Source organism: Eulemur rufifrons, chromosome 7 (genome assembly GCF_041146395.1).
Source record: "Eulemur rufifrons isolate Redbay chromosome 7, OSU_ERuf_1, whole genome shotgun sequence".
NCBI lineage: Eukaryota > Metazoa > Chordata > Mammalia > Primates > Lemuridae > Eulemur > Eulemur rufifrons.
The window spans coordinates 124433579-124655426 of record NC_090989.1 but is presented as its reverse complement, the minus strand read 5'-3'; the positions used below and the strand labels follow the sequence as shown (position 1 = coordinate 124655426).

Below are 221848 nucleotides of genomic sequence, written 5' to 3'. Positions count from 1 at the left end.
GAGCAAACTCATCATATAGCATTCTAGCACGTAATCGATATTATCTTTCTTCTTTCTTTGCCAATTCCATGTGAAAATAATTCTATAAATTTAATTTACATACTTTTGATTACTATAGATTGAACACTCTCATATATTCATTGACCATTTATACTACCTATTTTGTTAATTATCTATTCGTTATTTTTGTTTATCTTTTCTATTCAAAAAGCTATGAAATCAGAAAGCATAAAAGTTTATTATATTCAATTCCACAAAATTCAAGAAAATTTGTGTAGCGATTTTTAAAAAGTGGTAGACTGAGGAGACTATTTGAACAAATATGACAGATTTAATGTTGATATACTAAATATGTTAAAATTTCTACTGTCCTGCCAAATTTTGAGAGGTAGTGAGCTTCATTGCAAAGAAGGTATTCAAGCCAAGACTGGGTGACTAATGTCAGGGTTGTTCCAAATGAACGTCTAAATTAAGAAATGTCCTAAAATTTTTACACCAAAATGTGGGGCTACTTTTATGTTGCCTCTTCTTCCAACACTTTTTCCTGGGCAAAGATCCGTGTGTATAGCTGTGGTTATTTCCTGAAATATGCACTTAACATGATTTTGCATACCTCAAACTTCAAGGAATTTATTTAAGATACAGTTGAGTTTGGACCAGTTTCCAAGCAGAAACAACATTGAATTCCCTTTCCCCGCAAAATAGTACAGAAACTGAAGGAGGAAAGAGTGGAAAAAACAATCTCAGGGACAAAGATTCAAAGTGAGGGAGAGATGAAGCCTCCATGTGTGAGAACCCTCCCTTCTGTGGTCACAGATGGCAGATCTCGAAGGGAAAGTTTCCACGCCTCCCATTTGACTTTTGAATGGCTGCTCTGACTTCCCATGATGTGAGCATTGGGGGAATCATCCAATTCTGGACAATTAATAAATTTTAAAAGTTTCTAAAATTCAATAATAAAGCACCAATGGAAAAATAGATAAAATGCAATAGAAAATGCTTAATGCATTATGTTTAATGATAAAATGCTAGAATTAATTAATTCAACAAGTACTTGTTGAGTATCAACCATGTTCACCTTCTACTAAGTACCAGATATACCATTGTGAACAAAATCTGACAAGTTCTTAGATTTCATGAAGTTTACAGATGAAAGGGGAGGAGATTCATTCATCATATAACCATGCAAATAAGTCTGAAATTAGAACTGCAATGGGTGCAGTGAAGTAAAGGTACATGATACACTGAGAGAATGTAACAGGGAGACCTGGTGTAGCCCAGGCTATCAGGGTTGGTCATCCTGGAATAAGAGATGAACTGGGGTGTGAAGAATAAGTAGGAGCTAGCAGGGGAAGGTGAGGAGGCGAACTGGAGAAAAGAGGAATGTGTGAGAAGACAGGGAACAGGGCACATTCTCAGAAAGGGACCGTGATGCCTGTTAACAACACCACTGTTATTATTAAACTCCATGCAGGAAATACTAATAAATGTATTGAGACAATAAAACAAAATGGGAAAGCAAGAGGCGAAATTGTTATTTTCAGATGATATGATTATCTACTTGGAAAATCTGAGAGAAATGTAGTGAAATTCTAATTCTTTTTTTAAAAATTAATTTTTTAAAATTTCAGCATATTATGGGGGTACAAATGTTTAGGTTATGTATATTGCCCTTGCCCCACCTGAGTAAGAGCTTCAAGCGTGTCCATCCCCCAGATAGTGCACACTGCACCCATTAGGTGTGCATATACCCATCCCCTCCTTCCCCACCCATGTGAAATTCTAATTCTAATTGAAAAAACATTCAGTATAATGGTTGGCTATACAGATATACAAAAATCTATAACCTTTTATACAGCAATAGTGCAGGAACAGTATTTACAGTAACGATGACGATGTAAAATGTCTAGGCATAAACATAACAGGAAATGTAGAGAAACTATTAAAATAAAATCCCACTGAGCAATATGAAAAAAGTAGATATTCCATATTCTTAAAAGAATATGTAAAAATGTCATTCCTCCCCAAAATATTATATAATTTAACATGTTGGAGAAGGTGGGTGTAGAATTTGAGAAAATTATTATAAATTTCATCTGAAAGATCATATATTAAAACATACAACAAAACCATAATGTTTTTTAAATGGGTACAAAAAGACATAGGTAAATCAGTAGAGTGATACAAAGTTCCAGAAATGGACCCAAATAAATATAGAATTTTAATACACTTGTATTTTTAATTGCTTGACTGAATTCTGCTGTTTGGACATATCATGATGGTACTAACCCCTGATCATTGGTTATATATCAGGTGGCCATTATTATCCTGGTTTTCATGAAACAGATATGGCTTAGGCCTCTTGTCTTGGCATAATTATTAGCAGTACCTACTTTCACTCTCAAAAGTATCCCCCTTTGGATGGTAGATTAAATGGTCGCCCAAGTTTTACATATATACATATATATATGGTTTCTATTTTTTTCTTAACATAAATAGCACTTTAATAAGTATACTTGCAGCTTTACATAGGATTTTTATATGACTAGATCAAAGTATGTGTACATTTTAATTTTTTTATGTATATCACTTTGCCTTCCAGAAAGATTGTATCAATTTATACTCCCACGAGCAATGATGAGAAGAGTTATTTTTCTAAAACCTTAACAAACTGAGTAGTACCATTAGTTTTTAAGAGTCTTTGCCAGTTTAACAAGTGAAATTGTATCTTACTGCTTCCATAGTATTTGTTTCATTACTGCTGTGGAAAAACATTTGTGAGGATTAGTGTTCTTTCATTTCGAGCAACAGAAAACAATTCAGTGGATTAAATCAGGGGAACGCAGGGAAAGGCATCAGAGGCCCACAGAAATAACTGGAGGCGGGAGCACCAGGTGTTGGCATGAGCAGGACAGGCATTGCTGGAGGTGAGGAAGCAGGCTCCTCAGCACAGGATTCAGAATAGAAGAGCATTACTGGCCCAGGTCTGCTCAGGACACCAGCACAAGAACTGAAGGGAACCGCAACAGTTTTGGTCTCTTTATTCCTCTCCTAAGATTCACATTCCAATTGACTTAGCTTGGGCCACATGCCTGCCTTAGGCTACTAATGGCCAGTGCCCTGATTACAATCTCACTGAACCATAGCCAAAGAGAGTGATAATTTCCCAAGGGAAATCAGAGTGTTGTTAGGAAGAGGAAATGAATCTCGGGCAGCCAACCCAACACATGCCTATGACAGCTTTTTTCTATATTGGATATTCATTTCTCCTTCTGCAAATAATCTATTCATGTTTTTTGCACAGTTTTCTCCTGCAGTGTTCATCTTTATTTTGCTGACTTACAAGAGATTTGCAAGTACATTTCAAAGCTGGGCTCAGTAGGGCTTTGCAGAAGCCCCCTAAAGATCTCGTCATTTTTTTTTTAATTGGCAAAAGTTTACACCCTACCACCCCCTGCAGGTTTTGTTGTTGTCTATTGGTTGTTTGGTTGGTGACCTATAATTAAAATAAGTGAAGGCTGTTATGGAGTTGGCTCTTTTTCTTTTTTCTCATAGTCGTAGTTGTAACTATGATACTAGCTTTTATCATTTAAATCTCAAAATCATAATGGTTTAAATGATGATTCTATTTTTTTAATGTAAGAAAACATTTTATTTTATAACACAAATCATAAGTTTACAGCTTGATGAGTTTTCACAAATGTGTGCGTCAATATAACCAGGGCCCCAATAAACAAGGACCCCAGAAGCTGACCCCGCACCCCAGTGACTATCCCACCCACAGGTAACCACTGTCTAGATTTGGAATTTCATTTTATTTTATTTTTATTATTTTATTTCAGAATATTATGGAGGTACAAATATTTTGGTTACATATAATGCCTTTGCCTTGCCCAAGCCAGGGCTACAAACGTGCCCTTTCCCCATACAGGGTGCTCCACATCCATTAGTTGTGAGTTTACCCTCCCCCACCAACCCCGTCCCACCTGACCGGCACCAATGACTATTACTACCATGTGAGCACCTTAGTGTTGATCAGTTAGTGCCAATTTGATGGGGAGTACATGTGGTGCTTGTTTTTCCATTCTCTCGATACCTCACTTCGAAGGATGGGCTCAAGCTCCATCCAGGATAATGATGATTTTAAAACATGGCCCCCAAATTCTTTAACATTCTCCCCACAGAAAAGTGAAATCTATGTCTCGTCACCTTGGGTCTGGGCTCTATGACTCCTTGATCAATAAATTATAGCAAATTGAAATTGTATCAGCTTCTGGGCCCAAACTTCAAAAATTGTCGGCTTCTACTTTCTGTCTCTGGGGACGTTTGCTCTTGGAACTCAGTCGCTGAGCCACGAGGAAGGCAGGCAGCCTGCGAAGAGGCCAGAATGGAGAGGAGCCAGGGGCCTCAGCCCTCAGCCCCATTCGGCTGCCAGCTGACACGCAGCACTTCCTTGCCAGCCAGGTGAGAGGCCAGAAAGCCAGCCCTGGGGCCCACAGATCTGCCCCAGCTGATGCCATGCGGAGCAGAGGGCAAGCCTGCAGGGCTCCGCCCAGATGAAAGCTTTGTGAGTAAAATAAATGACTGTTGTTATTTCAAGCCTCTACCTTTTGGGGTGGTTTGTTGCACAGCAATAGATAGCAGATACAGAGTAACACATTAGAAGTTTATTTCTCATTCATAGTCCAGTCCTGACATTATGGTGAGCAAGCAAGCTTCACGGGGTGATTTAGAGGCTTCCAGCAGGCAGGTTTCTTTCATTCTCTGATGCTGCCTTTCCCTGAGGGATGTAGCTACTCTGTGGGGAAAGAGTAAGCAAAAAAGTAAGTGGGGAAGTAAAATTTGCATCTTAAGCTCTTGGATGAGGAAATAACTCATCCCCTTCACTTGCATTTCTATTGGCCCAAACTAGTCCTATGGCCACACGCAGACTCATAGGAGCCTGGGAATTGTGGTTCCTAGCTTCCCAGTGGAAACCTCACACTGTGGAAGGTGGAGCGCAAATCTTTGGTGGAACAGCCGGCTGTTGGACATACTCATTTATGAAAGAAATTGAATCTTATCTTCCTTGGACAGCAAAAAAATAAACTGAGAGAAGCAGTTGTTTCTGTTAGAGGAATCTCATTGTTCACCGTGTGGATTAGTCTCCTCCAGTAGCTTATTTCTCAACAAAATAGGTGAAAATATAAAAGCCCAGTTGTGACTCGTTGTTAAATATATAGTTAAATCTCTATCTTTCTGAGGCATGAATTTGCTTATGGAAAATTAAGTAGTTTCTCCAAAAGGAATCAATCATGGGTAACTGAGAGGGAGATTTCCCAGGAAAGAAAACTGGTTTGGGTTGTTTAGTTTTTTGTTGTTGTTTTTTTTGTTTGTTTGTTGTGGGTTTTTGTTTTTTTTTTTTGAGACAGAGTCTTGCTTTGTTGCCCGGGCTAGAGTGAGTGCCATGGCTTCAGCCTAGCTCACAGCAACCTCAAACTCCTGGGCTTAAGCGATCCTACTGCCTCAGCTTCCTGAGTAGCTGGGACTACAGGCATGTGCCACCATGCCCGGCTAATTTTTTCTATATGTATTTTAGTTGGCCAGATAATTTCTTTCTATTTTTAGTAGAGACAGGGTCTCGCTTTTGCTCAGGCTGGTCTCGAACTCCTGACCTCGAGCGATCCACCCGCCTCGGCCTCCCAGAGTGCTAGGATTACAGGCATGAGCCAACGCGCCTGGCCTGTTGTATTTTTTTGAGACAGAATCTCTCTCTGTTGCTCCAGCTAGAGTGCAGTGGTGTCATAGCTCACCGCAACCTCAAATTCTTGGTCTCAAGCAATCCTCCTGCCTCACTCCTGCCTCAGCCTCCTGGGTAGCTGGGACTACAGGCACACACCACCATGCCTGGCTAAATTTTTCTGTTTTAGTAGAGTTGCGGTCTTGCTCTTGCTCAGGCTGGTCTTGAACTCCTTACCTCAAACGATCCTCCCACCTCAGCTTCCCAGAGTGAGCGGCTGCTCCCAGCCTGGGTTGTTTATTTTGAAGCATGGCAGGTTACAAAGTAAGAAGCATAGAAGAGCAATCAGAACAACAGTAGTTTGGGCCTTGGCCCTGCCACTCACTGCTGGGTGACTTGGCCTGCTTTCCTTGTACCTTCATTACTTCAGAGGGAAAAAGAAGGCTTGGACTAGATAATCTTGAAGGATTTTTTTTTTTTTTTTTTAAAGTTCATCATCTATGACTCTGAGTACAAATAATATACAAAAAGCTCCCGTTCTGGGAAAATGGAGATGATGCCATGATACATACTTCTGTTTGCAAATTAATATTCTCCCATCTGAAATAATCCTCTCCTCAAAGAAGTTAGAGTGGGCACTGTTGATTTTTCCACCTTTACACAGTATTCCCTTAGCAACAATGGCAACAGAAACTGCCCTGAACCTTAGTAACAATAAAGGAGGAGACATGTCTCAGGATTCTTTCTTAGGAATAGATTATTATCCCCGGCTTAGAACTCATGTGAGTTCACAATTTCAACAGGAAAAATGAACCTGTATCATTTCTCCCCTATCTCCCAAATTTTAATTTGGAGTATCAGCTAAAATAGTGAGTAGAGCATAGTGTACATAAAGGAGGGAAGTTATGCAAGCAAATTCTGTTTCTGTTCTCAAAATTATAGTTAAAATTATAGTTAAAAAGAGACAGTACCGTGAGGCTCTGCTTTCAGCGAAGTGCTAACCAGTTAAATCGCAAGCTTAAGTCATAGGAAATAAAGTGCATTTATTAAGTGTCCCATTTCTTTAGAAAGATGTTGACTTCATACATGGCCGTAACTATTTTTTTCCATTACTCCTGGGGACTACTGCACAATGGACTTCTGGTTTTGGTCCCCAGAAATTGTAGTGTCAGCAAATTGGAAGAATGCAGATATAAATCTCTGCATGGAGTGTGTATGTGCATGTATGTGTACCTATATGCATTTAATTCTGTACCAGGGATCTCAGGGAGCAGGTGGTTAATCACAATAATTCTGAACTTCTTCAAAGTTTTTGGGGAAAAGAGTAGGGGAAAAATACAATATCTAATGTTTAATTAAATAGTCTAACACAAGAGACTTTAGGATGGAAATAATATCCAAGAAATGGTCAGTTTTATGAAGTTTTTGGGGAAAATTATTTCTTAAATGGGCTTTCCTGAAATAAATAAAAAACTGAAATGTATATGCATATTTATTCAATGATCTTTTTTACAGTAAAATGACCAGTGGAAGTAATGTCAATTGCTATTGCTCCTGTAATAAAGTTCATTGAAGTTTTTAATTGTCCTACTTATTCTTATTTCAGTCTATAATTAGAGTCTTAACAGCTGCTATAAACATGGAATTGCTATTTATATTTTACCCCAAAAGACTCAGAGTTTACACCAAAAGGCTCTAGTTAATTCTTTTTATGTGGATGAATCATACCCCTCTGAAAATCCTGACTTATTATTTGCTGCTTCTCCAGATGCCTAAAATGGGGTTTTAGTTCAGGCAGTTCAAATAATACTATCTCTTCTGGCTGAATACAAATTCAGAGTAGGGCTTTTACCTCCTTCATAAAAAACGTAAGATAAAATTTTAATAAAACTTGTCTGATTTCTTTTTACTTTGTGCCTACTACAACAAGTTTCCCTCCAAATTCAACATTCCTTCTTTCATTCTTCTTAAATAACTTCAAAGTTAGTATGAACAGAGAATGGGAGATACAGCTTTCCAATACAATCAGTGTGCTTCTGAAATATGTATTACAGCCGCTGTCCTGCTTCCTCACATAATACTTGAAAGACAGATAATATGCTCGCATATTGAAAGACTACACTTCCTAGTTATTCAACACTTACTCTGAAATATAAAATTTCATTTTTATTGACACATAATATGTTACATATTTATGGGATACATGTAAGTATTTGTTGCATGAATAGATCATATAATGATCAAGGCAGGGTATTTGGGGCACCCATGATCATGGTAAATGATCCTTAAGCATTTATAATTTTTGTGCATTAGAAACATTTCAAGTCTCTCTTCTAGCTATTTTGAAATATACGATGCATTGTTGCTAACTATAGTCATCCTACTCTACTATTAAACATTAGAACTTACATTGTCTATCTAACTGTGTGCTTGTGCCCATTAAACCACCTCTCTTCATTCCTCCTCCCACATACCCTTTCCAGCCCCTGGTATCTATAACATCATTCTATTCTCTACCTCCATTAGATCAACTTTTTTAGCTCCCAGATATGAGTGAGAACATGTGATATTTGTCTTTTTGTGCCTGGCTTATGAAATTTTATTATTATCAATGTGAAACTGTAGTCTTGGAAAATTTAATATTTGTGGTCACTGTATAGAAACACAATCTGCTTTAGTTTAAACTCATAAATAATTGGAAAGTGATAAGAAACCTCAAATGAAGTTTGCCTCCAAAAAGTATCATGCATCTTACCAGGGATTTCCTCACAAACTCTTGAGAACCTCAGAATCATGTTATAAAATACAAATGGAACAAAATTATGGATGCTTTGCACCATGCTAAGTGAAATGAGTGAGACAAATACTGTACAGTATCACTTATAGGTGGAATCTAAAAAAAAAAAAAAAAAGTTGAACTCATAGAAACAGAGTAGAATAGTGATTTCCAGGGACTGAGCCAGGTAGAGGAGTGGGGAGCTGTTGGTCAGGGGTACAAACTTTCAGTTATAAGATGAATAAGTTCTGAGGACCCAGTGTACAGAAGAAACCAGTCTGCCAGTACCTAGATCTTAGACCGTAAACCCCCACAATCGTGTGAGTCAATTCCTTATAAAACATTTCTGCTGTTTAAGCCACAGCCCAACCAGAAGGAAAACGTTGGAAAATGCACTATGATGTGATCAATCCAACTCTTTGTGAAAATAAAATATTTAATACATACAATTAAAACACTCAGACTATGAGTTTAAGCTTTTCTCATTGCTTTTATGTAATTTCCAATTTGGAGAGATTTGGTCATCGGGGTTGGGCACTCAGTCAACATACTGAATTATTTTAGATGTAGCCAAGAAAAACAATTTTTGTCAGATAAAGGAAAATCACATTCTAAACCAGCTTTTGATGTGTGCTTTTATAATAATTTTCAGTTAAACTCAGCAGTTAGAGTTAACAACCCCCAACAAGGTCCACGTTGCAGAAAGCACATGACATAGCCTGTTTGAACAAAGCAGAGATATTTCTTCCACGTTGATGTTCCTCAGATAGAACTGTAAATGTTTCTAAAGTAACATTCACGTGGGCAGACAGGCATTGGACCACCTCTGCTGTGAGCGCCAGAGGACCAGCAGGGGTAATAGGGACCCAGTGGAAGAACAACTGAGGCAGGCCAAGACTGGGTGAGGAAAGTGACAGAAGCCATTACGGGAGCTTGCCTGCACACAACCTCCAGAGGATTTTACATTCTGCTTGATTTGAGTAATGTGAGCCTCAATTGTGTCTTAATTTTCTCTACTGTTGCTGTTCTGCACTCCCGGGAGCTCACACACTGACCCAGGCACACAGACTCACAGACTGGAAAGCTCTCTGCAGCAGATGTCAGCGCCACCCTCCTCTCCTCCCCTCTTGGCACTGGATTCTACATGCTGAAGGCTGCTCTGCCTGCTCCCAGGACAAGCCAGATTGCCAGAGTTTATCCTTCTGAGAGCATCTCCCAGCCAGCAACAAACAGGGATTTGGTGGATAAATAACTGTTCCCAGTATTCCCCAGTGGGAGTGAGCTCTAGTTGTCCACGGTGGTAACTCTTCATTGCCACTTTCCCTCTCCTCTCTCATTGCCCCACTCCCCTTGCAGTGTTTTCTAGAATCACCTTCCACATAAACTACTTGCACATGAACCCTTGTCTCAGGGTCTGCTTTTGGGTGGGACTGGGGGACAAACTAGGACAGTCTCCATGACTAGCACAGAGAGGACAGTGAACTTGTTGAATTTAATTGCAGAGACAAAGACATGGGAAATATTGCTGCAACCATCTTTGGAAACACAACCTGCCACCCATCCCTTGTACGGGCAGATTGCTTGGTTATTTGTATATTACCCCCATATTCATTTCCTGGTTCATTATCTGAGTTTCAATCTTGGCTTCCGTAATTAGTAGCCGTACAACTAAGCAACTAAGTCAGACTCCTTGACCTTTTGTGCCTGTTTCCTCATCTGTAAAAAATACTTACTACATGGAGTTAATTGATTATTGTTTTCATTTCTCTGTAATTAACCTGAGTCTTTAGACAGTCCTGTGGAAATGGCTTGGCTTTTCTTGCTTGTGATACAGAAATCAAGGGAACACTTATGAAACTTCTCTTGGGACGAAGGGTTAAGGGAAGGTACCTGGGAGTAATGTCACAGACTGTGAGGGAAAGCTCCCATGTACAAAACAAATCCAGAGGGCAGCATCAGATTCACAAGGTCCAGCTGCCCCTCACTTGCCATCCTTGGAGGATTATTGCTTGGTTTGATTGTAGGAACTAGTGGGGTTTTACGGAAGGTGAGAGAAATTTTACTCTATCATGGGTTTTGTTTGTTTTCTGGTCTTTCAAACATGGAGTACTTAACATTCAGTCTTGAGAATCTAGAAAATTTCTGCTGAATCCTAATTCCACTCTAATGACCTATAAGAGTGAATTGTCCTCTTGTATAATTGTAGAAGAGGAACAAATCATGCAATAAGAGAATTTGGCTCAATGTCTCTAGCTTCTTAACATGTATTTGACTGAATGGGGGGGGGAATGTCTTCCTCTACTCTGACTTCACAGCTGATTCGAAAACCTCAGGGCTTGAGAAAGGATATCTCTCTCTCTGAATGATTCAACACATGTGCTAAGTAAGTAATTGCACCAATACACCTGACACAATATGGTAAGTGGAGTCTGAAAATCAGTTGCATAAAATTCAGAGTTGCATTATTGCAAGGTTAACAAAAACCAATATTTTTGAGTCTATATGGTCTCAGAGGGCCCAAAAGTAAAGGTAGTAAAATATATACTGTTCTCAACTGACTGACTGGGAGAGTGCCCAGTGATCAGTCATTTCCTAACCTCTCCCTCCTTCCTATCTTTTACAGGAACTTGAGCATGGTTTGCCTGAAAATGAAATTGGGTGGGGAACAGGAGCCAGTCACCAGTGGTGATAGGTTCAAATTCACCTACTTGAGGTTTTACTGCACTATGTTAGACTCCTTGAGGCACAGTGTGAGATTGTCCTAGAATTCTCCCCATTCTCTATTTGTTATAAGAGAGTTTAGTGTGTCCTTATTTGTTCATTTTATTTTGAAAGGTAGAAAAAGATGGCAAACCTCAAAAAGTGCAGACTCAGATGTGGACATCTTCTACATGTTCCTTTTCCCATGCCTGGTCTACTTTATGAGCATAAAAGTTTTCCTGCACTTGACTTGCACTTGAGAGAAAAGCTATGCTATCATCAAGAAGATGTAGATCACCTCAATAACATGCCTTAGTGAAGTTACAACCCTGATTCTTCTTCTTTTTTTGGCCAGAGAGTCCACTCTCTTTTCATCTCCCTTTCACTGTATGGTCCACTGAGCTCTGACTTCCACCCCATCCGTGGCTCTAGCAGCAGTCACAGGGCTCTCTGTATTGCCAAGTCCAAATCATGTTTTCCAAGCCTAACCTTCCTGACCTCTCTGTGGACTTTGGCACCATCCATGAGTCTCATCCTACAAAGCTATCCTCCTTAGGCTTCTGAGATAGGTCTTTTCCCTGGTCTCCTCCTGCCTTGCTGGCCATTCTTTCACAGCTAGTCACCATGTCCTGGAGAGTCTTAAGATCTTAGCATCCTTAATATCACCTGGATCTGACCCTCTGTCAACCTTCTCACTACCCTGAACACGCTTCTGTTCTGCTCATGCCTTAAATGTTAGCTATGTCCCAGGATGCTGCTAGCAATCCCTGTCCCGCTACTATTATCCCTTATAAACAGGAATCCCTTATAAACAGAAGTCATACCATGTCACTCTTCTGCTCCAAACCCTCCATTTTTCCCCACAGCCTGTGCCCTTTCCCATTACGTCTCTGACTTCATGTCCTCCTCCTCCTCCCTTCACTTACCCTATTTCAGCTTCATTGGCCTCTTCCCTTTGCTCACACACACAGCGAGGCTCCCACTGCCTGGAACACTCTTTCTTCAAATATTTATCAGGACTTCTCATCTCCAATCAAGACTTTGCCCAAAGACACCTTCCCACTGATTAAAATTATAACCTTCCCCTGCCATCTGATAAGGTGCTCCCAAATCCCCTTTCCCCAAGCACCATAAGAGCAAGACTCTTGTTTGCTATGTTCCCTGATGTATCCCCATGTTCTAAAACAGTGGTGCTAGATGCTCAGTGAATATTTTTTTCAATGAATGATGAATGAAAAAACTTTCCCTGTATCACATCATATACTTCTGTGGTTGTAACTACCCATTTTAGGATGAACTCAAATTCATGTCTCAAGTTCAGGCCTCACACTCAAACCACAGACCTATATGTATCCTCCTGGCCATTGAGAATCATGCCTGGACCTCTCAAACTCAAAATATCCAAATAGAATTATTTTCTTCCACCTCCCTTTATAAACCTCCTCCTCCTCCTGTGTTCACTATCCCAGTAAATGGTGTTGTCTCCACATAGTTGTGAGCCTGAAGCCTTATCTGTGAGTCAGGGGAGTTATCCTAGACTCCTCTCACTCACGCCATCCAACTCCTCACCCGCACCCCACCTACTTTTTCTAACCTCGTCTCCTACCGTGCGCCTCCACTGCCCTGCCCTTCAGCCACCGCCGACTTCCATGCTTCCACCCATGCTCCTCCTTCTCTTACTATCACCTTCCCCTCAACCTTTCTCACTCAACTCCAGGACCATTTATCCCATGCACTATCTTCTTTCCAGGGTTCCTCCCCCCGTGTCCAGTGCATACAGACCTTTATCACATTAATAATTAGCTCACTTGTCCATCACCAACACTAGGCTCTGAAGTCTTTAAGGGCAATCAGACGATGGTTGACTGCCTGCTGGTATCTAATACAGTGTTTACCACATAGTAGGTGTTTAATACATGTTTGATAACAAATGCATCCTAATAACCCACATAAGATGTCAATCTTAAGTATATGATTTTAATTTATGATGAAAATACAGATTATTATTATAAAGATGATTACACTCTGCACAGTGCCTGGCCTGTAAATATTTACTATATGAGGAGGTCTTCAAAAAGTTCATGGAAATGCATGTTATGAAAAACCTATGCATGGATTTCAAAATTTTTACATTAAAATAAACTCATACTAACTTGTTATAACATGTCTGAACAGGATGTAGTTTGAGCACAAAGAAGGATAAGTTGTCAGTTTGAAGAGAGTCCCTATTAGAGCAACATGAATTCTGCTAAAATTGAAGCAAGAGCAAACATCAAATTTCTGGTGATGCTTCAGTGGACGAATAGTGACATCATTGATGCTTTACAAAAAGTTTATGAGGACAATATCCCCACACCAAATTAGCAGCATACAAATGGATAACTTGTTTTAAGAAGGGATGAGACAATGTTGAAGATGAAGTTTGCAGCAAAAGACTATCCACATCAATTTTCAAGGGAAAAATTCATCTAGTTTGTGCCAATACCATAGACATCTCAATTGGTGCAGCTTACACAATTCTGACTGAAAAATTAAAGTTGAGCAAACTTTCCATTCACTGGGTGCCAAAACCATTGTGCCCAGATCAGCTGCAGATAAGAGCAGAACTTTCAGTGGAAATTTTAAAAGAATGAGATCAAGATCCTGAAGCATTTTTTCAAATAATTGAAACAGGAGATGAAACATGGCTTTACCAGTATGATCCTGAAGACAAGGCACATTAAAGCAATGGTTCCAAGGACATGGAAGAGGTCCAGTCAAAGCAAAAATGAACCAGTCAAGAGCAAAAGTCATGGCAATAGGTTTTTTGAGGGGATGCTCAAGGCATTTTGGCTTTCTGGAGGGCTAAAGAACAATAACATCTGCTTATTATGAGGATATTTTAAGAAAGTTAGACAAAGCTTTAACAGGAAAATGCCCAGAAAGTTTCACCAGAAAGTTCTTCTCCACCATGACAGTGCTCCTGCTTATCCCTCTCATCAAACATTAAGCATCCACCTTACAGTCTTGATTTGGCTTCTTATGACTTCTTTTTTTTTTAATTTTTTATGTATTTTTAGACAATGTCTCTCTTTGTCACCCAAGCTGGAGTGCAGTGGCCTTATAATAGCTCACTGCAACCTCAAACTCCTGGGCTCAAGTGATCCTCCTGCCTCCCAAGGAGCTGGGACTACAGATGCATGTTACGGAGCCCAGCTAACTTTTGTATTTTTTGTAGAGACAGGGTCTTGCTCTTGCTCAGGTTGGTCTCAAACTTCTAGCCTCAAGCAGTCCTCCCTCCTTGACCTCCCAAAGTGCTATGATTGCAAGTGTGAGCTGCAGTGCCAAGGCTCCTTATGAATTCTTCTTGTCTCCTAATCTTAAAAAATCTTTAAGGGGGACCACTTTATTTTTTAGTTAATAATGTAAAAAAGACTGAATTGTCCTGGTTAAATTCCCAGGACCCTCAGTTCTTTAGGGATGGACTAAATGGATGGTATCATGGCTCACAAAATTATCTTGAACTTGATGGAGGTTATGTTGAGAAATAATGTTTATATTTTTTATTTTTAATATTATACTTCCATTTTTACATGAACTTTTTGAAATCTCTTCATATATACTTTGCTGAATGAATAAATAAATAAATGTTGAGGAAACAGCCTTGATAATATTAAAACAGCATGAGATCAAGTAATGTGGGTCATTACTAGGGCACCGGAGCTCACCATTAGTAGTGAGAGTATGGCAGGATAGCATGAAATGAGGCAAGAAGGAAGAATGAGGAGGGAGAAAGGGGGCTTTGAGTTTGGGCTCTGCTCTCTAGGCAGTGGGGAGCCCTATAGCATTAAGTCAGAAGAGTGATTAATCAGATGTGTGATTTAGAAGGATCCCTCTGTAGAATAGTGAAGGATGAATTGACAGGAGTTAAGTGTGATGGGATGAGTGGAGGAGAAGATTTGACCTTGGAAAACCAAATAGAAGGCAACTTCAGTAGCTTGAGGGTCTATAGTGTGAAGGCCTAGATGTGTTGAGTTCTGGAGACATTTCAGAGGTCTACATGGATCTTCCCAAGTTAATGATAGCGGACTTTCACCGAAAGGCTTGAACTATGAATGGAACTATGAATGGACAGCCCCAGTGCTGTCATAGTAGACCAGCACATATGTGTGGTGTAGGTTAATGGTTGCCCTTACCTTCTGATATAATTAATGACTAGTTTGTGAGGTTGTCATGGCCTTCGAAAAATTCAACCAAACACATATGGCCCCCTACTTCCTCTTAAATTACAGATGTTCCTGAAAAAGCTCCAGAAATACAGCAAAGAGCACTGGCCATTTGCCCATCATTTCTCTGGTCCAGAAATCAAGGGTTGCACAATTCGAAAAACTGGGGTCACTTCAGGCAACCACCTGCATTTATAAAACCCTAGGACCTCTCTTCTTTCTCTGTCTTTTTGCTGTAGGCTGGCTGAAAGGAAGCTTAATTCTTTGGGTGCTGGTCCAAGTATGATCCAGTTGTGAAAACTAGTTTGGACATTGGAAGGTCCAGGGCATCAGGTAGAGTGTTTTGAGATGTCTCAAAACTATATGTGAAAGGGATTCAGCTTGTCGTTAAGGCAGTATTACCAAGCCTTCCCACTGGACCGATGTGATCGTGGTCCTGGCTGGGCCATGGGTTACAGGCTCATGGCTCCCAGAAGCCTTTCTATCAGACTGGATTTTCTATGTGGCTATCATAAATGAGCGCTGTTTGCACATGTGATACATTTTTAAAAATATTAATAGCTTTGGGTAGGCCAGCAAGTGGCTGGAAACCCTGCCACACAGGATTCACATCTGTCTCTTTCAATAATGACTTGGAATGAGGAAAGCATACTTGTGTTATAAGCTGTATTTTTAAAAATAAAAATACTATATGAGAATATGAAAACTTGAATTACTTAATTTTGATCATTTTAGGTAAAGTCAGTAATAATTTGAAATGTTCTCATGTTTGCTCTTTTGTTGTTGTTCCAATGTTCTCCCAACCTTCCTTGTGCAAAGCCAAGGAATCCATAGATGATTCACCATTTTGAAGCCCTGGTGCAACTGCACCAAGTCTATGAACCAAAACATGAAGCCTCGTGATCCAGGACCCTCGATGAGGGACGTTGGAAACCATCTTTCCCCTTTATGCTTCATTGAGAAAGAAACTGATGTTAAGGACCTGGCCAAAGTTGCGGTTGGTGGGTGGTTTAGCTGAGACTTGAGGTTATGCCCCAGTTTCCAGAGCAATCCCCATTCCTTGTTGAACAATCTGTTTTGAACTTGACATTTGCCAAGCTGACACTCCATGCTATAAACACAACAGTGGGTAAACATACACTCCAAAGTTCGACTGCCTGCATTCAGATCCCAGTTCTACCACTTACAAGTTTATCTCTCTTTAAAATTGTTTTTACTTAGGATGACAACAAATAGCAAATTTTTAAAATCAAACAAACTTTGGCTCCCCTGGAGAGAAGCAATGCTCCCTCAGTCTTCCCAGCTGCATTCCATTTGCCCAGGGGCCTTCTTTTCCCTGCTTCTATGCTTATCTTAATCTTCAGATTTCAGTTTGGACTGAATTTCCTGCGCCAAGTCTCTTTCGGCCTTCTAAGGTTGAGCTGGGATCCCCTCTTCTGTGTCCCCACCGCATCATTCACCCCATCCAGCAATTCCCACCCTGTTTTTTGTTTCCATGTCTGTCTCCCCAACCAGAGCTGTGACAGTGAGCTGAGACCCCAGCTTAGCTGGGTTTTTATTATGCACTAATAGTAGTGCATAGTAGGTGCTCAAATATTCGTGAAACTACAACACGGATAGATGAATGAATGGACAGATAGCGAGAAGAGAAAAAGGTCGGTAGACAAAGAATTGAGGATATTCTCCTACAGACTCCTGAATTCGGAGGAGGGGATAAAAGGGTGGAGTGGAATATAGTCTGTGGCACTTGACCTAAATCACTGGAGTCTCCATTCCCAGGCAAAAGGGAGAAGTTCTCACCAGTCAAAGACTCTCCTGTCCCCTTGCTAGACCCTGCCTTCTGCAAGAAGACCCCAGAACATAGGCAAAGCGGCCAAAGGACAGTAGTTTAAACAAGCGGAGCAGAGCTACTGCCTGCTGTCCGCCTGGATCCGCACTCCCTGCCTGTCTCCAGGGCGCAGGGAAGGCGCACACCATGAACGCCCCAATTTTCCCGCTTTCAGTTTCCTCCCCACGGTCGGGAGCTGAGGGTATGAGTTCCATGAGGGGAGAAACCGGTGGGGTAGTTACCGCCCTCAGAATCCCCCCGACTGCGGCTTCCTTCACCTCCCCAGGGCTGCGCCCCCGTCTCGAGGGACGTGCGCCGGGCCCGGGGCCGCCGGGGCGGGGAAGGGTCGGGCTCGGGGCGGGGAGAAGCGTTTATATATTGGCGAGGGGCGTGAGAGCTGCCTCCCGCTCACCCGCGGGACACCGGAGTCAAGAGGCTGCCCGCGCCGCCGACCGTCCCTTCCACGGTCTCCCGCCCCTGGCGGCACCGGCGCTGCGCCCCGGCGGTGCGCTCCGCCTGCGCTCTGCGCGCCCCGAGGAAACCGCCCAGGGCTTGGGAAGTGCAGGGCTGGGCCTGCGTGCGAGTTTCCCCAGGTAAGTTCAGGAGCTGAAGTCCGGTGGGACGGCACCAGCCAGAACTAGGTTTACAAGTGATCAGTAGTTGGATGGGAGGGACCGGCCAGAATAGAGGGGGCTGCGTCAGAAGGACGCGGTGGAAGGAAAGCCGTGAATTTCAGAAGTTCAGAATCGCCTCCTTTGGTTTTTCATCTCCTCCAGGCAGCTGCCCTCATGTCTTCTTTCAGTTTTCCGTATTTGACTGTTGGAGAACCTACAGCACACCCTGTTAACATTCTCTGCTCTGGGCTCTCTGTTCTCCACTGCAAACCTGGGCGCTTTGAAGGCTGCGAGGTGCCTCCCAGAACAATGCGTCCCCACGCCCAGCACAGGACCTGGCGCCTGGCGGGCACACAGGACCGCTCCGGGGATGAATGAACGAGGTTAAGCAGTGTGAGTCAGGAAAAGTCACTCTTGCCAAGCCTGGTGGTATATATTTAGCCTGTACTTTTGCTCCCACGCCTCGCACAAATTTATTAAAGACAGGTTTTTATTGCTGTCTGAGAAGAGGGAGGAAAGCAGAGAAAAGACACCCTTTTATCAATTCCCAGTAACATTCTGCTGTGAAGCGAACCCCAACACTCTGGCTCAGTATCACCTGTGCAAATAATTTTGATGAGGGGAAGAGGCAGTCTGGAAGAGGAAAAACATTGAAACTAGGAAATGATTTTCTTTTCTTCTGTGTCCTTTTGTGATAAAGATTTTCATTCCTCTTTTTAGAGGTGTACTCTAGGGAGATATTTAAAGAGAACTTTTGCCAGTAGAGGGGGCGTATTGATGAGGGAGAGGGATATCTGTGATGGTAAAACTCACAAGACTTGAGATAGGAAGGATATTAGGGATTTTTTAAGAATTTCTATAGTTACAGAATTCAGCAGTCATGTTGCTTTTCTTAAGAGAATCTATTTGATGAGTAATATTTTAATGTAAAATTTTCAAGTATGCCATGAAATGTTAAACTTATTCAGTGTTTCCATAAATGGGGTCACTTACATAAAAATCCTGAAACTTCTAAATAAAGTGTTTTAAAATACATGGCCTTAAAAGTTTTTATAAAGAAGTTGTCAATTCCCTCCCTCCTGCCTCATTTTATTTCAAAATATTAGAAGTGCACAGGAGAATCTGAAAAAATGACAACAAAATGTTATCTTTTACTCAAAAGTAGGTGTGTTTGGATGTTGTGCTATGTAAAATCAACTTTTATGGTGTTCATAAAAGATTTTGTTTTAAGCACTCATTGGAGAATTATCTTCAGCTTTTTTTAGTAACAAAATCTTTTTAATTTTGCTAAATCTTCTTGTGAAACAATTCTCCAAAAATACCATTGTAAAGTGTAAAATACTTGCAATTTCCAGTTTTTCTATTCTTTTCAGATAGTCTGAATTTCAGGAAGTTTGAATATTCGGAATATTAATGTTGAAAAGATTTATTTATTTGCATAGATAGTACTAAGAGAAGCAAATTAAGTCACTAAATGAAGGTCAGGTTACACGAATTGTGAATAGAAATTGGTGAATTATTTATTAATCTATATACACAGTATACTATATAGTCCCACTAATATAATGGTCTTGAAAATGACTGAAAAGAACTCTGTCAGTAAGTATTCCCTGCCCCCAGAATTTCTCAAAAATATGGTTTAATTACCCCCTGCAAATTTTATTTATTTATTTATTTATTAGTGGTCCAGACTAGTGAGTGTGCGTTTACAATCAAAGAATCCTCACTCCTACAGTCCTAAGAATAAGTACAAAGATTAGATTGTCTATGGTTCTACTTATCCTTCTACGAGAATCATGAATATGAGACTCTTCCAAGGTGATCAAATGTTGGCCAAAATATTTTTTCTCCGTTTTGTTTTGCTTATTATTTAAAGTAGGAAGCAGTTCAGCTTTGCTCTCAAACAGGTCTAGATTCAAGTTTCAGATGAGCTTGGACAATGCACTTAACCTCTGTGAGTCTTATTTTTCTCACCCGTTACATGGGGCAGTGATATCTACCTACCTTAGAGGGATGCATGTGAAAAAACAGGAAGATCTTTGTAAAATGCCAAGCACAAGTGCTCAATAAATGAAGACAATTGTGATGGAGTGATAATGATGGTAAAGCCTGAGGATGAGGCAAATAGAACTGTTCCCAATATTTCAGTTAACGTTGAGCCCAATTTTATTCAATATTCTGACCTCACTGAAATACCTTGTCTCCATGGAGTATAACACACGATTAACAGAAATGAATGATTTGCCAAACATTGTAGTCTCCCTTTTTCCCTGGACGTGTTCCAGTTTGTAGAGATCATTTCAGAAAAGACCTGTCACTCAGGCACGCTGCTGTTTTGGAAGAGATGTTTGGGGTTGTGGCTTTCTTAATATCTTAGACTTAACGGTCTGGGGCGACTTTTCCCAGAGAAGGCAAATTGTTCCTGCAGGTAGAAGGCTTTAAAAAATGCATTCAGTGTTTTAGTTTCTTTGGATAATGGTTTTGTGATCATAAAAATGTCTTTCTACTTGCAACAGAAGGGTATTATATTTACATTTTCAGAATTTTAAAACAAAGTCCCCCAAAGCAACCCTAAGTTGTTCAAAGGAGAGTTAAAAAGGCATAAAGGATCCTTTACAAAACAGTGGCTAATTAAAGGCCAAACTTTTTAAATGAAAAAATAATAGTCTTAGTCTCACTTCCTCTTCTGGTTCCTCATTCGTCTCCTCCCAAGACCTGGTCTGGTCTTGGGGTGACCCCAATGTTCTGGAACAGGAATTTGGAAGGGCTTACCACAAATAAAAGGAGATGCCATTAGCTACCATAAGTCATGTGCAGAAGAAAAGATCTCTTGTGTTTCGCGTATCTTTAATGATTCCCACAATACCTGGCACTTGGTAGGTACTCAATAAATATATGATAAATGAATAACTGTTAAAATTTCAAAAGTCTGGCTGAAGTGTGCTTCTTATGTAAAGCTGGAGCAGTTGCACTTAGAATATCCAATAACGTGCAAAATCTCAGAACACTTAGAAATTCCAGAACATGTAAAATCTCAGGGAAAATCCATAACTTGAAAAATCTCAGGGCAGTATCACCTTTGTTTGAGGCTCTGCTTCCATTGTTCAGTCTTGCTGAAACAAGAAACACTTGGTCTATTATTACTGACTCTAAGTCTTACCTTTGTGAATTATCTTGATTGACTAAGATAACCCTAAAAACTAATACTTTTTGCAGTTCCAAATAACAAGTCTAAGAAAATGTACTAATTTAATTTTAGCGTGATGACAACATTTTTCCCCAAATGCTCAAATGGAGAGGGAAGAAAAATAGAATATACAAACCACCTTAGTCTTGTGAATGTAAACCTCAACATTCTCCTTAAGTTCTCCTTAAATAAATATACATTTAACCATTCTTTAACCATTTACAGTTAAGGATTTGGGCATGATTTGATTCTAAAATGTTTTTGTAATGCTCTAAGTACTGTATCCTACACTTTAGAGGGGAAAGACTTTGCCAGAGTTAGTTGGCAAAGACATTTATGTTGGCTAGAAAAACCATAAGCTAATCACTTATTGAGTCTTTTAAAAACAACTTGATTAGCGTTTGGCAAGAAATTCTGACTGAAAGTCTCCATTATATGAATCCAAATATAATAGAACTTTGAAGATCATAGGCAAGTTATAGTCATATTTGGCCATTATTGTTTGGTGGGAAAAAATCCCATAGTGTGTCAGATAGTCCATGCACCATGCTCACCCCAAGCCAGCCTGTGTGGTTAACTTTATAATCTCATTTACTTCCACATTTTCTCTGGGACAGTTAGAACCTATAATATGACGAAGATGATGACACACATTGTAGCAGATTCCCTTGCTGGCCAGGCCTTTCCCTGTTGGCTAGCAGATGATGCCAGAGCCCTGCCCACATTCCCTCTGCATTGACTTTTTCCGTGCATGCTGAAGACTTCTTACTTCAAGCACATGACTCTGCCTGAGGGCTTTCTCTGGCCTTGGGAACATGCCTGACAGCATGGGGTAGGCCAGAAGGGCCTGGGCTTTAACACCGCTAGGAGCAACCCCTCACCCAATAACAGATGAAAGTTGCTAAGTAAATACCCAATTTTTTCACACCCTGGGGGAGGCAACTCTTGAGGTATGACCCATATGTTCCCACATAGGTGCCCAGTGGAACTGAGCACTAGCTGCCCATGGTGATAACCTACCTGCTTATTAACATCGGCTCCCTTCCCTTCCCTTCCCTTCCCTGTCCCACCCCCTGCTCCTCTACCAGAGTTTCCAGGAATCACCTCCCAAATGAACTAATTACATGAATTCTTGTCCAGCATCTTTTTTTGGGGAAACATACCCTACCATAAGTTTGTTAGCTATTTCAGTAAGCACAGTATAGGTTACCCTGCAGTAAAGTAAGTATAGCTTATATTTAGGTATAAGTAGGCTACAGATGCCATTCTAGCCACAAATTAAATCAGGAATGGAATTCTTGTTTTCCACAGTACAGAATAGGATTTTTTCTCTAGCCAAGGCTGTTTCACTTATGTCTGGGTCAGTTTCTTGATCATAACCTGATCTTAAATTCCCCCCAGCTCTTTGGAAACTGTGGCATGGACATGGAGGCAGATGTCAGTGAGGACTTGATGTGATTCCATAGCACAAAGAACATACTCTGCTGGTGATGGAAAGTGGTTCAGACATGCTCGGTGAAGATGGAGCTGGCCCCTCTTATTCCTGCTGGCTGTTCCTATCCCTTCCCCAGGTTTGGTCACCATTTACTTACTAATGACTTCCTAATCCACAATTCCAGACCAGACCTCTCCTGAGAGCTCCAGATCCAGCTCTCCTAACTGCCTCCAAGCACTTGAACATCTTGCACCACAACCACCAAGCCTTAAATGGTGCTCATTACCTTCCCCACAAGGCCGCCCCTCTTTCTGTGAAAGGCACAACCCAATGGCTCTGTCTGAAAGCTTTGAAGTAGCCTTGAAGGCCTGTCCTTCTCCCTATTCCTCCTTAACAATTGTATCTTATCAATCTCCAGTCCTAACAATTTAATTTCCTAATGATCTCTTCAAACTTCTGTCCCTTCTCCTTTCCATCACTGTTCCTAGTTCAGCAAACACCATCATCTCTTTCACGCAGGTACCACCTGCCTCTTCCTCCACCTCCCTGCCTCTAGTCTTGCTCCCCATCTAGCATTCTCCATGCTCATACTTTTCTCTGCTTAAAATGCTCTAATGATTTTGGATAAAATCCAAAATCCTTACCCTGGTTGAAAATCCTCCCACCATCCAATCTTTTTCTACCTCCCCTACCTCATGCCTTCCTATTTCTTCACCACCACTCCCAATGCTCCACTTCTTTGAGGAGACCTTGCTCTCTCCTATCCCTGCCATTTGCATTTTGAAATTTCTTCTATATAGAACTGTATTCTCTAGACTCTAAACCTGGCTAGCTGCTTCTCTCCCTTTAGGGCTTAGTGACTATGTCCATCCCTTGGGAAAGCATTGCTGGACCTCTCTACTAGGAAAGTAGGGCACTCACACTACCCTCGGCCTCCATACTCATATAGTTGTCTCACTAAACTGCAATTTCCTAGCCTTTTATGTTCGCCAGGCTATCTTCAGTGCCAGCCACTTAGTAAGTGCTTTGTAAATATCTTTTGTATGAATAAATGAGCTGAAATTAGGTTCTGTACTAGCTCATGACCATGAACAAGTCACATAACCTCCGTGAACTTTAGTTTTCTCATCTAAGTGGAAATAATATCCAAGCACAGGGTGATTGAGAAGATTTGATGAAATTATGGATTTGGGGTTCCTGACACATAGCTGGTGCTCTATAAATAATAGTTAGTTTGGATTCAGCAAGATAGGACTATGCTGGACTTGACCCTGTGATGCTTTGAGACAGTAAAGGCCACATTGCAGGAGGTATAAGATAAAGGGGCACTTTGATACAGTGGCTTTGGGTGGAACTCAGAGGAAGAAAGTGTCATTTAGCTGAAAGCTTCCTGCTTTTCTGATGCCCTTTTAAACCTTGCATGAGGTGTGTTTTTGGAAATGTAAGTGATATAACTGTTGATGGCATCTAATTCCCTCATGCAGTTTCTTCCAAGCAATCCTTCTCCTCAAGCTTCCACATCTGCATTCCTTGGATTAATACCATGAATCCAGTTTCTAAACTGAGATTTTCCAAGAGTTTTTTCTCAATAAATTGTTCCCCACTGCGATTCCTCCTTGTTTTTTTTTCTTTCTCCATAATTACTGTCATCAACCTGAAACAGCACCATTAAGCACCTAATTGTTGCACCTCCAGGGAACTGTCATCGCTGCTCACCAACCACGATGAACAATTATAGGCGATTTAGCAGGGTGGAGGTAAGCTCCAAACAAATTCATGGGCTTGAACTGCTAAATGATTAAGGCAGAGAACTTTTTAGATTTTAACATTGGGGAGTGAGTTAAGTACATAATTGAAGTGGCAATTGGGGGAATAGCACCTTGGAGAGCTGTCTACACATTTCTAGGACTTTTTGGTATTATTTGGTAAGTTACTGCTTTGGCGCACAAACAGTGCAAAACAGTTTTCAAGGGCCTTGGGTGCCCTGCTCCACCCCAGACACACAAAGTTTATAAATCCCCTTTGTTTCTCCGTGTCTCAACAATTTGGGTAGACATTAGCAGTCACTATACTCATAAAAATAGGTAAAATTATGGTTAATGATGTTGTCTCTGTTGGAATTCCACCTCATTTTCTTGGATAGACTTGACTAGATAAATCCATAAATATGTGCTCTTAGCTGCAAAATACTTTACATGCATGCCTTTTTACTCCCCAAAGCTTGAGGATTTTCATTTATCTGCATATTTATTCTATTTCTCGGTGATCCATCAGGTCTTTTGATTTCTTCATGGGGAAAGTGGCAATTGGGCATAGATGTTCGACTGTCATCTCAATCAGCAGCGGCATAAGTTACTGACTTGGGTGCATTGAGCACCAACTGCTTGATTCCATGCACTTTCCATCCATGCTAAACTCCCCACTGAGAAAGGAGATGTGTGCTGTGGATGCAGAGCTGTAGCCATGCCAGTAGCTTCAGCCAGTATGCAAGAGGTGGCTGGGCTCGAACCACCTGGGGGGAGGAGATGGTTGACTGGTTGACTCCAGGTCTTCACACAGTGGATCTTTGAATGCTCCAATCCAGGAAGTTTTCTATGTCACTTAGCACATGTTAAGCACATTATATACATTGTCACATTTAATACTCATGACAGCCCAGTGAGGAAAATACTATCATTATTCCCCTTCCACAAATGAGGGTTCAACATTTTAGCTGCATGAATTGCTCAAGATCACAGCTGGCCAGTGGGAGAGATTTGAATTCAGGATGCAGCAAAACCCAAGCCTTGACACTGCTACCTGTCTACTCTGCTGGGTAAGCTGGAAAATGTGTGCCTCAAAAGACTAGAAACCTTGGGCCGGGCATGGTGGCTCACGCCTGCAATCCTAACACTCTGGGAGGCCGAGGCAGGAGGATCGTTTGAGCTCAGGAGTTTGAGACCAGCCTGAGCAAGAGCAAGACCCCGTCTCTACTAAAAGTAGAATGAAATTATCTGGACAACTAAAAATATATATACATATATAGAAAAAATTAGCCGGGCATGGTGGCGCATGCCTGTAGTCCCAGCTACTTGGGAGGCTGAGGCAGAAGGATTGCTTAAGCCCAGGAGTTGGAGGTTGCTGTGAGCTAGGCTGATGCCACGGCACTCTAGCTCTGGCAACAGAGACTCTGTCTCAAAAAAAAAAAAAAAGACTAGAAACCTCTAATGCTGACCCTCAATTTAGATGCTTGCCTGGTTGGAATAATAGTTCAGAAGTCATATGTTTTATGGTAAGAATATTTTTTTAGAAGAGAGAAGAAAGGGAGACTGCTAAAATTAATGTGGAGGATAAAGTCCCAAAGTGGTGATGTTTGAGAAGCCATAAGAAACTCAGTAGTTTGAATCTCTGTCATTGATATTGACATTGGTTAATATTTGCAAAAGTCCATTCATTCTCATGTTGCTGTCTGAACTTTTATAGAATCCTAGAATTTCAGAGCAGAAATGGATCTTACAAATCATTTCAAGTATTTGTTTTATAAGCAAAAGTGATTTGTTCTTCCTCTACCCTTCCCTACAATTAAAATCTTTTTAATGATTTTGTGTTAATTGTGGAGAAAAGACAGAAATCATGAATAGGTCCTGCAAAGTCATGAATGGCCTGGACACTTCCTCTTTTCCAGCCTCAGTCAGTGCCACACTCGCCTTCACTCTCTGTGTTCTATTCATACTGGACTTCCTTTGCTTCCTTGACCACACCGTTCTTCTTCCTGCCACAGGACCTTTGCATGAACTATCTCTCCTCCTGAAAGACCACACTCCTCTTGGCCTCACCATTCCTGGTATTCTCACCAATCCTCCATCATTAGCTCAAACAGCATTTTCACAAGGAAGCCTGACCTTTATGAGTTAACCAATTCTCCTTATTATGTGGTGACTTATGTCATCACAGTATATGATAATTTAACAAATACTTATCAAGCACCTTTTTATGTACAAACCCTATTCTAGTGCTGGTAAACAGAGGAACAAAGTCCCACCTCCAGGTACAATACAAACACTACAGAAGTCACCAAATAATTTCCAGGTGGTATTAAGTGCTACCTTAATAAAGGGTTAATTAAAAGGTTACTTAACTATAAGGGGATGGGAGGCTATTTTGGATGGGGTGGTCAAGAAGGCCTCTCCGGGGAGGTGACATTTGTGCAGAGACCTGAGTGAATATAAGAGCATCTGTGGAGGCAGGACATTTCTGGGCAGGACCAACTTTGGCATGTTTGCAGAATAGCAAGGAGGCCTGAGTGGCTGGAGTGGAAGGAACAGGAGGGAGAGTAAGAAGATGAAATCAAAGATCATGTGGGCATCATCATGTAGAGCCTTATAGACCAGGCATAAGGAATTGGAATTCAGTCTAAGCCTGATGGAAAGTCACTGGAGATTTTGGACATGGGGGTATCAATCTAATTTATGGTCTTCAAAGATCATGCTGATTGCTGTGTGAAGAATACATGAAGAAGGACAAGAGTCAGGGAGATCTGTTCATGCAGTAAGTCAGTCAAGAAACAATGGTGGCAGGGGTGTGGTTGGCAGCTGGTGAGAAGGGGTGAAATTTGGAACATGTTTTGAAGGTGCTATTGACAAGGCTTGCAGATGGATTGGTTGTGGGGTTTCAGAGAAACCTCTTCCTGATATGTACCACAGTGGTACGTAAAGCTACAAAAGTAGCTTTACACTTACTGATGTAATTCTTTCATTGATATCTCATTCCCTCAAAGGACTACAAGCTCCATGAGGACAAAGTCCAAAGACCATGTCTAGCTTTACTTCTCATTGCATCCCTGCTGCCTAACACAGTGCCTACCGTATGATAGATGCTCCATAAATATTACTTGCATGAAGGCTTGACTGAATAAGTGAATTGATAAACACAGAAACTAAAACCACTTTATTTTACAGATGAGGAAAATTAGTGTCGGAGAATTTAAGTTAAGGGATTTAGAGGCCCTACTCTTTTCCTGGGGGGAGGGAAGGATTACCAAAATGTATTTCAAATACTCCTATGGAATAACTGGTCTGTGTAGCCAGGCACTCACTATGGCAGCCAGAGTTATTCCAATCACCTTTGGGGCTCTGTTGGGGCACCTTGAGTCTGTGACATTTTTTTCTATCCTTTGAGCTTGTTTTCTTCTCCAGTAAAGATCATTGATCTTATCTCAGTACTGGTGAGTGTTATGTCTAGGACCCAAAGGAGGTCAGCCTAAGCCATATGACTTGTGTCCTGTTTTGAAAAACACTACAGATGTTTAGACGAGGGCAGCTGGTGTGCTTAATCTTCATGTAAGAAGGTAAGCATTCAAAAGCACTCAGCCCCCCACAAGGGCATTTGGAAAAAAAAAATCAGTTGAGGCAAGCTGTGATTAAGAGAGAACAGAGAATAGAATGCAATTAAGAGTCTCCTCTGTTCCCTTGGATGAGAAAAGCTGCCTGAAATGTAACTTTCCCAAGCGATGATCACATTCTTGGCCCTCTGCCTTTCTAATTAAATTGCTGAGATACATATATATATATATATATATATGGATATTTCATTTAACGAACAGCTGGTAAACTTGGATCCTTGCTCTGCAGAGGTTTACCAATGTGTTTCAACATTTCTATGTGACTGACTACTAATATTTAGCCCTGGAATACAAAAAGAGGAAATTAAATCTAACCTAGATGCTCATCGTCTGGGACCATCTGCCCTGGTCTCAATAGTAATTTGTCTGTTGTTTCCCATCAAGTTACTTCCAATGTTACTTTTCCCTTTTTTGTTGTCGCCCTCTTGGAAGCAGCACCTGCTGCGCTTTGACACTTTTCAGAGCTGTTTCTCGTGCCCTGAGACGCAGCCTCCACTCTCATGAGGTTTCCAGTCCGGTGTCAGGGGGAGGACAGACACTGAAGAGATAAACACTCAGAGGAATGTTTAATCACAGATTTGAGATGTGTTATGAAAGATATTCAGGTGCTATGAGAGAAAAGTCACAGAGGGAACCTAATTTAATGAGGACAGGAGGAAAGGACTCCCTGAGGAAGTAGGATTGCAACGAAGACTTGGAGGATGAGGACTGAGCAGGAACAAGGGTAGAGGGGCAGAAGAGTGGGTGGGGAGGGTGGTGGCAGTCAGGTGGGCACAAGGAAGTCCTTCTCAAAGTTTGATGTGCATGCAAGTCTCCTGGGGATTTTGTTAACCTGCAGGTTCGGATTCAGTAGGGCTGGAGATTCCGCATTCCTGACAGGGTCCCAGTGATGCTGATGGTGATCTGAGGACCACGCTTGGAGTAACTATAGAAAGGGCAAAGGTTGGCAAAGTTTTTCTATAAAGGGCCAGATAATAAACCTTTCAGACTCTGCACATTGTACTGTTTCTGCTGTAACAACTCAACTGTACCATTGTGGAGTAAAAGCAGCCACAGACAGCACATAAATGAATGGATGTGGCTGTGTTCCAACACAACTTTATTTACCAAAATAGAGCATCAGATTTGCCTCACAGGCTTCAGTTTACTGACTCCTGGGGAAGGTGTTGGTTCTCAACCTCGGCTGCACATTTGAGTCACCTGGGTTTCAGAGAAATACCTACCACCTCCCTACTTCAGATCAGTAAAATCAGAACCTCGGGATGGGGCTGAGGCACTGGTAGAGTTAAAAAGCTCCCCAGGTGATGCTAAGGTGGAGCCCGGGCTGAAAACCATTGTGGGCCTTAATGGCATTCGCTAGCCCACGGTCTCTTAGCCCTAGGAGATGGGTAAAGCGAAACTGACTCCACCTGTCTTTAATTCTGAGCAATCATCAGTTGACCAATAGCTTTCAAGGAAGAGGGGGAAAAAAATCACAGCAGGAAATGTTTAAATCTATAGTAACACCCATCCTGATTTCATGAATATTAAAATGTCAGGGAGAGAGGAATATGCACTTTGAATCCAGGAAATATGATATTTTCATCCTTAAAATACAGTGAGGAAAACGGAGCACAGAAAAGGCATTGGACAGATTGTATGATGATATGCCAAGGAGATATAGGTGACATATTGTGACTTAGCTGAGCTGCTTTCAGCTCCTCAAATGGGCAAGCCCTCCCCGGCCCTCTGGGCCTCTGTAGGGACACGCCGATCTCCCTGCCTTGGACGAGCTTCCCCACCTCATTAGAATCACCTGCTTCATCCCTGCCTCTCCCTCAGGTCTCAGTTTAGCCATCCAGTCTTTCTGGCGCATCTTCCCCAACCCCCTCCCAGTGAAGGGACCCCAGCTGGGAACACCTCTAGCCCTTAGTGAGGTTCTCTATCGAGGCCAGATCTCTTTCTGTGGACACAAACTCAGCCTCCAGGCTCTGGAGAAGTTCATAAGGGTAGAGACCATGACTGCTTTTTTCATCATTTTATCTCCAACACCTGGTATACAGCCGGGGCTCAGTAAGTCTTTATGGATTGCATGCACTTTGGCTCTATCCTCCTGCTCGGCAGAGGGCAGCACAGTGGTTTAGAGGGTGATTCCCAAAGTGTGGTCTCAGACCTGCCACATTAGCATCACGTGACGCATTGCTAGAAATGCAAATCCCTGGGCGTATCCCAGACCCGCTGAGTCCATTTCTAGGGGTGTGGCTGAGCAATCTCTGCTCAGTCGGCCTTCCTGGGGAGTCTGAAGTTTGCTCCAGCATGAGGACCACAGGTTAGGGTATGGACCCTGGAGCCAGACTGCCTCGCTTCAAATCCTGGCTCTGTTGCATAAAAAATATTTGGTGCTAGGGAGTTTACACCACCTTTCTGTACCTTAGTGTTCTCATCTCTAAGATGGAGTTGATGAAAATAATAGTAGCTACCTCAATTGGATTAAAGGAGATAAACGTAGAGCTGTTAACACGGCACCTGCTCAAAGTGGTCAAAATAGGTTAACTGTGAGTAGTATTAGCTATGCAACTATGGGAAAATTCATTAACTTCTCTAAGTTGTATTTCCTTTGTCTTTAAAACAAGAATGAAAATTGCTTCACAGGGTTTTGAAAAGCAAATGCTTGTGATGGTTAGGTTAGGGTGCCTCCCCACTGCCTGGGTGATGGTGCCCAGGTACTTGGTCAAACACCAGTCTGTATGTTGCTGTGAAGGTATTTTTCAGATGTGAGTAACATTTAAGTCAGTATATTTTGAGTAGAGCAGATTAGCCTTCATAATGTGGGTGGGCTTTATCTAGTCAGTTGAAAGCCTTAAGGAAAAAGACCAAGGTCCCCTGAGGAAGAAGGAATTCTGCCTCCAAACTGCCTTCAGCCTCAAGATGGCAACATCAACTCCTGCTGGAATTCCCAACCTGCTGGCATGCCCCGCACGTGTGGGATTGCAGCCCCACAATCACGTGAGCCAATTCCTTAAAATCAATCTTTCTCCTTCTCTCCTTTCTACCCTCTCCTCTGTACGCACATACTCTCACTATAGCCTGTTGGTTCTGGTTCTCTGGGGAACCCTGACTGTGCTAAGTCAGTGTAGGTCAGGGTGTCTCAACCTATATAGTTTCTCGGCTTTTGACATTTTGGATGGATAATTCTTTGTTGTGGGACTGTCCTGTGCATTGTATGATGTTTACAGCATCCTCGGTTTCTACCCACTAGATGCCAGTGGCACCCCTCACTCCGCCAGTAAAAATCAAAAGTATCTCCACATATTGCCAAATGTCCCCTGGGGGTGGAAAATCACTTCTAGTTGAGAACCACAGGTATAAATAACCATGAATATGCTGAGGCCTTTGCCCTAGGTTGTTCCCACCGAGCCAGCTCTACATTGCTGCCCAAACAGCCCAGTGCTCGCCGTCAAAACACGTTGGTTACTTTCCACAAAGCCTAGCTCAAAACCACGGCCCTTCAGCTCCCACTATCACACCTGTCTTTTCACAGTGTGTTCCAGTGGGCTTTTTACAGTCTCGTGGGCCTGTGCTTTGTGTGTCCATCTCTGTTGAACCTCCTCAAAGGCAGGCGCAGCCCTGACAGAGGAGTAGATCATTTGATTTGGTCCAAATCCTGCTGTCTACCAGCCTGTGACTTTGGGAGAGTCACTCATTCTTCCTGAGTTTCAGTATTAATATCTGTAAAATGGAAATGGTTCTGTCTACTTCATAGAGTGGTTATAAAGTTAAGGCAATTTGTGAACTGTAAAAATACCGTATAGGCCTTTCCCTCAAAAAAGAAAAACCATGCTTTTTTCTTGAGGGGGGGATTTAGAGAATAGCCAGTATGGGGGAAGAGGTTTTGGGGGAAGGTGCTTAGGATGAAATATGATCTTTGAAAAATGCCAAACGAAAAAATGAATGTGTAAATTTGCATATCATATTTGATTTATAATGTTCTGATACCTTTTGAAGTAATGTAGGCAGGGTCTTTTCTGTGCTTTCTGAGATTAATATTTAAATTGCCTAATGGGGCAGTTGCCAAGGCAATGCAATTTGCCTAGTTATTGACTTCAGGTTCCTGGAAATGATGGCACTCGTCAACACTTCTCTCTGCCCCCATTGTCTGGTGTTTTTTCCCTCAGAGAGCACCTGTGCTTGACACTGGGTATTTTTCCTTCAGAAATTATTAAAGCAGCCACTCTACAAAAAAATGATTTCTATGCTCCCCCCACCTCGCCTGCCAAGGCACTGAGATGCCTCTTTTCTTATCTTCTATCCCCCTTGGGCCTGCCCTCGCCTCCCCTCGCAGACTGTGAGTTAATGAGGTCCAGAGCTGTGTTTGCTGGATTTTGTGTTCCCAGGGGTTAGGTGACTGCACTCATGAGTAGGGTGACAACTCACGAGGGTTCCAATACTACATGTCTGGCTGTGGGATGTGTCCACTTCCATGACACATGGATACCTCAAACTCAGCATTTCAAGGAACTAAACCTGAATCTAAACCAGTTGTGTAATATTGCAAAATAAACCATTCCAAAAAAAAAAAAGGAGCCTAAAAACAACAATTTATAATCTCATGATTCTGTGGGCTAAATGGATTGCTGGGCAGTTCTTGCTTAGGGTCTCGGTTAGATGGTGGCTGAGGCTGGAGTCATCAATAGGTTTTTCAGTTACATGTCTGGCACCTGGGTTGGGATGGCTGGATCATCTGGGAGCTGGTCAGGCATCTCTCCATGGCGCTAGCTTGGGTTTCTTCACAGCACGGTGGACTCAGAACAGTGGAACTCCTTACATGGTGGCTGACTTGGCCCAGAGCAAGCACTCCAAGAGCCCAAGTGGCGGCTGCAAGTCTTTTTATGACCTAGCATTGCAAGTCTCAACACTTCACTTCTGCCAGGTTCTAGTGATCAAGTAAGTCATTAAAGCTAAGCCAGATTCAAGGGAATGCCAATCTCAACAGGAGCAGTAGCAAACCATTATTTCTAACATGTGCCTCATAAACTTGTTGTCTCTGTCAATAATTTTTTCATAAACCTACATTTCAGGAATTTTGTCTTAAAACAACTTAGTGTCAAACACAGATGCTCCATCTAGTTTAATGGCAATGGATTCCATCATTTCCACCTGCTGCTTTCTCGTTTACCCTACAACCCCTGCCAGATTGGTTTTCATAAGACATGAACACTCCTTCTTTTCAAGAAACTTTGGTTCCTTCCTACTTCCTGCATTGTCATTCAGCATTCCTTTTTCCTTCCTTATTGATTTCTTTCAAATATACAGAAAAGCACAGTTAATAATATTCCTTACCCAGATTTAATGCTAACATTGCAATGTTTGTTCAGACTTTTTTAAAGAAATAAAATATTACAGATAGGGTCGAAGTCCCCTTTGTTCCCTCTCCTTGGTCCCGTTTTCCACTTTGCCTTCCCAGAGGGGACCACTGTTCTTAAGTTGATTTGTGTTGTTCCAAGTTTTTATTTAATGTACATCTGCATAAACATAGTATTTTGTTGTATTTTAATACTTTTACATGGATAATATTACACTTCTAAGATGTCTTCCCTGAGCCTCTCATCCAGGGATGGGAGCTCTGCTATGGGCAGGTCATATCAACTATAAATAGTTTTCTCACTATGTTTTGAGATTTACTCCTATTGAAGCATGGAGATCTAAATTATTCATTTGATGTTTGAATAATATTCTCATATATATATATGTGTGTGTGTGTGTGTGTGTGTGCCCATTTAATTACTCCTTTTACCTCTGCAGGAACATTTAGTTGGTCTGCAGTTTTTAGAAACATGCTTATGTCATCTTGTGCACATGTACCAGAGTTTCTTTAGAATATCTGCTTTAAGTGAAATTGCTGAGTCATCTTTAATTTTACTATATATTGCCAAATTGCTCTCCAAAGTGAGTATATCAAACTATATTCCCACCAGCCATGTACGTGAGCTCTAATTTCCTTACATCCTCATCAAGTTTTGATATTGCCAAACTCCTTAGTTTTTGCCAGTCTGAAAGGAGGGAAATGATACCTTACTGTTTTAGTATGCATTTCCCTGTTACTGATGAGGTTAAGGATCTTTTCATGTGTCTATTGACCATTCAGATTACCTCTGCTGTGAATTGTATGTTCATATCCATTGCCCATTTTCCTGTTGGGTTCAGTGGTTTCTTCTTGATTTTTGGATATACTTCCTAAATATTCTGGATATTAATCTTTTGTTGGTTAAATATGTTGTTCCTCTAGACTGGAAGCTTGTTTCTTATTTATGATGTCTTTGTCAGCATAACATTTTAATGTACTTACATTCACCAATATTCTTCTTTAGGTCTGTACTTTATCTTCCTTAAGAATTTTTTCCAAAATCATACTAGTTTTGATTTGTATTTTGTTATAGTGCCTTTAAAGAGTCTTTTGTTTGATTTATCAACAATTTAGTTTATCTAAAAGTTTATCTAAAGATTAAGAGTTTAATCTTAATATATAGCTGTACTTTTCTTGAATAATACAAGGACCTAAGAATGTTTTTCTTGACTTTTTCCCCTCCCATCATATACATTATTATTGTTGGATATTTTAGTTATGCTTTATTTTAAAACACCCCAAGTTATTTATAAGTTTTTCCACAGTCAATACTTATATAGATTTATCTACATGCATTTAAATTCTTTTCATTGCTTCCTGCATTTCATTTTTTATTTCTGGGTTTAATTTTCTTTTTACTAAAATAAATCCTTTAGTAGTGTTTTAGGTGAAAATCTGGAAGCGATTTTTGTCTGTAAATGTCTTATTTCATTCACATTTTTGAATTATAAGCTGAATGTTGGATTTTTCCTACTATTTTAAAGACATATTCTCTGACATCTGTTGATGTGAATAGGAAGTCTGCTCATTAAATCTCTCTCCTTTGTTGATTTATTTTATATCTTCAAGTCAAGTCTTCATCTTCTTCAACCAAGAATACTCATAGCATTTTCCTGCAATTCTGGAAAATTCTCATCCATGACCTTGCCTCTCATTCTCTACTCCCCCTCGCCCCAGAATTTCTATTAGATCTGTGCCAGTTCTCTCTCCATGCTCTTAACATCTCTGTCATGTATTTTATCTCTTTATTTTTCTTTGCTCCACTCTGAATAACTCAATTTTGTTTTAAAATTTTCTGAATAAAACACAATGTTTATGCAATCCATTTTAGTTCCAGTGAACATATTTTCCAGTGGTAGATATTTTGTTGGTGGTTTTTCAAATCCACTTTTTGCTTTATCTTCTTTGTTCTCCAGCTGTTTTATGCTTCCGCTATTCACTATGGCGTCTGTGCTTTCTGTCGCCTTCATGAGCACCTTTGGCATATTTGTTTCACAATCTCTTTCAAATTATTTTATCACTTCGCATTCTTGGATGCCACATCTCCCCTTCGTAGAACCTTCCACCTCCCTTTCAGAGTGATTCATTTGCTTTCATAGTTGTAATTTTTTGCTATGATCTCATCCTCAGCAGCAGCTATTTTTATGTGTGTAAGAGATTCCTGTGTACCTAAAGTTGTGAAAATGTCCCTAATGAATAGTTTCGCCTCCGCAGCAGCCTTGGTGTTACAGGGTTGAAACAAGTTTCTGCACTAATTCCTCAGTTTGGGGTTCCTGTACCATGGGGGTTTTGTGTGTTGAAGCTCTGCCTGTTTTTCACCAGACTTGAGTTTCTTTTCTCACCTGTAGCTCCTTTTAAATATAGAGTTGCAGTGCAACACATGAGAAACTCTTGAGATTGATGGGAAAATGTGTGGGTTCAAATCCCCTTTGAACTACTTCCTCTGTGGGGCCTTGGAAAAGTTATCTAGCTTCTCTGAGCTTCAATTCCTCATCTGTAAAATGGGGATAATATTATAACAGAATTTACTTATAGAATTGCTGTGAGTATTAAATGGTAGCTGGCACATGGGAAGAGGCTGATATCCTTATTCTGGCCATTTCTCCAGGATGGTGTGCCAAGTGTTTCCATTTTTTATTTTAGAGAAGGAGATGGTCTTTGGCAAACTCTAATAAAAGAAAAATTCTCCACTAGTTGAGTCTGACATGATTTCTGCTCATGCATCTTCATGAAACTCAAATTATTTCTTGCTTTCTTCTGCATGTAATCAAATTCTGTTTGTCCTTCAAAGTCAAACTCAAGGCTCATCATCTTCACAAATCCATCTGTCCCTACACCACAGTCAGCCCTTATCTTTTTGTTATTCATTCATCCATAATCCATCCATTCATTGCCTTGTTCATTCACACAAGTGGGTCACAGCGGGTACAGAGCAGCAGCATGTAAAAAGACAAGTCTCTGACTTCCTGATATTCACAATTTTATGAGAAAATGGGCCATAAACAAGGAAAAAACATTACCACAATAGATTTTCAAATGAAGACAAGTTCTCTGAAGAGAATAGCAACAACTGAGGGCAGGGAGATATGGAAAGGGAAATGAGTTTCAATGGGGTGCTAGACCAAGGTCCCTTTAAGGAGGACATAATATTTAAAGGGGTGATTGGAAGGAGATGAGGTCAGAGGATTAATAGGGCCCACACCAAGGAAGGCTTTGATGAACATGGTAGGGAGTTTTGAGTATGTGTGTAAGATGATCTCATTTTTTAAAGCTTAAAATGAAGCACTCCAGAATAATCTATAACTGGTAAGAGTAGAAATATGGACTCCAATTAGAAGGCTTTTGCTAAAATCCAGGTGAGATGATGGTGGCTCAGATTAGGGTGGAAGTAAAAAAGATGTTGAAAAATGGCTGGATCTGAGATCTAATTTTTTTTTTTTTTTTTTTTAAGTAAAACCAACAGTATTTGCCCAGGGATATGAAAGAAAGATGAATCAACTCTTACTCCTATGTTTCCATCCCAGGAAACTTGAGTAGTGGTATCATTTACTGAGATGGCCGTTATATTCAATTATTCTTTATATTCTTTAATTATTTTCTGTATTTGTTACAGCTCAGCAATTAGATTCTAGGTCTCCTATTTCCCTTAAAATAAACACAGTTGGGGACACTATATTCACATTTGATTGATTAGTTGATCCCACCTCTATCAATTAATAGCTCTGTGACTTTTGGCAAGCTACTTAACCCTCTAACTCAATCTCATTTGTAAAATGGATCTAGTAATTATTAACACTCATTGGTTGTTGAAAGAATTACATGTGGCCCCTAGAACAATGTGTGGCATATAGTAAGTGCTCATCTGCAGTTCCCGACCCCTGGGACACTCACCAGTACCAGTTTGTGGCCTGTTGGGAACCAGGCTGCACAGCAGGAGGTGAGCGTTGGGCAAACAAGCAAAGCTTCCTCTGTGTTTACAGCTGCTCCCCATCACTGGCATCACCGCATAAGCTCCACCTCCTGTCAGAACAGCGGTGGAGCATGAACCCTACTGTAAACTGCATGTGAGGGATCTAGTTTGTGCACTCCTTGTGAGAGTCTAATGCCTGATGATCTGAGGTGGGGCTGAGGCAGTGATGCTAGCACTGGGGAGCGGCTACAAATACAGATTATCATTAGCAGAGAGGTTTGACTGCACAATAAATGTAATATGCTTGAATCATCCTGAAACTATCTCCCCCACCCCATCCATGGAAAAATTGTCTTCCATGAAACCAGTCCTTGGTGCCAAAAAGATTGTGTATTAGCTCTTATTATCCATTTCAGAAACATATCTGCACCTCAACCACTATAGTCAGTCAAACTGGAGATATTATGAGTTACTCTCTACTTAGTTTGCTTAATGCAAGGTCAGAATGTTTTTCTAAGGTACCAAATACTTGAGCTGATGGAGAAAAATCCATGCCAGCATCAAAATGCTACTCTATGTTAAATCTCTTTACTTACCCTTTGCTTTTCCAAGCCTAAAACTTAGGAGGTCAACAATTAGATATTTGTTGAATGTCTACTTTGGGCTTAACTGCTGGGATATTAAAAAGGACCAGTTAGACCTAATTCTCACTTCCTGCCATACTAAGCCATGCATGCTTTTGATTTAGCTGCAATGAATAAATATTTTATCTGTGACCAAATGTATTTTATTACCTCTCTGGTCCTCCTGAGTGTTGCTGGACAGATTTTGAATTAGTTGATGTCATTGTTGGCTTTTGTGAATTGTGTCAGTATAGCTGCCTCTTGTATCTTTGGCCAAATTCAGAAAAACAGCAACTTGGAGATATAGAGCCTCTATTCAGACTTAATGGGATCAGCTCTCAACAGCAGAAATTCACAGCTGTTAGTACCCATTCATTGAGAAAGACAATTTAAATAATTTCCAGTAAAAAGTAATTACAAACATAGATTATCTGGTACATTCTAACACATTAGATAAAATTCCTTCATCTGCAGAGAACTGGATATCATGCAAAGCACTGCCTCAAGAAAAGCAACGTGATATAGTGGGAAAAGCGCTGGACTCGGATCACCAGGCTGGCTGTGACCTGAGGAAATGCTCAAACTTGGCAAGCGTCAGATGTTTCCTTCATAAAGAGGGAATGCTAATTCCTATCCCCTTTACAGGGGTGCTCTCAGGATTCAGGGAGAGAATGGCTATGAAAGGAATTGGAAAGGTGCAAAAGGTTTTACCTAAGCACATGTTATACAAGCCTATACATATGTTAAGGTTTGAAAATGTGTTCAGGAAAGATTTTAGGAGAGGGAGCAAATAAAGTTCCTTTCCAGGGTATTCTTTAGTGCCTTTCCTAGATTACTCACAAACTATGTCATCATAAAGGTAGCAATAACCAGAATAAAACTAATAATAGCTAACATTTATTTAATACTTACTGTAAAGCAGATGCTGATGCCAACTCTTTTACACACATCAGTTCATTTAACACCCACAAAAATTTCTCAAAGCAGGCGTGGTTACTAACACCATTTTATAGATGAGAAACAGTCTCAAAGTGATTAAATTACTTGCCGAGCTCTTCAGTTTGTGGTCTCCAGAACCAGAATTTTAATCCAGCAGTTTGATGCCAGAACCTGTGAGTTTAATTACTAGGCTACATAGCTTTACAGGTAGATCCTAGTGTAATTGGGGTGTGACCTCAGTATTGGGGGTTGCCAAGTCATTTTCAGTGGAGTGATTCCCCTCGTGCCTCAGGAGTTTGTTTCATGCCTCCTATGCCCTGCTCGCAATTTCTCTCCTGTCCCTGCTGTTACAAGCTATCCTACAATCACAGGTATTAGAGGCTACATTAGTTTGGGTAACACTAGCTGCTGTAGCTAATAAACCTAAAAATGTATACTTATATCAATGTGTACACACTATTAAATTATTACTGGTTTAACAAAAGTGGGTAGATAAACACATTCACAGGACTGCCCCTGTCCACACCGTCATTCAGGTCCCCGAGCTTGAGAGTAGCCTGCCATCTTCAACATTTGGCACCTGATTGTCTCCATTCCAGCCAATCAGAAGGGAAAGAGAGAGAGAGGCGTGCCCTGTAGGAGACTGTCTGCTGAATTTACCTGGCTAGCACTCCTCCTGTCATTTCCTCTGGTGTGTTTGTGGGGTAGAGGGGATGATGTGGTCCCCAGCTGGCAGCCATGGCTCAGTGACAACTTTGCAATGTAGAAGGGGCTTTTTCTTGTCTTCAGCTTAAAATAATCCTTATGCCAAAGTGGCATTTTGGGGTGGCATGTTCTGATCCCCTCCATATATATAGCTGTGGTTCATTAGTTTTCTCTTTAGTATAGTAGTTGAATCTAGAGATCAACAAAGAGAATGGACATCATAACAATATTTAGGTCTTAAAAAAAATCTCTGTCAAGTATTTTGCAATTTTTAGTATACAAATGCTTCAAAGTTTTGTCATATTTACCATAAATACTTTGTTTGATGCTATATTAAATGGTAATGTCTTCATTTCAATAATTCACAGATTTTCAGTCAAGAGCTGAATGTGTCCACCACAGGGATCATGATTACTGCAGGGCGGTTTTTTCATTGTTGAAACTTTATTCCTTTGAGTTTCTTTAATTGGGTCCTGCAGGATGCCATAGGAGTTATGGACTTGGGGGAAGTTTTTTTGGTCAAAACATACTCCTTACTTCCTTGTTTCCTGTCTCAGTAGTACACAATTTATAGATAACCGTTTCAGAGGGACAAATTCTCCCTGTGACTGTTCTAAGCCTGCTCTTAACTTTTCAGTGTGCTCTTGGCTTAATTGTCTCATCTTTTTCTTTCTTCCAATAGTATTGGTTTAAAAATTTTTGGTTACTTTTATATACATTTATTGGATTTCAGGCACACAGAATTGGGTTAATCCTAACTCTCAATTCATTACATACTCTCATCCATGGGCCCTGGCAAGAAGTTCTATTTATTTGCTTATTTGCTAACAGTAAAATAAACCATGAACATCTACTGATATGAAAACTGTATGACAATGAAAATAACATATCTACAATGAGTTCCCTCTCAATACCATCCCCCTGCCTCCCACATCCTATGTAACCACTATCCTGGACCTTATGTTTATTTTCTGTTTGCTTTTTTTTTTTCTTTAATATACCTTCTTTTTTAGAGCAGTTTTAGTATCACAGCAAAATTGAGCTGGTGGAGGTACAGAGACTTCCCTTATACTCCCCAACCCACACATACATAGCCTCCCTCTTTATCAATACCCTCTATCAGAGTGGAATATTTTTACAACTGGTATGCCATTATCACCCCAAATCCATGGTTTACATAAGGATTCTCTCTTAGTGTTGTATATTCTATGGGTTTAGGTAAATTTATAATGGCATGTATCCACCATTTCAGTATCAGTGTGGTTTCATTGCCCTAAAGATCCTTTATGCTCTTTTCCCCTTTCCTCCCCTTAACCTCTGGCAACCACTGATCTTTTTACTTTCTTCATAATTTCACCTTTTCCAGAGTGTGATATAGTTATAATCATATAGTATATAGCCTTTTCGGGTTGACTTTTTCACTTAGTAATAAACACTTAAGTTTCCTCCATATATTTTCATAGCTTCAAAGCTCATTTCTTTTTAGTGATGGATAATATTCCACTGTCTGCACGTACCATTGTTTCTTTATTCATTTACCTGCTGGACATCTTGAATGCGTCCAAATTTTGGCAATTATTAATAAAGCTGTTAGAAACATCAATGAGCAGGTTTTCATCTGGACATAAGTTTTCACCTCATTTGGGTGAATGTCAAGGAGCATGATTGCTAGATCTTATGGTAAGAATATATTTAGTTTTTAAGAAACATCCAACCTTTCTTCCAACATAGCTATGCCATTTTGCATTCCCACTAGCGATGAATGAGAATTCCTGTTGCTCAGCATCCTTGCCAGTACTTGCTATTGTCAGATTTTGGCCACCCTAAGAGGTGTATAGTGGTATCCTGTTTTAATTTGCATTTCCCTAATGACATATGATGTAGAACATCTTTTCATATGCTTATTGCCATATGTATAGCATATTTGATGGGTGTCAAGGTCTGGCTTATTTTTCAGTTGGGCATTTGTTTTCTTAAGTTTTAAAAATTCTTTGTATATTTTGGGAAACAGTCCTTTATCAGATATGTCTTGCAAATATTTTCTTTCAGTCTTTGGCTTCCCTTTTGATTTTCTCGACTGTTTTTCACGGAGCAGAGTATTTTAATTTTAATGAAGTCAAGCTTATCAATTCTTTCTTTCATGGATTGTGTCTTTGATGTTAGATCAAAAAAGTCATTGCTAAACCCAAGGTCATCTAAATTTTCTATGTTATCTTCTAGGAGTTTTATAATTTTGCATTTTACATTTAGGTCCGTGATCCATTTTGAGTTAATTTTTGTGAAGGTTGTAAGATATGTGTCTCCATTCATTTTTTTTGCACATGAATGTCCCATTGTTCCAGCAACATTTTTTAAAAAGACAATATTTGCTCCATCATATTGCCTTTGCTCCTTTGTCCAATCAGTGGACTCTTATTTGTGTGGGTCTATTTCTGGGCTCACTGTTCTGTTTCACTGATTTATTTGTCTATTCTCGCGCCAATACCATATGTCTTATTACTGTAGCTTTATAGAAAGTCTTGGCATTAGGTAGCGTCAGTCTTCTAACTTTGTTCTTCCTCTTCAATATTGCATTGGCTATTCTGGGTCTTTTGCCACTCCATATTAACTTTAGAATCCATTTGCCAATATCAAGAAAATAACTTGCTTATATTTTAATTTGTATTGCATTGAATCTATAGATCAAGTTGGGAAGAACTGACATCTTGACAATATTGAGTCTTTCCATGAACATAAAATATCTCTCCATTTATTTAGTCCTTCTTTGATTTTTTCATCAGATTTTATAGTTTTTCTCATGTAAATCTTGTACATATTTTATTATACTTCATTGGTGAGAAAACCAATATTAAGGTTAAGTATTTCATTTTTGTGGGTGCTAATGTAAATGTTATAGTGTTTTTAATGTCAAATTCCAATTGTTTATTGCTGGTATATAGGAAAGTGCTTTACTTATCCATATTAACCCTGTATCCTGCAACCTTATGATAATCATTTATTCCAGATTTTTTGTTGATTCTTTCAGATTTTCTACATAGACAATCATTGTCATCTGTGAACAAAGACAGTTTTATTTCTTCTTTCCCAATTGGTATACCTTTTATTTCCTCTTCTTCTTCTATTTCACTAGCTACAACTTCCAATATTAATATTATGTTGAAGAAAAGTGTTAAGAGAAGACTTTCCTTCTTCCTAATCTTACTGAGAAAGTTTCTAGTTTCTTACCATTAAAGTATGACTTTTTGTAGATATTCTTTACCAAATTGAGGAAAATTCCTAGTTTATTGAGAGTTTTTATCATAAATGGGTGTTGGATTTTGTCAAATGCTTTTTCTGCCTCTACTGCTATGGTCATGCGACTTTCCTGTTTTTAGCCTGTTGATTTGATGAATTAAATTACTTGATTTTAAATATTAAACTAGCCTTACGTATGTAAGGCTATGTACAAAAAATCCCACTTGGTTGTGGTGGATAATTCTTTTTATACAATGTTAGATTTGATTTGCTAATATTTTTATGTTGAGGATTTTCACATCCGTGTTCATGAGATATTGGTCTATAATTTTCTTGATATGTTTTTGTTGGATTTTGGTATTAGGTTAATGCTGGTCGCATAGTTAGGAAGTATTAACTCTGCTACTATCTTCTGAAAGAGACTGTAGTGAATTGATATAATTTCTTTCTCAAATGTTTGGTAGGACCCACCAGTGAACACATCAGGGTCTGGTGCTTTCTTTTTTCTATTTTTTTTTTGAAGGTTATCAATTATTGATTTAATTTTTTTAATAGATATAGGCTTAGTCAGATTATCTAGTTCTTCCTTGTGTGAGTTTTGGCATATTATGTCTTTCAAGGAATTTGCCCATTTTGTCTAGGTTGTCAAATCTGTGGGCATAGAGTTGTTGATAATACTCCTTGTTAACCCTTTAATATCATGGGATCTGTAGTGATCCCTTTCATTTCTTTTTTTTTTAATATTTCAAAATATTATGGGGGTACAAATGTTTTTGGTTACATATATTGATTTTGTTATGTTTGAGTCAGTGTTCTAAGTGTGGCCATCACCCAAATAGTGTTCATTGTACCTGTTAGGTAGGTTTTTGCCCCCCCCCACCCCCCGCTGCTTGATTTCCACTTAGTTTTACATATGCATATGTGTACCTATCAGTTAGTTCCAATTTAATAACAAGTACTTGTGGTGTTTTCCCATTCTTGATACTTCACTTAGGATAATGGCCTCTAGTTCCACCCAAATTGTTACAAAAGGTCTTAATTCATCTTTCTTCATGGCTGCATAGTATTCTGTAGTATACCTGTACCAGATTTTGTTAATCCACCCATGAATTGATGGGCACTTGGGTTGATTCCACATGTTTGCAATTGTGAATTGTGTGGCAATAAATATTCACAAGTGGGTGTCTTTTTGATAAAATGACTTCTTTTCCTTTGGGTAAATACCCAGTAGGGGGATTGCTGGATCAAATGGTAGGTCTACTTTTAGTTCTTCGAGGAATCTCCATACTGTTTTCCATAGAGGTTGTACTAATTTGCAGTCCTGCCAACAGTGTACAAGTGTTCCTTTTTCTCTGCACCTATGCCAGCATCTAATGTTTTTGTACTTTTTAATAAAAGCTATTCTAACTGGGGAAAGGTGATATCTCATTGTGGTTTTAATTTGCATTTCCCTGATCATTAATGATGTTGAGCATTTTTTCATATGTTTATTGGACATTTGTCTATCTTCTTTTGAAAAGCTTCTGTTTGTGTCTTTTGCCCAATTTTTAATGGAGTTTTGTTGTTGTTGTTGTTGTTGTTGTTGCTGATTTGCCTGGGTTCTTTGTAGATTCTAGTTATTAGCCTTTTATCGGATGTACAGCTTGCGAATATTTTCTCCCATTCTGTAGGTCTTCTATTTGCTCTGTTAATTATTTCCTCAGCTGTGCTGATGCTTTTTAATTTAATAAAGTTCCATTAATTTTTGTTGCTGTGATTGCCATTGGGGTCATCTTCATAAATTCTTTGCCTAGGCCAATATCTAGAAGAGTTTTTCCAACATTTTCTTCTAGAGTTTCATGCCTTACATTTAAGTCTTTTATCCATCTTGAATTAATTTTTGTGAGTGGTATATGGATCTGGTTTCATTCTCCTGCATGTGGCTATCCAATTTTCCCAGCACCATTTATTGAACAGGGCTTCTTTTCCCCAGTGTATGTTGCTGTCTGCTTTGTCAAAGATCGGTTGGCCATATGTGGATGGTTTTATGTCTGGGCTTTCTGTTCTATTCCATTGGTCTAGGTCTCTGTTTTTGTGCCAATACCATGCTATTTTGGTTACTATAGCCTTGTAGTATAGTTTGAAGTCTGCTAATGTGATGTCTCCAGATTTGTGACGTTATTAATTTGTGTCCTCTTTTTTCTTAGTATAATTATCCTGGCTAAAGGCTTATCAATTTGATCTTTTCAATTAAAAAAAACTTTTGGTTTTATTGATTTTTTTTTTCTATTAGTTTCTTTGTTTTCTCCTCTAATATTATTTCTTTACTTTGGATTTAATTTCTTTTTTTTTTTCTTGTTTCTGAGGTGGAAGCTTAATGATTTTAGATCTTTCTTCCTTTCTGGTATACTAATTCAATGTTAATTTCCCTCTCAGCAGTGCTTTTACTGAATCCTACAAATTTTGATAAGTGCATCTTTGTTTTTATGTAGTTCAAAATATCTTTTAATTTCTCTTAATATTTCTTTTTTAAATCATGTGTTATTTAGAAGTACATTGTTTAATCTCCATGTATTTGGGGATTTTCCCAGCTATTTTTTTGTTGTTGATTTCAGTTTAATTCCATCGTTACCCAAGAGCAGGTATTATATGATTTCTGTTCTTTTAAATTTGTTAGTTGTATTTTATGCCCCAGTATGGGGTCTATCTTGGTGAATGTTCCATGTGAGCTTGAGAAGAATGTGTATTCTGCTGTTGTTGGATAAAATAGTCTAAAGGTGTCCATTACATATAGTTAATTGATGGTGTTGAGTTCAACTATGTCCTTACTGATTTTCTGACTGCTAGATCTGTCCATTTCTAATAGAGGAATATTCAAGTCTCCAACTATATTAATGGATTCATCTATTTATTACTCCTGAGGAGAAGTTGAATGTAATTCTTATCTTTGCTCCTCCATAGTTCTATCAGTTTTTGTATCATGTATTTTGACACTCTGATTTTAGGCACATACGTATTAAGGATTATTATGTCTTCTGAAAGAAGTGACACCTTTTTCATTACATAATGCCATTCTTTATCCCTGATAATTTTCCTTGAAGTTTGCTCTACCTGAAATTAACATAGCTACTTAAGCTTGCTTTTGATGAATATTAGCATAGTACATCTTTCTCCATTTACTAGTAATCTATATGTGTCTTCATATTTATAGTCAGTTTCTTGTAGAGAACATATAGTTAGGTCTTGTTTTTTTGATCCACTCTGATAATCTGTCTTTTAATTGGTGTATTTAGACCAGTGACATTCAAAGTGATTATTGATATAATTGCACTAATATCTATCATATTTGTTACTTGTTTCTATTTGATGCCCTTGTTTTTTGTTCCTATTTTATCTTCTATTGATTTTCTGCTTTCTCTGATTTTAATTGTCATTTTATAATTACATATTCTCTCCCTTCTTAGCATAACTGTTATACTTTTTTTTTTTACTATTTTTAATAAAAATAGTAAATTGCCCTAGAGTTTACAATATGTTTACAACTAATCCAAGTCTACTTTCAAATAAAACTATACCACTTCATGGATAGTATAAGTACTTTATAATAACAAAATAATCCTAATTCCTCCCTCTCATGTGTTGTAACATTGTTGTCATTCATTTTACACATAGGTAGGCATATATGTATACACACATACACAGCATACATAATTAAATACATTGTTGCTATTATTTTGAACAAACTGTCAGCTGTTAGATAAATTTAAGAATAAGAAAAATAAAAGGTTTTATTGTACTTTCACTTATTCTTTCTCTGATGCTCTTTCTTTATGCAGATTTGAGTTTCCGACATTATCATGTTCCTTCTAAGGAACTTCTTTTAATATTTCTTACAAGGTAGGTCTACTAACAAAAATTCCCTTAATTTTTGTTTGAAAAAGGCTTTATTTCTCCTTCATTGTTTATTATACATATTTAAGGGGTACAATATGATGTTTTGATTTACATAGTGAAATGGTTATTATAGTCAAGCAAATTAATATATTCCTCATCTTACAAAGTTACCCCTTTTTGTGGCAAGAGCACCTAAAATTGACTCTTAGCAAAAATCCTGAATATAGTATATTATTATCAACTGTAATCCTCATGTACATTAAATCTCTGGATTTATTCAACCTACATATTTGTAACTTTGTATCCTTCAACCTACATGTCCCTATTTCCATTTCCTTCCCCTTCCCCTTAGTAATCACCATTTTATTCTCTATTTCTATGTATTCAACTTTCTTTTTTAGATTCCACATATCAATAAAATGATGAAATATTTTTGTTTCTGCCTCATTTCACTTAGTGCAAAGTCCTCTATGTTCATCCGTCTTGTGGCAAATGGCAGGATCTCCTTTTTTAAGGCCAGTAATATTCCATTTACATATATATATATATATATATATGCGTGTGTATCTCTCTCTCTCTCTCACACACACACACATGCACGCACACACACACACACACACACACACACAATTTCTTTAGCCATTCATCCATTGATAGATACTTCAGTTGTTTCCATATCTTGGATATTGTGAATAAAGCAGCAATGAACATGGATGTGCAGATACCCTTATCCTTATGAAGTGTTGATTTCGTTGCATTTGGGTATATACCTAGAAGAGGGATTGCTGGGTCATATAATATTTTTAATTTCTTTAGGAACCTCGATGCTGTTTTCCATAGTGGCTGCACAAATTTACATTCCCACCAGCAGTGTACAAGTGTTCCCTTTTGCCCTCACCCTTACCAACACTTGTTATATCTTTTTGGTAATAGCCATCCTAACAGGTACGAGTGGTATCTCATTGTGGTTTTGATTTGCATTTCCCTGGTGATGAATGATGATGAGCATCTTTTCATATACCTGTTGGCCATTTTTATATTTTTATATTGTCTTTGAAGAAATTTCTATTTAGGTTCCTTGACCATTTTTAATCAGGTTATTTGTTTGTCTGCTATTGAGGTATATAATTTCTTTATTTTTTGATATTAACTCCTTATTGGATATATGGTTTGCAAATGTTCGCTCTGAATCTGTAAGCTGCCTTTTCATTTTGTTGATTGTTTCCTTTTTTGTGAGAAGCTTTTTATAATATGTATATATTTTTTCCTGAAGCCTAGTTCTGAGTGAACATAGGCCTTTTAGTTTGATGTAGTCACATTTATTTTATTTTTCTGCTTTTGTGGCCTGAGCTTTTAGTATGATATCCAAAAATCAGTGTTCAAGTCCAATGTCAAGGAGTTTTTTCCTGCTTTCTTCCAGGAGTTTTATGGTTTCAGAGCTTACATTTAGATCTTGTATCCATTTAGAATTAATTTCTGTGTATGATATAAGTATCCAATTTCAATCTTTTGCATTTGGATATCCCATTTCCCCAACACCATTTATCGAAGGACTATTCTTTCCCTATTGTGTCTTCTGGGTTCCATCTTTTTCACTTTTAAAGGATAATTTCCCCAGATACAGAATTCTCTGAACACTAAATACTTCACTTCAGCTTTCATGAGTTCTGAGGAGAAGATGAATGTAATTCTTACCTTTGCTCATGTTGAGGGTTTTCTTTTCCCCCCTGGCTTCTTTCAGGATTTATCCTTTATCTTTGATTTTCTATGGTTTGAAAATATTATGTATAAGTGTGATTTTTTTGGCATTTATCCTGCTTGGTGTTCTCTGAGCTTTCTGTGTGTTTGATTTGGTGTCTGACATTAATATGGGGAAATTCTCAGTCAATATTGTTTCAAATACTTCTTTTGTTCCTTCCTCTTTCTTCTCCTGCTATTCTGTTATGCACATGTTATACCTTTTGCAGTTGATCCACAGTTCTAGGATATCTTGGATAGTCTGTTCTTTTTTTTTTTTCTTTTTACTTTTTAGAGGTTTCTATTGATATCCTCAGGCTCAGACATTCTTTCCTCAGCCATGTGTCCAGTCTGCTTATAAGCCCATCAAAGACATTATTTCTGTTACAGTGTTTTGAATCTCTGGCATTTTTAGGGGGGAGGTTCTCTCTTAGAATTTCCATTTCTCTTATATAGGCCATCTGCTATTGCATGCTATCTATTTTATCCATTAGAGCCCTTAGCATATTAATCATGGTTGTTTTAAATTCCTGGTATGACAATTCCAACATCGCTGCCACGTCTCTTCAAACCGTGTTTTTTTTTCCCCTTTTAGTATGTCTCATAATTTTTTCTTGATAGCTATATTTTATGTACTGGGTAAAAAGAACTACTGTAAATAGGCCTTCAGTAATGTGGTAATAGTATGTGGAGGGAGGGGAAGTGTTCTATAGTCCTATAAGTAGGTCTCAGTCTTTTAGAGAGCCTCCGCCTCTGGACCATGAACTTCACACACACTTCTTAGTCCTTCACTCCCCTTTGGAGGGGACAGGATGGCCAGAGTGGGCTGAAGTGTTGGGTATTTCCCTTCTCCTACGTAGAAGGCTAAAGCGGGCTGGAGTTAGGTGTTTCTCTTCCCCCAGATCAGTTAGGCTCTGATAAAACCCCAGCTGGTTAGGCTCTAGTTAACTAGTTTCCCCTGAAGGCAATCCTTGTTAAGAAGAGCAAAATGTTTCTGGCATATTTCACAGTGGTTCCTTTTTCCCTTCCCATACGAGAAGCATGAGGGTATTTTCCTTCAATATTCACCATGAGGACCTGGTAGAGCTTCAGGAGGTAAAACTCACAAAAGTAACGGGTCCTCTATGATTGGGTCCCCTGGAGTTTTTGTCTCTCCGACATATATACTCTGGGCCTCCAGCAATTTATCAATTACAGTTCGTTTTCCTATCCCAGCACAGGTCTACATAGGGACTTTAGCTCATGGATTTCTGTTTTGGTAAGTTTTGATTCTCTGTATTTGCCTGCCAATCTCTCCAATTTGAGGAACAATGGTTTGCTCTGTGGCCTCACTTCTCTAATAGACCTAAGAAGAATGGTTGATTTTTCAGTTTGTTCAGCTTCTTTCTTGTTAGGATGGAATGATAACTTCCAAGCTTCTTACATGCTGGGCTGAAAACCATCTCTTTGAAAATATAGTTTATCACATTTATATTCCTTTAAAATTATGTAATTTAGTTGTTTTTAATGCTATAAAAAGGATATTATACTGTATGTAGTTTTCTGGGACTTTTTTTTTTCACACTCTGTGTTGCTAAGATTCATTCACATTTTTGTACCTAGCTGTAGTGTTAACTTGATTTATGTATAAGATTTCTTTGTGAAATTCTACATTGAATTATTCATTTTTCCTATTGATAACTTCTTGGGTTGTTTCCAGGTTTGTACCATTACAATCAGTTCTTTTTTTTTTTTTTAATTTTTTTTTTTTTTTTTTTTTTTTTGAGACAGAGTCTCGCTCTGTTGCCTGGGCTAGAGTGAGTGCCATGGCATCAGCCTCACTCATAGCAACCTCAAACTCCTGGGCTTAAGTGATCCTTCTGCCTCAGCCTCTCAAGTAGCTGGGACTACAGGCATGCGCCACCATGCATGGCTAATTTTTTCTATATATATTTTTAGTTGGCCAGATAATTTGTTTCTATTTTTTAGTAGAGACAGGGTCTCACTCTTGCTCAGGCTGGTCTCGAACTTCTGACCTCGAGCGATCCTCCCACCTCGGCCTCCCAGAGTGCTAGGATTACAGGCGTGAGCCACCACGCCTGGCCTACAATCAGTTCTGCTCTGAAAATTTTTAAACACATTCTCCTGGCATATTTGTGCAAGAGATTCCTAGGAGTAGAATCACGGGGTCATGAGAATGTTCAATTTTATAAGATAGTGCCAAACTGTTTTCCAGAGTGATGGTACCATTTTATACTCCCACTAACAATGCCTTTATAATCCTATTTATTTTCATCCTCTAAATACTTGATTTTGTCATATTTTTAAATTTTTGCCAGTTGAATGGATGTATAACAATATCTCAGCATAATCTTGATTTGTATTTCCCTCATCACAAATGAGTTTGAGTATTTCTTCATATGTTTAGTGCCCATAGATGTTTTAGGTTCTATAAAATACCTGTTCTTGGTTTTTTGTCAATTTTCTTTTGAGTTCTAGAAATTCTATAAACAGTTATATATTTTTTATGCCAATCCTTTGTCAGTATTGTGACTCTTTTTCCAACATGTAACCTGACTTTCTACTTTCTTTAAGGAAATTTGGATACAAATTTCTAATTTTAATATAGTAAAATTTAAACTTTTTAGCACTTCTATATATAAAACTCTTCCCTGCCCCCACCCAAGATCAGAAACATATCCATCTATGTTTTTTCCCCAATATTTTAAAGTTTTGCTTTGAATATTTAATATTTATCCATCTGTAATTGACTTGTCTGTGTGTACATAAATCGTAGAGATCCAGTTTCACCTGTTTACACGTGAATAACCATTTTCCTCCCACTGATCTACCATGACACCTATGCATGAGTATCTCTGGACTCTCTGTTCCCATTCCTTTGGCCACATTTTAAAGTTCACTTTTTGGTATTTGATATGTGGACATAATTTTAACTTGATTCTTCTAAAAGACTTGCATTTTCTGGTTGTATATTGAGGCTATATGGGAATGTAATTGACTTGTATCTTGATGTTACATGAGGACACCTTGAATACTCTCCCTATTATTTAATGATTTGTCTATAGATGTAAGCAATCATGTCACTTGCAATCAATGGCAATTTTATTCTTGTTCTTTTTTTTTAATCTTTGTGGCTTTAATTTTATTAGAAACTAGGAGTTTCTCACTTTAAAGAGCATACTTTTAATATTTCCCCATTAGGATGATATATACTGTAGATTTTTAAAGTATATCATTTGTTAGATTAAGTATGTTTCCTTCTACTCCTAGTTTGCTAAGCTTTAAGCTCAATGTTCAAATGTGCTCTTAGCTTAATAGTTCATATTTTTTTTCTTTTAGTTGTATTTGTCAGATCAAAGAACTGTTAGAGTGTGGAGTTGCTTGGCCTTAGATTGTAACCTGTTGTGCTTCAGATTAGGAACCTAGGAAAGTGAGGAGGTAGGTATCAGCTAAGATCACACAGCAGTTTAGAAATAGAGTGGAACCCAAGTCATGAGACTTTATTGCCTGTGCTCTTTCTACTCAGCCAAGTGCCGCCTCAACACAGAAGTGTGTTCATTTTGCAAAGTGGCAAGGTCATCTGCATGACCTTGTTCAAATACGATCAACATATAAAGCTGCTTTTTGTGATTCCAGAAAATGCAACTGGGGGAAAGTGAAAACCATGCAATTTGTTTACACCACAAGTGCTTGTGTATTTTGTTTTCCATACCATCACTGATCATTGTTTTTTGTGCCTATTTTGTGTCCGGGGTTTCTACTACAGCATTTTAATATGACCTTAAGTCTCAGTTTGAATATTTTTCTTTCTGCCTTTTGACATCTGAATAAAATGGCTGGAGGAAGGGAAATAACAAAGACATCAGGGGTTAAATAAGCAAACAACCATTTATCTTTACTACTGTGGCAAAGACCCAGTGCTGTTTCCTACAGTGAAGCAGCTGATAATATTCTTGTTTCTGAAGAAAAATAAAATCAGTACGTAGAAATAATGTATCCTGCATGTTTCATTTTTAAAGGAAAGAAATGACATTTATCTTAATTTTACTGAAGTTTCTTTTGTGTTCCTTCTGGGCTACTAACTTTTTTTCAAAGACATGACCTGGATTGTGAATGGGGCAGAAGTCTTTCTGAAACTCTTGGTTCTTAGTAGCCTCAAGAGAGGTATTGTACAAGCTCTAAACATTCTGGGTTTGAAGCCAAGGCTTGGGTGGCTGTGTTTCTTTTGCAGCTGTAGTTTAAATTAGAAACATTCTAGTTTACAGAGATCCAGATTTTTAAAAAGGCGTTTATAGCATATAACTTCCAAAAGAGATGTATTGGCCTTAGCTTTTTTGATTCAGAATGAATGGAATGCAACAAAATTCAGATTATAGGGACGTGTATTTTTAAGAGTGTTTCCGTAATGAGAGGCAATCAATCTCACTGTTGTTATGTTAAGATGGAGCTTACTGTGAATTTTAATTTTATGTTGATTACTTTAAACTTCTCCTCCATTCTCCCCTCACATGTCTTCAGGTGATCAAATATTTGTATGAAAATCCTGGTCATATTTGGTAATAGAACAGCATGCAGATTATAGGCTCTTCATCCATGTTTTGATGTGGCACAAAGGAGCCCATTCTTCCTGCCTCCCAGGCATGAACTTACCACACCCCCTACACACACACAAAGTAGGGCACGCAAGCACCTCAAGAGAATTTTCACTGGGCTTCAACATTGTAGCCTTACAGCATGCCAGACTTTGAATTCACTGAAAGACTGCAAGAAAATTGTTCTGCAAGATACTAACCCAGAGAAATTAACTTCTAAAGTACCAGTGGTATTGACCATCTGTGTGGGGAAATTTTCCGATGCCATGTGCTACTTTGGGACTGTTGTGGCCTTAACTAATCCTTTCTTCCCTATCTAGGTATTTGACCTTCATTCAGTACTGTATTCTTCCCATTTTGACTGTGAAACCTCTGACATTGATCCTATGGACTCTTCTCAAAGTGTTTTTTTCTTTTTTCTTTTATCTCTCATAACTCCTAAGGACTGTCCTAATTTATAAAGCTCATAATGTAAACAGAAAAGAAAAGAATAGCATAAAGCCCTGGTTTTGAAAAGCAAAAATAAAAAGGTATGAAAACAAGTACCCATAGTCCTTCATACTTAAGAAGACACAGAATGAAGAGACTAGGAGACACTGTGCTCATAACATTGAGTTTGAGATGCAGGGTGACTGAGTTTTAAATGACAGGTTTGGAGTGAGACGGACATGGGTTCTGGTCTCAACTGTGGCCCGTTTTACCAGCGTGACCTTCCCCTTTATGAATCTGTTTCCTTATCTACAAAATAAGAACAGTAATAGTAGCTGCTACTAGGGTCATTATCAATATCAAACAAGAGAACAAATGTAAAGCTGTTAGCACAGGAGACAGCACATAGCAAAGGCTTATTGAATGGTAGAATTTATTATTTATTATACACATTAATGAAAAATTTGTACAGATGCTATGACTTGGTTTTCACTTTGGGGCTTAGTTACTCTAAATGGAAGGATTGCTCTAGAAATAATCTCTTAGGAGCCCCTTCCAGCTCACTGATTATTGATTTCAGTAGGACTGATAAATTGACTTACAGCCTGAAAAGTTTATATCATCTAGACTTGTGAAGGACTAGAACAGAGTTCCAAGTCACAAAACTTCAGGATGACAATGAAAGAAATAGGGATGGACTTTCTCTTGACAAATGTTCCCTTTTCTGAAGAGGTTAAATACTGAGCACTCGGAGCCTACCTGGTGTAGAGTGGGATAGTCATATACAGTGTTGCAGATACATGTCTGCGTAGCAGTCGAGCAGGAGACAGAGACACTAGTTTATTAATGGATTGGAAAATGAATCAATTCATTTTTTTCAATGGATAAATGAGTGAATGAATGAGCCCAACCTGCTTCATTAAAATATTTATTCTCAATATCTTTAATATCCTGCGTCATCCCATGAAATGAACATTTCAAGGTGGCTAAGAATGCTTTAGGCCAAACCAAAGTTGGAAAACCCTTGCCTCATAGAGTTCTAGGTTGTTGGAAATAAGATGGCATAAATTGAGCTGCTCATTCTGAGGAACAAGACATCATATGGGACATGGGGAGTCACTGCTAGTGTTTTTATATCTTCTCTCAAGTTTAAGGATAAAAGAAAATAGTTACCTTCCTAGTTAGGAAGGAAGAGGAAAAAACATGAAACATTGGCCACATCTAAAAAACTGTATTTTTTTTTTTTTTTTTTTTTTAGAGACAGGGTAGTGCTCTGTCACCCAGGCCAGAGTGCAGTGGCATCATCACAGCTCACTGCAACCTCAAACTCCTGGGCTCAAGGGATCCTCCTGCCTCAGTCTCCCAAGTAGGTGGGACCACAGGCATGTGCCACTACACCCAGATAATTTTTTAAATTATTTTTTTGTAGAAACAGAGTCTCACCATGTTGCTCAGGCTGGTCTTGACTTCCTGGCCTCAAGTGATCCTCCCACCTTGGCCTCCCAAACACCTGGTATTACAGGCATGAGTTTACCATGCCTGGCCTAGAAATAATTATTATTCAAAGATGAAACACAGCTACGTGTTCATGATGGAGAGATTACAATACAGATCTTAGCCTGTGTCCCAACTGTAAACTCTGAATTGTCTAGGCAATGAGTAGACCGAGGATGGCATTAGGGTACGGGGAAATGATTCATTGGAACATATATTGTTAGAACTAAAATGCATCTGGCTACCTCTATTGACTGTCCAAAATTTCATGTTTCTACAGGGTCTGGGCAACAGAAAAACTCTCATGACTCTGTAAATGTTGATGGTTCATTTTTTCTCCAAGGCACTTCACAGATTAGAAGGTCAGTGAACCTCAAAAATTCCTTGTCCCCTGTTGCTCCCAATTTATTATATAATTTTATGTGCTCTTATTTGTGTGATATTAGATGTTTATATTTTTATATTTTATATTCCTATTTTTGCCTTCCAGATTTCAAGTTGGAGATTTTTCAGGTCATAATATGAAAATGCTACTGATTTTTTTCCTTATAATAATTTGTTCCCGTGTTTCTGTGAATAAAGATCCTGGTAAGAAAAAAAAATGGAAAGAATATTTTTCCTTAATTTTCGTCATAGAAAATAGATAATATATAAGCTTGATCTACTTAAATGTTTAGAGTTTCATTTCACTTTGTTTTGATTTTGATAGTAATGAGGGTGGCGGTAGTAGTTCAATTTCTTTTTGTGGTTGTCCTGTGCTGCTTTGAACATCATTTGTTTCTGGACTTTATTCCTTGTTAATGATAGAAAGATATGAGAGCTGCCATTTTAACCTTAATTTCAATGTGTTTTAGGTCTTCTAGGAGTTTGCATTAAAATTCTGTTAATACTAGGTTTGGGCCTGGAAAATTTGGAATGTCTCTTCCTAATTCATTTGTGCCAAAAGATTGTCTTTATTAAATGTCCAGATTTTGTTACAATTTAACTGTCTGCTTATTGTAAAGAAAGTGTTTTCACCGTGAGGAGAAAGCTCTGTATCATGGTTTACTGTCTGCCAGAAATCTATGTCCAATGGACTTAAAGTCCACATACTGGGCCACCCTTCACCACCTCTACCACCTCTTAAATAACTGGTTCTTGTGCCAGTCAGTTCATATCCAGGGCCACTTGCATTGGCTTTTATAGCTTCCTCAAGGACTCTGACCTTGGAAGCAAGTTTTGTGAAGAGATAAGCTAGACTGTGCCCTGCAAACATCTTCCTTTGATGTCTCACTGGGCCTTAACCTTTTTAAGGAGAGGCAGTGGTTTTTTCCCCAGTCATTTCATGGTTGAGACATAGTGATGGACCTCATCAGAACCCAGCTCCACCTCCTGTGCCAGTCATCTATATTTCCTTTCCCCACACAAGATATGGGACTTTGTTTGTAAATAGAGAGAGGTCACTGTTGGTCACAAGTCAAGCAGTCCTGGGCAGGGCTCACCTGACAGCCCTCATTGGGGTCCCAGCCTTGGAGGAAGGTATTGATTCACCCTCATTTATTTCTTCCCCTGAGATGCTGCTGGCTGTGTGATCATGAAAGGAATCTCAGATTGGTTGGAATTAAGTTATTTAAAGGATAAGAAAAAATTATTTTATCTACTTTGCCTTGATCAGACTGGTGTAAAAAGAATGAAATAGCACACGGAGTGCCAAAGCTGGCTTCCTAGCAATGGCAAAAAGGAAAAGATTGACATTATTTTCAATCTTATTAGAATGTATCTAGTAACCATTTCAGATAACAAGAATCTCAAAGTTGAGGAGGTATCTTACATATTTTCTAGTTGAATCTCCTAATTTTATAGCAGAGGGAACTAAGGCCAAAGTATATTAAATGGCTTGACAGAGCTCACAGAATTAGCTGATGGCAAAGTCCAGGTTTTTATTACTTGTTCAATTGCACTGTATTTTACACTGTATTTTCTTAAACATGTACCACACATACTTCCTTCCCTTCCCTAGAAATGGGTTTTGTGCTAAGACAGTGAGAGCTCTGAATCCAAGCCACCAGACCACTAGTAATCAACATTTAATATTTGAATCCAGGGAGTCTCTGTCATGTAAAAATAAAATTCCAGATACCTAGTGTTGAATGTAGCATTGAATGAAACTTTAAAAGTTTAGTAAAATATCATAGTCCTATATAAAACTTATATTTTTAATAGAAACTAAAACTGTAATTCCTTTTCTAGTCCAAGATATATTGGTGCCATCACATTTTGCATATGTGAGAATAAATTCACCAATTATAATGTTACTCATGATTTATCAAAAAATATTACAAATAATTTTAAAGCAATTCTCTATTTTTATGACTTATAGGTATTTTTTAAACTTCATCAGTTTGACAAATTGGAATATAAAACTAATATGCCCATAAGGTAATCAGATCACCTGTTGCAATCCTCAAATGAGAATGAAAGGCTGTCTTTCAGATTTCATCATTCAAACCAATTTGAAGGAGTTTGGTTCTTGATTAAAATTTTTGTCCTGTTGATATAAATTGAGGACAAATTCTGAGAGCAAAACAGTGTAAGGGGAAATTATCCACAAAAGGTACAAAAACCTATGGTTTCTTCTTCTAATTAACTAATTCCTTGAAAAAGTGATGCTTAATTTTGGGATCTTCAAACAAGAGGTTACATAAGAGACTTATCCCAAGAAACAAATATTACTTTTTCTTGAGAGAATGTGCAGTTTCAGATTATTACTTTCAGTTCATTGGAAAGGTATTAAAAAAATAAAGAGGAAAGTACTTCCCTCCCCCTTATATTTGGCATTAAATATGGCAGTAAATTTTTAATTTGCTTTGTTTATCTGTATGTTTGTGGCTCTGTAGGCCCTGAGTATGCAGATGTGGTGTTTCTGGTGGACAGCTCTGATCACCTGGGAATTAAGGCCTTCCCGTTTGTGAAAGTGTTCATCACCAAAATGATCAGCAGTCTCCCCATAGAGGCCGACAAATACCGAGTGGCCCTGGCCCAGTACAGCGACAAGCTCCACAGCGAATTCCAGCTGAGCACCTTCCGGAACAGGAACCCCATGTTGAACCACCTCAAGAAGAACTTTGGGTTCATCGGCGGGTCCTTGAGGATAGGACACGCTCTCCAGGAGGCTCACAGGACTTACTTCTCTGCACCCACAAACGGGAGAGACAAGAAGCAGTTTCCCCCTATTTTGGTGGTTCTGGCTTCGGCCGAGTCTGAGGATGACGTGGAAGAGGCTTCGGAGGCCCTGCGGAAAGATGGGGTGAAAATCATCTCTGTGGGGATGCAGAAAGCATCTGAGGAAAACCTGAAGTCTATGGCCACGTCCCAGTTTCATTTCAACCTTCGGACAGTCAGAGACCTCAGCATGTTTTCCCAAAACATGACGCAGATCATCAAGGATGTAACAAAGTACAAGGAAGCAGCAGTCGATGATATCATTGTAGAAGGTAGGCTTAGAATGCACGTATAAGAATGGTGATCAAATGCTTTTGAAAAATCAACATGGGGATTGAAACTCTATGAACATCCCTGTCCCCCCAAATAGGCTGTATTTTCAGATGTTCTATGTATGTATGTTCAAGAGGGTCCAGTGATTATGGCCATTTGAAAAATCCAGTGAACACCAGAAGCCTTGGTTTTCCACATTTCACTTATCCATGTTGCATGTTATTCACAGACTTCTTAAAACTCGGGGGGACGCCTTCTTGCTGGGCTTTAGTTGATATGTAGTTTTATTACCTGTTCCTTTAAAAGGTAAGTTTGCTTCTAAAGAAATCCTTGACTGTTGAAGCCACATAACATAATCATAGCATGTTAGAGCTAGAAACAACTGTCAATAATCCAAACCCCCTTTTCTGCAGAGAAGATCTTGCAGGTATCCTTGTGTGTGACATGCCTGGCCCAGGGTCCAGGCTGCTGATTCCCCAGCCATGTAGTTTCAGCCCTGCACGGCCTCTCTCCCTGCTGCTCTGTCCTGAATTAGCTTCCCTATGTTCTGCTTCACGGCCAACCTGCTGTCCTGTTCCGTCCTCTTGTAATACTCTAGTAACAGGAATGGCCAAGAGTTTATGAACATCATTCAAGTGAGGGGCAGGGGATATCTAGTAAAAAAACAGTTTTTTGGAAGTATACATGTCCAGATAAGTAATGTAGGAAACTCATGTTATTCCTGGTTAAATCAGTTTGAATGAGATGATGTATATAATGGTAATAGAGAATGCTTTTCTTGTGGTATTAAATAATTTATGAAAATATGGATCCTTACTACTAGCATCTTTTCCCAGTAGAATAATTGAAAGTGCAATTGCTATTTTATCACCATTCCTTAGGAATGTTTGGACTATAGCTACTGATTATAACATGATGATTAAATGATTTTAATATATAGCAGTAGCTCTTGTTCATTGAGTGAATCTTATGTACCAGGCCCCATGCTAAATGTATTACGTAATTTAATCCCCATACCAGCTCTATGAAAGAAATATTATTATCTCCATTTTATAGATGAGGATATTGAAGCTGGGAGTTTAGCTAAGATCTAGTATTTGAACCTAGATCCCACTGATCTCAGGTTCATAATTATTTTATGTATCTCCTTTCTTTCTTTCGGTGCATAACTGAGCTCCAGTGTATGTTCTTCATGCCTTCTAGTGCTGAGCAGAGATGCTAAATCTCCAACTAAAATTGTTCATTCTTTGCCCACAGTTTGCCAAGGCCCTTCTGTGGCCGATGTTGTGTTCCTGTTCGATGTGTCTATCAATGGAAGCCAGGAGAACTTTGACTACCTTAAAGAATTCCTAGAAGAAACTGTATCTGCCCTTGACATAAAGGAAAATTGCATGAGGGTTGGCCTTGTGGCCTACAGCAATGAGACGAAGGTGATAAATTCACTGAGCATGGGCATAAACAAATCGGAGCTTATCCAGAATATACAGAACCTCTCTCCCCAGGCTGGGGAGGCCTACACTGGAGCTGCCATCAGAAAGATCAAGAAGGAAGTCTTCAGAGCACAGAATGGCAGTCGGAAGAATCAGGGGGTGCCTCAGATTGCAGTGCTGGTGACCCACAGAGCTTCGGAAGACAATGTGACTAAGGCAGCCCTTAACCTCCGGCGCGAGGGCGTGACCATCTTCACCTTGGGCATAGAGGGGGCTAGTGACACCCAGTTGGAAAAGATGGCATCTCACCCGCCTGAGCAATATGTCTCCAAACTGAAGACCTTCTCTGACCTGGCAGCCCACAACCAGACCTTTCTGAAGAAGCTGCGGAACCAAATAACACACATGGTCTCTGTCCTTTCAGAACGGACTGAAACACTCAAATCTGGTAAAGTCTTTTACTGAGAAAAGGATTATTAATATTCTTTTTTCCTTGTCTTTTTTTTGTCTTTTGAACATTATATATGCAAAAGAGATTGGTGGGGTAGGATATGGGTGGGAAGAATAAGTTTCTAATTTTTTACTTTAGCTTGATAATATGAAGTCCGATTTGGGGGGATAAAAAGCTATTGAGGTGTTGGCATGGGGAAAGGGATTTCCCTTTGACTTCCTTTGTGCAGCTCCAATGGGCTTCGTTACCCATGCAGGCCCCAGGATACCTTCCTTTGCTATTTTTCTCCCTTATCTTTTTCATTCGCTCCTTTGCCACCCACATTCCTGATATTTCCTTTCTTTTTTTTTTTTAATTCTCTTTTTAACTTTTCCTTCTCCTCTTCCCTCATCCTCAAATTCCAATTTAGAGAATAAAAACAGGAAATATGATTTGGATGGAGGACAAGGTAATTACGTAACTTGTTGCAAAGTACCATTCTAACATCTGCGAGTTTAAAGAGAGAGAGAGAGAGGCCATGTATTTTATACATCTCGTATATGCACATGTGTGCTATGTAAATATTTTTATGTAGAGCCATACATATATATGTATACATTCTTCAACAAATATTTATAGCATATTTACTATAAAAGTGTCATTGTATTACATACATAAGCTCACCAGTATCTCTAGTTTACTTAATTGATGAGGAGTAGTAAGTGAGGGGTAAATAATTTGTTCAGGATTTCAAGAAAGAGAATTCATATGTCTGCCATGTCCAATCAAATGCCTTCTCCATTTCCCAACACACCACCTATTTACTAAGCAATTATTTACTGATGGGAAAAGTGACTTGTAAAAAGCAGCTTCAAGATTTGCTGATCTTTTACTATATCCAGATTTACCCTGTTTCATGGCAGAGAATTAGGGTGATAATCTTAAACTGTCAGAAACAATTCATTTGGCCCAACTGATGCTAAGATTTGCCCATTTTAAGCTAGTAAATAATGTCTTTTAAGCCCAGAAGCTGTTTTCCATTTTTCTGTCTGAAGAGGTTCATATTTGTTGTTCTTCCATCTGCTGCCATTTCTTCTTCACAGTTGCCCCAAATGCCACATTCAACTTTTTGGTTCCATTATAGGTTGTGTGGACACTGAGGAAGCTGACATCTATCTGCTCATTGATGGCTCAGGGAGCACCCAGCCCACAGATTTCCAGGAAATGAAGACCTTCCTGTCAGAAGTGGTAGGCATGTTCAACATCGGTCCCCACAAGGTGAGGGTCGGGGCCGTTCAGTATGCCGACAGCTGGGACTTGGAATTTGAGATCAATAAATACTCAAACAAGCATGATTTGGGAAGGGCCATTGAGAACATCAGGCAGATGGGGGGAAATACAAACACAGGCGCAGCCCTGAATTTCACACTGAGTCTGTTACGAAAAGCAAAGAAGCAGCGAGGAAACAAAGTGCCGTGTCATCTTGTTGTCCTGACAAACGGCATGTCTGAGGATAGCGTCTTGGAGCCTGCAGACAGACTGAGAGAAGAGCACATCCGTGTCTATGCCATCGGAGTCAAGGAGGCTAACCAAACACAGCTGAGAGAAATTGCAGGAGAGGAAAAAAGAGTGTACTATGTGCATGACTTCGATGCTTTGAAAGACATAAGAAACCAAGTTGTTCAAGAAATCTGTGCTGAAGAAGGTGAGACAAGTGGTGGTTTTGTCTTTTGACTTCAGCTCATAGATTGCTTTCCTGGCAATATTTGATATTTCTGGTTTAGAAAAACAACATAAATTTCTAAGTTGAGGTTTGTTGACTTGTATAACTATGTTTGTTCTCCAGAACAAAGCTAAGAGCCCATTATGGTGTTGTTCTAATTAACATCTGAAGTGTAAGAAAGATATTTGGAGGAATTCTACCTAAGAAATATTAATTAGCTTCCTCCCAGAAATCCCTACTAGGATAGATATATTATTAGATACCAAGTGTATAATATGATCAAATGGTTTGCTTTTAGGAGTATCTCAGGTTTATTTAAATTTCTTTTTTATAAAACTTTTATGAAATCTTTTAGAGCTATGTCACTAGTTTCAACCAGAGGTGATTTTGACCCTTCAGGGGATATTTGGCAATGTCTGGAGACATTTTTGGTTGTCATAACTGGGAAGAGCTCCTGGCATCTAACAGGTGGAGGTCAGGGAAACTGCTAAACATCCTCCAGTATCCACAATGCACAGACTGCCCACCTCAATAAAAATGATTTGGCCCAAAATGTCAGTAGTGCTGAGATTGAGAAACCTTGAGGTATATTAATGTATTTTAGCAAATTACTAAATAACAGAATACTCTCACTTTTATTGCCTTCAATGCATTATTTGCCTACTAACAATCCTTATCAAGCACACACTTAACTTCAGTATAAAATTATTTGTGTTTTGGATTTTTCTGTTCATTCAATTTTTTACATCTAGCTGACTTGAATAAACATCCTAATTTCTCCCATGCAGCCTGCAAAGAGATGAAAGCTGACATCATGTTTCTGGTGGACAGTTCTGGCAGTATAGGACTTGAAAACTTCAGCAAAATGAAAACATTTATGAAAAACCTGGTGAGCAAATCTCAGATTGGGGCAGATCGGGTGCAAATTGGTGTAGTCCAATTCAGCGACATCAATAAGGAGGAGTTTCAGCTCAACAAATTCACATCCCAAAGTGACATTTCAAATGCGATAGACCAAATGGCTCACATTGGAGAAACCACCTTGACTGGGAGTGCCCTGACCTTTGTGTCTCAGTACTTCAGCCCCAGCAAGGGGGCCCGGCCCAATGTCAGGAAGTTTCTCATCCTCATCACGGATGGCGAAGCTCAGGACATAGTAAAGGACCCAGCAGTAGCTCTTCGGCAAGAAGGCATAATTATCTACTCTGTGGGAGTGTTTAGATCCAATGTCACTCAGCTCGAGGAGATCAGCGGGAGGCCTGAGATGGTTTTTTATGTTGAGAATTTTGACATTCTGCAGCACATTGAAGATGATCTTGTTTTTGGAATATGCAGTCCCCGTGAAGGTAAGCATGGGCATATTCACTAGCAGGACTATCCAAATACCAGATGTCTTTGTTAATCATTATTTCTTGAATTAAGTACAGTTCTATTCAAACATTGTAAACTTTTTGTTTTAAGTAAAATGTTTATCTTAGTGGTTTTGGCCTGTTGAATTAGACAGCAAGGAAGGATTCTGTTCACCTAGACTCATTCCCATTTGTAGGCAAATAGCACTAGGGTGATGGATCTTCCATTTAAGAAAAGTAGTGTCATACCAGGTCTTAGATCAGATCCCTAGAAGCAGGTCAGTGGTTCTTGTGGGAAGTGGTTTATAGAGGAGCTGTTGTCAGAAGGGAGTAGGAAAAGCAGGCCAGGGCATGGGTAGGAACTGAGCGAGGAGGTCATCCTGGCTGGAGTCTCATTTCAGCCTGCTCCCATGGGGAGCTCTAGAGCGTGAATCACACCACTGAGTTGGTCCTACACTGACGCAAGGGGCCCAGCCTGTGTGTCCTGCCTCACTGGGCTGTGTGAGGGCTGCTGAGGCAGGCCCAGGGGCATAGCCTGGGACAGGTGGCTCCCCTTTGGCCTAGCCCTCTGCTATATATGGGGTTTATTTTTGCAATTTCTGAAGACCAATACTTGTATCAAATGAGATAACATCTGTAAAAACATTTTGATATTTATTAAATTTTATAAAGGAAAGGAGGAATGTAATAGGGACCTTGAGCAAGGGATTCTTCAAAGGAAGCAAAGGGCATAGTCCCCACCCTCTTCCCATGAAACTGCAGAGTAATGGAAGTGATCAAACAAAAGCTTAGCAGATATAAGGGGCCGATTTATGCTGTGACCCATGGGGCTGAATGAAGAGGCATTCCGAAAAGGCTCTGTGAAGGAGAGGGATCTTAAAGGAGTTTTAAAGGAGAAGAGGACCATTGTTTTCTTATTCGAGTAACAGTTCTGTTACAATTCCACTGGAAGGTTTGGTGATCATGGTCTGTGTTTTGTAGAAAAAGGAGCACACCTGGTCCATATTGCCTGGGAATTCCACCCAGACCAAATATGAACTCTTTGAAGGATTCTAACACTGAGCAATCTCTCCCCAGTCCCTGGAGTAATCCAAGCAGGCTTTGCAGGCAGCTGAAGGCCAGAGGGACATGGCTCCTTCTTTAGTGGAGCCAGCTCTTCTTGGGAATTTGGTTTATGGCCCTTACACATGGCCTCCTGTGGGGTAAGCGCATTGGCGCTGGGGATTTCAACAACCCTCACATAGCCAGCAACTGGCTGGCTAAAGAAGGAAATTCTGTGAGCCTCTGAGGAGGGGGGTACTTTCTCACAATTCCATTTCTCAAGAATGGATGAGTTAACGTTTGGATCGTACCATCCTAAGGCCTGTAGAGAGAATGTGCTACATATGGACTAAATAACGAGCCGTCTTCCAATTCCACTTCTCCAGAATAGATGAGTTGGAGTTTGGAACACTGCGCCGTTACAGGGAACATGCTGCACGTGGATTAAATATTAATTGGGTTTTGCCATGGTGTGTTGACCTCACGTTTAAAAAGTTAATAGGAACGTCAAGCCAAGAGCAGTTTAGTTGGGCCAAGTGAGAAATGGGCTTATTTCTATGATGAGGCCTAGTAACGAAAATAGATAATGTTTCAGAAAAGCCAAAAAGGGAGAAAATGTAACCTTGAAAAGTCGGCCATCATAAAACCATGAAAAAAATATACAGTGTTGCCAAATTCATTTGCATTTGGTTATTTCCCCAAGGTTTATTTTCAGAATAAAATCTCAAGATCCCTGTGGCTTAAAAAAAGGACAAATTTTAAATTTGTATAAATGAAAGCACATGTTGAAGGAACCATTTTAATGGGGAAATTTATACAGAATTGTGTGACTTTTTTTTTTTTTTTGGTCTAAAGGTTTTTGAAATTTTATTTCTGATGATGTTGCGATTGTCACTCTGCCCCCTCTCACTCCCTGCAGTAGATTTCACTTCACATATGCCTTGTCCTGAAAGCTCACCTGAGTATAACTATGTACTGGTGGCACAAATGTACGTGTGTTGTCTTTGTTATCCAGGGACTTGACATTCTAATATACAGCCTGAGCCCATGGAGAGAAAACACCAGCAATTAAAAAAAACTAAAAGGTTGGGAGATCTCCCATGCTGTCCAAAGCTAATCTCATATGGTTTTCCTTTCTCTTCCTCTTTCAGAATGCAAGCGGATTGAAGTTTTGGATGTCGTGTTTGTAATCGATAGTTCTGGCAGCATTGACTTTGATGAGTATAATATCATGAAGGAGTTTATGACTGGCTTAGTGAAAAAAGCCGATGTTGGCAAGAATCAGGTCCGGTTTGGGGCCCTGAAGTACGCTGATGACCCAGAGGTGCTGTTCTATCTGGATGACCTTGGCACAAAATTGGAGGTGATTTCAGTGCTCCAGAACGACCAGCCCATGGGGGGCAACACTTACACTGCTGAGGCACTAGGCTTCTCAGACCACATGTTCACCGAAGCCCGGGGCAGCCGCCTGCACAAGGGGGTCCCCCAAGTCCTCATCGTGATCACCGATGGGGAATCTCACGATGCGGATAAACTCAATGCCACAGCGAAGGCCTTGCGGGACAAAGGCATTCTCGTCCTGGCCGTGGGGATTGCTGGCGCCAATCCCGTGGAGCTGTTGGCCATGGCAGGATCAAGTGACAAGTACTTCTTCGTGGAGACTTTTGGAGGCCTGAAGGGGATATTTTCAGATGTGTCAGCCAGTGTCTGTAACTCTTCAAAAGTAGGTAAGGCTTGTCAATTAAGTTTTCCCTAGTTATTAACAGAGGGACAAATGAGGGAGAAACCAAAGCAACAGCCCTCGGGAGCAAGTTTTCCAGAGAGGAGAGAAGCAGTCTTTATTGTTTCATAGGACTTCCCACATTATAGAATCTCGGGGTTGGAAAGACCTCAAGGACATTTCATCCAGCCTTCTCTCCAAAGAAAAATACCTTCTATAACATTCCTACTCCACGTCCTCCTAACCTCGTCTAATGATGAGGAGTGGAGTTCAGCATTTTTGAACAGGCTTTATTTATTAGAACACAAATTTGCTTACATGTTTTTCCACCCACTAGTTTTTTTTCCTGATCTTTACACAAGAAACAAAAGTCTCCTCCTAAGAACCAGCTGTAATTGCCTGGAGTTTTCTTTCCTTCAGGCTAGAAGTCCCCAGTTTCTTTAACTATTTCTATCCTGCCACAAGCTCATTTAAAACGTGGAGCCCAGTATCAAACACTCTGGTTCCAGCCTCAGACATCTCTAGGACAGAGTACAGTGGACTTCCTTTGTCTGTATGCCCTGCTTCTATTCCGACAGATGGAGACTGCATTGCTGCATTTACATATTTATGTATGTATACCTGTATGTATTCCTTAGCATTCAATCATTCAGCTGCCAATTTACACTTTTGGTTTGGAGGGAGATTGTGCTCTATTAAAATTCCTAAGTGTTTTTCCCAAGATGATTTTCCTGAAAATACAAAGTATTTTTACTAGATGAATTGCTATTAATCCATGGTTCCAACATCTGGATGCAGTTCTTTGTAAAAATCATTTAACTTTTCTGGTTTTCATATGCTTTGTCTCCAGAATGCAGCCACTATCTTTTTTTTTTTTTTTTCCCTGCTACTACCTTTTTCTTTCACAAAACTAACAAAATCTTTCTGAGTCTTACTGAAAACGGGGACAAGTCTCTTCTCTCCTCTAGCCAATGCCTAAAATTTGATCTGTTCTTCTCAAGTTCACTGTGGAAGTTGACATTGCATTTTCATATTGAAAGTTCTCCTTTGGGCAGAAAAACAGTACTGGATTTCCTTTATTGGAATCTGAAACAAAGGAATATAATGAGTAAACCAATTCCTAAAGGATCTATTTACCATATTTCTTTTTATCTCTTCCTTGTCTGGACTTCAGGAATCTCAGATACCTTTAATCTTTTCTGAGGCTATCATGAGAATTAATTAAGTCAGGACAGTGGTGGAAGCACTGGGGAATTCATGGAAATGATAATGCTTACCAGAAAGCTGAGGAACACACACGAGTATGTGCCAAGAGTAACTCATCTGTTGGCAGTAGCCTCTCATATTCTTTTTGGTTTTTGTTTGCTGTGTTTTTTTTTGTTTTTTTTTTTTTTTTTTTTTTTTGAGACAGAGTCTCACTCTGTTGCCCAGGCTAGAGTGAGTGCCGTGGCATCAGCCTAGCTCACAGCAACCTCAAACTCCTGAGCTCAAGCGATCCTCCTGTCTCAGCCTCCCGAGTAGCTGGGACTACAGGCATGCACCACCATGCCCGGCTAATTTTTTCTATATATATTTTTAGCTGTCCATATAATTTCTTTCTATTTTTAGTAGAGATGGGGTCTCGCTCTTGCTCAGGCTGGTCTCGAACTCCTGAGCTCAAACGATCCGCCCACCTTGGCCTCCCAGAGTGCTAGGATTACAGGCGTGAGCCACCGCGCCCGGCCTGTTTGCTGTGTTAATACAAGCAAAGCATCTCTATATGGCATTGTTTGTTCAAAAATATTTTTCTCAAGTATGTATTTTTGCCTATATACACCAGAAAAGGGAGCTGATAAAAAGGAAAACCAAATAGATACAGACCAGAAGGCACACTTTTAAAACCTCTCCTTAATTTGCTCTAATAAACCAGAAAAATATTTATTGACTCAAATGCCCAGAGAGGCCGAGTCAATAATACAAACCATCTGTTTCTTTGTTTGAAACTCTTAAGTAGGTACGTGTTTTGTTTTCTCTTGCGGTGCTACTACTATTACTGGGCTTTCTGGAAGGGTGAAGGCTAGATTGCAGGGGAGAACAAGTTTTCTGCAGCACCCTCCTTTCTGATATTTTAGCATATCAGAAAATAAAATGGCACAGGGCCAAATGGACAAGCCAAGAGAAGCATACAAGGATGTATGAGTGGTTTTGCCTAGTGCCTACTTTATGAACTTATTGTGTGTTTTTATTTCCTCTCTGATTAATGTGACCACAGGGTAGCACAATAAACCACTTCTAGAAACATTAATATCATTTTCGTATAGCTACAAACACTTAATTTACTCTTGGTGGATTAAAGGAAGAATAACAATCTGTGGGCGGGGGGGTTGTTCTCTTTCTTCTTCCTGTAGATTGTGAAATTGATAAAGTGGATCTTGTTTTCCTCATGGATGGTTCAAATAGCATTCATCCAAGTGACTTCAAGAAGATGAAGGCGTTTTTAGCATCTGTCGTTCAAGACTTTGATGTCAGCCTCAACAGAGTGCGTATAGGAGCAGCCCAGTTCAGCCATACCTATCAGCCGGAGTTTCCACTGGGCACTTTCACAGGCGAAAAGGAGATATCATTTCAGATTGAAAACATCCAGCAGATCTTTGGATACACACACATCGGCGCTGCACTCCAGCAGGTGGGGCATTACTTCCAGCCAGACATGGGCAGCAGGATAAACACAGGTACCCCACAGGTGTTGCTGGTCCTTACAGATGGCCAGTCCCAAGACGAGGTGGCACAGGCTGCCGAAGCCCTGAGGCACAAAGGCATTGACATCTACTCTGTGGGCATCGGGGATGTGGACGACCAGCAGCTCATTCAGATCACGGGGACTGCAGACAAAAAACTGACAGTTGATAACTTTGATGAACTGAAAAAGATCAAAAAAAGGATCGTTCGCCACATCTGTACCTCGGGGGGTGAGAGCAGTAAGTATTTAATGAGTTTTTCATATTTATTCCCTCCCTGACATTTTCCTCAAGCTCCATTTACACCCCCTGGGGCTGGTGGGAGAATTTAGATTTGTGCCCCTGGATTTCAAATTGAACTTTTCACAGTTATCAAGTGTTTTTTGTGACCTGTGGATGGAGAAACAGGGTGTTTGAGATCCTGTGCCTTTTTTTCCTCCCTGTCTCCTGGGGGAACGTGCCCCCTTTGTGAATGGGAATGCCTCGACTTCAGAAGGTGGGAGAAAAAGGCCACTGTTTATAGTCTGGCTGGTTTAGAGGTTGAAGAACGCGTCTCAGAGAAAAAAACTACTTGCTGGATTTTGGTTGCCTGGCAGTAGGGCCTGCAGGGCTGCCAAGTGCGGTGGTACAGGCAGGCAGGGAGCATCCCCAGAGGTTTGTATCCTTATTGTGAAAACTTATCACAGAGGTTAGTAAATATCTTCTTTACAATTAGCACATTTTACTTCTGTCTGTTGGAAAAAATGTCAAAGTGTCTTAAAGAAGGGGAACATTTTTCTATTACGAAGGTACCTTATGGGTTGTATGATTCTGTGTAACTACCCATGGTAAACATTAACCCCAGGTTTCCACCGAAAGAAAGGAAAGCTACAAGGTCATTAAAAGGCAGCTCTGGAGGCAGATGACCTGACCACACATCCCTTCTCTGTGACCATTTTTTCTTGGACAAGTTACTTAACTTCTCTAAGTTAATTTTCTCACCTACAAAATGTGAAAAAATAGCAGCACCTAGTGCAAAAGATCATTTTGAGGATCAAATGAGCAATGCATGTTTAAACTTTACTTTGAATAAGCATGGCACCTGGGGTATAATTGTAAAGTCAATTCAATTTTGTCTGTACCACACACCCTTTACATTTATTATGGGGGCTAGCTCTTTCCTGGCCCCTAGTTACTTTCAGGAAATAAATGAACCTCCTCTTGGTGATTAGTATGTTCATCCCAGTGTAACCGTGAAAACTGCAAACCTCATTCGAGGCTATGCCGCTTTTCCAGCCTGCTGCAGGCTGCTCACCTGCCATGAGAGAAGAGACCACACATAGTTAGTGTTTTACCTGTTGCCTCCTCCCTTCTACTTCTACCCCTCTTCCCATCCCTGCCCCCCTCTTGCTAACCATGCTTTCTGGCCTCTTCAGAATTGACTTTGAAAGGGAGAAGAGCTAAAGGGGTACAGGAAAGTTTTTATTTGATGGTCCTTGTCAGGAACTGGTTTTCTCTGATGATAGCATGTGTCTACAGCTGGGTCCATTCATGGGTCCTTGAAAGATTTTCCCTTCTGCTCTCCATCATCTCTGCCCCCTACCAAAGCACATTCATCAGGCGAGCTCCCAACCATGGTTCTTTTGAGGCGGGTAGGTATGTCTCAATTCTGGATGGTCCATTCTACCTTCCTCAGCCTCTGAGCATCTGTTGATACCTCCAGCTTTGTTCAGCTGAAGTCTCTCTGCCCGCTCCAGGTAGGCTTCTTGGATAGGAGATCAGAGAAGCCCACAACAGCTCTTTCTTACATTTGGCCACATCAGCTCCGTGAGAAACAATAACCTATCAATGCCCTCCAATGTGGACATCTCTCCTTTGCAGGGAGAGCAACATGCTATCCTGTGTATCATTCTTTAGATTAGATTCCAGGATTAAGTTAGCTCTTAAAGCTCCTCTCTTGACTTCAAGAGGAAATTACTGTGTGTGCGTGCGTGCCTGTGTGTGCGTGTGTGTGCATGCGCACGTGTGCAGTGGGAGAACTCATAGCACATCAGCAGCTCTCGCCAAACATGCTCTTCCAAACTCTAATCTCGAACCTTTTATAAGACTTAATGTGTAGGTTAAAGGTTAAGATTTAAGGAGGACAGTTGGCTGTATAAATCCTGCTTCATGGTTTCCCCATACTTTGGAATGTGTCTGATTACCTCAGCCAGACCTTCCACATTAGTTTCCTATTTCACATGAAATACCCATTTCCAATTATTAGACAGAAGATTTTCTTGGAACTGTCTAGTTTCTATTTGGGTGCATAAAAGAAAACAATGTGGAAAGTCAAAAACAGGAGTATGAACTCCAAGTAGTCAGTGAGTTATCTTTAAAGGAAACAGTCATGAATGCAAAAAAATAAAATAAATACTCTTTATTAAAGTAAACTTGAGGCTATTACCCCAGCAAGCAAGAATGTGAGGCCTTTGTAGCCAGGCTGTGAGCTGAGGACTGAAGGGGCTGGAATGAGCCCTGATAAAGCTTCAAAGGCATGTGCAAATGTATTAGGGCATGCCAGTTCTTCTCAAACTATAAATCCCCAAATCAAGGAAATCAGACAGTAGCTGGGTGTGGCTCAAAACAAGTTGGACGTAGAGCCTGAGCATTTGCTCTGCTTCTTACTAAAATATCCACAACTTCAGAGAAGTCGCTACCCTTTCTGAGTGTTACTTAGTTTTCTTGTTCATAGAGCTCAGTCCTCTCTAAGAGCTCCTCTAATTGTACACTATGATTTGATACATGTGAAAGGAAGGTCAGCTGCATGGAGACGAGAAGGAGGTGACCAAGAATCATTGTGTTTGAGCATCTACAAAGGGTCAAGCCTGGTGCTCTATGCACGTTAAATGCATTATCTCATTTAATTCTCCCAATATGCTATGTGGTTTATATTTTTCATTTTGATATGTGGAAACTGGTGCTCAATGGCACATTGGTGGAGTGGTCTAGTTCATACAGGAAGTAACAGACTAAGCACATTTTGAGACCTAGGTTTGTTTGACTCTAACCCCCCCCATCACCACCATTTGTTTTGGTTAAATTGTTTTCTTGATATAGTTGTTTCTCTAGGTTATCTGATGTTGACATGAACTAGTGTCTAAGTGTTGGCCGTCACCAGTTAATACGTGGAGCTTATTAAGAGTTCATGGGTTTATCTCTTGGAAATTGTTTTCTCAAGCTGCTGCTCCCTAAAGAAACCACTTGCTGCTAAGCTGTCATTTCCAATGACACAAGCTAGTAGCAGAGCTAGGAACCCGCATGACCTGTCATCACTGACTACCCAGGAAGTGGTAAAATAAGGTGGCTCAGCAAATGGATTGCAGAGAAACCTGGATCGAATGCCAAGTGTGAGATCCATAGTAGCAGCTGTGAGACCTTTGGCAAACTTCTCTAAGTCACAGCTTCCTCATCTGCAAAATGATATTATAAGAGTTTCTACTTATCCTATGTTTCATAAGGACAAGCGAGATAATGGGAAATGCATGGTAAATGTTGAGTATTAATTAGTATCACAGCATGTTACTAAGGGTACCTTGAAGTGCTCTTATAAATGAAAATTCATGGAGTGATGGGGTTAGTGCACAGAAGAACAGTTTACCAAGAGTTCCTTGGTTTAGAGTTTTAACTATTTCAGTAGTATTTTAGAGCTATATTCAAATGTACTGTCTCAACATATACCAAATTTTCTTAAGTAACTGAACTCCAGGAAAGTCTATTTTCTTAGCATTATCCATGCTTATTTTCTGATTTTTCTTTGAGCCTGGCTACTCTGTCCACCTAGAGGAGACTTTGGGCAATTTTCAGGATGTGAAAGTCCTGCCATGGAGCCATGATTAGGTAGCAAAAGAATAAGTACCTCTGGTCTTTTGCATCACTCATCATGGGTAGATGAACCAAAAGTGAGATTAAGTGAAAGGCTGGTCTGATTAGGATGAGATAAGAGACAACCTCAGGGTTTGATTTAAGAAATGGGCAAACTATAAGGAAAAAAATAGATGGGCATTTCCAACTTTTCTTGATAAGGAGCTGTTTATGTTCCTGACTTGACTGGGTTCTCCAAAAAGACAGAGCTTGAAGCAAAGTTTATGTGCTTACCTTATTGGGAGTGCAATCCCTGAGAAGCAAGAGTAAGCGCCAAAGGAGTGATACAGGAAAGGAGGGGAAGCAAATATCAGGTGGGATGTCACCAAGCTGGCCACAGCTGCTTAACAAAGCATAATGGGTATGCTGTTCATGCAGAATGTCACCAAAGAGGCCCTGGAGAACCACGGCATGGACCAGTCCAGCAGAGGGAATGGGAAGAGGCTTTATCTGCCTATTGCTTCCCCTCTACTGCCTATCATTAGTGAGAGCTTATCCCATGGAGAGTTAACTTTCCCATACTACCGGGTTGTATTATCCAGCCCCTTTGAAAAACTGTTGGGGAAACCAGAAATGGGACCCACAGTGTGCTGCGTCTGGTGCTGGAAGTGGTGAAGGAGCCAGTGCCTTCATGAGTTCACGTGGGTTGCACATGGCACCAGAGCCACCGTGTCCCTTCTGCAGTGAGCACGATGGAGGCTGCATCAAAGCCTAGCCATCACCTCCACAGTGTTAGGAGACCAAATGATGGCGGCAGCTGGGGTTCTCCAGGGGACAAGTGTCTGAGTCTTAGGCAGGGGGAGGAAGCAAATCTGAGTAACACATAAACTGGGTCTCTTACAGACCCTACTGTATTTTCTAGATCATGTTTTTTCTTTTTTCATCTAAAATACCCATTCTTTTCAAAGTCCCCAAGCAAATTTCTCTCCTATTCCAGCTAATAACTACCAATAACATCATTTTCCCTTTAAAGGATTTTCTCAAGAATCTGTCTTACTTTATGATATGCCCCAACCTCTTAACAGCAATACTAAGAATCTGCCATCATCATAGATTCCAATTGTTTTACAAATCAGATAATTAGAATCAGCTTTGGGGCCTGGCAGGGAACCCTGAGACTGCAACTGTCTAGTCAATTCACTCTCTTCTGTTCTTTCGTATTTTTATTTTGAAATATATAATCCCTTAGTTTTATAGACAAGAAAATTAATGCCCAGAGAGGTTAAAGATTTGCCAAAAGTTGTTTAGCAGTGACAGAGTGGTGACCAGCACATGACTAACACTAAACTTCTTGTCTTCCCACCCAAAGGCCTGCCCCTAAGGCTTCCGCATTGCTGTTTGGGACCAGTCAAGGGCTCAGGCTGCTACTTTTACTGCTTTTATTGCCCTCTGTGGCCAGCCCTGTGGTTACCTTCTTCATTCTCCTTGTTTTTATTGCCCCTTTCCTACTCTCACTTATGTCATCATAGTGTCTTTGCTATTTCTTTGCAAGTTCAATGTTAGCCTTCTCCCTAGCTCACTTATAGAACTCTCCCGGCCCCAGTTAATTCAAATCACCAATGGCAGATTCACTTTAAAGTGCAGCCTCTGTCATGGAACACTGCACTTCCAGAACTTTGAAGGGCCACTGACTTAAGGGAAATTGTCTCAGTAGAGTTCTTAAGGCCATTACCTGGCCTTCTAATTGTACTCAAACATACAGTTGCTAACGCTGAACTCCACCAAATTCAATTGCTTTGATCACATTGTTATGGAATCCTTTGTCAATTTGAATTAAACACAAGGAACTTGTTTACCTGAGTAAGTGTGTACTTTCAGCAATCTGGACAAAAAAGTTATGATACTCCATACTCGGTATCTGTAGAAAACTGTTCCCAGGGTCACTTGAGATCATTTTGGCATTTCTGCTAGTTTGTTTTCTCACATGAGCCTGTTTTCCTTCAAGGCAGTAACATATCTTGGTTGCTAACTGGTTCTGTCTTCAGAGGTTAAAACTATGTTCCTCTAAGAGTGAAACTTTCAGTCTCAAGACAGATATGAGAACATTAAGATTTGAGAGGAATTTTGCAAAGGACATCTTCTGATGCTTCCTCTAAGTTTCTCTTCATCTCAGTTTCTGAATATCTAAGAGGAGATTTTCCACTAAAGTAAAATACAGTAATATAAGAAAACCAACCTTTTAGATTTTTTGGTGGCACACTGATTTACCTTGAATCTCATGGGGAAAATTGATTATCAAATAAGGCTTTTATTTTCCTTCATCCAACTCTTCAAGCCTCATCTAGCCCTTGTTTTAAGAATTGGAATTGACATTTTGGTTTCAAAGACTTACAGATATACAACTAACCAGTGTGTCTGGGTAGTGGTTAGGCAGGTATTTGTCCATACAACAAATATCTTAAAAATCTGCTGATCTAAACAGCAAATTTAAAAAAAACACTCCTTCTTTTATCAAGCAAGCTGTATGTATTGAGTTTGCTGAAAAAGATTGAAGTTTTTAGCCAAGTTAAAAGTTCTTGAAAGAAGAGTGTATATGTCATATAACTTTATCCTTCTCTGACTATTTGCCTGTAGGAAGCTCAGCTTAAAATATTAAGCCTCCTCTAGTTTCTGCAATGCTTACGTTTCCCTGGAGTTAATAAGGACAACAGCAAAACACTTTAAATACAATACCTCTTTAGGTGTTTCTAGAACCCCAAATGGCAGTGTCCTTGGCTTCCTGAATGGCTGAGCTCCTGAAGACAGCACTGTCTTTGACATGGTTGAATATGAATAATTTGGTTCCTAGTTTCTTCATTTGCAGGACTTAAATCAAGCAAGAGCTCAAAGGATCTCTTGGGTTTTTAAGTTTTGTTTTTACTTTTCCTTTTCTGAGTGGATGTTAGAAGACAAAAAGAGGAATCAAAGGCTCTATTTGGAAAGACAAATCATCAAAAGCATTCCTTAGACAAGTCCTTTGTGATTTTTTTTTTCTAAATGACTTTCTCTATTCAAATGTTCTTACATTTCCCTTATAATTATTATAATTTAATATGTGTTGAGTGACCTCAATTGATAAGTAGCATGATATGAATTTCTTATTTTAGACTATTAACATTTCCACAATGTACTTTAGAGATATTTAAATGCCTGTGCATGGCTTTTTCAATGGCAACAATAAAATCTTTCAGAGCTTTAATTGTTATAGAATCATTCAGATTTTATACCAGCTGGAAAAAAATGTACATTTACACTTTTACAGATTATAAAAGAGTGATTCTGAGCCTCTTCCATTACTCATGCCCTTCCTTGTTTTCCAACTTTATAAGTGAAATAGAAATAAGAATTCCAAGTCCCTTGATTCACACATGACATCCAAGTCAAATAAAGGCGTTGATTTAATAAGACATGCTTTTCCCTTGAATCCTAGATTGCTTTGTGGATGTTGTGGTGGGATTTGATGTCTCAACTCAGAAAAAAGGGCAGACTTTGCTGGAAGGCCAGTCTTGGATGGAAACCTACCTTCAAGAAATCTTACGTGCCATCAGCTCCCTCAACGGGGTGAGCTGTGAGGTGGGCACAGAGACTCAGGTCAGTGTGGCTTTTCAAGTGACAAATGCCATGGAAAAGTATTCTCCCAAGTTTGAGATCTACAGTGAAAACATACTGAACAGCTTGAAAGGTGTAACAGTTAAAGGACCATCTCTTCTCAATGCAAACCTCTTGAGTTCTCTATGGGATACATTCCAGAATAAATCAGCTACCCGAGGAAAGGTAATGTGATATTTTATTTGTTGGTCTATGGTTCCAATGAACTCCTCTTACTCATTTTTCTTTTTTGAATACTTTCTTAGGTGGTCCTTTTATTTTCAGATGGATTGGATGATGACATTGAAAAACTTGAACAAAAATCTGATGAACTTAGAAAGAAAGGTAGTTACTGAGCATGGGGGAGGAGTGGGAAGGGAATACTTATTAATTTTATGATCTCAGAACTCAATTCTGGCTCTTAAATTTCCAGGCACTCAAATAACCCTGAAGTTTCTTTCTCTCTACTCTGCTCTCAGCAAAGCAAATGAGCTCAGAACATTTTGGCATCTTCTTTTTCCCTCATTCTCTGTGTGTATGAAACAGTGCTGAATACAAAGTCCTATCTTTTGTCTTATGTTACTATATTTCTTCCTCCTAACCTTTCCTGGAGAATGTTCCTTTCTCCCTTGCCCCACATTGTATAATATTGCTACTTCTTTAGTGTCAGCAGAACAGTATATTTCTTCTTGACCAAGGAATGGAAGAATTTTAACATGTTCTTTTAACACTCTTAAAGTTTTAGAAGTTGCAAGCATTGTTGGACAAGCTACTCATGTTTGGGGCTTTTTTTTTTTTTTTTTTTTTTTTTTTTTTTTGTTTTGGTTTGTTTTTTGTTTTGAGGCTTTCTAATCAGTTCCTTCCTTCAGACCACAGATGGACCAACCATAGTGTTTTTGAATTTTTAACGCTCTGGCACCAGGCTTTTGGAACCAAAGGCCAATCTGATTTATTGTCAGTTCTTATTAAAATATGGATCAGTGAAAGCAAAAATATACACATGTGTTCTGGCTTGCCTAAGAATAGAAATCCTCTCCTGTAAGTGGGTGCTATTGCTGCCCCACCCAGATCCCCTCTGCTGGCAGGCTCGCCCATCCCTCCAGCTGCTGTGTTGGCTACTTAACAACTCACAGCTTACTCCTTCTCTGAAGGGTTGCCCTTGGCCAGTGGGAGCCCCCTCACCTGGAAGGTCACTCCCTACCCCAGTGCTGTGGTGCAGTTTATGCTCCAGAACTTCGTGGGATCACGCTAAGGCTAGGCTCCAGCTGAAACACTGTCTTTCTCAGCAGTTTCCCCTGCCCTGTCCTGTTTCCCTCGCCCCTTTTCTTCTGAGCATGCTTCCTCAGCAGTTTGCATGTCTCCAAATCCCTATCTCAGGCTCTGTTTCTAGGGAGCCTGACCCAAGACATCTACCTCTCAGGTTAGCTAAGGGAGGCTGACTGGACACTGTCTTTTCTGTTTGGTTCTCTCTCCTTAAACAAATTGCAAAGTTCTCTGAATTTATAGCAGGAAAGTAAGGGTTTTTATTTTATCGTCTATTTACTAAAGCTGCCTTGTTTTTATTCTATCGAGTTTTGGCCTTTGTTCATGAACTGTAATAGAGGTTTTAATCAGGACTGAGAACACTACCGTAGAGTGCTTAGTTTGGGTGGGTGGATTTTTGTTTGTTTGTTTATTTCAGCTTTTCTTTTGTGAGGAAAAGATGTATCTCTTGCAGACAACATTACAGTTTCTTCCAGGAAGTGCTTTGGAATACCCAGAAGTCTAAGACCAACCCTCTTTCTTCCAACTCCCACTGAAAAACTAATAAATGAGTTTGAACTTCAGAAGCTAGATTTTTTAATAACATCCTCAGAAATTTAGAATCTTTGAATGGAAGAGATAAAGAAATCATGTCCATAATGTTCTTTGAACTGTCAAATGGCTCTCATTATGGACATGAAGTACCTCTGGCCTCGGCTTCCCGTAATTAAATATACGTGATTTCAGTTGATGCTGGGCCCTATGATCTATTGTTCATATTGGCCTGGAAGAGCCTCCTTAATTTGAGGCCTATGTAGATACCACGCAGAATCTCTGGCCCTATCCCACACCTACCTCTATACTTGTAAACTGTGATATCATCACTGAACAAGAGGAGACAAGGAGAAAAGAATCCTCGATGGTGGCTTTATAACTTGTCCATGTGGATTGGAGTTTGAATTAGTTTATTAATTTTGTATAGTAGAATATAATACCCTAGAATCTACTCAGTGATTCTTTATTCCCCTAATTTCTAAAATCTTTTCTTTCTTAATTCATTTTTAGAAATTGCATACATTTTATTTAAGACCATATGACTCATTTATTGGCTGAGTCTAAAAGGTAGAGTACTTTGGAGTACCCCGATCCTGAGAAAAGCAATAATACGTAATAGCTATATGCATATTTCCTGCAAGTCAACAATCTCATGATTCTCATGACGCTTAAATTTTTGTATGTCCTGGAACTTATTTAAAAAATCAGATGTGAGATTTTTTTCCCTTATAAATAGACCCATTGGCTTGCCTTCACCTGATGACTAAATTCCAATTGATGTATAGAACATTGCCTGTCCCAGTTCACCCTACAACCTCTTCCCCCCCACCCTCCTCATTTCCATTCTAGAAAAATGACCAACTGTACTGGTTTGCTTGGGACAAGACAGGGACTTTCAGCCCTAGAACTAGGAAAGTCCTAGGCAAACCAGGACGAATAGGTCACCCTATTCTTTGGTGGTTCTTTCTTTATTCCACTGCAGCCAACAATTCTGTTTGCCTCTCCTAAAACTTAAGCCTCTCCAATATGTCATTGAAAGTTTATTCCTTTTCTTCTTCTCTCATCTGTACCTCACTTCATTCAAAAATCACGTCATATAAACTTATTTGAGAAGGTGTTCTTGATACTTAGCCAATCTTTGAACTTTTCTTTACTCTGGCCCATTGGCATCCAAATAGCATCCAAAGAATTCTTTACCCATCCTTAATAAAATAAAAAAACTTAGGCCAATGGAGTCAGATTTGCATCAAGCTAAATTTGTTCAATTTTAGGACTGCTCGTTATTCCCTGGTTATATCCTTAATACATTTTTGTTGTTAAACTATCTTTTGTAGGCTTCAGAATTGAGCTGTCTATATGAAAACCTAAAAATACTGCTTGAGCCAGTCATTTAACCTCTCCAAGCCTCAATTTGCTTGTCTGTAAAATAGAGCTATAATCATATGTACCTATACTGTTGTAATTGTATCTTACGAATAAGGTAATGCACGTAAAGCACCTAACCAGCTTCCAGGCATGCAGTTAGTTACCTGTTAGCAAACGCTAGCACTATTGCTGCTGCGGTTACTTCCTCCACCACGATGATTGCCAGGTTTATTGCCATGGTCATTTAGTGTTTTTACTTAGCAAAATAAGTCATTGGCAACCCTGTGTTAGTCCGTAATAGTATTTTTTGAAATAATATTATCCATGTAATCCCAACGTCTAAGAGCCATAACTCTGGATGATTGTGTGTCATTTGTTCCTAATTACCTGACAATAGGGCTATCACTGTCTTTTATTATTTATAGTTCTAACTGGATTATCGATTTCTTATCAGGTCATTTAGAGCTGTGCTCGTCAAATTTTAATGTGCGTATAAACCAGTTGGGGATTGTGTTAAAATGCAGATTCTGATTCAGTAAGTATGGGAGGGGCCTGAGATTCTGCCTTTCTCATAAGCCCCCAGGTGAGGCCAATGCTGCTGCTCCAAGGATCCCCCACTGAGTGGCAAAAATGTAGAATATTTACTTGATACGTGAATGCCTCTGTATTTTAGTGTGCTCTTAGCTAACTTTTAACTCACTATCTCACTTCAAATCATCAGAGAACTAGAGGTCTTGTTACAATTTCCCCTGTTCCCAATTTAATTAGTTTTGAAAAATATAATTCCTTTCATGTTCATATTATAGTTTCATCACTTGTCAGATTTGCATCACATAGTTGGGGAAAGTAGACAATAAAATGAGCGTTTTTCTTGCAACTGAGAATGACAATTTAAGTATATTTGCAAAAAGATTAACTAAATCCACCTCATCTGGAGACTTGTGCACTGTGTTGACCAGGCCTGAATGCCCTCATAACTGTTGCTCTGGACGGACCTGTCGATTCCAGTGACGCGGGTGATCTTCTCTACATTGAATTTGGGAAAGGATTTGAGTACAGGACACAGCTCACTATTGGCATGAGGGATCTTGGGAGCCGGCTCTCAAAGCAGCTGGTAAGTTATTCGGAAAAGGCTGGTGAGCTTAAATTTTCAATTACTTTGTACGGAGGCTTAATATTTATACTTATGAATTTGAACTGATGATGTTTATTTGGGAGAGAAGAAAGGCTTTTCTGAATTAGTGAATGGCCTGAATAAGAGGGTGTTTGGAGGCAATGTGGTATGTCAAAGCATGTTTAACTTATATGTTTGTCAAAAAAGAAAAGGAAGAGGAAGGAAGAAGGGAAAAAGAAGAAAAAATATTTAAATAGCACCTACAATTCTGCCCAAATTATAGTCAATGAACATAAGTGCCAAAGAGAATCTGAGATGTGAGCATGAATCGGCTGTTCCTCAGCCAGCCAGTTTACACATCCCTTGCGGATCCTGAGCATAACAGCTTACCCCACTGAGTATAATTCTAGTGTTTAAGACATGTTTTCCCTGCAACATGGCCTATAAATGAGAGCAAATTACATTTGGAGTTCAACTAGAAAGAACAATCTGCTCTAATGCTGGAGGAAAAACTAGTGACAATAACCCTCATATGTTGTACTTTATCAGCAGTTGAAAGATTTTTAAGGGTTGTTATGATTCCGGGATTTTCACCTTATGTTCTATGTTTGGAACCTAATGCTTATAGAAGATGTATCTCCATCATGTTTATTTCAGAAACATACAAGAATTCAAACTTGAGTGGCAAAGTGTTACCAAGCTACTTTAACGAATGGCTAATGATTTATAATTTGCTCATAATTCGTAAAATCTTTAATCACCATATGAGAACACTTTCCAGGAAAGGGCTAGTTCCTGCTATTTTTCCACCTGGCAAATTTATATGTAAATATTTAAAGAGTTTTCTTCAGTGTAGTCATCATGTAAAAATAATTAGTTAATATAAAATTTTTTCGGAATTCCGTCTTACATAGGAAGATAGTGTTTATTTTACAAAATGTATTTTTTCTGCCTACTACTGTTTGAAATCAGTATTGGTAATTCATAGAGGGAGAAAGTTATTCTTCAGAACAAACCTGTCAGTTTTTAGATAACACATAAATGGAACTCTATATAAGAAACATAATTAAGTTGACAAATAGATCAATTTTAATGTCAACAGTAATAGATTTGGTGCTGTAGGATTTTGGTGATCCTAAGAAAATTGATATTATCTCATATGAAATAATAGAATCATTTTGTTATTGTTTGGTTTCACATGTCTCCAGTGTTATTATTTTCTCAAAAATTTTCAGGAAAAGAGAGAGTATTTTATAATGTCAAAAGAATATTATAATAGGAAATAATCAAAGGGAGAAAATCGCTAAATTTTCTTACAACCAAATGTTGTGAAATTTTTCATTTTTTGTTGCACTAGAAAATTAATGGGAAATTTCACAATACAAAGATTGATTCTACCCCACTAAAGTGAAACATAACATTTACTGCAAATAGAAGTTTTCTAAAAATAACTCTGGTGGGTTAATTGGAAAAATGTAATGCAATATGTCAGCTATTCAGGGGATGACTAAGTCAGTCCAGGTTGAAATTCACTCACATTTTGAAAAATATAATATGGGGTTTTTTGGCCAGAGTATAAAGTGGAATATTCTCCCCATGCCCCCATCCTCTACAGCAAGTGCTTCCAAAATGTGTAACATGTAATTGGTGTCTTTGAAATCTTATCAAAAGTGTTCTGGAAGAGTTTAACATTGGACTCAGTCCCAAGCAGTGTTACACTGGGCACTGTCTAAATCCTCTAGCATACCAAGATTTCACAAAATGGGGAAAGGAGAAAACAGCACATGTTCATTTTATTTGAACAAAGCTTTTGGGGTAGAGCTGTAGAGGGTAATCAACAATACCATGGTCGATGTCAGGGTGGGGTGGGACAGAAACAGGCAACCACACTAATAAATTAGTATGTAGTGAGTTGGCCATGGCTACACTGATACCATTTTGAGAACACAAAACATTTTTGAGTTGAGTTGGAATTTCTCAAATGGTGGAGAATGCAGATCACAGAAGGAAAGATGAGAAGCAAAAGAATATTTCATGCATTCCCTCTAGAGCATTTATTTTAATGGTGATCAGGCTTCCGAGACTGTGGTGTAAGAGTCTGGATCACACGGTTGAGCTTGTACACATGATTTGGGAAGCAATGCCGCCAAATGTAATGTATTTCCCACCCTCTCCCAAGGTCAATATTGCTGAAAGGACATGCTGCTGTTTGTTCTGCAAGTGCATTGGAGGAGATGGCTCAATGGGAGATTCTGGACCACCAGGGAAAAAGGTGATTTTAGTTCAGGTTTATGGTTCACTTTACTTGAATTGTAGTATGTCTTTCAGACATGGGTTTAGGTAGAGATAGGGGTGATTTTAACTTCCAGATAGAGTCACTAAGGTAAACGGTTTATTACACTCCTTTTTTTATATGTTAAAGTAGATAGTCATGGATTTTCCTTGGTATTTTAAATTGGAGGGTTTTTTAAAAAGTTTTAATAGAAGTGTCAGGAACAATCATTGTCAAGATCATTGATTATCCATTGTTCTGGCAGTGATGACAATGATACAGAAAAATCAGCTGTGATGGCTCATGTTGAATAATGAGAACCTCCTTAATACCAATAGCCCATCTTGGCATTCATTTTTAATGATAGCGGTCATTAAAATCAAGTAGAAGGTATTTTGTGTAGTCTTCTGAAAATCACACTAGATCAGATCAATCTCCCATAACAAAAGACGTTAAGATGTTTCATTTAGCTTTAGCCAGGTCAAATGTTATCACAGATATATGCCCCAAAACAGGCCAGTTATTAAAAAATATTAATAGTAACCAACAACATTGATCTATATATTTCTTAACCAAGAATAGTTTATGTACCCTTATGTAAAAATATTGTTTTGAACTTTAAGAAATATTCAAATATGTATAAGCACACTATGGATATGTTAAATAATGATTTCACTATTCTTGTTTACATATGTGTTGACTTTTGATTAATTTATAGATAGCACTATAATACCCAAATCACCAGAACTGTGTCTCTGAATAAATTTTTGGACCAATTATTTCCTGAATGCTTCAACTTCATGTTAAGAGATGGGTAGATTTTTTTTTTTTTTTAAACAGGCCTCAGAAAGAATGGAAAGAAATGTATGTGGTCTCTTTCTACGTGTGGCATAAATCCTAAAAAAAGATTTTTTAATGAAAAAAGAATAATTCTAGTCTGTCAGGGGCAACTACAGCAGTGTTTGCTTGAATGTTTGTCTCAGAAAAAAACTCCAGTACTATATATAAACCCAGAGAGAGTTACAGACAATATTATTGTTGCACGCACACCCTTGAGTTATCTGGAGACTTGTCACAAAATTCCATTTCTTTTTATGTATATAAAGGCAACCTAGGTTGGGGAGGAAGGACTATTTTTTTCAAGCTCTCACTTATTGCACATGAAGTAAAACTGTAAAGCTGAAGAATTTTGCTTCGTTACCTTTGGGTTTTGGTCTGTGGTTGCTAATGTTTTCTCCCCTGTTTTATTTCCAGGGATCCCCGGGTTTTAAAGGCAGTGAAGGTTACCTGGGAGAGGAGGGCATTGCTGTAAGTCAAGGCTTTGTTCACCTCCATTTATCTCTAAGAACACATCTACAATATGGAATATCTTGAGTCAATTCAGAGGCAAGGAAGGTCGAGTTCTAAAGATTCATCTGCAACACCTAATGCCTTTTTTATCCTCATTGTGCTTTGCTTCTGGTGGTCAGTAGGGGTTTATTAACCAACTGCCTCCTCTTTGACTCTCCACCAATGTTGCACAATGAATTCAATGCAAGAGTTATCTTCTTCACTAGGTGAGTTGAATCACTGCTATTTCCCCTGTCCTGGAGCATTTTGCAAAGGTAAACCCACTTGCCACATTGTTTATCAAGGACCTTACTCTTTCTTGCATTCATCCATCCATCCTTCCGTCCTTCCTTCCATCAGTCCTTCCATCCAAACTTTTCCTTAACAATTAGGTATTAAACATCTTACCATTTACCACATTATTTGTCAAAGACCTTAATGCACTCATTAATTTATTCATGTAACAAATATATATCAAATATCTTATGTCCCAGGCATGGTGCTAGGCCCCAGAAATAAGAAAAATAAATAAAAGGAAAAATATGGTTTCTACCTCAGGAAACTTCTAGACTAGTGGAAGGCAATGAGACAAGTGTGGTTCCAGTTGTTATACACAAGGACTATGCCAGAAGTACACAGGGGTACAGAGGAGTGTGGCAGAACAAAATACTTAACAGCCTTAGGTAATAGCCTTGGCTGAAGTTGGGGCTTGAGAGGGGAAGGCTGTAAACAAGGGGTGATGCTTGGGCAGACACTTGAAGGACAGTAGGAATTTCTTCAGGCAAAGTTTGTGGGAAGGAACATTCTAGTACAGAGGAAACAGTGTATTCAAGGGCATTTAACTGAGTCAGAGAATTGCATGTTTGCAAACTAGCACGTGGTCAACATGGCAGGAACCCAGGACACTGTAGGAGGAGGTTATGTATGGGAATAAGACCTAGGCTCTTGGTAGTCTTGAATACTCAGCAGAATATTTGGATTGTGTCTTCTAGCTGATGGGAAGTCACTGAATGGTGTTGAGGACAGCAGTAAAAATGATGGGGGTGTTTAGAGAGCATGCTAAGGCTACATTTTGGATTATGATAAAACAGGGTTATAGGTAAAATCTTGCAGTCATAGGTGCAAGACAAAGAGGTCTTAGTTTGGGCTTGGGATAGCCTGACTAGATTGAAAAGACATATTACTAACTTGGTGACTACTTGGGGAAAGAGAAGCCCCACCCGGGCAATATGCAAGTGGGAGCCAAAGCAAAAGGTTATCATCAGGGTAGCTCTGATTTATTTCCACTCTTAGTTTTTATAAGTATGAATTCTGGATTGTAAACCATGAGCAGTCACGCATTTTTCCCAACAAAAAACTTGTCAAGTTTCCAAGACAGATCCCAAATTACAATAGAAAAAGCTCACCTGGATATGTGCTCTTTCTCAGGGAGAAAGAGGAGCCCCTGGACCCGTGGGAGAGCAAGGTACTAAGGGATGCCATGGCGCCAAAGGTCCTAAGGTAAGAGTTGCATAAGACATGGCAAAGTCTTCCCAGCGTTCATTCTGTTGTCCTGTGCTAACTGCTACTGTCCTTTCTATTTTCAGGGAAGCAGGGGACTAAGTGGACAGGAGGTATAGTACCAGGCCACATTCATTTATCTGCCTATCTGTCATCTAGAAATATTTTTTGAGATTATTGAACCATAAATTATCCAACTGAAGTTTATATTGACCTTCCTTTTTTATTACCAACCATTTCATTTTGTTTTTTCCCATTCTTTATTGCGGGTGATGTATATTATTTGTTATAGTTTCTATCACTGAGTAATCTTTGATGTTACCCAGGTCCAGCCTAACAAAGAGGCTATACGTGCAACACAAAATTAGACTGTTTTTGTTTTGTACCTGACTTCATTCCCCATGCATGGGATGCACTCTATTCTAATCACAGCTATCTTTTTCAGGGAGAAGTTGGGGAAATTGGAATTGATGGATTAAATGGAGAACAGGTATCTTGTACCAGAGTGACCCTTTTAAGCTATTTCCCACTACAAAAATGGGACTTTGAGGGTTTTTTCTCTGTTTTTTTTAGGGTGAAAATGGTCTTCCTGGAAGAAAAGGAGAAAAGGGTGATGAGGGATCCCAGGTAGGGATTCAATAAAAGAACAACATAAAAACTGTATTGGGAATTAAAGTGTATTAATGGAGTGGAACACCTACCCTAGGTGTATCCGTCTGCTATTGCCACAGAATTGTTTTGTGACAAACACTCACAAAACCTCCATCACATAGAACAAATACAACAACGCACATTTATTTCTTATGTGTCTGAGGGGTTCAGCTGATCGAGGCTGGGCGTGGCTACCTTGGTTCATGTGTCTGTAGGTTGGCCAAGGACTTTGCTCCATGTGTCTCTTATCCTCCTGTGACCGGGAGCTGACCCAGCCATGTTGGCCATGACCTTTGCATGGCCTTGGCAGAAGCATAAGGGAGCAATTGGAAACATACGAGGCCTCATTTGGGAACTTTCACAGCAACACTTTCATCTCTTTCTCTTGGCCAAATCAAGTCATGTGGCCAAATAGGGGAAGGGAATCTCGCCCACCACGGTTGGAAGTCACCGCAGTTACCTGGCAAGGGACACAGAAACGGGGAGGAGTGAAGGACTGTGGCCATTAATGACAGGCAGCTACCACATGAAGAACAGAAGTAGGGTATAGACAAGGAAGTGTGGTGCAAGGCAGCACCTTGAGGGGTGCATGCCACTCATTCCCATCCAGAACAGCTACCGACAGCAGCCATGCTTCCTTCGTCCGCTTTGCCTTTAGAGAGTGAGCAGTTTAGAGAGTGAGTCAGAAACCCACTTTCTAACTGATGCAAATTACATAATCTTTCTGACTCTCTCCTGCCTTGTACAGAAAAGGTAATAAGCCATCTCTGCTTCACAGAATCGCTGTAAAAAGCGAACAAGACAACAGATGTATCTAGAACACAGAGTTTGCCACTGTGGCGAATAATTGAGTACATGATTACATTATTTATATGATGCTTGAAACTGATTTTTTTTTATTGTTCCTCTTTCCAGTTTACAAGTAACCTTAGTAGAAAAATATTCACAGCAGGGAGGAGATAATTCCTGTGCTTTTATTAATTTTATTTAAAAGTCTTGCCTTTGATGACTGAAACAAAAGTAAATAAATAAAAGTCTTTCCTTGTTCTTATTCTGATTTGTATCAATTTAAGGGAAGCCCAGGAAAGAGAGGGACTTCTGGTGACCGTGGAGCAAAGGGCCTGCGAGGAGATCCTGTAAGTGCCTGGGCTGCGTGGGCTGTGTGAACGGGAGTCAGGCCTCGGTTCCCATCCGCACTGCTGGTAGGGAGAGGTGTTTCCGTTATAAGGTACTACAATAGCAGTCCTGAGTTTGAAACACCACTTAAGTCTCCAAAACCTTAATGAATTAAGACTGAGATTTGTTTTTAAGTGTTTATTGAACTCTAACATACATCAGAAAAGTGCACAAATTATGGATGCTCAGCTTGATGACTGTGAATACACCTGTGTAGTCACCAAGGTAAAGAAATAGAACATTATCAGCATCTCAGAAGCCCCCCTCATGCCTGCACCAGTCACAACCCACCCTCCCCAAGGTAATCACTGTCCTAGCACCATAAATCAGTTTTACCTGTTCTTGAACTTTATCTAAATGGAATCATACAGTATCTAGTCTTCTCTTTCTGGGTGCTTTTGCTCAGCTTTATGCTTGTGAGATTCATGCATGTTATTGATTCAATCTCATGGCTGTATAGTATTTAATTGTTTGAATATACTATGATTTATTTATCCATTCTACTATTGATAGATACTCAGAGTGTTCCCAGTTTTTGTTGTTATAAATAGTGCTGCTGTGAATATTCTTGTACATATCTTTTGGTGCACTTTTGTATACATTTCTCTTGGGTCTAAACTTTAGAAGTAGAATTTCTAGATCATAACTTATATGGCCATACTCAGCTTAAGTCTTTATAACCAGTTTTTTGAAAAACGTTTATAACCAATTTACACTCTCATCAGCAATGTACCAGTGCAGTATACTATACACCCACTGGAATGGCTAAAATTTATAAAAACTAACAATACCAAATACTCATGAGAATGTGGGGCAATTGATTGAGGATCTCATGGGACTTTTTAACATATCCTCCCTGAGGATACGATGGGTTGATCCACAAAAGAATTTGGTGCAATATATATTGACAAATGCAAATGTTAGATATGCATTGACGATAACTTTATTTAAAAAGCTGAGGAATTTGCACTTGAAGACAGCATTGTTTACTAAGTGACATCTTCTGGTAATAATCTGGTGACCTGAGAGTTAAGTATCTAATTTAGAACCAGAAAACTATCCACATATAAGGATAATTAAGAAATACCATAATACTTTAAATACAAAGACATTTCAGTCATCTATGTATGATCAAAAATTTATTTGGGGTATTGCTATACAATTTCCATTGACTTTCCTTAGAATTTCTCCTAAATTGTCTGCTACAGATCATGTGATTATATAACATATTTAAAAGAATCCAAATAATGTAAAAGGATTTTTATTTTAAAATAAATGTTCTATGACTTCAATATGGCTGAAAATCCAGCCCACTAGAGCTTCTCTGTAAAGTGCTGTTTGTCACTATACTGACTTTAGATGGTTTTTTAATATATAACAATTCTTCCCACCATTTGGAAACATACATCTCAACTCTTAGACACCACTTTGTGCTTTATTACATGTGGTTTTTGTGGGTTACTATTTCAAGAAAAATTCAGGAGAACAAGATCAATAGAATAAATAGATCACACACATGATCAGATTCATCAGACTCAGGAATGCATGCAAATGGCACAAATATCTGAAATTCTAGCTTATTCAGATAGACTTTCTGATCACATGAAAGCTCATTTGTCTATGTGGAATTTTCCATCTTGACTGGGAGTTTTTTTTTTTTTTTAATTTCATGTAATGTTGAAGGGAAATTGAATTAAATTATTATCTGATCTATAGAGGCTAGAAAGGTTTATCATTGACAACATATTATTGGGAAGCCATTTCTTATCATAAATGTGTTTGATGATCCTTTTGTCCAATTGTGTGGATAGAAAAAGACTAAATCAGTTCATATTCACATTGAACAAACAACTTATCAACATAAAATTTGGGTTTTGTTCTGTAAAATATTCCTAGTGTATGACTCTTTTTATGTTATCTCTTCAATCAAATAGTTTAGAATTGAACTACAATAAGCGGCTTATACGAGCAGTAGAATAAAATTCTGGACTTTATGCAAACTTCCTTTTCCTTATTCACCTTTTTCACCAAAATACAATCTTGTAATATTATAATTTAGGTCTACGCCACTTGGAGAATTGAAGAGACAAATATTTAAACTTAAGGGGGAAAAAAATGTATAAAATAATATTTGGCTTTGGCAGGTGGAGGAAAGAAGTAATTTTTTACATACGTTTTAGTAATATCAGTTATATAAAATAAATTCCAAGCCCATCTTTCTCACCCCATTAGCTTATAAGATCTGTAAGTGCAAAAACTATTTGTTTTAAAAGCTTAGTACGTATCTGGAACAAAGCTATGTCTCTGTTGGTGATCGCAAATTAGTTATTGATTGATGAAGGTAATCTGGGCTGCTATCAGCCCAGCGGCCCCACAGCTGGTACTCAGCAGGACTGGATAATTGTTTTCCCCTCTCAATTTATTGGAGCATTGACTGTATTGACTGGCTCAATTGATTATCTCAGTATCATGGAGACACAGCTCTGTTTGTGGTCCTTACTACCAAAGTTAGAAAGCTTTCGGTTTGACCTGCCCCAACATAATATCCCGCAATCTGTGCCTGTTTTTGATGAGTTCTGCTGGAACATTTGCATTAATATTGGGAAAAACTCAAGATTCAAGGATTTCCTGAAAACCAGAAAAGTAGAGGTGAGCATATAGAGTTAGTGTATTGGAGCATCCATGTGTCCAGGAGGAGAAAGAGGGACTGGATGGCAGATATAGTCTTCAGCCTTGTTTAGTGTGCTCACATTATTGAGGTAGAACCCATTACGAACACTTGCCTTCTCCCAAGGATAGGGGAAAGTAAAATTTACCAATTCTCAAGCATAAATTTGCCCATGTTCCAAGAAACAAGAAAGAAAGTTAAGAGAAGGAGTGGCAGTAACAAGAGGGGAGAACCTCTTGTTGACTTGAAAATTACGACATCTATAAATTTGGAAAGGAGAACTTCATTTCTTAATAAGAGTTGCAACCTGCAGGCTGGGAACAGAGCCTCTGGCTGAGATCAAAAGCAGGCACCTCAGAGAAGGAAGGATGGAACAGGAATTTATGCTGGATGGGTTGGGTAAACATACGTGTATAACAGGTTACAGGAGGGGCTATGAATATTTGAGGGAGGGTCACATGCATGTGTGGTAAGCAAACATACATCTTACATACATGCCATGTTCACTTTGGAGTAGAAACTTAAACACTAAAATGCAGTAAAATCAGGCTCTATTTGTCAAAAGGTGAAACTCAGGACACAAAGACACGTTGTACTCAGCCTCTGTAAACTGATCAGAACCAGTCTGTGGTCAGTGGTAATTTTTGGGGAAGGAATGTGTTGTGAACCTGGTCAGCTGGTATGTTGAAACTACAAAAGGGAGCGGGGGTTTGTCTGTGGCATCAGGTGATTGGTTGAAGTCAACAAGACGGTTAAATCTAACCAACCCGTTGTCCTGTCATGGCCAGTTTTTAAAGTTTTCTAGGGTCTCCTTGGCCAAGAGGGGTCTGGTCAGTGTGTTGGGGTCTTAGGATTTTATTCTTACTCCACACTTCAAACCCAGGATAAGAGGAGTTGTGCACACACGTCACATCCCCCTTGCTTCCCTTGGCCGTGCCATCTGTCGTGAGCTCCTTGCTTTCTCCCCACACACTCCCTTTAGCTCTCAGTTCTCTCTCTCATAACCTCAAACACAGGAGGAAAAGAAAACACTTATAAGCCATTCGTAATTTTAACCTATTTCTGCTTTCAGCTGGGTTGGACTTCTCTTGTCAACTTTTTGAGAGATAGCTAAATGACTCATACATAAGTTATATTTTTAAGGAGAAATATTCAAATCTATTAATTTTTCTCTTTATTTTCTATTTTTTAGGGAGTTCCTGGATTTGATAATAACATAGAAGGACCCAAGGGCTTGAAGGGAGACCGTGGAAGACAAGTAATTATGTGGGCATTTGAGAGTCAGCTTGTAAAATGACAGTGCTACAGCAGTGAGGCTGAAGTTCTTAGTGATAGAATATGAAATGCCTCATAGAAAAGTTTGGAATCAGAGTGGATATACTTGGTACAGGGAAACTATTGTTAGGAGCAAAAAGATCTTTACTGCTACTTATCTGCTACTCTGGGATTTGAGAAACATTCTCTAAATTTGGAGTGACTTGCTTCACCAAGCCATACCCTTGATGTCTTCATTCATGAATACAAGCATCAGAACTCTAACTTAAAATGTAGGGCTAGGTGATAGAAAGAATTGTGCTAGCAAAAGAGTTGCTGGCCTTTCTGGTATCTTGGAGACACATAACCTGAAAAGACATTATTAATAGCACACGATAAAAAGAATAACATATAGTAGATCTATATGGCTCATACCATCAAGATAAGTCTCTTGAGATTAATCTCATGAAATCTCACAAGTCACTATTTGGTCATCTTAACTTATTTTTCAGGATTTTAAGAAAATATTAATAGTTATCTGGAAAATGTGTGTCTCTTGATCTTGTTGATGAGAAAATTCCCTTGGTGACTCTATCTAAGGAAGACGTATGATCTGGTAAAAAGGACTTTGCTTTGGAGACAGGCCTAGGTCCTGGCTCATGCTCTGTCCCTTGCCAGCTCTGAGGCTTTGAGTCACTTTCTATAAACCTCGATTTTCTCATCTGCAAACTAGGGTGAATGGCTACTTTAGAAGGCTATGGTGGGAATTTAATGACTGTCCCTGCCGCATCATAACCTAGTCCATACTTCTGTATCTTGGGAAGACTTGTGAGTATTGTGAGATTTTATTTATGATATGGTGTTAATCTAGACAGGTTAGTCAAACAGAACAAGATATCCAAAGGTAGAAACCCAAACCAGTAGCACCATACCTAACACAATACGCTTCAGCTATCCATGCTGTGGTGACACAGTAGGGACAGTTTGATTTGTGTTCTCTGAGACATGTTCCCCAAACACAAGTTAGTGTGGTGAACAGATGAAGGAACCCACGTAATAGCATTTAGTCCTGCTGTCCCTCATTACCCACACAGAGATGTGATTTGCCGTCAGAGGAAGTCAGTGCCACATGCCACAGGGCTCACTGGTATGAGGCCGTCTATCCTCCCCGGGGTACAAGCTGAGGTTAAAGGGGAAGTTTGTCCACACAGTGTAATTACCATCACGCATCTGTCTGTTCCTTTGACAGGGTAGAAGAGGCTGGCCAGGCCCTCCCGGAACACCAGGCTCCAGAAGAAAGACAGTAAGAGCCCTTCTAGACAAGGAGACCCACTGCTCTGGTAGCTTCTATCGTGATGAAAATGGCTGATTGTGGGGAGTGGGTGGAATGGTTCTGTGGGGGCTCACTCTCTTGGGGAAACGGAGGACCAGTTTCCAACTCTCAGACTAGGGCTGGCAGAGGACTTGGGAAATAACAAAACAACAAAATTTCTGTTTGCTTGGAAAAGCAAAGAGATTATAAAAGACAATCTTTATCCAATAAGAGATAACTTTAATGAAATACACTTAAATGCCTGCATTAGGGTCTAAATTCAGCCTGTCTTGTCTCATTTACAAGGTTTTTCTTTCCATTCTTTATTTAGTTATCCAGCTTTCTCTAACTTTTTCCACTCCTCAACCCAAATAGAAAATACTTTAAAATTAAGCACAAATAAAAACTAGCTTAGTATATTGCACTAATTACTCATTGTATTTTCTGAGCAGAAGTTCCTAGAAACAGCTATTATACTCCATGAAGAAAATGTTTTTGTATCTTGGAGCATACCCATGTTCTTTGCAAGACAGAGAAAATGGAAATAAGAGCAGTGATTAAGTTTAAAATGTGCAGAACTTGATTGCTGGGAAAGTGTTTTAATAATGCTGTTTTAATGCATATAAAGATAAAGAAATACATTTGCTATTCGTTTTACTTTCTAAAAGGGTGTAGCCAGCTTACATACGCCTGGAAAATATTTTCAACTTAAAGAATATCATCCAGGAAATCCTGGCATATGAGGATGTACTTTTACTGTTTTATGGCCTCTAGAGGCTAACACAGTATCACTATGTATTATTTAAACCGCTCCACTCCTCAGAAATATGGCCCCCATCTTGGGTCGTAGATTCAGCTGTGTCATTCAGAAGGAAAAGTAGAACGTTTAAAGATGACAGAATAAAGGTGTTTTTCACTCTATCCCTTTTTTGTGCAACTCATCAAAAACAACAAAAGAAATTAAAAATAGAGAAAGAATAAGCACAGCTTTAAGCCGCAAATGATGACAAATACTGTCCAAACATTTCTACATCTGACCCATAATGAGTAAGGACTTAGAGAACTGACACAAATCCACTCAGACGCAAGCAGGGATCAGATTTCCCTAAAAGTAACTGCCATAGTCCTGAAAGAGTTGGTGAACAAAACCCAGGGGCACTGTAAATTTTGAGAAGAGCAGGGAATATGCCTATTGAAACACAGTTCAACAGAAGAGGCAGAATGAATGAAAAACCAAAAAATATTCCATTTTTATTATCTACAACTAGTGACCAAGGCCACAGAGGCTGCAAACAATGAGAGAAGCAACAGTGACTATCACAACACAGAGAAATTATGACTTAAGGAAGTTTGTGTGAGTTCCACGAATCTCTTAAATGTCAAAAGTAGGAGGAAGTATATCCCTAAGGTAAAAATAATAATTCATTTGTTTGAGAAAATGTGTCTATGTCAAAACTACCAGCCCAGCTCCAGCTATACCTCTCCATTAGTTCTTCAATAAATAGGTGATCCTATTCAAAGATGGTTAATGATCAGAATTTTTAATCTTTATTATTAATTAGATGATTAATCAGGACCTATGTATAGAAGCTACAAGAGAGAGAAGAAAAACCATGAGCAAAGGGCAGATGAGCCCTCACTAGAAGAGGAATTATTTAAGGAAAAATTTGAATTCTGGCAAATAATTCTTCAAAGTCTCAAAGAAACAAAGACAACATTATCGTTCTTTTAAAAAGCTCAAAGAATTGACGAGACAATAGAAAGTAAAGCAAGCTAGTAGTGCTTGAGGAGCAATGCAAGGAAAAAATATAGAGATGTAAGATACGTTACCATGTGACATTACTAATTCTGTTTTATTTTTATTCTCCTATTCAAATAAAATTAAATGTATTATTTTAATTTTAAAATAGCTTGAACAGTATGATCCCTTTTTAATCAAAACTACCACTATTTAGAATTCTATCTGTAAGAATGCATAAAAAGGTGTCAGGAATCACGATTACCAAATGCTAATGATAGTTATTTCTAGATAGAAGATTTGGAGTGATTTTTAAATTTTTATTCTGTATGTTTTCTGCATTCAAATATTTAAATATCAGCATATATCATTCTTACAATAAAGTCATTCTTAGAGAAAGAAGAAAAATCTACAGTGTTCACTGAAAACCTCTAAAATGCAGGTAGATGAGCATGGAAGTGCACTTAGGTTCTGCCCAGTGGGTAAGTGGCTGGAGGACAGCCAGTGATAGGATGCCGCTTGAAGGAAGGGGAACCGCGGGTGACCAAATCTGACCTTCCTGCGTTCCACAGACATTTATTCAACATCTACAATGTACCAGATACTCTACTAACTACGAGAGCTATAATACAGACTCAAATAAGACAATCTTTTCTCTCAAGGAACTTAGAATCGTGTTGTAGAGCATGATGTCTCAACCGCAGCACCATTGGCATTTGGGTTAAATCACTCTTTGTTGTGGGGGGCTGTCTTGTGCATTGTAGGATGTTAACATCATCCCTGGCTTCTACCCACTAGGTGCCCCCCCCAACTTGTGACAATGGAAAATGTCTCCAGACATTGCTAAATGTTCCCTAGGGAAGGAGGGTGCTGAATCCCCCTCTCCTGTTGAAAGCCCCTGTTGTAGAGGGAGACAGACCTGCAGGGTTAGTAAGCTGTTGTTAAGTGCTGTGTCAGGAGACTAAGATGGGTCTGGGAAGAGGGAAGCAAGGAGGAAGGATCAGGGCCGGAAAGCAGCAGTGCTGGGGGGAGATGGGGGAGATTGGGGTAGGTTGGGTCTTTCTGAGCCAAACTTGGCTGAGAATTAAAACAGATTCTTGTGCCAGGGTTAATGAGAGGCAACTGTAGCCTCAAACCAAAGCATAGCCTCCATTCCTATTCAGTCCAGAGGGCTGTTAGTTATGCTGTGCCCTTTTCCTCCCTCTTGGCACTACTTGAGAGGTATCCTGAAGTGTTCTAGGATAATCATGCATCGTTGTGATTGTTTGCCATTAAGACTCAGTGTTAATGTGATGATTTATAATCAAGAATGCCCTGCTTTTTTACCGGTGATTCTGTCCCCAGTCAATCTGCACCTATCCAGGCAATTCGGTGCCCTGGTAAACAACCAGAAAGCCAGGCTATGGCGGACCAAGGGACTGAGTACCCTGTTGTGGGTTATCATCCTCTCTTGTCCTTTTGGGGAGATTTTCTTTCTTGATGTCCCTGTTCACATTCTCTTTAAAGATAAGTCAGATCATCTAGATGTGTTATCAGACGTCTGCAAGTCCTTGGGCAAGCCAGTAATACATTTTGGGATTTCATCTTTTCCATATGAAACATTTCAAAATTTTAGGCAAAACTGCAAAATCATCTCCCCTGTTTCCTTTTTTCTTTCTGTCTTTCACACCTACCCAAGGTGTCTCTCCTATGACTTTCATCTGGAGCTTAAATGCCAAGTAGCCATTAACAAAGGTGCTAGGTGATTACTTCTGAAGATGTTTCCATTATTTGTGTGAATGGTGGATTAAAGTCTGTCTCATCCATTAGGTTCATAAACTCCTGACAAGGGACAGGAGTTGGGTTTTGCTCATCACCACTCAACCCAGCTCCTCAAAATAAACACAATAAATGTGTGTTGCAATAATTCATTTTTATCAAGCCCTTTCACAATCAAATCTAAGGACTTAGAGGAACAAATGTTTATTGGTGATATTTCAAACATTGTGACAGTAAACCAGAGAAAGGCTTTTTGAATGGGGAGGTCTGTTCCACATCCCTTAAATCCTATCACACTGGAAGCTCTTTGTTTTGCCTGAATATAAAGTTCCATTCAGTTCTTCCTACTACAACCAGATTTATCCATCTAAAGCCAGGGCCTGACCATGCACATTTCCTTCTCCAGGAACCCCAGTGGCTTCTGCTAAATGTCGTAGGAACCCTTCAGCCTAGTGTTGTCAGCCTAGAAACCCTGCTACTTCCCTCTCATCTCACATTTTTGGCACCGATGGCCTTATTGCTACTACCAAATATACTTTCTGTTTTCCTGCCTCTACTTCATTACTTAGGCTGTACTCTCTGCTGGAAAGACTTTGTATATCCTCTGTCTGTAAGACTCCTTACCCATTCTTTGAAACCCATCTCAAAAACCTCTTCCTCCAGGAAGATTTTCCTGATTTGACCAACTGGATATGATCGCTTTCTTTAAAGCTAGTATCTCTATCTTTCCCTTTCTTATGGCGTTTGCCATACTCTGCCTTGTAAATATTTGTAATATTTATTTCTTCCTCCCAAACCAAAGAATGGGGGTCCCCTGAGGCAAAAGACTGTGCATTTGTGTGTCTCATCTTTATGCTGCCACGGTTCCCGTTCAGTATGCTTTGTGGGCATATGCATATTTTTGGTAGATATTTTTCTGAATAAAACCGAACTAAATTGAATCAGAACAGACAAACCCTTGTGCTACAGGAGTGGAAACAACTTCTTTTCCTCCCTCTGATAGAGGATTAAGACTTTCATCTCAAGATGACTGGACTCATCAGTGTTTTAAAGAACCAGGCCTCAAACCATTCCCCCAAATATACAGTCTGTTTCCTACATAACAATAGATTTTGATTGAAATATAGTTAGCAGAATTTAAAGTTTGCAATACTGGCCTCTCAGAACATCTAAAGTAAATTTTCATCAAGACAATGTCTTATTTTTCGGCCGGGCGCGGTGGCTCACGCCTGTAATCCTAGCACTCTGGGAGGCCGAGGCGGGTGGATCGCTCGAGGTCAGGAGTTCGAGACCAGCCTGAGCAAGAGCGAGACCCCGTCTCTACTAAAAATAGAAAGAAATTATATGGACAACTAAAAATCTATATAGAAAAAATTAGCCGGGCATGGTGGCGCATGCCTGTAGTCCCAGCTACTCAGGAGGCTGAGGCAGTAGGATCGCTTAAGCCGAGGAGTCTGAGGTTGCTGTGAGCTAAGCTGACGCCACAGCACTCACTCTAGCCTGGGCAACAAAGTGAGACTCTGTCTCAACAAAAAAAAAAAAAAAAAAAAAAAAAAAAAAAAAAAAGACAATGTCTTATTTTATTGAATTTTGCAAATCCTGGGTTTTGATCTTGCTGTCATCTTACAGAGTGATCCTAAAAGAGACAACAAAATGTCATTGTCTTTTGGTTCCCAGATCTATGAAATATTGATCTGGAATATACCCAGACCCTACACTAACATATGAAAGTAGCAGACAAATCCACTTGATTGTGTAGCACCATTATTTTGATTGGATGGTTTATTAATATACTGAACTGAGTAACTTTTGAATGCTTGAGATAATTCTTTTATTTCTGATAAATATGCATATTTGGCTTTTTAAAAATAAAATTAGTTCGGCTATCTTTAATTTCTGAACTTAGTCTACAATGAAGTTCATGGAGTCAGTTGTTCTAGTTTTTCCTCTGGCCTCCTGCCTTTTGGCTAATCCACTTCTGATTTCTGGCTTTTGTGGTAGTTCTTTGGGGAAAATTGAAAGAAATAAAATTCAAATCAGTCAATTTTGCAGCTTGTGAACAGCTCTAGTAAAAGTTTAGTGAAGAATGAATTATTGACCACAATCTACTCTCATAATTTTCTGTAGATTTCAATTGTCTATTATTTCACTTGTCAATTATTTCAAGGAGATAAATATTCAATTGCCCTGGATTAGAAATTTAGAATTGGCAACATTTTGCTTTCATGGTACAATGAATAGTTAAATGTTTTGAGCTCTATATGGGAACTTTTATTTATGTCAGTGCCCTAAGGGGTCCATTACTAATTTAAATCAAATATAAAAAGCATTTCTGAATTAATGATCTCTACCTTTTCCTTCTATTTTAGGCTGCTCATGGCCGAAGGGGACATACAGGTCCACAGGTACAGTGATTTTTTTCCTAAACTCCAAATGATAAATATTCCATATTCAATCAAGGAGCTGGAATAAAGGTGCTGTAAAGTCTCTTCCAAGCTCAAACTTATTTTGCTTTTTGATGACATTGATTATGGAATAAAATGTTGAAAAAAATTTAGGCTACAATTTCAAGAATTCAGATCAGAAAAGAAAATGAAAATTTGCCGACTTATGAAAAGCAATAAAAATTAATGAGCAGAGACAATACTTACCCCAATTATTGTTAAATTTAACTTTGTTTAGATTTCAAGTACAAACTCCAATAACTTTAGAGTTTGTAACCTTTCTTTAGTGAGTAACCTTTTTTTAGATTTTTGTTCAATTAACTTATGATTGCATAAATTTCATATAAACCAAGAGAATACAATACAATTCTAATACAAATTGGATATTCTGAATATTTTGTTCAAAAAGTTGGTTAAACCAAAAACCATGTTCTATCTGCTTTGCACATGTTCGTGATACATTATACATGCTTCATGAACTTACAATATTTATGAAAGAGGAGTTGTGACTTAAAATTTCATAAAGCACACATCCTCAGATTAAAAATACAATGCAGATAAATAATGGATCCATTCTCAATGACAACATGATGAAAAAGAATGTTAAAGGTAAAAATCATCTTAAATGTGACCAAAGAGAAAAGACAGTTTTACTCATGAAAAGAATGACAAATTAGGTTTCAGCAGACTTCTGTTCAATAGCAATACATACCAGAAAACAGAGTAATGTCTTGAAAGAACAGAGGAAAACTAACTGTTAACTTAGAATTTTATACCTAGCTAAACTTATGAGTGAATGTAAAATAAACACTTTTAGACAAAGAGTTTATCATCCACAGACATCACCCCCACATACATATACATTCTTTGTCTTGTTCCAGTCCTGCTGATATAACAAAATACTTTAAACTGGTTAACTTATAAACAACAGAATTTTATATCTTCGTTTTAGAGGTTGGGAAGTCCAAGAGCAAGACACCACAGATTCAGTGTCTGGTGAAAGTTTGCTCTCTGCTCCAGAAATGGTGCCACCTTGCTGCATCTGCACATGGTGAAAGGGGCTAAATTCTTCCTTGAGCATCTCTGTAAAGGCACTAATCCCATTCAAGAGGGCAGAGCCCTCGTGACCTACTCACCTCCCAAAGGCCCCACCTCTTAATACTATTGCATGGGGGATTACATTTCAACATTAATTTTGAAGGAACACACACATTCAGCCTATTGAACAATTCAAAGTTATACTTCAACAAAAAGGAGAACAAACTCAGAAAAATGGCATGATATAAATGAAATGAGATTGGAGACAGCGGTATTAAGAAATTTCTTCTTTCTGAGTTCTAGGAAAAATTATTAATAAGGGACATTTAATCACATCTAACTATATAACAACTGAGATATAAACTTAGGCTATTTTAATAGTTGCCTAAATTAAACCTTCTTATTTCTTTCTAATTGTTTCTGGAATTCTTACTGTGACAGAATCCAAGAACAATGTGAAGAGAATGCTCAACTTTTGATCCCTAGATATTTAACTTATTTTAATATAAATACAATGTTAGAAGATGCCTGGAGATGTTTGAAGAAAATGTGAAGTATATTATTAGCTTTCAGGCCGTATATCCAAGTTAGAGATAATACAAATTTTGTAGAGGCTGGGCCTGGTGGCTAAAGCCTGTAATCCCAGCACTTTGGGAATCTACGGCAGGAGATTGCTTGAGTACAGGAGTTTAAGACCAGCCTGGACAGCATAGCAAAACTCCATCTGTCCAAAAAAATAAAAAAACAGGTGGGCGTTGTGGTGCACACCTATAGTCCCAGCTACTCAGGAGGCTGAGGCAGAAGGATCACTTGAGCCCAGGATTTTGAGTTTACAGTGAGCTGTGATGGCACCACTGTACTATAGCTGGGGAGACAGAGTGAGACCCTGTTTCAAAAAAATAAAATCCACAAAGTAACAAATTTTGGAAAAAAAAAACAAAACAGGGGTATGTATGCGCCTGTGCATACATGCATATATAAAATGACTAGAAGGAAATAGACGAACATACCAACTGTGGTTCTCTGCTTGATGAGATTATAGATTTTGTATTTGCCTTCATTTTTCACATTTTTTGCAAAAATTCTCCATTGCCATTGTGACTCGAAAAATATAGCCTTGCACATAAAGGATTCAAAATTATTAAAAATCAGTGTTAACAGGTTGATTCTTTCTCACCACAGGGAAAAACAGGCATTCCAGGCCCAGATGGACTCGAAGGCTCACTGGGACTTAAGGGCCCTCAGGTACATATCAAGACCAATGAGGGTGTGAGAACATATAGAAGAATCTGGAAGTGTAAGAATCTGAAGCCTTGATAGAAACCCTCAATCCCCCCTTACAGAATGTCTGATGTTTAAAGTTTTCAGGGTAGTAAAGTAAGGCAGCAACACAGTATTATGCAGCCCTTGGTCTCCTTTGTCTAAGTTTTGTCCTAGTCAAGAATTGAAGTGAGAACGAGTGTGCTGGGAAGTGGGCCCTATGTGTTGGGTTCAGGGTAGGTAAGATACTCTAGGGAGAGCTTGAGCCAGGGAAAATGTTGAACCTCAAATCTGGGAACTGTGGTCAATTTAGCACAGTAATAGCTCAGTGTTACAAATCTGCATGCCCATGATGTAGAAAACTTGGCTCTACTCTTAGGAAAGAATTGCTCGAAAGACAGCTGGAGTCTTCAGCAGGATGATGCACAGTGTGACACTCAGCCTGTCCTTTCCAGCTCTCTTCTCCAGGGAGCTGCCTCCAGCACATTTTCCTCTGCAAAGAACAAGCCATAATTGGCTCTTTGCACTGATCACATGAGGGGAAAGAGGAAGCATGTGCCAGAGAGGGCAAAATATGTAGCCTAAAATAATACAATAGGGGAAAGGAAGTCTGACCACAAAAAAGTTTGAAATTTTTTTTTCTCCCCAAACTTAGTTTTGAAAGCTTGAGAAATAAGTGTACTATTTTGCATACATAAGACAATTGATGGTTCTGCTATTGTTCAAAGTTTTAATCTACATAGTTAAAAAAAAATAGAAGTATTATATGTTGGCAGCTTGGTGCATGGGAGTTGGGCAAAATATCCTTAAACATCAAAAGAGAAATTTTGTCCACATTTTCCCAGGAGTTCAGAGCAGTAAACAGCTTTCCCCTTGGACCTTTATCTCTTTCTAGATTGATTGCTTTTCTTTGTCATTACTTGCCAGCTGAGGAATGCTCACTTTTCTTACCTGCAAGTGAGAGATAGTTGGCACTGGGGCTATGGGTAAGCATTTCAGTAGATTGACTGGCTTTACTTCACGCTGAGCCAGTAATACTATAGCATTCCTTCTTCTATTTCATAGACCCTTACCTTTTTGGCCACATAATTTAAAAGGAGAAGCAAAAACCAACCACAGCATGAAGGTTTCTCAGAATAGCATATGGAAGCCCCAGCTAATAGACAATGTAATATTCTAGAAGTAGAAATATCCAAATTTCCTCCTACCACATGCCATATCTTGTTTATGACCAGCCTTTAGTGTGGTTATCAAATAGAAAATTCATTTAAATATTCTGGTTTCAGATTTACATAATTAAGGATTATTTTTTTCTTTTAAACATAGGAAATGTAGGGATTTGGAGTATGAAAATGCTTCGGACAATTAGAAAGCAATATTGAAAGACTCAAATGCTCAGTATTATTTCTAAGCCCCAGTTATGTTGGCTGCAAATGCCCAAACACCTAAATTTCAGACTGGCCTTCATATTCCCGCATGAGTGAGGGAGACCTCAACAGACCAGGACAGAGACAAAGGCGTGATTGGAGCTCTCTCTCCAGTATCTGTCCATCTTACTCAATTAGCATTGCCACCTTTAATATTCAAGTTAATATTCAAGTGTTCGCTTTCAAGGTGAAAATAACCCTTTAATTCTATGTACTTAGGGCCCAAGAGGAGAGGCTGGTGTGAAAGGAGAAAAAGGAGCCCTGGGAAGTAAAGGGCCCCAGGTATGTAATGAGAGTAACTGCATCTGACTTCGATCTTAGGTCTAATATGGATGTCTTTGTGGTTTCTTCTCAGCAGATGGCATTACTTACTGCCTAGGAATGAGGAAAGCATATTAGGTCCAATTCTGTGCCCTGATGTGGTAGCCACATCACATCCTGGCCCCCATCTTGCAGAACCGACTGTCATTCTGTCAGACGCAGAGGTGGAAGATCTAGCCTTCTTTGCTCAGCTAAGGTTAAGAATTTCTCCTCTATATAAGTCAGTCACATCACTCCTCTGATCTCGATCCTCTTGGGGTCTCCCATCACCCCCAGAATACAGCTTACTTTGGTGGTCCTCAACCTTGCATATGAGAATCTCCTGGGGAGACTAAAACATCCAACCCTCCCCAGAATACTTAAATCAGAATCTCTGGAAGTGGGGCCAGGATATCAGTCATACCCTGGTGATTCTTCCCACGTGATTCTAATACATATCTAGGGTTGAGAATGACTTCCCAACATTAGAGCTGCTCCAACTTCACAATGTGTAAGAATCCCCTAGAGAACTTGTTAAGGTGCAGACACTGATGCAGTAGATCTGGACGGCGCCTGAGATTCTGCACTTCTAATAAGCTTCTAGGTGATGCTGATGCTGCTGGTCCCCAGACCACGCTTTGAGTAGCAAGGCCCTGCATGATCTGGCCCTTGCCTACCTGCTAGTATAGTATATATTTATTCACTTGGCTGTGTATCTCCTCTTCTAGATTATAAGCTCCATGAGGGCCAGGACTTTGTCTTGTTTACACTGTATCCCCTGAGCTCCAAACAGCAGTACCTGACACATAATAGAGCTCAACACATATTAGTATAGTGAATCAGACAGTAAATGAATGAATGAAACATTTTGGGGAGTTGTGCTGTTCCACTAACACTAGGATAAGGGGTATCCATTACTTCGTGTTGATTAAACTGGGCAGTGGCTCAACGCTTAAGTGGTTGTGCTCATCATCAGAAAATATAAGACTATTTATATAAACTTGTGTTTCATGACACTATTATAAAGCATCTTAACTACTTCTCATGAAGATATTTGTTCCCAATTCTAATGAAGGTGCTCTTTCAAAAACCATGAAAACTTTAAAATTTCATGGTAGAACTAAATTGATGAAAATAACTATTTTACATTTATATCCTTGAACCACTAAAGTGCTTGCTGGCACCACAAATTGAGACTTTTAAAAAAAACAGTGACTACCAAGAAACACACATATTGGGTGATTATCTCATCTGTTTATATAAAATATTGCCATGTAGATGGTTGCAATCTAAAGGTCTTGGTGTTTCCCTTGCTCTAGAATCCAAAATTGTATCCAAGTGGCTATTATTCAAATAAGTTATTCTATTTGCTCTGTAGGGCACCTCTGAGATTGAGTCCCCTTTAATCTTGCTTTGGCAAGATGGGTAGTAGTCATAAATCATTCAGCCTCTTGGCATTGCCAGAGTTAGCCAAAAGGCACCACTTCACTTGTCTAGCTCTTCCATTTTCTGGCTGGAAAACATGGTTTTCTTTGCCTGCTTGTCTTGAAATACTCCTGTCAACACAGTGAAAATGCTGTTTCAAAAATGTGTGAAATTTTTTATGTTCAGGACATGATGAATGAGGTCTCAGAATTGTTTCCAAAGGAAAGCCAGAGAGACAAACATAATCAGATATACAAGAGAGTGTTATTCTTTACTGGCTCTATAAATCCACTGCCAAAGTATTCATATTGTTTTACAGCATATAAGGACCAGCCACTGGAGTGGAATAACAGGAGTGTTTTCTAAATGTGGACTTTAAAGTTTTTCTTAGAATATACATTTTGAAAAAGAGATGTGATTTCTGTTGACAGTGTTCTGAAGGCTTATTAACTTACGCAGTGTTAGGGCATTCTGAGTAAGCCAAATATGCGTTAATCCAGCCGAGTATGTGGCTATGATATAAAAGAATACACACTGTATGGGGGAGGGACACACTTGTGGCCCTGGCGTGGGCGAGGCAAACACATTTCATGTAACCCAAATGTTTGTACCCCCATAGTATCTTGAATTAAAAAAACAAAAGAATACAGTCCTTGGTACAATGAAAGGAAGAAAGGGCTTTGAAAGGAACGGTGTATTCTTTTGTACCTTCCTACATTCCCTCTGTTTGACTTGCCCTAAGGTCCTACCCTAATTTGATCAATGCCTGGAAAAAGATTGGAAGATCAGATACAAAAATACTAATTCCAATTGAAGCTGTAGTTATTCTTTAAATACTTATGCTTTCTTAGTGAAATAATAACTAGTAGCATGTGTCATATCAAGAAATATTGGGATAGTTCAATGCAAATTTGGAATACAAAGTAGAATTTCTGTTGTTGTCTTTACAAAGCAGAGCAAAGTGGTAAAGGGCATAGACTCTGGAGCCAGACTGCCTAGGTTTGGTTCCGACCTTTGATTCCTAACTTTGTATATTAGAGAACTGTCGACATGAGTTTGAGGAGCCATAAATGGCTTGATATGTTTGGAGCATGGGATGCATGCAGAAGTGTTAAAAGTTAGGGCTAAGGACTAGTATTGTCAAAATTGACATCTCAGATGTTTTGGGGTTTGTTCTTGCATTAGCCCACCACTTGATGGCCTCTTACTTTTTATTTTCTTAGACTTAGTGCATATCTAATTCTTACAGAAGCTGAGCATTTAATCTTCTTGTTTCTTCTGAGTTTGATATTTGTTGGTTGTGAGTTTTTGCAAGATTTTCTCCCATGCAAATAAAAAATAGGAAGTGACAAGGATTCCTTTTAAGTGTGAAAAGAACCTGCACCTCCTGTACCTTCCCTGCCTTATCCCATCCGAAGTCAAGATATCCTTGGCAATGCCCCACCACTAATCCTAAACTCCTAGTGCAATCCCTTCTGATAAGATGCTAAGGACAATTTTTTTTAAATGTTAACCTCTAAACACCTTTTCTAGTGTCACTTAACACTAAAGCAGTTGTGATTGCCAAGAGCTCTGTTGTAGACTCTCAACATGAGCAAGCCCCCCCCACCCCCACCCCCACAAGTCCCCATGTTGGACGTTGGATTTGGCCCTATCTTTCTGCAACAAGTTTGGAGATTCATGTTTTTAAAACTCCAATCTGGGCTGGTGTGTGGATGGCGAGAGTTTAGGAATCCTGTTTTAGGCAAGTGCCTCAGAATAGCATATAGAAAAAAATCAAATAGAATTGGGTTTATTTCCAATGTCATCTTCTTATTGACTGAGTGATTTTAGGGTAAATGCCTTGAGAATCTGTTTTTGATTGGTAAATGTGGTTAATAGGTATCTCACTGTATTGTGAGGATGGAGGACTATATCTATTTACCAGTTAGCACAATACCTTGCACAGAATAGATGCTCAATAAAAGGCAGCCATTACAACAAAGCCAATGCAGATTTGACCTCTAGCTAATGCCCTTCCCCTTTAAATGTCCTAAGCTTCTCTTTACATTTCATAGCTATTCTTGAACTCAAGTCAAGGAAACTGTTTGACTCTTTGATATCTTGGAAATGACAGGAAATTTTTTATCTTTCCTTTATAAACCACCATCTTGATCCCTTATCCAACTAGCAGTATTAGAGTAGGTAATTTATCTGGGAACAATCACTGCAGCTTGATCCCCACTCAACCAGTTACAAACCTCAGTTTGGTACTTTGTGGGATCCTGTGTAGGAAGCAGCAGTGGGTTTTCTGATGACGAGGCCCTATATATATTCATCCATCCATTCATCCCCAATATCTTTTATTTTGGAGGTTCTTAAAACAGGTTAATCTCTCATTGGACTTGTGTGTGCTTGGGGTAACTACATATGAAACAATCTCCCAGAAATCTCCATCTCAAAGAGTTCATTATGTCTGAAAGAAGCATGGAAAGTAGGCTCCTAAGCAAAACTTCCAATTTGTAACTTGTTGTCAAGGACAATTAGAATCTCTCTACTTCCCTTCTCTGTGAAGTATGTGAAAATTTCATATGGAAAACCAACAAAATAAACACACTGTTTCATCCCTCTTGGAAATCAGTCATGGATAGGTATCTGGATAGGTAGATAAATAGGTGGGTGGATTGACAGGTTCTAGGTACTGTATGATGTTCCAGAGATATGAAGTTAATAGGATATGCCCCTTCCTTCAAGAAGGATGAAGGCTAGTCTCTAGTGAACAAGAGAGAGAAATAAATTAACAATTATTTACAGAGTAGAGGAATCTGGCACTAACGTGAGACCCAACGTCGGCAAGGGCTTTAGAAATTCTTCCTGAAACAGTGATGCTAAATGTAAGGTTTTCGGAAGAGCCTCTGTACTCTGTACCTCTCCCTAAAGGGAGAAATGGACGAGCTAAGGGTAAAACTTACATAAGTGTGAAGACATAAGACAAACATTTGGTGACTCAGATGGTTTGATGTGCATGAACACAGAGTGATTGACGTAGTCACAGAAGATGAGGCAACAGAGGCAGGCAATATCAAAATTGAGAGATTTTGCATATTAAGCAGGCCTTAAACTTTATTCTGAAAGCTACTCAGAATTGAGAGTTTCAGATAAAGTGCCAGCATCAGCCTAACATTTTAATTCACTCTGACAAAAGGATAGAAAATGGGTTATACAAAGGCCAGGTTGCAGTCAGGAAAGCCAGAAATTTAGGGAGGATTCAGGTGGGTCTGAAGGCAAGTGAGGGCAATGGGCATGGCAGGGGGATGGACGCAGAAAGTGGACAGATTCTGCGGGCCTGGCAGCTGAGTGCTTTTCACAGGTGAGCTAGAAGGAGGGTCTAGGATGATTCTTAGCTTCTGGCTTGGGTTTCAGGGGGAATAAAGGGTGACATTTTTTGATCAAAAAAATATGAGACTAGGAGCATGATTTAAGGTAGATATTATTTTTGATAATTCCTATGGGATATCCAATAGGTATTTTAATATGTGGGCCTAATGTTCAGTTGAGTAGTTGGGACTAGAGATGCACATATTTAGGAGTCATTATGTGGAAGTGGTATGTGAGTCTGGGGGAGCTACTTGGGAAGAGGGGACAAAGGGAGAAAAACAAGGTCAGAGGACAGAGCCTTAGGACAATGGAGGTTTAAGAGGCAAACAGAAGAAAGGGAATCGTTGAAGGTTAATGAAAGGAGACTGGAGAGGGATCAAGACCACTGGTGTTACAGAAGCTAAGGGAGAAGCGTCAAAGAACACGTGATCACACACAAGGTAAGGACAGAAAAACATCAACTGGGTTAAACACAAAGGTCATGGCAGTTAGCGCCATGCAGTGGTGGAAGTGAAAGATGGGAATGGGTTGGGAGCTATTTATGGAGGGTGAAGAAATTGAGACTTTTCTTTTAAGATGAAGAAGGGAGGGGGAAAGATGGGAGGTTCTGGAAAGATTGTCTTCCTTAGCAACCAATTCATTGTTCAACAATCCTATTAGGAAATTTTTCATGTTCAATTTATTACATTTTTAATTTTTGAAAGATGAACATTTGTTTTTGTTCTGAACAAAATAAACTTGCTAAGTGTCATGCTTATTATGCAGATTGGTTTATTTATTTTTGAATTACAACAGCCGTGACCAAAAAAAAATGTGAAAATGATTTCAATTCACTGGAATTAGGATTACTTACAAATACCTGTAAACAGTTTTACCAAAAGAGATTTCTCTTGCCATATGTTTGGATATCCCAAGGGAAAAATCTGATCCCCAGTGTTAATAACAGAGAAAGGCAGTTGTGTAGTGTCTGAATTGAGATTTTAAAATGTTCAGTCTAAAGCTGTTCCAATAAAAAATGCTTTCTAGAATGTTGGAAGCATTTCTGTTATATCTAATAGATTTTTTCATATAGATGTGTGTTATGTTTATCCATCTGCTCAAGTTTTATAATTAAGATCTTAAAGCTTTCTTTATATGGGTCTTATATCTTTCTTGTTAAATTCATTCTAAGCATTTTCAATTTTTTTTCTTTTGGAAAATGGGAATTTCTTTACACTTACTTTTCTAGCTTATCACTAGGAAAGAGGAAACTAGAATATTTCCCTTTGCTATTAATATCTAAATATATTTTGTTATTAATGCTAATTGTTTTTAGTAAAGTTTCTTGAGCTTTCTAATGTACGATTTATATTATTTGCAAATAAAGACCAATTTACCTTAAAAAAAATGCTTTCTACCAAAACAAGGGACCAGTAAGAATATAGTTTAAGGCAAATGTCATTTGAAATGCCTTCTTTAAATGTTAGACATTTTAGCAACATCTGCTCCAAGAGCAAAACAGTGAGAACCTGAAATCTCTTTGGGAGACTCACAAGGAAGTACAATCCTTAAGGCAACATCTGGCATGAATTACTTTATTAATTTTCTTTTATTTACTAGGCTTTATTTGACAGCTGCAATACTTTTTTCCAGAGCAAGAATCAATACAGCCATAACTCTTCTCCCATCTGTGGTTCATTTTCCTCTTCGGAGAGACACAAAGGGTTTGAAGGAAAGTTGCTTTATGTTTTGCTATATTTGCAATCCTTATTTTGTTTCAGGGGCCTCCAGGACCCGGAGGAGAAGCAGGGAATCAAGGCCATTTGGGAAGCCAAGGAAATAAAGTAGGTCACATTCTTTATATCCACCAAAGTGGAGGCTTTCTGCTCAAGAGAACTGTGTCTGTTTGTATTAATATTAGCCAGGGCCCTTTCAACACAAGGGAGAATATATCTCATTGCTCCTAAACCCTGGCTTGATTCTTAGAGAGCCAGTAACCTCTAAGGACATGGGTGTGGACCTTGATGAGGTCAGGGATTCCAGCTCAGCATAATTTCATGAAGGGCTACACCCAATTAAAGCTTGAGGGATCTCAGGGAAAGAGGGCTATTCTGGAGCAGGCCTTCCTTTCTCTCTTCCAACCTCTCTGCATCCCTCCCTTCATTTCCTCCCTTGCTTTTTCTTTTTCTTCCTTCCTTCCTTTCTCCCATTCATACAAACGCTTGCTGAGCACCTTTTGAGACCAAGGCACTGTACTGAGCATTTGGCCAGGCCGAAATGCCTGCTCAAGGAGAGCAGATATCTTTGTTTTATTTGGTAATGCATCCCTAGTGCTTAGAGCAGTTCCTGGCAAATAATGCATGCTTAGTAAACGTTTGTTGAAGGAGTGAATTTCTGGGTTGCCTAACGATAACCTCAACACGAAATGAATGCGGTAGAATTTAGAATATTCTCAAGGCTATAATCTATCACATAAAGTAGACAAGGATGAGGGGCTCAAATGGAGGTTTAAACCTAGCATTAAAAGACATATTAAAAGACTGTTTGTATTAATATTAGCCATTATCCATTCATCATCTACATTGTCTACTTTTTCTTACATCTTCAGCCTCCTCCAGTGTGAAGTGTAAAGCACAGGGTTGGAAAATCCTGGGAGAAGACAGGGTGAACATTTGAGCAAAATTTTTCATTTGAGCATGAAAAATGATCCTGCCTGGCAGGAAAGAACAAGAAAGTCTGTGGTGACTGACTTTATTCAGTAGCCAGTATGTTTGTATCTAAAATTTCTGAATGGAGTAGATGAACACAGCCAGACTTTTGGAGAATATTAAACAGGCAACCCAGTGTAGAAATATGATGAAGCTCGAGAGATTGGAAGCCAGGAGACCAGTTGGGACACCATGATAGTCTCCAAGACAAACAGCGATTGGGTGACTTAACAGGGTGAGGACTTTTGATGATTCCAGAGGACTCTTCCTATAAGAAACTGAGGGAGAGAAGTGGGCTAGATGACTTGGGGCTTCCAGCATGAGTGATAATGTCACCACAGACATAGGAAAGTCACGAGGAAGAGTGCATTGAAAAGAGAAGAAAATCACTTGATTTGGGTGGTAGAGGGAAGTGTTTAGGTCTGCCTGGAGATGTAGGTTTCAGAGTATTGAAGTTTTAATAAAACTCTTGGTGATGCCTATTTGTAAAAAGTGTAAGAGGAAACAGAAGACAATAAATTATTAGGAAAGAAGGAAAATAAACAGAAAAGCATGCTGGATTCTGAGAAGAACTGTTCAAGAAGGGGAAGAGGAGTATCAACTGGCACAGAAAAGTTAAGGAGGGGAGGAGTGGAGACGCCATCATTTTGGTGGCTAAGACACTCCATAAAAGAGTTTCAAAAGTGTAGTGATTCAGAGGAGAGAAATAAAGGGGCACAGGCTACAAAGGACTGTGTTGGCAAGAAAGAAATGGATACAGGGCTACAAACTACTCTTTGGAAAAACGAGGTCTTTAAGAAGAAGAGGAGGAGGGAAGACATTACTCATACTGGTGAGGTGTCTAGGAAAGGTTGGAGTTGGGTATTTCTTTTCAGTGATAGGAGAGACCGTAGCATGTTTATGATCAGAGAAGAGAAAACCAGGAAGAAAGCAGGAGGCTGAAGATGTAAGAAAAAGACAATGTAGATGACGAATGGAGAAATTTCTTGACAAAGAAGATGAGATTTAGAGCATAAGAAAAGGGGTTAGCTTTGTAATGAAGAGCTGCTAACAAGGGCTGCTGTGATGAAGTTGAGCAGTTGAGTGTTGCAAAGATGATTAATTGGAGGATGTAATAAGATATGCGGATGGCAAGAACAGCCAACTTCAAAAGGAAGAGATTTTCTAGGGCATATGGTATAGCAATAATAGTCAGGAAATGAAAGTTTGGAATAGAGACAATGCTGCCGCCTTGCCCTGGAGAAGGCTGTAGGGGATGTGGTGTCACTGGTGAGAATCAAGTTTTTCTGATGAGTAAGGATGTGTGTATGTTGCATGTATATGAAGGCTTTCCACTGGGTGTGATAGAAGGCACCCAGCGGGGGAGGCAGAGACGGCGGAACCCTAGAGCTGGACAGAGGTGAGTGTGGAAGGAGATAGACACAAGCAGGGCAGTTGTGCCTAAGAAGATCATTATTAATAAAAGGAACATGGGGAGTGAGAATTTGGGAGGTAAGTGCCTCAAAGAAAACCCGAACTCTCTGGGCAACCCAGGATAGGCTGAGCCCTCTAGACTTACAGTCCCCAACCCCTGGGCTGCAGACTGGTACCAGTCTGTGTCCTGCTAGGGACAAGGCTGCAGAGCTCCACTGGGCCCACCCCCATCCCCTGGTCCGTGGAAGAATTGTCTTCCGTGAAACTTAGGAATGGGGGAGGGGCACAACAGGAGGTGAGTGGCAGGGGAGCTGCTCCCGTCACTCACATCATGGCCTGAGCTCTGCCCCTGCCCCCAACCTTGGAAAATTTGTCTTCCATGAAACCGGTACCTGGTGACAGACAGTTAGGGACTGCTGCTCTAGACTCGTTATTAACTGAGATAAACCTCAAACATGTACCCCTGCCTTTCTCCAATAAGTTCAAGTTCCCAGGGAACCAAGCAACCCAGCAATTAATCCTGGGTTCAATGCCTGGCTCCACCAATTGACCAAGTATATGGCCCTGGACAGGCCATGTGGCTTTTTCCTTGTTTCCCTACCTTAAAGCAGATGTTCTCAAATTTTAGTGTGTATGCGAATCAGCGGAGAAGCTTATTTAAAAGTGCATATTTCTGGGCTCCGCTCCCAGAGACTAATCCAGTGGGGTCCAAGAATTTTCTTTTATGCATGAACCCTGGATGACTGTGGGATGGGTGGCTCCTAGAGCACACTTTGACTACTACTGCCCTGAAAGAAAGTCATCCGGACAGATAATCTGCTTCCCTTCCATAGAACCCTCTTCTGTTTCACTCCCAGAGTTCAGTGCTGGTGGCCATTTATCCATTTGCACTTCTCACACTTACTGTTCCCTTTCTATCCCTAAAAATGACTTAACCTCTCCCCACCACTTAAGTGTAGGCTGCACACACTTCCACACTCTTTCCACAAAAGTATAGTGTGGAAAGGGGAGAAGGGGTATTGACAGTAACAGGACAGTGATAAGTCATGTTGTTGGTACATACCCCTAATGTGATGTGATGAGAATGTACTTTATCACTGTGGTCTTCCTCTCCCAGGCCCACAGACACAGTCTAATCATCAGGAAAACACTAGGCAAACCCCAGTTGGGGGACATTCTACAAAATGCCTGACACATACTCCTCAAAGCTGTCAAGGTTATCTGAAACAAAGTCTGATAAACTATCCTGGTCTAGAGAAGCCTTAGGAGATTTGACACGTGGTATCCTGGATGGGATCCTGGAACAGAAAAAGAATATTAGGTAAAAACTAAGGAAATCTGAATAAAGTATAGGCTTTTGTTAATAATAAGTTAATATTGATTCAGTTGTGACAAATGTACTCTACAAAATGACATTAGTTAATGTAATGTTAACAACAGGGGCAAGTTAATACGGGATGCATGGGAACTTTCTGTACTATGTCCATAATACTTCTGTCAATCTAAAACTACTCCCAAATTACAATTTTTTATTTTTTAGAAAGAGTTAACCTTCCTTTGTAAACTTGTGTTCATTTTTCCCGTGTAGCTGAACTTTCCTCAACATAATCCTGAGGTTGATTTATAACCCACAGTAGATGTTCTTTTAGTCAGAAACTATTGCCAGGGATGTCGTGAACCCTTGACTATCTTGATTCACAGTCAAAACCTTAAAATTAGATTAATTAATCTGCCATTTTTGCAGCAGCTGGATGATTTATGTGAATCATCATGGAAAATAACTTTGTTAATTTTTTTAAAACAGTACAGAGCTTCCTCCTGGACTCATGGTAAGACATTTTCATGGCACTGAGCTGCTAAGATGGCAGCTTGCACTAAACAATAAGTCAGACGTGCTGAGACTTCAGTTATCAGTGGAGGACTCCTCACTGGCCAGCAATAGCTGTTCCTGTTGTTACTTGCGCAACACACACTCCTGGGCACAAACCAATTGTGTGTAATCCACATGAATGCAGTTGAATCCATGCCATCATTCCTAATTTCCATTGCAAAAACAACCTAACAAGGGGATATTTTATTGTTCTGTTTAACAGGGAGAACCCGGAGATCTGGGAGAAAAAGGAGCTATTGGCTTTCCTGGTCCTCGAGGCTTGCCGGTTTGCATTTTATCACTACCTTTAATCTGGCCCTTGGAATCTTTTAGTGCAATAGACACCTAGTGTGGTTCTCTAAAGAGAGTTTTAAGGATACCATCCCAGTCCAGCTTTATAGTTTTCTAGACATTGAGAGAGATATTATCCTCATCTTGGATTAGTTCCTTGGCCAGCTTTCCCGAGGTGGCAATTCCTGGGTACAAAACATCATGGCTGGGATGCTCTTAAAGTCAAAGTGTCTTTGGCATCCCCATAATCCCCATCAGAGACTCTTCATCAGAAACTGATCCTGTCCTTTCTCCAGTGCTCAGGGCTTCTACAAGGGTCAGACAGTAGTAGCCAATGCCCAGGCATTTAGGTGTTCTTCTTTTTGCCTAGCAAACTGAAAATGGTATTAAAATACAAATGTTATCTGGAAGAGGTAATCCTACTGTCTCTTCTTTCTGAAAAATTATTATATGCCTGATATTTTCTCATGTAATCCTTATAACACTATGAGTAGGGTATAATTATCATTCTCATTTTACAGATGAGAGGACTAAGGGACAGTGCATCTCAGTGTCTGTTACTGACAGTTGCCGTTAGTAACTACCATCACAAAATATCAGTGGCCTGTCCCAGACAGAGAATCCTGCTTCCCAGTTTCCCTTAAGCAAACCAAAAAGCTGATCTCTTGTGAATAAGCCTGCCTTTATCTGTAGTCTGGAACGTTTGTAATTAATCGCTTTGTTTACAGGGTAATGATGGCAGTCCAGGTTATGGTACTGTTGGAAGTAAGGGAGCAAAAGTAAGTCACATCTCCTGGAAGCTAGACATTTTCCATTTACTTTTTGTTGCTTGTTTTGTTTGCCACATTTAAGAGGAAAAAAAGCAGTAAATAAGGCAGTCTTGGACAGTTAGAAATATATTTGGATAATTTATTTACTGAAATCCTGTGGGGAATGTGGTAGAAAAGAAAACAATGTGATGGTTTAGGGTGCAGGAAACAATTGTAACTTGAAAATGAATTTTCTGTTTTTTGCAGTGATATGTGGCTAGGGTCTGACTTGCTGAAAATTACATCTAATCTTAGCAGCCCTGCACTCAAATTTACTCAGGGAGGCATTCCAAAATTTGTTGTACTCTTATCTTGTTTGCTTTAACCATTAGTGAGGGGTTTTACAGAGTTTTTTCCAAATGCATTGAGGCCAAGCAATAACTTAAAAATAAAACTATACATCAGAATGATAATTTTATATTGTCACTGAATATTTAAGTGGCTAGAGCTAAGATAGATAAGTTTACCAAAACCACTGATTTCTATATACCAACAATAACCAATAAGAAGGCATAATGAAAAAGACCCAATCATAATTACAAAATCCACAAAAACATAATATAGTTAAACATAGCCTTTCGGCAAAATGTTTGAGACCTATGACAAAGAATTACTGAGATGGAAAACTTCAGTACCTGAGAGGCATACCAAGATGGAAAGTCTTAAATATGATAAAAGATCAATATAATTTCAAGTCAAATCTCAATGGGAATGATGCAAGAAGCTGTTTGAAAGAATAAAGAACCAAAAGAAGCTAAAACTTTTTTTACTTTATTTCAGTTTTTCAACATGGTTTGAGTATATGAAGTTTGTAATTATGTAAAGAAATTTTTATGTGACAATTTCAAGTAAAAATTCAGAATGTACTCAGAAAAACATTTATGCCAATTGTGCTAAAATTCATTTTTGAAAAGTTGAAATATGACAGTATGTATAATATTTCTGGGTGGTAAGATTTGGATGACTTTTTTCTACACTTTTGATTTCATATATGTTTCAGCATTTATTACTTTTAATAATCAGAAAATTTAATTTTAGGCTGGGCACGGTGGCTCACGCCTGTAATCCTAGCACTCTGGGAGGCTAAGGCAGGAAGATTCCTTGAGCTCAGGAGTTCAAGACCAGCCTGAGCCAAGAGCGAGACCCCATCTCTACTAAAAATAGAAAGAAATTAGCCAAACAAATAAAAATAGAAAAAATTAGCCGGGCATGGTGGCGCATGCCTGTAGTCCCAGCTACTCAGGAGGCTGAGGCAGGAGGATCACTTGAGCTCAGGAGTTTGAGGTTGCAGTGAGCTATGATGATGCCACTGCACTCTAGCCCAGGCAAGAGAGTGACACTGTATCTCAAAAAAAAATTAAAAAATTAAAAAAAGAATATTTAATTTTAAATAAAATATGTATTTTTTTCATCAAATAGGAATTAATATATCTCTTCAACTATGGTCTTTGGCCAAAGTAAGGTAAACAAAGGACCTGAAAATTATCAAGTTTAGACTCTCTATAGGCTTCCCAAATTTCTCCATTAAAATCCATTCTAAGACGATTTCAGAGACACACAGCCAAATGACCACCTATTCTGTTATATGTATGCAGAAGAAAGACAGCTGATTCATAATTCCTCAGATGTGTACTTTTAACCACTTATCTTGGGTTTGTCATGATATTTGGATGAAACCAGTAAATAGTTTAATTTAGAAATTGGAATTAATTTCTCAAATGCTGAGATACAGTTTCCAATTGTTCAGCTCTTCCTTGATACCGAGGTACTAAAACTAAATGAGGCAGCAGGTAAAATTAATGTCAACATAAACCTAATTGGGTGAAGCATGTATGTATTAATCTTTCCTGTTGTCAATTATAGGGGCAAGAAGGATTCCCTGGAGAAAGTGGCCCTAAGGTATTGTGTACTTCACAGTAACTGGAGATCAGTCGGAAATACCCCTGGGCTTATGAAATGTATCCTAGGCCAACAGGAGAATAGTGAATGATATATAAATGTTCTACCTTTGTGGGGAAAAGGAGAGAAGAAGCAGGCAATTTTTTTTTTTCAGTTTTTAAGATTATACATTTGTTTAAAAGTATAAGACTTAAACATATTTCTTTTCTAATTTTTTAGCTCATAGGTACAGAAAGAAAGATAATCCTTTTAAATTTTTTCTTCTCCAATGGACTCCTTCTCCTCTGTCATATATATTTTCTTCTTTGCTCAAAGAAAAGTAAAATGTAAACAAAACCAAAATTGTCTGATTTCACCTGGTTCAATTTTCCCAATATGTTTATAAATTATCTTCAGATAAGTTAGCAATGACATCATTTACCTATGGCTTTTACTTTTTCTAGAAACTCTTACTGAACTCAGTAAATATCAGGTCCTGTGGTAGAATCAGAGGACAAAATAAATGGCATAGTTCATGTCTCCAAGGAGCCCTTGTTTTGGCTGGGAGACAGAAAAGTAAAACAATGACAATGCAATGTGCTATGTAGAGAGCCTTGTAAACAAAAAGGAAAAAGAACTTTAAAGAAGACTGTTAAAAATATATAAATGAAAAATGTGTTCATGTTAGAATCACTTTAAAAACTCAAATATATCTCTGTGAAATATATGCATATTTTAATAACCATTTTATTTTAATGTACTTATTTAGGGTGAGATTGGGGACCCTGGTGACCCAGGAGAGACTGGACCCAAGGGAGCTAGAGGCAAAATGGTAAGCTTCTTAGATGTCAGTTGCTGACAGCCTCCATTACTTTGGGAAGTCCTTCATGCATTTATAATCATTTGAGTTGTCATTTGTTCCAGAAGACTTACAAAATGTGTGTATTTTTTGGTAAGACAAACTTAGAGAAGGGAAATGGATATATTAGACATCCTTCAGTGCTAGCCAGAAGGCAATGAACTATTTGCTTTTAGTGAAAAAGTTCACCTGTTCTGGCTGCCAAGGTACTACTCTTAACACTGGAATTAAGATTGTTTTAAGGAATCCTTGTGATCCAAAACAGGTTTTGCACTGCCAAAATATGGTCAGTTTAATCCTGTCTCCCTGGCAGGTTTGGTGCAACCGAATGCCCACTGGCATCTTGTCTTCAGTGTTAAGGTTCTGTTAAACTACTTTTAATGAAATATACATGGAAAGATCCCCTCCTCATTTGGCTCAAGAGAGAACATTTCTATTTACTATGTAACTGAATATGTCTTTATAATCCTCTGGAGAGGCTTAGATATTGCCTTATGTTTTAGATCACTCTGAATACACACAAGTCTCCAGTACATTTCATCTCATGGGCTAGTCTTGGGTTTCAGTGGGTTGAGAATGGATTTCTTGCATTTGCAGAGTCTTTACATATCTTAGACTGTGTATAAATGAGATGGCTGTTTTATATTTAAAAAAAAACTTAAGATAATTGTCTCTCAATACAGCCTTCATCTTTTTTCCTCAGAACAGCACTGATCAGCCAAACTGGCCTTAATTTGTCATGGCAATTAGCAAGGATTAAAAAAATCTGATTAAAAATTTATACTTGAGGTGGTTTCCAGTTTTGCCTTCATGGTTAATTTTACTCCAATCTAGTTTTCTTTTTACAAGCTATAACAAGAACTTTGTATAGAGATTATTTATGTAAGTTTTACAGGTATAAAATGAGGAAACCTCTCTTTTTCCTCATCTCCTTCTCCCAAGAGGACTGCTTCCCAGCTATAATTCTTTTCCTCAGACATGTTTTTTGGATGGCTATTCTTTAACATTGTGCTCTCAAAAAAAATGAAAAAGACTGATATAATTAGAAAAATAATTAGAAAAGACTTTCAAATTAATACAGATATCATCTACATTGTAGTATTCCTGGACCATTTCCCTTGGCTTGTTAATGAAGTTTAACCTTAAACATCGGAAGCATGCTACTAGTTCAACTGTTTGTTGGGTCCCTCCTCCCAATGGCACATTAATAATTTCTTTTAAAAACCAATAAACTAATGGGAAACAAACTTTCTTTCTTGATCTTTGGAAATACTCCAATTTCTTTTTTGTTCTCCATGTTGGACAATTTATTGCTGTTTGTAACTTGCTTATTCCACCCACCCAGCCGCTTTTTCCACCTTTACATGTGCATTTTTGGAATTAAAGTTTAGACTTTGAAAAATTCCAGGTTTTCTCTTGAAAGAGCTGAAGTTTTTATTAAAAGATTTTGATAAACTTTGCCTTAAATTCTGAGTTCCTCCTCAGTTCTCTTGGAATAGTTATATTCCTAGTTAAAGTTCTATACATCTTCACTTTGATTTTTTTTCCTCAAAATTTTTTTTTAGGCTGGGCTCAGTGGCTCATGCCTATAATCCTAGCACTTTGGGAGGCAGAGGCAGGAGGATTGCTTGAGGTCAGGAGTTCGAGACCAGCCTGAGCAAGAGCAAGACTCTATCTCTACCCCAAAAATAGAAAAATTAGCCAGGCATGGTGGGTGTGCACCTGTAGTCCCAGCTACTTCAGAGGCTGAGGCAGGAGGATTGCTTGAGCCCAGGAGTGTGAGGTTGCTATGAGCTATGATGATACCACTGCACTCTATCCTGGGCAACAGAGCAAGACCCTGTCTCAAAAAAAAAAAAAAAAAAAATTAAATGTTGCCGTGATTTTTAACGTATTTTATTTTGTGTATACGTGTGTTTTGTATGCAGTTTTTTAGTTTTCTTTTTACTAACTTTACACATGTACACAATTTAAAGCAGGGTTTCTCAACGTTAGCACTATTGACAATTTTGGCTGGATAATTCTTGTTGTGAGGGGCTGTCCTTGCATCGTAGGATGTTTAGCCCCATCCTTAGCATCTACCCGCTAGATTCCAGCATCAACCACCCTCCCCACCCCCCCAGCTATGACAACTTAAAATGTCTTCAGACATTGCCATATGTCCCGGGGCGGGGGGCTTGGGAGAAGAGTAGGAAAAATTCTCCCCAGTTCAGAAACTCTCTTAAACCACTGGTTTAAAGAGTCAAAAACTTCACAAGGTTTCTTATTGAGAAAAAAAAAAAAATGACAGTCTCTCCACCCCCTCACCGCCTTCCATTTCCTTCTTCCTAGAAACAACAACTTTCATTTCTGAACTGATTGATTTGGAATTGACAATATGCCTCTAAATATCATGCTTGTATTCTTTCTTAATTTTTTAAGTTTTAGGCATTATAAACTGACTTGCTACTGTAACAGTTGCTGATTTACCTTTCTTAATTTGCCATTTGTCTGAATCTTATCTGAAGACTTTTAGATGCAGCAAATATTCTATCGAATTTAATCCTGACCCAAAGCTTCTGACCTGACCAACACGCTGCGGTTTCCCTCTGTGCTGGTGCCCAGCTGCCACACTGCAGCCCCTCACGTCCACCCTGGGGAGACCCTTTGCCTCTCTTCTGTGTTGGATCTCGGCTTCTTGTTCCCCTTCCCGCACTCCTGTTGGGGTTCCCCCTTGTTTCATGAAAAACTCATCTAGTAGCCTGCTAAGAGATGAATTAGAGGTCAATGTTTTTTTTTACACAGCCAGCATCTGAAAATGGCTTTATTCTACCTTCAGATGTGATTGATATTTTGGCCTGTATACAATTCTAGGTTGGAATTAAATCCTCAGAATTTTGAAGGCAGTCATTTCTCTACTATTTCTAGCTGCTTTTGTTGCTTTGGGGAAGGACAAAGCCATTCTGATTCCTGATCTTTTGAATGTCACCAGTTTTCTCTCTCTGGAACCTTATTGTATTATCCTTCTGTCTCTGGTGTTTTGATACTTCATGGTTTTTATGAGCTGGTGTATGGTCGATTTTTATCCATTTTCCTAGGCATTCGTTAGGCCCCTTGAGCCTAGAAATATGTGTCCTTCAGTTCAAAGAAGTGTTCATTAATTATTTTTATAATTTCTTGCCCTCTGTTTCTCTAGCCCCTGTTTTTAAAATACCTACTTGGTATATTAACATATTCCTTCAATTTTCTTTTCTCTCCTATTTTCTAGCTCTTTGTCTTTTTGCTCTATTTTCTGGGAGAGTTCCTTGAATTTATCTTATAACATTTCTCTCATACTTTAATTTTCAAGAGCTTATTTTTGTTCTGAGAATGTTCCTTTCTTGTGGTAAACCGTTCTTGTTTCATGGTTGAAACATCTCTGTAATAAAAGAAACTAAAATGTTAACAAAGATTATTTCGGGAAGAAAGAATTGCTGGGGACTTTTTTCCTTTCTTTGTGTTTTTTAGAAATCTCCCAGTTTTCTAAAATGAAAGTGAAATTTTCACTTCTGAATTTTCACCTTTGAAATTTAAATTTTTTAATTTGAATTTAATTTTTAATTTGAATGTTAATTATACATATGTGTATAAATGTAACTTTTAAATAAACAAATTCTGCTTTGAGGTATCTGCTGGGCTTCCAGGAGAGCAAGGATCCCCTGGGGAGCCAGGACCTCCTGGACGCAAGGTAAGTAGAAAAGCTATAAGTCACACCAGGTCCTTTCCACTTTAGAAAAATTCAGTGCACGGAATCTTCATTGTCCAAATGTGTGTGCCTTCTGTCTCTGCTGCTTGACCACTGTCTTCTATATTCTTCTACCTTATGGGCTCAGAGGAGAAAAAATGCTGATTAAATATCCCTTGAAAAGTGGGGGAAATTGAGGAAGGAAATGAAAAGTATTAGACTAAATGGTATTTCTCAATTCTCAATGAATTTTATCTGTCCAATCATTGCCCTCTTTCTACATTTAATAAGTGATCATTGAATGAATGGAAGTGGAAGGAAATTAATAAATAATGAATATGATCAAAGTTGCATTCACATGAAACTTATTTGCTTCAGGGGTTTGGGTGGGGCTCCATGGCATTTTTTCTTGGGTGTCTTTTTCTGAGAAAAGCCAGACTCTTCCTGTTCCAAAGGTGGAATTGAACACATGAAATTAAAACCAATTCCACTTTGTTCTTTCCCCAACCCAGACAAATATGTGTATATATATTTTTTTTCATTCATTTTTTGGAAGGTAGTTGGGATACCCTTTCCAGATGTTCAGTTTGAATCTCAGCTTTTTGTCATCCAGCCAGTGAAGGGAACAGATGAATGCTCGGTTCTGGCTGCTGTTCAGTGGCCAGGGCAGAACCCTGGCCCATGGGGGTTGAAGAACTCTAAACCTCTGCTGTAGGGGAGAGGCAGCCACACACGTAAGGTTCAGCCTTAGCTAGTCCTGAGTCATAGGCCTGCCCCAAAGCTCTGCAGCCAGTGTCAAGTTGTCGACTTCGTTCCTGGAGTCTGGACAACCTTCATCATCTGGGGATAGAGCTGGAGGAAAGTAGCCTTTGGAGGCCTGGGTGCGTCAAGCTTGATGCTTGTAGTTTGTTCCCCTCAAAATATTGCTTGTAATTAGGTGATGCGTATCTACCTGTATTCTTTTTTTCCCCCTCTTATTTTTCTAACTTAATAAGAGTTAGCCTTTAAAAGTTATCATTTTCTTAGGCTCATGTTAGTGCATGTTCTGGCTACTGATGTGTGTGTCTAGAGCCATTAAAATTTTTTGTCTGTTTGTTTCTCTAGGGTGTGAAAGGTGCCAAAGGATTGGCTTCGTTTTCAGTATGTATCTCCTGACTACAACAGAGTGCTCTGAGCACTCCATTAATTTATTTATTTTTAAACTTCAGGGTCAAACAGTCTGTGTTGTGTAATTCTTTCTTTTTTATTTTTGAACTGCAGACGTGTGAGCTTATTCAGTATGTGCGAGACCACAGTCGTAAGTACCCTGCTTAAAATGAGTGCCCAAGTTATCAGCATTCATAGAAGGAAAACAGGAGCTCTGAACTCAGAAGTGAGACAATTTACCAGCCAACTTCTTAAAATTAGAGATGTCACTGCATATATTTTGAATCAGCATAGACTGGTGACTATTAACTCCCTCTCTGGCTGCCAGCATCTCTATTAGAGCCTATTCCAAGCACTAAGCAATAATATATCTAGTGCTTTTAATCTGGAGAAAATTGAGGTTTAAGGTCAGCATTCTCTTAATGGTGAAATTAATCAGTGAAGAGTCACAAGGAACTTTTTAAAAATGATTATTAACACCTGCCAGTAACTCATGGGATTAAATTCACCTGGTATGCAAGAAGCAGCTGTGATAACAGGGTGGACACCTGGTGGGTGGCAGCCCTGACTTTGATTACTTTGGTTTACTGTTTGTTATTCCTTTCCTTAAAAGGTATGTTTGATTGCTTTTAGTTGAGCTGATTTGCTTATAAAATTCATAATTTCATTCTGCCAATGTTTTTTCTCTCTCTCAAAATTTTTAAAAAAATATATTTTGATTTCACAAATGTTCATTTGAATTTGTTTTAAGACCCTTGTATTAAATAATAGCCTCTTCTATCAAAATATCTTGGTGCCATCAAAAAATTTCACGTACAAGATTAGGAGAGAGTTGACTATTTAATGTTCACCTACAAGTGCATAATAACTTCTCAAATAAGTAATATGACTGAAAGGAGGAGTCAAAAGTTCCCTTAAAGCACTTTGGGGGAGAAAAATAGACAAATTAAGAGCCCATTTCTGTAGAGAGCATTGGTCTCCATGACACAGACTTTTAAAAGCTCAGAATGCAGTGTTCATCAGAACTCTGTTTTTCCATATCAGAATGGAACCACAATGGGAAGCAAAATACATACATATGTTGGGGCATGAAAGTTGGTTGTTTTTGGGTGAATTAGCAGAGTAGGTTTTCTGACATAGGAGCCATGTGAATTGTAATGGCTCAAGGGCAGATCCAAGTGTGACGGGACTTGATCTTTAAAAATTTGAGGTGCTCAATACAAAAATCACAAATCCAAAAGTAGATACAAAGTTACTTCAAAAGTAAGTGTTACTTAGAACAAAAAAGGAAATAACGAGTAACTTCTGTATATTTTATAAGAGCATGTGGTCATATGAACATGACTAGGGCCCTGCCCAGGAAAGACTTTGCAAGGGGACCCTGTAAGTGAGAGGTCTCAACTAGCGCTGTCCAACAGAAGTTTCTGCAATGATGGAAGTGTTCACTGTGCTGTCCGATACAGTAGCCACAAGTCACATGTGGCTTTGAGCACTTGAAATATGGACAGTGTAACTGAGAAGTTGAATTTTTAATTTCATTTAATTTTAATTAAAGTTTTAGGAGGCTGTGAATGCCATGTTGGACAATGCAGGTCTAAAGCAAATATTCATTTGCTTCAGAGTAAATCTATCTTTGACATTTATATAACATATAAATATGCACATATACAAACATATAGACATACTGTGTGTGTATGTGTATATATAATTGACAGCTTATGGGTACCTAAGTAGGAAAAATTTGGAGTAAAGAGAAGTTAGGACCTTTTAACTTTCCAAATTCAGTGCACCGCCCTGCAACATCATATTCCCTCCCAGGCAAAGATTCTTTGCCTCTGACAGCTGGCTGCAGGCTGCTGATTGATGGCTGTAAATTGTCCCACTTCTTCTCCCGTCCCCTTCCCTACGTTGGGCTTTGTCTACATTTTCTCCAAACCCTATCTGTTACCTTGATTTTTGAGTCATCTACAAAAAGCAGACAGAGCAGAACATCACTGTCCTGATTTTCCTACACAGCACAGAACTCTATTCTCCTACCAAATAATAACTGATGTCCTCTGTTCTTCTTTCCCAGCTGGTGGACACGGTGAGTAATCTTTATTTACAGCATGTCTTAATCAAGCTCCAAAATGTCATACATCTGGAAAGATGAATTAGAGCCATGCATTGGCTGCCAACTGATATAAATTTTATCCGGGCTTTCTTTGGTGCTTCATACTGGTAGCAGAGTCCTGCCTCCAATAAATCACTCAAGTTTTAGCTGAGCTTCACAGCTATTTCTCAACCAAGTATTTTTTTATTTTTATTAATGTCTTAATGAGTAACATCACCATTCAAGTTACTTCTAGATTTTTTTGATACTATTTCTCACCCCTTCATTTTCTTTCTCTGTCATATTGTCTCTGTAGTCCAGTGGTTAGGGATTAAGATGCAGAGGGGGCAAAATAAAAGTAGGGAAGATCAGATGGCAGGTAAGCCGAATGCACAGCTCAGATAATGCTAAATCCATGGAGCTCGTGCCTGGTGTTAATTACCAAGTTGGCTTAATATTTTTCAGTGCCGGTTTTCAAGTATGTTACAAATGCTTCCTGACATGTTTTGGTATAAACCCCTCATCACTCTCTTATATATTTATATTCTTACACCTTCTGGATAAACCCGCCAACCCATGCCCTCTGATTGCTTGTTTGTGCATTTAATAAATATTTACTGAAAGCCTACTTTGTGCCAGTATCTGTCCTAGGCACTGGTGACACAGAGTTGAATAATGGACATGCTTCCTGTCCTCAGAAACTCCCATTCTCGTGGAGGATCCAGATAATAAATAAACAAATATGGGTGAATTAAGAACCTTATAGTTGCTGTGAATGAGATTAAGCATAGGATGCCCTGTCACAGGATAGTGGGAGGGGAGAGATGTTTTGGATGGAGGGCTTTTCTTGTAGGCAGTGACATTGAAGTTTGGAGTGAAGAATAAAAAGGAGCCAGCTTCAATAGCTAGGGAGAGAGAACTGCAAGTGCAGAGGCCGTGAAACAGAACAGACCTGGGTGTCTCCTAGGAACCGACGGAGCCCAGTATGACTTAGATACATTTAGGGAAAAGGAAAGTGTCCCGTGAGAAAATGGGGAAATAGGCAGGGCCCGGAGCAAGCTGAGCTTTGCAGTTATAATAAGGAGGCTGGATTTTATTTGAATTGTGATGGGAGGGTATTAAAGAGTTTGTTGAAAGTATTGAGGGGGAGGAGCATGATCTGATGGACAATTTTTTATTTCTTTAAATTTCAGAATATGGGGGTATAAACATTTTGGTTACATAAATTGCTTTTGTACCGTTGAGTCAAAGTGTGCTGATAGACAAGTTTTTAAAGCTTACTTGAGCTGCTGTGGGAAGAGTGGATTGCAGGGGGCATAATTATTCAAGATTTAAATATTTGATATTTTACATGTTTGTTTTAATGCTTACGGTATTATTTATAAATATTTGAAAAGTTAACATTTAAAATTACTTTGCCTTCTATGTATCCTTTTAAGTAAGGTTGCTCTGTGATAAGGAACGTGTTCTCGTCTTCAGGAAAACCCGAATGCCCTGTGCATCCGACCGAGTTGGTGTTTGCGCTAGACCAGTCCCGGGACGTCACGGAGGAGGAATTTGAGCGGATGAAGGGGCTGATGGCTTCCCTGGTGAGAGACGTCAAGGTCCGGGAGAACAGCTGCCCCGTGGGAGCGCGCATTGCCATCCTCTCCTACAGCTCCCACGCCAGGCACCTCGTCCGCTTCTCAGACGCCTACGAGAAGAACCGACTGCTCAGGGAAATTGAAGCAATTCCTTTCGAGAGATCTGCAGCCAGCCGGGAGATTGGCAAAGCAATGAGGTTCATTTCCAGGAACGTCTTCAAGCGGACGCTCCCGGGGCCGCACACGAGAAGAATCGCCACGTTTTTCAGCAGCGGCCAGTCCTCCGACGCCCAGGCCATCGCCACGGCCGCCATGGAATTCAGCGCGCTGGACATCGTTCCCGTGGTGGTGGCCTTCGGCAACGTGCCCTCGGTCCGGCGCGCCTTCGCGGTATGCGGGGCGCCCTTCACAGAGCAGTTCTAATGGCTTTGCCTGTATTCAGAGCCCCTGTAAGAAAGTATAGGACTACACTTCCATGCCTTCAAAATCAAGGTCATTTGTTTGGAAGTTTTGTAGAATTCTGGATTGGCAGAGTAGAATCATAAGTATTCGTTACTGTGTGCCGGCAACATGCTATGCCCTTTATGTGCATTATCTGTTTAATTCTCACAAGTAGCGGGTGTAAGATAGATACAGCTGTTATTCCCATTTTGTAGGTGAGAAAACTGATCCTGGAGAAGTTAAGCTACTTGTCCAGGTTCACACAGCTCTAAGAAGTGGCAGTATCAGGACTCGACTCGAGGTTTGCTATTCTAGTGCTTCCGCACTCTACTCTCTGAGTTGCCTCTGTATGCAAACATACTGAATCAGGCGGCCAATAAACATATTTGTCACTTAGATAGCCAGGGTAGTAGTCATTGCTGTGTGATGAAAACCAATTGGCTGGTTTTATAACTTCACCACTTATGTAAAGATCCAAATCTTAAACCATTCCAGTTATAGTTTCTTGGATTGAGGATTAAAATCTTCATGTGTAGCATTCCTAAATACATCACCTGGGATTAAGATGGCCATGGATAACTTTAAAACACCCTGTCAGTAGTGGCTTAGTGGCAGGGCTCCATTGCAGAGGACCTGCTGGGGCCAGCAAAGCATCCTTCCCGTCAGCCGTATTGGCCCAGTGTGGTGCTCTCTTCTCCATTCATGTGGAGACAGACTGTGAGGAAGGGCTCCAGGGAGCAGCAAAAACGTATCGGAAAATGCAACCTAAATAAAAAGACCAGCCATTTGAAAATTACTTCATTTAAAGAAAGGAAGGCAAAAAGCCACTAAATCATTGGCTTCAGATGTGTGAAAAATCATTACTGGAGAAAATTAGCCAGCTGAATTCCAACTTTACAAAATCTCATCTTAGAGGACCTAGGAGTAATGGCAATAGGAAACTTCTAGTTAGGCTTAAATAAGAACTTTCTGAAGGCAATTTTGATTTATTGTTGGCACGGATTGAATGGTCTAATACAGGTGGTCAACACCTTTTTCTGAAGGCTTTTTACAGGGCAGTCACTCACCTGTTGAGGGTGACGTCTGTCTTTCCTGGAGACTGAAGCCTAGCATTAAGTGGCCTTTTGAGGCCCTTTCCAGCTCTATAATTTTCTATGAAAGTGTTGAAATAAGCAGAACAGCACTGAAATGTATTTCTCATCTGTATATGGAAAACAGTACTTTTTTTCCTAGAGTTGGTATGAAGATTAAATGATGCAACACTGTATTAGTGTCTAGTACATAGTAGGCACTCAAGAATGATATCTTTTGCTTTAATTATCATCCAGTTGCTTGATGCTAAGCTAACATATGTTTAATAATAATGAAATCTAGGTTGTAAAGCAGCCAAAATGCTATTAGTATCATTGAAGTATGCAAAAGAAAAGGCTGACGCATCAGGCCCAGGAAGATGCACATGAATTAGAAAAGATTGGGCCCAGGCTATGCAAATGTAGCTGCCATGAGAAGTAGCAGCTCAAAAATTCTCTAAGTGATTTTGGTTACACAGAGTCCTCATAATTCCCCCATCCCTTGGCTTTATTTAGTCACAAAATAAGAGTCAGCTTTACATCCTGATGCAAATAATCGATGGCACTTGTGATATAAACTTAAACTGACACATTTCCACCCACCCACCAACTCAAAGGTATGTGCACAGCATATAATTCATGAAAAAGTATTTTGTTATTAAACGTTTGAGTGTTCACAATCTCACTTAGAGATTGATTGATCTGATTTCTCAATTCTACCCAACCCACCTAAAGACTCTTTACTCCTTTTTTGAAGGAGTTCATCTCAAAAGAGCACCAAGGAAGATTTAAATTCTTGATAATGACCTTCATAAATCTAAGCAGCATTGGCCCCCAACACCCCTTAGGAAGAAGAAAGTTAGAGATGAAGTCAGAATTGGTGCCAAGGTTTATTCATTCAACAAATGTTTAGTAAGCACCTCATACACACCGGTTGCTGTCCTAGGCTGTGAGGATACACGAGTAAACTAGAAAACCAAAAGGCTTACATGGACGTTAGAGGACGAAACTAAACAGAATTGTCTGGAAAAGCTCAAAAACAGAGGCATATATACAAGTTGGTTAGAACCCAGTGCCTGATGTTATAGAAGAGAAATTACATTACTATTATACTTCTTTTTGCCTTCTTTTTCTTTCTTCTATCCATTTCTTCCATCGTGCTTTACCTATGATTAAATTATTGTTTGCTACTATTTTTTAAAAACGGAACTCAAAAACTTAATGACAGTGTATTTTTATTTGGGGGCCATATTTTATGACTGTAGTTTGTTTCATACCCATATCATGGCTTCTCTAAATCCTGATTCATCTGAGAGTTCTGTAGTCCAGCCTGAAATTGATACCTGTGCAGATGTGTAGTGAGACTCAGAAGCAGCTGCTTGGACAGCGTGGGCTGATTTCCCTATGTTTCTTAGCAAATGGACTGTGATCACGCGCTATCTTGGAAGTTTTCTATGATGGTATGAAGTTGAGTGATGAGCTATGCGTCCCTTCTGAAATAGAAGACCATTTTGGACTGGAAAAACTTCAGTCTCAACTTTGTTTTGTCACTAGGATTATTCCTTTCAATTTGGTAATTGCCTCTTCCGGTGAAATTTTACTTGCTGTATATTAAGACTTCTAATCTAGGGTGGGTCTCCCTTACCAATATTCTTATAAGAAATATGTCTCCTTTTTAGCTAGCCTATCTTTTTTTCCTTTTATTCTGCTGTTCGGCAGAATACAATAAGTGTAGTATTTGGCATTATATCAATAGATAATTCTTGTGATTGAAGACAGAGTTGAAATGGGATGGGGGTCTTTAATGGAAAACTTCAGCATTTTAAGCACCCAACTTTTTATTCTGAAAAGGATTTTCCTTTGTTAATATAAATTGTCTGTAGAAAGATTATTAATAATTATATTTTTTTTCTTGAGTGCATCAATTTATAGAGCCCCATGATGTTTAGAGAAGAAAGAACAGTGTATCATCCGGAAGCACTTGCCGAATGCCCCAAATCACCCATCTGTGCAGGTTACAGTTGTACACTCTTCCAAGCTGCTGCTGCTTTGAATCCACAGGAAAATGAGCAGTAAGAAGTGTGAACAATAGGACCCTTTTATTTTAAATCCCCAGCTCACATTCAGTTTAAGGAATTTTTCTGTCATATGCTAACTATAGCTCTTCCAATGATATGTGGTAGGATGATCTCTAAAACCACGTCTTCCAAACTTTATTAAGAGGTTATGTATCCAGAGGGTAGGGAGTGCGGGGGTGTCAGAGGAGAGCACCGGCCCTCTGTGGACTCGCCCTGGTAAAGCAACTCACTAGAATCAATGACAGAAATGATGTTGCTTCAAGTTGGCGCCAATATGTTTATGTAATTAAATGTGAGTATAAATTTAACAACTAGGGCTACTCCCCAGAAATACAGAAGTTGTTGCATTGTAGATATACAGACTGCAAAATTAGTTAGCAAATGGCAGCAATCTCTCGGCAACATCTTGAGAAATACTGCTCTGAATTAAATTAGGACCCACTGATACAAAGCTACAATCATGAATGTAGCTCATACAGAAAATAAAAGGTAGGTCTTGTTTGGGGAGAGCAAAATTTAAACTGAAGCCTCCCATATTCCAGCCACCTCTGAGGCTCACTTTCCTCATCTGTGAAATGGTGGAGTTGGATTGCATGGTTCCTAAGATTTCTTCTACCTGAAATATCCTGTGCTTTTTTTCCTCTGGATCCTGATAGTTGTCAGTGAGAAAGCTCTTGGCCCCTCCCAACTGGTCTGACCAGTGCTCTCTGAACTGACACTGGGTTTGATTTCCAGTTAATGATCACAGTCCAGATGGAGTGAAGGTGTGATTCCCTTGAAATTGTGCACACACAATTCAGCATTTTTCCTAAGCATCCATTTGCACAAAGAATCAGCAGGCAGTGCGGATTTTACTGAGATAGTGAGTCACAGGGAGGGCATTGCCATCACGTAGAGCACTGCATTCGACCACAGAACGTAGCATGTGTTACCACCACTCTGTCCTTTCTCCACTGCTCTACCATCACGTGGTTTCCGTGGTGGTGGTGGTGGTGGGGATGTCCCCTCATAACACATAATGCTTATTTTCACTACTTTTTGTTTCTTCCCTCTCAGGCTTTCCCTGGCACTGTTTGTTTCTTTTTCTATGTATCTGTGTCTAGAAACTTAGCTGAAAGCTTCAGTTATCACGTATCCCCTCAGAGCCTTCCCCTCCAACCCAGACAGCTTATGAAGGCAAACACAGTGGTCTTGCAGAGAGGACTTCTAGCGAGCACAGATTTCTCTCTCTCTTACGCACAAAAGAATAAAAATGGGCAGAAGCAAAGATCCACCTGAGGCAAAGTCATTCTCTCCTCCCAATTTCCCCTGCTCCTGAGTCCACAAGACAGGATATGGCCAGCCTACAGCCTACGGCTCCATTAGCTTTTACCACTGAAAACAGACTCACTGCCCTGAGGACCCCAGTGCCAGATTTCTGAGAGAATGGGCCTGAGTGGCTCAGATGGCCATGGTTTTTAATAACCATCTAAACATTTTCTACCCTAAATTTGCATTTCCACAGGGATGGCTCTTAGGTAAAACAAGGTAGAAAATTTGCACCTCAAAGGTACAGAACTGGATTTCAAGCCAAATACCATTATTTACGGAGCCAAAGAAAGGCCTAAATAGGAAGCCCAGTTAAGACACAATTGTCAAAGGTGGGGCTTGTTATACAGATTTAAGTCTTTGCCTTCTCCACTGCAGAAGTTCCTAGTGATTTAGGTGCAGAGAGGGAGATGCTCTTACAAATGAAGCTTCCGTTTATAGATGTAAATTTCTTTTACAAAAAAGAATCTCAACTAAAAATAGACAGTTTCTGAACTCACGTTGTATTTTTTTTAACTAGATTACAGTCAGCTCTCTGTATCCATGGGTTCTATTATACATCTATGGATTCAAGTGAGGATGGAAGATAATCAAAAATAATAAATGATAACAATACAACTATAAAAAAGAATGAAGTATAACAACTATTTATATAGCATTTACATGGTATTAGGTATCGTACATGATCTAGAGATGATTTAAAGTATATAGGAGGGTGTGCATAGATTATATGCATATACTATGCTGTTTTATATAAGGGACTTGGGCATCCATGCATTTTGGTATCCATGGGGAGGTGCCGGAACCCATCCTTCAAGAATACTGAGGGATGACTCTGAGTTCAGAGTGGAACCCATTAACTGGTAGGACAGACAAAGCATCTTCTATGCAGGACTGAGATAACTTTCACTATTGTTCTGATCTTAAGATTTTGATCAAAACACAAAGGTAGTTAAAGAAGCAGACCCTGGCTGGGAGTAGTGGCTCCTACCTATAATCCTAGCATTTTGGGAGGCCAAGGCAGGAGGATCACTTGAGGCTAGGAGTTCAGGATCAGGCTGGGCATTATAGTGAGACCCCTGTCTCTACCAAAAAAAAAAAAAAAAAAATGCCGACATGGTAGCATGTGCATAGGCCCAGCTATTCAGGAGGATGAGGCAGGAGGTTTGCTTGAGCCCAAGAATTTGAGGTTATAGTGAGTTATGATCGTGCCACTGCACCTCAGCCTGAGACACAGTGAGACCCTGTCTCTAAAAAATAATAATAAAAAGCAGGCCCTGTTGGTCAGAGGGCCCAACTTCTATAAACAACTGTTTGGGGTTTTTATATGTCTTTGTGGCAGAAAAGTAACTAATCGAATAGGTTACTAAATTTAGAGTAGGCAGAGGAGGATAAAGAGAAAGAAGGAGCAGTCAGAGTTTGTCAGTGTTTTTCTCCTCGTCAATTAGTTGCTTAAGCTTTTCATTTAGTCTTTTGGAAGCCTTTGCATGCCAATCAAAAATACATCCCATTGTTTCAGAGGTGTTCAGGATCTGCCCCTTTTTTTTTCTCTGAAGTGCCCTGTAGATGAGCAATTTTGTTTAGGTTAAATCTTCCCCACAGTAGCCACCCATTTCTCTAGAAAAGCACAAGTTTCTGAAATGGGAGATTCCTTGGATTCAGATGAACCCACTTTTCTATCTTCTGTAACCTTACCTATCTACTGAACCCAGTCTAGCTTCTGCCTGACCCAGCCAGACAACTGAGGACTCTAACAGGATCCAGTCTGATCCAGGACCCAGCCCACTCTAAACATTGCTCAAATAAACTCACGGAGCTCAAATACAAGTTCATGGGGCTTGAATCCAGGAGAGAACTTGCCCACAACCCAGCAGCTGTGAGAGATCAGTGGACACAGTGGGCCCAGCGGGTACTTCTGCTCGATCTGTGCGCCTGAGGGTCATTGGAGGTCTACTTCAGATCCCGCTTCTGATGCCGGACTATTAAAAGCTTTAGGCAAATTGAATTTTGCAGGGTTTAATTGAGCAAAGAATGATTTGCACATCAGGCAGCCCTCACAACCAGAAGTTCAGAGAGCTGTGCTTCACTACGTGAACAGACAGCATGCATGGATGGAAAATGGAAGTGAGCTACACAAACAGCTTGGTTACAGCTAGACTTCTGCCTTATTTGAACATGGTCTGATCAGTTGGCTGCCTGTGATCGACTGAAGCTTGGCTGCTGCGATTGGCTGAAACTCAGCTATTTGTTACAAAAGTTTACTCCTCAGTTAGATTTTCTGTTAGTTTATGTACTAAGTTAGGTTGCAGTTCATTACGTGACTCAAAGTATGGAGGCATCCTCAGGCCAAATTTAATTTAACACCATCCCTGGTCCAATCAGCTCTAAAAGAGAGACCCCATATGAAAACAACCTCCAAAGTTCTACATCTATAGATTGAGTATAGGAAGGAAACTTCCCAGAGAAAGAGGGAAGTTGTTAGCTTAAGACAGTAGGATCACAGGAGAAAACTAAAATGTCATCTGATCTAATGCCCTGAGGCATTAGATAGGGTCATACCTACAATTTTTATTCAACTATCAATTATCTCCGAGTCAATTAGCCAAGTTCATTATGCTTGATTATTTGGAACTTTCTCATTTTCTCCCTGTTGTCCACCCTCGAGCTCTCCAGGTGGGTTACTAACAGTGGGGCCAAGCTGGAAAAGGTTGAGGAGTTGTTTAGAAAGGAGAGCTGCCAGGATGTGGGTCTGAGTGCATTTCAAAGCCAGCTTGGATGGCAAGTTCATAGTGGAAACCTAAAGATAGCTATAAAGAGCATCCTGTGATTTTACAAGGTTTTCTGGACTCAGGGGGAAGGGAGGTCTCTGATCCTCTTCCTTAAATGCCTTCGGTGTCCAGTGTCTTTTGATTAGTCCTTTTGCCTTTCATTGAGCTTTCAGTTTCATCATCTATAAAATGGGCATGATGAGCATAAAAACTAACTCACTGAGTTGTTGGAATAATGGATATAAAAGCGCTTTGTGGTCTTTAGTGACCCACATGGCACCCACTCTGTGCCAGTAAGTGCTTTACAGTTATGAACTCATTTGATGCTGACAGTAGTCCTGTCAGGTAGTAGTAACGTTCTCATTTCACAGATGATGAAACAGGCAAAGTAACTTGTCATACAGCTAGAGAGTGGAGAGTAAAGCCCAGGCAGAGCTCTGAGCCACGCTGGCGTGCTGTGCCTCCCCAGGACTTTCTGAGAAGGAGCACTGTTGCCCTCTCCAGATCTCTGAACAGTCCTAGGAGGTTCTTGAAGCCCTACCCACTAAGCTGTTCTTTCTCTTCCACTTCTGCAGATTGATGACACTGGCACATTTCAAGTAATAGTGGTTCCCTCTGGGGCGGAGGCCGACTACACACCAACGTTAGAGAGACTCCAGCGGTGCACTTTCTGCTACGGTAAGACCCACAGAAGATGACCTGGTCCAGCCTGTTATGCCCATTGAGTCACCACTAGCAGGAGCAGCTGGAACTTGGCAGCAAGGATATGTGTGGCCTTGGGAGGACTTCTCTGGGGCTCGGGGTGCAACCTGTCACACTGTGTCTTCCACAGATGGAACCTCTCAGCTCAGCAAGCAGGGTCTCCTCCTATATCTCCCAGCAGGAGAGCTGCATTCCAGGCTTCTCCACTTATTGCAGCTTCCAGGAAACAGTAATGATTTTTAGAAAAACTCAGCTTATCTCATTGCCAAGTTTTTCATGCTATAAACTATATTTATGTGTTTTCTAAACCTCAAATGTTCATAGCCCGAAAGAAATACTTTAAAGCAATTCAGCACCCTCCTACCTCCTTGGGGATATTTTTTAGTATAGAAGTGGAAAATTGCAAGAATTCATGCATTTCTCATTGAAAAGAGGCTTCATGGACTCCTAAATTTTTGTTTTGTTGAGACAGGGTCTCTCTCTGTTGTTCAGGCTAGGATGCAGTGGTGGGATCACAGCTTACTGCAACCTCAAACTCCTGGGGTCAAGAGATCCTCCCACCTCAGCCTCTTGAGTAGCTAGGACTGCAGGTGCATGCCACCACGCCTGGCTAATTTTTAAAATTTTCTGTAGAGACAGAGTCTCTCTCATTGTGTTGCCTAGGCTGGTCTCTAATGTCTGGGCTCAAGCAATCCTCTACCTCGGCCTCCTAAAGTGCTGGGATTTTAGGCGTGAGCCACCATGCCTGGATGGACTCCCAAATATTAAACATCAGAAAGACTTGCAGTGTTGATTTGTTTATAGTGTTTTATACAGGATCTATAGGTCTAACTAGAAAACTGGACTCTAATCTTCCATTTGAGTGTTCTAATAATTATGAAGATAGTGGAAGCCACTGAGATTATTGGTGTCTACAATAGCTAAGGGATATCAAGCATTTACTTACAGGCCGTGCACTGTTCTAATTGCTTATATCAATGATAGTGATGATGACAGTTAATACTTAAGCTATTGTGCCTGTTATAATCCAAGCACTGTTCTAATCCCTTTAAATGAATTATGTCATTCAATCTTTATAATCACCCTAAAACATTGGAACTATTATTAGCTCCATTTTACAAACGGGGAAAATGAAACTTAGCAAGATGTATTATAATAATTTGCTCAGGGCTTCACAGGCAAACCAAACCCAAGAAGACTGTTGGCTCTAAACTGCCCAAAGTTTATGTGAAGCAGAGGTCTCACTCTTCTGTTTCCTGAAACTCTGCATTTGAGCCTGAAAAAAATGGTTGATTCCTCTCCTCCATGTGTGTCAGTGAGAAGCTAATGCTTGCCATCTAAATGACCTCACAGGGAGGTGGTAATTCTGAGGGAGAAGTAGAATTTCTGGTCTAATAACCCCTCTTCTTTCTGTCTTCGCCTCTGCTTCCCTCTCCCCATCTCTTTCTCGCTCTCAGGCTCTCTCGCTGTCTGGGCTGCACAGGGTTGGTTTAGGCGCTGGCAATCTTAAGTAGTTAAAGCAATAACCATTCTATGGGGAGCTACATCCCACCCTATATATTCTCAGTTGCTCTTTCAAACATGTCAGTTATGACAGTGTGTGCTGGTATGTTGCATAGTCAGAAGTTGCACATGTGTGACTGGGGATAGATTTTGGCTCCATTTCTTGGCTTAAACTCTTGTTTCATCTCTTAGGCATATAATGGAAGATATTTTGGCTGTCATTTCCTGCAATTAAAAAACCCACAAAACTGAGCAAATGGGCAGCCTGCTGTCCCTGATTTTGGAAAGTGCCTTGCCCACAGGTGACTGTTCTGTCATCTGATCATTACACAGGGTCATAAAATTTTACTAAATTTCAATAAGGGTACCATAACTTGTCTGGAGTCCCATCTTTATTGAGTCCATGAGCAAGACTGAAGTTAGGAGTTTGCTATGTTCCCGAGGATCAGCATTCTGGTCATTAATCTTTCATCTAATAGCTTTTATTTGTGGCTCATTCCTATATCTAAGTACCAGCTGTCCATACACATGTTATTCCATTTCTCTTCCTTCTCTTTGGTTTTTGAAGAGGCCATTCTCATCCTCAACCATCAACTATTATTAGAAACCTAGGGTTGTAGAATGTCAGCCCTGGAAGGGATCTCCAGGTGAATCTAGTCCTATGATCTAATTGTGCAGAACTGTGCAGAATTGAGGCCCAGTGGTGCCTTGGCCAGGGGCACACAGCATGTTTGTTACTGAGACCAGACCAGAACCCAGGTATCCCAGCTTTCAGGCCGAGGAGCCTCCCTACTGCTACACTACATGTCCTCATCTCTAACAATAGAACACAGACTTCATATATATAAACTTCTAGACATACTACTATGTCCTTTGGCAAAACAATCTTACTCTCCTGGCCTCAGTTCTTCTGTAAAATTAGAGGATTAGGTGACCTCTAAGATCCTTCCATTTCCAATTATGTTTTAAAATTTCTCTGAATATTCACTGTGGTCAGATTTAATAAAATCTCCTCTCTGTTTTTATTACTATACATTCTTAAATGAGATATGAATATTTATAAAAATGACCTCATATTTTATGAAAGTCTATTAGTATCCAGTATTCATTCAACAAACACATATTGAGCTTTCAACTAATAAGCTCTATGGAGATACAAGGATGGGCATAGCTTTGTCTTTAGAGAGCACACATAGACCTTGAGTTATAAACTATTATTTAAATTGAAATAAAAAATACATTGCTTTTTTTTTCACTTTTACTTTGTAAGCAGATTACTTTTTCATAGAACAATATGAGCATAGTGATAAGGGCCATTTGTTTAACCTGTATTTTGTCAGTCTAGAGGGATCAGTAGCTATTATGTTGTGATATAGTGTGTTCATGCAATGCATGAGATATATTGTCTATTTCAAACATCATAAACTTAGGAGACAGCCAAGATTAAATTTTTGTTGCAAGCAGCTTAATTTTTAAAATTCTGATAGCATTAGTAAATGGAGTCCAAGAGACAGGCTCAGTACAAAATCTGTACTTTTTGGAAGTAGATGCAAACCATGTACTAGGAAATTGTCCTGTTGTTGATATTAAAGTCATTTAGTAACTATTTTAACATCAAAGACTATATAGTTTCCAAACATCAAAATACTTGAAATGCTGTCTTTCCTTTTCTGTTCATTCCTGCCTAATAATGCTAAGTGACTTTTGGTTCGCAGACATATGCAAGCCAGATGCTTCTTGTGACCAAGCCAGGCCACCCCCTGTGCAGTCTTACATGGATGCTGCTTTCCTTCTGGATGGCTCCCGGAATGTGGGAAGTGCTGAATTTGAAGACATAAGAAGCTTCCTGGGAGCACTGTTAGATCACTTTGAAATCACCGCAGAGCCTGAAACCTCTGTCACTGGAGACCGGCTGGCCCTATTGAGCCATGCTCCCCCCAACTTCCTACCTAACACTCGGAAGAGTCCTGTTAGAACAGAGTTCAACCTTACTACCTACCGCAGTAAGCGCCTCATGAAGAGGCACATAGAACAATCAGTCCAACAACTAAATGGAGATGCTTTTATTGGTCATGCCTTACAGTGGACTCTGGACAATATCTTTTTCAGTGCACCCAATCTGAGAAGAAACAAAGTCATATTTGTGATATCTGCTGGGGAAACCAGTCACTTGGATGAAGAAACTTTAAAGAAAGAATCTTTGAGAGCTAAATGTCAGGGGTATGCCCTATTTGTGTTTTCCCTTGGCCCTACTTGGAATGATAAGGAACTGGAAGATCTAGCCAGCCACCCCTTGGATCACCACTTGGTCCAGCTTGGCCGAATTCATAAACCTGACCACAGATACGGTGTGAAGTTTATGAAGTCTTTTATAAACTCAATCAGGCGTAAGTCAGAAAATCTGTTCTTTTCTGTGTACTAAGATATACTTGGTATTGCCCCCTGAAAAAGGTTGATAAGCTGACGTGGATTCTTGGAAACCTATTGTCTGTCTTCAAGGGCACTGCAGGGTCAGAAAGGAAAATATGTAATGATGGATGGTGGAAGGGAGGAAACCTCTGATTCCCAAGCATTTAATTTTCTGGCTCCTTTTTTTAAATGCCTCTGGTTCCTATGGAGAAGCAATCATAACAAGCTGCTGTTCACACATCTGTACTCATGCAGCAATGTAGTCTGGGGATGTGAATTCACAGCCTGGACTTTAGCTACAAAGTAGAGATGCTTGCCATGTAACATTAGCACATTGCCCTTTGATGGAAAGTTTCATCGGTTAACAGCACACCAAAAGAGAGAGCCAAAGAAAAATTAAACAGTTCTTGGCTTTGCTTTTGTAAGTTCCTAAAGCAGAGTTTGAAGTGTTAGGAGATACCATTTTACCTGTCAGAATGAAAGATACAGCCTTGCAAAATTTTCTTAGCCTCATTAGTGACTCTTTATAATGCCAGTAACTAATGTAACTGATGCTCATAAAAGAGAAACATGGGCTCTATTTCTTGGACTGAGCTTACTTTGAAAACATGCAATCCATTTTGAATGCAACAGGATGGATAAAAAGAAGCCATGTCTTGATATGACTCTGAAGGTTAAAGGGTGTTCGATAGCATTTGCAAACGTTTTCATGGTGAATGATCCCTCGGATCCAGATGCAGAAAAATGAACACACAGGCCAAAGAGTACCCCGTGCAGCTCAAGTGAGATCTCGATTGTGTTTCCAACTTGTCATTGATGTTACGTGGTGAGATCAGTTAAGGCTGTGAAGACACTGACTAATCAGTGCAGGGTGAGGTCTGAGGAGCCTTGGAGATTGTTGGTGGGGCCAGTGTTATATCCTTTGGTCCTCTGCTAGTCTAACTGACTCTAGGACCAGCAGTACCAGCATCACCTGAGAGCTTACTAGAAATGCAGAATCTCGGGCTCCACCCCAGACATTCTAAACCAGAATCTGCATTTTATCAAGATCCCCAGGTGATTCACATGCACAGTATCGTCTCAGAAGCACCAGTATGGGAGCAATAAGCTCCCAGAATGAAATTTATGTGGATGTGTTCTGGAATAGGAACCAGAAAGAAGAGCTAGCAGAAAAGGTAAAAAAGAAGGGTCAGGAGTCATTTTGAGGGAAGTGATCACAAGGCATTTGTGAAGGTAGAACAAAACACCTTAAAAGACTGATAATCTTGTAAAGAAACACTCCCTGGGAGGCAAGAAGTTGGAAGGAAATCTTAGGATGGAATTTCCTTCTTCAGTCCCCCAAAATTCTTGGTGGTGTTCCATAGTAATTAGTCAAATTGTATGATTAGATAAATGGCACCACCACCCCTCCCCAACCAAGGAAAGGGAAAGAGATGTTTTAAGAAAAAGGTGCTCAGAGTTACATGAGAGATATAAGCTGCTTTTGAAAAACTATAGCCATGACACAGTTACATATTAGTTTTTTAGAACTTAGATATCTAGAAGTTGTCAATCTTTAAAATATAGCTATCAAAGTACAAGTCAAAAAAAAACTTTGCATAATCATATTCAACTACATGCTTAATTCTATAGCAGGCCCACAGACTCACATTCATTCAACATTAACGTATATTTATTAGGCTTCTACTCTGAGCCACTCACTGTTTAGGTGCTGGGTATTGAGGAGTGACCAGAATCAACACATTTTCTAAGAGAAGCAAAACTACTGAAAATCTGATACTTAGATTAAAAATAAAAAGCCGAGGTATACAATAAGGATAGCATCAGTCTTAGTCCACTCGGGCTAGAGCACACAGTCCTAGCTAGGACAGCAGCTCTGGAGCCAGTGCTGTGTCACAGTCCAAGACAAACCTACTTACGATGACCCCAGGTCACCAGGAAGACATTTAATTGTGTTCAACAAATCTGTTCAGTTTAATGTTTCAAATATATAGTACCTTTTTTTTAATTCAGGATATTATGGGGCCACAAACATAATACCTTTTTAAAGATTCCCATCAAAAAATGGCTTTTAAGTTTTTAAATGTTATAAAGAGGCATGCTTTATTGTTATGAAAAATTAGTACAATTCCAAATGAAATAAGCCACTAATGACTTAAACTCAAGATGGCACTGATGTTACTGCTGTAGTTAGTGATTCACAGGCCATAAAGGGAATGTCCTTTTCCCTTTATATTTTGATGTTGCAAAGGAGCAAACAAAAAATAACTATTCTGATTAGTTAATATTAGTTAAAGTCCAGACCATTAGGACTGGCTCATGATAGCTCCTCTAATGGTTGATCAACGTTAGCATTTAAGGGCATCTTATTAAAAAGTTAGGTGGGCTTGGGAACAGGGGCTCATGCCTGTAATCCCAGCACTTTGGGAGTCTGAGGCAGGAGGATCATTTGAGGTCAGGAGTTTGAGACCAGCCTGAGCCACCATAGTGAGACCTCATCTATACAAAAAAAAAAAAAAAATTAGAAATTAGCCAGGCATGGTGGCCTACAACTAAAGATCCAGCTACTCAGGAGGCTGAGGCAAGGAGGATCACTTGAGCCCAGGAGTTTGAGGTTATAGTGAGCTATTAATATAATGATGTCACTGCACTATAGCCTAGGCAACAGAGCTAGACCCTATCTCAAAAATTAAAAAAACAAAAATAAAAGTTAGTTGAATTCACCTGTAAATTCAGAAGCAATGTATTTTCTAAATTCATTTTTAGAGATTCCCTTGAGAAATCTGCTTTCATTTTTATCTGACCAATTTAGTTCGCATCTTTCTTTGATAAATATTTCTTTGTGTACAGAGAAGATTATAGTAATGTTAACAGCCATGAATAAGAGACTCATCATAGACTTCTCTTCCTAGGTGCAATCAACAAATACCCACCACTACACTTCAAAACAAAGTGCAACAGACTCAGCTCTACAGATCCAAAACAGCCTCCACGGCAGTCTCGAAGGTATCGTAATATCTGCTTGGTATTAATTGATAAATGAATATCCTCCCTCCTTTGTTCTCTCTCTCTTCCTCTTTTGTTTCCTCCTCCATCAAAAATATATTGCTATGTGATATTAAAATATAATTCAAAGGAACAAGATATAATTTTCAAAACAACCAGGTTGATCTGAAAAATTATCAACTATTTTTTTAACGGAAGATCTAACTGTTGAAATAAAACACCCAAATGGGATGCACCCCAGTGGCAATGAACATACCTAATGACCAGATCTTGGTTTCTAAATACCATTAAAAGGAACCAGGATTTCCTGGAGAAAGTCCCAATTCTAGGCTGCAGCCGGGAAGGTACAATGTTAGCCTGGAGCAAGTTGTTGTGCCAGAAGGTAAGAAGATATTTAAAAACTAACAATGACATTTGACAAGGACAAAGTAGTTGTCTTGAAAGGATTCCTACTGGTCTAATTTTGGATAATTTGATCATCAGAAAGGATAGGGATGGTAACAAAATTATAATACATTGCATTTTTAAAATCTGTAAGTCTATGTAGATATGTAAAAAAACAGCGAAAGGGAGGAAAAGCTCTTTATATTAGAAGGCTAGCTAGTATAAATGTAGAGGAGATGGCAGAATTAGAAAATCACCAATTTGTAATTTATAATGTAATAACAATGTTAACAACAAATGTAACAACTGATCATTAAGGGATGCTAAAACCATTGTGTGACAGGTTGTTGAGGAACAGGCTGTTTAAAGAGTCTCAAAGAACCAATCCCGTGTTATTAATTACGAAAAGGAAAATGTGCTTTTACACAGTGAGAACTGGCAGTGCCCACTTAAACCAAGTTCTGCTTCTTGCAAGCACCTCATATAGGATATTTGAGACCCAAGTCTAATAATGAGGAAACCCTTGGACAATTCCAGATTCTAGAATGTTCTTCAGAACACTTCACCTATACTCTTCATAGGTTTCATGTCATGAAGAATAGAGGGACACGGGGTACTGTTCTAGAATGGGAGAGACTAAAGAGTCCAAACAGCCAAATGTAATTGTATGAGCTTTAATTAGATCCTAGATCAGAAAAAAAAGCTGATATAAATGACATTTGGGAAACAGTTGGGGAAATTTGGGTATCAACAGTATGTTAGATGATATTGAATCCATGTGGATATTCTTGTTTGTGGTAATAGTATCATGTTTGTATAAGAGAATGTCTTTGTCCTTGAGACAGATATGCTAAAGTATTCAAGATTAACATGCATGATGGCTGTGACCTACTTTCAGATGGTTTTCCTAAAGGGAAGTAAGATGGTGTCTGTGTGTGTATACAGGCATATATAGATATACATATACACACACAGAGTAGCAAGATGGTAACATAGTCTAGGTGAAAGGTATACAGGTGTTTATGGTTCTGTTCTTTTTCTAATTTTCTATGAATTTTACAATTTTCAAAATAAAAAATAACTTGTAAAACTCAATGAAGGATTAAACAGGGTAATAGATACAACCGAAGAGAAACATAATGAACTAGAAAACAACTGATGAAATTATTGAGTATGCAGAAATGATAAATATAAGAGGTTCACAGATAGAACTGAAAGGGAAGATCTAAACTATATTGGACTGGAATTCTAGAAAGATAACGTAGAAATAATAAATGAGAGAAAGTATTCAAAGACAAAAAGCGTTGATCATTTTCCAGACCTTATGAAAGACACAAATTCACAGATGAAGAATAGACAAAATATAACAGGCAGGATAAGTAAAAAGAAAGCAACAGTTAGCTGTGGTTTAGGGAAATGCAGAACACCGAGACAGAGAAAACCTAAAAGCGAACCAAAAAAACCAGATTATCTACAAAGAAATTATAATTAGGCTAGTAGCTGAATTATCAATTGCAACAGTGGAAGCCACAAAACTATTGAGTATCTTTAAACTAGTGAGAGAAAATTTTTGTCAACTTCTATCTTTCAAAACTAATGGTAAAAAAAAAAAATGATGATTGAGATAAAAATACAATAGTTTACAACAAAACAGTCTTTACTAAAGAAACTTCAAGGAAAATAAAAATGACCACAGAAGGAAGGAATGAGATACAAGAAGTAAAAGTGAATGATAAAATTTGGTAATGTTTAGGTAAATCTAAACAAATATATTTTTAAGTAGCAGTAATATCTAACTTGTGGGGTTACAAAAAAGCTATACTTGATAATAAAGCTATAAAAATAAAACATTTGTCACCTGGTAGTTTTAACAGAAGAAAACAGTTGTACTAATATTATAAATATTAATAAGTATTTCTGATTTATTTAAATATAAGAAAAGACATTAAACAATAAATAACCTTTGGTTATTAAAAAACCTTGAACTTTAAGGAAATAAAGATGGTACTAAAAAAAGGGACAATAATAATATAAGTCACAGGAAGGTAAATGGAGTTAAAGAGTTCTAGAAACATGCATTATTTGGGCTGGGTCTTAGGCTATTGAAAACTTTAGATTCTTAGAAATGCACTGAAAAATTTGCGGGCACACATGGAAAAGAAAAATAGTAGCTAACTACCAAAATTATATATATATATATATATTTTTTTTTTTTTAAATAAAAAGCCAAGAAAAAAAATATGTTTTTTAAAAAAGGCAAGAAAGGAAAAGTAGAAGGCACAAAGTAAGGCTGCAGAACAAGTCTATTTAAATACATCAGTAATCACAATAAAAATACATGGACTAAACATGCCAGTTACAATCAGAGACTGATGGATTTGATTTAAAAAATAAAGGAAAACGAATATATAAAGAATAGAACTTAATATTTTATTGATAATTTGCCTTAATAAAGGCAAAAGTTAGTTCCTTTAAAACTTAGTAATATGCATATATAATATATTTTGCATGTATGAATATTACATTTTTACAAATTAGGAATAAATGAAATCAAGTAGTTAGGTGTGTTTCTTTGTTTCTGTGGTAAATCATTCTATATTAACATACACATACATAATCCTAGCACTCTGGGAGGCCGAGGCGGGTGGATCGCTCGAGGTCAGGAGTTCAAGACCAGCCTGAACAAGAGTGAGACCCCGTCTCTACTAAAAATAGAAAGAAATTATATGGACAACTAAAATATATATATACAAAAAATTAGCCGGGCATGGTGGCGCATGCCTGTAGTCCTAGCTACTCGGGAGGCTGAGGCAGTAGGATCGCTTAAGCTCAGGAGTTTGAGGTTGCTGTGAGCTAGGCTGACGCCACGGCACTCACTCTAGCCCGGGCAACAGAGTGAGACTCTGTCTCAAAAAAAAAAAACAAAAAAAAAACATACACATACAGACCGAGACACTGATCATAATCAAGTGTGCAAAGAACAGAGTCATAGACCAATGGAACAGAACTGAGAACCCAGATATAAACCCATCCTCATATTGCCATCTGATCTTTGACAAAGCAGACAAAAACATACACTGGGGAAAAGAATCCCTATTCAATAAATAGTGCTGGGAAAATTGGATAGCCCCATGAAGAAAACTGAAACAGCGTCTGCACCTCTCACCTCTCACAAAAATCAACTCACAGTGGCTAACAGACTTAAACCTAAGGCATGAAACTATAAGCATTCTAGAAGAAAATGTTGGAAAAACACTTATAGACATCAACCTAGGTAAAGAATTTGTGAAGAAGACCCCAAAGGCAATCACAGCAATAAAAATAATTAAATGGGACCTGATCAAATTAAAAAGCTTCTGCACAGCCAAGGAAACTATCACGAGAGCAAACAGACAACCTACAGAATGGGAGAAAATATTCACATGCTACACATCCAATAAAGGGTGATAACTAGAATCTATATACAACTCAGGAAAATCAACAAGCAAAAATCAAACCCACCCATTAAAAAGTGGGCAAAGGACATGAACAGAAACTTTTCAAAAGAAGACAGACTAATGTCCAACAAACATATGAAAAAATGTTCAACATCTCAATCATCAGAGAAATGCAAATCAAAACCACAATGAGATATCACTTAACTCCAGTGAGAATGGCTTTTATCAAAAAGTCCCTAAACAACAAATGTTGGCATGGATGTGGAGAGATGGGAATGTTCTTATACTGCTGCTGGGACTGCAAACTAGTACAACCTCTATGGAAAGTAATTTGGAGGTACCTCAAAGAACTAAAAGTAAAACTACCATTTGATCCAGCAATCCCACTACTGGATATTTACCCAAAGGAAAAAAAGACATCTGCACTTGAATGCTTACAGCAACACAATTCACAATTGCAGAGATGTGGAAACAACCCAAGTGCCCATCAATACATGAGTGGATTAATAAAATGTGGTATATGTATACCATGGAGTACTACTCAGCCATAAAACAATGGTGATATAGCACCTCTTACATTATCCTGGATGGAGCTGGAGCTCATTCTTCCAAGTAAAGTATCACAAGAATAGAAAAACAAGCACCACATGCACTCACCATCAAATTGGTACTAACTGATCAACACTTATGTGCACATATGGAAGTAACCCTCATTGGGTGCCAGGCAGGTGGGAGGAGGGGGGAGGTGGGGATGGGGAAATTCACGCCTAATGGCTGCAGTGCGTATTGTCTGGGGGACAGGCCCGCTTGTAGCTCTGACTCGGACGGGGCAAAGGTAATATGTGTAACCAAAGCGTTTGTATCCCCATAATATTCTGAAATTTAAAAAAAAAAAAGTTATAGGGAAAAAAAGAATAAAAACATTTCTATTACAACTTAAAAAAAAAAAAAAATCAAGTGTGCACCCTCACCTGGGGCTTACACAGGCAAATAACTTTCACACCGTGCCTACAATTATTGTGTAGTGTGTGCATGTCTGTGTAGTGATCAGGGCCAGCGAAGCACTCCCAGTCCAGAAACCCCAGATGTGGTACCTCTAAGAAACCTCTGCCTGGAATCTCTTGCTCACCTTGTGGGGAAAGGTGGGAATGAACTGTCCAGGGGAACTGTCCAGCAGCAAACTCTTCCTGAAGTCAAGCTTAAAACAGGCCTGTGGAGTCAGTCCAAGAAGAGCAGGGCTCCCCCTGCTGCATGTATCTGGCAACTTGAAAGAGGGAAATAGACCAGAAGCCTTGAATGTGACTCTTGCTGAGGTTGGCATATTCAGCGTGGAGGGTGCATTAAAGCTGGCGTTAAATGGTGTTCTTGCTGAATCAGGTGTGCTAGGTGCTGCAAGATGGCCAGCTTGCACAGGGTCCGGCACTTGGGGTTTAAGTACTCTTTACTCAATATTATTTTTGAGTTTATGTTTTTAAAGTCAAGTCCAATGGGATAATAAAGCATGCCTTTGGGAGTGGGGGCTTAGAACCTTGGTTTACTTTCCATCCCACCTTCCACCATATCCCCAGGACTCGTTCTTGTAGACCACTTGTGCACCTCCGGGCTTCCCCTTCCCCACACCCACCCTGCCTTGGCAAGGGCTTGGGCACAAACAAGGAGAGCCTTGGGATCTGGCACAATCCCAGAGTCTTGGGACAGGGAGGGGAGCAGCCAACTGCCCCAGGGTGGTGGCACCATGGTGCATTTGCCTTTTGCCTGTCTCCATCTGGGCATCCAGAGTGTCCCAGCAAAGATGTTGCAATAGTCTTGGGGGTTCACCCCTCTGCTGGAATGACCAGCCAAGGGAAGGGGGTGATGCCTGCCTTGACTTCTGGAGCATCTGTCCAGAGCTGGTGGGAGGAGGAATTCAACAGCTGGCCACACACCAAATTAAGGGAGCAGAGGTATACAATATGGCAAATAAAATCCTCCATGGCAGATGGAGACAGAGACTGCAAAAGAAAGAGAAATTTTTTTCCTGTTTTTTGACCTAGGAGGGGCTCAAATTTACATTTTGCATTTGGCTTCACATATTTTATGGCCAGCCATGACTGCATGGGCAGATGCAGAAGCCAATCTACCCAGTTAAAAGGCATTTTTAAAAACCCCTCCCACCATGCTTTCTGTTAGAAGAGCTATGTGAATAGGAAGAGGGGATCACAGTGCTCTTGGACAAGAAGTTTCTTCCTCCTTCTCCACGTTGCCCCAGATACACTGGAGGCTCAGCTGCTTCTGTGCATCTGAAATGGTGAAAAGTCAGGACACAGCTGGAGCATCAAGGAATTGAGACATGAAATCCATACCACTGTCTGTGAACTCGCTGGCGATATGATAGACTGGGACTCTCCAGGCCTTCTCTAAGTGACCAAAGGCTGTAATAAAAGGTAACAAGCCACACAGGCACTTCTGAAATTCCCTGCCTGAGCCATTCAAGAAAAATGAGGCAGAATTGAACACACAGGATTGAGGGAGATGAGAACGCCTGCTAGGCAAGAGGTCTGGCCGTAAAGATGACTTGTCCAGTCCTCAGAATGACTTGCATAGGAATTAGATCATTCTGCTGTGAGATTTTGAGAAATACATGTAGAAGCTGATTCTTATTAGATGAAAAAAGAAGGAACTGAAACAAACCGCAAGCTACCAAGGAGACAGATGGTCAGTGAGGGTGAGATTGCAGGGCAGCCTCTTTGTGTAAGCACTCGGATCCGCTCAGAGACAATAAAAGACAGAAAGCCACCTGTTTATTGCCTCATCCAGCCAGGGAAGAACTTGTGCCAGACTTTAAAGCAGTGACAGGCCAGAGCCAGAACAATTGAATTGTAAAATGGACACAATGACCAATGCCATATGAATAATACATCTGTTGTTATTCTGCTTTCCAAAATGTGTTTTCTGGACATACAAAATGTATATTAAGGTAAAAAGAATTCTGGAAATAGAAGCAATCTTGTCTGCATTTTCTACTCCAAAGCATCCAGTCAGCTAGGAAAAGTAGCATGACTGACTTCTGATTATCTGCATAGAAGGAGGGATCTGTGATCACAGAGAACTGAAATCTATAATTAGTCCCACCTACCCCATTTTATCTAGAATTTGCTACATCTCTTTTTTCACAAGCTTATTGGAGCTAAGCATGAGTTGCAAAATAAATTGACTATTTCATTCTTATTTCTTTGTCTTGATTACCTATTGTTGGAGTTACCAATCAGCTAAGAATTATCTCAATAATAGAGAGTAGGAGAACGAGAAACAAGGTCCTATATGATTCCAGAACTGGGTAATCAAATGATTCTTATCAAATGTTTATCAAACACACACTCTACTGTATAGCAGTGAAAAAACAGAAATTCAAAGATATGGTTCAACCCTTTTGAGAATAAAAATATTTGAAAGGGAAAAAAAGACAGCAATGTCAAGCCATAGAAGCACTTACCAATTTAACAATTTTTTCTTAAAGAGGGAGGATGATAACAAAGATAACTGAGCTTGCCATAAAAGAAAAAAAAGGATCCAATGGAAAAAGGGGTGTTGAGGAGGATCGGGAAGAGAGAGGTATAGATAATGTAAACACTCAAGCCATGAAAACTGTGTGCTTCAGGCTCAAAAGAATGTCCTCTCCATGATCAGTGAAGCCATGTTCTATGCAAACAGTTACCACTTTGGAGAATCTGAGTTCATAATATTCAGGATCTGAAAATTAATAAGAAAATACAGTGTTGAGCGAACATGAATGAGGAAATTCATTTGTACTGAAATTTAGCCATGGCTGGTGTTCTTGGTAACTGGAAGTTTGTCTGTTAGCTCAGTACATCCCTGATAGCACTGATGGAAGTACACTGAGATGCACTTTGGGATCTGAGTTGCAGAAGCGCACACAGGTAGCATAGAATGCATGAATGCCACGATTCTCTGTGTTGTTTTGATGTTTCCTTCACCCTAACTCTCTTCATAGATGAATGAAAAAGCATATGTGTGTATGGGGGCAGTACATGCATGTATATGAGAGGGAAGTGAAATTAATTTTAGTTTAAATTCATTCTATGTCTTTCATTGTACTTATTTTCTAAACATTGATGGTTTTGTAAGAAGTCAGATTTTCCAGCTGGAGAAAGCAGAAAAACGTAAAGGTGGATTGCAGTGGATATTGCACTGTTCTTCTGGTCTCAACAGAAGCCTCCCTTGACCATAATTCAGCTAATTGCTGCAATTTTTCAGTATTGATAAACCTCTCTCTCTCCACGCCATCAGGGTCTCACACATTCATTCTACAGACATTTATGAAGAGCCTGCTATAGTGCCAGGTTCTTCATACCTTATCTGTCCAAGCTGCCCAAGCCATCTGCCTTCCTGTGGTTCTGCACCCATATCCAGGTGCCTCTGATAACATGACATTTATTATCATTTCACTTTCTTAGTCCAGATACCTTGATATTCCTTGTCCTGAATAAAAACCCAATTCAATAGAAATAACACTGAACTCTTAGAAAGTTGAGTGATATTCCCAGCTCTGCCATTGACCTTCACCTCTATGCACCTCAGTGTCCTCATAAGTAACCAATACAACACCATGGTACCTATTGCTTTCAGCAAGATGGGTGATTTTTATCCCCATTTTACAACTGAAGAAACAAGGATCACCCTAGTGAAGTGATTTGCCCAGAGCTGCTCAACTAGTAAGTAAAGGGGCTGGAATAAGAATATCTTCGGACTCATAGCTCTTTCCACCATATCCCTGTAAAATAAGGCTGTCTAAAATGGCTCCCTTATTCGACTGACCAATAGAGTAGCCACTGGCTTTATGTAGTGTTTCAAATTTAAATCAGTTAAAATTAAATTAAAAATTTAGTTCCTCAGGCACATTAACTACATTTCAAGTACTCGATAGCCACATGTGGCTCGTGGCTGCCATAATGGCCAGTGCAAATTATAGGACGTTTCCATCAGCACAGGCTAGTTTCTGGTTAGCGCTTCTATGATTCCCTGATTTCTCAACATGGCATTCAAGGCCTTCCAACATCTGACTCCAGCTCTCCTTTACTGTTGGGTTACTCATGACTCCCAGTCAGGCTCTTTTGTGCCTGCCAGACTTCGCTCTGTGTCGCCCACTGTACCTAACACAGTGCCTTCCACAGAGCAGGTAGTAAACATTTGGATGAATGGATAGATGGACAGGTGGAAGAAAGTGAGGGAAGGGATGAAAGAAGGGAGTGTGGCATATATTCAAGCTTTCATTGGGCAAATACTGAGTGTCTGCTGTGTGCTGAGCACTCTTCTAGGTTCCTGGGATTACTATGGTGAACAGACAAGGTCTCATGGACTTTCTGTCTGAGTGGGTGGAAGAGTGGAGAACAGATCTTAAAAAAGTTTACAAGTTAAATAAAAGTTCAGATAGTGCTAAGTGTTATAAAGAAAATAAAAGCATACCGTGCTGGGTGACTGAGAGTAGAGCTAGGATAACTATAGATATGGTTGTCTCTGATGAGGCGCCATTTGAACCCATATTTGATTCAGAATAATCTGAATCAGATGAAGATTTCAGTGGAACATGTTCCATGAAGAAGAAACTTTGCTACTGAAATTATACTTTTGTGTACTTTGTCAAGATGTCTGATTTGTCAGTTTCTGATATTTGGGCCAGTTTAAAAGCCCAGTTTGATCATCTTAATAAAACTACCTTGGAGGAAGGCTGCAACAAGGAAATGGGTGAAATAATTTAGAAAGACAGATTAATATGGAATCTATTAAAGTTGAAATGACATTTATCTTCTATGATTTCTTCTTTTGTTATATAGCTTTGTTCCTGGATCACAAAAAGTTGCCCTCAAAGAAGATGCATTACAGGAGGCAAAATTCTTTCAAGATAAAAAATATCTTTCAAGAGTAGGCAGAAGTGGCAGAGCTGCTATTCAAAATTTTACCAGAAGCACATCCCATACCTTTAAAAATGGAAAAAAAGGTAATAAAAACTCCCAAACAACATGGTAAAGGAAGTACTTGAACAATTTAGCCTTAGGAAGTATGGTAAGACTCTGGACTTAAGTAAATCCTCCACCAGAACTCAAGCCACAGGTTGTAGATTATCAGGTGACTTGATCCCCTGCACTTATTGATACTAAGATATATCTTGTCCATTTATTTGACCATTCCTGACAATTACAGCAGTCTGAGAATGATATGCCCAAGAACTGTTATCATTAGAAGATGGAAGAATGAAAGAAATGTTTTGAAAAGTCTAATGGAGATATAATTTGAAGGTAAATTTTATATAGTATATGCATGTGTGTGTACATGGGCCAATGCTAATTCTTTTGATTGTCAAGTTCATTTTGTGTAAACCAAGCCTTCTTTCTTAATTTAGAACTGTTTAATGATCATCCATTGAACCAAAGGTATTTGTAAGTGTTTGGGGCTTCCAAAATTTACCCTAGAAATTGATTCTGTATGTCGTATTTTTTAAAATTTGACCTTCCATGACTAGTCCACATAAACACATCACTGTTTCTACATGGACTGACTAGTTCTCAGATGGGCTTGTGCTAGGTTTCTTCCACCTTCTACAGTTGTTTGGTAGGACTGGTGAGAAGCAGAGGGTAATTTTCTCCAGCTCCAAATCCTCCTAAACTCACTGAGAAACTCATTAACTCCCCCAGAACATAAATTATTGCTTTTGAGCCTGAAGTGCTCTTTTCATTATGAAGCTTCCTGCCTGGCCATTTTGATGGTCTTCTAGTCTGTCTTTCCTGTTGTGGTCATTTATTAACTTTCACTAATCTATATATTCTTTAGACAAGGAGAAAGACACAACTTGTCATGGTGAAGTTCTGAGTTACTTTTACCCATCAGGTAGCTATTTAGTCAATAATGAACAGCACCACAACAGGACTGGCAGAGCTCTAAAAAGGGCCTTAAATGCACACTGAGTTTGGAACCAGTAAGAAAATCCATGTGGGGCTGCAGAGATGCAAAAGAGATCAGAGTAAGTTAAAGTAGGAAAAGTTTTTGAAGTGCCTAGCTCTGGCAGCATTTCTGTGATGGCTCTGTTTCCTCATCCAGTTCTTTCTTTTATGATGGGATTGGTATTTTCAACAACTAAACATCCAAAGTAGCATTCTTTAACTAAAACACCATGTTCAGACCTTACCTCAGTCTAAGGCTGGCTCCAGAGCAGAATTGGTAGCAGTGGCCCCACTACACGTAATATCCCTCTCTTCAGGAAGGGAAGGAAGCCCTGCTTGGATGTGTGGGGCAGATGGTTACTGACACCAAAGACAGGAGGGTATGTTCAGATTTTTTCTATACCTCTTTTCATAAAACCTGGAAAGAGCCATCTGCAGTATTTTTTAAAACCACTTCTGCCATCCTTACTCAGGCAACTCCATAGAAATAGCTCCTAATGTCTCCAAAGGAGCAAGCAGTCCAAGGAGTTAAATTTCATATTCATACTCAGGTAATAGAGAAGAATAAAACACATCAGGTTTCTTCATCTATCCTAAGTGGTGCTTTAGGGGTTCAGGAAAAAATACGTTTTAAGTACAAGAAATTGATAAGCAATATTAATAGCATTTTAATAAAAGGGATTTTTCTAGTTAATTCTGAATTAAGCATAAACTCCTTTCTTCTGTTAATTGTTGGAAAAACTTTTAAGATGTGTTTGTTTTTTTCAGCGTTGGTAAGTAAAGTATACCAAACAAGTATTTCTTTAGTGATTGAGATTATTTTAGTATTTTGGGTTATCTTTTTAATCATTAATAGGTGGGAGCTTTGAAATATGCTACAAATATAAGTTTCTTTTTAAAAATAAATCCCTAATATTAGCATCTTCCATGTTTTGCCTCTTTCTCCTAAAAGTGAAAAGCAGTAAAAATTAAGTTGAATGTAAATTTAATAAAGCCTGATTTAAACCAAGAATCACACAAATAGTGATGCTTCTTGGTTTAAAAATGTAAATTAACTGACTGTAAATGACCTGCCTCCCATTATCTCTATACTGAGCTATGAGTTGAACTTGGGCGGGGGTTGGGTCAAGTAGAGGTCAAAATGAGATATAATTTAACATGGTACCATATTGTAACACTCAGTAATAATTCAACCAAATAACATTTTTTAAAAGGTGGGGATTTTGAGGGGAGGAAGGGAAGAGACGAATAGGAAGGAAGATAAGGGGAGAAAAGGGTCATATTTCTGTCAGCCCACTCCATTTTTTCCTCAGCATTTTCCACATTTATCAGTCTTATGGCTTATCTAATGGCTCCAGGCCTGAAGCCCAATCTCAGCATAACAGTTTGTTTCAAAAAAATTTGCCCAACCCCTGCAGACTCTAAATGTGACTCCTTTACTACAAACCCTGTAAATATGGTTTTAACAGACTTCAAGGGAAACAGAGGCAATATAACATGACAATGCTAAATTTACAAATTCTAATCCACTAAGCTGTCAGGCCTAGAGTCTATCACTCCTAACTTTGACCTTTCTGAATGACTAGCATGTTCATGAATGACAGTTTTGTTGTTTATCTTTCTAAAAACTATAGTCATCTTCCACATCTGTGGGTTCTGTACCATGAATTCAAATGATCCAAAGGTGGATCAGAAATATTCAGGGGGAAAAAAAGGATGGTTGCATCTGTACTAAACATGTACAGACTTTTTTTCCTTGTCATTATTCCCCAAGCAATATTGTGTAACTATTTACATAGCATTTACATTGTGTTAAGTATTACCCATGATCTCATGATTTAAAGTATGTGGGAGGAAGTGTACAGGTATATAAGTTATATGCAAATATGCCACTTTATATAAGGGATTCAAACATCCATGGCTTTTGGTATCCTCGAGGAGTCCTGGAACCAGTCCCCCCAGAGATACCAAGCAATGACTGTTTGAATCATGAAGCTAGATGTATGCGTTGCAAACTGTTATATAACTGAGTTATATAATTAAATATAGAAAATTTATTTTTTAGAGTATTTCTGAACAAGTATTTTCCCTAGACTCAGATTATCTATTCACCTTTTTGGTTTTATAGACTCATATAACTAATTTCCAACTATTTTGAACACCATAAACCCTTCTGCAAATGGATGAGAATTAAATGTAGAGAGAGAATTACGTCTGTAGATAAATGGTAATCTATAACTTTGAAGAGTTTTATCTTAGTGGGAAAGGTCAATTTGGGCCTTTTAAAAATATAAATTTTTGGCATGTTTTTAACAACTTTATTTTTCTTTCTTTTCATGCATTTAATAAATACACTGGATAAAAGCAAACTGTTGGGCCAAGTGTCAGAATTTATGCTAGAGCCTATAATAAACGATGATGGCCAAGAAGACACACATTTCTCTAAAGCTTGATACACAGGAAATCAATTCTATAGCATTAATGACTAAGGCAGACTATAAAACATACAGGAAGAAAGACAAAACAATACTTAGTGTCACAAGGAATCAGTGACAGAACTAGGCCTTAGGCCCAAATCTCTGCATTTTTTTGCCTCAGAACAAATGCTGCTGGAGAGTTTACTCCTCTGTTTAAGTTTACTGCTTAAATACACCACCCAGAACAAAAAAAAAAAAAAAACAACCTCTTAGGGTGCATGAATATAGTTTACTGGCAGGTTTGAATAGCATTTTTAATAGCAAAAATGTGTTTACATTATAATAGCTTACAACCATCTTTTCAACCTTTTTTCAATACAAAATAAACTGACATCATTATTAATCTTCGTATTTTACATTCTCACCTCTATGACATATACAATAAAAAGTCCCTGATACTGTTGTCTTGCTGATTCTTGCAGTAAGATGCACAAGTAAACTAGCTAAGTACAACTTCCTTAACCCTCTTGGGTGTAGTTTGTTTAGTCATGAAACAGTAACATAGAGATCTGATTTTGAAAATTACACAAATGAATCTGTTCTTCTGTTCTCTAGAAATGCCTTTTCTCTTGAGTTACAATATATTTATAACTTTATTACAATTTATACAAATCAGTAGGCTTTTATTTCCACACCTTCACAATCCCATCTCTAGAAGCAGTTACAATGAAGCCCTGTGTTGTCTGGAATGTGGCAATATCCGTGATGATGTCATGATGTCCCACAGGCAGAGACTCTGGGCCCCTTCGCGGGGTGTCATCACTCGGCCCCACCTTCTGCTTATTCTGAATTTCCTGTTTGAGGGTTAGAAGTCAAGGAGAAAGCCTAAGTTTTAAAAGTTCGTATCACATTCTACCTCTTGTCAGTATTCTTGTTTCTGGGATTTGTTGTTAATATCTCTTGTCAAGTGGTTGTGCTTTCAAAAATACAATGAGCAAAAGAATTAGAGGGTCCAAAATGACATTCTAGGCTTCTTCCTTAAATCCCATGAGCAGCCACTTATAAATATGGAAACTTATAATTAGTCCAGTATTCTGTGCATATTCTTTTGTCAATATCAAAACAAAAAAGGACAAGAATATAATTGAAAGAGGTATAAATGACACTTATCAGAGTTCTAGCACTTGTAAAGCTCTTTAACATTTGTCAGGAAGAAAGCACACTTTCATTCATGGAGCACCTAGTCTGGCTCAGGTATTTTCAGGATTTTTATCGCGTTTGAAATTTGTGCCTGAGTCAAGAACACAAGGTTTAGAGTCCCAGTTTCTGTTCACTAGCTGTGTGATCGTGGACAAGTTACTTAACTTCACTGTGTCTTTTTCATTTGTAGTACTTCCTTAAATGACTTTAAAGACTGAGAAACATATAAAGTGCCTATTGTTCATTTGAACTGAGTATGTATTTCTTAACTTCAAAGAAATATTGCTATTCTTGGCCAAAGCCACTTCTTTTAATCAATTCTATGTCTATGAAAGCCATTTTGTACTTACAAAAGTTAAAAGAAATAAAAATAAAGACTGGTGTACCTGGACAACTTCAGTGCCTTCAATTATTTTCTTGTAATAGGAGACAGATGGGGAACTAGTACTTCCTGCAACAACATAGGACCTTTCTGGGTAAGCCAAATCCCAAAACCTAGGAAGAAAAAAATAAATGGTGATAATCTCTATAGGATAATGGGAGGAACTAATAATCAATGCATTGTTTATCTTCTTTTGTATTTGGAAAAGGGATTTTTCTAGAACTAATAGCATAACATTAGTTACAAATAAAATATTAACAGCTATCCTTGTAAGATGATTTTAAACATTACGGTGCTACCAATATCTATAACACCTTGAACAAACCAAAATATCCATCTATATTATCCTTCTAAGTATTACATATTAAGTATTCTTTATTAGATACTATACCTTATTTTCATGTCTGATCCAGCTGTTAACAGGATAGGATTTCCATCTGCAGGACTGCAGTAGATACCATGGACACTGTGAGGAGAAGGCTTAAAGAAATAGTCAAATAAAAGACATCAGTATATTCCACAAATGATGGTACCATTTCTAGAGGCAAGTTAACAGTAGCTTTATAAGCACCTGTTTACCTGAAGAAATGAGAGACCAGTTACATATGCCCTGTCTACTTCCTTCTTTGGGACTATAAAATACATTTGCTTTGTATCATTCTGAACAGAGGTACAGCCTGTTCAGCTTCCTGAAATTTCCTATTCAGGATCACCTTGACCGTGACCCAACTAAAGGAGAAAATATCTTTCCTATCCTTTGCCCCAGTGAAGGGGGGACATGACTATTAAAAATAAAAGTAGATGTAAGAGGGTTATATTCCATTTTGTAATGCCCTAAACTCCAATCTGTGTTTTTCTTAATTAACCCAGATCTTACTGGGGTTCCAAAGAAACGTACAAGCCTTACGGAGTTAGCAACTAAAGCAGTCAATGATGCAGAACACTAGCAAGTTTAAGGAACTGAAAAACACCCATGCAGCCATGGACACATGACACTTGATATTATTAAGAACACAAATTTAAACATAACCCAAAAGCCCAAACATTTTATGTGTTTGATGAAAGGTCTGAAAATTCTTAGAATGTAGGAAATAACACTGTCCTTTACGGTAAAAACTGGAGCCAAACCTGTAACTCAGAAAGCGGTGGAGCGCTGCTGGCCCAGAGAGTAAATCTTCTGTCACCAGTCTCCATGTCCCACATGGACACTTCATTGTTGCCCTGAACAGCTAAGGGATAAAGGCAAAAACCATGACTCAGACAAGGAGGAATCAGCTCTCAGAGCTTTCACATCTTGGTAGATAGTACCAATCAGCCTGTATCCATTTCCAATTCTCCCCAGCCTGCAAGAAATGCTGACTAGTACTTCTAAATATCAGTGTTACCCTGTCACTAGATGGAATGAGTTAAAGAAGTTTTCAATAACTTAACAGTAAATATAGGCCGGGCGCGGTGGCTCACGCCTGTAATCCTAGCACTCTGGGAGGCCGAGGTGGGCGGATCGTTTGAGCTCAGGAGTTCGAGACCAGCCTGAGCAAGAGCGAGACCCCATCTCTACTAAAAATAGAAAGAAATTATATAGACAGCTAAATATATATAGAAAAAATTAGCCGGGCATGGTGGCACATGCCTGTAGTCCCAGCTACTCGGGAGGCTGAGGCAGTAGGATCGCTTGAGCCCAGGAGTTTGAGGTTGCTGTGAGCTAGGCTAACGCCACAGCACTCACTCTAGCCTGGGCAACAGAGTGAGACTCTGTCTCAAAAAAAAAAAAAAAAAAAAAACAGTAAATATTTACTGGTCTCCAACCAAGTGGAAAGAATTGCAGCATAGAGAAAGACGAATCAAATATAGACCCTGCCTTCAAGAAACCTGTACTTTAGAAGTGGAGGTAAAAAGGAATATGTAAAGTACAAGACAATGACAGCAAAACAAGAGAGAAATGTGAAGTTCCACCAGAACTCAAGGAAAGAAAAGATCACAGTGGGTGATCTTTTGAATAGATTCTCACCAGTGGGAGACAGTCAAGGTCACTTTGTGGAGAAGATGCTTTAGCTGGGACTGAAAAAGCAGGTAAAGCTGGACAGATACAGGTGGCAGGTAGACCATTTCAGGCAGAAAGAATGGAATAAATGAGCAAAAAACACAAAAGCAAAAATCTCTGGGTGCTCTGAGGAAACATGAGGAATTGGTCAGGCTGAAGCATACTGGTGACTCAGAAATTAGGGTAGAGGGGAAAGAAGGATGGAAGCAGATTACAACAGAAACGGCAGGCCTGAGGGAAAGACACTACCCCTTAGGTACTTTTAGCAGGAGGACCCTGACTGTATATACCAGGCTCCATTCACCTATTGATATTTACTAAGCCAGTAATATTTACTACAGGCTAGCCACTGTGCTAGACACTGAGGAAAAGATGGCAAACAAAGCAGAAATATTCCCTGTTTCATGGAATTTCCATTCTAGTGGAAATGACAACAACAACAAAAAAATGCAATGGCCCTGAAACAGGAATATGCTTAGTTCAAGGGGCAAGTTACTGTGGCAGGAGCAGACTGAGGACTGGAGATGAGCAGGAGAAAGGACAGTCGTGCTAGTCACTTTCCATTTGCTGCTGTAAGGCTGACCTGAATGAACCACACCAACAAGCTTCTGTACCCTCTGGCTTTTTGAAAGATGGGTTCAGCCTGTGGTAGGCTAATGACCCCCCCCCCACACCGAGATATCCAGGTCCTATTCCCTGAAACCTGTGAATGTTACTTTATATGGCAAAGTGACTTTGCAGGTGTAATTAAGTTAAGGACCTTGAGATGGAGGGATTATTCTGGATTATGCAGGGGGGCCTTAAATACAATCACAAGTCTCCTTGTAAGAGGCAGGCAGATCTGACAGGAATAGCAGAAGGCAACATAACAATGAAACAAGATGCTACGCCACTGGCTCTGAAGATGGAAGGGGCCATGAGCCAAGGAATGCAGCTACAGAAGCAGGGAAAGACAAGGGCACAGATTCTCCCCTGGAGCCTCCAGAGGGAGTATACCGTACTGTTGCCACCTTGAGTTTTGTCCACAAAACCCATTTCAGACTTCTGGCTTTCAGAATTGTTAGAGGGTAACTTTGTGTTGTTTCAGCCACCGTGTCTGTGGTAATCTGTTACAGTGGCTATAGGAAACTGTAATAGTACAGGTCTATGTGGAGCTCCAATAGGAAATCAAAGGAAGGGAAGAAAGCCATGTCAGTCACCTCAGGCTGGCTGCATCCCTCACCTCAGAATCACTGCTGCTCTCAAGGCAGCCTTCTCTATTCAACTTCTTTCCAAATTCAGTAATCAGACACTCCCCTCATGCCTTCTATGCTACTCTGCTGCTACCAGTCCTATATTACTGTGCTATCTTTTGTGATACCCCTAGACCCATATCTTTGTAAATGGTTCCTTTAAATTATCCTACCTTGGGTGTGCTACTGTTTCCTGTTAGAATCCTGACTGATAAGGAAGGCAGAAGGCAAGAAGGCAGATCCCGTAAAGCCCTTTGGACCATTGTAAGGCGTTTGGCTGTTACTTGGAATTAGAAGCCAGTGGAAGGTATTGAGCATAAGAATAAACAGTCTCAAGAGATACAGACAGAAGTGGGGACATTGCATTAATGGGGGCAAGAGGTTACAGTGGTCTGGATCAGGGAGGCAGTGATGGAAGCAGTAAAGAGTGATCAAATTCCAGATATATTTTAAAACAGAATTTGCGAGACCCCGTCTCTACTAAAAATAGAAAGAAATTATATGGACAGCTAAAAATATATATAGAAAAAATTAGCCGGACATTGTGGCGCATGCCTGTAGTCCCAGCTACTCGGGAGGCTGAGGCAGGAGGATCGCTTGAGCCCAGGAGTTTGAGGTTGCCGTGAGCTAGGCTGACGCCATGGCACTCACTCTAGCCTCGGCAACAGAGTGAGACTCTGTCTCAAAAAAAATAAATAAATAAAAATAAACTAGAATTTATAGGATTAGCTAATAGACTGGAAGTAGAATGAGAAAAAGAAGAGTCAAGGTCAACACCATGCTTCTGCCTGAGCACCTGGCAAAAAAGAGCTGCCATTTACTAATAGAATACCATAGGGAGAGCAGGTTTGTCTCAACGTAGGAGGCGGTGGTGGAGGTACTCAGCAGAGACAAAATCAAGTGTTCAGTTTGGACATACAGAATTTAAAATGGCTACTAGAGATCTTTGGGGATATTTTAAGAAGACAGATATAAAAATATGAATAAATCTGGTGGTTAAAGCATGGGACTGCATGAATCACACAGGGAGCCAGTGTAGGAGAAGAGGTTAAGATTGAAGACTGAGCCCTGAGGCATGCCACAATTTGTAAGTCGAGAAAATGAGAAGGAACTAGCAGACCAAGAAGTAGGAGAACCAAGAGAAATGTCCTTGAAACCAGGTAAGTATTTGGAAAAGATGGAAATGATCAACTGACCAAATGATAAGTCAAATAACAAGAGGGCTCAATAATGGCCGTGGAACTTGGCAACATGGTGAGTCTGACAGCAGCAGTGTATAAGATGGGCTGCATGTATGACAAGGGACCACAAAGAGTTTAGAGGCAAGAGGACTAAGGAATAAACATAAGAATAATAAGAGCTGGGGGTGGGGGAGGGGATGGGAGTATGCCTACACAATGAGTGCATTGCGCACCGTTTGGGGAATGGTAACACTTGAAGGTGCTGACTCGGGAAGGGGGAGGTGGGGAAGGGAGGGATATATACCTACATGATGGGTGCAACACGCACTACCTGGGGAACAGACATGCCTGGAGCTCTGACTTGGGGGGAAAGGCAGTACATGGGCAACGTATATAACCTGCAATTCTGTATCCCCCATAACAATAAGATGAAATAAAAAAAAAAAAGAATAATAAGAGCTATTATCTGTCAATCATTAATTGTGTGCCAGGTTATGTACTTTACATACTTTATCTCAAATCTTTACAACTCTACAAGGTAAGTATTTTTAACCATACTTTACAGATAAGGAAAATCGATTTCAAAGACCTGTCCAAGTGTCTCACCCAAGAATCCATACGAGAAAGTGTGAGTGCCCATGAGGGTAGGGACAAGAAGCTTGTGAAAAACACAACAGAAACAGATCAACAAGAAATGGCAACTAAGAAGGATGAGTCAAGGTTTCTAACTCATATTTCTAGGAAGATGGTGGCAGCTTTAACAAAAATAAAGAACACAGGAAAAAGAAAAGAAATAGAATAAGAGATAGCGGTGGACAATTAAAAATGGAGGATGGTGGTGGTGACTGATGAGATCATTTCTGAATATAATAAATATGAAACGACAGTGAGATACTAGTGGTGGGAAATTCCATAATCAGAACAGAATCAAGCATTTGGTTCCTATGTAAAATTAAAACTCAAAACATTGAGTTTTGGCAGCAGGATAATATATACTTTCCAAGAAAATTCCCCAACACATGAAAACCAGCCCTCCATTTTACCTGCAATTACCCAGGACTGATATAGAGGGTGCATTGAGAGGCGCCTGATTCGAGCCCTGGAAGGATGACAGTGACTTGAAATTGGCAACTGGAACCTCATGTCCCAACAAGCCATGGTACCACTGCTTGTACCTTAAAGAAAAAAGCACAGAAAGATTATTATCTAATGATCAACACACAGTAGGCTGCATTTATACAAATGGTAAATAGCATTAGCTTTGTATGAATTTAGTTTAAAACTGCCTGAGTCACACATAGAAAAAGGCTTTGTTCTCATGAAGCTGTCTCCCTAGTTTCAAACAGCACCTTTAGTTGTTAAATAACAGAGATATAAAGTGCTTATCAAAATGCTACCCTAACTAGTATAAACTGAAAATGAATAATTCATTAATTACTGATACTGCTATTAATTGCCGAAGGCACTCCCCAAAACAGAAGCTTTTGAGAAGATATAAACTGAACTTGGTAAGTCAAAATGTTCAGACTGCTTTAAATAACCAGAGATGTTTTACTGGCATTCAATGATCACTTTACCAATCCCAGTGTAGCAGGAGCTTTGTAACTATTATCAGATGTCAATCATTTCCATGGGCCTTTTCTCCAAAACATTCTGGAGACAGGAATGGCTGTCCAATCACAACAGAAACTGGTGTGTGTGCTTGTACATCTGCCCATGAACTTAAACCTGAGAGAGAGAGAACACCCTCCTCTTCCCAAAAGAATAATGCCTATTCTAACACTGAGCAGCTGGTCATGACAAATAGAGCACCTTCTTGGACTGGTTTCCAATCCCAGTGAAGGAGGAGTTAAAAGGGGATAAAAGGGACAGTTGGATCCCTCTGCTTGTCATCCTGCTCCACTCCAGGAAAATGACTCAAATAGCCACAGGCAGCATTGGCTGCCCTGCTCAAAGCTGATCAGGGTATCTGAGAGGCATGTTGTCATTTTCTAATTTGTTAGGTGTGTAATATCTACTCTTCTAAGCCTGGTATTGTATCTTCCTGTACCGGTACAGTTTATTCACAAAAAAAAGGCAAAAATATGCATTCCATATAAACTATATAAAAAATAGCAAAGGAAAAGGCATATACTTAATGATGTAACAAATATTAAGTTAGAGAATCTAGGAAACCTAAATTCAAGCACAGAAGATTATAATTCCTTTACATAAAAGTGTCAACTGGCAAAGAATAAGATGTGGTAGTTTCTCAAGGGTCAGGTTCAAAGCACTATGAGGGAAAGAGGCAAAACTTAAAGGAGAGGGGAAAGAAGCAGATGGGAAAGGGGAGATGTTGATCAAAGCATGCAAAGTTTCAATTAGGAGGAATAAGCTTTAGTGACCTATTACACAGAATGGTGACTATAATACATTGTATATCACAAAATTGCTAAAAAAAAAAAAAGATTTTAAATGTTTTTACTACAAATAAGTATGTGAGGTGATGAACCTGTTAATTAGCTTAATTAAATCATTCCACAATTAAAACATATCAAAACATCACATTGTATCACATAAATATATACTATTATTATTTGTCAATTAAAAATATAATTTAAAAAAAATCAGCAATCCCATTCTTGGATGAATATATACTTGAAGTAAGTGGAAATACATGTCCTTCCAAAGACTATCTGCAAATGTTTACAGTAGGTTTATGCAGAAAAGCCAAAAACTAGAAATAAACCAACTATCCATCACCTGGAGGACAGATGCACAAATTGTTATCTATCCATTTAATGGAGCATTACTCAACAATAAATAGAAACTCCTTATACATGCAACCACATGGAAATCACAAAACCACATACTATACAATTCCATTTATATGACATTCTGGAAAACGCAAAACTATAGGAACAGAAATCACATGAGTGGCTTATTAGGGACTGTGACGAGGGCACCAAATGCAATAGGGCATGAGAAAATTTTTGGAGGTGAAGAAAATGTTCTTATTCTAATTGTGGTGAAGGTCACACTATTGTATTAAATATATATTTTTCAGAACTCATCAAATTAAACACTTTAAAAAATCAATTAAAAAAAACCAGCAAAGAAGCAAGCAAGATCACTTGGTACAACTTCCGTCTCTGAGGAAAAGGGGGTTAAGAGATAATAAAGTAGAAAACAGTTGTTTAGGTCTTCTCCCAATACCAGGCACTGTGACAGATGCTTTTACCTCATTAAATCTTCAAAGCAGCCCTTGAAGATGAGGACACTGAAACTCAGAGGAGTTAAGTAACTTGCCTGAAGTTACTGTATGTAAAAAACTGTGTCTGCCCAAACACAAATGGTGTTTGCCTTGAATCAAACCTGCTGCTTCCCTGGCAGAATAAGAGAATGCCAGCAAATCTGATCACTATAATAATTATAAAATGAAGAGGCTAATTTTAGAACAAGGACAAAGAGGAAAATGTTTTATGCACCTTGGGATACTGATTTCACCCTTTCAAGTGATTTCACCCTAAATTTCAAGTGATCATAACATAATATTTTTAAAAATGGGAAAAAATTACCAACGAAGAAAAAGGAGAAAACAGCTTTCACAACATGGCAACTGCAGACATTAGTGGCACTCAAAACCCATACAACGACTTGAAAGTCAGCTTACCAATGCAGAGCCAGCACTGATGGATGTCCACAGCAAAGGAAGTGATGAGACCCGACTTTAAGTCATGCTTTAAAGTCCACGCATTGCTTGAAGACCTGAGGTCCCAGCCAACTAGAGAGCCATTCACAGTGGCATAGGCAAGAACAGACTGTGCCCCAGAGTTGAAGTGATGCATGTCTACGACACAGCCGTCCTCCTTCTGATCTAGAATTCTAGAGAAATACACAAAGCAAAAGGCAAAGACACTTCCAGTCACTGTAAAACATAGCACTAGTCTTCACTTAAGATGAATTTATATCCTATCCATGGTCAAGAAATAAAAACTATGGGACTCCATCAAGACAATGATAGCCGCGACTTTTTTAAAAAATAATTCTAGATTTACAGAAGAATTGCAAAAAATAGTACACAGTTCCCTATATACACTTCACTCAGCTTCCCCTCATGTTAACATCTTCTATAATCATAGAACATTTATCAAAACTAACAAATTAACCTTGATATAACACTAGTAATTACAATAAAGAACATATTCTGATTTTAACAGTTTTCCCACTAGCAAGCTTTTACTGTTCCAGGATCCAATCCAGGACACCACATGGCATTAAGTTGTCATGTCTCCTTAAGTTTCTTACAATCTGTCACAGTTCCTCAGTCTCTCATTGTCTTTCATGACCTTGATATTTTCGAAGATTATTGGTTAGTTATTTTGGAGAATGTCCCTCAATTTCAGTTTGTCTGATGTTTTCTCATTATTACACTGAGGCTATGCCTTATTGAGAAGGATACCGTGGAAGAGATATGCCGTTCTCACTGTATCATTTGAGGGAGAACCTGATATTGGTATGTACAGGTTGAGGATCCCTTATCTGAAATGCTGGGAACCAGAAGTGTTTCAAATTTTGGATTTTTTTCAGATTATGGAATATTTGCACATACATAATGAGATACCTGGGGAGTAGGACCCAAGTCTAAACATGAAATTCATTTATGTTTCATATACACCTTATACACATAGCCTGAAGGTAATTTTGTCCAATATTTTTAATACTGTGCATGAAACAAATTTTTTCCTGTGTTTTGGTTACAACCCAATGCATAAGGTCAGGTGTGTTATATTCCACTTGTGGCGTCATGTCAGCACTCAAAAGGTTTCAGATTTTGGATTTTCAGATTAGAAATGCTGAACTTGTATTACTGGTGGTATTAACCTCAATCATTTGAGTAAGGTGGTGTCTGTTATGATTCTCCACTTATTTTTCTTCCCTTAATAATTACTCAATATTTGGTGGAATACTTTGAAACGATGCAAAAATCCTGTTCTGCTTTAATTTTTGCTAATTTTAGCATCTGTTTGATGAAGCACACCTGGAGTGATGTAATGGTGACTTTGTTTCCCTCATTCCTTCTACATTGACTGATTAGAATTCTTCTGTAAGTTGTCACTTATTCCCCATTAATTTACTAATTTATATTAGTATGGACTCTACAGATATTTACTCTGAGTTACAATCAAATACTGTCATTATTTATTTTGTTGCTCAAGTTGTTCCAACTTTGATCACTAGAAGCTCTTTCAAGTTGGCTCCTGTGCCCTTTCAATGGATTTATTTTTTAATATTTTCTAATTTTTGGCACCACAAGATGCCCCAGGCAAATGTTTTGTTTTCCCTGCCCCACCCCTGGAATCAACCAGTTCTCCTAAGAGTACTAGTTCCTTTTACTGGAGAATGGTATTTAGAAACAAAGATCTAGGCACGAAGTACTCATTACTATGGCAGTGTCCCAGATTCCAGTTCCTCTCAGTGGCCAGAGCTAAGATATATATTATGTATACAACTACTACTTCATGCATGCAGATGTATCTATATTTCTGTATCAATTTATTTGTAGGTGTGTGTATATATGTATGCTTATACATATGCATATACATATGCATATACATATATGAGTCCATACTGATAATCTCTAACTCCTATCCAGCACCAGAGTTCATTCTAGCCTTTTCCCCTTTCTTATTTATAACTTTTCTCCAACAGTGAGAAACCTGGCTCTATCTATCATGTATTTACTTATTTGTTCAACCCTAGTATACAAATAGTTTCAAAATTGTTCAACTGCCTGCAATTGTTAAACTGTAATTGTTTAATCCCTAAGAAAAACAACCAACAAGAATATAGTACTTGAATTCAGCTCCTTTTGTCATTAGCCTTGCAGTATCCAATTAAAACACTGTTTTCCAAAGTTGCTTAGGTTGGCTCCTTTATTCTCCATGCCCTTCAATATGATTATGCAATTCACGTGTAAAACAGATTCATTTTGTCACAGATTGCATTCCAACTTTCCCCTATATCCTGGCTGATTTTTTTCTTAATTTACCTATGGTAAAATTCACAGCTGTGGTATACAGTTAAATGGGCTATGACAAAACCGATGTATCTTCTACTACAGAATCACACAAAACCATTCCATACACCAAAAATTATCTTGTGCAGCCTGTTTGCATTCAACCTTTACCCATACCCTCAGCCTGTGGTAACCACTGATCTGTTTTTCTCCCTATAACTTTATGTTTTCCAGAATGTCATATAATTGGAAACACGTAATATATATCCTTTTGGGTCTAACATCTTTCATTAGCAAAATGCATTTATGATTCATCAATGTTGTTGCATGACTTCATTTCTTTACATTGGAGAGTACTAGTCCACTGTATAAGTGTAGTTTTTGTTCAAGCTGAGACATTTTTAAAACTAAAAAGAAAATCATAAAACACACTGACCAGCCTCCTTGATTAGGACATATGCTTTCACATAGACTGTCTTAGTTTTATCTCCTAGATCAGAGGTCAGCAAACACTTTCTATATAGAATCAGATAATAAATATTTTAGGCTTTATGAGTCAAGTATGTCTTTGCTACATATTCTTCATTTTTTTACAACCCTTTAAAAATGCAAATATCATTCTTATTTTATGGATCATACTGCAGGCTGTAGTTTGCTGACTCCTTAGATAAATAATCATTTTTACAAACATTCTAATTCTGACTGTATTTCCCCATAGAGGGATGATGAAAAATCTAAGTGCCAAATAAAATGTGAAATAACCCCTTCCACAAATTCCAATTATTAAGAGCCATGACAACAGTTGATATGACTGAATCAAACATACAAAAAACTTATGGCAAGGTTTCTTTGGAGCACACAACTGTCAGGCAGAGTGAAATCTAAACATCCTGGCACATTTCTCCCAATTTAGGTAGTTAACATTTGCTTAAAGACAATAACATTCACAGTGAAAAGTGCTATTGGCTGAGAGATAACCATCCACTGAATGTGCATGTCTGTCTGTGTGGCCTGTAGGCTCGCTCAGTCATCACACAGTACACTGTCCCAATAGTTAATTTAATGAAACTCAATAGATATATAACTATATAGTCTTCCTCTGCTGAAACAGATTTTAGCAGGTATTCATTGTTAGTTGAAGGTCATATATAGTATGCCCTGGACAAAAAGCTGCTCAAATCTGTTTAGTGAATGTGTTGAAAATAACACATATTTTTAAATACAAAACAACAAAAACAAAAAATCCTAGGTAACCCAACAAACATCCATTTCTGCCTTACACTACCCAGTGGCCATGACTTACCCACTAAACTAAAAGTCTCCTCATTCTGCCTTCTTTGGGGTCCACCTCTGCCGGCATGCTGTTCTCAACCGCCCTGCTTCAGCTGCTAACTCACGTCTGGTCTCACATGCTGTCTTCCTTCTCCCTTTCAAGAAGGCTTTTGCTATTCATTTAACAACTGGCATGTTACCACACTGTATTGAAATTGTTCACTTGTCTATTTCTCCACTAGACTGTGGATTCTTAGCATAATATATCTTCTTTGTCTTTAAGATACTAGGTATGTAACACATTCTGGTCAAAAACTATTTCACTTTTTAAATATCTTACTTTGTATGTGGTTTAACCTATAAGCAACCACAATGTATAAAAAGTGAAAAAAACTCTTAAATAAAACCATTCACTATTATTTTAAAATGATAAGCAAATCATCTGCCTAAAAGCTCTTCTCTCTCTGTTCCCATCAACTTCAGAGATTTTAATGCTAAGCGACAGAATGTTAATAATGTTTGAGTTTTATTTAATGAAGAACACTTCACATTCTCAAAGTCAGCAGCCAGACAGAGTTGTGCTTTTAGCAGCTGAAACAGAAGATGTAACTGATAATTAGGTTATTCAGATAAATTCCAGACTAGGAAGAGCTACAAGTTCAAAGTTGCCCTCCTGACCTTTTGACTAGCTGGCAGAAAATAAGATACATAGACATCATTTTCTGAGACTAACCACATGTAAGCTTTAAATTGGAAGCAGTTTTATTTATTTCATGGGCTTAAAAAAGAAGTACAATGTAAGAGGCCCTCAGTTGATCCAAACTACATTGCAGGGTGGGAGCAACAGTTAAGTTACCATAGTACACTAAACTAAATGCAAAGTTTTAAAAAGGACAAAAGAAAGATACCTGCTTTGTAGAGGATGGATTTTAGGAGACTTGGGCAGCTTAGAAGCCTCAATTCCAAGAAGCTGGACAGCACCATTATCAGACGCTATGGCTAAATAGTGGGAGCCTTGGCAGAATGTGAGCGTCTTGACTCGTCCTCCAATTCGGCTATATGTAAGAATCGATCTGAACAAAAGGAAATATAAGACTTTATTTCTGAAATAATCTTGTTGCTAATATTCAATATCCACATGACTATGAGCAAACAAAATTACTACTCTGAGGTCCATTTTATCTCCCTGATCTCATAACAAAATTAAGAATCCCCCTTCAAAAACACTAGTACAAAATCACCTTTTCTTCTGATATTTTCAAATGGCCATCTTCACACACGTCTCTCTCTCACTGTAGAAAGACTGTTCCTCCTCTTTTCTAATCAGAAATGCCATACTTGTAGTCCTGATCCAATTCTCTTTGAACTCTTGGAAGACCTTAAACCCTTACTCTTACATGCTTCGGTTATTCTATAATTCATTACACACAGCCTGGCAGAGCAGGAAAAGCACAAAGAGTTTGGAATCAAAGAGTTCTACAACCAACTACCTGTATGGTCTTGTCAAGCTATTAACCTGCTCTACGCCTCAGTTTACTCATCTACAAAACAAGGATTGTCCTACTTACCTAACTATGCCACAGTAAAGATCAAATAATATATAAATCACAAATTAACATTCACAAATGCAAAATTTTATAATAGTCTCTCCCACACACATGCTGACCTCTCGAGCTGTCTTTTCTATCCTCCTCTAAATTTACTGCCAAACTTCTTGAGTATATAATCTACACAGGGGTCTCCCAACTCCCTCCATCACTACCCTCCACATAGGTAGCATCTCTACCCTTCTAAGAAGCCACAACTTTAAAAGGTCAAAAGCCCCTAATCACCAAATTTATCAACGTATCTTTTGTAATTTATTTCATTATAAAAGTTAATACATATTAATGTACAAAAATTATTAAAATACAGAAAACATAGAATAGTAAAACATTTATAATACCACCCAGAAACACTATTAACATTTTGTTATATGTCTTTCTATATATAACATATTCATATTTGTTTTTAATAAATATGGAATCTTTTATATATTTTTTACCAATCACCTCTCTTAGTTCACTTTTTCTTAATAACAGCTTAACTGAGACAATTATCATATACCTTTCATATAAATCAGTGATTTTTAGTATATCAACAGAATTCTGTATAGATTGCTGCCATCTAATTCCAGATCATTTTCATCATTCTTAAGAAACCCAAAAATAAACTGTCCTCATAACCATTAGCTTTCATTCCCCTCTTTCCCTCTCCTAGCCCCTGGCAACATCTAATTGACTTTGTTTTCTATGAATTTCCCTATTCTGGACATTTCATATAAACGCAGTCATACATTATGTGGCCTTTTGTACTTGGCTTCCTTCACATAGAACACTGTTGCCAAGGTTTATCCACATTGTAGCATGCAATACTTCATTTCTTTTTATAGCTGAATATTATTCCATTGTACGGATTATACCACATTTTGCTTATCCACTCATCAGTTGATAAACATTTGGGTTATTTCCACTTTTTGGCTATTATGAATAAGGCTGCTATAAACATTTGTGCATAAGTCTTTGTGTGGACATATGTCTCAAATGCAATGCCTACAGGGGCCTAGTCAGTATTGCAGATGAGTGGTGAGAGTCAGGGAAAAGGCAAGGGCAGAGATGAGAATGCCAGCATGCTTTGCCTCTCACATACACTTGTGTTCTCTCACACCCTCTCTTTTAACATTGAGATAAAATTCAAATACCACAGAATTCACCTTTCTAAAGGGATTTATAATTTAGTTACCAAATTTTGTAACCATCATCATTATTTAATTCCAGAAAATTTTCATCATACCAAAAAGAAGCCGTGTACCCATTAGCTGTCACTCCCCAGTGCTTCTTCCCCCAGCTCCTGGCAACTACTAATCTACTTTTTGTCTCTCTGGATTTGCCTTTTCTGAACATTTAATATAAATGGAATCATACCATACATATGATTGGTATGATTTGACTCTGTCTTCTTTCACTTAGCATAATGCTTTCAAGGTTTATCCATGTTGTAGAATGTAGCAGTACTTCATTCCTTTTTATGGCTAAATAATTTTCCATGGTATGGATTCACCACATTTTGTTTATTATCTGTTTATCAAGTGATGGACACTGTGGTTTCCACTTCTTGGCTATTACAAATAATGCTGCTATGAACATTTGTGTACAGATTTTTCCGTGAACATGTTTTCAGTTGTTTTGGGTGTATACTTATGAGAATTATGGGGTCATATGGTAACTCTTTACCATTTTGAAAAACTGCCAAACTGTTCTTTAAAGTTGCTACATTATTTTACATTCCCACCAGCAATGTATAAAGCTTCTAATTTCTATGTAGATGAGATTCAATTTTGATTTCTAGTAGGCTTCTCTTCAGACCAAACTAGGCAAAGAACAAATAAGAATATGATAGAATGGGGCGGGGGTATGTGTATGTGTGTATAGAGAGAGAGAAAAGGGCGTGGCAGACCGACTGAAAATTAAGTAGGTATATAACTATAAATCTAGAATACTTATAATAATATTTATCAAAATCACACCATGTATATTTAAAGTTTTAGGGATTTCAAGTCATAAATTATCTCTTTCTTGTCTAAAGCAATGGGGCAATGGTACAGTATTTGTTTTCCTTACATAGCTAGTCATTCCATCATTGACTTTTCTCTTGCTCGTAGTCCATCTAATCCATTCAACAAGTCTGGCTCTGCCACCAAAACATCCAGAATCTAATCATTTCCCACTACCTCCCTGCTACAACCCTGGCCCAAGCCACCATCTCTTACCTGAATTACAGTACTAGTCTCCTAACTGCTTCTGCTCTGCTCCTCTTCAGTCTGTTTTCAATACAATAGCCAGAGTAATTCTGTTTTCATCTAATTCAGATCATGTCTCTCCTCTGCTTAACTCTCCAAAGGCTCCCCATCTCACTCACAAAGTCCTTTACAATAGCCTATAAAAGGCCCAATCCAATCTGATCCCTTACCCTTCCCTCTTGCTCACACTGCTCCAGCCACACAGACCTTTCTGCTGTTCCTCAAACATGCCAAACATGTTTCTTCCTCAGGGCCTTTGAAATTCCTGTTTTCTCTGCCTGGAAATGCTCCTCCACAAAACAACCACATGGCTCTTTCCCTCACTTTTTTCAATTCTTTCCTCAACTGTCATTTGCTCTGTGAGGCATTCTGTGGACAGTTCATTAATATTTAAAATTCTACTCTACCCTTACTGTATTCCCTGCTCCTCTTTCCTGCTGTATTTTTCTCCATAATGTTTTTTTTCCATCTAACACAATGTTTCACTTATTTGTACTTTTATCATCTCTCACTTTCCATGAGAAGGTAGGCTCCACAGAAGAGGGATTTTTGTCCAATTATCATTGCTATATCCCTGCCACCCAAAACAAGTGCCTGTTACAGAGTAAGAACTCAATAGTAAGTATTTGTTGATTTGAATGAATGAACTGATCCAGTCCTGAGCATATGTTACCTGGTGGTGGTCGTTTTCCCCTCCATCTTTTGGCTGTTCCAGATTTTCACTGTGCCATCGTTTGAACATGTTGCAAAAAGTGAGTGTTCATCAGAGACTCTAATTCGATTCACGGCAGATTTGTGCTCATGAAGATGTGCAACCAATAGCCCTTTAGGACGCCACCCTAAGGTAAAGCAAACGAGTGTATCTTAAATTGTAATTTATCTCTCACTCATCCCCAAGTTACAATCACCAACAACCACCTTGAGAACAATTATTAAGGACTAAATAATTAAAAGGTATCAATAGCTAGCTAATACAGAGTGGTCTACTAGACCAAGACACATTTATTAAGACATCAAGATAGCAATCAAGTCTTGCTCAAATAGCTTCAGAAAGACTGCACCTGGGCCCCTTCTCCAGTATCTGACAAGGCAAACCAGTCACTTGCTACCCCTAAAAACCATGACTGCTGACTCAGCAGCATGAGGTAACGATTACCCTAGTGTGAGGGAACATGACAGTCTCAAAGACCCAGTTCCACCATACCATAAATGTGTAACCTTGGGCTATTTATTTAAATTCTTTGAGTTTCATTTCCAAATGTAAAATGAGGAGTATATTACTTAATCCAAAGGGTAACTATATGGATAAGCAAGACGTAAAAAAGAGTGTAAGACTGTTCCTAGCTCACAGTAAACATGCAAATGTTGGTCAATTGCCTCCCTACCTACAATCATTTATTCTGTGATATAAACATGTTAGTAAAAACGGTATTATAAATTACAACCCCAGAATGTTCATGTTCTGTCCAGTACTTTATGATATATAACCTTCTATGTTCTGTTATGTATATTCTTGTGTATTAATTTCCTATAATAAATTATACATTCCTTGAGGCCAGAAACCATATCTTATGCATTCTGAATCATTCACAATACCTAGCATAGAACCCTGTGCATAACTGTCTTCAGTGTCTGATGAATAAATTTTTTTGTATTATACTAATGTAACATTTCATTATATTTAATATTATTCGACTTTAAAATAAAACAGGCAGCTATGCTGAAACTCATATTGTATTAGGAGTAAGCATTGTGCCTAATAAAGTGATAACAATGCCATTTTAGAAATGATTTCTTTTTACTTAGAAACAATAATGAAACCAAGACTACTGCCAAATCTGGCTTACTCTAAGACAAAAAACAAAACATTTCCCCTTGGATCTCTAGTTCATGTGTGGGAACAACAGCTGAATGTGCTTTTTAAGGACAAAATGCTGAATTTGAAAGTCATCAAAACCACTCTGTCAAGAAGTCTAGATAATCTACCAGCTAGGTTGAACATTTCCCTCTAGAGAAAATCAATTTCACACAACCACTCAAGTATGAAAAGAAAAAAAAGCGAGAGTCCAACAGTCATTGCACATTTCTTGAACCACAAAATTTGACATCTTTTCTGTGATTTACTAAATAAAACGTGTAACTCCACTAAGTATAAAATGTCACTTATAAAGATAGATTCTATCATAAAATAGATAGTTTGTGGTCAACTTTTTTCTTTATTTAAAGCAGGGCCAGTAAATAATACTGACTTATACCACAAAAACAGCTTAAACAATCCAGGATATTTATTTTAGTAAGAAAACTTAAGTGACTAGAGATGCCACTTGCCACTTAACAATATTAACCAGCATCTTTCCGAGTCCACATCAGAGGCCCACAGGAATTCATATGACTTTTAAATGTCTACACATAAGCACACTATGAATTTCTTCTCAGAGAGTTTAAGTTAAATTTGTTATTAAAACGTAAGTACAGAAACTCATACAACTTTTTTTTTTTTTTTTAGAAATCTACAAATCTAATATCAAAGACTAGCTCTGCCACATTACACTGGGCAAGTCTGTCAAAATAGCTGAGCCACATTTTCATCAAGTATTTCTAAATTTCTTTTAAATCTCCTCAGAATATAGAACCATATCCCCAAAAATCTTAATGTTGATAATCATTAAGTGGTGGGATTATAGGTGATGCTGTTTTCTTTTTTAAAATATTCATTATTTTCTAAATTTTCTACCTTTTTCTTACGAAATATTAATAGATGCATGTTAAACTGTCCAGAAATTAAAAGCAAGAGTTTACTCCAAGAAGCCTGACATTCAATGAGAAAGTGGCATGTTACTAGGCACGTAAGACCTAGTACTATAAATGGGAAAAATGAAGCACAGACAAGACTAAATTATTAAGTAACCAGCCTAAATATGACACAGCAAGTTGCCCCCAGAACTAAAAAGATCCAAACTCCACAAATAATGACTTAAGATTTCTCACTTATGACAATACTTCTTGCTCTGGGTTTCCCAAACGACAGGTTTTTTCTTACTTCCTTTGTCTGGTAATTAAATATCAGTTTCCTCCCTTAGATTCTAGTCTCAGGCACCTAGTTGGACTACAACTACCTATCAGTAGAACTTGTACCAGGTGGTGGTGGTTTGCTCTCCCATTCAGCATTTTCCATCATTTGCTTAGCTATCCTCTCAGCATTGCACTGCTCCCGCTTTTGTTGTATAAGCTGCTGAAGTTCAGTTTTACAAGTTGTGATCCGAATCTGGTAAGTAGATGGTAAAATTGTACTACTTAAAACCTGTATTACTGGCTTTTTATTCTGGACATTCATCACTTCTGAAACCTGCAAAACAAATAGAATTATAGGTCTTCATGTCATAAGCAAAGTTAACTTGAAGACAAAAATATACCCATGTTCTATCTGTGCATTATATCAGCTTTTTGTCCATATTAATGTACCATTTTTAAAATCTATTTAAATAAATGACATTTTCTCAAGGAAAACCTAGTCAAAATAAAGTTTAACCACAAATGCTAAAACTCTAACCTCTACATTTAGATAAGAAATTTATCAGCATAAAAACAATATTAAACAAAAATTCTCATTAATTTAAATGAAAAGAAGAAATGGAATTTCAATTTCATCAGTCTGGTTCAATTAATATTTTCATTTAAGATATGATTGGCTAGGGAAGAGTTACCTTACATTTCAAACTAATTTCAAATACAGATGCTCCCTGACTTACAATGGGTTATATCCCAATAAACCCATCATAAGCTGAAAATATCATAAGTAGAACATGCACTTAATACACCTAATCTACCAAATATCACAGCTTAGCCTAGCCTACCTTAAATATACACAAAACACTTACGTTAGCCTACAATTAGGCAAAATCATCTAACACAAAGCCTATTTTACAATGAAGTGTTGAGTATCTCACATAGTTTATTGAATACTGTACTAAAAGTGAAAAACAAGATGATTATATGTAGAAAAGCACAGTTGCCACTGAATGCGTATCGCTTTCACACCACATAAAAGTACAAAAAATCATTAAGTCAAATCACTGTAAGTTGGGGACTCTCTCGGTTTGTCAAAATCATCATGCATTTATCATACATAGCAAACTCGGGACATCTTCCCAGAAGCGTTTTTGCTATTTTACAAATATAACTATATTATATTGGAGGAGGAATTAAAAAGATTTAAAAGGTCCACTATAGCCCAATTATAATCACAGTTCATAATAATGTCTTCAATCCACAATTTCAGATCACTTTTATTGGCAAGTACTCTAAAATGAGACCTTTTTGGTATTTTTAATAACTAGATTTCCCCTTGGCTATAAAATTAAAGATAAACGTGTCTTAGAAAGAAATATGTCCTCCCTAAAGGACAAGTCACCACATTGATTTATCCATTATAGTGCACAATCTTTAAACATCCAAAACAGCACAATGGGATTCAAAGACACGAAAAGGACTACTGCCTAGGTAATAGTACCTGCGGAGAAGTTGACAAAGGGACACAAATGCCAGCAGAAGACTCAGAACGAGGAGGCTTCCCGGTCTGAATTGCTTCTTGGTCACTCCCTTTAGGTAGGGCTTGTGGGATGTTTGGTGGCTCCAGTGACCCAAACATGCTTTTCCATTCTTCATTTACATTTGAATCTTGTTTTACATGTTTTCTGGCTATGAAAATACATTCAGAATAGTTAGTCTGAAGGTAGCCTTTAAAATCAGTATGTGCTTTTCTGGCCTTTGGGGCAGTGGCGGGGAAGCAATGGACTTCACATCCTATTTGTTCCTTAAGATTTCCAATTTATTCATATTTATATATCAACTCATTAAGTCTCACTTCATCTCTATGGCAGATGGAACAGATGTGCTTTCAATGGTGTTAATAATTAGACCTAATTGAATTCTGGTTTCCTGAGGCTAGCTCAATATCAAGTAACCACTTTATCTAAAGAAGTGACAATAAAAACCTCAAATGTCACTGACCACATTGCTAAATATGACCTCTCCATTTCCAGGATCAATTACTTTGGAAACAAAACAACAACAAAAAGGAAAAAAAAAAAACCCAAAACAAAACAGAAGAAATTAAATAATCAATTGGGATATAGCTACCTCCTTACTATACAGACAGATAAGAAAGTCTTTATTTTTATCTTTGTCCAATTACAAAAAAAATATAAGTAACACAAAGTTCCAGCACTACCAAAATATAGCATGAATTGTTCCCATAATTCTAATAGCCTGATGCATAGTTCTCCAACTTCATAAACCTCATAGACTATATTTTAATAATATACTATTATCTTGAAAAATAAGTACTATTTCAAGACTTGCTTTTTCCCCGTATTTAACTAAATACTTTGAACATTTACATAACCACTCCTCTATTAATGAACCTTTAGATTATTTCCTTTTTTTCCACTGAGAACATTTTTACATACATTTCTTCACATGGCTGTCACTGCTTCTTAGGATTAATTTCCAGAACTGAAAACAGTGAGTCAAACAGTAAGGACATTTTAAATTATAGTGACTAATGTCAAACTGCCTTCTAAGAAGAATATGTTCAATTTATAATCTCACTGACAGTGTATGAAAATGACTATTTCCTTGTAGCCTTGCCAACACCAGGTATCATCAGTCTCTGCTAATCATATAGGAATAAAATGGCATCTCTCAGTGTTTTAATTTGCATTTATTATTTGACTTTTCATATATATGCATTTCTCTTTTTCTATCAGTCGTATGTTCAAATACCCTTTTTCTTTTGGGGTGCTTGCTTTTTTCTTATTAATTTGTATGAATACTTTATATTTATGGATGTAAACCATTAAAAATTATGTTACAAATATCTTATCCCAAATTTGGCAATTAGAGGCTTATTTTAAATATAATTAATTAACTGCCCTCAAAAATCTGATGCTGTAACAGAGGAATTTTTAAAGGCATGTACTTTGCAGTGAATATATCTACAAAAGGGGTACATATAAAAACCTCATACAATCAATGTCAGTGTCACAAGAGCTAACGTTTCTAAATATCAAGACTGCAAATGGTTAAGGCTTCTCTAGTCTCTACTCTTTTGTATTTCATTATTAGTAGGAAAACCACTTTTAAATTCATTAGGTATTATGTACTAATAATAAACCACAAACCTTTCTCTCTTTCTATATAGACTATTGCCTTTAGATTGGTGATTTAAGGATTAGAAAAACAGAATTCCATCTTCAATTATATACCTCCACAGTGGAAACATGATTTTATTATAAGCCTTTGGAATTAAGCCGTGGTTTGTCACAAACAGAGCTGTGATTTTGGCAGGTTACTTAATCTCTTAATTGTTAGTTCACTTCCCCACTTCTCCTCCCCAAAATCTTCCTCCTAAGTAATGGAGTCACTACTATATTTGAAAGTTCTGTATTTGAGAAATGGGGCTTTTTATTATTAATTAGCTAAAAAACAGCCTTATGAAATAACTAATAAGCTAAACACACAGACAAACAAATGTACTAACCCCGTTTGTCATCTGGTTCTTGTTTGGTTTTAACAAGATCAACTTGTCTCCCAGTTATGCCTAAGGCTGCCAAGTCAATAACACCTTTCTGACTACTATCATGAAGATGGCTCTGGTCCACTATATTGGCCTTTGCTTTATTAGATTTCATCATGAAGTCTTTCAGTGCCAGAAGTTTGTCTTCCTCTTCTTCTGTCATTCCCTAAATCCAAATAAAACCATATATTTTAGGTTACTCTCACAAGCAATAACAACAGGCCTCAGAATGACTAACTAAAAGGTCAAACTACCCAATTTAAAACTGAAAGAGAATGCAAAAGGAGAAATTTATATTTAATGAGTATGTGAAGGCACTCTATGATATTTAAAATGTTTTACACAACTCAGGAATTGATAGGAATGCTGGCTGAATTGCAAATTTAAGCAATACACCCAGTACTGTTCTAGGATAATGGCTGGAGTCAGACTACCTAGGTTCAAATTCCAACCCTATTACTTACTATCTGTGTGACATTGGCCAAGTTACCCATTTTCTTGGTACCTCTATTTATCTATGTAATGAGGATAATTACTATCACCCATCTTATAAAATTATAGTGAAATTTTTTTTTTTCTTTTTTTTTTTTGAGACAGTCTCACTTTGTTGCCCAGGCTAGAGTGAGTGCCGTGGCATCAGCCTAGCTCACAGCAACCTCAAACTCCTGAGCTCAAGGGATCCTGCTTGTCTCAGCCTCCCAAGTAGTTGGGACTACAGGCATGCACCACCATGCCCAGCTAATTTTTTTTTTCTATATATATTTTTAGCTGTCCATATAATTTCTTTCTATTTTTAGTAGAGATGGGGTCTCGCTCTTGCTCAGGCTGGTCTCAAACTCCTGAGCTCAAACGATCTGCCCACCTCGGCCTCCCAGAGTGCTAGGATTACAGGCGTGAGCCACCGCGCCCAGCCTATAGTGAAATTTTAATGTGTTAATCCACCTAAGATACTTGGCACACTGGAAACTGACAAATACTAAATAATTAATTTAAATAATTAATTCAATGTGCAACTTAAATATTAAGGTAAAAGTGGCAGTTCTGCATTTTCCCCTTTCCAACCATCCACAGAATCCTCTAGTACCTTATTATTATGCAAAAGAATAAAAAAACATTCATTTAACACAATGGCTGTTCCCCTGGGGCCTCAATCTGGAATCCCACTAGAGTTTAAAGTAACATTCACAATTCTCAAGGCACAGTATGATACAAACCAACCCTAAAAACGTAGAAAGCTAAAAAGCAAAATAAAATTGCGTTAAAGTACAAGAATCATAGAGGGATCCTTGACTAAATTTTTTCCCCGTGTTCACCCACAATTCTTGGTTTATGTTCATCCCTCCTAAAATTCACTTTACATAGACAATTTTGTTAGTCTATGTTTTAGTCCACAAAAGGGACGGCCATAGTAAGGGCCATAAAAATGAATGAAGTACTGATACATACTACAATATGTGGAACCTTGAAAACATTAAGACCAGTGAAAGAAGCCAGACACAAAAGGGCACATACTGTGTGATTCCATTTATATGAAATGTCCAGCTTAAGCAAATTCATAGAGACAGAAAGTAGATTAGTGGTTGCCTACAGCTGGAGGGAAGGGAAAAGGAATGACTGCTCATAGATACAGGGTTTCTTTTTGTGGTGATGAAAATGTTCTGGAATTTAACAGTAGTGATATGGTTGCAAAACTTTGTGAATGTACTAAAAATCAATGAATTGTATACTTTAAAAGAATGAATTTTATGATAGTGAACTGTTTCTCAATTTAAAAAGTAATCTTAGGACTGTACCATCAGAAAAAACAAAAACAAAAACAAAAACAAACCACATCTGACAAGGACATGACAAGAAAGGAAAACACAGAACAAGCATTCTGTCAATGACAGAAAGCATATACCATGGTGGTCCCATAAGAATATAATGGAATGGCCCTACACAGGTGCACCATTTTCTATCTTTTATATTATATTTTTATTGTATCTTTTCTATGCTTAGATATGTTTAGATACACAAATATTTATCATTGTGTTACAACTGCCTACAGTATTCAGTATAGCAACATGCCATACAGGTTTGTAGCCTAGGAGCAATAGGCTATATCATATAGCCTAGGTTCATAGTAAACTGTACCAGGTAGGTTTGTGTAAATACATTTTATGATGTTTGCACAGCAATGAAATCCTCTAACAATGCATTTCTCAGAACATATCCCTGTTGTTAAGCAATGCATGAGTGTACCAAGTTTATGGACTGGAAGAGTCAATACTGTCAAGTCTTCTTAATGTCAAGACTTGTAATGTCCCTGTCAGTTGGTTTTTTGTTTATTTGTTTCTGATGGCACAGTCCTAACATTACAAGTCTTCTAAAGTCATTATCACCAAAAACAACATAAAACAAAGGAATATTTGTTCCCCTTTTGGAATCAGATGAATGAGGGGATAAATGACAGACAAATGAATATGCTAAGCACAGACATTTCAGAGGAATATGAGTCAGTGAGTTTTAGTGATTTTATCATGGCACCCAGTAGAGAGAGCCGGCACTGAGGGAGCAGCAGCAGTTTGAGGGCTTCGGAGAAGAACAGGAAGAAGCAGAAAGTATTAACAGAAAAGCTATGGAAACCACTCCTTCCCACTCCCTTGTACCCATGGCAGTGGCAAAACCAACACTTTAGCGCAAGGTGAGAAGAAGGGACAAGGGGCTAGAGTGGCTCCATGAGGTAACTAATGACTTATAAAGAAAAGCAAATTTCAGGATGGAGGCTTTTAAATTAATATACAGGATTGGTATGGGAGAAATAAATACAAAGAGTCAAAATATCCAAGCCTAAAGAAATATAAATTAGATTGGGATAATTTTTATTGCATGCCAAAATCTTTTTCATAAGGGTTACTTAACTCAGGAGAAACAACAAAAAATGTCACTCAGAATCGAATTTTACATAAATTACTTTCTAAAATATAAAACACATCTGATGTACAAGCCAAGGTTAAAAGAAAACCCAAAGAAAAAGCTCTTCAAAAATTCAAGTCACATCAAATCAAGTCTCCAAGAATATAGGAAACTGAATCACTCTCCTGGAAGAGACACTCAGAGGCAACCATAACCTCTAGGCAAATCTAGATCTAAAAGAACCAAAATGGTTATCGACCAGTCTCCCATGGAGCCTGTTCCAATGTTCAATCACCCAAACCAATGTTCAGGCATCAAACAGCACTAGATACTCAGTGACAAGTAAAATACATCAAAGGATTTACTTCTTAAAACTTACAAAATTGTCTGTCTGCAACTGAATGTATTTTCTCATCTTTTCTTGTTAGACAAGAGATGACTGACAAGCATTCTCTTTATAAAAACTTTCTGCAGAATTAAAGAGTCATTAACGTCCCTCAGTATTTGCCTTACGGTTGATGAAGCATATACTCAGCAATTGTATTCTTTATTTCTAACATCATTTTTATTCGTATCTTGACTTTTCTAGATCCCACACATCCCTCATAAAACAGGATGCTGAATTTGGACTTAAAACTTCTAAAGAGGCTTTACCAATGCCAACTATAATAAAAAAGATTACTTCCTAGTTCTAACACAATTTGTTAATTGATCCAAATTTATAGGCTTTTAAGATACAGCAGTAAGCTGCCGGTTTATTCCACCTAAGATGCATTATAAACTCAAGTTATTTTAGCTGTTTGTATGTAGTGAGAACTCAATAAATTTGGAATGAAATGAACCAGGACCTTTCTATATTGCATCTGTGCTTTGCAACATTTCTACTGGCTGAATTTCCTATTTTCGGTGAAATATGGAATTGAATGAAAAATATTACTTAAATCTAAGGTTACTTCTACTCTCTTGCCCTTATTTATTTAGCCAGTAATCACAAATGAAACTTAATAGGTCTCCCATGATTCTTTATTTAGCTCAACTAAATGTCTTATCGTCATCCTCGTATCCTTGCTTGGATAACAAACCAAATGCATAAAATGTCTGCCATATTTATTTCCTCATTTTTCACAATGTAATACTAATCAATAAAAAATATTTTAATAGCTAAATGGATACTTCAATATTTTTGAGATCTGCACTTAAACGTAAGATTTCAGAAGGGTGATACAACCTGTGAGAGCAATTTCTTCAGAAGCTGTGCTATTGCAGGATCCTCAGGTGGAGGGCAGTCAGGAAGAGACCCATTTCGTTTCTTCTGACGCATGTGAAGATGTCTGAACAAGCTAGTAATATCTTTAGACCGCAAAGCATAATCAAATATAGAACGACTTACTGGCTCTTTTAAAACACTGAGCAGAACAAGTTTTCTTTCAATCTATATTAGAAAAATAAAAAGAATCAGCCAAAAATATAACATATAGTACAGTTGCTTTCAAGTTCAATAAACCAATCATGAAAAGTTAACACAGACATTTATTTTCTAAGAAAATGAGAGAGATCAACATCTGCAATTTTTGTGTAGAAGGAAAAAAGAATACTAGTGAACTTTAAAGAGGTAAGGCATTTCTTACTTTTCATTGTTAGCACTAGAGGTCACATCTATATCTATCATATTGGAAGACTAATAAAACTACCTATGCCAGAAATTTTAGAAAAAAAGAGAGCCTTTTCTAGATCCCAATATGTCAGATGACATCACAGATCTAAACGGTACCTGCAGTTCACAGGTCTAACAATAAGTAGCTACTGATTCAGAAAAGATGCTCAATAACCACAGGTCTTCCTTCAGTCATCACGTCTTCCCAATGGATTCAACCACTGAGAAGAAATATATTACTCTCTCCACAGAGTTTATAGAATCCTTCTTTTTATTATCCAAAAGAATATTTTCCTCATCAATGACTATATAATAAAATAAATGAGCACGACTAACAGTAACCAAGAGGATTTTCTTTAGATACATTAATATTTAACTACCTGGTGAGTTGGCCAGTGAAAAACAGCATAAAAGGTTATCTTTTGTCTAATCCAAACTAGACAAAGATAAGATTCATGAAATAAATGGGTAATTAGCCTTTTAACTCCTGATCCTGACCTTCCAAAATATAAAACAATGATAAATGCAAAAGTTTAATGAACTTCTAAACAGAATACCTAGTCAAAGGAGTCGGTATCTCTAGATCTAATTTCCAATGACCCATAAATAAGTATTTGTTTAAAAAGGCATTTTTTCTGGTAGTTCCATCCAACTTTCATGTATATATAAATTGTTCTTGGGGGTAAAAATAAAAAATTCTATAAATTCTATGAAATAAAGAATGATGATCCCTAGAAATCAATGACTCTATAAGGAAAGTAAGGACTGAGGGTACAGCCAAAGCTTCCTAGTTTCCAGACTTTGGCCAAGGCATTTTCTCCAACAAAAGGGAAGGCACATTAAGATACAAAGGTAGGAGAAAGAAAGGCATGTGAATTTCCAAATGGGAAATGGAGTTTTGATAAGAAAAATTAAATTAAATTAAATTAAAAATAAAGAGAGATTTCATATTATTATAACAGCCAGAATCATACTTTAACATTTCATTCAATTTAAATATCTATTTTGATAGTTGGCTGTCTAGCAAGATGAAGGGTCTAAACACTGACAAGCCAGGTAAATAAAATTTGGCTTGTATAAACCATAGACCCAAAGATTATTATCAAAAATTGTATTGCTCAGAGGTAAAGGGCAGGGGGTTGGGGGGAGGAAGCTGTTAGATTAAAAAAGAGAAGAAACAAAATCAGTTAGTGGTCCAAAAAAAAAAAACCCCACAAATATTTGAAAAGGACTCTTGCTAATATATTATAAATGATGCCTTTGGCTGAAATCAGTTATACTTTTTACAATAAAAAGCAGAGATCCACCAATATATATTTCTGGTGGGTTATATTTTCCTTCAACAGCAAATGCTTTACAATAGTACATAAAAGAAAAATAAAATATGAACTGTTGCATGCTATATTAGGCATAACATGATATATAACATAATATTCTCTTGAACTTTTCTCACCTTCAAAGTTGCTTGGTCCATTAACGTTAACAAGTTTGAAAGGAGTATGAAAATGCTATAGCCCAATTTAAATCTCTAAAAATTTAAAGTAAAATAGGACTCTCTAAACATTTTTTTAAAGGGACACAGTTCAGAAGGAGGATTGACTCCAAGTTGGAACATGTATACCTGTATTATTGGTTGGGTAATATATGGGTCAAGATAAGGCATCAGTTTACAGTAGACATCAGCTGTACTTATTTGATGGGCTACCACTGTGATAAATCCCACGGCACCATAGCGTATCCATAAATTAGGATGACACAGGAAGGGGGCTAAAGAGGGGGAAAAAAAGGTATATTTCAAATAAGTTAATTTCAAACTATCAGGATAAACAAATTTTCACCTTATAATTGAGAAAGCCACAATGTTACTATCAGATGCCTTGACATACTCAAATACACTGAGGTATAAACTCAGCCAAGTGAATACACTATTATTATAATATTCTCTTATCATAAATGTCAGTAATACTATTAAAGAATAAAAAGTTACCTCTTTTCTGAGGATTTAAAATTTATATTTTTTTACCTGGGGCTAAAAGTAGATAGGCACCTACTTATTTATTATACTAGACTTAAAACTATTATACAGAAACATAAAAAGTCCCAACAATACACAGCAAACTATTACTCTCCCACTTGCACCCCCACAGAAGTTCAAAGAAATAGCATCTACCACACAAGAAGCAGAGCACTGGGGAGTTCTTACTGCTCCAGGCCATAGCCTAAAGTTTAAGGAAACAATTTGACCTATCTGACATTCTTTTTAATGTACAAGTTTGATCAAATCTAATACATAATTCATAATTTCATTTATAAGGGATTATACATGGAAACTAAAAAGGCAGGAAACATGATGCCTATTCTTAAAAAGTTCAAAATATATTATTAAACCAGAAAATTAAATGAATGTCTTTTCATCCTTTTTAACGATTTTATGTATTAAACCTAAAATCACTGATTTTAACTAATCAAATTTAGAATAATCTGATTTAGAATAAAATTTAAACTTCTAAAAGTGAAAAAAAAGCATTTGTATTAGAGCTCTGAGCATGTAAAGACAATAGCATTCAGGGGATTTTATTTCATAAGAAATTCAATAGAGAAATAAGAATGCCATCATATGCTAGTAATACATATATTTAAAGGGGAAGGAGAAAAGATTCATTCAAAATCTCTCTCTCCAGAGTTCTCACATTTCCAATTCTTCTACTTATACACAAAAAAGGTTTTGATTATTTCATGAACACCCTGCAGCTTCTGATCCATCCAAGGGCGGACTGGTATTTTCCCTTTGACGAGAGGGAAAACGAGGACTGAAAAAACACTGATTAAATTTCAGAAAGTAGCTAAACCCATAATGACTTCACAGGAGTTGGGAACTGTATTATACTGAATTATGTGCCCCAATTCTTAACCTCACTGCATTACACAATCACACTCACATACTCTGTATGCACTTGTGGTATGCAACATACTTCTGTGCTCCTTGCTTTTGGCTCAGTCATATTACTTGCTTTGGCCAATGAATATTAGCAAAGGTAACACAAGGGAAACTTGAAAAGTGCTGTATAGCTAGGTTTGCCCTCTTGTGCCTCTGTTATCACCATGGGATGAACATAACGTGGGCAGCTGCTGCCCCTACAACCAGTGCCCCAGAATGAAACAGATGAATCACAGTCACCCAGACAATCTGAAGATACACAGCCTAAAGCAAAGACACCCATACAACCTACAGACTCATAATGAGAAATTTATTGAAATATTCTGAGATTTTGTGGTTGCTGCAGCATTATTATACCAGTAAGTAGCTGACTAATACAAAGCACTTCAAATACTCAAAAAACAAGAAGCCTGAATCAAAAGAATTTCCTATAAAACAGCATACTCAATCTTTTCTGTATTCAACACATTCAAATTATCTGAAGACAAGCATGAGGGAAGTATTCATAATATCTAAGTGGGAAGAGTGCAGTTTTTAGAAGGACTGCCAGAGAAATCATGATAACCATCAATAACCCCACCACCACCACCATTCCCTTTAAGAATCATTACAACAGACAATGATAGCAGAAAGACACAGAATAGGTCATTTCAGCTTTCAATCCCTTGTAGTAAAATCAATTTTAACAACTATTCATGCATGAAAATACCATCACAAGAGCTAAAGAGTCCAGATGAGAGGTTAGAGTACTTGGGTATAGCAGAAAAATAAGAAAAGCCACCTTGAAGAGGGTAGGAAGGATAGCTTCACATTATCCACATAAACATTCCCCCAAGCCTGAGCAGCACAACACAGAGCAATACCTTCCGAAGTCAGGGAAGCAGATTAAGTGAGTATCCAACTTTGCCACAGGCCATAGCACTAAGGCCAAACCAGTAAAACCCAGGCTCTATCCCCTTCCCTTTAGTCCCAAACTCCAGGCCAGCCACCATGGACCCAGGACCCAGACCTGTCCCTGCAGACTCAGCCTTGAGACCAGCCCCAGTGCCCGGCTGGCCCCAGAGGACCCAGGCTTGAGTGGACCCAGGGTCCAGGCCCACTCCAGTAGACCCCTGCACACACCTGGGCACTGCAGGCCCAGGCTCCAGGGCAACCTCCATAGAACAAGGGCCCAGGCCCAGACTCATGCCCATGGACTCAGGCTCTGGACTTCCCCAAATGGACCTTGGCATCAAGCTAGTTCCCATGGATTTAGGACCAGACCCATCCCTATGGACCCAGGTATCAGGCCCAACCCAGAGCCAAGAAACCTCCCACAGACTTAGGCTGAAGCTAAAGCCAGTCTTTAAAGCCTAGAAAAGGTACCTACTTCTTCAAATACACAGACATCAATGCAAGGCCACAGGATCACAAATAATCAGAGAAATATAACACCATCAAAGCAACATGATAAAGCATCATAAATGGGGATCCAAAAACTGCCTGAAAAAGAATTCATAACAACCATCTTAAAAAAGCTCAGTGAGCTACATGGAAATATAGATAGGCAACTAAATGAAATCAGGAAAACAATACACAAACAAAATGTGAAGTTCAACAAAGAGATGGAAACCATAACACAGAACCAAACGGAAATTTTGGACCAGAAGAACATAATGCCTGAACTGAAAAATTTCACAGAAAGCTTCCACAGCAAAATTAAGAATCAGTGAGCTTGAAAACAAAGATAGAATTTTGAAGGCAACAAAAGAAAATCAACTCACCACATAAAAGAGAACCCTTGTATGATTATCATCAGTTTTCTCAGCAGAAATCTTTCAGGCCACGAGAGAATGGATGATATAGTCAAAGTGCCAAAAGAAAAAACTTCAACCAAGAATACCATACTCAGGCAAGGGCATCTTTCAGAAATTAAGAAGAGATAAAAACTTTCAAAACCAACAAAAGTTGCAGAAGTTCATCACTACTAGACCTGCCTTAGTAAAAATGCTAAGCGGAGTTCTTCAAGTTGAAATGAAAGAATGCTAACTATTAATAACAACATGAAAATACCAAAGTATAAATAAAACTCACTGTAAAGGGAAGAATACAGTCAAATTCAGAATACTCTTAATACCGTAATAGAGGTACATTTAACTTTTAACTCCGGTATAAAAGTTAAAAGACAAAAGTATTTAAAATACTATAGCCACAATAATTTGTTATTTAATACACAATACTTAAAAGATGTAAACTGTGACATCAATAACATAAAATGTAGGAGGAGGAGAATTTTTGTACAAGGCCAAAGTTAAGATGTTATCAACTTAAAATACAGTTATGAAAAACTGAAAAGAAAAAACCTGTAATACACATACAAAAGATAAATAGAAAGGAATCAAAGCAAAGCACTACAAAAAAATCATGAAATCACAAAGGAAGACAGAAAGACAGGAAGAATGGAATAAAGGAATTGCAAAATAGTCAAAACAATTGACAAAATGACAGTAGTAAGTCTTTAGCAATCAATACTTACATGGAAATTCTCCAACCAAAAGACACAGTGGCTGAATCAATTAAAAAACAAGACCCAACTATATTTACAAGAGATTCATTTTAGCTTTTAAGATATATATAAGCTGAAAGGATAGAAAAAGATATTCCATGCAAATAGTAACCAAAAGAAAGCAGGAATGGCTATACTATTATCAGATAAAATAAAATTTAAGTCAAAACTGTAACAAGAGACAAAGAAAGTCATTATATATTATAATAATAAAGAAATAGCCAGCCAGGCTGGCTCCCACCCATAATCCCAGCACTTTTGGGAGGCTGAGGAGGGAGAATTGCTTGAGACTATCCTGGGTAACACAGCAAGAAGCAACATCCTATCTCAACAACAACAGAAAAATTAGCCAGGCGTGGTGGCATGGCCTGTAGTCCTAGCTACTTAGGAGGCTGAGGAAGGAAGATCATTTGAGCCCAGGAGTTTGAGGTCACAGTGAGCTATGATTACGCCACTGCACCCTAACTTAGGCAAGAGAGCGAGGCCCTGTCAATCAATCAATCAATCAATAAAAGAGGGGTCAATTCATCAAGAGGATATAACAATAACAAATATATATGTGTGTGTGTACTCAACATTGGAAGACCTAAATATATAAAATAAATATTAACAGAACTGAAGAAATAGACAACAAAATATTAACAGTAGGGGACTTCAATGCCCTACTTTCAACAATGGATAGATCATCCAGAAGGATCAATAAGGAAACCGCATAAGTGGAAAACACTACAGACCAAATGGACCTCACAGGTATCTATAGAACACCCTATCCAACAGCAACAGAATATACATTCTTCTCAAGTGCACACAAAACATTCTCCAGGACAAATCATATGTTGAGCCACAAAACAAGGTTTAACAAACTGAAGAAGTTGAAATTACATCAAATATCTTCCTTGACCACGATGGTATAAAATTAGAAATCAGTAACGGGAGGAAAATTAGAAAATTCACAAATATTTGGAAATTACACAACATACTCCTTAACAACCAATGGGTAAAAAAAACTTATGGAATGCCACAAAAGTATTTCTAACAAGAAAGCTTATAGCAATAAACACCTACATTAAGGGGAAAAAAAAAAAAAGATCTCAAATAAACAACCTAATTGTATATCTTGAGGAACTAAAAAAAAGAACAAACTAAGCCCAAAGTCAGCAGAACGAAATAATAAAGATCAGAGCAGAAATAAATGAAATAGAGACTAGAAAAACAACAGAAAAAAATCAATAAAACTAAGAGCTAGTTTTCTGAAAAAATAAAATCAACAAACCTTTAGCTAGACTAAGAAAAAAGAGAAAACTCCAAATTATAAAGACACATTATAAATGGTATCACAAAAATACAAAGGATAAGAGACTACTATGAATATTACACCAACAAATTAGATAACTTAGAAGAAATGAATAGATTCCTAGAAATATACAACCTACCAAGACTGAATCATAAAGAAATAAAAAATCTGAACAGACCCATAACAAATAAGGAGATTGAATAAGAAATCAAAAGCCTCCCAACAAAGTAAAGCCTAAGGACTAAAGGCTTCATTAGTAAATTTCACCAAACACTTAAGAAAAAATTAATGCCAATCCTTCTCAAACTCTTCCAAAAAAAATTGAAGAGGAAGAACACTTCCAGACTCATTTTACAAGACCAATATTATCCTGATACCAAAGCCAGAACAGAATACAGCAAAAGAAAAAAGAAAATTACAGGACAATATCCCTGATGAACATAGATGTAAAAACCCTCAACAAAATACTTGCAAATTAAATTCAACAACACATTAAAAGGATCACACACCATGATCAAGCAGGATTTATCTCTGGGAAGCAAGATGTTCCAACATACACAAATAAGTAAATGTGATACATCACATTAACAGAATTAAGAATAAAAATCACACAATCATCTAAGTAGATACAGAAAAGCATTTCACAAAATTCAACATCCTTCAAAAACAAAACTCAACAAATTAGGTATAGAAGCAATATATTTTAACATAATAAAGATCATATATGACAAGCCCACAGCTAACATCATACTCAACACTGCATAGCTAACAGCTTTTCCTCTAAAATCAGAATAAGACAAGGATGGCCATTCTCACCACTTTTATTCAACATAGTACTGGAAGTACTAGCCAGAGCAATTAGGCAAGAAAAAGAAATAAAAGTATCCACATTGGAAAGGAAGAAGCTAAGCTGTCTCTATCTGCAGATGACATGATTGTATACACAGAAAACCCTAAAGATTCCACCAAAAAACCCGTTAGAACCAATAAGCAAATTCAGCAAGATTAAAGGCTACAAAGTCAACATACAAAAATCAGTTGTTTCTATACAATAACAAGGAACTATCCGGAAAAAAAAAATTGAGAAAATGATCACGTTTACGATAGCATCTAAAAGAATAAATGCTTAAGAATAAATTTAACCAAGAAGGTGAAAGATGTGTATACTGAAAACTATAAAACACTGATAAAAAAAATTGAAGAAAATACAAATAAGTTAAAAGATATCCCATATTTGTACATTGGAAGAATTGATATTGTTAAAATACCCATACTACCCAAAGTGAGCTACAGATTCAATGAAGTCCCTATCAAAATTCCAATGACATTTTTCACAGAAATAGGAAAAACAAACCCTAAAATTTGTATGGAACCACAAAGAGCCAGAATAGCAAAGTAATCTAAAACAAAAAGAACAAAGCTAGAGGCATCACATTTCCTGCTTTCAAAAGATACTACATAGCTATATAGTAATTACAGTACTATGGTACTGGCACTAAAAACAGACATACAGACTAATGGAAGAGAATAAAAGCCCAGCAATAAATCCATGAATTTGCAGTCAACTAATCTTGGACAAAGATGACAAGAGCGCACATTAGGAAAAGGATAGTGACTTCAATAAATGGTGGTGAGAAAACTGGATATCCACAGGCAGAAAAATGACACTGAACTCACTCCATATACAAAAATCAACTCAAAATGTATTGAACACTTAAACATAAGACCTGAAAAAGTAAAATTACTAGAAGAAAAGAGAGAGAAAAAGCTTCTTGGCATTGGGCTGAGCAATGGTTTTTTCTATATGACCCCAAAAGCACAGGGAGCAAAAGTGAAAATAGACAAATGATATTAAAACTAAAAAGCTACTAAAACTAAAACTAAAAAGCTACTGTACAGCAAATAAAACAATGAACATAGTGAAGTAAGAACCTACAGTATGGGAGAAAATGTTTGCAAACCATCATTTGATAAGAGATTAATATCCAAAATATGTAAGAAACTCAAACAATGCCATAGCAAGAAAACAAACAATCCAATTTAAAAATAAGCAAAAGACCTGAACAGACATTTCTCAAAAGAGGACAAACGGGTATATTAAAAAATGGTCAGTGTCATTAATCACCAGGAAAATACAAATCAAACCCACAATGAGATATCACCTCACACCTGCCAGGATGGCTATCATCAAAAAAAAAAAAAGACAACAAGCGTTGGCAAGGACGTGAAGAAAAAGGGAACCCTGGTACACTGTTGGTTGGAATGTAAATTAGTACAGCCATTATGAAAAACAGTAAGGAGGTTCCCAAAAAAATTAAAAATAAAACTACCTATGATCTTGCTATCTCACTACTTATGATCTAGCAATCCCACTTCTGGTTATATATCCAAAGGAAATGAAGTTAGCATGGTGAAGAGGTAGCTGCACTCCATGTTCCCTACAACATTATTCACAATAGCCAAGATATGGAATCAATCTAAGTGTCCACTGACAGATGAATGAATAAAGAAAACATGGTGTATATATACAATGAAATACTATTTTGCCTTAAAAAAGAAAATCCTGTTATTTGCAACAACATGGATGAACCTGGAGAACATTAGGCTAAGTGAAATAAGCCAGGGACAGAAAGACAAATACTATATGATCTGACTAATATGTAAAATCTAAAAGAGCTGAACTCACAGAAGCAGAAAGTAGAATGGTGGTTGCCAGGGGCTGGGAAAGAAGGTAGAGTAGAATGGAGAGATGTTAGTAAAGGATACAAAGTCTCAGGCAGGATGAATAAGTTCTGTAGATCTTTTGCACAGTATGGTGACTACAGTTAATAATAATGTATTGGATATTTGAAAATCACTGTAAGTATAAACCTTAAATGTTCTCACCACATACATACCCACACAAAAGATTATGTGAGGAGATGGATATGTTAATTAGCTTATAATAATCATTTCACAAAATATATACACATCAAAACATCGTGTTGTATACAATAAATATACACAATTTGCCAATTATACCTCAATAAAGCTGAAAAGAAGGATCACTATAATAGATACACACTGTTTAAAGACAGAAGAACAGAGAGATGTATAAGTTTATCATTTAAGTTATTAAATGTTATTAAAAACTGTTTTTCTAAGTAGTTTAAAATGCCAACAAATAATTGTTTACTTGACTTTGCTCAGCAAGGCTTTTTTATTTTTCATAGTACCAAATTCAGTTCTAGTTCTAAAGGAGTTATCCACCCAAGAAGTTATACCACACTGGGTTTATTCTATACATAAATATCATTTATTTTGACACAAAACTAAAGATTTATGAGCATCCTATATACTCATTCTGGGATCAATAACTAGAAATAGCAAGATCCAGAAAAATTTCTGCCAACTTTGAGTGAAGGGGTAAAAAAATATCTTTATGATGATTTTTGCTTTAAAATTGATGGACATCCTGGAGAGACAGGAACACTCATACACTGCTGGTGGGACTGCAAACTAGTGCAACCCCTGTGGAAAGCATTATGGAGGTATCTTAAACAGATTCAAGTAGACCTGCCATTTGATCCAGCAATCCCATTATTGGGCATATACCCAAAGGAAAAAAGGTCATTCTGTAACAAAGACACATGTACCCGAATGCTTATAGCAGCACAATTCACAATAGCAAAGATGTGGAAACAACCCAAATGCCCATCAATACATGATTGGATTAGTAAGCTGTGGTATATGTATACCGTGGAATATTACTCAGCTATAAGAAATAATGAAGATACATCTCTATGGTTCTCCTGGAGAGAGCTGGAACCCATCATATTAAGTGAAGTATCCCAAGAATGGAAAAACAAGCATCACATGTACTCACCAGAAAATTGGTTTCCCTGATCATCACCCAAATACACATCTGGGAACGACACCAATCGGATATCAGACTGAGGTAGGGGGTGGGGGGAGGGGATGGGTGTATGCCTACATAATGAGTGCATTGCGCACCGTTTGGGGAATGGTCATGCTTGAAGGTGCTGACTCGGGAAGGGGGGGGTGGGGAAGGGAGGGATATATACCTACATGATGGGTGCAACGCGCACTGTCTGGGGAACAGACACGCCTGGAGCTTTGACTTGGGGGGAAAGGCAGTACATGGGCAACGTATGTAACCTGCAATTCTGTATCCCCCATAATAATAAGATGAAATAAATAAAAAAATTTAAAAAAAAACCAAATAAAATTGATGGACATCCATTTTTTAAATAAATGAAATGCTAATTATAAGCTATATTAAATTTCAAAAATAATTTCCAGGCCGGGCGCGGTGGCTCACGCCTGTAATCCTAGCACTCTGGGAGGCCGAGGCGGGTGGATTGCTTGAGGTCAGGAGTTCGAGACCAGCCTGAGCAAGAGCGAGACCCCGTCTCTACTAAAAATAGAAAGACATTATATATGGACAACTAAAAATCTATATAGAAAAAATTAGCCGGGCATAGTGGCGCATGCCTGTAGTCCCAGCTACTCGGGAGGCTGAGGCAGTAGGATCGCTTAAGCCAAGGAGTCTGAGGTTGCTGTGAGCTAAGCTGACGCCACGGCACTCACTCTAGCCTGGGCAACAAAGTGAGACTCTGTCTCAACAAAAAAAAAAAAAATAATTTCCAAATAACTAGGCAACAGAAGAGATGTATTATGTGAAATTATAACACAAGAGTACATATATATACACACAGAAAGTTATTAAAATAAAGAGGACCAAAGTCCAAATCAAGAAAAACTCAAATTCTGGGAAGTAGGACCACTTTCACAGGAGAAAAAGAAAACACTAATGTGAGAGAGAATTCAAAAAATGAGAATGAATAGGAAAATAGGCCAAGTAGCAAGATATGTATGGTAAAGATGATAAATTTTCTCCTTACTATTATTATGACAACAGGTGCTTTCTATAACTGCCTTATACTATACAGGGCCAGAAATTCAAAGAACATCCTAATATATTTTACTATAATACTGATCAGTTTTGGTTCCCAACTCACTAGCTCCTTAAAAAAAAATGGCAAAAACTCACAGATAATGAACCCCTGAAGGTTCAGCACTGTGCAGCTAACACAAAAAATCAAAAACACTTCTATGTAATGGAGAGTCTTCCCATGATTGTGTTGCCAATATTCAACAATTTTCTATAAAATTGTGATTACTTTTAACATAATCAAAAAATTCAAACCAAATTAGAGTCAAAAACCGTAAGAATTCTAGATAGGAGAGTACAAAATAAGAAATCTACATATGCTTTTTAATTTTCCACAAATTAAAAAAAATGTGTATTTGTGCCTTCACATTTTCCAGAATTTTTTTTCTATCACTACTAGCTACCATCTAATATCTCAATGATCAAAATAAATAATAACTTCCTTGTCTTTTTTCTCTGAAGATTGCCTCAAGGAAAATCTGTTATTGAAGTCTAACCAATTAATTTTCCTTTGCAAAGCATTTAGCAGCCATTAAGTATTTTATCTAAACAGACAATTTTCTAAGATTTTATGTCCTCCCAGTACAGAGCAACTGGCAATTTTCCATTGCTTCCTTTCTTAAAATGAAATAATAATAAAATTAAATGTTTGAGATAGTGTCAATTTTAGAATTTTCCATATTTATTTGTTTGCTGTTATTCTGAATTTTAAAGAAGTTTAAAGGAAATAGATGAGTGCTATCTAGGTCCAAGTAATTAATTCCTTTTGTTAGTTCATAAAATTATTATACTAATATTGGTAACTTCAATACTATGAATTCTCAACTGTCAATCAATGCAATGACAGATGTCATAGACAATGCTCCACATCCAATTTCCAACTTGATAGTGGTTAAGTATCCAAAAATAAGTTTAATCTTCAGACCAGTCAAACCTTTATCCACATGATGTTAGAAAACCAAAAAATCTTTATTTCTATCCCAACAGTGACAAAAATAAAGTGATACTTCCCCACCCGGGCTGGAGAACCAAATGAGTCTGCTTGTCTGTCTCTCTCATACATATAACTTTATACATATATGCACATACATATATGTACACGCACACAATCAATAATAGGAACAATAAAGCTACAATTCTTACTCTATATTACCTAGAAATTTTATAAAGTTCTTCTCAAACCCTAATTTTCCCATTCTAATTTGGAGAAACAGAAACTTACCAATATCACTGGCAAATTCGTAGACATGGGGTTTTTGTAGCAGCCCTAACTGGCACATACAAGTAAGGGCATTAAGAGCTTTCACAATAACAAATTCCTCAGCATCACTAAGACCTTGTTGCAGCAGGGGCTTAAGAATTGAGGAGCTTTGCCAGCCAACATAGGCAGCAACACCTGAAAATAAGAAGCAACATTACATGATCATTCGATATCTTAAAGTACATACATCATTAAGTAAAACAAACAAACAAAAAAATAAACAAAAGCCAAGCATATTGATCAATAATCCAAGAAAGAACATTGCACTTCCTACCCAGTATAATAAATGAAAAAATTCTGGGACTCCACAGAAAAGCAAAGATCCTAAGAACTTACAAAAACGAAAACATAAGTCTCCTAAAAAGGAAGAAGAATCAGACTGGCATCAGATGATCTTCAGCAACAATGGAGGCTAGAAGACAAGAGCAAGACCTTCAAAGTTATGAAAGGAATTCTATACTCAAACTGTCAATTAAATAAGAAAATTAAAATAAGTCATTTCAAGACTGTAAAGGTTTATCTCTCATGCAACCCTTTCTAAGACAGTTTTTTGAGGATATTCCAGCAAAATAAAAGGAAGATATAGAAAGTACAAAATGGTAGATCTAACCAAAGAATTTAGGGGGAAAAGAATGACAGCTGGCAAAGATCTAGAAATCAGCCCAAATTAGAACTAAAAGCTAATTTTAAGAATATACTAAGGAGAAAAATGAAATAGATTCAAAGCAACAAATAAAATTGATTAAAAAAAAAGCTAGATATTACAGATTTTGTGAAGAAGAAATATAACTTTTCTCTCTAAAAAGAAAATGAAGGTATCAAAAATTCTAGGACAAAAAATTATTCAAGAAAGTCATGATCTAAATACGAAGTAGATTAAAATGTGCAATGTATTTAGTAACCGAAAGTGAAAAGAAAAGTAGAATCCATTTGCCTTGCTATAAGCACGCTCAAGTAGTACAGGGGTCATGGTACGGGGGTTGTGATGAAGCAAATATAATTATATATACTACTTGGCTCTACAGTCAATAAAACTTACACATTCATAATCATGTAAATCATGTAAATTTTGTTTTGAACCTTCAGAATCAGTCTATACATATAAGACTTTATTATGATTATAAAACAGAATGTTAAGTATTCTGTTCTATAATCGTAATAAACTCTGAATTCTCAACTAACCAAAGAATAAGAAGATAGAGGTGGAAAGAAAGGGGCACTAACCTTGTAGTGCAAATCAGAGGTAGAGCAATAAGAAATAGGCTTACTTAAAGCTATAAAACAACAAACTAAAAACTAAAGCACTGAACATAGTAATCAAGATCTCAAAAATTGAGAAGGGAAGAGGGATCAAGGGATGGTTATGATTGAGTTATATCTTCATCTGGCATAGAAAAAAGTCAAGAGATAAAGTCTAAAGTTGATAATTTTTAAAACAGTAATACAAAAATACCATTTAGAGATATGGTAGTATTAATAATTACCTGAAGACCCTAAACCAAAAACACAAATGTGAGAAAATGCCTCTGGAAATTGCAAGTATTGCTTTTCATACATTACTTATAAATTTTGGTTAACTTTTAAATAATTTCAAAAGCATATTTCCCCTATGATTAAAAAAATGTTATAATTGTTTTCTTTAATAAAAGGAAAAATCTATCTCAAATTCGAGTGGATTATATTTAGGAACTTTATAAACTGAAATGTACAATAAGCTAAAATAACTAAAAAATACTTTGAAAATGAGTGACATCTGGAAAACTTAATCTATTTGATAATACAGTTGATTAAAATATAATAATATAAATATAATACAGCTAAGAACCTAAGCACAAGAATAGAGAAATCAAAGAATACACTAAGTACCCAGAAAACTGACCCTAACAGACAGAGGCATGCCACATATGATAAAAAAAAAAAAAAAAAAGCTTCACAAATAAATGGGAAAGAAACAAAATGTTTAATAAATGTGTTGGGAAAACTGGTTAATTTCTGAGAAGAAAAAAACTTTAGACTTCAACTTTCATCACAGATCAAAATAAAGATCAATTAAACAGTTAAGTGTGAAAATAAGGCATTAAAAAGAGAAGAAAAAGAAGACAAGCACACAACAGATTATTAACCTAATTCTGGAATGGGAAAAGACTTGATGTACAAAAGTGAAATAAGAAAAATCACAAAAGTAAAGATAAAATAAACTGACTATATAAAAATTATTTTTAAAAAAGATAAAAAAATAAATACCAAGTTAAAGAACAAACCAAGAAAATATGTGTTCAAAATGATAAAAAAAATTAAAGTCCTTAATGTATATACAAAAGGCTCAAAAAAATCAATAAGCATAAATATCAGAAAAAATGGGTCAAAATAATGAATAAAAAATTCATAGAATTAAAAATAGGAACAAGTAATCAACATGAGAAAGTTTTCCACTTGTTAAGCAAAGAAACATACATCAAAATAGGTTATCACTTTATCCTCCCAACAGGCAAAGACTAAATAAAGCCTATTTCATGTTAAAACAGTACATGCAAAATGACATAATCTTTTCGAAAAGCTTATAAACGTGTCAAGAGTTTTAAAAATATATTTAGATTCTTTAACCTAGGAATTAAAATTTTATATTTCTATCCTGAGAAAATAATCAGAAACTAGCAGTTACTTTCTTAGATTATTGAGAACCACAGCCTAAAGTCTTACAGCTTTCTGATACCTCATGAGAAAGTCTATGTAATAGCCAGGCTTTCCAATGTGTAGAATAGACTTTAAACCTTTTGGGTTAATAGACAAGCCATTATAATCAAGTGGGAAATGATAAAAGGGGTAAGTAGGTAATCATAACAACATGGATTTAGCACACAATATTTCATAACTGACCAAATCTAAAATTGAAAAGATCTGTGCATTCAGGGGGAAATGGAACAGTTATCATTCAAAAGAGAAAAATACTAAGTCCTGTATCGAATGTGACTTAACCCACTCATAATAAAGTCATGGGATAGGAGTCATGCAAATAAAATACAATTTGGGAAAGCTGTTCTTGCCCAAATTTTCAGTTTACATAAAGCAAAGCCTATAGTTTTCATTTTCTTTCCAACTAGATTGATTTTCAACCATAATTATATTTTAACCATCATTTTCTGAATCTAAAAGTGATAGACATTCACTTTTGTTTTATAAACAGTTGTTTATAAACATAATGTCACTGTTCCCTTTACACAACTGGATCATACTTTACAAGGATTTACAACCTACTTCAGCCACTTTAACAATATTTCATGCTGTTTTCCCAGGTCATTTTCTTTTAAAATACAGTTTTTAATAACTACATGATATTCCTTCATATGGATATATCACAGGTTAACCAACCTCTTGATCAGCTAAAATACATCATCCAAAAGCAGCATGAAAACAGACAGAAATACTAGGAACTCATTTAATTATTAATCAAATTTGGTATTATCATCACTTATCCTTCAGATGGCATAGAAGTATTTGTTTGAGAGTATAATTTAAAATCTTAAAGATGAATTTAAAAACAAACAAAAAACATACCAACTATACTATCAAAAAAAGCTCCACGTAGATGCCAATCATTCTTATCATTTAAGAAAGTAATCATGTGGGACAGCAAAACGTCGTTGGCTTTCTGTCGTCCAAAGAATACACATAGCCGTGTTATTCCATTTTCCATTAAGGTCTGTTTTACAATATTTTCAGGGTCACTTAGCAAAGTTACAACTTTCTGCTGAACCATTTCATGTAAGGCTTGGAGCTCTTTAAAAAAACAACAACAAAAAAAAGAAAGACAGGATCAATTATTTCCCCATATATACAGTCCCAATCTTATTTCTTACTCCTCAGAGCAACAGAATAATTACAGAAGCCACCAAAGAAAGTGTTTAGTCACTAAGTTTTTCCATTATTCAAATCTCTGAAGGATGGGAAACTAAAATACAAACTGAAGAAGATCCCAATAAGTAGATGCCACAAGCATGGTTACTATCTCACTAATTAAATAGCTCCATTTCTGAGCTCAAGGAGAAAATTATAGGGAAATACCAGAAAGGAGATCTTATTGCCCAGTAAGATCAACCTAATCCAGGACTTGAAAATATGAGACAGGTTCAGGGTATAATATGATGGTACTGAACAATACTTTTAGAAAGAATTTTTATATCAGTTTATTATATTTTAGAAAGCCAGAAAATAACCTGCAAGTCCTGTCAAGGCTTTCCTCAACCTAGCCACTGGCTTCTTCTCTAACCTTATTTCCTTCTTCACCCTCCCCTTTTCATTTATTTATTTACTTAGTTATCTGTCTTTCCCTTTAAAAAGATAAGCTTAAAAGCATGGATCATTCCTGTCTTATTTACCACCATATCCCTAGTGCTGTGATTACAGCAGGCTCATAATTGCCTGATGCAGAGCTAATGTTTAACAATTAAATAAATGAGGGCAGAGGCTACTGCCCAGCTACTGTGCAGCTACTGTCAAAGGAAAAGGTAAATGGTCCAATGTGCAAAATTAAGTACTCACATTAAGAAAAACTTTAGATTAACTCTCCAAAAGTTCCAACATTTAACTTCATTACCTAAAAAGCTCCAATTACATGGTTACAGAATGTAGAACAATATTATTTTCCAAGTAATTCTATGAAAAAAAACTAAGATTTCTTTTCTGATATATCCTCCTACAAGTTCAAAATTATTCCACTGTATTCAACTCTAGATAATACATGCTATCTAAAAATGTGCCATTCTAACAAGTAACAACCATTACAGCTGTTTTTTAACATAAAAATCTAAAAACTGTTAATATATTTCTCTTGTTTTTCTCAATTAGAAACATCTTGGAGCAGATTAAGTATGTTATTTTACTTCTAAACCTTTCACTCAACGTTAACCAAAAACCTGCCAAGATTTATACAGATGCAAAGAAACCTAAGACAGGGAGGCTGACCACAATAAGATTACTATTACATCTGTTCTTTTATGATAAGGGGGGGAGGAGGTTGATATGTAAATCACAGATAGTATGAAATAAAAACAACTTATAATTGAGATACTCAGAATATGCTCACATAAGGAGAAAAGGTTTAGATTCTTTAGCTATGATGTTTCTAATTTTTTTATGAGAATTATATATTTCAGCTAGCTTTACTATTTATACAAATCAATTCTGGCTGAAAAACAACTGGGTTTAATATCTATGGTGACAAGCTTATCATTTTCCAGCTAGATAACTGTGTACGACACATAGAACAATCAGACCCCAGGGACTCTTCCTATCTACTATAAATCTAGTACTCCTTCATTTTACATGAAAACTACAAATGATAGTTTTTATGAGTTAGCACTAGCAATTCATTCTAAATAATAAGAAGTCTGGAAGAGAAAATTATACAACCTGTGTCATAATTTCCATTTGGATGTGTAACTTCATCTATTTCTTCACTATTGGGGTCATTTTCCATATTGAGATTTTTTAGCTGTACTAATTCCAAGAATCTCAGAGCTGTTTCTGCCAGTAGAGCTATGTTTTCTATAAGATAAAAACGGAGAAAATTTATAACAATTACAATCTTAAAATCTTTGTGATGCTTATAACTTTTCCTCCTTAAGTCTTTATACAAGTAATAGTCATAAAACTAAGGGGAAAAGTAGGACTTTCCATTTTAGCACTTAACCTAATCAGACATTATTAACTAATCTCATAATCTACAACTATCTCCAAACTGCTAGTTTTAATAATGAACTATAACCTTTTTTAAAAAAAATACAAAAATAACCCAAAATATAGCACCCAAATCTACTGAGGCAAAAAAAAAAAAAAGCTTAATCCTTCTATGGAAACTTACACTTTAAACAATCCCTTCACAAGTGAGAGATATTTATTAGACTAAAAGAAACATTCATCCTAAAATAACAGATCAAGCTGGGCTTTGCAATCAGAGCTGGGCTCAAATCTCGACCTTGTCACTTACTAGCTGGCTGTTTAAACAATCTGAGTCTCAGTTTCTTCGTGCATAAATGAGGAGTCACAGCTACCTCAAAAAGAAACCATTGTTGATTGCTTTACAAGTGATGCTCTGAAGTTAGTGGACCAAAGTGTGTCAGACTGCCACACTTCTGCAGTTGTCCTTATCTTCTCCTTTCCCCTTCTGATATTAAGACTGACACTCCTCACCACTGCAAAATATCTACTTCTAATTTCTGCTGTCATATTTACTGTCAATTATATCTGTATTTTGCTCATACTTTATTCTTCCTTCCATTTTTATTTATTCCTGTGTCTATATCCTTCCTTGCCTCCCACTTCTGTGCTTCTTAACATACGACCATAAACTACAACTACACTCTTTTCTCTCTTAGCAATGAATAGCACTAAATACAAAATTGAACTACCTTAAAACTTAAAGTAAGACTAACTTTTCCTTGCTTTTTAACATCTCTGAAATCAAAATGCACCTTACAGTAGTCGACATCTCTGAGTCTATAAAATACAGTGATTCTCTTCCTCTGGGAGTCTCACCCTCCTTCCCTGCCAGGTTCAACATTGCTCTGAACAGAACAAAAACTTATCTCTACGTAAGCAAGATATTAATATCCTATAAAGCCTGTTCATCCTTTTAAAGATGGAAAAATTCTGCACCATACCTTGATAATAAGCCAAAATTCTAGAAGACTATCCCCACTTTAAAGAGTGTATCTTTATCAGGAAAAGTCTCTTGCTTTCCTGCACACCCCTAAAGTCTGAATAGATCTATGTTTATTTCCCCATGCAAGTCCATGAACCACAGCACACTTCAAAGTTCACTTTACACAAGATACAACTCTATACCAACATCTCTGAGATAAAAGGGAATACTGTAAACGGAAAAAAAAAATGTTGATTTTAAACTCTCATGATTACTGACATGTGTTTTAATTATATTAATATTTAGCCAGACAAAAAAGACTTCTTGCTCTATTAAAAAAAAAAAAGCTGCTTTTTCATGTATGGGGCCATGAAGAAGGGACACTGAGAGGTGCTGGCACTGACCCTGGGTTATCGTGGACTCTCACCATAAAGACCCAGGAGACCAAAGAAAAGCAGGATTGCTTCAAAACTGAGGTCTAGACCAGGCGCTTTGAGAATTGAAAATTAGGCAAGATACATTTGAGTTATGTTATTTAGCCTAACCAAAATTTCCTCACCAGTAAAATGAAGGTAATATAGCATCTATTGCTCAAGGGTTGTTACAAGGGTTAGCGGCAAGATCTTACAACCCTTACAACAACCTAGAGCAGCAGATGCCCTGACACATAGCAGGTTTTTCAATACATAGTAGCTATTATTTTTATGCTACAGCTATTAGTAAATGAATGTCAATATGTTATTATGGCACCTACACATCAGAACTGTACCTATTTAACACAATTGAGAACAGATTAATATACACCGGACCAAAAAGTAGGGTCATAAAATTCTGGTACAGAAAGATACAGCTTTTTTTTAAAATCTATATACTTTTATTTCACTTGATTTTACCTGGTTCAATTATTTGTTATTTGTCAAGTAAGTTATAAATATGCTTTGTTATAAACGATAAACTCTCATGTGCCTTCAAGAAATCCTGGATTTCTAGGCCTGAAGTTTATGCATATATAGTTATGGAAACCAGAAACTATAAACAAACAGGCAGAGAGATAAGCATAAATAAAAATATATATGTGGGGAAAATAAACACCTAATAACCACCAATCACTTTGTGGATATGCCTAGAGATAAGACAAGAGTGCAAGGACCATTTTTCACATGTTCCATTAAAATAATGATAAATCATAAAATGAATGAACTAAGCAAGTTTCTTTCAAAAAAGTGACAATATCATCACCACATACATATTATGTACTATTTATAAAGACTTCAAAACAGAATCCCTGATTTCCATCAGATTACATTACAGAAACAAATTACAGAACTATATGAATTATATAAATGTTCCAGTGATACTTTCCACACAGAAATAAGTTTTCAGAATTAATTTGGGGAACTAAAAACATGAATCTGCATCACTTAATTTTATGAGTGAAAATTACAAGCAAAACATGTAGGTGTGCATAACACACCCACCTCTATCACAAAGAAGCCACATATCCTAATCACTATAGTAACTGGAAAAAGGACCTTAAAATTGAGTAAGTTAATATGCTGGGTTCTTTCAATATCAAACTACCCAGAAAAATTAATCTTTTCAACAGTAATAGACTGTTGTATCCTAAAACTGACAAACAAGTATATTTGTTCAGAAAAACTTTATAAAGGCCTAAAGACACTAGATCAGAAGCACATACTTATAAACATTAGTCTTATTCCAATTTAAATGTAATATTCCCAGTAAAAACACAAAATTCTGTATTATATACTTTTTCAACTGATAATTCTGATCATTTCAAAAATGAGGGAACACACAAAAGTTGATTCCCAGGAACAGATGAGCTATAAATATTATTAAAACATACACAAGGAGCAAAGTTCACACTTGGAATTCCCAAAGAAATCAGAAAAACAAGAGTATTATAGTTGCTAACTTAAAAAATATCAAAGTGGCCATTATGATATTTGGAGTCTTACCAGCATAGGCTAGTCTAACAATGGTAGCATCATCTTGGGCTAAGTGGGCTATGCCTGGCAGAATGTATTCCGGATAAATATTGACATCGTTGCGAGGAACCTCTTTGACCAGAGCAAGAACTTTGGTCAACGTCCTCAAGGCTTCAGCCCTCACTCTAGGAACAGAGTCATTGCTGAAATGCAAAAGATATGGAGTAATACGATCCAAAAGGATTTCTACACTTAATCTTGGGGACAAATGGAGAATAAGTTCCAAAGCAGCAAGTTTGGAATCACAGTACTTAAGGGTCTGTAGGCAAGATGTAATAACAGACACCAAGATAACCAGCCCATTTTCCTTAGGCTCGCCTTCTGCTTTTTCTGGCAGATCGTGTCCACAGAGATTGTGAATAATGTTGCCCAAATCCTTCCGTATAACCAGAATACGTTCATCTGCAGAAAGAAATGTTTCCTTGGCAAACTGGGCCATGTACGGCTGAAGGAAAGTATAAAATATTTCAGGAAAGGCATTGCCACGCTGCTGCTTTAAGTAATCTTCTGCCTCTAAACGTTTATCTGGTTCACGGTGAATCATTTGAGTTACCTATACCAAGGGAAGAAAAGGAATAAAAATGGATTTGAGAATAGAAAATCAAACCAGATGAAAGCTACAAGGGCAATTTACACATGATTTACAGGATTTTCAAGGTAATTCTAACTATTCTCAATCTTTGCCTGACAAACTTCTTTTAGAACCTGACTACTAAATGATATGTGACTCCACCATCTTAGAAAGCAATAAGAAATTACATACAAATGTATTGCAGATGGCCCTGACACATAAAGAGGTTATACCCAGGTTCAGTATTCCTCATTTATTAAGACAGGGGAATAATATATTGCTGCCCATAACTCAAAGATTCTCATAAACTTTTCTGAGCAAAAAATACCACTGAGAATCTAAGGAAAACAATGGATCTCCTCCAGAGAAAAATGTATACAAACCAATTCTGCATACAAAATTACAAACAATTCTGGAAGGAATCACAAAACTCCTGAAATCCATCTACATATCCCAGGTTAAGAGTTATAGTTTAGAACCTTACTGCCACAAGTCCAAAGTAACACATGGTTTAAGTGTAACTCTAGGATCTAGTTAAAAGGGAAATCAGTAGCTTTAAGTTTTTAAAGCAATGCAAAAAAAGATGTTAAATTCTGCAAACACTAAAAATGATATATCTAATTTCAATGTATCCTGTGTTTTCTAGTGTCATAGGGAAATATTTTTTTAAATATACAAAACATATTTCAATCTTTCCTGGACACTCATAGTGTATCAGTCATTATTTAAATATATAAAATATCATAAAAATGTACCTAGCTGGGCCGGGCGCGGTGGCTCACGCCTGTAATCCTAGCACTCTGGGAGGCCGAGGCGGGTGGATAGCTCAAGGTCAGGAGTTCGAGACCAGCCTGAGCAAGAGCGAGACCCCGTCTCTACTAAAAATAGAAAGAAATTATCTGGCCAACTAAAATATATATAGAAAAAATTAGCCGGGCATGGTGGCACATGCCTGTAGTCCCAGCTACTCGGGAGGCTGAGGCAGTAGGATTGCTTAAGCCCAGGAGTTTGAGGTTGCTGTGAGCTAGGCTGACGCCACGGCACTCACTCTAGCCCAGGCAACAAAGCAAGACTCTGTCTCAAAAAAAAAAAAAAAAAAATGTACCTATCTGTTTGAGCTTTTTGTTTAATATTCAAAAATAAGAACCTAGCACTGAACTTGTGGGAATCAAATGTACTACAAGGAAAAGTGAACTAGTAGAATTACTTTTAGATTTGCATTAACCCTTAAATATGAAACAGATTCAGTCCTTTCACAGTTAAGAAAATGCAGGCCTAAACAGACACAAAATTACTTAGCCAAAGTAACCTAACAAATAAGTGCTGTACCCAAAGACAGAACATTAGCTATGCCAACTCTTAATCCAGTGCACTGTTCACTAGACATGAGCTAAACTGGCTTCCTCTGAAGCATCTTATTTTTTAACATTTGCCATTTTTAAGAGAAATTAAAACATATTATATATTTCCCTACCTTCTTAAACAATATTCTGAATACACCATAATCTTTTCTATGGCTCAGAGTCATCATTACAAGCATCAGTTACCATATGACTGACTTAAAAAAGATGCCCTCAAACAGTAATGTAGATATATGGCTTAGGTGACCTCCCCCCATAGAATTCCTCACACCTGTTCTGCTACACTAACATGGGACTCTATAGCTTCCTTTCCAGCCTTCAGTCTGTATCAAGGGAGGTATATAAAGACATATACTTCTACATGAAATGCCCCTATATTGCTGTATTACATTTAAGTTGATGTTTCTCATCTCCTTCGTTTTAGGCGTCTGTCTTCTTTATTTCTTATTAGCAAACTCTATCCAGGATAACCTCTCCAACCCCCAGGCACTTCCTTACCTACCTTCCAAATCTGTCCAAAGCAGAGCTGAAGATTTTAATGGGAAAGAAATCTGTCTTTAACAGACAGATTTTTTTTAAGTCAAATGAGTCCTGTGACTGAGGAAGAGGAAAAAATAGTACATTTCTCCCTAACAAAATAACAATAGGCTGTTTGTATTAGTTTATGGTGCTTTACTGCTTTGTTTCAAATTCATAACATTCCAGAAAGCTGACTAAAGTGGAAACATAATCCAATTTAAAATTTTATGGCTAATATTTGTAACATAGTTACCAGTTCTCTGATACTACGATCTTCAATTTTACTTAGCACTTGTTCAGGGAAAAAATGTCCATTTCTATAAGCCAACAGTTGAGAGAGATCAAACAATGGTACACCTTCTGTAAAAAGCTCAGCTATCACACAACCTGGAAAATAGCAGATATAATTACATTAGAAAGGAGATGCAACATATCATGCAATATAGATCAAGAATTCAGAGAATTCATAAAACCCAAAATGCAAAACCCCAAAGTAAATTAAAAATTTCAATGCAACATACAACTACTATCAAGCACACAGGGAAAATGTCTATTACCCGAACATCAGTTTCTAAAGTATAAAGTCAAAAAAAAGGTTGACTCAATTTTTCTCCCTCTTAAAAAAATTAAATAAAATTATTTCCTAGTTCTATAAAGTATGGATTTATAGACACTAAGTTCATAACTACTAAGAAGTCACATTTGTCAATTCATTTATTCATCATGAAACAAAAAGTTATAAAGAGTGTACCATACAGTAGGCACCAGTAAGCAGTACATAAAGCAGATAAAATCCCTGCCCTCATGAAGCTTTCTTTCTAAGAAGGAAGACAGTAAATAAACCAGTAAGCAAACATAAAATGCAAAGGGCTAAGAAGTGTGGCTGTAAGATCAGAGAGGGAAAGTGGAATAACTATCATTTTGCACTTACATAATTTTCAAACCAGAAATAAAAAAAGTATCTACATTCCCAAAGGGACAAAGCAATTTCACTGAGTCATTATGTGACTTGCATGTAACAAGTCTTAAGGAGATCCTTAAATAACCTCACCTCACAGCCTTGGCACTTGCTGGTCTCTCTGCTTAGAATGTTATTCCCCATGTGGCTTATTTCCACCTCCTTCAGATCTTTAAATGCTCAAATGTTTACGTGCACATTCCCTTTTCTCTTTTTCCTTTCCCTACTGTTTTTCCCCCACAGCACCAACTTCCATAATTACATTTTATATACAGATTCTCTTCAACTTATGATGGGTTACATCTTGATAAACCAATCATAAGCTGAAAATATCTTAAACAGAAAATGCATTTAATGAACCTAACCTATCTAACTTCATAGCTTAGCCTAGCCTACCTTAAACATGCTCAGAACACTTACATTAGCCTACAGTTTGTCAAAATCAACTAACACAAAGCCTATTTTATAATAAAGTGTTGAACATATCATGTAATTTATTGAATACTGTACTGAAAGTGAAAAGCAGACTGGTTGTATAGGTACTCCAAAGTACAGTTTTTCCTGAATGTGTATTGCTTTTGTACCATGGTAAAGCTGAAAAATCACGAAATAAATTTGGAGATGATCTGTATTTGTTTCTTTATTGTCTATATGGCCACTAGAATGCAAACTCCATGAGGAAGGGATTTTTCTCTATTTTGTTCATTGAAAAATCCCAGCAACTACGTTCCTAACACCTAACAAACACTCAATAAATTTGTTAATTTCTATCTACATAGTGACAAATCTTAAGGAACTTCAAAGAACAGCTATTAAAAACACCATAAGCAACAAGGAAATAGAAGACCTGAACAACACTACAAACCAACTGTATCTAACAGACATCAACAGAACACTCCACCCAACAATAGCAAAATAACAAATTATTCTCAAGTGCTCATGGAACACTCTCCAGATTAGACCTATGCTGGGCCATAAAACAAGCCTCATTAAGTTTTAAAAAACTGAGATCATACAAACTATGCTCTTCAAACAACAGTGGAATGAAAGAGAAATAATTAACAAAGGAAATTTTAAAAAATTCACAAATATATAGAAATTAAACAAGACACTCCTAAATAACTAATGGATCAAAGGGAAATTTAAAAAATAGTTGAAATGAAAATGAAAGCACAACATACAAAAACTTATGGAATGCAACTAAAGCAGTGTTTGGAGAAAATGTATAGTTATAAACACCTATGTTAAAAAAGAAGAGCTCAAAACAACCACCTTAAGACACAAGAAAAAGATAAGCAAACTAAAACCAAAGCAAGCAGAAGGATGGGAAAAATAAAATTAGAGCAGAAATTAACGAAATAGAGAATAAAAACACAATAGAAGCTATCAACAAAATCCAAAGTTCATGCTTTGAAAAAAATCAATAAAATTGACAAACCTTTACTAAGAGGACAGGCAAGTCAAATTACTAAAATCAGTTATAGTGAGGGGACACTATTTCATTCCAACCTTACAGGAATGAAAAGAATTATAAGAGAATTCTCTGAACCACTGTATGACAACAAATGGGATAAACTAAATGAAACAGATTCCTAGAAATACAAATTACCAAAATTGCCTTTAAAAAAAGAATGGAAAATCTGAATAAACCTATAATAGCTTGAATTAGTAATGAAAAATTTCCCAAAAAGTGCAAGCCCAGATGGCTTAACAGGTGAATTCTACCAAACATTAAAAGACTAAACACTCATTATTCACAAACTCTTCTCCCTGTCCCTCCCCCCATAAAACAGAAAAGGAGGGAAGACTCCCCATCTCATTCTATGAAGCAAATATTACCCTGATAGCAAATCAGACAAAGACATCACAAAAAAACTACAGATCAATATCCCTGATAAGTATAGACACAAAAATCCTCAAAAAATATTACCTAACTGGATCCAGGATTATATACCACGACCAAGTGAGATTTATTCCAGAAATGCAAGAAAGCTCTATATATGAAAATCAATCAATGAATACACTATATTAAATTAATGAGAGAGGAAACACATGATCATCTCAACGGACACAGAAAACACATCTATAAAATTCAATACTTTCATGATAAAAGCACTCAACAGATAAAGGGCATCTATGAAAATCCCACAGCTAATGTTATACTTAATGGTAAAAAACTGAATGCTTTCCCCCTAAGATCAGAAACGAAGATATTACTACTATTCCACATTGTACTAATGGTTGCAGCAATCAACAAAATAAAAAAGAAAACACAGAATGAGAAAAAAATATTTGCAAATTATGTCTCTGATAAGGGACTTATATCCAGAATACATAAAAGAACTCCTACATATCAATAATAAAAAGAAAAAAAATCTAAAAAAGAACAAAGAATCTGAATAGATATTTCCCCAAAGAAAATACAGTCATGAGTCACTTAACAACAGAGATACATTCTGAGAAACGTGTCATTAGGAATTTCATTATTGTAGCTCCTAGGCCACAAACCTTTACAGCATGTTACTATACTGATCCACTGTAGGCAACTGTAACACAATGTTAAGTAGTTGTATATCTAAACAGAAAAGGTACAGTAAAAACATTGTATAAAAGATTAGCCATTCTTATATCTTCTTTTGAAAAATTTCTATTCATGTCATTTGCTCACTTTTTGATACGGTTGTTTGATTTTTTCTTGCTGATTTTCCACATATGAAAAAATGCTCAACATCCCTAATCATCAGAGAAATGCAAATCAAAACCACAATGAGATATCACTTAACCCCAGTGAGAATGGCCTTTATCAAAAAGTCCCAAAACAACACATGTTGGTGTGGATGTGGAGAGACAGGAACCCTCATACACTGCTGGTGGGACTGCAAACTAGTGCAACCCCTGTGGAAAGCATTATGGAGATACCTTAAACAGATTCAAATAGACCTACCATTCGATCCAGCAATCCCATTATTGGGCATCTACCCAAAGGAACATAAGTCATTCTATGACAAAGACACCTGTACCCGAATGTTTACAGCAGCACAATTCACAATCGCAAAGATGTGGAAACAACCCAAATGCCCGTCAATTCATGATTGGATTAGTAAATTATGGTCTATGTATACCATGGAGTATTACTCAGCTATAAGAAATAACAGTGATACGACATCTCTTTGGTTCTCCTGGAGAGTTGGAACCCATTATATTAAGTGAAGTATCCCAAGAATGGAAAAACAAGCATCACATGTACTCACCAGAAAATTGGTTTCCCTGATCATCACCTAAATGCACATTTGAGAGTGATACCAATCGGATATCAGACTGGGGGGAGGGGATGGGTATATGCCTACATGATGAGTGCGTTGCGCACCGTATGGGGAATGGTCACGCTTGATGGTGCTGACTTGGGGAGGGGGGGGTGCGAGGAGGGGATGGGTGTATACCTACATGATGAGTGCAATGCGCACTGTCTGGGGAATGGACACGCCTGGAGCTCTGACTTGGGGGGACAGGCAGTACATGGGCAATGTATGTAACCTGAACTTTTGTACCCCCATAATAAGCTGAAATAAAAAAATATATATATTGTATAAAAGATTAAAAAATGGTAATCCTACACTTACCATGAATGGATCCTGTAGGACTGGAAGTTGCTCTGGGTGAGTCAATGAGTGAGTAGTGAGTGAATGTGAAGGCCTAGGACATCACTATATAGTCCTGTAGACTTGTTTACATTGTACACTTAAGCTACATTAAATTTATCAAGAAAATATTTTTCTTTCTTCAATAGTAAATTAACCTTAGCTTACCATATAACATTTTTACTTTATAAACTTTTGAATTTTTTGTTTTTGTTTTTTTAAGAGATAAGGTCTCTTTCACTCTGTTGCCCAGGCTGGAGTGCAGTGGCATGACCATAGCTCACTGTAGCCTCAAACTCCTTGGCTCCAGTGATCTGGCTAATTTTTTTTTTTTTTTTTTTTTAGAGATGGGGTCTCACTGTGTTGCCCAGGCTGGTCTCAAACTCCTGGCCTTAACCGATCCTCTTGCCTCAGCCTCCCAAGTGGTTGGGATTACAGGCATGAGCCACAGCACTCAGCTCTTTAACTTTTTGACTCATTTGTAGTAACGTAACACATATCTTAAAACACAAACACATTGTACATCTATACAAAAATATTTTTCTTTATATAGGTACTCATAAACTTTTTTAATATTTAAAAAAAATCTTTTCCATTTTTTGCCAGGTGCAGTGGCTTACACCTGTAATCCCAGCAACTCAGGAAGCTGAGGCAGGAGGATCACTTGAGGCGAGGAGTTTAAGACCAGTCTGGGCAACACAAAGAGACCATGATTCTAAAAATATTTTTAAAAATAAGCCAAGTGTGGTGTTGCATGCCTGTAGTCCCAGGTGCGTGGGCAGTTGAGACAGAAGGATCACTTGAGCCCAGGAATTCAAGGTTGCAGAGAGCTATGATTGCACCACTGCACTCTAACCTAGGCAAAAGAGCAAGACCCTGTCTCAAAATACAAAAAAAAACATAAAATTTATTTTTTTTACTCTATAAAACTTTCTTGTTAAAAACTAAGACACAAAAATACACATTAGCCTAGGACTACACAAGGTCAAGATCATCAAGACATCACTAGGTGACAGGAATTTTTCAGCTCCATTATAATCTCATGAGACCACAGTCATATATCTGTCATTCACCATGATATCTTTATGCAGCGCCTAACTGTATGTGAATTTACAGTAAGCACATGAAAAGATGCTCATCATTAGCCATTAGGGAAATGCAAATTGAAACCACAATGAAATACCACTTCACACCCATTAGGACTGCTATAATTAAAAAGATAATAACAAGTGTCAATGAGGATAAGGAGGAATTGGAGCTCTCATACATTGCTGGTAGGAATCCTGCCTACTTCGAAAAATAGTTTGGCAATTCTTCAAAATGCTAAACATGAGTTACCAGAGGTACATTCCAAGACACTGAAACATATGTCCACACAAAAATCTATACATGAATGTTCACAGTAGCATACTTCTGAATAGCCAAAAAGTAGAAACCACAACGTCCCTCAACTGATGATTGGATAAACAAAATGGAGTATATCCATATAATGAAACATTTGGCCATAAAAGAAATTAAGTATTAATTATTAATTATTTCAAGGCTCATCCATGGATGAGCCTTGAAAACATTATGCTAAGTGAAAGAAGCCAGTCACAAAAGGCCACACACTGTATTACTGCATTTATATGAAATATCCAGACTATTTCAAATCCCCAGAGACAGATTTAGCGATTCCTAAGGGTTGCGGGGAAAGGGGATGGGGACTGAGTACTAATGGTTTTCTTTTTAGAGTGATGAAGATGTTCTGGAATTAGTGATGATGGTTGCACAACTCTGTGAATCAGTTAATCACTGAACTGTATAAAAAGGTATATTTCATAGTATGTAAACTCTATCTCAATAAAGTTGAATATATATGTGTGTGTATATATGTGTGTATATATATATATATATATTTTTTTTTTTTTTTGAGACAGGGTCTCACACTGTTGCCTGGGCTGCAGTACAGTGGCATCATTATAGCTCACTGCAATCTCAAACTCCTGGGGCCAAGCAATCCTCCTGCTTCAACCTCCCAAGTAGCTGGGCCACAGGCACACACCACCACACCCAGCTAATTTCTTAAAATTTTTTTTTTTTTTTTTTTTGCAAAGACCAGGTCTTGCTACGTTGCTCAGATTGGTCTTGAACTCCTGGCCTCAAGTAATCCTCCCACCTCGGCCTCCCAAAGTGCTAGGATTACAAGAATGAGACATCTCACCTGACATGAAATTTTTTTTAAAAAAGCACGTATAGGCCGGTCACAGTGGCTCACGCCAGTAATCCTAGTACTCTAGGAGGCTGAGGTGGGAGGATCACTTGAGGTCAGGAGTTCGAGACCAGCCTGAGCAAGAGCAAGACCCTGTCTCTACAAAAAATAGAAAAATTAGCTGGGCGTGGTGGCACGAGCCTATAGTCCTAGCTACTCGGGAGGCTGAGGCAGAAGAATCATTTGAGCCCAGGAGTTTGAGGTTGTAGTGAGCCATGATGTCACCACTGCACTCTAGCTGAGGTGACACAGTGAGACCCTGTCTCAAAAAAAAAAAAAAAAAAGCATATATAGTATGCTATCTTTTGTGTAAGTGGGAAAATTTTAAAATATGCATGTATTATGTGTATACACACATACATATGTATGTACATGTGTGCATGCATGTGTATTTTTTCTTCCTTGTCTTTACAAAAAGAAACCCAAGAAGAATAAGTCAGAAAACAATAAAGTTTGTTACACATGAAGGTTGAGGGTAATGGGGTAGAAGGGAGTTAACGTAGTTTTAACTTTGAAAAGCATGCTAACATTCTTCCCATTCAAAATATTAAATCATAAGTATGAGAAGAAAAATAAGTTGAAACCTAAAATAAGTGAACCTAAACATATTTCAACTGAATACCATAACCACAACTGAAGAGGGCAAAAATGAAAGAACAAACTAATCTATATGATTTATGAACACAATATCTGACTACATACCCTCATTCCTAGGTGGAAAGGAGACTGCAAACAAATCCTGACCTCTTTTTAGTATTATAGATGTTTATTGTAGCAATCTAGGTGAAGCAATGCTGAAACCATTATAGGATTGAGCAAATGTGTTGATAATGTTGAAAGCCTGAGTGCTCGCTGTGAAAGAAAGAACCTATAAATAGTAGAGAAAAGCAAAACAAAACAAAACAAAAAAAAACCTCTGTGGGAACAGACTGGAAAGACTGGAATTAGAAGTATCAGTGTGAACTTATGACTTTGAAATATGCATACGCATATGTACACACAAGTATATGTGCATGTGTATATGTAAGCATGTATGTGGGTATGTAAATCTGTGTGTGTATCACACAAAAACAAACACACATATACATATTGCCTAGCTCTATCTACTTGTAACAGCCAATTAACAAAGACACCCTAATAGCAATGAGCCCTAGATGGCCACTTCTAATATCATTCATTACACACTAAAAGAACTAGGGCTTCTTGAAGAAATGGATGGTTCCAGGACTGCGGCTGGGTAAGTACAGTATCTTATGACAGAAAGTAAGGAAATGCTTTAAAAAAAAAAAAAAAAATGATGAGGATTGTCATAAGGACACAGGAGTCAGTCTGAAGGGGCTCTCTCTAGCCAAATCTGAGATTATTGGTGCACCAAAATAATAATTAAGTACATTGATGGTGGCACTGATAAAAAAAATAAAATAATTAAGTACAGCAATGAATATATGCAACTGAAAAAAATAGGCATTAATGAGTCCATGCCAACAATAAATAAGTAAATGGGGGGAAAGAGAGAGGACCTGAGTATAGCAGAATGCGGAGGTGGGGCGGGGAGTGTTCATGACCTGATCTACCAATCAATTACAATCACCAAGTCCTAACAATTCTATCTAATTATCTCTTAAGCATTACCACTTCTCTCAACTCCTTCCAACTCTGCCACAACCTTAAGCCAGCCATAATCATTTCTTACCTGAATTGTGGCAGTTTTCTCCTTACTTGTTTTCCTATCTCCAGTATAGAGCCCCTGCAATCCACTCTCCATGTTACAGTTAGGCCAGACCCTTTTTGATCTGGGCCTTGCTTACTCCATATATACTAAACTACTTGAAGTGCCCAAATACTGCGGTCCCCAACCCCTGGGCCGTGGAGCAGTAAAGGTCTGTGGCCTGTTAGGAACTGAGCCACACAGCAAGAGGTGAACACAGGGCAAGCAAGTGAAGCTTCATCTGTATTTACAGCCACTCCCCACTGCTCGCATCGCTGCCTGAGCTCTACCTCCTGTCAGATCACTCACTGTCTCCCACCACCCCCAGATGAGCCCATGTAGTTGCAGGAAAACAAGCTCAGGGCTCCCACTGATTCTGCATTATAATAAGTTGTATAATTATTTGATTACATACTACAATGTAATAATGATAGAACTCAAGTGCACAATAAATGTGCATTTGAATCATCCCAAAACTATCCCCCGCAACACTCCCCTGCCCCGCCCTCCGTTGGGTCAATGGAAAAATCATCTTCCATGAAACGGGTCCCTGATGCCAAAAAGGTTGGGGACTGGTCTAACACATAAGTGCATTATGCTCTGGTCTTCAAGCCTTTGTATAAGCAACACTCCCTGCCTGAAACAAACTACACTACCAAAGTTAACTCCCAATCATCTTGAAGGTTTCAACTTAAACGTCATCCTTCTAAAAAAGAGGCCTTTTCTGATCCAGCCTCTCAACTAATCATCATCATGGAGATTAAGTATCTATGTTTCCCTACAGTAGCACTCTATGCTTATCACCACCAGAGCAAACAACACTATACTGATATGTCCTTTTTCAGTACCTATCGTCACAGTAAAGTGGAAGCATCTCAAAAAGAGGGACATATATTATCCATCTATGTTGCTAGCACTTAGGACAGTGCCTGACACATACGATAGAAGTAAGTATTCAAGTATTTTTAAATGTTTGAGTGAAAAAACTGCTCTTTGCATTTTCTAGGCACTTAAACATGTCCAATGTAGGAATGCTGCATCTATCTGAAATAGTGTATGAGGACATACCAAGAAACTAATTTTTCAACATCTGGTGACTTTAAAAAAAGCTACATTTCTATGTTTGACAGTTAAAATATAAATACATTCCCCCTCAGCAAATCTGACCAACTCAAATACCTGCTGAAAAGATGTCCATTGCTCTCTTCAACTCTCCTCTTGTTCTCTGATTGCTATTTAAGTCTACAAGTGGAGTAGAAGGATCTCTCATATATTCTAACTCAGTGGTAAACATCCCACCATCAACAAAGCGTTCAGGAGCAATATAGCAAGTTCTCCTCCTTGAAGTGTCAAAGAAATAGTTGAAATCTGCTGGGTTGTCCTCTGGAAGATAAGTGGGTTTAAAACTTGCAAAATCAGTTAGAAGAACCCAGTTCCAACTGGTGACCATCACATTCTCAGTCTTGATGTCCCCGTGACGAACTCCAGATTTGTGTGCTTGGTCCACAGCTGTCAGAATCTGGAAAGCAATCCAGCGCTTCTCAATGTTATTTAAAAACGGACGGGTGCTGATGCGATCATAGAGGTTGTCTCGCACATATTGCCTAAAGAGCATAGCTGCTTTCTCAGAGGCTTTTTCTGCTGCTTTCTGGAAAGGCAGACAGTTCTGTGCAGAGTGAAGCCTAATTTTCAGTTCCTCCAGCTCTTGTTTATAGCTAGTTAAAGGCAAAGTAGGGTCCTGAATTGCAAAGACCTTGACAACCACCAGGCCTTCTCTGTGCTTTGCTCGAGCAACCTTAAAAAACCGAGTACTCCCCAGGCTTTTATCATATTCAAAGTCATGAATGTCTGAGAAATAACTCTCCACAGAAAGGATCTGGGAAGGAGCAATACCAGCGAGCTGATTTCCCATAATGGCTAGTACCTCTAGGTCAGTAAGTTAGGATATAACACCTATTTAAAAAAGAGAAAAAAGACAATAAACAAAGATGCAATGTAAAACCATTATTTGGTCTCTTCCAAAAAGATGCACCTTATTTCTCTTCCACTGAGAGCGTTGTACCCAGCCTTCTGGGCAGCCTCTAAATTTCATACACATTTATCTAAAAAGACTGTTATTTTATCTAAGAAGATCTTGTTATTTTATCCAAAAAGATCGTGTTATTTCCCATCATCCTTTACAAGACCTTAACTATATTTAAATAGGCTCCTTAAACATTTAGCCAAAAATGTTAGAACGTGTGCTTCCTGATATTTAAATTCAAAATATTAATGAGCCTTTAGTGTATGTTCAGTACTGTGCTTGTGGCTATGAGAGTTACAATGGTACCATGTGACAGTCTCTGTCCAAGAACCTGTAGCTTTTTTGGAGATAAGAAACAGACGCACAGGCTGGGCGTGGTGGCTCACGCCTGTAATCCTAGCACTCTGGGAGGCTGAGGCCAGAGGATCGCTCAAGGTCAGGAGTTCGAGACCAGCCTGAGCAGGAGCAAGACCCCCGTCTCTACTAAAAATAGAAAGAAATTAGCTGGACAACTAAAAATATACATAGAAAAAATCAGCCAGGCATGGTGGCACATGCCTGTAGTCCCAGCTACTCGGGAGGCTGAGGCAGTAGGATCGCTTGAGCCAAGGAGTTTGAGGTTGCTGTGAGCTAGGCTGACGCCAGGGCACTCTAGCCCGGGCAACAGAGTGAGACTCTGTCTCAAAAAAAAAAAAAAGAAAAAGAAAAAGAAACAGACACATTAAAAACTTAACACTGACTAAGAATCACCTAATACAAATAGGTCATTCAATTCCTGAAAAAAGTCTGGCTAAGATTCAAAAACTCAGTTATCTCCTGCCCTTCCAGCCTAATTCCAGTGTGACCTCCCACCCAGCTAAAGAGACGCAAAATTCTCCGGTCTGCAACAACCATAGGAAGAAACCTTTTCAGAGATGTTAAAGAGAAGTAAGCCAAAATACACACTTGCCAAATGCAGCCCAGGGTCCTGCTACCTCAGGTTTTGCAGGAAATAAAAGCCACACATGTACACACGGCCTTGCGCACACATAAACATTTACCCTAGGCCTCTGGAAAGTGTCAAAAATCGCTCAGTAGCTCACAATGAGGTCATAGCAAGCCACTTCACGGTGGGGAGGGAAGCAGCTGGGAAGGTGTCTGTACAGGAGTCTTCCTTCAACTGCAGGAGGTGAGTGTTGGGGGAGGGGCGCAGAAAAGTCCCAATCTCCAGGAGTCCCAGTGGTCCGCGGAGAATTGGGAACGCTCTTGGGGCTGCAACAGACAAAGTCACACTGAAGATATTCCACAGGTACCCAGAGAGTTGGCCCCTCCAGCCCCCTACCCTGTCCTGCCCTGGGAGCCACACGTCCCTGGGCCTCGTCTTCCTTTCGCGCGGCTCGCTAAACCCTTCGGCGCCCTACTTGAGGGCCTCACCACCTGGCGGGAGGTGGAGCTCGGGAGAAGAGTGAAGACCGACAGTCCCAGAAAAACATTACTTCTTCAGTCGCTGCAGGTACAGCAAACGCCAAACTACCGAGAAAGCCGCCAGTCTGACCTCACTTCCTGTCGCGGAGCGGAAGTGACGAAAAAGAGTGAGCCCTGCGGAAGAGCAAGAGTAGGAAGCTGGTTGCTAGGATACGAGGGAAGAGGGTGTGGCCTTGCTCAGGGAGACTAGAGGAAGAAAATAAGACGCTCTCAGAAAACGTTTTACTTCCCGCCCTGTTCATTCCCAAACGCTGAGGCTTCTGACATTCCCCAGAATCTGCTCACTCATTCACTCCCAGTACGCCAGAATAGAATTCGTTAGGAGAACTCTTAGGTATATTTAGGAAAGTTGCTGTGTCCCAAGCTGAATTTTAAGGGCTTTATTGAGATACAATTTACAAACCCAAAAGTTCACCTGTTTAAAATTTACAAAGCAGTGGTTTTTCATATATTTACAGAGTTCTGCAATCATCCCTATAATTGTAAACATTTTCATTACCCCAAAATGAAAACCTGAAACCATTAGCACTCACTCCACATGCTCCCCATTGCCCCTCCACCTCCCAGCCCTAGGAAATCACTAATCTACTTTCTGTTTCTATAGACTTGCCTATTCTGGACATTTCATATATGTGATATTCAATATGTGGTCTTTGTGACTGACTTTTTTCACTTCACATAATGTTTTGAGGATTATCCTGTTGTAGTTTGTATAAGTACTTCATTTCATTTTATTGCCAAATATTCAATTGTATGGACATATCATATTTTGTTTATCCATTTGTCAGTTCATGGACATTTGGGTTGTTTTCACTGTTAGGTTATTCCAATGCTGCTATGAACATTCGTGTATAAGTCTTTGTGTTGCCATATGTTTTCATTTCTCTTGAGTGAATACCGAGGGATGAACTCTATGCTTAACACATTGAGAAACTGCCAAACTGTTTTCCGAAGTGCAGACACCATTTTATAGTCCCACTAGCAATACATGAGAGTTCCAATTTCTCCACGTCCTTGCTGACAATTATTATTATCTTTTTTATTATAGCCATCCTAGTGTATCTCATTATTGTTTGGTTTGCATTTTCCTAATAACTAATGATGTTGAGCACCTTGTTGCATTCTTATTTGCTATTCATATATCTTCTTTAGAGAAATCTCTATTCAAATTCTTTGTCCATTTTTTAATTGGTTTATTTGTCTTGTTATTACTGAGTTGTAGAAGCTCTTTATATATTCTGGATACAAGTCCCTTATCAGAGATATGATTTGCAAACATTTTCTATGTTGTCTTTTCACTTTCTTGATAGTATACTTTGAAGCACAAAATGTTTTAATCCAAAGTTAAATATTTTTTTAATCATGCCTCCAACATCCCCTCCTCCCGACTTCTCCATCTCAGTATGCAGTGCTACCACCCACTGGATTCTCTCAGACTATAAATTTGGAAGTCATTAAGTCATCCTCGTCATCTTCCTACTCTCTCCCTCTGTCACCACCACCCCTATTCCTCCTATTCAATAATCAACTGTTCCTGCTGATTCCACCTCCAAAATATGCTTTGAACTCATTCACTGCCATCTCTTCATGGCCTAGGCCAACCAACCATTATTGTCATGATATCTAGATTTTCAAACCTACACAGAAAAGGCATTCTTCACACATGATATTATTTTTATACTTCTCCCATGATTTCTTCTGGGTCTTTTATGGTTTCATTATGTGTCCTTAAATTTCTGAAGTATAAGTCCAATTTTATTTTTTTCTAGAGAGTTAGTTATCCAAAAATGGTAACAAGTAACCCATTTATCCCCTACTTATTTGAAGAGTCTTATTTACCATATACAAATTTCCTATATATGTTCGGGTCTTATGCTGGACTTTCTCCTCTGTCTATTGAGTTGCTATTTAATTCATATGCCAATACTGTTTTAATAACTGTATGATGTTTTAATGTCTGGCATGTCTAGTCCCAATCTTTTAAAAAACACAACTATAATCATAAGATGTCTATGCTTACCTCCTTCTAGAAGCTCCTCCTCACTTTTAGGCTAAACATCCTTAGTTTAGCCTACAAAACCTTGCATGATCTGACCCCCCTCCCCCCACCTTCTGCACTGCAGCTGGCATTAGTTACCGTCCTTCTCTACTCCCATGCTAGCCTTCTCTTTGTTCCTAACTTGTCACACTTCTCCCTACCTCTAGTCCTTCACATTTACTCTTCCATCTGTTTGGAACACCGCTACTTATTAGCCAAAACCTGCTCATCCTTCAAGTCCCAGATTAAGTGCCAACACCTCAGAAAGTTCTTCCCTGACTACACCCCATTATATATTCTCATGGACCCTGTACTTTTTCTTCATAGCACTAATTATCATTGAAATCATTTGATTTCTGAGGATAACTATTTGCTCAATGTCTGTTTTACCCCCAGACCATAAACTCCATGAGGGCAATGATTGTGTGATTCTTATTCACCAGGGTATTTTCAGCACCAACAACAGTACCTGACACATTGTAGACATTCAACAGATATTTGTTGAATCAATAAATGTGGCCTTTGTCAGGTTTGTGACCATTAGGGCCAAGGTCAAGAGTACCAGTACTAGAAAAATTTAAAATATATATATAAATTAGCACAAGTGCTCAGTTAATTACCAGATAATATGGTCTAAGATTATGTGTATATTTCAGACTCTGAATACCATGTATGTAAGTGCTTTGGATAGCTCTCCAAGAGAGAAATCATGGTGTGGAAATACAGTAAACCTGTCTCAATTTAGATTATTCCTGCATTTGTCCCACCTGTGTTTTTCCCCACCACTACATTTTGTGAAATAACTCATGATATATTTTTCAATGCCTTCTGTACTTGCTACTACGGGTATTTTTTTCTTTCTTATTCTTTCTTTTCTTTTTTTCTTGCTTTCTTCCCCCTTCCTTTCTTTCATTCTTCCTTCCTTTCTTTTTTCTGTTTTTAAATAGCAATCTTAACAGCCTATGAAGCTTTTTTAAAGGAATCTCACCTAGCTCTTTTCAGAGTAAATAAGAAAAGGAAAATGTGCTTACTACTGATTAAGTAAAAAATAAGGAGCCAGCAAATACTGGTTCACATTCTGGCCAACAGCTTTGCCGCTGCATTTTGGCAGTGATGGCTAACTGTCCCTTTCTACAGAAAATAGATGTTTTGGGGAAGTAGCTGTTCTATAAGAACCATATTTTCTATCCCCATCCCACTGCTTGCATCTAATTGGGGTCATTTGACTAGCTCTCACAATGAAGTTCAGGTGGAAACTATGAAACTATGTGTTTCATTTCCAGGTCAAGACAGTTGAGAGGTGAATGACCTCCACTCTCTCCTCTTTAGCCTAGAT

General features: G+C 38.3%; 2 protein-coding genes across 3 annotated transcripts; one reads left to right on the top strand and one right to left on the bottom strand.

Moving 5' to 3' along the window:
* The first annotated feature begins 55290 nt into the window (after positions 1-55290).
* LOC138385797 (collagen alpha-6(VI) chain) lies at positions 55291-150742 on the top strand. Its single transcript, XM_069472017.1, has 36 exons — positions 55291-55351; positions 57640-58236; positions 59495-60115; positions 61242-61802; positions 62609-63166; positions 65362-65937; positions 68318-68887; positions 75939-76282; positions 76363-76441; positions 80218-80372; positions 82552-82644; positions 83899-83952; positions 85402-85473; positions 85560-85586; positions 85919-85963; positions 86047-86100; positions 87198-87260; positions 91161-91226; positions 92472-92525; positions 98400-98435; positions 100695-100757; positions 102419-102481; positions 109042-109104; positions 113475-113537; positions 114271-114321; positions 116215-116250; positions 116999-117061; positions 120732-120794; positions 121896-121931; positions 122052-122088; positions 124012-124023; positions 125509-126002; positions 133853-133955; positions 137198-137869; positions 140804-140897; positions 150550-150742. Exons 1-36 carry the CDS (start codon positions 55291-55293, stop codon positions 150740-150742), a joined length of 6792 nt encoding a protein of 2263 aa, XP_069328118.1.
* Positions 150743-154330: 3588 nt separating this feature from the next.
* On the bottom strand, positions 154331-218547 carry PIK3R4 (phosphoinositide-3-kinase regulatory subunit 4). Of its 2 annotated transcripts, XM_069473254.1 has the most exons (21): positions 218486-218535; positions 218051-218261; positions 216167-216940; positions 206686-206819; positions 203952-204534; positions 200742-200876; positions 198888-199109; positions 195294-195467; positions 183962-184107; positions 181915-182118; positions 177756-177957; positions 175725-175912; positions 174350-174560; positions 171888-172053; positions 168285-168449; positions 163759-163970; positions 161150-161281; positions 156781-156881; positions 156044-156132; positions 155657-155765; positions 154331-154924 (listed from the first exon to the last, which is right to left on the bottom strand). In XM_069473254.1, exons 3-21 carry the CDS (start codon positions 216897-216899, stop codon positions 154754-154756), a joined length of 4077 nt encoding a protein of 1358 aa, XP_069329355.1. In that variant the 5' UTR covers positions 216900-216940; positions 218051-218261; positions 218486-218535; the 3' UTR covers positions 154331-154753. The 2 variants fall into 2 exon arrangements, with proteins under 2 accessions (XP_069329355.1, XP_069329354.1); XM_069473253.1 differs by having other exon boundaries at positions 218051-218547.
* Positions 218548-221848: the final 3301 nt, after the last annotated feature.

Excerpts from the sequence above, each read along its gene's own strand:
- LOC138385797 (XM_069472017.1), top strand. The coding sequence starts at position 55,291 with ATGCTACTGATTTTTTTCCTTATAATAATTTGTTCCCGTGTTTCTGTG. Across the intron at positions 55,352-57,639 it reads TTCTGTGAATAAAGATCCTG|GCCCTGAGTATGCAGATGTG; the intron begins GTAAGAAAAAAA and ends GTGGCTCTGTAG. Across the intron at positions 98,436-100,694 it reads GGGGACATACAGGTCCACAG|GGAAAAACAGGCATTCCAGG; the intron begins GTACAGTGATTT and ends TTCTCACCACAG.
- PIK3R4 (XM_069473253.1), bottom strand. The coding sequence starts at position 216,899 with ATGGGAAATCAGCTCGCTGGTATTGCTCCTTCCCAGATCCTTTCTGTG. Across the intron at positions 168,450-171,887 it reads GGGAAAACGACCACCACCAG|ATCGATTCTTACATATAGCC; the intron begins GTAACATATGCT and ends CCTTTTGTTCAG. Across the intron at positions 156,133-156,780 it reads CACCGCTTTCTGAGTTACAG|CCTTCTCCTCACAGTGTCCA; the intron begins GTTTGGCTCCAG and ends TATTTCTTTAAG.